This window comes from Lepisosteus oculatus, chromosome 9, assembly GCF_040954835.1.
Source record: "Lepisosteus oculatus isolate fLepOcu1 chromosome 9, fLepOcu1.hap2, whole genome shotgun sequence".
Classification (NCBI taxonomy): domain Eukaryota; kingdom Metazoa; phylum Chordata; class Actinopteri; order Semionotiformes; family Lepisosteidae; genus Lepisosteus; species Lepisosteus oculatus.
The window spans coordinates 9,847,131-10,135,488 of record NC_090704.1 but is presented as its reverse complement, the minus strand read 5'-3'; the positions used below and the strand labels follow the sequence as shown (position 1 = coordinate 10,135,488).

The following is a 288,358-nucleotide window of genomic DNA, read 5'->3' as shown; positions in this document are numbered from 1 at the left end:
AATTAAACAAGATCTTTGACAAATGTTTATGGTACAGACACGATAGATCACATCTGAAAGAAATTGGCACCAGTCAGACAAGGACAAGAATCTAGAAAGAAAATCAAAACCATTTACCCTACTATAGAATGGAAAGGGCGACAGCTGAAAGAAAATCTTAAAGGAAGATATACAGGGAGCAGAGGAATGTAAAAAGATATACATCTTTCTTTTGAGCAGTGAAGACCGAGGCAACTTCAATCTGGTATTCAATATATTCAATAGATAATTGCAAGGCAATTGAATACAATTTATTCATAAATTTGTAGAAATCATACTATTAAGGTTTCCTACATAATAGGTATTAATAATCATAGTTCAGGTGGGTAGCTGGGTCAGCGGGCGTAGGCTGCAAAGGATCAAGTAATAGGTTTATTCCATGCTGAAAAGAGAAGAGAGAAAACACATTTTAACACCTGAAGAAGGCTCCACGGCCGAAAAGTTGTGTTTTCTTTCTTCTCTTTTCAACATGGATAAACCTATTACTTGTTTATTAATAATAATATATTATTCTTATCACTGAAACACAGTATGACATAACGCATAACAAAGTACTGTATGTAACAAAGTTTATAGTACTTTATATATGTAGTTGTGGATACAAACATCAGATTGTAAATCTAACAGGTAAGAAAATGAATAATTTACTGCATCTTTATTGTTGAACTGGAAAGTTTATTTTTTTTTTGTAGCTAAAACGTTTTGGTCATCTCTATGTTACTGTACTTAACCACTTATCCCACTCTCATCACCTCCATCAAGAAAATCCATTGGGGAGATTTATCTAATTGATTAATATTTCAGATTGTTTAATTCTGTTGTAACATTTGATATTGGTACAGCAGCAGCTTTAAGTCGACAAATTAGCTTTTTAAAAAACATTTCCATCCTGGAAGTGCCCAAGTCAACAAGGAGAAATCACACTGAGGTTGAGAAAAGAGTGACTGCTGATTTATGTGGGTTGCATGAGTCTGACTGTAACATCACCCTCCTGTCTCCCTCCTCCACCATGATGCTTGTCCAGTGTGAATCATAGATGCAGCCCACATAGACACTAGTGGACAGATGAGTATCCCTGGCGGATCTCCATCACAGTATAGATGATATTACAGTAAAACTCTCGCAGTGAAGGCCTGAACACACAAGCAGGAATAATGCATTTTAAGGTACATACTGTATGTATGACTCATATTAGAAACTCTGAAGCAACAAGAACCTATTACTGTCTTGTAAATCAGTGGAGGAATTCAAATGGTAGTCTGTTTCTACATCCCTTATACGTTAATTATTAATTTCTGTGAAACTCACAAAGGTTTTTATTTTCCTGTTTATTTAAATAATGTTTTGCAGTTTTCCATTCCTTTAAAAGTGCCAGTAACTAAGCAACAGGCCTGACAGACACAAGCACTTTTCCTGGTAGACACTGACTTGCAAAAAAAGATTCTGATGTCTAAAAGAGCCCACTTTCCTCTTTTAAAAAAATATTTAATTACTTGTTGTTGTTTAAAATTGTTTAACTCTTGATAGCTTTCTTTGTGCAACCTCCCATTTAAAGATGGCTGTGCGCAAAGATATTTTTCAGATATGTTCACAGAACACGCACAAGCATTAAACGATTAATCCATCCGTTTTCTAACCTCTTCATCCATTTTAAGGTCAGGGGGAGCAGGAACCTATTGCAGTAAGCAAACAGGTGCACACAGACACACCAACACTCTCACCTGGGCCAATTTTCCCAGAAGCTAATTAACCTACCATTACGTCTTTGGACTGGGGGAGGAAACCAGAGCACCCAGAGAAAACCCAGGGGGAGCACACAAATTACATTTTAAATATACCTAGAACCCAAGTCCCTAGTCCTGAGAGCAGTAATGCCAACACGTGCACCACCAAGCTGCCCAAAGCAAATAATAATTTCTGAAATCAACTGTAGATCTTACATCCACCTCTTCTTGGATACAATCATGCCATCTTAAAAAGAAACTCTCAGGGCCCCATTTAGACTTCTGCCTGACTTTTTTTTTCTCATTCTCCAACTTTGTTCCTTGGTGGTGGAATGAACTACCTGCAGAAAGAAGACTTTTTCGGTCTCTGACCACCTGCTCAGGAGTCGTCCATTTAGATGTAACCTGTAGTTTCTCAGGCCTGACATGGAGTGGATGCAAGCAGACTGCTTTCTCTGCTTGATGTCCAGCCTCATGTAGAGTATATACTCTTGAATGATACTGTTTAATTTTGCTCGGTATTCATCTTGCAGCTTTTTGCTGTATTTTTCATTTTTTTGCCTCTTATGTATAGACATGGTTGTTACTGTAAATTTAATATTCTATCGTAATAAATCCTAGATAAGTTCTAGGAAAGAAGAATCAGAATTAGAAACACGTTCGGAATCATATTAATCGTCGCCTGTCTAATTGGTCATATTTATTTTTAAACAAATAGAAATTGGATGTGTGCAATTTTATCACATCAGTGAACTTAATCAACCCTATCACAAAAGAATATGGCATTGTTATAAAGGATTGGTTTATTGGTGTTTTTTCTTTGTATCACAGTAGACTTGAAATGTGTATTGAGAGCAGTGGAGTTCTCCACCCCTATGGAGTAATTTGTAAAGCTCTGCAGCACAACATTTCTAAAGCTTGAGTCTAAAATTGCATTTATGCTTTTAGAAAAGCAGCATATGAAGGACTGAGACAGAAGCTTACAAATGGTGAAATGGGAACAGATTGATTCAGAGCCAAAACAAGAAGGATTGTTATACTTCCAAATAATTGTAAAACCTCAGAACAAATAAATTCCTAAAATAAATAAATAAAGCAGAATTTAGAGTAGGAAAATAGGCCCTAAAAGGTTTAATGGAGAAATTTGTAAAAATCAGAAGTAATACATACATTTCATACAGTACATAACATAAAGATTCAAAGATTAAGAACAGTATGTGAAGCTACAAACATGACTAAAAAAGATAAGAATTGCAGAGAGAGAGACAAAAAGAGTACTGCAAGCAATTGTTCCGCACCACAGCAGTAAAAGAACAGCTGTAAATGCTGTAAAGGAACATTAAAAGTAAATTGTTCGTAAGCCCATTCTTCATCTATGAACACTACATAAGCACTTCTATTAATATGTTATAATTATTTATGTTTTCCTTGTGTTCACTTACCAAACATTAATTAGCTAAAATACATTTTCAGTACACTTGTAAATGTGGTATTTTAATTTACAAAGCTTGCTCTAATGTTACAGTATATACTGCTGGGATAACAATCTAACATAGATGCAAGAATAACTGGGTACTGTACACACAAACACAGCTTTCATAAAATAAAACTGTCTACTGTCAAATGTTAAGACACAGTGAGTTATTTATGAACTCTAATATATATTTGTTGGGTGTATAACTTTGAATGGTGTTTTTGGAGGTGTGCAGGTAGGAAACACCACAAAAATAGCTTTTCATAAAGCCCTACAACCTAAAGAGAACAGGTTTAAATAAGGGTAACGGAAATGGTCAATTGTGGACAGGACGAAAAAATATTTAAGCATCACCATGAACAGGTGGACTGGTTTCCGTTAGGGGAAAGCCCATCTTATCCATTCAACTGCACTGGACAGACATATTTGGGAGGTCTACCCGTCCACATTACTGAAGAGTTAGTTCTTGCTTCAACATTGGAGTTTAACTAGACATTTCCAATTTCACTGACTACAAATTATTTGGAAATAGTAATTGACAATCCCAAATCAGGCAATAAATTACAATGAATTTCATAAATTAAATTAAGCTCTTGCTAATCTGGATTTATATTGCAGCAACAAAAACATTTTCCTATTGCTGATGCTCACTCCTTTAAAACAAAAAGTTTACTGAAAGGACACCAAACTTGCATGATTGGTATGACACTTATTTCTACTCTTATTACAAGTCTTTCCCCTGTTATACAATTATTGATAGACTACCATCTCTTGTTTACATCAAGTTAGTTAGAATGTCCATAGCATTATTCACCTCCCATTTGTGTTATGTGTCCAAAAACAGTGTAGTAATGAGCAGAGAGCCCAAACCAAACTTCTGACTTGTGACAACTCCTTAAAGGTCACTGAAAATTATTCATACACAACATTTTAAATCTCTTTTTAGTTCTCACTGGTTGACTGCCATATCATATATCAAGGCAACTAATAATGGCAAAAACTAATGGTAAAATGACAGTCCTTTTATCTGGGTGATGGCTAGGGAATCTGACAGAGACTAATTGTTTCAACAGTATAATGGGACTCAGGAATACAGTTATAATGATGGAAAGTGTAAATTTCTGCAAATGAACATAAACTTTACACTGGAAGATTCCATCTCCTTTTCCCTGACTGAAAACAATTAAGTAAGGATGTAAATGCAGTAAAAATTTGTTTGTATGCTGATAGTAAAACAGAAAAGCATCTTTGTGCAAACTTTTTTTCAGACATTACAAAAGAGAAGAAGTCCTCACAAAAATATAGGCTATAAATGTACAGGAATTCTAACTTAGTGACTACAAAATACAGATATATTCTACAGAACTGTGATAACTGTATCAAATGCATACTGTATTTTCATCTGTATTTATTTTTAAATGCTAACCAATTAACCTATATATTAAAAATAAGGTTGGGGTGAGTCAGTAGGAAGTGAAAGTATGTAATTGCAAAAACCTGTTTGGTGTTTGCTGTCAATAAACTTGAGTGGCTCTACCAATTTAAAGGAAGCACTTTTGATTGACCCATATCTGGTTTACTGTGTGCAACAACCCAATAAAAGGATTGTAAAATTGAGAGAAGCACCATGAGTGGGTTATTTCCATACTGCAACAGCTATAGCTGCTAACACAATTGAGCAGCATTGAAGAATTTTACACTGAATACTGTCATGCATTGTATCAGAACTCCCGGTATATGTTGACGGTACTCCTAAAATTGTGATATTACCTGGTAAAGAACTCCCTTTTTAGATAATTAAATTTTCAGCAGCATTGTTAGTTGAAATTATGAACAATACTGCATGTTGTTTCACTATACGTAAACATTTAATTGCAATTAACTACTTTAAAATATTTTCTGTTATTTAAATAAAGAAGTAATGATAGACAGGTACAAATGAGGAAACACTAGACCACACCGCAGTACTAGAATTTAACTTAAAATAGTCATGCTACAGTATGATTGATATAAAAATGAGCCATGGTTCAGCTACAGTTTGAGTTATAAATGGATTGTAATTAAGAATTACACAAATACAACTGTAAACTGTAACTGTGAATAAGAACTATACAAATACAACTGTCCAAATCTACAATGATGTTTCTGAACTTATCTGGAGGTAACAACAGCCTAATGAATAACATTAAATAGCAGACTTCCTACAGAATCACATTGTGCTGTACTGTATGTACTTTATTGGCCAGAAAACTAATTCGTTATTTATTTGGGATAGACATACCACTGGAAAGTCAGAGGTTCATTTGACTTAATATTTGACCACAAACACAAAATATCAGGTTGTTTGTCTGTGCCAGTGATTCCAAGACATTGGGCATACTAATCTTCAGTCTGTGTTATAGTTTCAGTGCTTACAGTTTTCCAAAGCATTATACAGTACATGGTTTCTGGATATGGTGATTTCTTGATACCTTAGCCATTTGAAGAAACTGTGAACTTTCCATTTGTGTACCGTTGAACCGAATGATTAGTTGCTGTTCTGTCAGACAGCAATTATAACAGTTTTGATCTTAAGTACATTAAGAGTATCATTTTGAAACATTAAGATATTACAAATCAAAATGGAACTAATTCTGATCAAATATGAGAGCATCCTCTGGTTTGGCAAAACCACAAAAATGCGTAGGTCAGAACACTATGCAGACGGTATAATCCATAAGTAAGTGTAAATGGACACTGGGAGGAGCCGACGAGTAACTGGGCAGGTTGACAAACAGGGGAGCTTGACGACAGTGAACTGGCGCCCTGAGGTGTGTGGTCACGACGAACAAGTCCAAGGGAGTCGAAAGGGAAATCTAGGGCGAAGTCCAGATCCGGGTGATCCATCCAAGACAAAAACAAGACAAAGTTTAAAAACTGGAACAGGATCCAGTGCAGGGACAGGAAATAAAAAGGGGGTGATGAGGCCAGGCAGTCCGAGCCCCAGACTCAGATAGTCAGGACGTTGTGGAGAAGCCTATGCTGTCGGGTCTCTCCTGTACCCTCTGGTAGGCAGGCTTCCGGGCGTCAATCTCCCAATGCTGAGCCCAGAATAGTACAAGCGTCTGTCTTAAATAAGAAGGGGCAGGATAGAAGGCAGTTGTAGATAATCAACTAAAATGAGAAAGAGCCCGGGCACCCTTAAGAGGAGGGATTACGATCGTGACAATTAATTTATCTGGCTGATCCTTTAATACAAAGCAACATATCTTGTTTGAAGGAACAACAAGAGTACCCAGCTCAAGATTTGAACCTCACAAAATTCAATTTTTCAGTCTGGAGCTCTACTCTACACTTCGGCCCTTGTATCAGGTATTCAAGCTTCATTTTTGGTATGATGATTTATTCTAAATGTTACATTTAATATTACATATTGCTTAATATGAATTTCCAGGCTGGTGATATTTATTGTCCCTCATTAATAGAAGCACACTAGCTGCTGTGAGGTATAACTTTTCAAGTATTTGCATAGCTGAGATTTTTGATTAGTTAAGCAGCCTGCAAACTCAATGTTACCTAGCCAGATTACAGCCCCAATTAAGTGGAGACCAGATGGCTGGACAATTTATGAGGCTGGAATTTTCACCAGCTCTCTTCCCAGTTATTTTCTAGCTAGGCCATGTCAATGTCATCAACACTGTGTTTGAAAAGACAGACAGCAAAGAAAAAACGTAAGGGGAACCACGCATACAGTAGATCTAGAGGGGCAAAGAGGCAAGACAAAATGCACAAGAGTGAGCTACGTCTTTACAATCCATCTTTATCACTGAATGCCTGAAAGGCAGGCGAGTACAGAAGGGAATTTGACTAAATTTAGGGGAAGGAATTTGTCTGTCAAATTTGTGGTAATATTTAATTTTCTTTTTAACTGCACCAAGCAGAGTTTGACACTTGTTTATTTGGATGCATGTATATACAGTAGGGATCTTTATTTCACAATCAGTTTAGAGGGCACAATCACCCATGCAGGATTAGTTATTTAATGAAAACAGTCTTACTTACCATGATAAAGATTTATATTCACCCCTGAGCACATTACTGCAGTCAATGATAGGGATCTAGTGAGGAAGATTGATTATAATGTGATGGGCTCCAAAACCTCATTCCAGTTGTAAACACTAATAATTGTAAATATTATTTTTTGCATTTATATCTTATGAGTTAGTTCCCTGTCATAAATACTTGCCTTTTTAATCCCTTAAGTCTATTTGTTCTCCACCATCAAATAGTTTAAACTGGTGTAACACTTAAATATTTAACCATATTTACCCTTTAAATATCTACAGTACCTTTACATCCCCTTTTTTATCAATATCAATATGCAGTTACCCTGTTTCCCTCAAGTCCATTTATAACGAATATGTAAAGCAGGTTTATTAATGCTCACAAATCTGGACTGCAATAAATTGTTGGGTTTTTTGGAAAAAGAAAAAAAAACAAATCCTTAAGTGCTTCTTATTTGGTGCAAAACATCAAACCTTGTGTGTTATCATACATAGACTACTAGGATTTAATGTCTTTGAAAAAACTGACATAACAAATGTATTTTCCCACAAAGGGACTAGGAAAGGACCACAAGACTTCAAATTCAAAGGTCTTCAGTTGTGTTGAGTATTTGTACAGCTCTTGTTGATCTACCGGGTTTGGATTTGCTCTGCCCTTTTCTACTGAACTTTCTCTTTTTTCTGATTCTCTTCTGGCTTTGACATTGTCTTAAACATACAGTGTGTTGCGTTGTGGAAAATAGAACAAAGTCATGTAATGTCACATCATTTGCAAAAGCGTTTTATACCATATGGTGTCGCGGGAAGCCGGAGCCTACCTGGCAAGCAACAAGCGCAAGGCAGGATACAGCCTAGACGGGGAGCCAGTCCATCGCAGGGCAAGTGCAAGCCAATCATACATGGGGATAATTTGGAGGCCACAGTAAAGGCCGAGGGAAAACATTTGGCCCAGACACCAGGATAACTCCCTACTCTTATCGAGAAATGCCCGGGGATCTTTAATGACCACTGAGACCAGGACCTCGGTTTAACGTCTCATCTGAAAGACGAATAGAACAAAGTGACTAATAAAAAGAGGAGAAAATTGGGGGATACAAAGATTTAACAATTAAATGTAAATGTCTTCCTGCTTTTTATGTTTTTAAAGGCACTTCAGTCTAAAGTACCAGTTTATATATTTTGAAACCTTAAGTCAAGGCTGTTATTTTAGAGTATATTATAGACACAAAGGCAAATGTTTAAAAATAAAAAAATATTAAAAGAAAATAGGTTGATGCAAGACTTTGTAAGTACCAGTATGCTTCATATTTAGTTGTTTTTAGGGGTGAAACAGGAGAGGCTGTGGATTTCTGGAAAGGTTATTGAGTTTCTAAGGATAAGTTGTAACCCAATATTAGCTAACCTTAAGAGGTAAAATATACAATTAATATTTTGAATCTTTATTCATTAATGAAATCTGCCATTATTATTAGACTGACATAGAACTTTATATTCCCTGTTTGTAGAAGCTCAAAATATGCAGTATTTAATAGTCCGAGAACTTTCACATCTTCATGTCTACAATATAGAATAGAAGACTTACAGATCTTTTTCATGTACAAGTATACGAAGCCTACATACTTTTACTATATATTTGTTTTGAATAACTCTTTGTAGTTTTTGATTACATTCATTGTCTTTCATTCCCAGAAGGGTTCAGTTTGAAGATTCTGACTTTCATTAAAAATACTCACTTAAAAAATGAGTCATTTGTAATGTAACAAAATTGGATATCATTGGATGGAGGTGAATACTTTTGCAAGACACAGTGTGTCTACATATGTACACCCTAGATTACCTCGTACATGATTTAGATCTTCCACCACCTATCACAACTCCAATCTCGATGGTGTCATGGTCCACGGGAGACTTCCAGCTCCCTCTACCACATGTTAATAAAGTTTATTGTTTAACCCTGGAGAAGGAGGTTGCTCTCAGCCGTGGACCCCTGGAGGTTTCCTGACAGTTAAATTAGGTTTTTCCTCCCCCCTGTGCTGTGCAGCTTATTCTACGTGTGGTACTTGCTCAGTTGACATCCAACCCCTAGAGGGCGCTCTAGTTCTTTCCTGTTCCTAGTTCTGTTCTATAATTCATGTAATTCAGGTGTATCTTGTTTCCGTTTCCTATTTAGTCCCTGTGTCTCCAGTGTTCCTCATTCAGCATTAGGGAATGGATGTCGTGAGGCTCGCCTTGTACTGTACCAGGTCACCCCATGTCTGTGTCCTGAGGGCATTGGCCTCATCCCCGAAATCGCCTGACCCCTGAGCCGGAAGAAAACCTCTGTGTTTGACCCGTTTTTGCTGCTATGCATAGGGTCTCTCTGCTCTTCTGTTCATTCCATGACAGATGGGAGTTAAGTTTGAATAAGGTATCAGGGTATATTTAAGAGAACACAGAGGAGTCCTCTGTTATCAGGACATCATAAAATATTGAAGAATATGTTCTCTACAGAGTATAAGACTATGTCTTACATTCAAAAAACATCTGTCATTTTTCACAGCTGCAATACTGGAATACTGTCAGGTTTTCAGGCAGCATTAATTGTGCTGACAAATTATGTATGAAACAACATGTGGGGTCTGGCACATTCGTAACAACAAAACATTAGTGCTAAGCATGAACATAAATCAATAGTTTAATCACAACCTGTCATAGGATATTAATGCACTTATTCTTCATTCGGTGACATGCATTTTAAAATGCAATTTGAACTTCAGGTTAATTTCTCCATAGATTCATGTATGTTGTGGAACAGCTAATACACCAAAAGTAGAAAATGAAGAAAATGACAATAACAGTAAAAATATTTATAGACAGAGTCTTGATTTCCACCTAATGTTTTGTACAAATCAAAAGAAAACATAAAGAATTGTGTACATCTTACTTGGGGTGAAATAAAATCAATCCATTGGTCAAACAAACTGAAATGCATTACAATATAGTTTAAGTTTGCTGCCAAATTTATTACTAAAGTGCTGGAGAACAAAGAAAACTAGAGCCTGTAAATGCTCTGCTCAGTTTTCCCTCATAATAAGGGATTTGACATTATTCATTTTTACAATGAGCTCGCAAGACAAGCTGGTGTTAGGACCTGATTTTCTTATTTATAAATTTAACCTCCTGTTATATAATTATTTACACCCCCTGTTTTATATCAACATAAGATTAAGATTCCTTTATCAGCCATATACAGTTTCTTGCATTAGGAATTCATCTTTCACATACCCCAGCTTGCTCTCCATGAGACAGACAGATAGAGAAGCTTGGGGTTATAGCACAGGGTCAGCTATTGTACAGCATCCCTGGAGCAGTTGGGGTTAAGGACCTTGCTCAGGAGCCCAACAGAGTGGGATTTTTCTGCCAGCTGTGGGATTTGAACCAGCAACCTTCCAGCCACAGGCACAGCTCTTAATATTGTTTATGTTTCTGGTGTCATTCTTATTAATAGTTTGTTCATGACTAACTGTGATACATTTGAGTGACTTCCATGTCATGCCTTCCACAGCCGGAGGGCGCTCCTGTTCAGTCCTGTTCCTAGTTTCCCTGTGCTTTCCTTGTACTTCCAGTGTGTCTTGTGTCTGGGGCTTTCTATTTCCGGTTCTTGCCTTCCTCCTCGCTCGGCATTGGGATCGGTTGTCGAGAGGCTCGCCTCACTAGGTCGCCCCACGTCCGCTACCTAAGGGCTTATGTCTCGCTCTGACTCCGCCTGATACCGAACCCTCTCATTCCTACCGCTATGCATAGGGTCCTCCCGTCTCGCTGGTCTCTCTCCACGGCTAGAAGACAGCAGTTTCTAAACTGGCAAGACATTACAACCAACCACTAGAAGAGACAAGTAATGACATGTCTGACCAGTAGCAACAGGGAAGAACAAGTGTAATGGTCTGGCCAGATCAAGTCTTTTGACACCTGCTGCCCTTCATGTGGGTTCATCCAGACATAATCCATAAGGCCAATGAATGTCTTCATGCTGGTTTTGTAAGCTTGGCTTTTGTGAAAGAAGAGCATGTGATATTTATGCAGTGGATGTCCAAATCACCAGATGTGAGCCCCACTGAACATTTGTGGGATGAGCTGGGATGACGATAACAGGCAATTGATTCTTCAGGCTGTCCTAACAGAATGTAACGGAATCCCATAAAATAGAAGCTGCAATCTGGTGCAAAGCATGCATCGCAGATATACAGTATAGTTTGTATTGCTCACAACAGTGATACGCTATTAGCCTGTAGCTTTCATAGTAGACCCCTGCTGATGACAACGTTAATCAGCATAATTAATTTAATTATATAATATCTTTTCAATAAGATAACAATGTACCCCCTATAAATAAGATTGCTTTGTTTATAATAATAACCCTTTGAATTTGCTCATCATATAAGAATATAATTAAAATGATTATGAATGTATTCGTAAATAGTTAAAATTAATAATAATAGGCCCTTACACACCCAAATATTAAATTGATCCAATTAGTGACTAAGATCTCTGGGGAGCTATCTAAGACACTCAACACTTCACTTGCTTTTTTTAATTTTGTTATAAAATATAAGAACAAATTACTGTAATTGTTTAAAAGAATCTGTTAATAGAAGGAGCACTGATTTTGGGTGTAGAGAAATCAAATCCTTCTTCAAAGTCAAGTGTAAAATGTTTGCAATATGGGTTAAACCTGAGACTCCCTTGGTTTTTTAATTACCCTTTCTGCTTTGTAATCAGTTGATTGTGTTATTGTAGAGAACTGGTATTGATATTGCTTGCTGAGAGGCACAAAGAAAAAAAATCATTACATCCCCTCAAACTAAAAAATGCACAGTATATATTTCCATTCATTATCTCCTAATCCAACAAGCCAGCAATCACCCCAGGGACAGCACAAGCTGTCACTTGTTATTGCTCTTCTTTTACAACAAAAATGGTAATGAAAGGTTAATTTCAGTAATACACATGTACAGGTATAATCAGAATTTTCAGCATTTTTTTGTCACTACAACAATATAATTTGTTGCTGTGTAATACTTTTTTAAACATAGACCATGTACACCTAAACATAGATCAACTTTAGTCAAAGGTGGAAAGAGCCAAAGACCAGATGAACAAGCACCACAAATGTGTGTGGACTGTTGAAAAGTTTTAAAAAACTGCCTCACTCCATGTTTGAATGTATATACTGGATATTTCATCTGAACCACAGGCTCTTTCAGTATGTGCTAAAAATGTCATTTTGAATAACAGAATAAACGAGATACCTGTGTGGTATAGACCGGTGACAACTTTTATCAGTGTACTACGAAGAAATGGAAAACCAAGATTCTCAGCACACCATCTTTATCATTCAGTCGATGATCTACTCACCAGATTGTTGGTAAGTACAGGTCCTCGTGTATACTACTGTGTGCGTTTTACATATATATTTTATAATTTATTTAAAGAATTTAAACTTTGACATTTTCACTCAGTCAATAAATTGACATTAGTCCAGGGGTTATGCCATGGAATTGACTGTGAAGAACTCTTAGGCAGCACATTCATTTGTACATGAATTATTTTCCTTTGCATAATTATAGCACAGGGCTAGAGCTGTGATTCATCTTTAAACAAGCCTAACAGATGAAAAAAAGCTATTTGCACCATGTTGTAACAAAGAAAACACAGGCTGTTCTTATTAAAACCAAATAACAAGCAGCTGGAGTTTTCAAATGTAAAAATCTGTCTTAGGTCTTCATTCAAGATGTTTATTAAGTGGTATTCTGTGAATACTGATGATACTTATAGAAGGCTTTAAAGTTTACCTCATTTATCAGTTTTACTATTTTTTATTAAAAGAACATTTCACAATTAGGTTTTCTATCTACAATGCAAAGATTTATCCTTATCAAAAAAGAAGAACACTCCAATATTTAGATTTATATTTTAGATTAAGTAAGTTTAACCAGTTAAGCATTGTGTTTTCACAGCAACAATACGATCCATAAAATAAATCTAAGAATACCTCAAAAAGCTATATGTTCTTTCTTTATGATTTAAATGTCAAATTATATTAATTAAGGGATTAATCTTGGCCTTGCATGGAACTTAGGTAGGGTATTCATTTATTTATAAATTGTTTTTCTTTTGGGTAGTTACATTTTATTAATAAAACAGATTATACTGTAGGAAGTTACATATTTTTTATTGTTCTTAGGAGAGACTCTGAGCTACTTAAAGTTAGCTTGATTTTATTTATTTATATTTTTATGTCTTTACAAATATGATATAGTTTAAGAATAATAAAATATACAGGAAGATATGCATGTGTTTTTTAACCAAATACATATTGTTTGTTGATAAAATGTTGTAACAAGGTAAAGTATTCCCATCTTTTCTGGGACCAAAAATCCACCGTATGTGTATTTAAGAACTCTTATGGTCATCAGGGGTTGTTTTTAACTTTGAAGTTATGCATTATAATAAGAGACATAAAGTACAGTCTCCATCACCTGGATGATGCAACACCAGCCATAGTGCGCCACAACGCTCACCACATACCAGCTATCAGTGGGAAGGAGAACAAAGTGCTGAAGCCAGTTCATAGATGGGAATTATTAGGATTGGTAAAGGTAAATGGGAAATTTGGCCAGGACGCCGGGGTACCACTCCTAGTCTTTTTGAGAAATGCCCTGGGATTTTTAATGACCACAGAGAGTCAGGACCTCAGTTTTACCTCTCATCCGAAGAATGGCACCTTTTTACAGTATAGTGTCCCTGTCACAATACTGGGGCATTAGGACCCACACAGACCACAGGGTGAGCACCCCCTACTGGCCCCATAAACACCTCTTCCAGCAGTGACCATAGTTTTTCCCATGAGGTCTTCCATCCAGGTACTGACCAGGCTTACATCACTGAGCTTCAGTGGGTTGCAGAGTGATATACAGAAGCTGCTGTCTTTTAATCACGACTCAGTGAATGATTCTTGCATTATAATTCACACAAAAAAGGGTTTCATCAGGACTGTTTCTACACCTTTTGTCTCTGTGCTGCAATGCCATTTATGTAAAACTAAAGAACTGGAATCTAAATATTTAAGAGAATCAGAAGCTAAATTGCTTTCATGGCAGTCTACCAAGCCATTTTATACGGTATATCTTAAACTTTATAACAATGAAAATTTGTCAAATATTTCTTCTGTTAATACCTCAGAAGGTATCAAATTCCAATCCAGTTCAGCTCAATTCTGAATACACTTCCTTTTGTTTTATATTATATAGTTCTGACACCCCACATAATAATGACATATGCAAACAATTACTCAAAGGCCTTAAGCATCCAACTGAGCTAAAAAGGAAACTGCAGACTATGAACAAAGGCATGTCTTTTAGGTTTGATGGCATACCCACTACATTTTTTGTATATTGGTATCAGTTGGAACCCTTACTACTTGAGATGCAGACTGCTATAAAAAAATATTTTGCTACTTTTTACTGTATTAATTACTGCATTTAAATCCTTCAATGACAAAAACGATTCTGCCTGTAAATACAATATATACGAATTTCAAAATATCTCTTTTTTTAAATCTACCCATCATTACACATGATAGAATTTACTAATTCAAATATTATACTTTGAAAAACTGAGATAGGTTTAAATGGATGAATGCAACAGCCTAATCAATTTGTTCCTTACTCCCTTCCTCTCCTATCATAGATGTCAGGTCTGTGGGTGCTCTGTGTGCTCAAGCATATCCATATCCAAGCATGGATCACATAATTATGAAAGAAGGAGTGAATGCTTTTTTACTTTTATAAGTGTGTGAAAGATTGCCATGGGATTGCAAATATAAAACGCAACATAAGTATTATGTCTTGTTCTGTACTACTTAGTCACTTATCTGGCTGTTAGTTAATTACAATTAAATTGATTTGTATATTCAGTGATTTACTAATGAATTATTAGACAAATGGATGTTTAATCTGAAGAAGTGTCTGTGCTGGGTGGCTGCTGCCAACGATCATACCTAACTTAATTTGACTTCTTGATAGTAACAGAAAGCGAGCTTAATAAGGGTGAAGAAGCCAGCTCCAGAACCAACACCAATCAGAGGTCAGGCATTTCAGCAAAAGTGGATATTAATGTTTAGGCGATTTATATTTAATCACAAGAAGATAAGAGAAATTTGCCCTTATGGAGGACTGCTCAGCTCTGGCAGCTTCCACATTCTCTTTGTGCCAATGAGCCCTTTCCAATCTTGACATGATAATAATAATAATAATAATAATAATAATAATAATAATAATAATAATAATAATAATAATAATAATAATAATAATTCCATACACTTATATATTCCTTTTGGGGATTATTACGAGGCTGTGATTGGTAAAGGTCAGGGGGAAATGTGGCCAGAATGCCGGGATAATTCCCCTTCTCTTTTCAAGAAACACCCTGGGATTATTGATGACAACTGTGAGTCAGGTTTTACGTCTCATCAGAAGGATGGCGTCTTTTTACAGTATAGTGTTCCCATCATTAGGACCAACACAGGTCACTTGGTGAGTGCTCCCTACTGGACCTACTAACACATCTTCCAGAAGCAACCTTAGCTATCATAGGATGTCTCCGATACATGTATTGGGCAGGCTGATACAGTACCTGCGTAGCTTCAGCAGGCTGCCAGTTGTGAGTTGCAGAGTGAGATAGCCGCTGCCTTTATCATATTGTGCATACAGAGCTCTATGTTGAGGCTAGGAAGCAGTGAGGGACACCACAGAAGTGTTGAACCATCCCCTAATTTCCACAGTCATATGGAGATCAATGGAGTTTTCTGTGGTTGGCTAAGACAGGATCTACGTTCTGGGCAGCAATAATGGGTTAGAGGATGGCTTTAAATCCAGAGTATTTTGGAAAGAAATGGAAAGGAGAAAATGGGATTTTTTAATGGTTGAATGACGAAAGGGCTACTGCTGTGGAAAACAGAAATTATTTTTCACCAATTTCAAGTATAATTATATGGATCACGTATTAGAGTTGCCTTTAACATACACTTCATTTACAACCTGGACTCCAACTGTGCAGAGCCCTCAGGAACTGTCCTCTTATAATAAATACTTGGAAATCTAATTATGGAAACAATTATGTAAAAACATATTTATAGGTATTGTTCAGCTATAGGCATGTATGCACTTAATAAAACTGAGCCATAACTTTTTTATGTTAGGAATACATAACAGATGTAATGTTAAGCACTAAAATACAGATTTACTTCAGTTTATACAGTATGTATAACATACTGTATTTATTGAGTGCCATGAAAATCCCAAAAATGTTATATTAATCTGTTCTGTTTTTTCATTTTCAAACTTTTCATGATAGAATTGGACAAAACTAAAAAACAAAGAAAATATTGGCATAAAATACAAATAATGTACAAATACCACATATTGTACAAAAATGCAATGCACTGTGTAAAGGGACTTCATATTTTGGTGCTGTATGCTCTGTGATTACAATCAGAAAGCATCATACCTTAACATAAAGTACTGTATGCCTTTGTGGTCTGATGAAAGTGTGGTGAATGCAATGACTCCTGGGGAGGAAATATCATATGACAAGCATGGAGAAATCAAAGCCTAAGCTAGTGAAGGCCACCCTATGCAACAGACTGCAGCCCAACTCCATGGTTAGCTGGAGCATAATCAACATTCTGTCAAGTGTACTTGAAACTAGTACTGCTAATAATAGAATTGGTCAAGGACAAAAGTCCAAATCTTCCAGATGTAATGTTAAGCACCTCTGCGTATGTTGGGTACATGATAGATGATGATCCAGTAGACATCTTCCTACTGACCTTGCACCAAGAACAGGTGTCGATGTTACAATAACAATTATTTTATTTATAATTTACATAGATGTACATTAGATACCTAGGCTGTCTTACAAAATGCAAAGCTGTTCACATCAAGGGTTTTTTCTATACTATTCTACAAACTATAAATACTGTTGCCAACAGTAATCAACCTTTAATGACACTTGTGATATATAGACCCTTCTGGAAGTGACAAAAAAGATCATTCTTTCTTGGATGTTTACAACTATAGCAACAAAAGATCAAGAGAAGGCGGATATTTGAAATGTATTTAACTGACATGAAAATTCTCAGGCTAAGCAGGGGGAAAAAAGCAAACAACTTAAAGGATTTTGTTAATCAGCAACCAGTTAAAAATATAATGAAACCATGTACAATTGTTATTATGAAACTTTGTGCGATTAAATAACATTAAAAAATCTTGAAACCGCAGCGTTTACAATGTATCCCTTTACTTGCATAACAAAAAACCAAGAGTGAATTATGCTTAACCCAGGTCTCAGGTATAAAAAGCATAGTGGAGGTGAGGAAAAGCACAGGAATTCGGAATTTCATAAACCGGGATCGTTTATCAAGATATCATTACAGCGTTTTTGGTACAGTATATCAGAATATGTAGCAAGGACATTTAACGCGTGACCATTATAACCTTGGTGTGATACTGTAATACACGTTAACTTAAACATATACACTATACAAATTCTGATTTCATGCTTTATGTGGGATGCAGAGAGTATACAGTATGTACCTGAGAGATGACTCTTCAAGTCTGCCCTGATGCTCAGGTGTATTCGAGCAGAATCCAGAACTATCTGGGCTTACTGTATGCGTTTAACTGTTAATGTAAAGCAATATTTTAAGAATTGATGTGGAATAAAATTCAACTGGTTCGAACGGAAAATGAAAAATTCTAAGTGTCTTCTAGCATTATTGAACACTTCCTCTGGTAAGAATTACTTTCTCATAAACAATGACCCCCATGCACACAAAAAACTTTCCATAATCCCAAAGGGAAAAGAAAGTGATGTCATTTCCGTTGTGCAGGTTTCAACACCTCCTTTGCAGCCCCCGAAATCTCTCTTCAGGTCAAAACTTTCCTGTTGACAGTGTGGACCGGAGTATTCTGTATTGCTTGCACGGCGAAAGCCCTCAGAGCGGTGTAATGAATGAGGATCTATCCGTCTTGTTCCACTGGGGCGCTTTAATCGCCAGGCATATTCCAGTAGTAAACCTGACAAGGTCCTGCAGTGAAGGCTGTGAGTGAATGAGCGAGTAAAGTGCAACTGCTTCCAAACAGAATGCAGGCACTGTTCGGGATTCTGAATCCTCTGCTTTTGCTGATGCTGTTCGGATTATATCCGTCTGTGGTGAGTTGGTTGGTTGTTCTTCTTTATGAAATGAAGATTATTGTATGTGCGTATGTAAAACACTTCACAGGTAAGTTTAGTGAGGAGAAAGATTGGAGAAAAATCCTCTTGGTAAAATATATTGCTTACTGTAACCAGCACTGCAGTTCTAGGAGAATTGTACCGTTCCAGTTCGCTAAGCTGGTTGTCTTTGCTGGCCACTGGCAAAACATCCGTATTAATTATATCAGTAACATAACAACTGGAGGATGCTTCAAGAAAGCTTTCAATGCTCAAGGTAAAAGAGCGAATGCTACCGCGGCATGCAACATGCACGCATGCACTTTATATATAAACGTTTGAAGGCGCAAAGCTTTCACACTAGGAAAATAACGTTGAAATTCTGCCAGATAATTGAAATATAGCGTTTATACACATCGTTGAGCAATGACTAAGCTAGCGGTTTGAAATTCAAGCAGTGATAAAGTATTAAGCGCCTGTTACGCCTCTACCACATTGTGGATGATCTCGTCGAGATTAACTGAAACATATACGAAGTCTAAATTACTATTTAATCCGAATATCCCCTCTAATATGGTGTTAGTATTAGGTTCATGGATAAGAACAGCTAACTCTAGAACTTTATTAATGAGGGTTTTGTGCCATTTTAGCGGCAATATAGTTGCAATGTAAAAATAAAATTTGCGTCACATCACTAAATTCAAATTAATACACAAGTGCTGACTAAAAATTGTTTGCTTGTTATAATACACTGTCGTCGAAAACAGAAAAGACAAAAAAATAATCCCGGTTAACCTGACGAAATACAATACAAGGACAATACATTGCTTTAACACATGTTGTATAGAAATGGAGACTTGAGATACGTGATGCAGTGGTTCAGTTTAGTTTCCCATAGTATCGAAATGCAGAACAGTGTACACAATGCACAATCACAAAGGTATTTATCTCTTGTGTTGCATGAAATAAAAGAAGGGAAAGAAATACTAATTTAGAAAATGTGCTTACATGAACACATTTTAAGCCATTAGACACGTATTGCTGACTTATTAGTCTATTTATTATTAATGACTTTGTTACCTGAGGTTTTAAAATGTAATCAATATCTAACTAAATTACCACTTACAATCACTCCATCCCCTCCTGCACAAATAGTTTGTATACTTTGAATGTTCTTCTTAATGTACACTTATACTAAGTCCAATAATATCAACAACAGTGGTTTAAGAGAATGCTCTGGGCTTTTTTCAAAGGCCTTTTTTTCCCTGACATTGAGATGTGTTATTGTGACAACAATATTTATTTAGTCAAAGGAAGGCTTTTTATCAATTTTGCAGAAGTTGAATTTTTTCTGTATGGTATAGCAAAAGCTTTACATTGCTGTATATACTGTATGTCCAGTAATTAAATATTATAATAAAAATGTTTTCAAACTCTCCATTGCATGCACATGTTTTCATCGACTTCAAAATGTAAGAGCTCAATCCCAGTTTTGTTATTGTCTTCCAAGAGGGCTACTGACAATTGATCCAGCCAAAATATTGTTGTTTCAAATCTGGTGGTGTGAAATAAACTGTCAATTCTTTTGTCAGAGAGCCATGGAGTATATCATGTTGATGATTCTTGAAATTATTGTTGCTAATTTCCTCCCACACTTTGTTTCTGTGACTGAAGAATTAATGAACAAAATAGAAATGTATATATGCGAGTGTCCTAACTTTATAATAACCTACTTTATACATATTACTGATATGCAGCCAAAGTAGATTAAGATTTAGATTCAGTTGGTTATTTTGCATCTACAAGTAAAACAAAATGCGTCTTCTGAGAAAATCAACCTGTTAAAATGTTAAAGTAGAGCACAAGTTGAGCTTTATAATTTAGATAGCTTTGATACGAACCTAAACCTTCTCTTAAGCTTAGTCAGTGACTGGGATTCATCAGCTACCGGTGCACCCATATCCTTGACTGGCACCCATATCCTTGACTGCTTGTGCAAGAGCAGGCTGTTTTTCTCGCTGGATGCCTGTAAGCTTGCAGTATTGATATTGAATGTCACATTATTCCTCCAATGCTAACTCCCATAAGGCACCATAAGACATGTAGTATAGAAAATGGCAGTCAAATCTGACAAGAACTCATTGTGGAGGAAAGCATGTACTGTTCTCAATCCTCTGTTCTGATAAAGTTAAAGAATGATAATTGGTTAATTCCAGAGTTTAACAACAAAAACATAAAATGTTATTTACTTTACAGTCTTGTAAAATAATTAGGTGGTTACTGGTCTTGGTGCTGAAAACAACTCACGAACCCTTCATCAACTATCAGCATGGGGGTAATTTCATCAAACATTTCTCAGTCTTCACATTTTGAATATCATTGTTTATGTTAATATCCTTATATTTTATTTCTACACAACTGCAACTTTTATAAATTGTCATTATTGCAGTAATTTTAAAAATATGAGGTACTTAAACCACACACCTGTAAAGGGATGTAACATAGTTATCTACAGTATATGAAGGCAATTTCTTATCTATTTTAGAAGAGTTAACACTTTTTGCATCTGAATTTGTCTGTTGATTGATTCAGTGTGTTTAAATAGATTAATGTTCAACCCAGGCAGGTCTTTCAAGATTATAATATGAGCTGTCAGCTCTATGCAGTATGATCTAAGTTGATGCAATGCTTCTGAATGCAACAAAAAATAATCATTAAAATGGTCTCCTTAGTAATAAATTCACCTTTACATCAATGTGACCTCTCAGAAAATAAGCACCAGTATATTTTAGCTTATATCATTAGTGCCATTCCTGGCACTTATTGGGCATAAAATAAGAGTGAAAAAAGATTTCCCTCACCCTGAAACACATTTGCTTTGCCCAGTACAAATAACCCCATTAAAATGCATCTCGGCTGACGATTTTGAATTTCATAATGGGGTAAAACCTTCACAAGACAGAAGTACATTCATGACTCACCAAGACCAATTAGACATTGTGAATTAATTTAAATCCTTAATCCTGAACATGCTTTGTAATGATCTATGAATACTTACTGTAGCTTCTTGTGATTTTTCAAATTTTTTATCACAGTTTTTCTAAAACTTTTTAATATACAGCATTTTAGGTCTACAGGTAGAAAAATACTTTTGATCAAGTGTACAAAGCAAAGAAAATCTATGGAAAATGAAATGTTATTGATCCTTAAAGACCAACATAATTATGGTCTTTCAGTTTAATCCCCATAATCATTACCATGTTTCTTTTAAACCAATGATTAAATCAAATTTTGACTCATATGGAATTAGAAATCCTGAGCCTGTTTCATGCTGTTGGTTATATATTTCCCATGGACAATATTGTGTTTATAGAATAATATATTTGTACAATGAAAGACTTAGTGTTCCACCAGTGCTGGGGATGGATTTTGCAATTGGCAGTTGTGTTGATCTTCGGTAGAATCTAGGCCTTAGTCTTCTGAGAAAAAGGTAGAATCCAAAGTACAACAATGCTTTCCTGCACTTATTTTTGTGCTAAAATATAAAGTAATATGGAATAAATGTCCAGTTTACAACTTCTTTATAAACAATAAAATCAACAAGAACTATTTATCATAATACTTTACATTCAGCAGGAGCAACATTATTTTAGATACAATATATTTTTCAATGTCCTTATTGTATTCCACAGTCTTTTAAGCATGTGGTTATTAGAATGACTCCAACCAGATAGTTTTACTAACCCTTAGTGTCATTGCTGTCTTATTCATAGACAAATAATTATATTGGATGGTATTTATATTGCAGTAGCACTGCATTTTGTGGACCTAAAAACAGCTGCTGCTTACATATGTTCTTATCTCAAAATAAAGTATATGAAAAACAGAAATGTATTAGCACTGAGGTTGGGCATTGTTTTTGTGACGTGTACATATGTGTAGATACATTGATTAGATTTTTAAATTCATTTATTTTCAACCTTAAAGGTCTGTGTGCTCTTCTGTGCGTGCTGTAGACCTGAGTTACAGCTTTTCTTCAAATGCAGCCTAGAACACAGTATGGGGGCTTTTAGCATAATGATGAAACAGATTGTATTACTCTAATCTATTACATCCAATTTTCTTCACCATAAGCTGTTATTCTACAACAGACCTGACATAAAACTGACAGACACCTCCTTGTGTATTTGTCTTACAAAGCATGGCAAAAAGAGTAAGAGTCATCCACACTTTCAGTACATTTCTTTTTAATTCACTCTGTCCTTGCTATCATCAAATACATTTATCCTTCGTGAGCAGAATTATTGGATTTCAGTGACCAACCTAAAGTACTGATTGAGTCTCATTAAAGATTACTGTAATGTATTGGAAGGCATCCTGATAGATAGAGGGGAATGGAGAAAAATTAATTACAAATGTATCCAAACTTTGATTCCTGAAAATAGGATAACATAGAGAGAGAGTAACATTGTACTGGGCAATTATAAGTCACAATATGTAGTTGTCTTATGAAATGTATTTTTTGTGTTATACAGTATATATCTCTCATTACACAACCTGCAATTTGTTGCAAATTTGTTGTACATTGTGTTGTACAACTCAACAATTATGGCATTTATTCCGTGTCCCAAATGTTTTATTTAATGTTATTTATCACAAAAATTATGCACATTTTGTGTGTAAATAAGCTTTTTTAAACTAAAAGTGACCAAAGAAGCCCAGAAACGATTATCTTTTCAATATGTTTGCATCTCCTTCCCTTGTGCTACTTTGCGTCTAGGATGTGCTGATCAGTTTGCTGTCTTTATCCTAGCAAAGATTGATCTCTGTTGGGAAAAGAGAGGTACGTCAATCTAAATATTGTTAAAGTTTTCAAATTTTCAAATTCGGAAGTATAATTTTCAAACCTTTTTTAAAATGAAACTTGAAATGGACTGATTTTGCGAAAACACACAGAAGCAGAATGCATTAAAACAAATTTGTCAGATGTATTTCACTGATGCTTTGATCCAAAGTGATGACGGTTATCTTCTTTTTTGGTTTGGATACAGTATACATTTTGACATCGTGTTTTACACTAAGGTTTGCAGGAGTATGTCGGTTGGGATTCAACTCATGTCTCTCCAGACTGAGGAAGAGTTCTAAATGCTTTTGCAGTCTGCCCACCCATAATATAATACTATAGTACATCGAATAGGCATTTGATGTTCTTGCTTGTTCTTGGCTGAACATTGTTGTGGATGACATAATGGCAGATGCTTGCAGGTAAAAATATAAATGGCTGTTAAAGTGAAGATAGGAGAGTATTTTAATTGGTAATGGTTAATTAATAACTCTAATTAATGGGTGTTATAACTAATAGATGCAAGAGCTACCATGCAATGGAACCTGATTAATGACATATTGTAAATGTGAAAATACTCTATTATTGATTTGAGGTGATCAGTTTAATTATATGTATGTCCCTATGAATAGATACATAAAAAATGTTTTATTTGCCTGCCTTCGTAAGAAAAAGACATTTTTTTAAATATTCAGCGTTGTATAAAAAACTTCTATTTTGTCCTTTTTTTGTGTTCGCGGGACTTAGTAATAATGAAGTAATGAAAAAGATTTTTATTCTTTGACAATTTCCAGTGACATACATATTATAACATCTGTACCTGGAAAGATATGCAAATGTGGAACTTTGCTTAAAATCTCATCATACATTCAATTTGGGAATGATCTTACAGAAAACCTGAAGTGTCTCGCAGTAAACCTCCATCTTTCCTTTTTGTTGGAACATTTTAGACTTTTTTTTTAGTCTGGGAAATGTATGTAATTTCGATGTTGAGAAATTCAGTCTGTTTTAGGTCTTCCAAAGCACTTGCCTTCAAGACCAAACATCCTTCTGAGAATACTGTGTAAGTGCTATCACCTATCCTCGCATGAGGTTGTAGCAAGGCTTTAAATGCTCTGGTGTCCTTGCAGTAAGTGTTATGCCAGTAATACAAATTGGCTTCTGCTAAGAAAGAGAACTAAGTTATGAACTATAAAGGTCAGACCTATAAATGTGCCCTGATAAAAAGGTCAAATCTAAGAACCTCATATTGCCATCAGGAAAGTACACATCTAGAAAAGCACCACTTCACCTGAAAGGACATTGTTAAAGAATCACACTATACCTTTTCAATCATTTTACAAAGAATCACAATATCCTTCAGAAGGAGGTTTCAAGCCATTTGTGCTTATGAGCTGCATTGTATAAACTAGAGATGTAATTTCAGTGATCTATTGCCAACAAAAAAATCTTTTTTCTTTAAATATAATATTACTTTTATCCTTATTTTTCTATTTAATATACGGGTTGATTCACATTTTACATTTAATTAGTTTCCTTTGATTTTTTTTGCTATATTTCTCTTTCATTGTAGAATACAAGTACTTGAAAGAAGATGGTGTTTAAAAAGGTTACTTTGTATCATTTTATCATATATGAGAGAGAAATAGATTTCTGAATCTGTATTTCAGAATGTGCAGTTTTTGTGCCATGACAGTGTGTTTTACCTTCTCGCCCAATGGCTGATCCAGTCGTTTCAGCAGTCATTCTAAAATTACTCCTCTCCCTGATACCTTTATATGGGACAGAGCACTAGATATGTTGGATGGTATAGTTCTAACTGGGTTGCAGTTTGAATTAATACCTTATCTTTCTCTAAAAACATACAGTAGCTCACCAGCTGATACTCTACATGTTTTAGAAATACGCATTCACACTATGCAATGGTCCTTTGCCTAAGTGTCCAGATTTTACTTACTGTATGTGCATTTATACTGGTTAAAAAACTGACATGTACATTGCAGTTTATTTTCTCTTTTTTCAAAAATATTAATATAAATATGACTGCCTTAGGCTTATACTGTTCATAATTGCTTTTGATAAAGATGTTGGAAAATAGGATAATTCTTGATTGATTGCAGAGGTTAGCATTGCTGCCTCGCAGTGCTGGGGCCCTGTCTTCAATTGGTTACCTGGGGTGCTATCTGCGTGGAGTTTGTATGTTCTCCCCATGTTCATTGGGTTTTCACCTGATACACTGGTTTGCTCCCAGTCTAAAGACATACTGGTAGGTTAATTGATTTCTGGACAAATTGGCCCTAGTCTGAGTGTCCAAGATCCCATCCAAGATGTATCCTGCCGTGCACCTGTTGCTGGTGGTGATAGGTTCTGGCTCCCCCAAGACCCTGAATTGGATAAAGCTGTATTCAGCTACAGTGGAGTAAAAAGCTTCATTAGATATAATTGAAGCCACAGATGTTACCCATGGAAAGTTACAATAAGCAATCAAATAATTAATACCAAATTCCCCAAAATAAAGTCTTGATATTTGCACGTTACTATTACTCAACATAAGTGACAGGAACATATTAAGTGAAGGGTGTTCACTCTTTCCCCTTGATATATTGATTGTTTATTATGTTTTACCAATTATTCTACTGATTTGGCCTAGGTTGGAGAAGTCGATTAAAATTCTTAGATTTAAAGTAGTTTATATTATCAAGGTTTAATACATTCTTCAGGAAAAAATGGGAAAGACAGTCACATGAATTGTATTTTATGGATGTTACACATACTGTAGGAGAGTTTAATTAAGTTGACCCACATAGTCATACAAAGATCTGCAAAAGAGCTAAAAAAAACTCTGGAAAGGTTATACAGTATAATCTCTAGGTGTTGTACAACAATATATAGTCTCAGATCTTGGTCTAGAAGAGGTCTTATTCTTTAAACTCTGTGTATGTTCAGTATATGCTATATATCATACTTGGTTTGATTAATTAAGCCAATAAGTGGTTCAATAAGGAACTGGGAGGTTGATGGGAATTGAACCTGAAAGATTTTTAGCTCTACAGGACAAAGGGTTGGAGTCCTGTTTTATGTCTGGCTCTCTTTCTAACCTCTTGTCCAAACAGTGGAAGTCAGTATTTAATATATCAGTTAATTAGAATGGAATATGAGGCAGTTGTCTTTCCAGTAACTGGAATCCCTTGAAGTAAATCCAGAGTGTTGAAGCTAAATGTAACAAATGCATGCATGACCTTTTTCTAAATAATGTAAATTAGAGTAGAGTAGTAGAGTAGTTTATTGCCATATGTACTGTGCACATACTGTACTGTACATTGGAATTCTTAATGTCCTTAAGTGCTGATCTCTCAGGACATACACAATGCAACAGACAACACCACACAATGTAGACAACAGGAACAATAAGTATGTTGTGGAAAAATAAATATGTAGTAGTGAGACCCCAACAAATGGTAGACTATGTAAAAAGTGTGTAGTGCGATGTGTATTAAGGTACTGCAGTTAGCTGTTCAGGATGCATATTCCCGTGGGATAGAAGCTGCTCTTGAGTCTAGTGGTCCTTGCTTTAACAGTGTGGTACCGCTTGCCAGAGGGTAGGGGGGGCAACAATTTGTGGCTGGGATGGTTGGGATCCTGAATGATGGATTTTGCTTTATTGCAACAGTGGATGATGTGGATTTGACCGATTGGTGGTAAATCACATCCTATAATCCTCTGTGCCGTTGCCACATTAAGGCCATTTTCCAATTAAAGCCATTTCAATGCACAGTATATTTAGAGGAATTAAAATACAACAAATGCTTCAGTTTTCTGGTGAAAATCCCAATATGTAATAACTATAGTATATACTATAATTAAATAACACACTGATTTAAAGAGGATTTGAGCTTACCTCATATTATATAATAATAAACATCAATGCCGTGCAAGCACAGTCTTATTGTAGTGAACAGATAAGCTCTTTATCTCATCACACTGAGTGCTCACCTGAAAACTTGTCATTACAGGTTATTTTTTCAAACTTCACCTGTCAAGTACTCAACCGGCATTGATCATTAATAAGGTTCCAGTGGTGAAAGCCTTTTTTCTTCCTTCGTCTTTTGAAACTGCTCATGTTCAAAGACCAAGCAGCCTAGCAACTTCAAACTAGACTGGCATACTGGGAAAGATAAGCTATTAAGGTTGTAACAAAATTGGGGTCCTTCATCAACTAAGATGAAGCTTGACAAAGCTTTGTAAAACTTCTGCCTGAAGACTTACTAAATATTTTTTTATAACTACAATGGGTCATAGTCTCCATTTTGTTCTCTGCTTTTGTTCTACTGCTTTTCTCTTGCTGCACTAATGCAGTCATAATTTGACATATTTCATTAATATCCATAGTTGCTTATGATTTCCATCTCACAGTTTGTAATTTTCACCTCCACAGCAGGTCATCAACTTCTTGGTGATATGCAACCTTTTATAGAAACTGTTCCTGTTCAAGGGCTTGGCCTTTTAGCTTCAAACTGGGTGAATGTCCTTCTAGTGGTAATGTAGTTAGTATATGGATAAGTTGCATTTCTACATACTGTACAGTAAACCACAACCACTTTCTTCATACATCCAGCACCATTTTATTAGGATCAACACACCTTGACTTGCTTCTGAACTGACACAACAAGATATATATACCCACACCCTGCTGTCACCTATTTGAAATTAAGTAGGTTTTCATTTAAGATACATTTTTTCCAAACCTTATATGATAAATATATACCCAAAGCATAATTAAAGTTTTGAATTTGGGAATTTGTTCTTTTTGGTAGTGAAAATAAGATCTTTAATATGTGGTTCATTATAATCATACTCCTTTCTTGAACACTTCATTGGTTTCAGAGAAGATTTTGAGTTCATAATTTGGAGTTGAGAGAAACTTCTGATTCCTTTCATTGGGGAGGCACACCAAATGGGCTAATTGTGTGACCAATTGGTCTCGTTTCCACATTCACTGCAGATCTACAATAAGACTGGGAGTACACTGAATTTTCTTAGATTTAGCACACTTTACCACCAAGATATAATGCAATAAGTGCAATTACCAAAACTCATCTTGATTGGCAGCCATGTCTTTAACCACAAGACTAGGTTAATGGTACTTACTGTATATTGCACATATGAAAGTAACTTGCCATGCTTTGAAAGAGAAGAAAAGAACACTATAACACTTAATTATAAAATTATGTCCAAAATGTGGTAGCTATACATGTGATCCACCGAGTAACTTTCACTCTGACGCTTCTTTAATGATAAAAACAATACAAGCATTCCAGTAACTCCATTGTTTGCCCCGTATTTAACACGTGTAAAAGTACCTTGATGGAGTGATACTAAATTGGTTTAAAATATCAGAGAAACAGATGAACAGTGGTAGATTGACATATTTGTACAAAAATGCAATAATATTCTAAATGTGTACATTTTCCCACAAAATAATAGAGTGAACTATTTTTTTTGTTTAAATAGTTAAATCACTCAGTGGAGAATTCTGCAAAACCTTTGGGGTAGCTGCAGTAAATCCTTCTGTTTGTATAGAACCACAGAGCTAATATCTACACCCTCTATGAAGTAATTAATAGGTCCTAGTAGGAAGATTGAATTCTGATAATTACTGGTATTTGTTTTTACACATAATCATATATTGCATTTAGTGCTACGTGGAGCCCTTTACCTGACGATTAAGTGTTTTTGAAAAAAGATCAAGGACTACAACCCTGGCCTTAAGTTCCTGTGATATTTTTTTCTTCAAGGAAATTGAAAGGAAAACCCAAGAAATTATTCAATCAATTCCAAAACCAAATGTATCATTCCTTATGTGCTAAGATATTTGTCCTTTGTTTGTCACAGGTGTGCAATCAAACGTTTGCCAAATCTTAGATCGGTCTACAACTGCCTTACAAAAAGCTTGGACTGCGCCATAAATGTTTCTACAATTAAGTAGCCACTCTCTGCATCAGAGCTTTAAACATGGCCTCCATTGTGACATTTTTGAACCACTAGTTGTTCCATGCCCATAGTGTTGTGAAGTGTAGCCCTTGGATTAAATCGGTAGGCAGAAAATTGCAGAGCAAAAATGCTTTAGTGAGATGGTTGTTTACTTCGTTCAAAGGCTCTAAACTGCTGAAGTCTGAATTCAATGGATGACAGATGATTGGATTCCTCTGTGTTCTGCATCAAGTCAGTGTATAATGGATCTCATCTTGGGGTAAAGTAGGCCTGCTTTTCTAGTAAAATTCTTCAAAATTATGAATCATATGGTCTGAGATGCTCAAAGATGATCAGTTGAGTTTTTCCTCTTGGCAGCTGGCTTTATACATTGAAAAGGATTGAAAAGCACCTGACACACGAAATTCCACATGCAGTGATACAGCTTTTTGAATTGTCTGTGGATTTAGGAATTTCTGTGTTTTTGTAGACTGCTTCATTGCCCTCTTATGGGGAACGGCAGAATTACGTATCCATTCGGTCTGATACATGAGAGCAATCAATAAAGTGTTCCTAAACAGCAGTTCTCTGTATCTGGGTCTTTGAAAAGTCCCCTACCCATATATTAGTATTGATCTGCTAAGTTGCATTAGTATTTGCTGTTTCTTTTCCTGAAAATGATGAGCAAAACATCAAGTGAAATACATTCATGACCTGTTTATGATATCCCCAGCAGTGTAGTTCTATTCAGTACCAAAACAGTATGCTTTGTATCATAATCAGTTACTAAGCTGCTTTATGTATTGCTGTGATGGACAGCATGGTGGTTGGTACCACTGCCTTACTGCTCCATGGTCCTGGCTTCAATAACAGTCTGTGTGAGGTTTCACAATTTGGTTGAAATTTTGATTTGAAGACCCCACTCTGTTTCACTTTGCATTTCTAATTCATTTGTTCCACACTTAAGCAGAATGCAGTGAAATATGTGTTATTTGGATAGAACAGACAAAAATTGCCAACAGCATTTTTTGGGTTTTCTTCTCCTTAAATAGATGACTAATTGGTGGCCAGTTTGATACATTATAAAAACACTTGCTTTAACTCTTGTACTGGTGCTCAGCACTGATGAACCCTCCAGTCTAAACATTGTTGCCAGCTTTGTTCCAAACAACCAATCAGCCAATTGACAGTAATCAATATTAGCTTAGTAACAGCAAAGAGTAATACAATTCAATTAATAACCCTTCATTTAAACTTGATTTTCAATTGGCAACAATGCTTCCAAACGATACATACTTTTTATGCATAAGTTGCATAATTTCTCATTTAATTTCTCAGCGTCACATTAAAATGCTAGTTTGCCTTAATACCATAGAATAACTACAATTACTATGGAAGCATACTGTACCTCCTTCCACATGACAGAATGGGATATTGGTGATATTGATCTATTGGCAAGGAAGACTGGCTGAGTTATTCTACTGCAGCTTAGGTGTCATGAAGATTTGGACATCTTCCAGCAGCTCTAATGTTTAAGACTTGAGGACCCATGGCTGGGATATTAGCAACAGCACGTTGGCCAGATAGGCTGGTGAATTGCTTTTAGTTAAGACAGGGTCATTACTTCCCAAGATCTTTAAAATACATTGAAATTAGTTGTGATTTTCTACTCTATTTGTTTTACTTTCTTAGTTTTCAAGTGGATTTCAAACTAGGAAGATTTGTTTCCACTATAGTCAGTATTGACTATGTGACTAGATAAATGGATCCAAGTTATAACCATGGGTCTAATTGCCTCCTGTAATTTGTGACTGTTCTGGTTAAGCACTTGCATGGTGTTTCAGTTAAGTTATAAAATAGTTTGATTCAGCTCCAGCTACATCTAAATGTCAAAAGTTTTTAACAACACTGTTAATTATAATTGATTTTCTTCTAAATACAGAAATACAGGAATATAGCAGTATTTCTTGCATACTTAATTGTTGTCATTCTCCTTGTTTCTTGAATACATCAACATGACAGTTTAGTCACTGCAAATTCAACGTGATAGTAGTAATGAACCCTCCACCATAGAAAAAACACATAAGTGTTCTTCTTGTGAACAAAATATAAAACTGTCATTTGTAGTATTTCATTTACTACTCAATACTGTACTGTATATGAAATATAGTACAGTTCCTATTACTGAAAATTAATGCATAAAGTAATTTGTCTTACTTGTGCTGAATACCTTAGATACATTTAAGATTTAAGGTGTTTTTAAGGTATACCTTAAGGGCCTTAAAACTTTAAACCCATAAAATGTATAGAATATTAAACTAGTGATCAGCTGCACTGAAAAAGCTTATGATTTGTTTGATGGGTTTTCTTGTGTCATTCATAAATGTATGATTTGTGTTTAGAAAGCTTCAGTTTTTTTCCATCTACTTTCCAGTTAATGCACCCTGTCATGTTTGGTAGTATAGATTGGTTTTCAGACTTGTCAAAATATCTGAACATGTTGAATAGAGTAAGACAAGTGGGAAAAGTACTGTCCCCTGTACTATACATACAGTATATAGAGAATATTGTTGAAAAAAGTTCTGTTTTTCCTCTGTTCTCTTTAGACTATTGGTCCAAAGGAAGGCTGGCAGGTGTACAGCTCGGCCCAGGACCCAGATGGACGGTGTATTTGCACAGTGGTAGCCCCAGAGCAAAATCTTTGCTCCAGAGATGCAAAGAGCAGACAACTCCGCCAGTTGCTGGAGAAGGTAAATGGGTTTTAGATACATTTGTTAAGTGATAATTAAGATCAGCCTACATCTGTTTGGAGTTAAACGGATGTACATCCAGTAATGGCAAAATGTGGCTATCTAGTATCTCACCAATAACAGAAGAGAAAATAATTTTAATTTGCAATGTCTGCAGTGTTTTTCTCTCTATATATTTAGACTTTGTCTACAGGACTATATTTATTTTATTTTATGCTGTACTTAAGCTCAGCTCTGCAGAAATGAGACAGACTTTAAGAGAATTAGAATGAGAAAGGGTATATATGGAATCACTGCTTGAAGCACAGAACAGATTAATTCCAAGTGTAAACATACCAAATGCTAGAAAGCAGTGAGCCAAAGCTCAAAGCTACAGTGATGTCCAATCCTGGTCCTGGAGGACTGGTATGTCTGCACATGTTCATGGTCTCCTTAAAGCAGCAGCACCTGAAGAGCTGGGAGAAGCTGTTAAAATTGTTCAGTTAAGCTAATAATCAGCTCTTAAGAGTTAGATGATTTGGAATGAAAACCTGCAGAGAGGCAGCCTTCAGGGATGAAGATCAGATGCCCTTGGTTAAATTTCATTGTTAGTTATGAAAAATATGCAGAGAAAGCATTTCATTAAGTGATTACAAAAGGCAGGATCCAGTCAAAGAAAAATACTACAATAGAGTGCAATTGTGTAGAAAGTGATAACATCTTTTTGTCATAACAGAGCAAATATATGTTAAGTTGCACAATCTGTACAACATCATGGTTTATTTTTTATTAAAATGCAAGTGACGTTCTGCATCAGAGCTTTTCAGACAGAACGCTTGTTGTCCATGTTAATCACTGTCATTAAAATTTACAAAATGTTAGATTTTAAACACATTTAAAGTAGATCAATATAGCACTCTTTCAACTACAAAACTGCATTTTGCCAAATGCAGTAAAACGTTTTACAAGAAAAATTGCAATGCCCAATTGAGGTTTCTTATACTGCAGCATACTGGATGAATGCAAAGAAATCCATCAATGGCCATGTGCCATTGCTTTTTAAAGAATGTATGACTACAGTCTGAGCCCTGTTCTAAAGGCCTGTCCATCAACATATTTCATTATATTGCTTTAACATAAAAGCTGTCTATTTACAATGTAGAGAATTCTGCCATTTTATTAAGAACTACACTCCAAGAGGAACAATCAATACATGATGTACAAGATAAAGCAGATCCATTTTGCACTTTGATTGCAGTATGTATACTGTATGTATATATATATATGTGTGTGTTTATGTTAAACAGTTTATGTAGTATATGATTGTATTCCATATGGAAAGCTATGTTGAAAAGCATATGATGGTAAGGTCTGTTTCTAACTATTCCCACCATTAAACATAAATACACAATCACATAACATCTGTCAACCGTCTATTTCTTGGCAATAAGTAATGATTAATTCATGAGCTGTTAATCCACAAGGAGAGAAATCACCAGAAAGATTAATTCACAGATGTTAGAATGTACATTTTATGGTTAAAAGGTCATTAAAGTGACATTGGCATTCTGCCAGTGGTCTATATTAGTGTGTTTAATGTACGTAGAGTCCTATTTCTAAAAAAATGAGTTTCTGGAATTAGGGCACATTAATAATGACAGATAAAGAGATAAATCAAAATGCATCATATCAGGAAGGTATGTGTGGGTGGGATTCAGTCTTCAGATTTACTTTAATGCATTTCTATTTTACAGTGAGGTATTAGGAAGTCTTCTCTTCAAAACAGTACAAATATTGATGTAGTGCTACTTTGAAATAAAGATATCAGAGTTGAACAAATTCAACTCAGATGAGTGCTTCTAATAGATTAACTGATTTCATCAAATGTTTGACAGGTCCAGAATATGTCACAGTCTATAGAGGTGTTAAACTTGAGGACGCAAAGAGATTTTCAATATGTTTTAAAAATGGAAACCCAAATGAAAGGACTGAGGTCCAAATTTCGACAAGTTGAAGATGACAGAAAAACATTGATGACCAAGCATTTCCAGGTAAGATATCAATGTGTCTAATATATACGTTTGTATAGAAATTTAACCTGTTACTCTTTATCTGTATAGCAGATGGTGATTAGCCATTTGTGAATGAAGTGAAGACATTTAAGCAAATCAAAACAGATTCACTGAATTGCAATTAGTACACAATATAAATAACCTTTTTTATTCTAAAATTGTACATAATATTTCACAATATTATAATTTCTCCTTAAGTATAATAGCCATGCTTACATTTGGCAAGATGGGGATAATTCTGCTCCTCTGACTTCTATGGGTTTCCTGTCATAGTTCCTGTTATTTCAATGCCAAATGAACAGGTTGTATTTCAGATGAATGAACAACATAAAATATTCATTGTCTGGAAGCTGCATTTAGCCATGTCTTGTCATACTCCCCGATCTCTTCACAGGAGCTTAAGGAAAAGATGGATGAACTGCAGCCTCTAATCCCAGTTTTGGAGCAGTACAAAACAGATGCCAAGTTAATCACACAGTTCAAAGAGGAGATCAGGAACCTATCAGCAGTACTTACTGGAATCCAGGAGGAGATTGGAGCATATGACTATGAGGAACTACACCAAAGAGTAATCGGTCTAGAAACCAGACTAAGAAACTGCATGACAAAACTAAGTAAGACCTGTCTTTTATTATCTGACATAATTTAGCTCAATAGACAAATACTTTCATTCAGGAATTTAAAGAAACTCTTTCCACTATAGCACGTAAGCAATGGCATACACATTTTTACAAAGATAGTCCAGAGATAATTACTGTTGGGCAATTGACAGAGGTCAAACAGCATATACCAGAAATATCAGAACATGGACAATTTAGTCTTGGAACGTAATTGCTAGTGCGTATGGTGAAGTTGTTTTTTACATAGTTTTGAGATCAATCAGTTTTGATTTGTCCGAAGTACACAACTGATGCATAAATGAGGCTTTGCAAAATAATTTCTGAAACATTGGTATTTCGATATTGTTGTAAGACTTCATTGGGAAAACCTGAAAATGGCAATTGGCTTGAAGAATTTTCATAGAAAAAAATGTTTCTTTATTAACAGCATGTGGAAAATTAATGAAAATCACTGGACCCATTACAATAAAGACATCTGGAACAAGATTTGGCGCTTGGATGACTGATCCACAAGCATCTCAAAAAAATAATAGGGTAAGTTATGTGAGTTTTTTATGTGCACTTAAAGTTAAATATTTCCATGTTTTCTTTCTTTGTACTAAATGTTTATGAGAAATAAAGAATATGTACGAAATATTCAGTATTGTCTCTTTTTCCTTTTGTATATTAAAAAGGGGGTCCCGGGACTATAAGTAAGTCTTTAAATGAGAATCATTTTAATAATGTGCATAAGCACTATCACTGTGTATGTAGCCTTTTTTTTAGACTCTACTTGACAGCTTGGCAATGTGATTTTTTATTATGTAACTAATGTGTTAAATTCAGAGTACTTAATCTTAAAGTGTATATTATATTTAGTGGTGGTTATAATGAATGCATGTCTGTACTGTTAATCAGAGTCAAAATACTATTTATAGCTTTTGCTTTTTGCTTGACATAGGTTTGGTATATGGACAGTTACACCAACAACAAAATAGTCCGTGAGTACAAGTCAATTGCAGACTTTGTGACTGGGGTGGAATCTCGGACCTACAACCTTCCTTTCAAATGGGCTGGGACAAACCATGTGGTCTACAATGGCTCTCTTTACTATAACAAGTATCAGAGTAACATTATTGTCAAGTACAGCTTTGAAACTGGCAGGATTCTTGCCCAACGAGCTCTGGAGTATGCTGGTTTTCACAATGTTTACCCCTATACTTGGGGAGGCTTCTCTGACATTGACCTTATGGCAGACGAGATGGGTCTGTGGGCTGTGTATGCTACCAATCAAAATGCTGGCAATATTGTCCTCAGCCAGTTAGATCCACAGACACTGGAAGTCCTAAAGACCTGGAATACAGAGTATTCTAAAAGAAATGCGGGAGAATCTTTCATGATTTGTGGAACTCTGTATATCACAAATTCTCACTTAACTGGAGCCAAGGTGTATTACTCGTATTCCACTAAGACTTCAACATACGAATATATGGACATCCCTTTCCATAACCAGTACTTTCATATTTCCATGCTAGATTACAATGCCAGAGACAGGGCCCTTTATGCGTGGAACAATGGTCACCAAGTTTTGTTCAATGTAACACTTTTTCACATTATTAAGACTGATGATGATGCATAGATGGGTTTTCTGCACAATAATTCAAAGTCATTCTTGATAACCAACTTAATTTTTTTTCCAAAGTGGGCAGTCTTTACACTTTTGGTCTTTGAATTAAAAACACTTTTGTATACTTGTTTCAGCTTTGGATGACAAAACAATATGAACCCAGTTACAACAGGATCAGTTTTAAGGTGACATAGATTTCTCTATATCTACAAATGGCTGAGTAAAATTAAGCCTTATATGATTTAGTTTTGTAAGCCAGAGGCTATAAGTAGCTTTTGTGCATGAATGTCAAGATTTTGTTCAGCACTTGTTTACTATGTTGTTTGTTTTTGTTAAGCTAACTTTGTTTCACTGCAGCAAATAGTGTTTTTTAAAGTGAATGTTGTGTTTAAAATGTTTAAGATTAGTGTATTGTTTTTTATTCTTAATTAGACATTTGAATCATTGTAAAATGTTTTCAATCCAAAACTGATTGACAGATTTTTTTTAAGAAAAAAGAGCAATGTCACTCATTGTAGTACCTATTGTATCACTTCAATGCCTCTGTGAGAGTTAATCCAGTATTATTTTTATAAAATATACAGAATTTAACTGATTTCTTTGTTCATTGAATTTGATCAGTGCTTCAAAGGTTGTATAAAATCATCTTTACCTCATTAAACACCCAGTACTGTATGTTAGACATTATGCATCTTTAACATGCATAACATGCAGATAACAATCCTCTTTTTGCTTTTTACCCCTAGATATGCTGTATACACAGTGTTATTTTCAGGGAATGATTGTGCATAACATTTGGATGAGCAATTCATACAGATAGCCATTACACTGTCCTGCTCTATACATGTTAATTAATATCTACCACCAAGCATGTTCCATTAAACCATTATACGCTAACAAATTACCCATGCAATGAAATTAACATATTTTGATAAGTTACTCATCACACAGATAATAGAACTATATAATTTTTGAAAACCACAAACTCCTGTTAAAAAAATAACACTTTTTATGCTCTTTTAAAATCTGCTTGATTTGAAAAGACCATATAATTATAGCATAATTAAGGGGTCATACTAAAGCAACAGTATTTCATTTTTATTTTAAACCAATGCACAAGAGTCATTTCAGCACTGATTGTATATCTATTAATTAAAATCTCCCCATTCCAGGAGAAAACTGCCTCCTGAACAATGATGATAGTTCCAAATATTGATGATCATTAATATAATTCCTTAATCAACATATCCAAAAGTAAGTTAGCACAATTTCTCAATGATGAGCTACATCATTGTTACACATCTACAGTGGATATAAAAAGTCTACACACTCTTATTGAAAATGCAGATTCCTGTGATGTAAAGCTAGAACTCAAGATAAATCATGTCAGACATTTTTCCATCTTTAATGTGACCTTGCAACCAACACAATTCAAGAGAAAAACAAATAGATTATTAGGAAAAATAATTAAAATTAAAAAACCTACAACACCCTGGTTGCATAAGTGCGCACTGTGATAAGTGTGATTTTATTTTCTTCAATGAAATGAACAAATTCAAGTTAAGTTAAAAAAGATTGCTGGAATTTTACCAATTTGTGATAAATAAGTACTATGAGTATCTATACTGACTTCTGATTTTCATTTGACCACATTCCTTTCAACATGATGGTGTTCCTTTAGAACATAAGAAGTTAGCAAATATACTAGATTTTTATTAGATGAGTAATCCAAGGATCTCATCAGCTTCAAAAACATGATTGGGTAGCTTGTTCTAGACTCCTACAATCCTTTTTTTATAAGTGAGACACTACTTTATCCTTTTGATTTTGTAATACTGAATCAAACATAATTTTTGCCTCAATTTCAATATCCTTGTCTCTCTTTCCAAGTTATTCTAATATCCCTTGTATGCTTGTAGATTATCATCATAATAAGAAGATAGAATCACCTCCACAATTATTCATACTCTTGATAAAGATGGTTCATGTATATTTTATATAATGCCTTTTGTGAATAGGTTATCTCAAGGTATTTTAAAAACAAAAAAAGACATGTTTACACACATTAATACTTTAAATTAAACAGAACTAAAAGCAATAGTATAAAAGTGATTTTTAAGGAAAGATTTGAAAATGCTGTATGACATTCAAAATTCTCCGATATGGGATAGGAGACTATGTCATAGCTTTGGAGCAGCAGACAAAATTATTCCAGTGTTCACGACCTTGTTTTGGGAACTGAAAGAAGGCCAGAGCCCAAATAATGCAAGTGGCATGTTAATAGTTCACTAATGTAGTCAGAAATACGGGAGCCAAACCATTCAAACCTACAATGGTGAATAGCTTTAATTTGGCTATGATTTTGAAATCCAGAGGGAGCCAGTGCAAGGAAACTAAAACGGGTATACAGTATGCTCATGCATTTTAATTTTAGTTAAGATCCAAGCCTCTGAACTCTACACATGTTGCAGCTTACAAATATGCTTGGATACAATTCTGATACAAAAATTAAGCAAACATTAGTTTTCAGATGTGAAGGTATAGATGAGATACAGTATGCACATTGTTGTGGATGAAATATAGACACTTTCACAACACTGAACATGAGCATCTAATGCAAGGCTCAGATCAAAGATAATACCCAATCGACATGATCTCTGTTTTGTGAAATGTTAGAGTTCAGATCAAAAATATGTTGCTGCAATAATAGTACTTGGTTAACATCACATTTGTGTGAACATAAATTTGGGTATCGCCAGTACAAAAATGAAGATGGATGCCCTATCATATCATAAATTTATCCTAAAAAATAATGTGATATAGAACATTGCCCTTCAGGGTAAAGTAAATGCCTAATTTTGTTTAAACGAAAAAAATGCCTGATTTGGTCATCTTTTATCATTAGATAAAACTTAGATAAAACAATGACAAACCATTTCCATTGAAATTAACAATTCTCTCTAATTTATTCAGCAGGATGGTATGATCAACAATTTAAATGGAAGCACTGAGGTTTTTTAGACAGAACTAAAAACAGTCCAGTCATGAGCAGATCATTAGTAACACTAATGAGCTATTTCTGTACTATGCATCATTCAGAACCCAGATTTAAATGGCTCCTTTTGTTTAACTGGAACCTGTTCTTTTTTTAATCATTTTATAAAGTGTTTTCTTTCTCTGTGTAATTTACTTAATTGATATATTAAACCATTTGGGTCACCACTTTCTAGACTTTGATCTTTTTTTACTCTTGGGGATTCATCTCTTCTGTACTTCAAGCTAAATATGTTTATCTGACACCATCGTTATTTGATTCAATATCTATCTGAACCCATTCTACTTCCCTAAGCTTTGTCTTTCTTATTCTCCTTTCCTGAAAATATAAACCTTTGTTTTGGATACTACCTTTACAGTTTAAGTGCACTTCAAAGCAAATATTAGATTATGATCACTCTTAACCTGCTTTCCTCGCTGTATCTACTTATTGGTAATTTTGGGAAAGCAAAAAAAAGACCAACAGAATTATATATAGATAAAAGTACAGTATAGAATTTAAATCAGATGTATAAATCAATTCATATTGCAAAAAGGTACACAATGCTCTACTAAGAAGATGTCATTTAAAGTATAAGGTCCTGTCTTGGTCAGCACAGAAGAAAAGTTACTGTATCTCTGTGACCACATGCATTCCTGGGCTGAAGGAATGTCCTATATTGACAGGCTATTATGAGGAAATTTGATCTAAGTATTTAAAATCCTCAAAGGCACTGCAAAGTCCTTCAGAATCAACAGAAACACAAACCAAAGGAAACATGTGGAAACTTTAGGAAAATTATGAGAATAGGTCTCTGTTCTATACACAAAGGTTTATGTAAGACTGGAACAAGCTACCTAAGCATCTTGTTCAAGTTGATATTGTTTTAAGGAATAGCTGGACGAGATCCCTGAATAAATCTGCCTAGTAATCAAATAGGATAGATGGGCTCTATGGCATCCTCTCATTAGTTATCTTTCTCATGTTCTTCAGTTCTGAAAACACTAGATCAGTAAATGCATTCGCTTTAGTAGGTGTTTTCACAAGTTGAATAAAAAAAGAAATTATCAGCTATGTGTCTACCATTTCAGTTTCATATACCGGCGTCCCTGATGATTTTTCCCAGACTGCGAGAGGAAAATTAAACTCTCCCATGATAGCCACTTTCTTTTGTCACATTGACCCTTTCCAAGTTTAATGATTAGATTACTAATTAGGCTTTCACACTTGTGAAATGAAATTAATTTGAATATTATGTAATTGAATCTTATGTCTGAATTTAAATTCATTGTTTGGCTGTGGACTGTGTTGTTCTGTTTTTGATACACATTATGCGGTTTCAAATTCTTGTAAAACTGATGCTTTGTTGTCTGTCTGTTGCAATTAACTCAAGAAACGATCTGCTGGTTTAATTTTAATGTGGTGATCCGAAAATGCAATACCATTAATATAAAGCTAACTTAACAGATGGAAATGGAAATTCTGGACCATCATCTTCTGAATTCAAAGTAAGTAAAAAGATAGTTGCAGTTGTTTCATTTGTCATAGTTGTTTTCACCATCAGCAATTTATAGATGTTTTGCATCATTTGCGTAATAGAGAAAGACACTTATTGATGTGAAACACATATGATACCGACAAATACATGAGATGCATTCATTACTTGCTTCATTATTATAAAAGAAACAGGCTAGAGAAAAAAGACAAGACAGATTACAGTTAAGAAACAAGACATATGATTACAGTCTTAACTAACTTTTGTAACTAACAAAAGCGCCACTTCCACAAGCTGAGATTTTTAATTATATAATTTTTCATTTTAAAAATAGTACATAGTGCTACAGTGCCTTGTCTTACCGATTAGTGCAGAAATACTGACCAATATCAGTAAAAACATTGTGAGAAAAATATGGCAAAAATGGTATCAATTTAGATAATACATCAACCTAAAATCTTCCCATTTGCTTTAAATATAAAACAAAATGAAATTCTAACATAATATCATATACTTTTGTACTACAGTGTTTAAGACTCTTTCACTAAACTGCTTTTTTAAAAGGTGTCTTAAACACTACTTGCTTTGATTTTAGGAATTTCCTGGTAACTCTACAGATTGTCAAGACAACATCAGTGCTTATCGAGGTTATGAATGAACTATCAAAAATATTCAAGTAAACTGAATTTTACTATTAATAATAATTACTATAAATAATTTCTATTTTCTTAAAAACTGGGCAAGCTATTGGGAAATATACAGCTATTTACAGTAGTCCATACCTATTAAATACAGCATGTTGCATTTGGTGAGAAAATAATAGTTGTATGCCACAGGGCTTCATTCTTTAGTCTATTTTGTTTAAAATTTACAGAGTTAATACGAAAGAATATCTCACACATCCTGGTTTAAATCATTTTATACTCAGTCTTATTAGTTCTAAGTTTTGATTACTTATTCTACAATATATGTATATATATATCATTAATGATAAGAGATATTCCTTTCTGTGTCATATTTTGTATTCTTTTTCATCCGTTTGTCACAAGCAAGATTAATTTTAATGTACCTCATTTCAGATGGAAAAGAAAAGTCCTGAAAGTGTGGGATTTATAGCGGTGCTTGACCATACTAACAAAACCCCTCAATTTATTTCTCTAGCTCTGTAAAATTCCCTTACAGCCATGAATTGCTTCTGAGCCATTATTGATTTTCTCTCCAGGGGCTGGGCTACAAGTGTCACTTTGTGCAAGCGAAAAATTTCTTTGCATATCAGCAGAGTTGTATTAAATGAGAACCTGCTCCCCCAAAGAAGTTGATTAGCATTGATTTTTTTTTCTTCTGAAAATTTCTGTCAATGACATAGAAGAGGCGTCTTTCAATAAGAATAAGTCTCAGGCTTTTTCCCTGTCAAAGGCTGTTTATGGCTCTATCTATATTCACTCTTTGTCAGACCACATAAAAGTTGTATTACAAGCCATTTTATATCTTGATCAGTTTTGATGAACTGTGCAGATAATTATTTCAAGGAAGATTATTGATTAAGAGTTAACTTGTTACCATTTTATTTATGCATTTATCTTATATAATACTATACAAAAACATATGTTGCAGCTTAAAGTACTTAAAGTGAGCAGACAGCTATGTTGCACTTTATTATACAAGTTTTATTTATTGAGATGGTCATAGTCTTTTGGTCACCTTAAATGTCTGCTTTTATGGGAATTCAATACATGACTTGTGTGGTAAAAAATCAATACCGTCATTCTACAAGTTTTATGGTAAGATTTTTATTCTGCTGTATCATAAATGGTTATTATTTCTTTCTGAAAAACATTATCTTCTGATACTTGTGTTTGGTTAAATCTGAACTTTCTGCTTTTATACAATTGGTTTTGAAAAAAGCTTTGCATATTTTGAGGCAAAGTGCTAACAGTGGCATTTTGATTGATAAAATGGTGGTTATCTATTTTCTTTTTGTGAGTTTTTTTGTTTTGTACAAAACAAGAAAAGAAAGTGTAATACAACAACACCACCAATACACACAACATGGTTCCATGGAGCAGAAAGCAGAAATTATTGTATATCATACCATATAAATGATATCAAGATAGGACAGAATCCAATTGTATTTGGTGAGAAAATAAAGAGATTCCCAAAGTATCACCAACATCTTTTTAGCTACAGTGAGACCAGAAACCAAAAATCTGTTTCTTTTGCTACAATAGACATAGACTGGAATTTATTTGCAAGAGTACTAAGCAAGAACCAGAAATATTCTTTATTATAGTAGTGGGCAAAAATGAATGTTACTTCCACCACTTAGCACTTAGAAATAAAAGCTTAAAATTCTGTAATTATACCAACATGCGATTTAAGTAGTTATGACTCTGATATAGTAGAATTAATTTTAATAAAACCATTTACTGCATTGCCAAGCCACATTTCAATTTAAGAAACTCTGCCAATTTAACATAAAACTGTACTCAAAAACTCTTATTTTGTAATAGCTTGGTATTTGAACTGTAGCAGAGGGCACTTAAAGATTTGTTGCTTAATAGAAAACTTAAACTGGCAAGGCTTATAGTTTCATTTAGCTCTTTTCCTGATTTATTATGAGGCTTGAGGTAGCCAAATGTTGCAGGACCTATACAACCTAGGCAGTTAACCCCACTTCAGTCTGAATGAGAAACACCCACTTATTCAGTCAATTCACAATTTGAATACCTTAAAAGTATAACAGGGCCTGGAACTGTGTCCTTGCATTTTTGGAATGTTCAAGAAGCCAGGGACAGCCCAAATGATAGTATACATCATGATTGGTGCACAGTCAACATGCAGAACTTCAACATTTTGCGATGGTATTGTAGCAAACCAAGATGAGTCACTGAGTCAGAAGGCCTAAGAAGGGAGGAAGCCTGTTGAAGAAATACAGGCTGTAGTCTTCCATCAGGATGCACAGGACTCAGATGTCCATGATCATGACCTTTCAATGGTGAAGGTCACCTTGCTGGAAGGCAAGTTGTGCTAGACCTCAAAACTTGGGCCAGATGTATTTCCTGGAGTGACAGGGGCCCTAGTCTCTATCTTATAAAACTCCCCAGAGACTTGGAGGTGTTGCTTCCAGACTTTGACCCAGTGCCTGTCTACTGAAACTAGTTGCTTAGAGCCCTGCCTGACAGATCCTCCATCTACCACTGAAGCCATGAGGATGAGGATGTCGAGGCCCTCTATGGGTAATCAAAGGGTAAACAGTGATAGGACACACTGGTGCACATTGTGTGCAGGGGAATCTGGTTAGTCAACAGTAGTGTTATGCTCTCCCAAAGCTACCCGTGCAAGGCAATCCACTCTGCAAGAGTGCGCATCTGTTGTACAGTGTATTGATGTTAGAAATTGGTGCATCAGTACTCAGCACTGTGTTGACACTTAGCATTACACATCAATCCTCAAGACATTGTATTCCCACTCAACAACATATGGCAGTGTGCTCAGAGTGCTTGGGTGCTCAGTGACACACATCTGCATTTTATGTTTTTGTAGAGTCTGGGATCTACTTTTCACGGATGTCGGAAGGGGCATGCTATGGAATGGCAGGAGAGTGAAAAAAGACCCTAAGTGTAGCAGCGAAACAGGGTTTAGCCCGGGCTCAAGAGGTCAGGCAATGTCAGGTGGAAACCTATGCCCTCAGGACGCGGAAGAGACGACCTGGTAATAGGCATCCGAACCCTCAATACCGAGCGAAGAGGAAAGGGTGACACGGAAATATATAGCCCCAAACACAGACACACCGGAAGGACAAGCAAAGCAAGGGGAAATTAGGGACAGGACAGAGTAGGAGTGTCTTCTAGCTGTAGAGGACGTGACACTACTGATGTTGGGTACCTGTTTCAATGTGTCAGTACTGAGATTTGTGTCAAAATGTAACTGAATCTTCATTGGTGGATGTCTTTATATCAGCGCTTGGCACATTGCACTAACAAGCATCTATCAACCTAGTCTAATAGGAGGAAAACAGAGGGAATAAGACAGTGTTGATATGTATATTCAGTGGAGGGGGGGCACTCAATATAATACTTCCCAATGAGGCAATAGTGGCATTCTCCTAGAAAGGGATCTTATATTAGTTTTAGTATAAATGCTACACTAACAATTCTCCTCAGATTCATGTTATTCCAGTCACAGTTATGGTATCTGTCATATTTCATTAACACTCGATGGGTCCTTTCCAGTCATTTTTTTTATTCATAGACTTTGGCTTTTTAAAAAGTAAATATGCATTGTAATAGAGGGGAAAATAAATCAGAGTATTATCTTTTAATAGGTCTATGTAAGCAAGTCCTGTTTTAATTTACAAAAAATAAAAGATTGAAATCTTTTATTTTGTCAGTTTTTTTATCCTTGTGATAGGAGCGGTTAATAAAATTTTACTGGCCTGTGCCACCATAAAATGTACCAGAACATGTTCAATGTGATTTTATTGCAGATAACCTACTGAGAACTTTAGAGGCCATTATTATAATTCAAGTGAAAGCCTATTTTCATTTTTTCTGCTCTAAGCATTCTGAGTTATCACTTGAGTTTCAACACAGTGAGTTTTGGTTACATAAAAAGTTAACATTTAATTTTGCTTTCTTTTAAGGTGTAAGACCTTAACCTGTAAGACCCTGTGTTTTGCTTTTGGAGAGCAAAAATAGATCTGTCTGCTAAGCTCAAAATTCCATCATAGTGACTTTTCCAACTTTTTAGTTATGTGACTTTTTAGTTGGAACTAATTGAAGAATCCCGGTAAAAGTAGTTTTTGCTTAAAATTAATGTAATCACAACTTAAGAAAGAAACCAATTTTTATAATGTTTGTAAGTGCCATAAAGGATTGACCAATGATTTGTAGTTTGAATCTCAAAATGTCATTCGTCCCCACAAATCTCAATCAGATTATTATTTTCTTAATTGAAACAGCTTCTTCCAGCTTCTCAGATGCTGGTGCTTTAGAGTCTCGGAGATCTGATACACAAAACATCCAGGACTAGAACTGGGAACCCCTGCTCTAGATATCTATTGTTGAGATATTGTTAGTGTAAAATAAAGAGCATTTTGCTCCAAAGTTCTGCTCAGATGAATTTGTCAATAGTAATATCGTCACTATATGAAATACTACTCATCAACACTCAGCTTATTCCTGAGAAAGAAGCCAATATTTTCATTATTTGTGAGAGTCAGCACAATAATAATGAAGTTTAGATAGATTTTAGGTATATTATTTTAAATGTCTAAAATACACTCAAAATCTAATTTAATACAATTACCCTCAACACCCTTGACAGTGGCTTTATTTTGCTGCAAATATGACCACACTTGCCTTTCATTACAATGTTACTGTACTGTCTCTATTTTGGGATTTATTTTGCAGGATATGGTCAAATATATTGCACTGTGGTAGAAAACATTGCATTGCATCGATGTTCTTAATTATTTTTATGTGACAGTACAAAGTAGAGAAAATAATGTGTGCAGAGTGTGAAAAAACAGAATTGTATTGCAGAATACAATAAGGGTGGAGTTTTACTTGCTCTAAATCACAAGTAATTGCACAGTGCTGTTATTAAAATTGTGTTTATTATGTAATATACCATAATAGACATTTGAGTGATTTAAAAAGTAAATCAATACAAAAGTGTTCCTGGATGATTCTGCAGAGTTTAATAGCTATATTTCAAATCAAAGTCCCTAAATTTCTAATGCAATACAAGTCTTTTTGTTTGAGTCTATGTACAGTACAGGAAAACCCAGGAGCTTTGCTAAGTTCTGCACAGCTTTGCTCTACGTTTGGGACATGAATGCTTAATTATTTCTGCAGAGAAATGTTAGAAAAAATCCTCAGTTCATGGACCAATGGACTAAAAGAATTGTAATAAATTGGAAATTTTCTATTTGCGTTTATAAAGTGATGTAGCCAGATAATTCCAGAATAAGGCGAGATAGTGGGATGCGTAGAATATCACCTAAACCTTTCAATCACTGGAAAGTTGCAACTATTAGTTTTAGAATGCAATCCTAGATTTATATTGTCATGAAAGAATGAAACATTGATTGCCTGAAATAATTTGTTGGTTTATAAAGGATTTTATTTTTCACACAACTTTTCTTGAAAAATTTAAATCATCTGGTATTGCATGAGGTCAGCAAAAGTCTTAAAACAAAGTCAGGATGCTATTTAAGTGAGAAAAGGTAAAGAATAAAGGCTGGTTTAATATACTGTATCTCTATTTCTGCTTTGTCTGCTCTGCCTTTTCAATGGCTGTCATTTAGAAACTGGAAATTCTGATTAAGTCAACCTCCAAGAGATGAGGCCCCCAGACTGAATATACAGAAACTCTGTAAAAACAACCCCAGATAAACATTATTCTGGCTTTATTCTGTTTTGGCTATGACAACACCACATTTCCGAGAACAACATTTTAAAGCCGTAGGTCCCATGGTGTATTAAACTCAATTATATATATATAAGTAATCAATACCGGGTATGTCCACCATGAACATAAATATATCAACACCGATATTTTCCTCAATTCAATCTGTAAAGAAAAATGCCAACTCGGCAATGTTTTTAATGGGGGCTGGCTGTACACAACCCATCCCAAAGGTGTTTATTTGGATATTAAGTGGTGTTACAGTACAGTTCATGCCATTGATCCCAGACAGCCGGAGAAGGTCTTAAACTTCCCTTTAATCTAACATAATTTTGCATTACTATTAAGGGAATTAGTAGGATAATATTGTTGCTGTATTGGAGAATATATAAAGTGTTTTAAGGTTAGATTATTATTATTATTATTATTATTATTATTATTATTATTATTATTATTATTATTATTATTATTATTATTATAATGTTATGCAACGTAATTATGATTAACTACGATTCTTATTTTCCAAGAAGATGTAGAGCCATTATTCAGGATGTTGATGTGCAAATTCCAGTCGGGTAGCCCAGTGACATTTAATCATGATGCTGGAAATGCAGATGTTTGATGACAATAATTAAAAATATTTTCTGATACAGTTTTTTTTAGTAGCAACAGTCGTTATGTAATCCTTTAGGAATTCCTACATCTTAAGATCTTCTAATTAGGTACTTGCATGCAGCTGCTTTCCAAGGGTGTGTCGGTGGCAATAAGTTAGTGGAACAAGTGGAGGTCAGAAGTATTGAGAAGAGATATTAGAGATACAGTATTTGTTTTAAAACAGAGTAGATTAGTATTGTTTTTCAATGCATTAGAAAAGAAAGATAATTAGATATAAGGACAATTTAGCTGGCTTCAAAAAGTATGCAAATCAATAAAACCAAGAAATATAGTCACTCAGCTGTGTCTGTTCAGCTAAATTAGACATGATTTATTTTCTAAGACTATAGTGATATTTTCTATCATGTCCAAAGCAACAAAAAAACAAGAAAAAATACAAAATGCAAGTTTTTCATTTTAGATAACGTGGATAGAAAAATTCAAAATCGTCTTAAAATGAAATTGCTTATGCTGATTTCTAATTATTTCTGTCATACTTAGTGTTTGGATAATGAGAAAAGGCTGCAGGATCCCAGGATCCTACAAGAGCAATTTAAAGCTTTTAAATTGTATGCAGTATACTGCTTCACTAAACAAAAGAGAATTTCAAAGAGTATCAGAAAAAATGTTTTGTATAGGATTGTTTTATCAAGACTTTTCTGGGCCTCTAGAGCTCTAAAGCCTATTAAATCTTATTCTGTTGTCCTAAATTCTAGCAAAGCCGGTTATGAGATTTTAAAGGATTTATTCTCTTTCTTTTTTATTCTTTTTGCCTATTGTACACCATCAGACTAAATGTGGAAAGGAACAACAGCACAAATGAAGGTCTAATGCATTTTGTAAAATAACTGAATCATGTACAGTATCTCAGACAATCACAGGAACAGTGAACAAAGTACAGGTCAAAAAATCATTATACTCTTTCTGTAAGAAATGGACAATATCAAAATTGCAACATTCAATTTTCAGGGATGATGCATAGACCTGATCAGCCCCTGAACAAAATGCTATTCTTTTACTCTTTCTGCTCAGCTGTAGCTATTTAACAAAGGTAACATCTATTGTTCTTGTCTTTAGTTGATGGCATTGTTGAATTAGAGAAACAGATGGTCTGTAGATCTGAGGTCAGAGGAAAACGTTATGGAAAGATCTCAGCAATTATTTCCAGAAATCATATCTTAATAATTCGAATACTGTAAGGCTTTGCATTGTTCTTCTGGAAAAATAGATATTTTAAAATTATTACAGAAAGCTCCAGTGTTTTGTTTTTCTTGTTGCACAGATACTTACTGGAATTGATCATGTTGTAGCCACTGTGGTCTGAAAACAATTGCAAACATGGATCAGACTGATGTGATGGTTTTGGGCCAGTGAGGCTGTGGAATGTGGCTTGTCCTTCACAGATTCTCTATGCCTGATTCTTTGGTCTAGTCTTCTGATTAATCAAACAGAACATCTCATTCTCCACATCCAGACAACTTGTCTTACAAACAGGCCTCGTTCTACTCTACTGACAGTTATCTAGTTATCTCCTTTACTCAAGCAGGTCATCTTTCACTGTTCTTAAGTTAATTAAAATCTTATCTTTCTGAATGCATGTTTCTAGAAATCCTTTGTCAACTCATTTTAATAGTTTTAACTTAAGTATGAATGACTTTCTTTTAATATATATATATCTTAGATTCTACTTCAAAAACAGATTGCATCTGCAGTAGGAAACTTTTCCTTCAAAGGAATCTTTAAATGTTCCTCTGAAGGAATTGTTTAGGGCTTTGGCAAATGTCATAAAACATTACAGTTTTAAAATCAGGTATTGCTCTTGTAAATGCATCAAGCAAACCATCCCTTTTTCATATTGAATATTTAAGATTCTTTTGATATCCACAGCTTCAATTATTTGTATATGAACTGTAATGCAGTAACAAATTCTAATTTGCAGCTCCCTTATTTTTCTTAAATCTGTAGCAAAAATAGTCCTGGTGAAGTACAAGCATGGCTTTATACATTTCTAGACTAGTGCTCTGGATTTTAGTACAGTAGGTACTGGTCTTAGCTCGAATAAATGTTCTTAATTGATCTGTAATGTAAAGACTTGAGGAAACAGTGGAGGAAAATAATGGACTTTTCTTCAAATTATGAAATAAACCAATTGCATTGATGTCTACAGCAGTAGAAAATAGAACAGTAAACATCCAATAACAGAATTATTTACAGTTTGGATTTACAATGCTAATAAATTATGACATTTTGCACAAAGAAAAGCCATATTTATCATATATAATATATGTACACCAAACATAGTTCCTATTTCATCAGGGGTATAAAATATAGAGTGCACTGCATTGTTCTTTCTGACTTAAGGTATGTATAGCTTATTGATTGGCATCATCCTGAATTTGACCACCCCCACTCCAAACTGAGGCAAACTCAAAATATTACAAAAAGATTATTTGGAAGATTTGTGTCAGCTACTGTAGTTCATTTGGGTATTAGTACTTTTTTAAGGATGTCTTTGAGCAGCTTCTTGAAAGATACCCGTCATGTTCCAGACTCCCTCAGTCCCCTGTGTAAAAAAGTGATTCTTTTTCTCATTTAAATCCTTTAGTTTCTTAGTCCATAGTTTCTGTTTGTGCCCTTTGTTATATGTACAATTAAAGGACTTTTTCCATGCTTTATCAGAAAATTGAGATGAGTGGGTTGTTTTAGATCGTAAGACTACTCTCTCTGTGACTTAAAGGGTAATAAGTTGTATCATATGTATTTTGCAAAGGTTTCAAAATCAAGTAAATATATGAAAAAAGTTCTCTACTATTATATATTTGATTCCCTTTTGTCCTTATTATCCATAACTACGTTTGGTTTTCTTCTTGATATTTTAGAACATTTTTTTTCCAATTTCCTTAACATCATGGGATTTAAAATGTGATTGTTAGTCTTGCTTTGAGAAAGCAAATAGTTCTAGAAATTGCTATTTATCATTTTATTTTAAAATCAATGATAAATTTGGTATGCACTGTACTATGTATACATTTTACTTTTTAACTAAAAACAGAATGTCCAAAAAATTGGCCGAGATTACTCATTACTAATTGATTTTTGGAAGGTCAACACTGCCTGTGATGAGAGAGGTGTGTGTCCAACAAACACCATGTGGCGTTATTGACTAAGGCATAAAATATGCCACTAACAAAATGGAAGTGAGATTTTCAGTTACAACATGTGACTTACACTTTATTTCCTACTGCTTTTCAAAACACCAAAATACTTTGATATATAAATTATTAACAAGATAAAGTGGATATGAATTAAATGTCTGACCAAAGCAGAAAAATCCTCTTCAGCTGTAATAATAAACAATTTCAAGAGTTTTATTCAAAAGCTCTTTCACTCCTTTTATTAAAAAATACTGTTCATCTTTCAGCAGTCCAGTTTTCCTCGCTTGGGAGCAAACACACGAAAAGCCTTGTGTTTGAAAGGGAGCTTGACTTACTAGTTGGGACATTTAAGCCTTGAAGCTAAAGCGATGTTGCTTGACTGCATTCAGGGCTTTGCTAATCACAACAGAGCTGGCACAGAAAACATAGCTCACCCAGTATGAGATAAAACTGTCTGAAGTAGATATTTTCAGCATTTTAGCATTTCAGTAGCTACTCTTGAAGCAAGTGGGCCGCCAGTTGGTTACTAAAATCAACTAAATTTAAGGATTTACTCACACAATGTACTTTGAAAAGGAACAGCATGTGCTAATAGGAGGTGTTCACTTTAAATATTCATAAGATTAAAATGTTTTGTATTTCCTTAATAATGCACAAAGGTGTTTAAACAATGGTAGGAGATTGCTGCGGCTTTCATTAAATTCCAGTTATATTCCAGTGTGCAAAACTATTTCCTAAAGTAAATAGAAAGTCTAAAAGTTTAAACATTTTCATGAAAATGCAGAATATGAAAAAATATGTAATTTGTAATGAAATGGACCATAAACTATAATTTAATATGTTTAAAACAATCTGAAATATATTAAGAGTACCTGCAGACAACATTTACTGCATGTGTTGTTGGTCATTGTAAGAAATCAGTAAGCATTATTTGTCAGTCGAAAGGCAGTACAGTAATTATACCTCTTCTCATGAGGATAATAATGGTATGTAAATTTTCATAATACAATGTGGATTATCAGGATGTTCGTATGATGAACTAAATTCTTTCCTAGTGAAAGGGGCACGTAAAGAATTTTCATTTAGTACTCCGCAATATTCAGCTACTCTTAAGATTCCAGATAGAGACAGTTTCTGCCTCATGTCGCCCAGTCATTTTATGAGGTTATTGCCTTCTAAAATTAAAAGATTAAACAATTAAGTACAGTTAAATTGAATCACCAAGCTTTAGTATTGCCATATTTCTATACAAAGGTAATGCTAGTAAGATGACAACATTATTAGGTAAAATATTTTGCAAAATATAAGTTTCTGTGTTCTACAGACATTTGTTGGAAAGTTTTATTTGACAAAATAATGATGCTCATCTCAGCACAGTAGACATCAGCAAACTAGCTGATTCAAAAAAGCTAAAACGCCTAGCTGAGTAATGGGTGGCTCGAAAATGAGTCATATTCAAAGAGTCAGTACAGCATTTATGTAAAAGAATACAAAGCTTTTAAAAGAATGAATTCCCCAAGGATATATAATGTGGCAGCAGGGTTTCATGAATCCTTAAACTGATATGGTTATATAAAATGTATAAATCTGCATGGTGAACTCTCCTTTAATACCAACAAATTACATTTTCTAGGTTAACATATAAAATGTTAGTTCTCCTCCTCTGTACGTTGTTAAGTTATTAATGAATGTGTTGCTTATTAGCAAAGTTGTACTTCTTCTATTTTAAAGATTGCTTGAGGCAGTACTAAACCCACCCTGGAAAATATGTTATTCTCAATTTGACAAGTCTGCGAAATACAAAAATTAGTTTCTTGAATGATGTTGACTTTTTAAAAATGTCATAGTTAAGAACTTATTTATTTAACTATCATATAAAAAGTCCAATTAAACCTACATTTCTTTATAGTTGTATTTTTAAGTAGTATGCAGTTGGCTCCAGTTCAGTACACCTTCAGTCTTCAATGTCAATCGCCTTTATAAGTAGCAATGGGCTTCCTGAGAAGAGTGAAAAAAGTACTTTAACAAGTCAATAGCTGGTAATAAGAAGCTGCTAGTCCTGTGTTTGATTGCAGACAACCCGTTCTCTTTTAAGACACCAAGTACTAGATGTTCTGCCTGTTAAATACATTCTTATTTTCTTATGTTTTGTATATATTATTAGGTTATGTTTGGCTAATGCATTATTTTATTGGGTTGTTCAGTATACAGTTCTACCTTTAAGCAAATATATTTACACAGATGTCAGAATTGTTTAGAATTGATTTTACAAAGTGATAAGCCCAATGTAATTAACCTCTTTTACAGCTGTTATATTAACAAATGTACAGTAAACTATAATCTTTTGCTTTAATTTAGTAAATTATTTAAATAATATGTCACTCACAGTATTCCCATGTTACAGTTGCTCAAGCATAAAACATATAATTATCTACTGTGCTGTATATTACTGCATAACTTCAGATAGCCTACATGTTGTATGTTGCAATGTTACTTGCTGAGACGAATTTTCATACATTTTACAAAAACGATTTTGGATAATAACCAAATTAGTCGTTGAAGCTGATATCTGTAGTATGGTCTTTTGAATTCTACCCTCTCCAGAGAATTAATCCCTTTATGGAATAAATTAATCCTTCCAGAAGTTATTTACATTCCATATATCAGGATTGTTTATATTAAATTATTCTCATAAATCTTTGTGCTTATTATTGGAAACCCTCCAGTTCAAGAGAAGCCTAGAATTGATGATAAGTATCCTCCATTATTTCAGACAGGCTCACTAAGGATTCAACAAAAACAACCTCAATGCTTAAAGTTGCCAAGACTTCAGACTGCAGAGATAGTAATACAGTACTGATCTAACATGTAAATGGCTTTATTGATAATGCTCGAAACTAAGAATGTCTAAATTACATCCCTGAGAAGCACTATAAATGCAAATTGGAATAATGCAAATATTGTTAGATTTACATTACAGACACAAGTTCTGTCCTAATTGGAAATCTGGCCGTGATTTTCCATTGTCCTTTTAAATGAGTTCATCTCCTACACACTGCATCATTTAGGGGGAAATCCTGAGACAACTCTGTTAGGGATAACTGAAAGGCAATATTTTCAGTACTTGTGTTGCTTGTTTACAAGATCAATAAGAGTAAAGGTTGAGAGTATTTCTAACCTGAACTATAACTTGAGCCAGCTATGATCAGACTTCCTTAAACAGTGACGCACAACTGACTTGGGCACTATCAGTCACCAGAGTTGTATTGACTTACCACTCTACAGTGGTTGGACTACTTGGCCATAGATGAGCAACACTCCTCCAAGCCATCCTACTGGCTGTCTGATAAGGCACATCCAGCTTATGAAACTGTCAGCGGAACAAAAACAGGTACATTGGAGGAAGGTGATTAAAATTGTTTGTCTGAGATTGCAATGGTAATTGACTGTGCATAGTATTTGGCAATTCCCATTCAGAAAAATTTAAGAAAATACAATAACTACTGATCCCACATCTATAAATGAAGCACATGTTACCAAACTACATCAAATCATCCTCAAAATTCTGCAGCGTACCATATTTTTAAAGCAACTAGTACCTCTTTATATAATAAAAATAAACCATTTTGGATTCATTCAATACAGAACTAGCAATATATAGAACTTTGAATACTTTATTTTATAGTTTATTTTAAACAAGTTTTTTTTATATTCACTATGTCAGATTGCACATTACAGTACAGTACTTTTTAAAATATTGTAATCTAATTTTGGGTTAAAGGAGAAACTAATGCAAATGAAACTGATAATGAAAACTGATTTGTCATTATAAAATTAAAAGATTAATGAACCAAATTCTGGCCATCACAGATGACAGTCACCACCCCGGGCATGAGCTCTTCACCCCACTGCCCTCAGGCAAGAGATATAAGAGCATACGGACACTTACCACTAGATTCTTCAATAGCTTCTATCCACAAGCAGTGAGATTGGCGAACACATTTAGCCATTCCCCTCGGACCACACCTACACCATCACCATCTACCTCTTTATGATTTCTTATCTATTGCACATCTCCAGTCATTGTTGACACGTCTGTATTGTTTACATTCAAACTATCTACATGTTTACTTGCACATTGTCTACTGTTTGTTTGTATATTGTCTTGATGCACTGTTTGCACTTTGTTTTGTTTTTTACACTTGTTTTACAATCGAGAGACTTTCTGTAAGTAAGAATTCCATTGTACCAGTACCGGTTACATATGGCAATAAAGTTCAAGTTCAAGTTCAGTATGTCTTTAGATTGTTGGAGGAAACTGGAGCACCCTGAGAAAACCCATGCAAACATGGGGAGAACGTAAAAACTAAACACAGATAGCACCAGAGGTCCAGAATAGAACCCAAGGCTCCATTGCTGTAAGACATTAATGCTAACCACTGCACCACCATGCTGCCAATTAATCTATAAATATTTTTTAGCATCACAAGCTGTGTATATTAATAATAAATATATAAGGTTTTTCTTTGGTTTACTTCAAATTCTGAAATTTTGAAGCGTGAACTATTCAGTTTTTTCAAAAATAAATGTTAAACGTTTGGTAATGTCAATGCTCTTAGCATGCAGTTCTGTCAAATTGATCAATTGTATGCATAACCTTCAATGATTTCAGCAGGATAGTGTCTTGACGCACACGGCGATGTGATCATACTGTACATAAAGCCAAATTTCAAATCAGTAATGAACACCTAAATCACCAGGGCAGAATAAAATGTCCCTTTGTTTGTTTAATCCAATATTGGCAAGAGGAGAAGTGTTCATTAGTGCCTGCAGGGACACATTTTGCAAACAGCATATTTGTGGATCCCTGGGCCTGTACTCTAAATTATCAAGCTTTACACATCACTACAGCTCACTGTGCAACCTCACAACTCCCTTGAGCAGCTATTCTTCTGACATTTAAGCTCCCCAGGATCTACATTACTTGCCACTGACACAGGAGATCCAAGTCTTCTCTTGTACCAGGATAATTGTCAATTTTCAACATTTTATTCAGTTCATGTAGCACATATAGCACATATACATTATATTGTATATATATACGGTATATTATAAATATATGCTGTATACTTTATGTCGCACATATTGTATACATGAGACACTCAAAGATGTAATAGCAGGGATGTAATAACACTCAAAATAATTGTTCAGTGCAGCTTTACCATAGGGTGAAGTAAATGCAAAGGAAGATTCATCATTGTTGAAAAAAGAATGTTTTCCTTCACATACAGATGACAACTTAAGATAGCTCTGCTGTTTAATACAAAAAAGAAGTAGTGTTGGATATGCTGAAATAAGAGAAATTAACTGTACTATTGTTTTCACATAATTTAACACATACTGTAGTAACATATCATATTGCTTCTTTAGTAAAGAAAAAGAACTAATTTTCAACAGATATCAAAATTGACTGGAGTCCACACAGTATTTTTATAACTGTAACAGGTGACTATTCCACCTTAACACTTTGGGAGCCCAAATGTAGGAGAAGAAGATGAACAGTTTTATTAATACAGCATTTCTATGCTGTATCAACAAGTGACTGCTCAGAAGACAAATGAAAGAAGTGGCATTTGATTTCAACAAATCATTTCTGCGTCTTACTCAGTATCTAGTTGAAACCATTTGTGTTTTCTTTACATGGAAAATTTGTTATTTTAAATAGATAATGATGGTTATGATCAGTTTGGAGCCTATATGTTTAAGCACAGACATACCCAGGGGAAAAATAGGACACATACTGTACTCATCCGATTTTATAAAGATAAGATACAATGTTAATTTTACAAATGATGAATGGTCCAATAAGGAATGTCGCATTAGTGCTCGTTCTCAGAACCCGTTGTGTCACTGTAAGTTGTGAGCTGAACTTCCTGGAAAAAAAAGGCTTTTTGGGGGAGATGAAGTGTTGAAATTTGCGTCATTACTATCATATTTTTTTTAATGTGAAACATATCTTTTCAGGACTAATTAAGTCTTGGGACACATATGAATTATTCTTTAAATTGTGCAGAGTATCTACCTCATTAACAAATCAGAGCTCTCTCACAAGAAGTGTCATCAGTTATGTCTCCCTCTACCTGATATGGCCTTTACAACTTCCCCACGTCTGTACAAAAGTGACAGGTAATTAGAAAAAGCAGCCATCCATCTGAGTTTGGACATTTAGTAGTTTTTTTTTTGTCTTTGAGAATGCCCTTAGCCCACTGAGAACGATAGCTTGCCAACATCCCTTCTGTCTCCAAACACCATCTCATAATCCTGCAGTTGACAATTATTTACGAAAGTGCTGTTGCGATGAATGAGCTCTTGAAATGTCACTTTTAACAAAGCTGTCACATAGGATGAAATCCATCCCTTTATGGCTCAGACAGGGCAAACTTGGTTTGATCTTTACTGCATAGAAGTTTCATTAAACAGCAGTTTGAGAATTTTCTATTTTTTTCTAAGAGTCAAAGATAACTACTTAAACATTGTGTGGATCTTATTAGTGTATTATATACAGTATGTGCATGATTAAATTGCATTAATATTATCATTTTTCCATTACTATGTAATAGAAGAAGACTACTTTAGGGTATTTGAGTGCAAATTTTCCACCTGTTGTGGTGGTTGTTGTCCTCCAAATTAGTTTTTGATAAGTTAACGTTATACAGCCAGTCAGCACAGTAGCTATATTACCCTGTTACTCACAACTGGCAGCCCACTGAAGCTAAGCAGGTGTGAGCCTTGCCTGTACCTGAATGGGAGACCTCCTGAGAAAGCTAAGGTTGCTATTGGAAGTGGTGTTAGTGGGGTCAGTAGGGAACACCCACCCTGTGGTCTGTGTGGCTCTAAAAAGGTGCCATTCTTTGGATTACATGTTAAACTGAGGTCCTGACTCCCTAGTCATTAAAAATCCCAGGGTGTTTCTCTAAAAGAGTAGGGTTGTTACCCTCGCATCCTGGGCAAATTTCCCATTCCCTCTTAATGATCACTATCTATGAATTGGCTTCATCACTCTGTTCTCCTCGCTTCTGATAGCTGATATGTGGTGAATGTACTGCCACACTACGGCTGCTGTCGCATCATCCAGGTGGATGCTACACATTGGTGGTGGTGGAGGGGAGTCTGCATTACTTGTAAAAGACTTTGAATGGTGTATATAGAGAAGTGCTACAGTATATATTATTATTACATACACTTTCAGTTGTAGTTGTCCACAAGTACCATTCAAATTCAGCACATAATATACAAGTTAATAAATACTAGGCAACAAAATAAATGTATCAAGTATAGCTTCTATAAATTCCCAAAGTTATCAGGAAAAGGAAATATTTTTAAAACAGTTAAATTCATTATGTTGATAAACATTTGTTATCAAAGGGTTGATTAACATAAGTCCTATTATGAAAGTTGCAGGCTAGTAGTGGGTTTGACTACCAATAGAAGCAATAGAACCTGTACTTCTGTAATGCATGTTTTGAATCAGGTAGCATATTCTGTCCCATTTACATCGCACAGCATGAGCTGTGCATGTGTCTGTTTACTGGTCTCTGAGCCCTAGATGCCACATGTCATCCTGCAAATGTTCAGTTCGGTTTATATCTGGCAAGTAAACCATCCACTACATGGCTGACACTTCATCACCTTGCATGTCACATCAACAGCATGAGGAGAGTCATTGTCATGCTGCAATGTTGTCTATCGGGATAAGCCAGCAGGAAGTGCAGCAGCCAAGGCCAAAGGACGTGGTTTGGTTAATGTATGACCTTGCAGTTGTTGTTATCAATCACTAGAAGCTGAATTCAGTGGCGAGTAGACACTCCTCCTAAATCTATCACCCTTGGACCTCCCTATTGATATCGACAAGGTGCCATGACTTGGTCTCTCAGATCATGGCCTATAATCGATGTACTGTGTTTGGCTGTGAACACCTCCAATGGAAAGTGACAATGTGCTGACTTAGTTTACCTTCCAACATACCAATGGCACAAAAGTTATTATTCTCTTGAAATGTAGCACATTATTCTCTTGATCAGGCATACTGGTTCCATTTTTTAAAAATATTTTTTTATGACGCCAAGTTTCAACAAATTAAATCAATTCTGCCAAACCGAATCTGTTACGAATTGTGTGATTCCGAATGGGTCACCCACAAAATTGGGTTTGTGTCAAAATCAGCTCAAGTGTATCACAGACAATCATGGATAATCATCCATCCATCTTTTTTTTAACTTTTTCTTCCAATTCAGGGTCGCAGTCAAGCAATGGGCACAAGGCAGGGTACACTCTGGACAGGATGCCAGTCCATCATAGGGCAGACACGCAAACACTAACTCCAGGGCCAGTTGTCCTAGAAGCCAGTTAAGATACAGTATGTTTTTGGACTGTGGGAGGAAAACAGAGAATCTGGAGGACACCCATGCAAACACGGACAGAAGATACAAACTTCACGCAGATAGCATCCCAATTCTGAAGCCCCAGCACTCTGAGGCAGCAAACCTAACCACTATAACACCATGAATGATCAATTAATCAAAATGATTTCAAAAACACAATTTTTATAAAAACAACCATACATAAGAAAAATGAGAATTGTCTTGAAATTTTAGCAGGCAATGTGTGTTATTCACAGCTGAAAAGGAGAATTAGTTTACAACATATTCCAATAAATACTTGTATGTGAAATAATTCATATGTTGATTAATTGTGGTCACTTAACTGTAACAGCATGCTTCATATACTGTATAATGAAGACAGGATTCTGTTTAGCATTGAATATTGAACTCTGTGCTGGAGACAATAACTGAATGAGGAACAGGATCAAAATTGTGTAACTCATATGATGGTCATCATATAATATCTTTACTCAACCTTTCATTAATTTAATTAATTAACAAAAAGTAAACCAAAAAGGTTTCAAGTCATTTGATAGTATCTGACCATAGGTAAATCCTGGACAGAGGAACAATATTGCTGTCACTTTCCCATCAAAATAAAAACCAACCTGCAGGTATATACAGTACTTGGTGGGAGGGAGATGTGAACTGGAATGTACAGTACAGTGAGTGTACTGAATTTCTTCTCTCTAGCATTTTTCAGTTTGGGCATTCAATTTTTTTGGCATTTAATTGCACATATATGTACATGCATGTGCACATATATTTAAAGTATACCTTTACAAAATAATTAAATTAAAAGTTACACACATTAGATGAAACCTATGTAACTTCACAACTTTCAGCTCCAATGAGCCAAAAAGGTAACTTCATAAAAAACAGTTATCATTATTTTGGCCTGTTGCCTTTACAGTATGTTTATTTTGTTGACTCTTACAACCTTGCTTTATAGAATCAAATAGATCTCTTCTTATCTTTCATCCCAAGAACCTTCATTTTAAATTTGCATCAGGGCAGTAAATGTAAGTCACTGATACAGTATGTGCCTATAGGCAAAATTCATTCAGCAGTCTTGAGACATCCACTGGAATCCTAAATATACAGATACTGTATATTTATACTAGCCTTTAAATGACCTTTAGGTTTCCATAGAAATATCCAAACTCTCTATAAAAACCTAAAGGGACATTTTCTATAAGGATATATTGGAACATTTCTAAAGAAACCTTTAGTTCATTTTCTTAAAGACACCAATACTTCAATACAATTATTATGTTTAATAAACCAACTATAAAGTTGGAATGCTGTGTTCTGAACAGAAGTGTTTTGATGCCAAAGTTTACATTGAAAACCTCAGGGAAACACCCTTGGGACAGCTTATCTCACCAGAGAGGGCAGATGAAGCTCTGTTGACCACATTGTGTTAAATTAATAATATTAAATATGACAAGGGTGTCTAATGATGACACCCCTGGTGTCAACCAATGCCAGAGCCTCCAGGGTCACAGTTTAATATAGATGCAAATGTTGTTTCAGCATTTGAGGCTTAGAATGTTTTCTTTTTGTGTTCTTTACCTGAATTATACCAGAACTGCTGTTTGTAGGTACTCCAATGAGAAAATATATGTAAGAAAACTGTGTCACAGAATTCAAGTACTGCTGTCTGATAACAAGAGCTCCACTTTAACATGAATACCAACTTAAATTTGTGGTTGCTATGGTAAATCGCACCCCGGTGACATGTCTGGGCAATTTAACCGTGATTATCGTTGCCCCGGATTTGACAGATTCATTTAGATTTTTTTTTACCTTTCTCTCATTTCAGGAGTCAGCTTAAATTGCTCATTATTATGAAGATGATTGCTATTTGTTACGTTGAAAGTTTCAAATCTTAATAAATAAGATGTGAAGTACTGTATCTAGGTAAATCGTTTTCCTTCCTTACCTCATATTGTGTAACATGGCCACGGTCATGCCATGTTATTTATTAAGTAAGCGATTGCAGGCTACATTTTAATTGGTGGATTCAGATTCATCAGCATGTATACTTGATGGTAGCAGGTGTTTGACTCAACAAAGAAAATTAGTCATTTTTCTCTCATGAAGCCACAATGAATGTTTGGTAGCTTTATTTATCAAAAACTAAAATTCAGTAGCCTGAATTTCTTTCTTGTTGTACATTTGAAAGTGAGATCTGGATGTAGTATGAATCTTTTATAAAAATGAGAAGATAGCAACCACTATTTAATAACACTTTCACATCAAGGAATGGTATTCCATCTCAATCAGTTTTAATGTCACTGATCCTGCCTGAAGTCTTCTTTATTGCAATACAATTTACATGATAAATGAAACTATTTGCCTGAGGAAATGTATCAGGAAAATATGGCAGAACTATAAGCTTATAAAACAGAGTATATATATTAGATTATTTTTCCCTTCTAGTGAGTCACTCTGCATTGTGTTATATAATATCATCTTTCATTTGCTTTCATACTATCTCTGTATAAGAAAGAAATTACATTTTTGGAGTGAAAATGGAGAGAAGTTAGCATGTTTCTTGTAAATAATTAGAAAACCCATTCATAATATTTGCAAGCTTCTGCATTTGAAAACGTGCATAACCAAAATAAGAACATTAATTTGTAATAATTTAGATTTTGACACATTAAAAAGAAAGAAAGAATTAATAAACATAATAAATTCTAAAACACATTTTGAAGACAATCTTGATAATAAGAATTCATATTATTTATCATATAAAGTACAAAAGATATTCTAAAATAAAATCAGTACAAAAATCAAGATTTTAAAATAGGATACTCGACTAGGACAAGACATACTTCCTTAAAATGGTTAGTAAGAAGAATGACAGCAAGATTAATAACATTGAAAGTGATAGGAAAATGATACAGTCCTAATTGGTCTGTGAAGGAAAGACTGTGCTAATAAATAATTTCAAAAAATAACTTAGTATGCTAAACACACTTGCTGACATGAGGGGAAAAGAGTATTGATTAAATCTTGTGTTTTAGAAAAAAATGTCAATGTCATCATATATGTCATCTAAAAATTAAAGAACAGATACCAATCTTTATCAAACGTTTTTAGTTTTACAGATTTAAACACAATACTGAGCTGTACAAAGTTCATGATTTGTAAAACACCTCTTAGCACTATATTAACTTCAGTCAATTATCTTTTATCAAAAAGTTTTTAAGACATTTAATTAACTAAAACATTACACTTAGCCTGTTGAAATGTTTAACAAGCATGAAAAAGCACCAATCAAGGTAATATACTGTACTGTATCCTGTTTCTATGGTGGCTCTTTTTTAGAGTTAAATTTTATTTTACATGTAAACAGACATGAAACCAGATTTTATCCAACATTTTCATAATCTTTACAGAAGTACTGTATAACTAAACTATAACTATAACTATAACTGGCATAGTTGAGGAGAAAACAAAAGCAAAAGTATTTTTAACCCACGTACCTTATTACCATATATTTATTGTCTGTTAATAAAGAAACTTTTTGACTGTTATAAAACTCAACCAACTTGATATTATCTAGGATATGGCAACAAAGTTCACCATAACTGGAAATAAATAATTTCCTGCCATGGTATCAATTACATAACAATATGTATATCGATATATAATTATTTTTACTTTCCAAATAACATATAGTGCTGTTTAAAAAGTTCCACTGAGTGAGTTAGTGTTAATAATTAATATCCACAAAATGTCTTTTCATTTCACACTAAAACAAATGAAGCATACTATTAAGCTTGTAGTGCAACTCACATCAATCTCCAAAGTCATAAATCAAATACCTATTCTTTCACAAAATGGTAGCTTCTGACACCAAAATGATAACATACCTAATAGCCTACAACCTATTGCAATTTACACTCACTTGACACACAAAATGTAAATATATCAATGTCTAGTTCACAAAACATTACTTGTGTGAAGTATATTCATATTATGAGATCGTTGTGACAAATACAGAGTTCATGTATTTTAATTTGATGGGAAATATTTCATTTTAGGAAACATGCATGGTTTATTATAGTTTAAACACACTCCGAAGGTGGCATTTACTCTTAGTACATTGCTGAGATGTGCACAATGGGACATTCAAGCACAGGATTCTTCACATGACCTAAAGATGAAAAGAATGATGAATTAAACAACGAATGCTTGCAGGCAAAAAAGCAAACCAGCAGCCTCACTCATCTGGATGAGCCGGGTAGCAAAAGATGAAGGCAGAGGACACAGTGAGATGATCAAAGGCACAACAAACAGGAGAAACGTCCTTTCAGTGAAACAACATCCATTTTCTGGGTTCATGTGGTGAATTGGCATTGCACATAAAGAAGAAGCCAAAAGGAAAAAACAGAGCATTAGCCTATGGTCTGTATTGAGTTATTTGCTTCCTTTTTTTCTGACAAAACTTTGAAAAGTGTGATATATGCCCTTTTAATATACAGTACCTTAACTCACAAATTCAGCTATGCAACTGTAAAACAATTCCAGGGAACTTGTCATTAGCATTTTTACAGAGCTTGCAACGCTTGTTGTCTTAAAAAATATCTTAATTTAGGGACCCTGTGACAGGTAAGTCAGTGTTCAGAGTTACTAAGGTTACTGCTGTATGCTTAGAATTTCAATCGACTGTATGTTTTGCAGACATGATATCCTTTATTTTAAACCTCTGTGTGGATAAGAATGAGTTAACAGTATTTACAGTAGAGCAAGGAAAATGTTGGCTCATGTCTGTTCAATGTAGTAAATTGTGTATGTGTATTTTTCAGAAATAACTGAAAATACTGTAAGTTGAAAATAATAAAATAACTAAGTGTTAGTTTTTTTATATCCCTGCCAACATGGTAATGCTGAACGTTATTTCCTATAATGATTTCTTATTACTGTGGAGGTCATTGTTTCTTGGGCAGTTATGGCTCTCTCATGAATAACGAAGATTTCCTTCTTTGCCCGCCAGCTTTTCAATTATTTCTATGTGGTGAACGCAGCAGAGGTCAGCTCCTAAGTATTACTTTGTAACTGAAATTCTACAAACATAGGCTAAGAGGCAGAGAAGGGTCAGATCCCAGGGGACCTCTATCAGATCAAGTTAAAGTGGATTCCTACTCTTCGGAGTTAAGAGTATCTTCTCCACAATCTCTTGAGGACGTTCAATTTCGCCACATCATTTAGCAACACAAATCACTGCCCTCTGTGTCTTGCAGCACTGCCTCCTAATGTACTTGATAAACGCTGCCATGCCAACCACAGTGACATTTCTGAGAAGTATGGATTTTTGACAGTTGCCCCAGAGTCCCTGGTGCTGCTTTATTTTTATCCTGAATAGCTGCCCTTTGCCATTTTCTCCTTCCAGATATCTAGGACAGTTTATCCTGGTATCCCAGACTTCTCCTGAGCTTGAGCTGCATTAGTGCCAATGAATCTGCCTGCATTGTAATGCACTTAGCTGTGACCTGAAGGAATACTGTGAAAAAAACTTCAACATATTCAAACATGTCTTCCCCTTTTTTAAACCGTAATTATGATTTCACCTTTTCAATGAAAAACATGTGAAACATGATTATCAATCAGAGGGAACCTGAAGAAATTCCTAACAAGTATTCATAGAAATTCAGAAATGTTCCCTTAAAGTGTAGTATAACACTCTGGAGTTGTATTGATGAGGTAAAAAGAAACAGTGTGACAAAGACGTATAGTAAATTAAAAAACTGCATAAACAAATTTAATATTTGACCAGTTTTATGCTCATTTAATGTATCTTGAGTAAAGAAATGGAAGTGTCACCATTTTTGTATACTTTCCTTAAAAGTAAATACTGGGCTTAGAAGAATTACCAAAATAGTCAAACATATCCTTCAGTTTTCTAAACCGTCCTATTAGTACAGGGTCACAGGAAAGCCAGAAAAAAACAAAACAAGGTGGGATACACCCTGGATGAGACCAAGTCCATCGCAGGGCAAACAGACACAACCACACTCACAACAGGGCAGTTTTACAGAACCCAATTAACATGCCAGCATGTCTTTGGCAGTGGAAGAACATACTGTATAAACACTACACAGATAGCATCACAGGAATTGAACCCAGGGCTCCAGCGCTGCAAGGCAGTAAGCCTAAACACTGTGTCACAGTGCTGACCCAACTAAAATACAATGCTTGCAAATTCAAAAGTCTTTTTGTTGTGCCTGCTTTTTTTTAAAAAAAAGTAATGCCCCCCTTTTAACTGTATTGTATACAGCATCATGCATTTTTCTTTCTTTTGAATCTGTCTATCCTTGGAAAAAAAAATCTGAAAGCACTGGTATACTGGTGATTTTTAAAGCACTCATGGAAGACGGTATATGAAGACAAAGGACAGTGCAAGCCTGCAGCAGTTTTGAAGTAAAAGCCTTTTCTTCCCACGCTCTTTGAAATACAGTACTGAGTGGTGCACTATTCAGGCTTGAATCAAATCCTGAAAATTGCACATAACTAAGCCTTAATTGTGTTGCATATCCAGAAGACAACAACAGCTAATAATGCATAGAGACTCATAAAATGTAGGCACTGATGAAAGTTCAAAGAAACATTGATGGACGCTTACTGTATATTACCCAGTATATTAGAAGGGCTCGTGTCAATGCATAATCAATAGTGTTAACAAATGAATGTTTTTCTACTTGAAACAGTGGGATAGGCATTAGGTACTGTAACACATGATGTTAACAAGGGCATAAAATAATGGACCCTGTGAAAGCTCTTGTTAAAGGTCAGTATTAAGTCACTACAAGCTCTTTCCACGGTACAGTTAATGTATGAGATCACAGGAAACAATTTGTAGCACAGAAGCATGGATATTTGTAGACTATGATAAATATGTTGTGTAACATTGAAACATATTTTTGTGAATATTTTAAAAGACATGCCAACCTTCACCGCTTATTTTTAAGCAGTATCTTCTTCAATGCACCCGGATTTTTTCTAGAGCTCTTACTTATCCTTCCTGTAATGACCTACCAACTACAATTTTGTTTTCCAAAATGCAACATACAACTTTGAGGATTGCAAATTAAAGATAAAGTTTGAATAAGCAACAACAGTATAGGCGACACACAAAGTATACTATATGGTTTACTTTGTTTTTTAAAAGTTATGTGTTTCCTTTGAGAATGTCTTGAATGGTGAATGGTCAAATCTAGCTGATTTAATTAGTGAAGTACCACAGGGATCTGTACTAGAACCACAGCATTTCCTAATTAATATCCATTATCTTGATTCTAGATCATTGACCAGTAAACTATTCAATTTTGCAGAAGATACCAAAAAAGGGGAATTAGCAAACATGAAATTAAAACGTTTAGATAAAACATCTGTCAGATATCTCTTTATTTAGACATGTGGAGGGTATAACACATAGTGTAATAGTGGTAGTGTAAATATATACTGTACTATAAATACTAAATGGAAAATTCTGAGCTTTAATAGGATACTATTAAAAAGATGTTTATGCCGAAATATTATTTACATATTCTAGATAATGTGGTGAAGCAATTACAAAGCCAACCAAAATATTGCTGTATATACTGTATTTGAAAGTGCAGAATTTAAGTCAAGGAATGATATGCTAAATGTGTACAGTACAATGCACAAGTAAAGCCTCATTTAGAATATTGTGTACTATTTTGATCATCATGTTATAAAAAAGATATTGCTCTTTTAAAGAAGAGCAGACAGATATACTACATTCTGGGTCTTACAGGAATATTCCACAGTGATAGGTGAAAAAGAAGTGAAACTTTTTAATACTGAAAAGAGAAGACTACAACTAGACCAAGTATTCAAAATCCTATAAGATATTAAAACAACAACCCAATGACCTGCTTCAGAATTAACATGGAAATATGAATCAGAGGACAGGAGGCACACCATTACAAAAGGAAATAAAGCAGAAGTTACCCCACTATGTTGTTTAAGCTGATACCCTAATTTCTTTCATGAATGAGATCCTCAGATCAACTTACAAGTAACTTCCAAACAGGCTAGATGAATCAAATGCCCTCTCATTTGTAATATTTATTATCTTCTTACAGCAAACACATCTTATGAAAGTTATTAAAGTGGTAGGAATTAACTTAAGCGAACCGCAATTAAAATGTTATGGGCCATTGTGCGCCAGCAGGCTCACTACACAGTTGATCAGATGGAGAAGTAAGAAATTGCTGTAGCAATTGAATTTAGACAGGCCAGATTGTGCAAGCCAGAATATAGGGGTTAGCACCCCCTACTCTTAACAGTGTCCTGCAATCCAAGTACTCTGACTCAAGCACAGATAGCATCCCAGGAATGCAAGTTTGATCATCTTCTAAGATTTGATAGGACGTAGACGTACTGTAGAGAAAATAATATCACTGCTGTTTAGGATTTTTAGCATTTTGGACTTAAAGATATCCTGTGGATATAAGATCTGTCTTAAAACATAACATTAATTTTAAAGGGTTTTTGCAAATATGTTCAATCTATTTTCATAGCTCTCCCCTACTTCATACCAGTATTTAATTGCTTTACAAACTTGAAAGTTCATTTCTCAGAATGGTTTTGCAGAATTTGGAACAGATTTTACTTATGTACTATATATCATAGCTGATTGTAGAGTTAAAATTAAGTGACAGTATACTTTCCCACTATTTTAATAAGAACATAATTCATGCAGCTAACTGAATTCACTTGCATAATAGGATTGCATTTTCAGTGAAGGCTTCTGTGAGAAGAAAATAAATGGATGTGTTAAAAACTGTTTCTACAGTTTCAATCAAATTCTTTTTGCAAACTCAAATGAATGTGTAAACCAAGCACTAGTAATTGCTCAACTTCAGAGGATACATTACCAGAGCCAGGAACAGATCGTAAGATAATGGCAAAATTCAGCTACTTTAAGGAACATTACAGCACAAACAACTTTGATCAATTCTTATAGTAAAGAACCATGAATCAAACTCTCATTAATCAGAAAAACCTTCAAATAAAAAAGTAAAATTAGTGCAGTAGAAACAGAAACCTGCTGGGTTAGGCTGAATGATTGAACAAAAAGCAGTCGATTCTAATGGATAATACAGTATATACAAAATATTAAATTCCTTATAACAGTTATTTAATGTTAGGACCCAGAGATAAATAGTGTGTAAATTATGTTTATAGTGCAGTCATAAATCCTGAATGTTTAGGATTTTGTGCACAGTTTACTGGCATTTTATATAATTTCAATTTGTATATGCATAATTTTTTACGCTTTTCTAGTTCTTTTTTTCCTCTCTTTTCAATAAATTACAATCCCATCCTGTAGATTTGGTTTGTGTCGGGCCTAGAATGAATTGATTATACATAATGTATTTGCAATTAGATGTAATCCTCTGGGATATTATTTTGTTATATTATATTCCGTGCAAAAAAGCATTGTAGAGTTTCAGCAGCCTACCGTTTTTAAATACAAAAATAAATCAATTTTCCATCTCATGTTTTTTTTTCTCTCTCAGACAATAGCTGAAAGAATCTTACAATGGAAAACAGACACAGGAAAATGAAGCTATCGCCCTCTAGTGGTTATTATTCATGAGACTGACTCATTCACGTAGTCTCACTGTACTGCCATACAGCATTTCTAGGAAATGCTTGTGTTCTGTTGTGATTTAAGATTTAATACTAAGAGCTACGTTTACTTAGGTTGTCATTAAATAACATTAAAATTCAACAACAGGTCTGAAATTAAAGAAAGTAATATGAAGAATGCTTAATTTAAAAAAAATGCTATTTTGCATGGAACAATGTTATTGCATATGTATTTTTTGCACACAAAGTAATTAGTGAGTTTTAATGCAATGTTATCTTCTTTAAATGCAAAATGATCTTGTTTAGCACAATAAGTATGCCATTTAAACACAAACATATCTCGTTTCAAAGCATTTTTTTTCTCTGTGGCGCTAATAGACTTCTATAGAATGGCATCCTAAAATACATATTTTTTCCTGAATAATTCCTTGGGGTATTCACTCTCAAGTCATTTCTTAAAAATGAAATTAAAGATGCTTGTGTTCTGTGTCAAAACAGTTTCCATTTATACACTTAAGACTGCAGGCTTTGCAGTCCTTAAATCATTATCCTTCATGATGATACGCAACATGAAACATAAACCTCTGAGTTTGGTTTCTTCCTATACGCTTTACATCAGTGTTAATGACACCATCAGCATGTGTGCATCCATATGAAAGTGTGAAAACAGGTGTAGCGAACCCCAGACTTAGGACTATCTTAGTCTAGAAGTGGCAATGCAGACCAATTAATTCCAACTCCTGAGTTTTGCATTATAAAATCAGATTATGGCCAAAATCAGTTTAATCTTGTACAGTACTGTACTGTACAGTACTGGATATGAGGCCTGTAGTGAGATGATGCACAACCCAGAATCCTCTGCAATTCCAACAGACATACAGTAGATTCTGGTACAGAAAAGGAAGTCCTTCTTCACTGAAAAGATTTCTGCCCTTTCAGATAACAGTACTTTAGGCTGATAAAATTCTGCAACTCCTCTTTATCAGTGACCAAGCCAAATTATTTATTATTTGCCTCCCAATGAAAAGATTTTCTAGTGATAGGTGGATGGGCTTAATCCAAATTGTATAGTTTTCAGTTCAGAGAGAGTCAGAGAGAGTCCTTTATGGAGTTTGAGGGACAGGTGAATGACTTTAGAGAGAAATTGCATGACAGTTGAAAAGGCACCTGGATAATTTTATCTGATGGTAACGTCAATACAGACTTGTGTGACCTTGAGAAAAATCTCTCCTCTCTCAGATCTCTGCTCAAGTCTTAACCAAATGACCCGTCACCTTGGCCTTGGAGATTCCTTAAAAGGAAGAACCAACATGATGTTTTACTCCTTACCTTTGAAGAACAGTTGATTTCTGTTGAGTTTGACATTGTCATTAAAGTGTAAATCATGCAATTAATTGCAAAAGTAGATAGCTTTAACTCTTAAATTAAAGTGACAGATTTTACAATGTCAAGGACCAAGATGTTAAACACATGAAAAGGAGAGACAGGTTATATAAACATTAAAAATAAAAATGTGTATTCTAACTTCATACTGTATATCTTCTTTGGTATAGACACTTCAAGGAACAAGCAAAATACGAGGATTTTTTTCTAAAAGATGTTTCTAAAAGAAGTCTTAAATAGAGCAGTACATATTTCAAACTGTGTTATTTAATACATTAATACATTATTTAGCACATTATTGTAATACATATTTTAAATGGGTTACAGTTCATGTAGTTATGTGGTAAAATTCACCAAAGTTTTATGGCAGATTGTCATAAATACATTTGGATTTTTTTCTAAAAGAACAGAGGTGTCTTAAAAGAATGTAATTAAGTATAATGGAATCATTTTCTATTTCAAACGGTATTATCTGAATTTTGAAAGATATACTAATTTAGGGACACATGCATAAGAAAATATAACCGTTGCTGAGAAAAATGTACATATAATATGTACATATCATACTGCAGTAGCTGGCAATTATTCAATTTTCTATATTCTATATTACAAATCTTACCTAATTTGATTTATGTATTTTCATTTGAGGTCATAGCTCTATAGCTGTGCACCATTCATTTGAAGTATTTTTTATAGAAAGCGATAATGGGTGAATTTTTTAACTGTGGCTCACAAAATCCTACCACTTCACCCTTTTTATAACACATATTAATGATTTACAATTATCCAAAAGTGATAGTTAATTTAATAAGATCACATAATGAAGTTTTAACAAGAGAATACCCAAAGGCAAAAAAAGTTTAATTAGATTGTAACTTTGACAACTCTGTGTTGAGACCAAGTTTCAATTATACGAGGGAGGAATATGTGAGAGACCTATTCAAAAAGACGGTGTATTGTATTAAAACGTAATTTCAGCTGTTTATTTCTTCAATGTGGGTATGTTTTTCAGAACAACATTTTTACAGATAATGAACAATGTATGAAACAGAAGACTGATAGGGAAACAGAAGGGCATACCTTTTGAGTTTTTTTTTAAATGGAAACTTTACCTTTAAGACTAAAGAAGAGTAAAATGACCAATGCCACTTAAAATCACTAAGGTCAGCAATGATATGGTACCCATATTATACAAACAGGGTCAGTAAAACCCTGTTTCATTTACAAACTCTCAAACTTTCTTAGTTCTTTGTTTATCATCAGCAAAAGCAAAGTCTTCAGTAGCTCAGATATTCCCAACAAAAGACTATAGACTATGCTTGCCATGCTCTTTTATTATCTTAGAGGCAGGTTAGTTATGAACAGCGGAGCTGTAACAACAGCTAATCAGTGCTCCATTTGCCTGCCTGGAAATGTAGTTTCCTTCTTGAAAGAGGGTAGAGGAAACTACAAACTTTAGCAGATAGGGTTAAAGTGATTAGTGGCTTTTCAAAACTCTCTACCTGAAATAATATTCCCTCTACAACCCTACCTCAGATTCCAACACACCTATTTTACCAAAAAGTGTTGTTTATGTAGTACATCAAAAATCATTATGTACTGTAACATACTCAGACACTGTACTGTTACAGACTAAAATGTTTGATAAAGTTGTACAGTATGGGGTATAGCTTAATGTTACAAATTTAACTTATAAGTTAAGTTATAATAACTGACAACTTCAAGTATTGTTACATCCTAACCTTCTCTTTGCCTTATTTTAAATTAAGATGTACTGGATTTATTTTGTTTTGTACACATTTGCACTAATTTTTGAGAATGACAATTACAGGAAGAAAACAGAATTACGAAGTGTTCAATATAGTTCCATTTGAACATTTTTAAATATATGCAGTACTTTCCTTGGAGTCCTTCTATATCTAATAATGGATAGGAAGGACATTGGGATACCCCTGTAGTCATTTGCTCCAAAGTGCGACACATTTAGTTTCTTTGTATAGGTGCTCTGGTGGACATCCCTTCTGAAGCCAAAGAGATTTTTTTCAAATGCTTGTTTAAAACATTACATTTAAGTCCAGTAGATTATAAAACTCTATACTGTCCACGCTATAACCATTTATAAACCCAGGTACATGTGATAAGAGAAACTGAAACAGATTCCATCAAAGTAACAATTTAAAGAATGACCTCACTTCCAAATTGCTGTGTGGCATTAGAAATTCAATAAGTTCAAATCTATACTGTACAACATGGCTCCTGCAATTTCAATGAAAAGTATTCACTGTTTTGATTCCTATGTGGGGTCACCTTGAGCAGGCAGAGCTCCTGCAAGGTAAGGGGTTAATGCAAAAGCTCTCCTGGTGGAGGAAAGCAGACTTGAGTATGCAGTCTAACGAATCTCTGTGCACAATAGTCACAGGGGGATTTCACTCCACACTGACTGCCCTGAGTCAGTCAGTCTCTTTTTGCTGTTACTTTCTCTCCACAACCATTTCATCTTCTGGGAGCTGCTGCTGTTCAGAGCACATTCCTGACCATAACTTACGTTGCATTTCTATTTTAACAGCAACAGCCAGTGGAGGGCTTCCCCTGTTTCCCAGTGGAGATATGAATGAGAGTGTCAGATTTCTCAATCACTGGTTCTTGCAGTACTTCAGCGGAAAGAGGGCACTAATGCCGTGATTGTCAGAGAAGGAAAAGAGCTCCAGTTATTTGCTTAAGAGTGAGGGAATTAAAGCAAGGAAACAAGCACTTAAAGAATGAGCAGAGTAACCTTCTTTGAGGTAAGTGCTCAGAGACCACAGTAATGCTCATCGATACAAATGTACAGTGCAATCCACACAGGTAATGTCAGCTGCAAATTTTAATTTGCTTGCTTTGGGAATGTCTAATCTGACACCATACCCATCTTTGCTGAATGTACTGTACTTGGTTTTAAAATGATTATTGCCGAGGCTGCTACAGTGCTAGAGGGGTTAGTAGAGTCTTACTATAGTACTGTAACTTTAGTGCTGTCATTTTCCAGTCAGGATTCACTTTTAAAAGATGTGTCTCTATATTTTAGTTACAAGTTAGTATCACCAGGCAGAAATATTGCCATGTGTCAAATATTTCTTATAATTCTTTTACAAATGGGAAAATGAAGGAATATGAGCTGAAAAAAATGCGTTTTCACATTATTATGCTATTTGGCAAAACTTTTTTTGATGTTTGCTGGAGATCACTGTGCAGACCTGAAAACTCTGTCAGTTAAAAGAAGGCCATATGGTATTATATAGCTATTTTATTCTAGTAAAAGCTCATGAGTTTGAGAAGAATGGGTTATAACTGGGATGTTATTTAAAATAGCTTAGCTTAAAATAGCTTTTTTTGTTTTTTCTTTTTCATTTTTATGTAAAAATGCTGCTCATTTGGCATCAGAAAAAGCATAGCAAATATACTTCAGCGAAATACTTCAAATATTTAAATATTCATTAAAATAAACAAGATTCATCTTACACCTTGAACTTCACTCTTTCAGTATTTAATTATTTCTATTGAAAGCAGCAACATACTCCTTAATACTTCTGTATTTGCAATGCTTGCTAGATAGATACTTTATGCGAAAAGAACTAAAGATATTAGCCTATATAAGGCCTGCTGTCCAGACTGGGGCCTTAGATGTGAACTGAATGTTTTTATTGATTTTTTCTTTTATTGATTTACCAAGTTCTTCCCCTCTAAAAATCAGAGTACGACACTTCTTGCTATGAAAGAAATGTTCTTAAAATAGAAAAGGAATATAGGAGAAGAATCTGATTTAATTTGTTTGAATTTACTGGAGTTTGTTATTCACATTTCCCTCATTTCCTTTTTCATAATGAGATTTAAAACAAGACTATATACTATCGGAGATCTAAAGTTTTCATACAGTCAAAAGAAATATTACAGACAATTTCAGACAGTCATTCGTCCTGTATAACTTGTTTGGTTGATAGTAGCTAATTGATCAGAGGAATTATGTAGCTGCTCAACATTGAAATAATCTTAGAAAAAACTGTTTAAGTAGGTACTGCCTAATAGATATAAAAGTACTTTATTATTTTCATTTCCCATCTAGTTTGTTCAGATTAGTATCTTAGCTTTCATGGTGCTTTTTATAACACAATGACTTAATACAGTACTTTATTTTTTTCCTTGTTCACCTAAAATGTTAATTCTTATTCAAACCACTTCTAGAAAAGTCCAGGAATAAGGTAAACATTTGAAAAGGTAAACAAGGTTTTTTTTTGTCATATATCTGGAAGATTTTTAAAGCATCATTACAATCATATTCATATTTCCAGAAACCAGGAAGCATTACATACAAATGAATTGATTCTGCTCTTAATATATATTTGGCTAAGGCCTAGTAACTAATTGCTTTTTTCATGGAATACTACATGGAATATTTCCATTTTCATTTTTGCCTTGAAAGGACTTGCCTCATTTCTTGATAAACTGCATCTTCTACTGCATCAGTTGCTTGGTAACGTAACCCATTAACAGCAACTCATGCATCAGCACAACGTGTGACCTGTGTCTCTCAGCCCAGAGCAGCTCAGGCTTTTGCTTATGAGAACTCTAGGACATTTCAAATCATCATCTTCAAGATTAGTAAAAATTCTGTGCTTAAACATAATAGTTAAAGGAACTGAAATGTTTCATTATTTTTGTGTATTAGCTGCTGACCATGAAGGACTCTTAGATGACTGCTGAAATATCACAGACTTGATTTACCAGGTGTATACCAACCGAAAACAAATGTGATTTACTAAATCTTATATCACTGGATGAGAAGAGATATTCAAAGTCTTTCAAAGTCCACCTCATATTGTGTTCAGAAAGTAAACAACTGAGTGTTTTATCAAACCTTTTTTTAAAATTTTTTAGGAAACAATATAGAAAACAATCATATAAATACCCCCCCCCCCCCCCCTTTAGTCCTATGCCTCCCTCCATCATTGTAGTTTTAAGCTATTAATTTAAGTGATTGATCGCATAGTGGTAAATAAACATTGGACATAAATGAGACAAAGATATGTTAAAATACCACACACATAAGACATTGAACTTTAGATCAGATAAAAGTAAATAAATCAGAATGAAATCATAAAATGAGTTTTTTATTTTTTGATAAGTGATCCTGATTATATCATAAATTAGAGAGAATTCAACTTTCTGTTCACCTATGCAAATTGAATCACTCCAGTTCTTTGCTAGACTTTTGGCTGAATATTTAGTTGTCATCTGCCAAGAACTCATAGAAAAATGACTATTTATACCTGATTGACTTTTTTATTCATAAGAGAGGCTACAGTGCAGTAAATTAACACATTCAGCTCTCATTTCTATACGTTCTATTTGTATTTTGTTACATATTCTCTGGTTTAGTGGCAATTTAATTTTTTAATATTTATTTTTTATAATCAAAAAACAATAATCAAAAATCAGAACAAAACAACACGCCATTTTTGATGATCTATAAAATATTGTAACAAATGTGACAATCTTTTAAGAAAGCTTTCCAACAAATAAACAAGTAATAGGTTTATTCCATGCTGAAAAAAAGAAGAAAGAGAACACAAGGTTTCGGCCGTGGAGCCTTCTTCAGGTATGACACCTGAAGAAGGCTCCACGGCCGAAACGTTGTGTTCTCTTTCTTCTTTTTTTCAGCATGGAATAAACCTATTACTTGTTCCTTTGCAGCCTACGCATGCTGACGCAGCTACCCACCTGAACTACTTTCCAACAAATATACTTTACCATTTAAGTAAAGTTGTGTTTTATATACAGTGCAGCTTTGAAGTTTATTTTAAGTTCCCATCTTGTAAGCAATTGTTGCTATAAGGAGAAAAGAAAATCAATAACTTAGGAATGCAGGGCTCAAGAGAGTCAGATGCTATCCAAATACTCAAGCTAAATCTGATGCAGTGTTTTATAAAATTAGAATGGATGGGATAAACTTGTTGTCTATGTGTTTTTTGCTGTATATTCAGCAAAAGCTTAGGTATCCATTAGGACATTATTACACTATCCCGTAAAAGAGCAATTTAACAATTGACAGCACTGCTGAGCTGTACAGGTTGGAGTGCTTTCAGAGCAAATTACTGCTTGCAGATGCTATGCATATGCTGTACTTCAAAGCTGACAAAGTGTAATTAAGATTAAAAGACCAGCAATGCAACATTCAAATCTACATCTATGCAAGCAATAAGCATTATTTTAATCTACTATTTTGCTCTACAGTTTAAATATATTAAGATTCTAAGATGGCAGTTGACCTTTTGTGCAGATTTAGAATCTGATCTGTCCATCTGTCAGAAAGGTACATGAAGTCACTCAAACTACAATACGTAATGCTAAGAACTGATAGTCCTATAGAATGAACCCAACCTACGGATATGGACAAGTGTTTGTTAGTTTACTATAAAACCAGTTAGACTTAAATGACGGCATATGCTTTCTACCATTCAGAGTTTTGAATTTACTACGAGAGAAAAAATATATTATATTATAACCCCTACACTATTATTATATACCCTACTTATGTAATTATACTAATGTTCATTTCATCTCAATATTGAAGTTTAACATTTACAAAAATTATTAACAAAGGTTTTCTTAGTTATATATACAGTAGTACGTTTCATCATCTTATTACCCCAATTCCTTTTGACAATATTCCTTGAGCACAGGAAACTGCAATAATGTAATGTTGTTTCAGTTTCATGATGCAAGGTCATCACGTGAAACCATTCCCACGATCACATGTTTTGATTTAGTTGACAGTTGGTCCCTCCTGTAATCATGAGTATATTTGAATACTGTAAATAATTATTTTTTCAAGGACAAAGGCCTTGAAAGACAAATTCCTTGATAAAACCTGGCAATCCTGAATATCCTAAATGCATTCTGTCATGTGATTTAACAGTATACTTATTTGTATTGCTCAAATAAGTTTAAAATTCTTTTTAAATTAGAGGCAACACCTTTGGTGTTCACATCATTCTGTTAATGCTGCATGGTAGAAAGCAAAGAAAATGTCTCTCGCTTTACTATCAGTGCCCTTTACAACGTCTTGTGTCCTTGTAACCTAAAAAAACAACTATGACTTGGTGAACACTGATTTTCATAGATGTTGAAGCCTGCTAGAATTTCTTTCCATTTGTACCCCTTAGCAATGTCATTAGAAGGCTACTGTATATGCCAAAGCAGAAGGGAAATGAGAGAGGGGGAGCTGGAAGAGTAGTAATTCAGACAGCTCATCAAAGACAAGAACAAAAATCAGCTGGCTAAATAAAGAGTAACAAATCAAACTGGGAACTTGAACTTGAACTTTATTGCCATATGTAACCGGTACTGGTACAATGGAATTCTTACTTACAGAAAGTCTCTCGTTTGTAAAACAAATGTAAAAAACAAAACAAAGTGCAAACAGTGCATCAAGACAATGTACAAACAAACAATAGACAATGTGCAAGTAAACACGCAGACAGTTTGAATGTAAACAATACAGACGTGTAAACAATGACTGGAGACGTACAATAAATAAATTACAATGAGGTAGATGGTGATGGTGTAGGTGTGGTCCGAGGGGGATGGCTAAATGTGTTCGCCAGTCTCACTGCTTGTGGATAGAAGCTATTGAAGAATCTAGTGGTAAGTGTCCGTATGCTCTTATATCTCTTGCCTGAGGGCAGTGGGGTGAAGAGCTCATGCCCGGGGTGGTGACTGTCCTCTATGATGGCCAGAATTTTACCACGGCAGCGGTCCTCATAGAGCTGTTTAATCTCGGTGAGACCGCAGCCGATGATCTTCTGGGCCATATTGACCATTCTCTGCAGTGCCTTTTTTTCTCGCGAAGAGGTGTTGCCATACCACACGGTGATCCCGTTGGTGAGGACGCTCTCGATAGTGCAGCGGTAGAAGTTCACCAACACATGTATTGGCATCCCCCATCGCTTGAGGCACCTCAAGAAATAAAGGCGCTGCTGAGCCTTCTTCATGATAGAGTCAGTGTTCACAGTCCAGGTTAGATCTTTAGAGATGTGAATTCCCAAAAACCTAAAGCTGGTGACTGTTTCCACTTCCGTTCCATCAATACTGAGTGGGCTGTGAGTGTGTGGCCTGTGTCTCCGAAAGTCCACAATTAGCTCTTTCGTTTTCTTTATGTTCAAGTCCAGGTTATTGCTATGACACCACCTAAGCAGCTGTACAACTTCATCCCTGTAAGTGGACTCGTCATCATCACTGATCAGTCCTATTATAGTGGTGTCATCGGCAAACTTAATGATGCGGTTGTTGCTGTGTCTTGCTGTGCAGTCGTGAGTAAATAGGGAGTACAACCTTGGACTCAGACAGCAGCCTTGTGGGGTTCCAGTGCTCAGGGTGAGTGGTGTTGATGTTTTATTGCCTATCCGCACCACCTGTGGTCTCTCGATAAGAAAGTCCAGCAGCCAGTTGCAGACAGAGTTGCACAGACCTAATCCCCTGAGCTTTGTCACCAGTTGACTGGGTATGATGGAATTGAATGCTGAACTGTAGTCCACAAACAGCATTCTCACATACGAGTTCTTAGTGTCCAGGTGTTCCAAGGCTGTATGCAGAGCCAGGGAGACAGCATCATCCACTGATCTGTTGTTCTGGTAGGCGAACTGCACGGGGTCCAGGGACTCTGTGATGGAGGAGTTGATGTGTGACAACACCAGCTTCTCCAGGCATTTCATCACCACAGATGTTAATGCCACTGGGCGGTAATCATTCAGGCATGTCACTTTTGTCTTTTTGGGGGTTGGAACAATAGAGAGGTTGGAAGTATACATATGTGTTGTACATTTCACCCATAGATCACTATTATTAAAATGTATTAGAAATGTAAATATATATCAATTAACAATCTAAATTTCCATGTTAAGGTTTTAGTTGTAGTCTAGGCATAGTCTTGCATTCACATGGAAAAAATATACAGTACATAACGTCAGTATTCTCATGGGTTTCCACTAAGTTCTTGGGTTTCCTCCCAGAGTCCAAAGATTTACTAGTAGGTTAATTGGCCTCTGAGAAAACTGGCCCTGGTGAGAGTGTGTACGTGACTGTGTTTATCTTCCCTGTGAGGGGCTGGCGTCCCGTTCAGGGTGTACCTGGCCTTGCGCCCTTTGCTTGCCAAGATAGGCCCCAGACTTCCAGTGACCCTGTCCTGGCTAAAGGGGTTAGATTATTGTTATTGGATGGATAGATTAATATTTAGAACTGTTTTAACAGACGCACAGAATGCTACATTCAAAACATTTACTGAATTTACTCATAGTAAATCTATGTTGGTTCCAAACAGGGATTTATTTGCTATAATGCCCATAGACGTATAGTGCCTTCTTGCAAGTAACACTAAGTCAGTTGTCCATGAACAGATCATCAAAAGTCACAGTCCATGTTGCAAAAGGATACAGGCCTACAGTTTGTAATAAGGCTAATGCTAAATACTACAAGGATGCAAACAGATTTAGCATACAGCAGCAATGCTTATGGGACTTATCTGATTCGTTCTACATATACACTTTGTATGGATTTCATCATTTTGTACAAAGGAATGCACTGTCCTTCAAAGAAAGCTTAGACATTAGCACAGTGCAGATTGAGGGTTATTTATAAAAAATGGCTGGCAGATCCACATCATCCTGCTGAACTTACAATGACAGCTTTGTTGCATCATTCATTCAATAATTAACAAGCATCAACTAACCAATAAGTCACTATGCAAATGAAGTTGTCCAAGTTTGATGACAGAGGTGACGGTGAAGTACTGTATACAGCTAGTGAGGTTCAAATTAATCTGACAGAAAAGCATAGGAGGCCAGAATTCCACTCTGAATATCTTATTACTCCAGGAGAGGAGCATGTGGTAAGGATAGGTAAATTATGTCAAGTGTTTGTAAAAAAAGAAGAAAATACATTTGGTACAATCAATGCTGAGATTGTGCCATACTAGTCATCTAAACATTTTTAAAAAGGTAAGTGAAAAAGGTTTAGGTATCAACATTTAGGTTCCACAATTATTTTTGTTCTTCAAAGGAATATTTCAAAAATTAATTCTTCATATTATGTTTTGGTTATACAAAGGTAAAAAAGTGTGAAATCAGCATTAATTCATTATTAAACCCTGATCATAACCATTTCATAATACTGAAGCGGAGGCACCTTTCAGTTGCACTATTTTAATGTTGTCCCTAAAAAATGGAATTGACATATTGTATTTTTCAGTCAAAAACTCATATTTCTGCTGTTTTGATCAAATAAAAGCCATGGGAATTTACTCCAAATATTCAGTATTTCAATTTAGCCTGTAAAAATAAAAGAAGTGTTGCGAACAAGTGGTGACCATTCATCCAATCTTGGATCTTTGGTTGCTAGTAGCTTACTGATAGAAATATCTCACCCAGCATATTTCAGTTACCCTCAATCCTTTGAGAAAATAATATGTTTTACTGTCATTGAAAGCAATGGGAATGTAAAGTTTATCCCACGCAGGGTTTCCACCATGCTGGGAGGTTAATTGACTTCGGGGAGAATTGGCCCTGGAGTGAATGTGATGTCTGTCTGCCCTGCAATGGACTGGCATTCTGTCCAGGGTTTGATCTGTCTTACACCCGGAATTAGAAGAAGAGATTGGTTAGAGGTTAGAAAATGGATAGAGGGCTGTATTCCCACTTATTTCTGTAGTGCTGCAAAGAAATGTACAGTCAGTTTGTAAGCATGTCAGTTGTTGAAGACTGTGCTGTTCGTTTCACTCAAAAGATGTTGACAGAATTTAAAGTTGTTTTGGCTGTTGAGCTGAAGACTTTGTCTTGTTTACTGATTGGAAACAGAGAAATTATCATTTTGAAGTTTAACAGTACATACTGACGACATCAAATTGAAAGATTAAGTAAAATCTCTTTTCTCTTGTCAACAACTGTAATTATATCAGTCGGGTTGACAGCTACATTACAGTAGAAAAGTTAAAAAACACAACATTAAATTAATATTGATAAAAAATATCATGCCAGACCAAACACTTTGTGGTAGTATTCAAGAGGTAAATACAATTTACTGTCTACCTTTCAACTATTTAAAAATCACTTTCAATTGATCAATTTCACTTTCACTTTTTGATGATATTGACATAGAAATACAACTATTTACTGTATGAACCTTATATCATCATGATTGGATTTTCATTAATACCCACATTTTCAGATCAACTTTGAGCAGCATTCTGTCTAAAACCAGAGTGATGTGCAAAGAATATATTCACAAGAAAGCATAAAGCACCCTGACAGTATTGAAATACAGCAATGGGAAATTTAGCTCTCTCAGCTAAGAAGGCAATTTGGATCTATCAGAAAGGTCTAGTGTTAATATTGATCTTCAGAAATCTTAATTGCCCATCATTGATCTCTGATGACCATTAAAATGTCTTCTTGTTAGAAATGTGTATATGAAATGTGTATGTGTATTTACTTTTGTGTGCATATTTTAAAATGTTGTTCCAGTTCATATACAAATTAAGCAAAACACAAGACAAATACAAACTAAACCTAACACAAGTATGGTCTGGAACAGTGGAGTTCACTGTGGCTACAGAATGAAGGTACTCTTGCTATAGCTCTAGTAGTATATAAAGGGTTACGTTTAAGCCACTAGGGGGATCCCTCGATTAAAGCATCATATCCACAGGAGACTAACATAAAACATGAACTGATAATATTTTAGTTAGGAAGACAACTAGTTACATCACAACTTGATGTAACTTTAATTCTGCCTTCTAAAGTATTTTCTGATTTGGGGAAAGCTTTAATTATGTTTTCTGGAAAATATTGGTCATATTTTTTGTATTTTTTATTGCTTGTCCTACACTTAGTTTTCAAAGGTATTATAATAAGCTATTTATTCAAATAATTAGCATATACATTAATGTCATACAGCATATTTATTCTATGATAAATGTGATGTTTTAATGATGACTTAGCACGGGTTCCATATAATTTATTTTTATTAAATTCAATAAATATATTGCTGGACATTTGTGGTACACTTACTAAATGCACAGAAGCATTTGCGTTTTGCATTTGATTGACATTTCTGTGAAAGTGAGTTATTATAGGTGACTTGCTTTATGAAGCTGAGACTTGTTAGTGCTATATTTTATCCCACGTTTTACAGAGTAAATATGTCATTTAAACCTAAGAAATTTACGATTTAGTGACAACATACTTGCCTTCAATGAATCCTTACAAGGATCCTTAGGCATGCTGCTACTCAAGTATATTGTAGTGGAACTACAGTACAACTATGGCCTTCACAGATTTCTTTCTAGCTCTCAACACTAATTGTTTACAAATAATGTTTTTCCAATATATTTAAGAGGATGGGCTGTTGTCTGTCACATAGTATGTTTATTAATTTAAACCTCATAAGTATTAGGTAAATAAATGTACATGTTCAAATTATTGACAAGATGTATTCAATGTGACAATGACAAGTTATTGACAATGCCACCTAAATATCTATTAACAATTTAATGTTTTTGAGTCAATTTATTAAATTTACTAACAAAAGTTCTGGAAAGACAGGAAATGACATTTAAAAATGTAAAGTGCAGTTACAGAGTAATTCAAATACAGCTAAATTTCCAATATTTGAAAATGGAGAGATTTGGGTGTGGTATTAACATTGTAGTAGGAAAATTCATATAAAATCCTAGATATCTTTCTTATATTATGACACCAAAAGCATGGAAACTAACTCCTCACAAAACTCTATGACTACAACAGCATTTAAACTGCATGCAATTCTATACACTTACAGTTTTTCATCCATCCATCCATTTTTTAACCGCTTCTTCCAATTCAGGGTCAGGAGGGAGCCAGGGCCTACTCTGGCGCAAGCAACAAGTGCAAGTGGTACACCCTGGACGGGACACCAGGCAATGATTTGCATTACAATTAATTGTTCCCCATTAATTGTAAATTGCAATGTCTTCCAAATGATCGCATCAGGTTGTGGTATTCAAAGAAGTAAGCTCCTTTCTTGTTTTTCCATGTTTAGTTTCTTCCAGGTTCTTCCAGTTCGGGTTCTACAGTAGTTCAAGGTTGTGCCTTAATTAAATGCGTACACTTGCACACTGCAGTTAATTTTTGTATAGATGTGTTCACAGTGCAAAAGAATGGGTCAGGCAACTGTATTCATACATGCTGTTCACAAGGCATGGACAATTTGAGAATGACAAACTAGCTTCTATTTTGTGTATGATAAATTTAGAGCAATGCCCTAGTTACTTCTGATATAGAGTGGCAGTTGTAGACAGAGATTTTCCTTCTGCAATGCTGTTCAGAACGCCAGTGGCCCAGCACATAAGGCAGTGCTCTGCATACCATGGTCATACAGGCCGCAATGAAACCTGAGATGCCGTTCTTCATCTTGATTTAAACCATTGGTTTCTATGCAATCACTTCCCAAATGCAAAAGTTTTTTGCATATTATTGAAGAAAAAGCCTATACTAATGCAAAGCGTTTTATATACTTTAAAGATTTTTTAAATATTTCTTGTGGTCACAGCCATCGAATTCTTTCGTTGCTGGCAGGGTTTTACAGCTAACAGCGATTGCATTTCAGTCTCCTATTTCATAAGCTTATATATCAATGAGGTCACCATGAACATGCCAGCCCTCTACACTTGGCTGCATGCTTCCTTGGAAGAGCCAAGAAAATTCCTTTTCTTAGTAGAATTTACAAAGGTATATCTGCACAGATGACCATAGGACACAGAGGTTTTGACCACTAAAAGGGAGAATGGCCCCAGCACAGTCAGTGGAATTAAGAGATCTGTTCACCCTTGCTCACTTTATAAAGAAGACATGTGCAGAAGGCATGTCAGAGCTGGGAGAACCAGCTAAAATCAAAAATTATGTTTTCTTTGAGGTGGAGATACTTGATGCCAAGACAAAGGAGCAGCTATGCTTTCTAGACAAGGTAAGAAAACGTTGACGTTTTCAGGCTCACGAATCACAGGGCAAAGATATGTGGTCACATGCAAGGAAAGACGAATCATTTCATTTGGAAAAATGCATGTGTATTTTCGTAAAACATTTTATTGAAATCAAAGAAGGATGTAAGTGTAAAAATGCATGTAATCACTAAACAATATTAGCTGTTAAGTTAATGAATTATTAGACATATGGAATTTCTTATTCACTGGTGTCAAAATAATTTCTGGAGATAGCATTATCGGGATTTTGCAAGAAAATCTGTCATATTTTACAACCCATTTCATATGTTGCTGTCTATTGGACAGCATTATTTTCTACAAACTATATAAACACAATTGAAAACTATTATTTATTTCAGCCCTTTCAAGTCTTTGGTACAGATACACGTACCTATATTTGTGAACCATTACCTTTATTGAATAGACTAGCACTGTTTAAACATCAGCTGCTATCGTGCCACATGTAGTGAAAACTCTAAGAAAGACATGGGTATAAGTCTAAATGTTAACCTTACTGACCAATAGTGTACAGTCTTGACAGTCAAGCAGTGGTTGTGATTTATTTCTTAGTGTTGAGCTTGTAGCCTGCAGTGGAACCACAGAACCATAAAGGCGCATAATATGTCTTCACTCTTTCAAAGCACAATGTTGAAGAAAAATAGGATCCTCTGTGAAGAGCATTAAATGTTTTTCCCCTTTATCACTCAATTAGGTGGAACCTAATGCTACTATGGGAGAAATCAAGTGTCTGTTTCACAAATGCTGTAAGTACAATTATGTTTTTAACTGTATGTTTATTAGGGATTTTCTTGCACAAAACAAGGAAGAAAAATGAAGGAATATAAAAAGTCATCAAATTTAACTTTATAATGTACATATTGTGCCAGTAAATATAGCATACAATTTATAACCCTTTGCACATGGAGATTCCCATTAGGAATTACAAACAGTACGTAAATAAATGACTAAAAAGCGGGGTTATTATTTAGGAAAAGAAAGGTTTTCAGTCATATCCTTTGATGCAGATGAGTGGAAGTAATATAGATTATGTTAAGTCAAATTTATCAAGATGTCAATGATAGCAGTTATTAAATATATTGCCTTGACTTGGAAAAGCAGTTAGTAAAGGTGTTACAATAGAGCCTCATATACTGTACATGATGTGTAAAAATCTCTTACAACCTGAAGGGAAAGCCCTCTTTTTTCTCAATGGTTTGGGTTGACTTCCTTGATTTTTTTAAAACTTATTACATTGCATTGTCGAATTCTCCTGCAGTTGAATGTAGGAATTCAGACCTAAAAAAAAAAAATCTGATGCCAATTCATATGAGCAGATAATTAGATCAAATTATTATATGGTCTAAATCTTTTTTTTTCTTTGACATAATACATGAGACATGTCTGCAGCTATTTTCACTTTAATTGTTTATGTGAACTTTTACTATTTTATTATAAACTCTATAAAGTGTTGTGCAAAAGTGTATTTTTGGCTGCTAGAGTAATAGTCTTCTTTGACAGTTATTGTTACAGCTTACTCTGGATGAGAAGAAAACATTTAACAATCTAGAATCTACAGTACATTGATCAGAGTCTTTGTGCACATGATCATGACAACACAAAGTAAACCGTTTCATTAAGCCAATAGGAAACATTTCAGTAGTTAATCCTTTACACCAATTAAGTCGTTAAATTTCTTGCAAGTTTATCTTGCTCCTATTGAGGGTTCTATCATCAACATTATTTTTTCCTCTTCATACACTTCCATTAAGCCAAACTTTTGCTTTGAGAACTTGAAAATACAAATCTTTCCATTTTTGCTAAAACAAAATGGAAGAATTCATTTGATCAATTTAGAGTTGTGCTCCTGCAAAAAGAAGGAAAATCAGGAGTAAAAAACAATAGAAAAATACTAAACAGCGAAGAATCTTGCATGGAATTATGTACAGTATATATTGTATATATCAGTGGTAAAGAAAGATCATACAATTTATTTAAAATGAGTTTTTATATGTTATTAAACAGAGTTTGTACTGTCCTAGGTATTGAATCTTCTTCCAATTTAAAAGTCACAAAAAGATATGGAGCATGCTAATGCTAAAATATCTAATACTAAACTAAACCTAATACTAGTGCATCTTAAATTATACCAAAAAGTTGACAAATAGTTAACGTATTCTAAATTTGATGTAGATTTCTGAATATAAACAAAAAATTAAGTTACTATTCAAAACCAAGAATGAACGTCATGGAATTGGATGTCAAAACATTTTCTTTATAATGCTTGTTGTTGCTGTTGTTGTTGTTGTTGTTGAAAACGTCTTTCTTGAGTTGATCCAAAATTTGATGTTATACCATAGTCTGCTTATCATAGTCTGTCTTAGTAATGTGTCACTGTTGAACTAAGATTTATTGTTATTATAGTTTAAAGCTAATTAAATTATACTGACGAGTTTGCGTGCTGTGGAGTATGAATGTTCTTCACGTGTTCATGTGGATTTTACTGGTAGGTTAATTGGCTTCTGGGAAAACTGGTCTTGTTGTGAATATGTGCATATCTGTGTTCGTGGCTGTCTGTCGTGTGATAGACTGGCGTCCTGGCCAGGGTGTACCCTACCTTGCAGCAATTGCTTGCTGGGACAGGCTCCGGCTCCCCCAACTGATTTCGAAGATGAGGTTAGAAAATGGATGGATGGAGTTTGCATGTTCATGCACACTTTGCTACCAAAACCTTTTTTGAGGAGAATTAATTCTGGCAGAACCAGTGTTGGTTTACTACAAATGGCCTAGCTAAAATCTTGTAAAATGGGATACCAATGGACTTGACTTAATTACTTGCATCTTTGACTTGATACTTGATGCTTAGAATACTTTATTATAAAGTTACAGTCTATCTGAATGAGATCAAAGTATAATCATTTTTTTCTGTGGTAGTACTGGTCTAACTTTATCAATATTTTTCCAGACCCTCAGTGGTATCCATCAAGACAGGCCCTCAAGCTTGATCCAAGTAAGTTTCTAGCATTGTCTGAAAGTGCATTAATATGCAGCAACAGGTACAAATACAGTTTTATTTTTCTTAATCAAAAACAATTCAAGAAACACTTTCAAATATTTATTGACACAAACTGTCTTTAAGCAGAGCCCAACTTACTGTCCCTAGGTCATCAAACACAATACGTTAATTGAAGAAAGCATAAATCACATCTGATCATTTAGAAATAAAAAATATCAGTAAACAAGTATTTTGTATCATTTATAAACCTCAAACAATATCATGAAAGTATTATAGCATTGATAGCAGCTTCTTTAATGTCAACTGTATTTAATACTTAGGATAATATCCATTTACCACCTTATCACATACTGTATCATGTCATTATCTTTTATTGCACTATGCATTATATTCTCTAAAAGAGAGCCCATTTTATTTTTCTTATATAAAAACCAAAATCAAATTACCTGTAGTTCAAATGCAAGAGAAGACAAATATGATTTAGGTTTACTTTTAACCCACATGTTCCTAATTTATGACAGCTTTCTATACACGAAAGCTTCAGTTTCTGCACCATCTTGGAAACGTTGTGCATAAACACTGATCAAGCAAACATGAAATCTGATGTGCTTGAACCCCAACTGTAAACAGTAAAACCTTTGAGTTGAACAGCCAAAACAATTTCAAGGGAACCTTTGCCAGACATTTATTCTGAGCAACAGCAACCATTTGTCACTGAGGAAGTGATCAGACCATGACAGAAATAAAAGAAGTTGCCATCTGTGCCATCTGGTTAACACTTACCTTCCAGCACTGTAAGTGAGAAAAACAGGGTCATTTCTATTTGAAATGTGGCAGTGCTAGCTCAAAATCTTAATGGCTCGATCCTAATTTAACATGGTTTACACCCAAGGATTATACTGTCGCCATCTTTTTTGTCTTTTTGTTTGGGTGTTTTGAAATCCATAAGCCATATGTTGGAATACCTGCCCTGTGTATTAACAGAAGAATGTTCTGCTCTTAAATAATACCATTGCTATGCTATGTTTGTAATAAAATACATAACATACTGTAGCTGATACGTTTAAGAATATGTTTAAATTAGTTGACTCTACTGCCAAAAATCATTATCATAGCAGAAATCTTTAATAACAGTTTTGTTTTCTTCACCCTACAATAGGAAAAGAGCATTGTAATTCTTTGCCGCTACAAGATGTTATGCATTCTGATTTGATCACCCACATAAAACATTAAACTTTAACAAGTGTGACACACATCCTTAAATTAATCATTTTTGAAAAATAGATCACTAAAATGGTCAATTAAATACTTTTCAGTGTCATGTGATAGTGTTGTGTATATTAGGCATCTTTTTCCACTAATTCAGCCATTATTTTTATTTAATTTATTCCAGAAGGAAAAGCACTTAAAGATGATGAAATCTTACAGAATCTGCCAGTTGGAACCACTGCCACAATATACTTCAAAGACCTCGGGCCCCAGTTGGGCTGGACAATGGTATGACAAAAGACTAAAATTTTGAATTAATATTTTACTTCAATTGATATTGCCTTCTTGTATGTTTGCAAAGATCATATAACAGGTTAACACCAGAAGCTGTCTAAGCATGTCATTAAATTGACAGGTGTAAATTAAAAGTGATAAAAGGGAAAAAACATAAGGTAAAACAGAACAGAAAGGAAGGATATAAAATTCAGAGGGAGACACACTATATGAAAGGAAATTCAAAGAGGGCTCAGAAAGCATATTTTGATCAATTAATTTACAGTAAGTGTTCTAACAGCTTTTGTTTGTTTTTTATTTTGCATTGTGTGTATTGGTCAAACCATTTTTTACATGGTGCTTACAGTTTTAGATGAGAAACAATATAAGTACTAAAATCCATCAAGCCTTATACAGACTTAAAAAACAGTACAGTAACTGCTGTATTGTCTGTTGTCCATAATTGTCAGATCAAGATAAGAACATGAGAAATGTTATAAATGAGAGGGGACTTTGTACTATCTAGTTAACTGTTAGCTGGTCACTAAGTGATCCAAGGATCTATTTCAGGTGCTTTTTGAAAGAAGTCATGCTGCCAATTTCAACTTCTTGTCTGAGAAGATGATTCAGATTATTCAGACCTCCACCAACATTTGTGAAAAAGACATTTGTGCTTCCCTTCTCCTGTTCTAAATGAACTGCCCAAATTCAAATCTTCACACACACAAACCTTTGTGTGGTATACAGGTTATATGGGTTATTGTATAAAACCCAGCACTTTCTGTAGCATACATTTATCTTTTTTATCATTGTGACCTGGAAATGATGGTTCATTTTTGCAAAACATTTCTGAGAAATAGAAACAGTATTAGAAATCCCTTTAGATACAGTATGTTACTGAATTAGAAACTCAAGGGTAACATGTGATCAATAATTCAAAGGGGTTATACTGAACCTCATGCTGAACTTCAGCAGTCTTTTAGGTTGGTTGCATTATTTTAGATTTTAAAACTCAGAAAATACAATACTGCTAAACTTTAAAATTTCTCTCTCGTCTCTTTTCTCTCTCTCACAGGTGTTCCTGGCTGAATATGCTGGTCCACTCTTTATATATCTTCTGTTCTATTTCCGTCTCCCATATATCTATCACCATAAGTATGCCTTCACCTCCAGTCCTTACCCAGTAGTAACGTAAGTCCTGTTCCACTCTTGAAAATTCTGCCTAAAACACAATTGCCTTTTGTAGTCTAATGCTCTACTTCATTTCTTTCACTCTAGCCTGGCCTGCGTATGCCACTCATTCCATTACTTGAAGAGGCTGATTGAAACAATATTCGTGCATCGATTTTCCCATGGTACCATGCCGCTACGGAGTATCATGAGGGTAAGTCTGAAGGTCTGGTCCTCATTGTTAAATTAAATATTAAAAAACGAGCTACCTCTGGGTAATATTTTCTTTCATTAGTCCATTATTATGATAGATATTATAGGAATGAATATGAATTAGATCTTGCAGCCAGCTCTTCACAACACTGAGAACCAGAGCCATCTAAATAGACTAGGAAAGTAGTCTTTATAATAATATAGTTCAGGTGGGTAGCTGTGACAGCATGCGTAGGCTGCAAAGGAACAAGTAAAAGGTTTATTCCATGCTGAAAAAAAGAAGAAAGAAAACACGACGTTTCGGCCGTGGAGCCTTCTTCAGGTATGAGAGAAACAAGGCAAAGGTAATGTAGCTGGAGAACAAAGGCTGGGAGGGAGGAGTGAGAGGCGGGAGCAGGGGACAGAAAGAGAGGTCAATCAGGAGGTGTGAAGTCAGAATAGGTGTACAGAGGTGTGAAATGAAATTACATAATTACGTTTTTCATAATAATATAATTATGCTAATTATCTTGCTTTATTGCTGTTATTGTCTTATTTAAAAGTTTTCAAAAGATTTTTGTTCCTTAGTTCTCCAAAAAAGATTTGTTCTTCTGCTTTATTACATACAGCATTGTTTCCATTCTCCAGTGTCATTTTCTTCAGTTCTCTTGCTTGGTGTTTCTAAATCACTAAACGGAACATTTTTCAACAGTGATAACAAGCATCATAGCTTGGGCATGCTGAAACTTTAATTCTTGGTTGGAAAAAACACATTCAAGTTTGACCGTTATACTCTTTCTCTCAAAGACCACTGCTCATGGCAATCTTGTAACTTCATCTTAATACTATGACTCTAGATTGCTCAGGTTGCAGTCTGGTTAATGATGCCAAAATTGTTTTCTGCAGAATCATAAAAGCTTTCAATGTATTGAGCTTGCTCCTGTCTTTGGCAAACATGATCTTACCCTCTGCAGCTGGAACTTGCATATAGACCGATAAACATATTAATTTTATTATTATTTTTGGTAAAGGGATAGATGAATATTATTTTTAGTTTGCTTCTCTAGTAGTGACAAAGACAGTATAGTGAGGAACAGAAACAAAATGTGATAATGATATATGAGATGTGAGACTCTGGAATGTTACAGCTTTTGAAGTATGGTTCCAGTATTAAGCAGGTTAGACTGGGGTGGATCAGTACAAGAGATACAAAGGAACAAGTAGAGATATTCCCTGGCTGAAAGTTAAAAAAGGATGATTCTGAGAATTGCTATTAAATGTACTGTAAGTAATACATAATATGGAAAGAATCTGTGGAGTCAATATTAAAGCAAGTATTAAGACCCCGTCCCTTGCAAAAATAATGTAAAGGCTTCTATACAAACACCCCAATTATCTATAGAAACCTTTCTGTTTGTTAGATTTCTATAGAAACCAAAGTGTCACTTAATGGCTATTTTTGTAAGTCCTGGAAATGTCTATGCTAGATCTTGAAGTTAGGCCTTGTGCACTAAAGTGCTCTAAATATCATACTCATACAGTACTGTGTTTTACATCAAATTGTTCATTTAATTTGGAAACCACCTTGTGCATTATGACCGTTCCCAGGCTGAAGTTCATTGTGTAAAAGCTTTTTTTTGTCTTCTGTCACTCAGAACTGCATTTACTATTGGGGGTTTGCAGCATGGCTGGCCTATTATATAAATCATCCTCTTTATACACCACCTTGTAAGTAGCCCATTTTATTGTCACTGAGCTCTTTCAAGTCCAAAAACTCAATTTCTTACTGTTAGGAAATATAAACAAAATGTTTCCCCCCCATTTTTTCACAGCTTATGGAAATAAGCAAGTAAACTATGCACTGGCGCTTTTTTTGGTAAGTATTACAACATCAATAAGACTGAAACATCAGATAATCTTTTTGCTACATTTTTGAAAGCCACACTTATCCGCAGACTTTTTATTATAATGAAGGATTTTCTTTTATTACTACATAAGAAAAGGTATGTAATCATGGTACATTTCTTTATGATGCTGAATTGTAGATAAACAGAAAAGAGGAGTGGAATATTGTAGAGCTAGAGTAGTGTGTATCATATTGTACCAACAGGATTGAAATGTGTGTTCTCTTTCAGTTCTGTGAGGCAGGCAACTTCTCTATCCATGTTGCCCTTAATAATTTGAGATTTGGTGGTAAGTATGTTCAAAATATTCACTTATATCTATCATTTAATCTGGAAGAATGTATTTATGAAGTTTCATGCATTATAATAAAATATGTAAGGCCCTCCATCCCCCAGCAAAGTAAAAAGGGAAAGCAATATGGGATAAAAAGCTGCATAGACTCACTTTCGGATGAAGAATGTCACTCTTATAAATGCAAAGCAGCTCTGCATGGGACCAGCATGGTAAGATGGTAGCACTTGAGCTTTGAAGGAGCTTCATAGGAGCTTCTGTGTATGCACGATTTTCCCCATTCAGGCTGGTTTTCTTCAAGTGTTCCAGTTTCCTCTAAGCTCCCCAAAACATAGCGGCTAGGTTTTATTCGCTATTTTAAATTGTCTCTTTCTCTGTGGTCCTGTGATGTACTGGCACCATATTTAGTAATGATATGCTCATGCCAAAACTACACTGACTATATGATAAGCAGTTTTCTGATGAGTAATAGAAGAAATATGAAGTTAGATTTAGAATGTTCTCCGTAGTATGTGTAGACATCTTTTTCAGTATTTATTTGTGCTTTAATTCATTTTTTTATTTTTATAATTGCATCTAATCATTATATTATATTACATACTGTATATCATTATATTACACAGTCCAGCAGGTCTCATTAAACCATCAACAGATGAAAACCATTTAAAAAAGTGATCAACTGGTCAAATTAAACTAATGATCACATCAGATTAATAATGCCATAAAGAGCAAAGATGAAATAAAGACCCACATTGTGGCTACACAGAACTGGAGTTGTTCATCCCCCCAAATAGATTATTATATATTTTAGAAAATGTAATTCAAAATCAAATTCAATTCAAATGCTAATACTTGACATATTCAGATTTGACACCGTATTATTTCATATATGTCATATATGTTAACACAATGAGTGTAAGAAACAATATTATATCTAGTTGTAAAAAGCAAACTATAATGACATGTCAGTCTGCATAGAACAGGCATTCTTGTTTTCTAAAGTTTGTTCTTCAGAAGGTGATAATTGTTGCTTAAATCGATTTGTGCTATCCAAATGTCCACTATGTGCAACAGAATCTGCCTTGTACATTTGAATGCCATTAGACATTCTTGTTTTTGTCACATAAACAGGCCCCAAGTCGCAGAAGGTCCCTTACCCAACTAAGAACCCCTTTACCTGGTTGTTCTTCTTTGTGTCATGCCCTAATTATACCTATGAGGTGAGAGTGTATATTATTAAAATGTCACATATTGTGAGCAGTCTTTAAAAATACATTTTTTTGCATCTGTTACTACAAGAAAAGGTTTGAACTCTGACCATGGAACCTTTATGGAACCCAAGCACATTGCAATTTTTGTAAAGTGTGAACTCAAATTCTTAAATAGTTTACTTTTTTATAAAATTACACTGATACTAATGATAGCGATTATGACCCTGCTGTTTATATCTGTGCTACTCCAAATTAAAGGTACAGGGATGACAAATCCTACTCATGAAATACAATTACTTTTTTTTTTAGGTCAAATCAGGCAAAGTAAAAAGTGTTATTAATCTAATGTTCGTCAGGCATGTCATCCCTTGTTATAAAAAGAGTTTATGATTATTATAAACTTATTTACAGTATCTGTTATGAAGATAATGCAGTCATAGCACATTGTTCCACTAAAAAACAGTTTACTTTATGAAAATGTAAATGTAACTTTTAGCTTTAAATAAGGCCGTGCTTCACTTTACAGGTAGGAGCCTGGCTCGGTTTTACAATCATGACACAGTGTATTCCAGGTAAGCTTTTTTTTTTCCTCGATCGGTTTTAGTTTGACGTCTTATTTTCTGATACTACATTAGTGGCTGTTGTTTCTTCAGCAATGTGTATCCTCTTTTTTCTTCAGTGGCCCTGTTTACCCTTGTGGGTTTCATTCAGATGACAATTTGGGCAAAAGGAAAACATGAAACTTACACAAGAGAATTTAAGGATTATCCAGAACTGAGGATGCCTATAATTCCCTTCTTACTGTGAACAGACAAACAGACAGAAAGCAAGGTGATAAGAACAGTAACAATCAGTGGCTTATGGGCTGAGCTAAGACACTCCTGTTGTGCCCTTAAATAATGACTGACTCAATGGCAAGGCTTTTTTTATTTCTGTTTTGGGAAAGGGAGAATTTGAGTTGGCCTGTGAAGAGAGGGCTACAGATGCTTTCAGTATAGTGTGATGCAAGTCCATTTTACTTGCTTAACAAATTAAATTAAAATATGGTTTGTATTGTTTAGAGATTTTTAAATTGAGATGGTTACTGTACAGCTGTGCAAGAGAGGACACAGAGGCAATGTTTGTTTTTAAGTAATGTAGTGTCAGCACACTGACCATCTTCATATTGCACTGACGCAATATTGCCCGTCTGTGAACAACGGTGTTGCCAAAGAGCCAACAGGTCAATTTATTGATGTGCCTGCCTTCCCTTGTCCTCTTCTGTTTTATCATTCCTGAATCCTGGTTTGTAAAAAAAAAGGCACAGATATCCCTTCACAGAATTTGACCACTTTGTATGTTCTTTCTTAAATTCACATATGGATTTTTAAATCAGAAAAAATAAGCAACTCAACTTCTATGCTAATGCACAGCTATACTGCATACTGTATATGCATAAAAGAAATTCTGAATGGGTGTTTGGAAAAAAGAATGGTGCTGCAATATCATGTTACAAACATGTACATGAATGAAAAGTAAATTATGAGTTTGATGGACTGAGAGATTGTCTAAATGGGAGATTTCAGATCTTAAATGTTCAAATATCAATATGTTCTTTTGGCTATGTAAGGAACAATAGGTCTTGATACATCACAGTTAACCTGACAATTGCCTGAACATTTGTATGAGAATTTAACTATGTACCATAGTATTATAGGGGAGAAAATGCAAGTATGTAAAGTATGTAAATGCAAACACATCTGAAATAAAAAGAATGAAGTGGATCTTTAATTGAATTCAGCAGCAGAATGTACAGCTGGTATTATTTTCTTAGGAATCTTTCAGGAGCAGCTGAAAATGTAGTAGAAAATATATTTTGTGAAATTACGTTATAGAGAGGACCTTAATTTATATGAGCATAATACATGGACCTCATTCAGTAGCTGGTGGAAAATGTTGACTGAGACAAGTCATTTCCTTCCAAACTCAAAAGATACATGTTTAATAAAAGGTAGATTTAAAGCATAGGAAGTGAAACAGAAGACTACGAGTAGGCAGAGATTCAGAAAGGAGATGAATGAAGCAAATGGATCAAAATATTAAGGTCCTGAAAAGGGGGAAATGAATGTTTAAGATGGAAATTACTTATGAGGACTAAAAATATTAAGACAGGTAAAACAGCAATGTTTACAAATGGAAAAAGTGGCATGCACTGATAAAATGTTCTTTAATTATGAACAAAATGTTCATATACTATAATGAGAGCTATATTATTCACGTGCTGGATAAATGAAGAGCTACTATATTCTCAGGTGTTGTTTTCAGTAATTCTGTGTTTAACACTAATGCAGCCTTGCAATTCATGGTGCTGTTGCTCTGTATTTTCTATCCAGAGTGTACATTTTGAATAAAATATTTGAATTATTAAACTAAAAGTGGGTCAGATTCTTTGTTAAGTCTTTGTCACAAGTCCACACAATGCAGGAAACAATATAATATGTACAATTCATACAAAAAAAATATCTCGATTTTATGTGTATGGTGTTTATATTTAAACAAGTACATAACAGCAGTTTCAGGTCTGTCAAGATAATAGCTTTATCTCTCTTCAAGATATACAAAAGAAAAGCAATAACCAAACCCATGTGGCAATTGCCTTTCTGTATTTGTCTTTACAACTTCTGCATCTCTCTTAGGGTACATGGATAAACCACAAGTCTATTCTGTCATTTCACATCCCACGATTGCACCAATCCCTAAGTAACAATCTTTATAGTGCAAGCATTTTACCCATCATGCATTGCAAAGGTCTAACAAAAGCATAATAAATGACAGGTAATGTACATGAATTTGTTCTAAGCCTCAGTAAAGTATTTTTTAATATCATAAAAATAATTCTTTATATGAAAAATACTAATTTGCTTTCAAAACAGCAAAAATAAACTTGCCCCAATCAACAGATAAAGAGATTATTTACTTACATGTTCTTACATATACACTGATAAATCAATGGGACGTTCTAGTGTTGATGATATGATTTAGTGTATACATTTATATGTTAACTGTAGGGAGTTTCCCACTTGTGGAATTTAAAAGGTTCTTACCGGAATGTTGTTCTTGGTGCTGCCAAAAGCATAGAAATTCTGCTTTTTCTCTGCAGCTGAAGAATTTATATATGATTCACACTGATATCAAAAACCCTTCTGTGAAAATGCCTTTATTTTGCTTAACTCTAACAGTAGCAAAGGCACAGCTGAGCCAAAATGACTGAATCATGTTATTTGTGATGCAATGTTTCTTCTACACATTAAGCACAAAAACTAAGCAAAGAATGAATTTTTAATGAAATGGCATTGTTATCCATGTGCACCATAAAAATAAATTCTTCAGCTTCTGAAGAAACCTGATGTATGGTAATAGTTCTTAGCTATTGGCACGCGTTTTAGGATTTCTGGGGGGTAGCATTAGCTGGAGAGACTCTCACATCCCTTCTAGCTCCAGCTGCTCTTGGATGCAATGTAATATCTTCATCTTCTCCTGACTGCTGCTTGGCAAAATTCACAAACACCTAGGAAACAGCATCACAATGAAACAAAAGACGAATGACCAACTGCATAAGAGGTTAAGGAACAAATGAAACCAAAACAACTGGTAAGTGCATTCATGATTTACAAAATCTGTATTACCATTTGGAAAATACAAGAGGAAATAAATACTTTTAATGACTTGTTGTCTCTGCTCTTGATTTTTGGCATTTGGTTTTCCAATCCTTTAAAAGTGAATTAGTTATCTTAGGTTTGGTATAGTCTAAATATCTTCATGTAAGATCAAAAATGTATTGCTTTTTTTATTCCCAACACTTACAGTAGATGATTTTTCTCTCTGAAGACAATCAGCTCACTGCAGTTTAAGACAATCTACACTCTAAATTCAATGCTGCACATCATAGATATAGAATTTAGCTTGCTATGGATTTCATTGAAAGGGGAAGAGATGATCAAACAGAACAATTTTTGTGTTTATGGTATTTGACTGGAGAAATTAGTCAATGTTGTTCTGTTTACTCACTTTTGATCTTAGGAAACCGATAACATTGATAGCAGATATACAGTACTGCTTGAGGATTTAAATATTTATTCAAAGATATATGGTTATTCTGAATCATGTGATTTGATAAATGTACCCTCATTGAGATTAGCAATCATCCAAAATAATTTGCACTTCAGTAATTATATTGAAGATGTGATTAAAATACAAATCTTTAGGAAGTGTTTAGAAATGTCTCAATTACCTGATCAAGAGTGGTCTGTGAGACAGAGTAATCCTCAATGTTGAGGTTTTCCTTGTTGGAAACCACGAGCTGAAAGATCCTGGCCAAAGATGAGGATGGGATTTGGTACTGTAGTGTGTTGTAATGCTTCTCTCTCTGTATACAGCCAGGAAAGTGTGCCTCCATAAAAGCTTCAGCTGGGCTTAGGTCTGGAACAACTCCGGGTTTAGCTGCCTTGATTTTCATTGTGACTACATATCCATCACCAAATCTGAATGACAAATCATTTTGATTAAAGTATGCCCTGTGAAAATCATTGACAATGGAACTGAAATTTTAACTTGAAAAATAATCAGATACAGTATGAAATTGGATTTATGTTGGCTGCAGCAATTTAGAGCACTCAAATACTTAAAATAATCAAGTATTGGCACCCTTTGAGCCCTATTATTTATTGTAATAAATACTGAGTAAACAAGAAATAAACAGTACATTAAACGAAATGTCAAGGGGTCATCTTGGAAAAAAGAATACAATTTCTCTTTTCTTGATTTCAAGAAATGATCACTGTTATTAAATGTGTTCCTGAGGGGATTACAGTACTTTTTTATTTTCTCCTAATAATTCTTTCTAAGCTAAGTACTTCAGAACATACCTTGTTAACACCATGCCTATAAGCTGTTTTCATATGAAATGGAAATTGAAACTGGGCTTGACATACTTGTATTTTAGATGCTGGATTGTCCCAAGACACTTGAATGTTCCATTCACCATAATCGCCAATCGAGTGCAAAGAGCTTCACACTCTTCCATGCTGGAAACAAGACACATTTGCTGTCAGAATGATTATGTAATCATCTTGTCATGTAATACATTCTCAAGCAAATTGCAAACCTGTTTTATAGGATGTGCCCTGCCCTGTTATGACTTGCAATACAGTAGTTGCAAATTATATGAAACAAATATTAAAACGATATTAAAACAAATAAATCTTAAAATACAGCATGTGTTCGCATGGAAGTCATGAAGTTACATTAACATGTTACCTGTGAGATGTTAGCACTACAGCTCTCTTATCCTGAATAACACTCATAATGGAGTTCCACAGAAAGCGTCGAGAGTGTGGATCCATACCAGTTGTTGGTTCATCCTAAAGATCCACAGCAAACAAACAGTGTGAAATACTGGGCTGAATATCAAAGTGTAGTAGATTCTGCAGCAGCGTTTCCTTATGAAGACAAATAGGCAACCACAGGATACTTTATGTGGGTTCATGGCTGGGAGGTTTTATAGTGTTTATAGTGAGAATCTTTTGTTACATTTAATGCCAGGCACAGAAGGGAATGCTCTACCATCTAGCACCATCAATGATATCAAGCACAAAACTCAGAAAAGTAGGGCATTTGGTTGGAGAAGAAAACCACAACAGTAAAGCCAATAGTTATATTATAGCTCCACCTACCAGCAAAACTAAGGAAGGGCAGCCTATTAGGGCAATAGCTGTGGAAAGTTTACGTTTGTTTCCTCCACTGTAAGTCCCTGCACTACAGTCGGCATACTCAGACAGGCCAAGTTTCTGTATTCCCCATTCAGCCACCTAAAACACAAACATCTGTCAGAAGATTGGATATTCATGCTTGCATTGCTGCTCACTCTGCTTTTTTAATGTTATGGAGATCTTAATTACAGCAACAACTGAGCTGGCATTAACTGTCTGCATGCACTACAAAACACAATATCACTGACTGTGGCAAATTTAAATGAGCACTATACATGCCACTAAAAACATGAAATATATAACATAAAACATGCCTATAAAATGATGACAGTGTGCCATTGGAAAACAGAAACATAAAGTGAAGATAACTGTGCGCACAGAGGCTTCAAGAAAGGTACTGCAGCCTGTCTCACTGGGTGTTGTGTAAGCTTGACTCACCCTGCTGATCTCTCCCTCTGGGACTCCACGGAGCCGGGAATACAGATAAAGATGCTCACGGCCCGTCAGCAAATCATCAAGAGCGTCAAACTGTGGGCAGTAGCCCATGTTCTGATGCACATCAAGGATGTCGGTAAGAATACTGAGAGGTGAAACAGAGAAAAGAAACTGCAGATTTCATGGATCACCCTGCAACTCACAACTGGCCACTGAGGCTAAGCAGGTGTGAGCTTGCCCAGTACCTGGATGGTCGAGACCTCCTGGGAAACCTAAGGTTACTACCAGTAGGGATTGCTCACCCTGCAGACTGTGTGGGTCCTAATGCCCTAGTATAGTGATGGAGACACTATACTTTAAAAAAAGGCGCCATCCTTTGGATGTGACATAAAACTGAGGTCCTGACTCTCTGTGGTCATTAAAATTCACAGGGCATTTCTCGAAAAGAGTAGGGCTGTTAACCCTGGTGTCCTGAACACATTTTTCCCCCATCCCCCAGCCTCTACCAACAATGGCCTTCTAATAATCTTCTTCTATCAACTGGCTCATCACTCTGCTCTCCGCCCCACTGATAGGTGATGTGTGGGGAGCATATTGGACCACTTTGGCTCCCATTGCATTATCCAGGTGGGGGCTATACATGGTTGGTGGTAGATGGGAGTCCCCATTACCTGCAAAACGCTTTGAGTGGAGTGTCCAGAAACGCACTTTAAACAGTAAGTATAAGGATTTATTTATTATTCACTAGTAAAAACGTGTTTCTTATTGAATTTTAAATTCAAGTATCCTACAAAATAATATTTAGCAGACTAACAGAACATATATTTCACTTAATGTGATTTTGGTTGGGATTTTTCTCTATTTTGCTTATATCTAGTACCTGTAACCAACTACAGATGCTTCTCCAGAAGTAACGTCAGTGTCTCCGGTCAGCATTTTGAACGTAGTTGTCTTCCCAGCACCATTGACACCCAGGAGGCCAAAGCACTGAAAGACACAAAAGAAGGTCAAGTACAAAGCAAGTCCTTTGAGAGGAGATGTAATCTACTGTACATATCAGTATGGAAGAAACATACCTCCCCTGGTGGAACGCCAACACAAATTCTGTCTACAGCTGGCCTGCTTCTGCCAATATACGTCTAGTCAGGGAGAAGAAAAGGATACCTCAGTCTTCAAAATAAGCTCTTTGAATAAACATGTCTATCATCTGAAGGATTGACCTTTTACCTTTGAAAGATCTTTAATTTTGAGTATATCATTCTTGCTTCCGCCTTTGTACATCCTTTCCCTCTCCTCCGCAACATCTTTATCTTCATCAGTGACAGTACCCTTACTGGTCTCCAGCAGCCTGGCCAAAACGCAATAAGTAAATTGAAGTACATTTCCACTTTAGTTAGAAGAATACATGCAATGTTCAATTTCTTACAATTAAAACAGAATGCCCATCAATAAATATTAGTCTGCTGTCAGATGTCTGTATTTTCTGTGTCTTTTTCCTGTATAATAAAAGATCTACATCTTCCAAATTCAAAGAATAATTTCCGACATCCCTCAATGTAAACTCACCAGTGATTAAGAAAGAAACGGTACTGGATCAATAGATTCAAAGTGGAATACACAATGCCTTCAACTGCCATGAAAAAAAGGTTCTTTCCAACAAAATTCCAGCTAAAAGGGTCCAATCTGTAGTCTTCACCTTTAATGCAAAAGTAAAAAAATAAAACAAATCAGCATAAATCAGTCACATCTCCATATCTCAATATATTAATGATAAGTCCAGTAAAACACCGGCAATATGAGGAATTTGCTTTTAAGCATACAGAACTCCAATCTAGGCTTTAGTACACAGTATGCTTCATTCAGGAAAAAAAACCATAAAACAGGTAGAAATACACAAGAATAGGTTGGCTAAAAGTTGTACTTAATTATGCTAATTAAAAATCAAATACCTTGAAGAAAATTATCCTCAGAATGTCTGTTATCATAAAGGCTCTAAACTATGTTTTTTCTATGATTTATGGTTCACTGAAGGCAATACAGTTTAAACATCTCAAAATACATAAAGAAGCAACTGCTAATCACGTCACAAAAACTGAAGACACAACCATAAATTGTTCTAATTATTATTTAGCTGTGTTTGTGTCTGATTTAGTTGTTGGAGCTTTAAAGGAACAGTCATAGCTGTTGTGTTTGTTAGAGGGGCTGTAGTTAAAAACTGGTACTCCCAAAAGCATTACTTGGATGAGTTGATTAGATGTCAACGTTCCACTCCTGATGAGTCATGGTTATTTTATACTACTGATTCTAAATGTAGAAGCTGACACTTACCAAACCTCGAATACACATCTGTCACTGCCTGATTCATGGCTAGGTCAATAAGACCTCGTCCCAGGCAAAAATGTGGAAATATTAGAAGTACCTTTTTCAACAAGTCATTAAGCTTCAAAAGCATCTGCAACATCAAACAGAGCATTTGCAAACAAGAAAAAGTGTTACCTTTTCAACTAACTAAATCAAAGAATTTAAAGTCTGAAGCTGAAATCTATCAATGAGCTGTTAACTCCAAAATATAAATTAGATTTATTTGATACTGATGTGTAATACAGTATATGTCCAGCACAAATTAATTTCCGCTCCGTGCTGGAACTAATTCTTTTTGGGACACAACTTAATCCATTGCAGCACGTAGGATACTTTTAAGTGTTTCACTGGCTGGCAGCTTCAAGTTCTGACTATGAGATAAAAGCAGTACTTTTTTCTACATACCCGGTTATTTTCAAAGAGCTCTAAAATAAATGTGGCAGCACTACTGTTGATTCCAATGAAAAGATTGATGCAGGATAGAGATACATATGCCGTGCTGGGCACATTGAACAAGTAAGAAGCTGGATACATCAAGGGAGTAACTGACCACCTGCAAAATAAAGTACTTAATGAGGATGTACTTGAAATTAAAATAGCAGTTTATTAGTTCTCATCTAAAGAAGTGTTTATTGTGTTATTGATTTATCTTTAATTAAAAGGGGTGACTTGTTAAAACTCTTTTCTTTCTCAAAGCCTGTAATTTGTGGGTAAGGCAAAAGTATTAAGAACTTTTATGTGGGCAGGGGATTTGGGTAGACCAGATTTTATCATTTGGTTTTGACAACAAAGTAGACTGCACTTCCTCTATTGTCATGAAGTTTTTACTTGATAACGAGGAGCCAGTTTTAAAGTTTAATGTTTTTCTTATACCATCTCCTAGCATAAAACCCCTGTGCCCTCCTACCTCCACCAAACTCAAACTTAATGACATTGTAAGCTGTATTTAATGAGCAGCTTGCATACATCAATTAGTATTATTAAGGGTAAAACCATAAAGGTTCTGAAATAAAATGCAGGGGGACACTGGCTATGTAAAAGCTTTTACAGAAGCTAACTCAGGCTGGCTTACATTTTGTGATCTTACAAGTTTAGGAATTAAAGGTGAAGCTATTACTGATTTCTGGCACATATAACAATAAAAGCATGTTAAGTACGGTATAGTTTTCCATATCAATTCCATTCTTTTTCTTAAAGAATCATTTCAGTATTTTGGTGACTTACCCATAGAGTAAAAGCAATGCGACGAGAGCAGGGAGATTGGTTGGTGAGGTATATGCTTTTTTATCAAAGCCAATAAATATCCCAACAACCATAGCAGTACTAACTGAATAATTCAACTGGAAAATAAGCAGAAACAAGCATTAAGTAAATGACCTTAAAAGGCATGTGCTAGAAAATTCAGAGTTATATAACAGATGCTTACCATATCCCAAAAGAAATTAGCCATCCAATATATCATTGGACTGACTCCACTGACAAATTGCAGGTGCTTGGCTTTGGTGACCCTCTCTTGAATAAGATAGAGAACAAAGCTCGCTGGGACAAAGGACATAGCGAAGATCACACAAATCGCCACCACCGCATCCACAGAAGTAGTTAGCCTAAATGAGGCAATGCCAACACGGAATTTGTCATCAGGTACAAGCTCAGATTAAAAGATAGAATTTCAGAGTAAAATGTGATTTACTCCAGAGCATTGATAACTAGTGGGGTGTATACAGTATCTACCTGCTTCAGGTTTTCACTTTGCATGCTTGCAAAGTTATATTTCTCAATTCAACCATAAACTGATTGTATAAAGATGGTTTTTAATAAAAAAACAGTTATTAACCTTTCAGCCAGAGAGCTTTTATTTCTTAGGGTTTGCTTGATTGACATAGGGTGTGCACATCTCTTTTTCACTTATATTTTAACTTTAAAAACACACACCTAAACACACAACAAAAGCAAAATGAAAGAGAAGTAATTAAATCTGTTTAATCACTTGATCATAACTATCTTACTCTCCGGCTCATTGGCAAGATGCTGCAATATATATGAAGTCATTGTTTTGCATTGTCAGAAACCTCTGCTGGAATGAAGTACAGGCACGTGTTATTTTATATTTACTCCACTATAAATTATTTCTTTAGTTGTAATTTTACAGTATTATTCTGAGATACTCACACAGTGACTTCAGAGAGCTGCTCTTTGGTGAGATTCAAGGGATGATTGATAGTTGTAATGCCATACTCTGCCAGATTTGAATCGGGTGGCAAGTTGGCCCTGAGGATTGCATTGTTGGCTACATTCAAGAAGGACACCATGGAATGCCAACCTTTATTGTTGTACCACACCTGGAAGACAGAAGTGTAGTGCAACCATAATCTGTGTTTAATTAAGAGCAAAATCTGATTTGTCATTAATTAAATCTCGATGATGCACAGAGGTACCTACCTTTACATTATATTCACTTTCCATGTATTTAAGGAAAGGTCCTATTTCTTTCAAAACAGCTTTTGTGTAGTTACCCTAGTAAAACATTATAAGACAGTAAGTAATAATTAATATCCATTCACAATAAATATATTTATTAATGTTTTTAATTATAATTTAAAGTTATCAGACTTTTAATGTATATATGCATTCATGCTTAACCATTGCAAAAAAGGATCTATTTTTAGATTTAGTAACCATTTGGAATTCTTTTTGAAAGTGCAGAGAGAACTTGACATTTACCCCCGTTACATTGAGCATATGTCCCAGTTGAGAAAATACATCCTGTATTGTTTCGGGGTTTACGTCCAAGACGGGAAGCTGTCCCCCAAAAGTAATCCCTCCATACCTGTGGAAGAACATTAAGTACTTGAGCCAGATCCTTTTCCTGAACTCTTGGAGTATTAATGAAGCAGTCTCCGTTACTCTTGAATGCTGCTGTATTCCTGCATAAAGCTATAGCTGCATATTGTATCGTAAATCTAGTCTGGTACATTCAATGGTGAATTTACACTGCTCTGACCACAGCAGCCTAAATACATCTGCTTAAAATCTAAAATTATTCATTATCCTACACTTTATTTTACTTAGTTCAAAGTAAAACCATATTTTTACAGCAGAATATGATGTTACAATTTTCTATATTAGGAAGTGTTTGGAGCAGGTATAGACATTATTAGTACTTATTTCTGCGTGTTTTGCACAGTGAACATTTTGCATATACTTAAACTTTGCTTATACTATACCTTTGTTCGTTCACCCAGTATTTGCTCTTTAAACTGAAATAAACGAAAAGAAAATGTGATTGAAATAAAATGAGATTGGTGAAATATACTGAGAAGCAATAATAATCTGATAAATCCTATTGGTTCCTATACTCTCTTATTGTGATTTTAATTCCCCTCAGTATACCTGTATATACAGTGCCTTGCGAAAGTATTCGGCCCCCTTGAACTTTTCAACCTTTTGCCACATTTCAGGCTTCAAACATAAAGATATAATTTTTTTATTTTATGTGAAGAATCACCAACAAGTGGGACACAATTGTGAAGTGGAACGAAATCTATTGGATTTTTGAAACTTTTTTAACTAATAAAAAAATGAAAAGTGGGGCGTGCAAAATTATTCGGCCCCCTTGCGTTAATACTTTGTAGAACCACCTTTTGCTGCGATTACAGCTGCAAGTCGCTTGGGGTATGTCTCTATCAGTTTTGCACATCGAGAGACTGAAATTCTTGCCCATTCTTCCTTGCAAAACAGCTCGAGCTCAGTGAGGTTGGATGGAGAGCGTTTGTGAACAGCAGTTTTCAGCTCTTTCCACAGATTCTCGATTGGATTCAGGTCTGGACTTTGACTTGGCCATTCAAACACCTGGATACGTTTATTTGTGAACCATTCCTTTGTAGATTTTGCTGTATGTTTGGGATCATTGTCTTGTTGGAAGATAAATCTCTGTCCCAGTTTCAGGTCTTTTGCAGACTCCAACAGGTTTTCATCCAGAATGGTCCTGTATTTGGCTGCATCCATCTTCCCCTCAATTTTAACCATCTTCCCTGTCCCTGCTGAAGAAAAGCAGGCCCAAACCATGATGCTGCCACCACCATGTTTGACAGTGGGGATGGTGTGTTGAGGGTGATGAGCTGTGTTGCTTTTACGCCAAACATATCGTTTTGCATTGTGGCCAAAAAGTTCGATTTTGGTTTCATCTGACCAGAGCACCTTCTTCCACATGTTTGGGGTGTCACCCAGGTGGCTTGTGGCAAACTTTAGACGAGACTTTTTATGGATATCTTTGAGAAATGGCTTTCTTCTTGCCACTCTTCCATAAAGGCCAGATTTGTGCAGTGTAAGACTGATTGTTGTCCTATGGACAGACTCTCCCACCTCAGCTGTAGTTCTCTGCAGTTCATCCAGAGTGATCATGGGCCTCTTGGCTGCATCTCTGATCAGTCTTCTCCTTATCTGAGCTGAAAGTTTAGAGGGACGGCCAGGTCTTGGTAGATTTGCAGTGGTCTGATACTCCTTCCATTTCAAGATGATCGCTTGCACAGTGCTCCTTGGGATGTTTGAAGCTTGGGAAATCTTTTTGTATCCAAATCTGGCTTTAAACTTCTCCACAACAGTATTACGGACCTGCCTGGTGTGTTCCTTGGTCTTCATGATGCTCTCTGCGCTTTCAACAGAACCTTGAGACTATCACAGAGCAGGTGCATTTATACAGAGACTTGATTACACACAGGTGGATTCTATTTATCACCATCAGTCATTTAGGACAACATTGGATCATTCAGAGATCCTCGCTGAACTTCTGGAGTGAGTTTGCTGCACTGAAAGTAAAGGGGCCGAATAATTTTGCACGCCCCACTTTTCATTTTTTTATTAGTTAAAAAAGTTTCAAAAATCCAATAGATTTCGTTCCACTTCACAATTGTGTCCCACTTGTTGGTGATTCTTCACATAAAATAAAAAATTTATATCTTTATGTTTGAAGCCTGAAATGTGGCAAAAGGTTGAAAAGTTCAAGGGGGCCGAATACTTTCGCAAGGCACTGTATACACACAGTATATAATAAAATGCAGATCCTTTAATTTGGTGCTTTTCAAAACTTCTAAGTGATCCATGGAACCAACACATAATTGCAGGTTTTTATATTCTAAAATATGTCAAAGGGGCCATCCTACTGAAAGGTCTAGTACGTCTCTTCTGAAATGGATATGATTGAACTGTGATTCAGAGTAAAATTGAATATGTATTTAACTAAGACATGGTTTGCACAAAAGAAACTTGCGATGTATTCAGAAAGTACCTGGTCTTGATGAGTATGGGATAAGTTTTGACAAGGTAATCAGACAGGTTTCTACCAGTAAAGTCCAATAAAATATCGCCGGTAGGCTGAATTCTCTGTGAAGAAAAAGAAAGGATTATATTGAAAGGTTTTAATGATGCTCACCTTAGACACCCAGTAATAACCCATTTCAAAAAACAATATTGGATGCAAAAACTGCCTGAAGCTTGATTTTTCTGTTTTCATCCTCTGAAAAGCACTTAATATAATTCCAAGCTGGTTTCAGCTCAAGAAAGTTCAAGAAAAAGTATAAAGTGAAAAAAACAAAAACAAGACTGAGTTGTTTGACTGGTAGTTAAAGGTGGTGTTGTCTGAGAAAATGAAATATAAGTAGAATATTGGAGCTGGAAAAGAGGGAAAACAAAACAGTATTCAACTTACCTGCAGTGGTGGTATGCCCCCTGCTCCCTCAGGGCAGATCGGAAGCATGGTAAGTTTCTTGTTGGTGCTGCACTGACAGCTGGGTGAAGGATTTAGAGGGGTCCATTCGGGATTCAGGAGAATGTTTGTAACCACTGGGGACACAGGAGGCATCTCCCAGTCTGTAGTGATATTACTGCACGGGTAGTTCCTATAAAGAGTCATTTACAAAGACAAAGTAAAATTTCAGATGGCTGGAAAAAGCAGTCCTATTTTTTTAAAGAAGAGATCACTGTTAATTTTCACTTTGCTTGCTTTTGATAGATTTGTTAAGCGGTCACTAGAAGTTAAAAGCCTATTTAGAGGGGATATTTTTTTCTAATACCCTACTTACACAAGTGGTTCATCCTGCATGCAGGGTGTTCCAAATCCGGGTTTATTTAATAGCACATCTTCAAAATATTTAATCTGTTCATTTGAGGGCTGTTCATTACTGTGAAGTCAGCAATAATAGAGAGGTATTAATGACAATTCAAACGAACACTCCTAATATTAATACTTTACCATGATCTAAAATTTCAATGTAATTCCAAACATTTTAGCACACAATTCCTGACCTCAAAACTTTATTTCTGAATCTACAGAAGCCTTGAACTCTACATTCAATCCTAATAGGTAAAGCTGAATTTCAACTAATTTGTAACTATCCTTAAACACAAGTGATCCCAAAACTTTATACTCTTTAAATATGCAATACAATGGAGTCTGCTTCAGTATTGTTTTAGTTTATGAGCCTCTCTTTCAGGGTTTGCATCTCAAATTATATCACATTTTGTTCTATAATATGGCTTGGATTGTAAATTAATTATATCAAAGGCTTCTGAATTTTAGGGATTGCAGATATCTCCAACCTGAAAATCACCAATTCTTCAGCTGTTGAGGACTTTTATTGATCACATGTAACCCTCTTAATTTAGTTTATACCTAAAGAATGTAAACTGCTGCCCATACATCCAGGGATGCAGAGTTAGGCTGGGATATTCACCAAAGGGGGGAACAATCAGAGTGAAAAACAGAGCCAAAAGGACAAAGTTTCCTGGCAAAACAATCTGAAAAAGATTTTGAACAAGAGGTTTAGGCAGCAGAAATGAGATGTATGCAAAAAAAACTGCATAGTAGTTCAATCATTTCACTTTTATGTTCTCTTCTGACCAGCTTATGACTTTTTAAGCTTGCTCCTCTAAGACTTTTGTTGCACAAAAATGCAATGAAACCCAGTAGCTTATAAGTCAATACACATGCACGACAAAAAAGCAATAATATGTGTTATATACTAATTTGAAAAAAACAGCTCTACCTGAGCAAAGAAATCCTTGTGACTTCGGGTAGCATGGTGAAACCTCTTGATCAGCAGGGCAATGAACTGCTTCAAGACCAGGCTTAACCCTTTGATCTGTCTTGAGCCTTTCCCATCACTGGCATCAGAGTGGGTATCTCCAGTGCCCCTTTGACCATTTACTGCTGACTTGACCTCGTTGGTCTCTGCAAATCAACACACATAGGTTCTATAAAGGTTTTAGGAGGGAATAAGGATTAGCTGGAATATACCATTACAATCCTTATAGAGGAATGGTAAATACACAAGGTTCACACTTCATAGCCCTTTCAGTCTGCAGAAATAAGTAAAATCTATTGCTTTAGCACTACTCAAAATGTACTAAGTAGCACTGCTACACTTTACCATGGGAGAACTGTATTTATGAAAGTTCCAAGGTGATATCTTTGAAGGCAGAAATACATGGAAGCAAGCTGTGTAACCTGTTAAATAGTTAGCAAGTTCCGCTATATTAGTATAAGAAAAACCTGGACAACGATTTGAAAGTGACAGTGTTTAAAAAAGATATACTCTCTCTCCAGGACAGAAAAGTTACAAGAATTAATAAAGTTCCAACACCCCCAAAAAAGAGTTTGTTAATAGCCTTAAGTATTTATAACTCATAATGTTCAAATGTTTTCTGAAGATTTGTAGATGACAAAGCTATCCCATAGTTTATAAATCTCACTTCAAGTGATCCATACTGTATGTATTGCTTCTCTTTCATTTTTTAGATATCTAGCTAAAGCAGGATACTGTTTATTTCTTCACCTTCTGGTACTTCAACATTAACTGTGACTTTGTTCTCTCCTGAAAGACTTGCTCGAGATTTCCGCTGCTGTAGCATCCATTGCTCTGGATTAGGAATCGACAAAATACACACAACACAAAAATCAGACACAGACATCACAGGCTACATATAAGGAAAGAGGAGGAGGGAAGAAATGTTTCTACTACACAGAAGGATGAACAGGAAACATTAAAGAAAACATTTCTATCACATTTTACCTCTTTTAATTTCCTTAAATCTTACATTGGTTAAATAGATTCAATGCAGAGTTTATAGCCGAGTTCTGAAAGTGTTATTTGCCAGTGTAGGAATGCAGATCTATTGATTGTTTTCTATTTTTACCCACAGTAACTTGTATTTTGTGATATCCCTCAACAAAACCTTTTTTTTCAACACTGTACCATAAAAATATGAAAGTGGGGGTTATACCGTAAAAAATATATGTGCTCTAACCACTTTATTTACCTGGATTTGCCATGGTGCTGGAAGTTTCACTATCAGCAGTGACCTTCAGAAATATCTGGAACAATCAAACAAGAGTTATTTTATTCCATAAGGTTGCAATTGGCTTTAGCTATAAAATGTTTGAACACTACATACACCCTATTCAGATGAGGCTATACGGAATTAACATATCTAAGAATGGAACAGCAATCTGATGGCAGAGTTGAAGAAAAGGGCTGACTGAGCACTATCTCAGGCATTATTAAACCTATAGAAATTGCAGAGCAAGAATTTTCTACCATCTCAATTAATCAATATAGTTATTTTTCAATAATAAGACAAAATCACGTTTTGGGATGACAAAGAATTAAATAATGATGAAATAAATCAGTAAACTGACCATTTTTCCCCATTGAGGACTCTAATCAAAAATCTATGGTTATTATGAACATTCATAGAATATTATGTATTGACCGAGAATAGAAAACATATTTGGTCCATTACATTTGTGAGTACTGAGCGTAATGCTGTATTATGGTCCTAACACAAGTATGTGCTTTGACATTAAAGTCTTTGAAATTATAAAGCAGGCTTAAACGTTTTATTTGGTTTATTTGTTTGGAAGAAGGTCAACCAGCTCTGCCGCTCTGCACTTACCTCCTCCAGTGAAGTATCTGAGATTCCAAAACTGCTGAGCCCCATGTCAGACAGAGTCTCTTCCAGCTCCCTGAACAGACTAGCGTAAGCTCTGTGCTTGAAACCCTTGTTTGGCAGCAAATACGTCAGCTCGTGACCAATCATCTCGATCAGCTTTGCTTCTGGAACATGATGATGGACCAAGCTGGTAATACTTTCAACATCCCCTGCAATACACAAACATGACTGATGTGATGATTCCCATATAAATGAGTTGACAACCTAAATGTTAATGAATCCCAGATATTTAAAAAACAAGATCAAACTGTTTTGGATGACAGCTATTTTAAAATATCACTTGATAATACTTTCAACAAAAAAGTCCATGCCCAAAAGCAAATGATGTTCAGACTGACTATGACACAATAGAAAATGTATTCAGGCTCTTCCAGAGCTACACTCATACACTGTATAGCACACCAGTTTAATTTTCCCTTAAAATGTGCTTTTGGGCTAATAAGAAATTTTGTTGAAGTCTTTGCATTTTCTTACCATCTAGCTCCTGTTCCACAGCCTCGGTCTGCGCCTGAGATTTAATGTCTTCTTTGAACCTTGTACAAGTTGAGCACGAGCAGGAACAATCTGTTTTACAGTCACACTCGTTCTAAATTTGAAAAAATAAGAGGTTAAAGGCCATCCTTAACATTAACCTGATGATTGTAAAATTATTCAGGGCACGTGGTTTTTACGCCTCCTTTTATCCCTTGCTTAAATAGGAGATATTCAGTAAACAGATTAACGGAAACTGACATTTGGTCAGCACTGTAGACAAAGACTGAAAACTGAAGAAAAGAACGTGGGGGAGTCAGGAGGAATTGTGGAAAGGCTGAGACAATCACCTCCTCCCTTTTCTTTTCCGGTTGGAGACTTTTCATTCGGCGGACCACCGTGAGGTAGAAGCCGACGCCAAAACAATTCTTCAAGAAAAGGGGCGAGCCGCAACAGAGGAGCTGGCCCTTGGAGATGATGGCCACCCTGTCCCCTAGGAGGTCTGCCTCATCCATGTGGTGTGTGGACAGAATGATAGTCCTGCCTAGAGAAGAAAAGAGCAGGTGGTAGTCGATCTAAGTATACCATTCCTATAAGAGTCTATAACTATAACTATGACTCTGCAGGCCAATTCTTTTATGTTCAGCTTATAATCAAATAATGATTGTAGGATTTAAGAGTCTAATAGATTATTTGGCATGTTCAACAATGTAATTGTCCCTTCATCTTTAAAACAACATTATATTTTGTTTAATGTGAAGATTACACCCAATTTCAACAGGCACAGGATTGAAATACAATTGTAATGCACAGTTATAACTAAACAGCATTAAAAGCTGTACTATTTAGCAGTTCATTTGCCATCAAAGAGTCTGCGCATGTTTGTTTTCACAAAACAATCTCTTGCTCTTTACCTATTCCTATCAATAAGTGATTTACAATGTCAATGAAAATGAGCTAATCAAAAATAAATTAATTAAAAAAAGATTCAGCATCAGAATCAGGCAAAACTGTCTGCTAAATTTCAGACAAATTATTCAAAATGTCAGAGAAAGTTTGAATTATCCTAAACCCAATCATTAAAGTTTTATATAAACATCCTGAACATATTAAATAAAAACAGCAGACTACATTTATAAAGATTAAAAATAATGTTCTGTATGTACCGGAAGTTATTTTACCTTTTTATCTAATATGTATTTATTAAGATTACTGGTACTGGCATAAAGTCTCCATTATTTTCATGAGAGCAAACTTCAGATGTTTACCAGTAGAGGTAGCTATTGAGCTTACCTGAGCGATATTTCAGTAGAAGGTCCCAAATTGAACGTCTCGAATAGGGATCAACTCCAGACGTGGGCTCATCCAGAATTACTACCTTTGCTCCTCCCACAAAAGCCATGGCAACAGACAGTTTTCTCTGCATCCCCCCTTGAATATTAAATAATCACATCAGCTGAATAGAAAATACAAATATTATTTTCCAAGTCTCAGAGAAGCGCTATAAATTACCAACTGTGTTTTCTGCAACTGATTCAAAACTGTTGCCCTCACAGAAGCTTAACATAGTAAATTTGCATTAGGTTCTCACAGCAAATAGTGATCAATTACCATACCTTATTAATTACTGTTTTATTATGTGGTATTTGCGATATACTGCATTTTACTATGTTTTCGTGGAGTACATTTCCAAATGACATGTTATTGTTACTTTGTACTACTTGTATTACTAGCAATAGTCCTCTTTCAGAAAATAATCTTATATATTTACATTACTTTATCTTTGAAGAATCAGGCCCATTACTTTATAACTCAGCTATAACCACACAGTGACTTTAAGTGCTATACTTGTTGCGTGTCTGAGTGGATTTAAGCGTCAGCTCCAGTCTCCACAAAATGAGTTTGATGAGCACCTGACAGGTTCTGAGCCTCATCATTCCTCTTATGGGGAAGCCCAATATCTTCAAGCATGTCTTCAACCTCTTTCAAAGCCTCTTCATTTGACTTTCCTTTTAGTAGGGAGTAAAATAAAATGTGTTCGGCTACAGTCAAACTGAGAAAAGATAATGGAAAAATTATACACTTCTGGTATTAGAAATAAACTAGTTTGCTCTGAAAAATTATCTTTCACCATTAATATATGGTTTCATCTAATAGTGAAAATTACATATAATTTAATGTTGTATTAGAACAGTTTGTTAGATATTGCTACTTGATAATACATAAGAAATAGATGACTTCACATCAAGTGCCATTATGGTGCATTTATAAAAGGAATGCACGTTGTGGGTTTTAATGAGGCTACATTGAATGAATCCGTTTTATAAGTTTTTACACAGCACAGAACAAATGTTTCTCAGTAAAACCTGAACGTACTGGTGGAACAGGATGTTGTGCTGTGGGCACATGCCCAAGGACTGGCGAATCGTATCAATGTCAGTGCGGATATCCTTCCCATTGATGTAAGCAGTTCCTGAGGTTGGTGGGTACAAGCCAGTAAGGACAGACCTGGAAAAAAAAAATATGATTCTGGTCCCCAAAACTTAATATCTTTTCATCATCAGAAAAGTTGATACACACTTTTCAAAATAAGATAAAGACTGACATAGACAGAGATTTATCTGTTAATTAGATCTTTGTCCAATCACAATAATTATAATAATTATTCTGGACACTCCACTCAAAGAGTTTAACAGGAAATGGGGACTCCCCTCCTTCACCACCAGTGTGTGCTGGATGATAATAATGAAGCCAAGTTCATCAATGGGGATTATTAGGAGGCCATGATTGGTGAAGGACAGGGGGAAATTTAGCCAGAACACTGGGGGTTAACACCCCTATTCTGGGATTTTTAAGACCACAGAAAGTCAGGATTTTTTTATGTCTCATCCGAATAACAGCACCTTTTTTACAGTATAATGTCCCAATCACTATACTGGGGCATTAGGATCCACACAGACTTCAGGATAAGAGATTCCTACTTGTCCTCCTAACACCTCTTCCGACAGGAACCTTAGCTTTCCCAGGAGGTCTCCCATCCAGGTACTGGCCAGGCTCACTACTGTAGAGCACTACTGCTCTACAGTAGTGAGTTGCTTCTGGCTATATACAAAGTTACAGGAGATAAGGCTGTCTTATGACTTTCCATTGCACCTTTCAGAGCATGTGAAGTTAGGATAGTTAGTGTGTTTAGGTGTAGATATGTGCATTAGGACTAACATGGTCGTGGTCTTTCCAGCTCCGTTATGGCCCAGAAAGGAAGTGATTTGTCCTTCATAGAAGTTGATGTTCAGCCCATCTACAGCTGGCCGGAAACTTCCATCGAAAGTCTTCACCAGATTCTGAACTGACACCCCCACCACCAGGCCTGCTGGCTCAGCCTCGAAGAAAGGGTTAACTAGAGAAATGAAGAAATCTTATCTTCAGTCATGACAGCACAGTGCCTGTACATACTATACTGCTGTGTGTTTAGGTTTTCCTGTAAAATTCAATTACATTTTCATTTGGTAATTTGCAATGAACTGCTGAAGAGCACTTCTATAAATGTTATTCAGCACATGGAGAGAAGGGTTTAAAATATGGTTACTGATGCAAATTTAATTTGATAATTGTGTCTTCTTACTTTGATAAGAAGCTACTTGTAGCACTGATAGAGATTTGTGTTTCGTGAAACATTAACAGTCTATTTTAATGAATGTACACTTCTATAAGCTCTTCTTCTGTATGTCATTAAAACACATGAACTCCAATAAAGACATTTTCTACTAAGACGTAATGGCTATGATTTACACAGTTCTTAGAACAACATAGAAATGAAGAGGTTAAAAAGAAAATCAAAAGAGGTTAAATCAGAGGAAAGGAATGTTGTGCAATAATAAAGTAACAAATCTTTCCAGCAAACATTAACCAAAGCACAGGATACTATGTGCTAAGTCTGGAAGATACAAATCTAGCATAGTAAATTAAGTCAAGGACAGCTTTCACTTGCAAAACCTGCAGTGGGAACAGAAAATATAAATCAATAAGGACAGGCCTGTTTCCTCTTTTGCTTCAGTGCAATTGAATTTGCTGTCGTTGTAACTTGCGAAGGCCTTTAATAAATAAATATTAAAAACAGCCCATAATGTAAAATCTCTTACTTTCCTTTTCCAGTCCTCACAGGAAAGCATTTCTCCTTTATTCACCTAAGAGTTAAAATTCCACTGGTCATTACATTCATAGTCCTGGTGGGTTCCTGTCTTTTGAATCATATCTCAATGTGCATTTCAAACAGCAGGATTCTACGTCCACGTTAAATATTATATACCCTGATGACTGAGATTCATTACATACACACACTTCTACTATTCTGTAAATGTGAATAACTTTCAGAATAAGTCAAATTATTTGAAATCTTCAAAACTGAATTCTCAGCCTGCCAATCAAACATCTTATATATAAGATTAATACAAGATCGCCTTCATGAAATTCACCATCTGTGCTCCATTGTCTTTAATCTGTTTGCACATTTACCTGATGGGATCTCAGTGTCGGTTTTTGCTTTCTCCTGATTTTCCTTTAATTCCTGCTTTTGTTGTTCTTCTGCTTGCTCCTTCTTCAACTTTTCTTCTTTCTCTTTTGCAGTCTTCTCACGTTTCTCCTTGTGTTTGCAAGCCTTCTTCTCCGCTTCATTCGTCTGCTTGCTTTCAGCTTTGTTTTCAGCGGCTGGCTTGTCCACCGATTTATCAGCCTTCTCTTCACCTGTCTTTTGGTTCTCTGTGACTGGTTTCTCTGTAATTTGGTGGAGAAACAGTTTATTTGGCATTACGGCAAGGTCATAAATGTTTCTTGGTTGACAATATATGAACACAATAGTTTCTCATTTTCTATTACAGACATCAACTGACCTGGTGAAGGAGCAGGCTTTTCAAACTGAGGTGGTTCTGGCCCTGACCAGTATGACTGCTGCAGTGGGAAATACCAGGGTCGCCCTACTCCATACTGACCTGAATAGACACATTACATTTATCATGTCAGTTGTATTATCTCAGTTTACATCTTATTTATGATTGAGGTATTAGTAACACGAATGACCTCTGGTTTTGTATTTCACCATCATTTATTGCTTGTAACTGTATATACTGTTTTATGAGTAGCAGATATCCACTGGGTTGGGCTGTAAAGACAGATTAAGCAGTGCTTTTTTTAATTTATCCTCTACTTAAAAGCTACTGTACAGAATGTTTACAGAATATTTTTGAATTCTGTATATAGAAGTAAAATGACAATGCAATTCCCCACCTGGAAACACATTATCTAGGTACCATGCGAGAACTCCATAGAGAAAAGCATCGAAAACCATCATCCTGATGGAGCAAAAAAAGCTGTACTCGTCGCCCTCTAATGGACTAGTGTGGATATTGTCCCATTGAAGCCCCAGCCCCTGTTCCTCATAACGGGAAAGATATTCGGTACCAAAGCCAAACGCAACTGGAGACAGCAAGCTCTGGAACAACAAAGTAATAAAGTACTTCAAGTGGTAGTAAAGTCAAATATATTTTAAAAGAACAAGTAAAGGTTTACTCCATGCTGAAAATAGAAGAAAAGAAATGCAACTTTTCAGCTGTGGAGCCTTCTTCACGTGTGAATAGGCTGACACCTGAAACTCTGTTTCTTTTCTTCTCTTTTCAGCATGGAATAAACTTTTACTTGCTCCTTTGCAGCCTACGCATGCTGATGCAGCTATCTACTTGATATTATAAAAGATGCAAAATCTTTGTTTCTCTAACTGAACAAAAGACACTCATTATTAAGAATATTACTTTTGCATTTTACAGGGTATCATAGTATCATATGAAGAAATTGTCCATTGTGTATTCGCCCTAGAATTTGGGAAGAATATAAGCAGCTTAATGGTCAAATGGTTATTTACAGAATTAAGTTAAGCTCAGTTGAAGTGCTGTGTTCCCCCCCCCACCTAAGCTTAACTGAATTGGGCCTTTGTTGATGTTATGAGGAATGGCACAAATCAGTTGTGAAATAAAAACAGTGAAATTGAGCGGAGCCTTTAGAACTGAAGAAGCAGTGCACACCACAAGTATCTTCATATTCTTGGTGATGCGGTCCTGCCAGGCAAAGCAAAGGATGTGGGGCAGGTAGAGGGTGAAATAGATGATGCCACTGCAGGCAGCAGCTAGGTTGGCTTTGTTGAAGAACACACTCATCAGGAAGCACTGCATGATCGTTGCCATGGTGAAAGTCAACAGGAACAGGAAGAGGATGACCGGATTGCTGTAGTTCAAAACTTTGCCATTCTAAAAGTAAAAACACAAGAAAACAAAACAGGTGGCAGTTTCAAATCATCACAGCTAAAGGGCACAGGCGTTTTATTTTGAATATGGTGAAGAATACAAATGCACTAGTAATTAAGTAGAGAAGCACTGCAGTTCTTGAAAGCAGAATGATCAAACCGTGTTTTAGAAGCAAGGTTTTCTACATGAACTAAAAATGATGCCAGTGTTTTAAAAAAGAGTGGTGCTAAATAGAGAAGATTAAAAGTAATGCAAAGTGAGTTTTTAATAACAGTCATACTGTATAAATGATAACATTGATATCAATAACACAGCTAGCGTTGATAGAGCATCTGTCCATGTCCGTGTCTGTCCATTTGCTGCCTTTTTGTTCAGTGGAACAAAACCCTTCCCTTTCCCAATTCTTTCCCTTGGTTGTTATAGTCTTTGGATTCCACTAGAGGTCATTAATGCTACAGGAGTAGGTGTGATGTAGGTTTTATTATTGCTTTCCACAGCTTATCCAAAGGCTTGAGGTACATTGTTATGCATTAAACTTGAAAAGAAACAAGTATAGATCTATAAATATCTATGTGTGGTTTCAGAAATGGACATTAATTAAAAGTTCTTGGAAAGACTGATTGATTTATGACTGACAATGATAAGCACTGTTTCATAAGCACTATATCACCTTGTCAGTGAGGATGGATACAGGTGATGAGGTGACTGAACCAGCTGATTCTCAAACCTTGTGAAAATCAAGAAATATTAACACAGAAAAGGGCTGCTCTGCTTATACAGAAAATAACACGTTTTGTTTTGCCATGGGTTTGTTCAAGCAAAACCTCAGATAGGGTCATCAAGAGAGAAAACAAGTAGTCTGTAACGATGAATCTTAGCTGGTTCATCCCTGATGGACATTGATGAGTATGGTATGGCACAGCTGTACTGAAATAATCGATGGGCAGGTCCAAATGTTATGATCTGAACTATCTAGCTGCTACGCACTCCCACTTGCACAGTAACATGACTGCACAATGTTACAATGATCAAGTACTGGGACCTTATTTGCTTCCTATGGGCACCTCTTGACATGGCAATATTCCAACTGGACAACACATGTCCATGTGCCGCTCATGAACAGTAACAACGCCTTTTGTGTAAAGTGAGAAAGTAACAGTTATGTTGTGGATGCCCAGCTCACCAACATTTACATTTTTGTGAAAATCTGTAATGCAGTGTGGCATCTAGAACTCAGAGATTAGCGATTAGTCACAAGCTTGTCCAGCTTTACGAAAGGAATCAGACAGATTCACATAAGACAAAATTGCATCCTGGTGCCAAGCATGAATCACAGTTGTACAGCTTATATTGTTGGAGACGCTATTGTTTTCAATATGGTTGATGACAAATAATAATTAGCTAAATTAATTTACTTATGTCAAACCCATACAATAAAATATCACTCCACAGCTATATTGTTTTCAATAATCCTGTTTATTTGTTGTAGTTATGTTTCTTTGATGCTTAGTATAGAATGCAAAGTAAGTTATTTAGTGCATTAGCTTATGTAATAAAAATTATAATAACACTATAATGGTGTGTTCATTAGTAAGGAGATGAGTATAGTTTTCTTACATCTATATGTTCCATTGTAATATGCTCCATTTTAGAAATTCTCCAGAACAAGTTACATTGAGTGTCCGTTAGGTTTATTCATACTCATAATAAAATAGGAACAAAACACATCATATAAAAAAAAGGTAATGAATTGGATTACGTTTCTTGATTAAAAAAAAACCATACAGTAATAGTGCTACACAAAGCAAATTCATACTTGTCAGGAATAAATAAGACCAGAGGTTCAGATTAATTCACACATCTGTGGTCAGTGTTAAGTAAACTCTCCTCTGGTATGGGTTAAACTGACACTATGCCTCCTTTAGTGTGCAATGAGTGCTATTCTGGGGTGTAAATTCTGACCATTCAGATAGAATTTGTCTAGTTTCTGTAGATCCTTTAGTTTCTGTTTGTGGACTGGCTTCTGGAGTTTGAACCAAAGATTTGATTGAGGTCTAGAGATTGTCATTTGAGAATATTTTGTGTGCAGCTAACATTTTTTCTTTTTGTCAGTTTTTTTTTTCCAGCCAAACTTCTTGTCAGGGACAACCAGATGTCTAGTCAAAATGTCCTGGGAGTTCATGATTTCCCCTTTCTCAACAAGAGCTTCAGGACCTGTAAAATGCTAAACAAATCCAAAACACACCTGACTCCCCTACCATATTTCTCCTTTATTACACCAAGTATAAAATGTCCAAAAAGTTCAATTGTTGTTTCACCTGACTATAAGACATGGTTCCAATTGTCACTCAGATATAGTTCAAGTTCAAAGTAACTAATTTTTGTGCTTAATTCTCAGAAAAGCTTATTTTCAGTCTCTACAGTCATTGCCTCATTCACATAGGTGAGGTAAAGTGGTATTTTGCAACAGTTTGTGTTATAAAAAAGGCTAAGTAGTGCTGGAGATCTCACACTGCTGAATTTGGATTTATACTGTAGTTGCCTCCTAAACTATCTCAGTGCTCGTGATGGCAAGATACACTTGTGTCTGTTCTTAGCAGGATGACCACTATACTAGTAGCCTTAAATGTCTTAAATTCGGACACCATGGTGGAAAGTGGTAGACTGATCTATTTTTTGGATCAATTTATAGCGCCTCCCCCTAACTTTTGGAAGACAAGATCCATTTTCCTGCTTTCTTCAGAGGGCTTTCTGTCCATAAACATGATGACATATGCTGCTACAGAATACCTAGGGGGAAACAGGAAACCTTCAGAGGCCTCTACAGTTCCACTTCCAAAGAGCCAAATGTTACTGTAGATTTTTTTGTTGGAGTCTATATAAAAAGAGTACTTTTGATGTGGGAATAAATGTGATTATTCTGTTTTCTGGAAGTCAGTTATTTATGAAAAAATATAATTATGCTCTTTGCATTATTTTGATTTGTGTAATATTATTGTAATTATTTTAAGCAATGAAATCCATTACCCATGCTTTTACATTATTTTTCTGTTCCTATTTTAATAGAGGGTATGAATACATCTGGGGGCATCGTAGATATTTAGAAATAACACCCTTTCTGAAGTGGTTAAGGTTACGCTATCATTAAAAATATACAGTCCCAATTAGTTTAGGTTATAAATATTAATTATCTCTCATCCAATCACAAAACCAGAAGACATGGAACTGCCTTATGACTTCTCATTCTGCCCTTTTGAGCATAAAAAGTCAAGTATAGCAAGATGGATGGATTTACAGTAGTATCTGAAATAGTTAATTCTATTATAACCTCTCAAATATCACATCAAAGGAAGTAGCATACATATGTATAGGTCAGGGGTGCCAAAGAAGTATGCTAATTAGAGATACTACTTCATTATTCTTGGGCCAGTTTATGACTAGATTGCTTTCTTTATTGAGATTGGATGTTCCCTCATATCTGTGTAGGCTTTCTCCAGATGTTCTGTTTTTGTATCCTTCTAAACACATGGACTGGTATCCCATCCAAAGTTATGTCCCATTTTAGAGCCTGATTCTACGGTAGACTCTAGGTTTTTCTGACCCTTACAAGGAATAAGATGGTACAATAGGCTTACCACAAATACGGATAAATATGTCTTTAAAAATGATCAAACTCTTTTTAGTATTTGTATAAAGCATGATTCATCCTGGTGTAATTTGACCTTTATATACTGGTATACAGTATTACCTCAGTTCTGTCTCAAGAAGAGGGAGCAAAATCTCAGTCTGTCATTTATTCATCGGTTGACTAGTCTGACTAGGCTCTTACCATGATGATGATAGTGAGAAGAGTGGTGCTGGCAGCCATCATAATGAAGCTGTCTATAAACCAGGTGCACCAGATGACGCCATTTGACACGCCCATGGTCTTCAGAGTGTCCTTGAGTCTCAGCTCCTTCTCTAACACTATACCCTTCACTGTCATGGACACAGAGTAGATCCAGGCGAGCACCATGAAGATGGGGAAGCAGCGATTCAGAGTCAACATGAAGCTGTCATGGAGGAGGACACAAGGCCACAGATAAGGGTGAATATTTCACAAGGAAAAGATGTCTAAGATGGTAAAGTTTTTTTCCCAACTTAAGTTTTACAAGAATCAAATCTCACATTTATTTTAATATTGCCTCTTTAACAAGAAATTGCAGGAGCCGCATTCATTTTAATACTTTAATAAGTTATTATTTTGGGGGGTTTTGGATTGAACGTTAAGTCAATCTGTTATAAGTGGTAACTACAGATGCAATACAAGTTGTAGTGATGATTAATATTTTAAATAAGGGATTATTTTGATTCAAAAATGACCCTAATCCTTTTCTGACACAATAGATTAGTAGCAGAGTTATTATGGATCACCCCATGAGTTCAAAACTTAAAATAAAGATGCACAATTTTCCAACAAAGGAGATCTTTTCACTCACAGGTCATCGACATAACAGGGATAGGGGATCTGCTGTACGTAGACCCCCAGCAATGTATCTTTGTTGGTCTGGCTTTTGATAATGCCGTGCTCAATCATATCCTGCAGATACGCAAAGCCTCCCCAGATGTAACGCAGGTCCTCTACAGGGTCTGCTCTTGGACCAGGATCCCAGTATCTGCACAGGAAGCAGCAGTAGGATTAGAGACAATGGCAAAGACGTTATCACCTCCCTGCAGCTCAGGGGGGGATTCTACTCCCCCGGACTCAAAGCTAATGGCAGATGGAAAGAGAGGAAGCCTGGATCTGGGCCCACCTGCTCTATAGTCTTCCTGGAAAGAACTAAAACAAAAGTATGTGTGGATCTATGGAACGCTGGCCTGTCACAAAAATCTTCTTTAATCCAATATCTTTTCCATGGGCAATTTAAAAGTCTTCAGGATCCCTGAATTTAATATATTTGACTATAACACCAAAAAAGATGACTTACTGCAATTACTACTACCTTACTTCCTTACTGCAACTGACTATAATAATAGCTAGTGGTATTCAATTGCATGAAGTATAATCCAGAACAAATAATTACAAAGTTACCCAAAGGGATTGGTACTTTGGCTCGGAACTTTTATTAAAGAATATGATACCACCTACCTGAAATGCATTTTCTAACTGTTTTAAGCTAAAGTTTCATCTTCTCAGTTTGTGTTAGATATTTTTTCTATCATTTAAAGCATCTGTTATATGAAATTCTAAATAGCAGAACTGTTCACGCAGCAGTTTTGGATAGCCAAAGGGCAACGAATGGAGAAGGGGAAGAGCTTTGAGTGGACAATGGGGGTTGTTCCTCTTATTGCTCCTGAGAAGAGAAGGTTCGATGCACCTGTTAATTGGCATCGTGAGATCATTTCAATATCAGATAACGAGCTAAATTACTTAGTATGTTCCTCCCTTTCCCTTACTGGCAACAGTATTAGATTATACAGGAAGTCACAGGAAGTCTCTTTTATTGACATTCTAATCATGTTTCATGTGTATATTGTACCTGTTGTACTTCTCACTCTGTGAATGATTTCAGTGGGATGCTATTTTGTGTTTTGTATCTGTGGGTGACATGTTCTTAAAAATATTTTGAAGAAAGAAAAACTGCAAAAATCAAAAGGCATATTCTTCCAGGTTACTGTAAGGCTTGCGTTATGTTTTGTAGATATTCATGCATGTGTTTGTAAGAGTTCGATAACACTTGATGTTTTCTCAGTACCTAGAAGACTATGACAAAATCAAAAGTGTATATTAAGCGATAATCGTAAATGCAACTGACCTTCCTAGTGATGGAGCCTATTATTCAAATGGGTTGCATCTTTAATACCAGTTTAAATGAGCTACCTGTCTTTGATTTTATTTGTGCGTTCCACAGCATCGATATCCATGCGGATCTTAAACTTTAGATGTGCTGGGAGCTTGTCAGTCCAGGGGTACATGTCTAGGAAGGTGAGTCCAGCCCAGAATTTGTTTTCTTCAAGGAGATACAGAGCTTGGTGTGTCAACTGGTCCTCATCTGCATGGCCAACAAACTTATTGAGGTTCAGACACTGCATTGAAACAAAAAAATAATATTACAAATGTCAAGAAAAAAGAATGTGGATAAGAATGTATGTATAGTGCAAGTTCCAAAATGTAATACAATAAAGGAGTGTTGGTAAACAGCACAGTGCATGAGAAGAAAACTTTACAAACATGATTTTAAATAAGCTTTAGTCATTTAGAAAAACACTCCAAGCATAATGCATGCTCTATCAATCATAGAGGAAAGTATTAAAAGTGCTATTCATTTGTTTAAAATAACCTTTAAAACTCATGGTCTTCTAAGGTCTCCAGAACAATGCTGGGTGAAATACATTGATAAACTAGGAGAAGAAATGTTCTAAAAAAATTGCATATCTTTCCCATTTTACAACTTGCTTGAAGTTTTGCTTGAAGATTTCACATCCTGAGCAGTACTTTATTTCCATTTATATTTACTGAAACCCTCTGGTGAAACACAATAGTTGTTACTCAGTTAGCATTCAAAACTATCCTGCTTGGTGTTTCACTGACAGCTCCCTTTACATGGCAAGCATGTCTAATCAGTATTCTTGCATGGTTACTGTAATATGCTATATTAAGTCTAGAATACCACATTTTAGTATCAACAGACAATCCCATTTTACTGCACTTGGCAATAGAATCTGGACATACTGTACATTTGTACTGTACAAAACATATTTAGTTCTTTGTAGTGTTGGATGACTGAAGAGTTGCATTAATGATTATGAACGATATTATGCAGACCACATTTGGCACTCTCCAAACACATCCTAGACAGACAGAAGCTCATTGGCAATGCAAATTCAAGCTTAGACTGGCCATTGGGAAAGACTGACAGCTATACCTAATTGGGTTCAATCGTGTGTGTTTATTTGTCATGTGCAGCTCTGTCAGCCAGAAAGAGGATGAAAGACAAAAGAAGCAGAGATGCATGTAGTGTTACAGTTTGCTTGTTCTCCAATGTGGACAGGCCTTCAGGCTCACAACTTAAATGGTGAAGAATGGCCAAAACAATCCACATAATGCCTTGCTCCCCTACCTTGTAGAGCTCTCTAAAACATTTAAATGAGTCCATATAGCTAAATAAATGGTTTACAAAAGGGAATAGATTGCTCCTGACAAAAGGCTTCTTCTACCATTTCAGACTTACTGAACATTGGTATGTAAAGTTAAACCATTACTTCAATTTGACCTGTCAGCAGCTTCAATGGTTTGTTTTTTCTTGCTCTTTTTCTGACAGTGTGCCTTTCCTATGGTCAGTCTTCAACTGATCCCACAAACACTGATTTTTTTGGAGATCCCAGCAGCATCTCATAGTCAAGTCAGTTTCAGATAACCAGACGCTAACAAAGTGTCTTTTAAGATCATAGTTTTTCAGATCTTAAGCATGAAAGCTTGTTTCTCTTTTTGAAAAAAAAAAGGTATTTTAGAAAAAGTAATGCTATTTGGCATGTTTTTTCTTTGTTTTAAAGATCGTCTCTATATTTATATATCAGTCATAAATCTAAATAAATGCCTCAATCTTTGTTTTTTAAACAAAAAATATTACAAAATAATAACACCTAAAATATAAAATAATAGTACAAATTGGTCATTAATGATTTAGTGGCAATTATAGCTTTGGTTAATTAAGTTGGTTAATTTATTAAAATGATTAATATTAAGCATTCAGAATACACACAGCAGAGAATATAAAATTATATATTTTTATAGTTTCAGATTAAAACATAGCGCTTATTCACATGGCTATCATTTTTCAGTTGTAAATTTACTTATTTAGGTTAAATTCAATAATCTAGACTTGTGACAAGATATGTGTAATAAATGCTCAAGATGTGTAACAAAATAGAGTTTACTGAAATCATTTACTTCATGCTTGTGTTAAGAAAGAAAATCAAGTAAAAATATAATTTATGTACCTTAAAATCACATTAAACATGTCTCATGCTCAGTTTTCAGTACTTTAATCCTGGTAACACTTGTAATTCTGTCTCTATTGGTTCCTTTTCAATTTCTGTTTCAGTTGTGTTATCTAATGGTTTTAAAATCTTACCTCTCCATAATCATTGAACATGCGTATGACTTGGTCCGTCAGATTAAAAATATTCCGCCAGTCAAACTCCGGCATGTCCTCAGGACGATCTTCCGGTGGTCCATTGTAGAGGAAATTGAGAATATCTTTGGATGAGAGCTCTGTATCCTCAAGATTTCTGTCAATAAAATCTGCCACTGTGGGGTTCTTAATTGTATTCTGAAAGAAGTTACAAAACCCAGTATGTTAAGCAGTGAACTTATATATATATAACTTTTATAAATTTAGTGTGAAGTGCTTCTGTTAACATTTAAAAAAAGAGTTCATACATATTTAATAGTGACTCACAAATACATTAAAAAATACAAATTAATATGCATATAAAGTATATAGCCTAGTATACTATACAACGTTATATATAAAACTAAGAAAAATATTTAATATAACATATTTTGTTATGTTTAGCATATAAAGCATGATATAAAAATGAATAAGAATCTATTGAAATCACATTTTCATTTGCCTTAAAAACTTCTTAGAAGAGGAAAAAGACTGTTGTGCTATGATGATATAACTAAAGGAGTATTTTCTTCTAACAACTTAAGTAGCGTAAAACCTCAGTAGCGGGCGTCCTGTTTTGTTTTAAGAAAGCCTTACTCGGATCATGTTCATCTGTACGCTGTTCTGAAAAAAATCCCAAAGCTGAGGGCTCACTTCCTCCCAGGCCTTTCCCATACTTCTCAATCTCTCTAGCTCCTCAAAGGTAGTATTAGCCTGGGACAGAAACACAAACACAACAGCAACACTAAAATATAAATTATAAATATTCTATTAGAAGACATGATTGCTTATAAAAAAAACAACTTTAAAATTAATGGTTGTATATATTTAGATTACATATACAGTTTTTATAAAAAATACCTAAATTATCCTAAAGAATGTTCCCCTATGTTATAAAAAGGATTTACGTAATGTACAGTAGATCTGTCATTATATAGTAGACCTACATGCAAGCTCCTCTTCCAAAGGTTTGCATTCTACTGTAGGTTTCAATTGTAGTAAGGGGCAAAATAATTTATTTGTGATGCTAAGACACAAATAAATCATCTCTCAAATAGGCAAGGATATATCTACATCAAATTTAAGATCAGACACAAATTCAGCACTTCTGAATCTCTCATCCAAAGAAGCTCATCCAAAAAGTATTTTCTTAGTCTAACAGCCAGTCACCTCACTCTCAAAGAAGGCGGACTGCAACCATGAGCATTCTGAATGAGAAAAGCTAAGAGAGCAAACTGATAAGATAAAGAATTTCCTACTTTGTAGGATTTCCTATTTGAAAAGTGACTCTTCACTAAATTTCACATCGGACCTTCACATGAATTGAATTAGATCAACATTAAGCAAAACAGACAAAAAAGAATTCCTAACTCTGATTCAACTTTACTTGTGCATGATTTTTTATACAGCACTTTAATGTTTTGTTTGCTAAAGACATCATTATGTGATTCATACGGTATCCCATAATAATCATAGACATAGGCCTTCCTTTTGCACTATTTAGATTAAGATCTGAGGGAAATGAAAAACAAAAGGTGCTGAAAGCTAAAAAAAGGAAGCTGTTCTGTGTGAATTTCTGTGTGAACCTCTGCCTAAAACTTCAAGTGTTAATTATTTAGTAAATGTAAACAATCTGTCACCAAAGTTGATTACAGTTGTAGTGGTGCAGTAATGCAGACATTACTGCATTACAAACAAGTGTCTTCTGTTTAAAACCAAGTTATCTATTTCTTATAATTGTTTATAAATGGCAGCATCTATATTTTTCATCCACACTATGATTTTTAAAGCTTTAAAGGGTGCAGGTTACTACATATTAAATGACAGAAAGGGACGACTTATAATAAATTCTGCAGCTGCAATACTGCTAAAAAACTCATCATTTGTACATGTTATTAGTGACTAATAAGTAATGACTTAGGCTACATTCTGATGTAATGCTTTTCTTGTCACACCACCATCTCAAACAGGAAACTACAAGAATGTTACAAGAGTTAACAAACATTTTTGCAACATGCAAAAAAGAAAGATCAAAGGTTCTTGTTTTTCCTGCCATATAGCTTAAACTGAGCATTAAAAGCTTGCTGAAAGCTTCCAAAAGTCTAACCCATCACTACATGTCGGTTTTCCCAAGACATTAAGAGTATTGAGCAGCACTCCCTCTTACATTCTTCAATATCTGCCGCACTGCAGGAGAGTCAGGGGCATACAGAATCTTTCCCATCAGCAGGGGCTTCACAGAATTCCATACTATTTTGGTAACAGGGTTAGATTCCAGGTTCTGCATCAATGCATTGCAGAATGGGGCTGAGAAGGGAGGGGGAATGGAGAAAAAAAGAATATTCTGTTATCCACCACTTTCATGCAGTTCCCTTTTTATGACTACTCACTGGACTTTGCATTTTAACTTCTCTAATAAAATGGTAGGGTTTCATTTACTTTCCCTTTGAGTGGACCAGTTAAAATTCCAAAGCAGGCAGAGGTGTCATAATGCAATCTGATGCACAATTTAAACATAAACCTCACTTTGGTAGATTATCATCTTAGAAATGTGCAATATTCTAGAGCACTTACTAGTGGTCTTGTCATAGATGTAATGGGCTTTTCCATGTGTGTTATTAATTCCCAGGAAGGCCTTATAATTGTTGTCCTCATACCAGTTGAACGAAAAGACCCTGGTGCCCCCACCCTCAGGATACCCACAGAAGAGATCAGACACTGAGTTCATTAGTTGAGAGAAGGAGGACGGGCCGCCATCTTGGAAAAGAGGATAGAGAACCTGAAGCAAATCTTTGAAGCTGCTCCTCATGGCCAGCTAGGAAGAAGACATTGGAAATGATTATTTAAGAACGTGTTCAGACTGTTCACTAACCATTAAAAAGACTCTTAAATGAAGCAAAAGCTGGCATACAGCTGGTTTTTTTTCCATTACTGATGTGTGAGAAAGCCTCACTGATACCGTAAAAATAAGATCAGAACAATATAAAGAAACACTTTTTTTTTTGTAATAGGTTTCAAATGTTGCTCGCAGACCCTTTCAGCAAACTGTTCGAATTGAAATGATTAGTACTGTACATAATATGTAATTCAATGGTTAAAACAATTACTGGCCAGTGTGTTTTGGATGTTTTTGCAAAATGTATCCCTCCATTTCCTCGTCCAGACAAAACAATTGATCAGTTAAGTGAGAAACTTGTTATGTAAATGTTTTTGTAATGTAATCAATGAAATATTCTGCTCTGCTTGTATTGTTCCTAAAAAGAGTGCAAGAAGCCGTCTCTCAAATTATTGTATAATTTCTTAATTACATACATTGCAGCAGCTGTAGGAATAATAAAAATCTGCAGTAATACTCAATACAATGTACATATACATGCACATATTATTAGATAAACTACATAAGCAGAACTCTCCCTTGGAGATGTGCAATTAACATTTTTTTCATCCATAACATAAAAACAAAAACTTTAGTACATAAAGCTCAAAAACCTAGTTTAACCCATCTCAAAAGGGCTACAAGCAGTAAAAAGTAATAGCTCCCTCGCTTATTTTTCTTAAGAACATGAAATGTCTTTATCAAGGCTGCTTCCCCTATAAATGAGTAGCAAAACGTTAATCTCCTCCCTGGATGACCCGTCAAAGCAACAGGCAGCCAATTAAGGGTGGCAGATGTGTTGTGTGCATACACTGGCCTCCAGGCTTGTCCTTAATGCACGCCGTTGATAAGAAAAATCTAGGTTGAAGTGACTCACTTTGATTCCCAGACTAATGAAAGTATAATGAGAAATTAAGGGGAGAATACACAATTGGAATAAATGGTTTTATTGTTTTAGAGCTTAATTATGTTTAATGCTTTATGTGGATTAAATGCAATTCAAAACTGAGTTCTATTCTGTAAAATCATGTTGTGATGCTCGACTGATAGGGAACTGACAAAGCACAGACATTAAGACACCTTAAGAGCAAATTTGAGGCTCTAGACTTAGTCTTGATAATAAACCACAACATTGGCCTCTTTGATTCTCTGACTCTAACAAACAGACAAAACAAAAGCTATTTGGTGTTTACGCAAACCAGGAGAGGAAGTTACAGTTTCCTGAATGAAAACTGTATTTGAACTAAAGATCAAGCCAAGTTTACCTCTCGTAGTTTTTCTGACAGATTTGCCAGTACTCGTCCCCAGAAATGGAGATCAATCCCAGATGAATGATTGTCCAGTGTCCTAGGAAGCTGCAAGAACAGAATATTAACATGAAGGTTTGCATGCGTACTGATTTAATTAATAATGCAAAAAAGCAATAATCTGTCCTTTGTATATTTTTCTTAACATTTTTTTTATCGATGTAGTGTAGGTGTATTTCACCAAGTTTCAACATTGCTGGGTTGTGTCTCTTATTATGCATACTTTGAATACAAAAGTAAGTCTGTAAGTTGTTTTTAGTTTTGTCTTCCTTAAAAGGAAATACCTAAATCAAATTACATTATATGATATTTGCTGGGGGAAAAAGTGCCCACCCTGAAACACAAACTAGTGTTCTATCTTATATCCAGGATTTATATGTTCCAGTAAATTAGTTTCTTTCAAGGCCGGCCTTTCCACTACTTGTCTTTTAACCAACTCAAAATACAATGGGCAAAAGTTCAGGAAACACTATGTGGTAACATAAACTCCAAAATAAGACATCCTTCCTCTGACATTCCTTGCTATCTCATTAGATCAGGCTTGCTTGAAAAAAAAAACTAAAAAGGCCATTGTTATGCCTGCAAAGGTCTTTCAAGTCCAAAAAAATTGAAAGCCTGTGACATCCCCACTAGACTGTCGCCTAAAAAGTTCACTGAAGCTGAAACACATAAAATATTGCAACATCTTTCAATTTCTGGACACTAATACTTGAAGACACATTGACTGTTATTATAGGAAGCTTCCCTATGTCTAAGGGGTGTGTCCTCTCTAATCTCATTATAGAAATAGGGCAAATGGACCTCATCCCATAACGCTGCAAGCTTGCCTCCACCTTCCCTGGTCTGAACTTCTGTGTTGAAATAGAGAATAGGAAATAAGGAAACATTCCAAGTCTGCCAAAGGGAGCAGCAGGCTTGGCAGCATTCAATAAAGTAATAATGACTTTGTCTTATTGTGATTAGTGTGCAGATATCTGCTGTTGAACTGTTGTCATCTAAAATACCAGACATGTATTTTCCAGACAGCTGTAGAGTGTTTACAGTCTCTGTCCTAGTTTGGTACAGTAGGAAGAAATTCAGTTTTCGAATAGTTTGTTTAAATGTTTCGTTGTATTTGGGCTAGTGTAGGGAAATGTGCCTGGGATAGGTAGGTATGAACTGCTCTGCGTTTCATACAGGCACCCCACAGGTATTATCTTCATATTTTCTTCAGACGAGAGTGAAGAAATGAACAGAATGAACAGAATGTATGTTGTTTTTTAACTTATCCATCCATTTATTGCAGTTTTAAAGAATATTGTTAATACTTTGTTTCATGTTTCTTGTTGAAAAGTATCTTTTTTGTTTCTGCTTTTCCATTGGAAACCCTTGTTTTATTTTATAAATTTATGTTGCGCATATAGTCACACTGCCTCAAAAAGCACATTGAATTTCAAAGACACTAATGTAATCTGTTTCTTGTCAAGAACTTTTTTGCATTGATCCTCAGTTAACAGATAACAGTAACAATTCTTAGAGTATTAGCTCATCCAAGAGAAAAAATAATTTGGCTTGGTCTGCAGCTAAAGCCGGCATCACACTACATGACTTTTCCTAGGATTTTCAGTTGTAGCCTTCATTTACATAACCATAAGAAAATCACAGGAAGTTGGAGAAAATCGTAGTGTGCACCCGTTACTGTCAGTTGTACAGTGTGACATCCCCTAGCGCCCCAGTTATAACGCTCTTAAGCCTCTACGACCCTCTGTGACTCGCTAAGATAATATCATATCATAATATTGCTTTTTCTTGTGTCTGTGTCTGAGCGTTCAACTGGAAGTACAATGTGGCTGCAAGGAAAGAAGGAAAGCGAGTGTTTTGGACTGTGCAAATGGAGGAGAGGCTTGTCAAACTTTGGAGCCAGCACAGATTCTGTTAGATGTTTTGTGTTTGTCGTTGCGTGTTTGTTGTTTATTTACTTTCGTGTGATGCTCCTCCTCTTATTCCAGTTGATTGGCTGCCAAAATGAGGCGACCTATTTTCACGGCGCAGTAAGAGATTTGGAACCGTGATGAAAAGTCGTGAGGGAATCGTGTAATTAGTCACCCCCTGCAATTCCTAGTCATATAATTTGATACCTCTACAGAAAAGGCAGCGAGATTCAGCAACTGCAGTCGTTAAATTTGACATGCTCTTCAACTAGAAGTCATGTCGAGCCCTATAGTGTGACACCGGCTTAAAACCTACTGATGTAAAAACACTTGACATTTCTATTACAAGCAAAAAAGATACTTATAGGGATTTAGTTTTATTTTTACTGTTATTTGTAGTGTATGGTGGAAAGTTGATTAGAGACTTAAAAATGGTCTACTTCTGGAATCCATATACAGTGCCTTGCGAAAGTATTCGGCCCCCTTGAACTTTTCAACCTTTTGCCACATTTCAGGCTTCAAACATAAAGATATAAATTTTTTATTTTATGTGAAGAATCACCAACAAGTGGGACACAATTGTGAAGTGGAACGAAATCTATTGGATTTTTGAAACTTTTTTAACTAATAAAAAAATGAAAAGTGGGGCGTGCAAAATTATTCGGCCCCCTTGCGTTAATACTTTGTAGAGCCACCTTTTGCTGCGATTACAGCTGCAAGTCGCTTGGGGTATGTCTCTATCAGTTTTGCACATCGAGAGACTGAAATTCTTGCCCATTCTTCCTTGCAAAACAGCTCGAGCTCAGTGAGGTTGGATGGAGAGCATTTGTGAACAGCAGTTTTCAGCTCTTTCCACAGATTCTCGATTGGATTCAGGTCTGGACTTTGACTTGGCCATTCAAACACCTGGATACGTTTATTTGTGAACCATTCCTTTGTAGATTTTGCTGTATGTTTGGGATCATTGTCTTGTTGGAAGATAAATCTCCGTCCCAGTTTCAGGTCTTTTGCAGACTCCAACAGGTTTTCATCCAGAATGGTCCTGTATTTGGCTGCATCCATCTTCCCCTCAATTTTAACCATCTTCCCTGTCCCTGCTGAAGAAAAGCAGGCCCAAACCATGATGCTGCCACCACCATGTTTGACAGTGGGGATGGTGTGTTGAGGGTGATGAGCTGTGTTGCTTTTACGCCAAACATATCGTTTTGCATTGTGGCCAAAAAGTTCGATTTTGGTTTCATCTGACCAGAGCACCTTCTTCCACATGTTTGGGGTGTCTCCCAGGTGGCTTGTGGCAAACTTTAGACGAGACTTTTTATGGATATCTTTGAGAAATGGCTTTCTTCTTGCCACTCTTCCATAAAGGCCAGAATTGTGCAGTGTAAGACTGATTGTTGTCCTATGGACAGACTCTCCCACCTCAGCTGTAGTTCTCTGCAGTTCATCCAGAGTGATCATGGGCCTCTTGGCTGCATCTCTGATCAGTCTTCTCCTTGTCTGAGCTGAAAGTTTAGAGGGACGGCCAGGTCTTGGTAGATTTGCAGTGGTCTGATACTCCTTCCATTTCAAGATGATCGCTTGCACAGTGCTCCTTGGGATGTTTGAAGCTTGGGAAATCTTTTTGTATCCAAATCCCGCTTTAAACTTCTCCACAACAGTATTACGGACCTGCCTGGTGTGTTCCTTGGTCTTCATGATGCTCTCTGCGCTTTCAACAGAACCTTGAGACTATCACAGAGCAGGTGCATTTATACAGAGACTTGATTACACACAGGTGGATTCTATTTATCACCATCAGTCATTTAGGACAACATTGGATCATTCAGAGATCCTCGCTGAACTTCTGGAGTGAGTTTGCTGCACTGAAAGTAAAGGGGCCGAATAATTTTGCACGCCCCACTTTTCATTTTTTTATTAGTTAAAAAAGTTTCAAAAATCCAATAGATTTCGTTCCACTTCACAATTGTGTCCCACTTGTTGGTGATTCTTCACATAAAATAAAACATTTATATCTTTATGTTTGAAGCCTGAAATGTGGCAAAAGGTTGAAAAGTTCAAGGGGGCCGAATACTTTCGCAAGGCACTGTAATACCATTAAATTTCATATAACCATATCCAGCTTTGAAATGATTAAATATAAATAAAGACATTTAATTTAAGATAAAAATAAATGTACAAAAATCAATATTTTAGCTTTTGAAACTTGAGTCAAAGCTTGCAGCAACGTGTACATTATTTGAAAGCTTGAAAACAAAACACAGGAATTAAAAACTTACGAGACGGAAGAGCTTGAAGAAGTCGATGTTGGCATAGAGCTTGTCCTCAATTTTCTGGAGTTGTTGCTGTGTCAGTGCACACATTGCATTGCGCACTACATACAGGCCACGGCGACTTGAGAAGATAATAAATCGTTCAAGGAGTGTCTGACTGCAAGCAATGTCTTTCAGCTGCAGATCTGGGACTCCATGAGCGAACTATGGACAATTATGAAGAGTTTGTTAAGAAAACTAAAGTTCAGATCTTACTATTAGTATTTTTCACCTATCATCTTCTATTTCCAAGTTGAAATGCAATGCTCTATATGTCTTTATAAACCTGTAAAGTAAGAAAATCACATTAAAGTAAATGGCATTGTAGTGAGTAAAGCATTCCCATATACTGGCATTACAGTGTATCAGTAACAAATATCACGTAAACTTTCCTAAAAAATTCTATAAAATTATAAACTAAACAACGGAAACCCTAAAGTAAATCTTAACAAATAGCTGAATCCAGCAATTCAATACCATTGCCATCAAGAGAAAAACTTGGTTCTAATCAGAAATACATTATGTATCAGTTTTTATCTATTATTTTATTTGTCATATTATTCATGTAATTAAATAGAAGGCAAACAATCATACTTTTTTTTTCTTCTCTGTTACTAAGCAGCTGTTTATTTAGAGGATTTTGAGGAGAAAGTCTTATAAATTGAAAATGTAAGTTCATAAAGATAAGGAATGCTGTTCTGAATGTTTAAAAAGCATAACTCCTTAAAGCTGTCAGTAGTTATTGCAAAAGGCATTTCCTCCTGAATACTCTGGATTTAAACAGAAGGTGCTGAAAGCACAAGGTCAGAAACAGGAAACAGAAAAGAATGTAATTTGACTTTGAAATGTGTAGCAAGGAACTGAAGATTAAATAACATGAGATATGAAATGTAAATGTTGGCAATTGAGAGAGAACTTAATTTTTATGTGGGAAACTTTATTTATCTCCCCTAGATAAATGCTGAAAAACTCCTGCTTTTGATAATTGCAACTTTAATTTTAAGGCAGCAATTCAACGGGAACATAAGTCAATGGTGTTTAAAGCATACATTCATTATTCAAACAGAAAACCTTTTTAACATGACATTTTCTGAGGTTTACCTCTAGTTCTAAAACGTCCTAACTATAGTATATAAAATCCAAACCTATTTACAAGTCTTGTAAGTATGTTGGATTACTAGAGAATAAAATCACATAACAGGTCATTTCAATAGGTAATGGACTTATAATCTCAGTAAAATACAGAGCTAATCTACAGTGTTCTCATCTCATTATTCAGATAAATTATTCAACAAGTTGTCTTATTTGCTGGTGTTTTTAAAATATTATTTCTAAAATCTATTTCAACACCAGTACTCTTTCTCTTTCTTAGCGTTAATCCCACATCAGCAGGGTCCGCTTGTCGGCACACCAGTCTCCATTTGGTGGTTTGAACCAAATCTTTGAGCTGACGTTGCCATTAACTGCGACTGAGAAATACTCCAACTATTAAACTAATATATAGCATTACAGTAAGGAAAGGCACCACCCAGTCCATCTTGCTTGTTTGCTTACTAGCAGCTTAATGAAGCCAGAAAATCTCCAAGGATGTCATGCAACTGGCTTTTTGTTCTGTGTGCTTTTTACTTGGGTGGAAAAAATACAGAATGGAATTTACTACACTGGTCTCAGAGGCTGCACCAGTTCCATTGAGTTTCCTTGTCTCATATGTTTAGCAGAGACGATGAAAAGCACTTAATTCAAGAAACATTCTAAACAACAGCATAAGTACCTCTCCAGCTCTTCAGCGTTCTTTGATAAAATCTTTGGATTTTGTTCCAGGAATTTCTCTAAATCTTTAAACAGTGTTCCCAGGGAGTGGCTTTGTGAACTTTATCCAAGTTAAAAGGCAATTGTAGGTCTATATTAACTTGTGTTTTGTCATACTGAAGTTCTTATTAATTAAGATCATGAAAAGCAACCTCTATAATAAAAGTGAAGTGTAAGACCCCCGATCATAGAAAATGGTTTGTCTAAGTTATTGTCAATATCAATATTGTCGTTGTTTTTTCAGGATTTAACGTATCATTTTTACGTTGAAATAAAACTAGAAGAGTGCAATTGTATGGTAATTTATCTTTATAACAAACTCAAATAAAAAAGCAAAAAGTAAAATAAAGTATATGCAATTCTGAAAAATATTAAAAAAAAACTCTCCAATATTTTTATCATACTTAAAATACTAAATGCACTTCAGTGTTGTCCAGAAGAGTCTGTACAGTCACTTTTAGTGGCAGACATAACAGTCTTTCTAAATTCAAGTCATTTTTAATTAGTCAAAGTGCAAGAATAAGAAACTTGAGTCATAAATGTGGTTCAATTCCACACTGAAGCAAAAAAGCAAAATTAGAAAGGAAATGGAGTTACTAAGTTACTAAGGCAGCTGTCCCCTGATGATTCAACACTACACATATTCTACAACTTAGGTCCAAGCCATCATACAATCAGTAATCATCCAGAATATTTTACATCACGCTGTGCTGGCTCCGTTTGCACTGAAAGCTTATGGCTAAATCCTCTGTTTAATTGGCTACCTTTTGAGAGACGGTGTGTGCCAAACAGTGTGTCATCCTAATCACAAACAGACAAAGGTACACTGATAGCTGTGAATCACTGGAGGATCCTGTGATTAGTCGCTAAGGAATTATCCAGCTAGCATATTCTTCTGAAGGCCATTTCAGTGAATCAGTTAGGCCTGAGAAAGGCCAAGTCAATGAAAGGTTTGATGGTTTGCATTTTTTATGCATTTACATATGAAAGCTTGTTGAGAACCATTCACATACTGATGTCATTCTAGGGCTTTTTTCATAGGCAGCCAGTGCTACATGCTCTCTCCCTGCAGTGGATATCTTACAGTGTTTTTTTAGATTAATGGCAACCTGCATGATGTGAATGTTATGTTGCTGAGGTTTTTAATACACAGCTCATTTTAACACAAACAAGAAGCTCAAAGTAAAGATTAAAATTTACTAAATACAACTGGTAACTATGACATGCTCATAAGAAACTTCTGACTGTGAGTGTAAGATTAAGATTACATCAGAGGGTAATAAGGAATTGATCACATATTACAGTATATCAATATTAAACATCAGAGAGCTAAGAAAAAGTTCTGTCATCAGAGCATGAAGACTTTAAAAAGCAATTAAATGATAATGGACAGCAAAAACCAAAATCTAAACAATTATTAACAAAGCTAAGAAATACATATTATTCAGACATACATTACTACTGTGGAGTTTTATTTTTGATCACAGCAAAACAAAGGCAAACAGAATATATGATTTTATATGGCGCTCTCCACAATGCGTTGGGACAGCAAAGTAAAAGTTGTCATTTTGAATTCTCACAAAAGGTTGTGTTTTTTCAGCATGGAATAAACCTATTACTTGTTCCTTTGCAGACTACACAGGCTGGCGCAGCTACCCACCTGGGCTACAGTTATAAAAGGTCGTATTAGAAAAAAAAAACAATTTGTGTTCAATACAGTGTTTTCCCAGTATCATACAAATTATCTTACAGATTGTTTTTAGCTGCATAATTCATTCTCACTTTCAAAAGAACATTTTTAACATACTGTACCTGTTCAGGGCGCACTTGGCCATTTACCAGCTGATGAACAACTGAGTCAGATAGTCCAGCATCCTTTAACAAAAACGATGTCAGGGTTTCATCCTCCTTCAGAATGTCTCCTATTTTGACACCACGACCTTGACAAAGAGAGAGAAACTCAGGTCAAGAAGTCTGCAGGACAGTGATTTCTTAACAGGCAGCATGCAGTTTTTGACTGCATTTTGCTTTAATTACGTTAAAGTTGGCAAAATGCAATCAAATCAAATCAATAAAAAAATTGGCAAATGAAAATGTCTGTGACAAAGCAATACAGCACAGGTGACAACATAGGTGACTATGTAAATATCAGTATGTTACCATGTCAGAGGTGCAGAAGCTTAGAGTACTTTTAATAATAATAATAATTGCTTACACTTTTTGAGCGCTTTTCTGGACACTCCACTCAATATGCTTTACAGGTAATGGGGACTCCCCTCCACCACTACCAATGTGCAGCATCCACCTGGATGATGCGACAGCAGCCATAGTGCGCCAGTACGCTCACCACACATCAGCTATTAGTGGGGAGGAGAGCAGAGTAATGAAGCCAAATCATAGATGGGGATTATTAGGAGGCCATGATTGGTAAGGGCCAATGTGAAATTTGGCCAGGACGCCGGGGTTACACCCCTACTCTTTTCGAGAAACGCCTGGGATTTTTAATGACCACAGAGAGTCAGGGCCTTGGTTTTACATCTCATCTGAAGGACAGCGCCAGTACAGTGTCCCTTTTAACACACTTTGCCTTGCCCTGCTATCATTGAAGCAGCAAGCTGTGTGTGTTTTACGAAAGTGTGTGCTACAATCATATTCCAGTTTTTGTTTCGGCTTGATGTGAACACAGAGATAATAAAGTGAGGAATGATGTGCAAGAACCAGAGATCTAATGTACATCAGAAAGAAAAGATAGATTTGATTATATTCTTGAATAAAATGTTAGTATAATTAGAGCAAAAGCACAACTACATTCAATAAGATCTTAATGAAAATAACTTATATAACATAAAGACCAAGTAGTCAGGACCTTGCCTTCATGTCTCATCGGAAAGAAAGCACTTCTTACAGCAGTGCTGTAGTTTGCCATACTGGGGCACTAGATTAGAAATTCTGGTTTACAGGGAAGGGCATTAACTATCAGTCAATCAACACTGTTAGTTAGCACCCTGGATTTCTTCGACATCTCCGAACCCAACCAGTAATGACCAGGCCTCACCTAAGCCATGTTTAGATCCTGAGTTCTGACAAGGTCAGGCTAATGATATCCGTCTATAGAATATTATTCCTTGCTTACAAAAGACTTAATGAACTTTACAGACAAAAAGAATATGCACAAGACTGTGATATGAGTTTCTTAAACACATAGTTTAAATATATACTGCAGAATTACTATATTCCAACCTGACATCATCAGATATCAAAAGCTGAGCAAGGTCCACATCAATCTCTTCTTAATGATCCTCTGGTCCCGTATAAATTAACTTTGATCCTTAGAATGAAGTGTATTATTGAGTATCCTCATTTAATTAAAGGTCAAAAAGACAGTTCAATTTGACCATATATGACACATGTGGGCCTACAGGCTCATGCTTACTTTGTAAAATAATCATTCTCAATCAGATGTGGGGTGGATCATTACAGAATCCTTTACAGAATATGATTTCACGTCTTGCCTGATATTCGAGCAGGTTCTGTTCGAATCACGTTCATGAATTCAGTCATGATTCGCAGTTCCCTCCACATCCTTCCCAAGTGCTGGAATTCAGGGTCTGAAAAGAGCAGCTCCTGTGAATCTGTGTAGAATCTGGCCAAACTGAAAGAAGATGAGTTGAGAAAGATAAGAGGGAAATAAGAATGCCTCTTGTACCTCTATAAATTATTTTTTATATGAGGATTTCCAGGCAGCACCATGACACAGTGGTTGTGCATTGCTGTCATGCAGCACACAGTCCCAGAGTTTATTTCCTGACTTAGGGAGCTATCTGTGTGGAGTCTGTATGTTCTCCTCATGTTTACATGGGCTTCCACCCATAGTCTAAAGACATACTAGTAATTAGGTACTGGGAAAATTGGCCTTGGTGTGAGTGTGTGTCTGTGTGTGCCCTGCAATGGACTGGTGTTCCATCCAGGGTACACCCTGCCTTGTGCCCATTGTTTTCTGAGATCCCCATGACCCTGAATTGGATGAAGTGGTTGAATGGAATGGATGGGTGAAGATGATAAGTCTTTATTTATTCATCATTATTTATCCACCCAGATGAAGGCTTCACACTTCTCACATACTGTATGATTGTCAGTATCATCTGTTACATCATAAAAAAAAACGTGATGTACTGTAACAGCAGAAAAATAAGCAGTTTAAAACTCCCTGAAAATTAATCATGACCATGAAATACAACTAAAATGCCACATACAGTATAGGATTTAAAAAATTTTCAAGACTAGCTTTAATTTTTCAAATTAGATTAACTGATTGACTCACATAGAGCCGTTATAGTTGGAGACAACACCAGGAGACTCGCCACGTGTTGGGTATCTGAAGCAGGGGTTGTTAACATTGCAGAACATCCCCTGTATCCAAGGCAGGATTCCAGCAGAGGGCATAGCTTTGTTGGGAAAGTGACCTTTTCAAAGTGAAATAATACAAAAATAATTGTCATAAGGAATAAGATATTTGAATATTGATGTTTGGCATTTACCTATTTATCATTGTGACAATTTGCTCGATTATTTTTACTATAATTGTTCCAAATAAACTTTGTAAGATTCTTAGTTTTCCTGTAACAGGTTTAATTTTATCTTTGATTTTCTAAACATAGAATGTTAATAGTTCAGAATGATAATTTCTACAATGAAGCCAAGGAGTTAAACCTCAAAAAGCAGACATTGTATATGACTTTTAACCTTAACTTAAAAACATTAAAGTATGAAAGTATGGACTGATCTTCTTTACCTAAGATCATTTTTGTCATAAAAACTACATTCCACATAATCATATTTGATACTTGATACTTTTTGACTACTTGTCACTTGTGACTTTTTACTTTTTGTTACTTGAAGACAAGAATTTTCCCTTTAGAGAGTTTACAACATGTATTGAAAAGTCCAAAGATGCATGAAAAGAGCTATATCCATATTAAATGAAAGTACATGCTTACATTCATGTTGTCGGTACAATGGGTTAGCCTCTCTCAACCACACCAATCCAAAAAACAGAACCAATGGCCAAGTTATCTCAACAAAGAACCGAAGCTAGAGAGAAAAAAAAACAAAGACCTGAACACCTGAGTACCACAAAAGTAAAATATTAGTATCTAGATGTTTTTTTAAAGAAAGAAGCAGTGATGTCACTAGCTACCGATTAAACCAAACAAGTTACATATTGTTATTAATCCTTAAAAAAACAATTAAGCTGGACTGATGAGTGCTTTAGTCAACAATTCTTGCTGAATTCATTTTACAACTTTGTAATGACACAGATGTCAGACGTTTAAACACAGATCATGACACTAGCTGACTGCAACCTGAACTGTCTAAAGTGTCAAGGCACAACTGGCAGATTGGTGTGGTAGCAGATTGGTTTCAATCAGCAAAACTGTTCTTAGTTTTTACCAAACCAGCCATTCCTTGTATTTACTGGGCACCAGCAGTTTTGACCAACAGTGGAGTCAATGAAAAATGTGTCACTCCTCTGATAAGCAGTACCGTATGTCTCCTGTAACTTTGTGCCCTAATTTGACAAGATAAGATACACTGTTCCTTTTACAACTTAAGTGTAATAATGTACATATCACACATCTCACAGTGTACGTATGTCTGTCATGCATCTCTCTTCATTTTCTTTAGAACAGTGAAAGAGGGTAGTAAAATTCACCAATTCTCTATTTAAAAAGCCATTGGCATGTGTGTGGTAGATTTGATGCTGACGCGTCACTCTCTAATTGACACCCTGTAAGATAAACTACAGGTCTCTGAGGAAAAGTTCATCTAAATTTAAGCTTTCATTTAATGCAATCTATACTTATGTTTGTGATTTACAACAACAATCTCAGTATTTTATTTTTTTTCTAGTGAAATACCAAGCGAGTTGCAAGGTCAAGTAGACATGAATCTTTAAGTGTATCCTTTACTTTAAGGAACTCAAAACTTCAAAGGGGCTTTTGGAATGTTTTTTGAATCTAACACTGGATGCGTGGCTGAAGTTTAACAATGGAGTGAATTCAGGAACTGTTACACTTAGCTTGTTCCTGTCTTGATTCATTTAGATTTACAAGAGAGAGGAATTGGGTATACACATTACTTTGTGTTTAACTATGAGCTCATTAAAGCCACATTTAACTTACTGCTTTCATACAGTTTTCCTCTCTTATACTAAACTTATTTTATGTAGGATATCTTAAAATGTGGCAGCATTGGATTTTTATTGCAGGCCAGTATGACTCACAATTAAAATTGTTTTATAATACACTAACTCTACTTATAATGTACATATAAACTTTATTCTAGTTGCCAAAGTTGTTTTTTTTAACGTGCTTCCTCTCTTATGGAAGAGAGGTTTAGTCAAAACACATCTCCCTCATTATCCGTTAAGGAATAATCATTTTCATCATTATCATCGTAATCAGTTAAGGAATATAAAAAAAACCCGAAACCTTTAAACGTTTCATTTATCTTTTACTTTTGTACCCTGCCAAATTACAAAACAGTACCTTTTGTCTTTTGCGAAGAGTCCAGTTTTTCCAAAGTAATAAGTAGATGTGGCTCCCAGTGGTCATGGCTCTCCTGCCTAACCCCTAATGGGGTGTCGAAGAGCGCAGAAACCTCAAAAACAACCAACAGTATCGATAATTTAAATCCTTTTCCAATGTTAACAGAAACACAGAACTATCTCAGATATTTTAAAAAGCAAGAATCTGAGACAAAAATAGTAAAAGCTATAAATCTGAAAACAATACAGTATGTTTGATTTAGACATCTAAAATTAAAACCAAAGTAGGACTTACTTCAGTTATCCTGTTTGATTACAAAAAGTCATCCTGCCGGTTAGTTGGAGGGACCACCTAAAGGTCCATTATTAAATTGCTAGGAATGCTGCCGAGTCAGCTTAACAGTAATTGAAAGTAAATTGAAAGCTTTGAGGAGGAATCACACTTGAAAGGCATTACAAACATTCATATTGGAGAATCTAGTAACTTCAGACACCAGCTGTGGATAATTGTACCCTAGTCTACCTTGGTTTCTTGTTAAAAATAAGTAAAAGTCTAATAATTTAGTAAACAAATGTAGATTTGTCTGCGGGGGAAAATTCATTGCAATTTAAATTGTATGTTTGTTAAATGGTAACTGTAAATGTAAAATGGAATTCATTGCAGCAGTTTTGTTATTGTTACAGTATCAAAGATCCTCTTTTCTACTTACTATTTGTTTGGTAGAGTGATCATTACACAGAAAAATGCCAGTGGACATGCATAAATACTTTGGCTGCCAGGAAAACCACGTAACTAATCCAACCGTTCCTAAATTATTCTATATTTTCTTCTTTAATTATCACAGCCTACAAATACATTGCTCTGGGCCAAAACTAAATTCAAATTTAATTATCACAGTTTTCAAATGCATTGTTCTTGGACAAAATGAATATTACCCAGCAGAAACATTTAAATGACTTAGACACTAAAAGGTTCATATAAAGCATAGAAACAGGAAGGGTCCACACACACACATCTATTATCAATGTAAGGCTAAAACACAAACAGCTAGATCATCACCAGCTCCAACATGCTGCTTCAAATAAAGAATGGGCTAATCTGGCTGATCAACAAACATCCATCATTAATCTAAGTAATTGGATTATTATACTTGTATCTAGGTGGCAGCTCTTTTTCTAAATGTATTGTCAGTAGAAACTCATGCCTCTTGGAAATAAAACTCAATGGACAATAATATTTTTCATATGAGTTGTTACTACCAATACTCCACAATACGTTTTTGACTACAGGTTGTTCATCACTGTTCAGCCACATTTTCTTTTGTTGAAAAGCAAATATGCAACAGAGACCAAACGACTTAATAGAATGGCATAAGACTGTCCCCCAGAAATGAATCTTTTAAACATGGAGTGTCTATAAAATGCCCGATTATATGCATATATTTATTTAAGCTCAGTCTTACTACAGAATGAATTTGTAATGATGAATAACTAAGGTGGATGTCACATGCAAACCCAGGTTCAAGTATCCATCTCAATTAAGGAAAAACAAAATAAGCTACATTTTTTATCTTTGTTAAACTTATATAAAATCTATCAAGACTCGTCACAATCAATTAAATTATATAAATAAAATAATTTTATATTGTCTATGCATTATATTTACTTTTTTATTAAATGTTAATTACTTTATTTCTCCCAGTCTGCAAACTGCTGAATTGAAGGGAATTGGGTTAAACACTGTAAATAAAAAAGAATGGATTAACAGGGATTGCTTAAAAGCCTGATCCTCAGGTGACATTTCAGTAAACGGCTCCTACCGGGCTTACTTTGAATATGAGTAGAAATGTCTGTAGTCCTCACTGATTAATACACATAACAGTCAATTTGTCCATGTCAAATCAGATTGTAAATATGCTTGCCGTGCTATTGAAATAAAAAAAACGCCTAAACTGAAAGAATTCTTACAAGTGAAAGATAAAATAATTTCTGTGCAATCCAGTGAGAGAAGTGGCCTAAGGTTGAACACAAACATCTTATAGTAAATGGCATTAACCTATATTTTGCCAAATAAAATTCAGCTTAATCTTTTACTCTATAAAACTCTGTTAAACAGTTCATGAAACATACAGCTTCAGCAGGACCTTAATTTGCCTGTGTGTCAGAGAAGATCACAATGTGTTGCTTTTTCAACAAGGAACAGGTTCAATGTGGATTTGCTTCACAAATAGAGCCAATGATTTGACTTTGACAGTTATTTACAGGGAAAACATTCTATAAATTAATTAACAGCTTGATGAAATGCTACCAGTATCACATCAACCTGTAAATAAACAATTACAAGAACATTATTTTATTAAGGTATTTCGAGGCTTGAATGAAGAAAATGCAACATTCCAATACACAAATTACAGACCGTATCTAAGTGTATAGTTACATTAGTGCATTGAACAATTTGTAGAGCAAACATATATGGTATTTCTAGTTTTTATCACCTCAACTTATTTCTATATCCTGGCTGAGAATCCAAATATAAATTCCTATGAATTTCATACCTAACAGAGGTCTATAGAGGTCAGCACTCTAAATACTTCGTCCCCAAACCTATACTGCGTAAGAGATTGAAAACGTCATAGAAAAGATCCTAAAAGAATGGTTCGTAAGTTTACATTGCCTATTGAACGGATGGCAAAATTGCATGACAGAAAAACAATCAGAATTTAAGAAGTGGCTTACCTCAGAAGGAAAATGTATATGTTGTACAGCATCTAAAAAACAAATAGAAGATTCCCTGGCCTGAGGTTTGAGGTGCCTGGCCAAGGGCTACATGCTGTTGCAAACACAGCCGCTTCCCTCAACACTAGCTTGCACTTGTAATCAGATTGCTTTAATCTCCTTTTACAACATGGACAAGCTCTTTGAAAAACAAGAATCTATTTTGTTGAATGATCACATGGCATAATAAAATGCAAAACTGTAACTGAAAATGGAAACTTTTTGAGTAGTCCGGTGTGGGTAGCTTTGGGGTTTTTCAAGTTGTTTTATTTCTCCTCTATTCTCTAAAGACCTGAAGGTCTGAATCCTTATTAAACACCTCGCAGAGCTTGGACAAGTGACATAACTAATTAGGATAGGTAGCTGTAAACATCTTGGCTGTGCAGAATATAATCACTCAAATCTGGTGCAGTGCAGACAGATAAAGGCATCTATAATAAAGAGCATACAGCTTGTTTTTATGTTAAAGAAGTTCAGGTGGGATACACATGTTGGTCTTTCTACAGAAGTATTATTTTACGGTGTTAATACAAAACTAAAAGTGAAGGGAACATTTTACAAGTAAGACATTTTAGACATGTATTCTCAAACCCTGCTTAGATTCAAAACTAATGTAACAAATATTAAAAGATTGTGATACCAATGACCACATTCACTCAAAAGTTACAAACAACAACCAACACTCATAGTAATAATATAATAAATCCACTACCAAAATAAGTTTAATTTGTTACCTTTATCTTAGAAATGAGATTTCAAACACTGCATTGGGGCCAAAGCAGTCATTGTGCTTTTTCCCCCCCAAACAAAATTAACGGGTGACCATAAGTTTAAAAAAAGGACACAGTATTTTTATGATTTAAACTGTTCTGTATGACACTTATACAATGACGATAAACTACATTCTAAAAAAAAGAGCCTTACAAAGTTCAAAAGATTAAATAAGCAGCCCATTCCTTATCCCTTTCATAGAAAGATTTTAATTAAAAACTTCAATACAAAATTAACTTGTACAAGATATGTTCCTTTCTTTTTTTCACGTAATGATTTTTGTACTATTCTTTTGACAGTGATAAATGTTACCACTATAACCCACTTCTTGCTTTGTTCTGTAATATATCCATGTCTTAAATCAAAAGGCAGCTTTTCTTGGCATTTTCCCATGTTGTCTTATTGTTACAAACACAAGCATTACAAAGCAGTTTTTGAAGTGTCTTCCAAACACTCACAGGCAAATATTAACGAAGGAGAAATTCTTCCAAAGTGTGGTCATGCGGTCACCACTTGCCATTGAAGATCAAAGATAATAGTTCTTTTTGTTTCCTCCAAAGGCAAAGATTGTAGTAAATGCTGGTTTATATTTACTGTACATCTCCTGAGGATATATATTGATGGTTAGTTAGGTGTGATTTAAATTAGTGAATTGCATTACCATGAAAGTGTATAATAAGTGCTTCATATATAATATGGTAGATTTAACCCTATAGAACTGTCTGTACATAAATGCCTCATACATCTCTCTAATATCTAGTAATTAACTACTTCTAGTTCTACTTCTTACTACTTCTACTTCTATGGGTAGAACAAAATGTGTCAGTATGTTACAGAAGGCCAGTATAAATCTGAATTGAAAAAAAATTGAACTTAAAGTCCAAATAGTAAATAAATACATAAATTCATTACAATGTGCAATATCGTCATTAAAAATGCTTGTCAATTATACCGGTCACTAATAAACTATTGGGAAGTTGCAATGTTTTTTATCTAAGATTCAAAAATGAAAACTTAACTTTGTAAAATCTTCCTACCTGGTTATTTTACAGTACATTGCAATCATAACAAAAAATAATTGACATTACACCTTTTATTCTTTTGTGAGTTTCCATCTAAATTTTAATAACTTACAAAAGACGTGTATGTTCTTAGGGATAGTTTGTGAAAATAATGTTAATACATTTAATTTTGCAACAGAAACTCCTCACACGTAATACTCATAAAATGTTTACAGATAAAGTTAATATAAATCTGATATACTTACTGTGGCCCAGTTTTTAAAATGTTTGCATGCATGCTAACCAGAATTAAAATAATATTCAAACTGAAATAATATGGAGACTTGAGGCCTTGCTGCTTTCCAAGGTCAGTCACAGGAATACTACTCCCTTATAATCAAATTGTGTGAAATTGTATAGGTACTGGCAAATCTTAAAGGTCCATTTAAATGTGAATAAGTGCATCATATATGTGATGTTAAAGTGACATTTCATACATAGATATAAAAAATTAACCAACCTTGGCATATGAACATTTGAAACAAACTTTATACGACAATGTATTTCTGATGATGATTCTGATGAGTAATGAGCAATTGCACACACCTGAAGGAAAGAATATTATATGTTTCCTTAAAATGGGTGAAAAATGATTATATATCTTAGCCAAATTTAGTTTTTGACAAATTTTGTTTAATTTACAAATTACAGTTTCCAGTGAAAAGGTAATTGGTAATGGAAGTCAAGAGTATTTTTGTATGAAAATGTTTTTTTTAAAACATTTTTTAAGAAAGCAACTAAAGTGTTAAATAACTAATAAATACACACATTTTAAGCTAAGTGCATCTGGCAATAACTTGGGACTCACTATGGGTCCGTCCAATACTAACTTGCATAACAAAAAGATAACAAGGAATATATTATACATACAACACTTCCGCAGTTACTTGTACATTTTTCACAGCTTTTGTAAATGTTCAGAAAGGGGTAATAAAAGTACTCCATTTCATGTACAATATGGCACAAACAAATTGCATTTATAAAAAAAAATATTTGCAGCTTTGCAATATTGGATAAAGAATTATACAAAGTGTGCTTCCCTGTGTTCAAATTCTTGCAGGCGCCTGGCCCTCACTCTTTGATAAACTGGTTTTGCTTCACTTTGGCCAATGTTCTCAGGGCTGGAGCTGGGAGACTGAGGCTGGGCAGTGGAAACAGTGGATGTAGCCTCAGACTCTGGGGGGGCAATCGCAGAGTCTTTTAGGCTCTGCCTTGTCTCTGTGCTGTTTGTTGTGGCAGGGCATGTATTTGGCACCAAGTCCGCAGTCTGGAGAGCTTTGTTTCCGGAAGGAGGTTTGTAAAAAGTTCCAGGGGGAGGCTGCAATGTTCGAGGAGCTCTGAAGGCAGAGGTTGTGGAATTTGTATCAAAGATATTCCCATCTCTTTTTAAGGCCCTTCCTGGCCTTACAGCAATAGTGTATGGCTTATTGGGGAGTATAGTGCTACCAGAAGAACTGGGAGCTTCTTGGGGTATGTTTGCCATAATCATAGCTGTCCTGGGAGTGATATCATAATGTTTGTACTGCTTGTCCCATGTCCTCCTTAAAGACTGAGTGTCAATGTAAGTATTCCGGCAGTATGTGCTCACACTGGAAAAAGTCTTGACTGTTTCTGAAGTCTCCTCTATTGTGAGACTCTGATCCTGCTCCGTTAAATTTTTGGAATTCTTCTCATTGAGCTGAGAAGGGTTTAACAGTCTTTCCATTGGCATGCTAATGGGCCGTGCGGTTAACTTAGGTCTCGGAGATCGCATTTGCACTTTGGTTGCGCCGTGATTCGATCTGCTAAACACCAGGTTAGGTTTCTGTCCCTCTTGAAGGCAAGATTCTGATGGAAGCCCGTTGAGTTTCTCCGAAATCTGAACCATTGCTGCAAGCAGAAAGGGAAAAAAAACAATCAGTACACATGAATTCTTAAAAATAGCTGAGTTCTAGATGTATGTGGAGACATTTGGCTCCAACTAGGCACTACTGAAATACTGACCGGGCATAAATTCCCTTCCTTCAGGTTTGTGTTTCACATCTTTTACCTCATCCACCAAATGAGTAGATGGAATTATAGATGAATGCCTTTTATATACTTTAGAGCTCTGCAGAAATAAAACAGTTAGAGAAAAGATTAATCTCTACTGATATCACAGAAGCCCATTATTGTATGTATTTTCAAAGCCTTGATATGGGTAACAAGATCTCACTTACTTCTTTGATATCAACTAAAGACTTAGAGTGTCTCATAAGCTGCGCCTCTTTTTCTTCAGGATTTAGGTTAAATTCCACTGGTGAGCTCTCTACAGCAGGTGGGGAGCTGGACAGGGGACTCAGAGGAACATCGAAGACTTTCTCATAATGCAAAATGAGCAGCTCCACTATCCGGGCCTGGTAGGGATAGTCAACCAGGGAAGACAAGGACACATCAGCATCTGTCTGTCGAGGCTTCATCAAAGTGGGGCCAAAGATAATCCCCAGGTTACTGGCCGTCATTTTATTTTCTTCTGCTTTCTCTGTCACTCTACAAAATGAAAAAGAGAAAACAAAAAATGCAATTATATTTCATTTTCCCCCAATAAAATATTTACATTTACGCAGATATTTACTTTCTACATCAAAATGACCATGAACAAAACTGCAGCCATTTTGAAATTCTGGTAAGGAAGTTCATGCATTTCAGTGTCCACATATAAACTATATACATGTCCAATACATTTGAAAACTTTTAGAAAAGTAAGCACAGATGAATGTCTGACCTGTTGAGATGTCCTATAAGGTACTGCAATGTTTTATAGTGGGCTGCAGGCAGTTGTCTGAGCAGGTCTTTGATTTTGAAGATTACTCTGTTCAGCTCGATGCTTGGAGGGCGTTTGTCTGCTGTTGGGCTACTCGGCGTAGAATCAACTTCATCCATAAGGACATTCTGGCTCTCTTTTGCCAAGCCGATGAATTCATTATAAAGACGAAACTGAATCAATGGCTCGGGAAGCTAAAAATAAAAATACATAAAAAACATTAAGTAAAGTAAATATGCAGACCACTGCACAACAAAATATTTTAGCTACTCATCCATCCATTTTCTAACTGCTTCATCCAATTCAGGATCACGGGGGAGCTGGAGCCTATCCCAACAAGCAATGGGTGCAAGGCGAGATATACCTTGGACCGGACACCAGTCCACCACTGGGCAGACACTTACACACTCACACCAAGCACATTTTTGCTAGAAGCCTATTAACTTACCAGCAAGGTTTTTGTACTGTGGGACAAGACAGGAATTTCCAGCAAAAACCCACATGAACACAGGGAGAACATAAAAACTCCAAACAGATAGCACCCCAGCTCAAGCTGGAATTGAACCCCAGGGCCCCAGTGCAGCAAGGCAGCAGTACTATCCACTGTGCCACCCAATTTTAATTACTTCTGACAAATACCTGGGTAATAAGGGTTTGAAGAGATAAAATGAAATACAAACCTGCCGGAGATAAAGTTTTAGCACATTGCTGATGTCGTGCGGATACAGATCAGAGAGTTCCACCAAATCCTTCCCATTTTCAAATGCCTGGCAAAGCTTCTCAACTCTTGATTTTGCTCCATTTACTCGGTAAATACCCTACAAACACACAAAAAAAAGTCATTTCAAAAACTGTTAGAGCTACAAAAACACTTAAGTCTGAAAATCAGGTATTTAATTATAGACTGCTAGAATACTTTTATTTAGAATACACGGACATTTCAAAACTAGAAGTAAAGTCAATGTGATATCACAGACAAGGAAACAAAACACTGAAACTGAGACTTAAAATTTAACAGCAGAGAAACCTTCAGATTGGCTTTTCACAAGATGTTGTATTTGAAAGTGACATGAAAAGCCTTTCAGAACATTTTCTCACTAGTGTAATTTTCTAAGCTTAACACACTCAAAAAAACATATGTATAGTAGCAGGATGTGACTTAACAGTACCTTTATGGTTAAAGCACGGTTTTCAATCTCCGAAGTGCACTTCTTGATGATAAAAGGTATTCCGTCTGGATTATTTTTGGTAGCCTGGGCAAAGTCAATTCCAAAGAGATGAAGACGGCCCTGGAGTTTTTTGTGGCCACACTGGATAGCCAATGTTTCCAGACACTTTTTATGACAAGCCAGATAACACTGAAAAGAGAAAATAAAAATAATTAAAAGGCAGAAAGTGACTATCACAGCTGCTACTTGAAACTAAACTACACAGCAGAATTAACTCCTACTACATTTTAACTAGTTTAAGTCCAAAATCCTACCAACATCATTTCTTTAAAGGTCTATGACTATGGTTATTAAAATTAATGTTTCCCTCACCCTTGAAAGTTACATATTCCATTTTGCATTAGTTCATATTAAAATGGAGTACTTTAAATGCCGACATTCTTCACATAACTTGTTGCTTTGCCATAAACCATTATTAACTGCAAAATAATTGCCGTCCTCATTTTTTTAATTTTCAGCGATTTTCAGGGGTTGTATTGGGAAGAGATGCCTTACCTCCTCGCACTCTGCCCCATGAAATACCACCAAGCTGTCACATTCCCTGCACTTCGAGGGAGCCCTCAGTTTCCTCAGCTTGTGAGTCTGTGCTGCCTTGGACATTTGAGTGTTTCGGAAAGGTCCAGGGGAGCTAGCCGTTTCTGAGACCATTTCGCTTAAACCTAAGATACAGTAACAAAGAGAAAATAAACTCATTAACCAAACCGCTGCAATAGCTGGAAAGGAGCGAGGTACAAAATTTGATACTCAGCAAAGTAAAGCATTTTAAATTCTGAACTGGTAAGATTCAGTTATGATTTCTAATGGAAAGCATTTTGTTTTCTCTGAAACAGTGCACAGCAATTCTTTCAATTGTCTTTCAGGTGAATTCAAAAACTGAAAGAAAAATGCCCTATGATTTTGACTCGGAAAGCACCAATGCCGTTAATGGCTACTAATGGATTGGGCTGTGGAATATTAAGCCAGGAATAAAACATGAGAACTGTTTGTTGAAACCGCAACAAAGAAACATCTGTTAAGTCAAAAGTAAAAAATCAGTTGCGTGCAACCCAATGAGTCATTTTTGATAATAATTAAAGAAACAGTCTGACTCACCATTGTCAGAAGGGGAAGGTGGTTCTCTTTCATCAAGATCATCTGCAGAAGACATGGTGCCTGTAGAAGGGGTTCTGGGAAGCCTTCTTTTAAAATCACCTGAAAAAAGTGAAGCTCGCTTAAAAGTCAATCTAGCTGTTTTTGAAAAACAGCTCTCGGTTAAGGTCAGCTGTGAACTGTACTTCCAGAGTCCCATTTTAAGACCGTTTCTCAACTGAGGGAGGCTGAAACTGATGAGGTATATAAGGAGGAGTAGCAAAGCTCAATCTATTGTACCTATTACAATGCATTGTGGGAGACTAACACCTTCATTTAACAATTAACTCCCTCAGCCATTGGCAAGGTTATAACAGTGGTGACAAAAACTCCATCTGCCCCAGTGCAAATTCCTAACATATTTGTTAACGTAATACACAAAATGGCAATTAGCAGTCTATAGATTTGTTTCTAACTACTGGACAGAATTCAATTATAATGAAATCAAGTAAAAAAGAAAACATTGAACACTCTCTCACATGCAGGGAATCTTTAAAATACTAATCTTACTCAGGTACAAATGTTAAGCTATTTATTAAAAGAAAGCATTGGAAAACTCAAAAGTTTCTTTCTGTCCATTGAAGATGTTGACATTTGGCTACTTCAAATTGTTGTTTATATATTTAAACCTGTAATATGCTAGTTACGTTAGCAAGAAAAAGTCACGTTTCTGTACTACTAGAGTTGAACAAAGAAAAAATTGATCTCTTTAAAAGTAAATCAGAAGGATGTATGAATCACTGTTCACTGAAATCTGCTGTCTGCATAAATGCGTACTTTGGGGTAAACCACTACAAAATCTTTTTAATGACCCTGATGTATTACTTTATATATTATAAATTAATTTAAGTAAGAAGCTGAGTCAGCAGAGTCTCCACAGCTGAAAGGTTGTGCTTCTTTCCTTCTCCTTTCAACATGGAATAAACCTTTACTTGTTCCTTCAATTCATTTAAGCGTCTATTCATACAACTTAAAGAAATTGTACTTTGCTTAAATTTCGCATAATATTTACAAAAGAGACAAAGCAGGGGATCTCCAGTCTGTCTTGAGGAGTGATGATTACAATTTCTGCTTATCAAAAAGTGAAGATAACCCCAAGCCAGCCTCAAAGCAATGCAAATTAATGCATATGGAGAGAAACATATGCAGCAGAGGTCTGATCAATGTGCACAAAACAGCAGACTTCGCGCTGATTTCGACATGAAAAGGGCGGTTTGGGGGTAAAAACCTTTGGGGAAAACTAGGATCTAGGCCGACGACGACAAAGCTGTACCCGGGCTGGCGGTAGGAGAGTCCATGGAACGGGACTCACTGCTGCCTCCAGCGCTCTCCGAGTCGCTGCACATCCCCCCGCCCTGGCTGCCTGTGGCCCAGGCGCGGAACAGGCCTTGGCATCTCAGCGCTGTCAGACAGGGGCAGAGATCCGACTTATTCCTCTTCAAAAAGCCCCAAAATTGCAGTTGTCCGAAGAGACAAAGCAGTACGGCGGGGAAGCCGAGTTAAAAAAAAAACTCCAGACAGTTCTAAGACTATTCTTAAGAATTAATGGATGTTTTTTTTCAAAATTAGGGTCTGTTTAAGTGAAAATACGTGAACTCTTTTTTTTTGTCAAAAAGGAACATATCATATTGCATCTACCCCCTCAGCTGCTTGTGAGGCTTTTGGTACATAATGGTTTCTGAGCATCACCCACATGGGTAATGAAATTAACCAGTGAAGTGGGTCTCTACTATAGGTAAAGTGTTTTAGGTTACCTTAGAATGATATAAAGTGCTATGAATACAATTTAACAAAAAAAAAAGTTTGAATTTTAATAATTAATGGGGCTTTAGTGTCTGCTTAGGTCGAAATATACATTAACAAAGCTTGCAGAGTATGGAAATTTAATTTCAATCCAAAATAAAAACGTCTTACTTTGTGTTATGGATGGCTGATGTCCTAGTTAATATCTATGTAGTTCAACATCCACTTGTTTCCAATATTACTCAAGATTACAATCTGAAACCTAAATTAGTAATTTCCTTCTTAACAGAAATTTAACATGCTGTACAGTTTCCAGTTTTCTTATTAAAAAAGTAAAACCAGTTCAAAATAAGCAACTTGTTTATCAAAATTTAAGAAATGTGCTAATTTAAGATGCTAAAGCAGATAAGTGATTTGAACTAGAAAATAATTTGTAAAATGATAAATATAAATTTCATTATCTGGGACATGTTTAAGTTCAATTCTTCGAGACCTAACAATTAAAGGGGTTATCAAAAATACTAACAATGGATTAAAGCATAATTAAGATAAAAATCATCCAAGCTTCGAGAATCAACAAATAAAACAGAATCCAATTAATAAAAACTTCACTTTTTTGGTAATAGTTTTCAACTTCTAAAGTCTCACCAGTGTTATCTTTACCATCTCTATTATTCATTATGGGTCAGAAATAAAAGGATTAACAAGCTTAAAAACAAAAGCATTTATTTCAACAAATGCTCCATTAAAGGCTGATGTCTGGACAAGAAAAAATTCATTACAAACTTAAATTGAATTTTCTACCTTATTCACTGCCTAAATGGGTAATTATCGGGTTTTCAAAATGAGGCTATAGCAATGTGAAAGACAATTGCTTGATTTCAATGCTTACTGATTACTTTAGCTTGGTGTGAATAGAATGCCAAAGAGCTGTAAGTCAGAGCTGCCGTTAAAATACCTCCCACCCCCAAATGTGTCTGCTCTAGGATTTGAGTCTATTGACTGTCCCTGATAGACCTCATTAGGCTATTGTGTACAACAGAAAATGTAGCAGGTACTGAATACCAGGTCTGCCTATAAACACGTAAAAGCTGAGAAGGAATTTAAAAGTATTTCTTATGCCACAAAAATGTAACAGGTTAGATACATACTGTAAGTTATGTTCATGTAAAAATATGTTAACTAATGATTAATTGAATTACAGAAAAGTGAACGAGGCACACATAATCCATACTTTCAATATTTTAAAATACAAACGATTTTCTTTTCAAATAAATCATTCAGAAGATGTAAAATCTATACTTATATAAACAATAACAAAGCTTTATAAAAAGCAAATAACATGTCTAGCAAATTGCCCAATAACCACCTTTGCAAAAAGAGTACATTAAACTTGGCAATAATGTTGCTATTGAACATTAAAATGTATTCCCTTTATACAACTATTAAATGGCTGTTAAAAGAAAGAAAAATACCTTTGTAAGGTTTCAGACAAAATACACAATTAAGCGCTTCTTTTGCTTTCCATTGTAAATGCTTTGATCTATAAGTGATTTTCTCACAAAGAGAAGCACCCTTTAAAAGCTTATTTACTGGAGTAAATGCATGGCAATTTAAGGGTGTAAATCAGATCACCCTTAATGCACTCTAAATGCCAAGTGCTCTAAAGGAGACCAACAGCATTACAAAGCACATGACACACCTTCCACTGTGAATTTGCTCTACTTCCATCTGGATGACACCTCTGTGCCCCCAAAGTCTTTTTAGGAGTTTGTTTCTCCCCTCTGAAATTTCACTTCTGAAATGTATTTTTATTTAGGTCTTTTTTTTAATTACATAGCACATATTCTTGAAATATTGTTTTTCCTGCCCGCTTTCTTGGTGAGGGTGATGTTTTGTTGAACTCTGCTGCCACACAAATACACAAAGTTTCAACAGATTTATACCTTGGATATCTGTGCTGCTGTTTGATCTCTTTTCTCCTATCTTTCCTGCTCGCGTATGGATTGGACTTTCAACTTCGTCAGCACTCTGAAAATCTCCAGAGGTCACTGACATCTGTGACAGGTTTCCATGTGAAGAATGTGCACTGTTCACTGATCTTTTCCCAAAAGGTAGCCTGCAGGGATAAGACAGAAAAGTACGGATAACAAACCTCCAATTTCTGACTTGCTGAGGGTAAATTTCTACCAATTATTGGGCAAAACCAATGTTTTATTTTCATGGAGACTCTCCATTTTATTCTCATCCTGAGCCTTACTTAATTACCTTAATTACGCTATATAAAATAAAGTTTATTATTATTATTACTTCTGGAAATTCACTGAAAAATGCCAACGATGCTCAAAAAGCTGATGGCAACAATGGAGAACAACAAAATGTTTTGCATGAAATAATTTCATTGTTAAACAATTCATAACAACAGTAATTTAAAAATCTATTATAGCCCCCATAAGCATGTTCTGTGGGAATGCAGCTATATCCATGCAAACTGAACAAACAGAATTTCTTTTTAAGGGTAGTATGAAACACTGCCATCACACTGTAGAACACAACGATTTTATTAATGATCAATAAAAACATTAAAAAATGAATATTCTAAAGACTGCTCAAGAATATAGTTACTGCAACTGAAACTGTGCAGTGCTTAGTGAGATGAAACTTCCTTGCAGTTTTCAGAAAAAAATCTAAGCACTTCATCTTGAGTGCTCAGATTTTTTTTTCTGTCAAAATCGAAATGTCAGTGGGCGTAGCTGTAGCACAGATGGAGCAATAAAAACAAAGCCGCGGGCTTGAGCTCTCTGCTCTCACCACAGATATTTCCTGAGGAAGGCCTGCTGGTGCGCACGCGATTGTTACTTTTTCTTTTAGCAATTCCTACACTCAGCACCCTGTGACAGATAAGCAAATACGTGTAGTCCTTTATACTGCTCCTTAAGTAAGTGCTACGTTTTTATTACTCCTGCAAGAGAAGCCATTGGTTTTGTCTTTAAAGACAGCTCCTACTCTGAAAAACACAGATCTAAGAATACGACCAATCTGTTTTTCCAACATCTGTTACAAACCACAGCAAGATTAAAATAGAGTACTTAATAATATAGTACTTAATAATAAGAACTCAGAAAGAACAAGTTATGAATCAAAAATGGAAAATGCTTAAAGAGGCTACAAATGAAAAAGACAAGTGTTTATTTTGAGACACCGTTTTATATCTTCTACAAAATGTGATGAAGCAATAGAAAATGTATGGAAAAATGTTAGCATACGTAGGTGAATGTTAACATTGTACAAAACCTCAATTAAAATATTACTTTGGTCACCACATTACCAAAAAAATATATTGTTGCTCTGCAATCAGTCCAAAGACAAGCTATCAGATTCATTTCCCACACTGACTGAAGCCGAACCTCTCATACAGCTAATACTCAAATGAGGCTTCTTTAAAACTATGGTTGAATGAGATTCGTGGACTAATTAGCTACAAACTACACAGATTTATCTTAATCAGCTATAACCATCAGCATAACTTTAAGACATGTATTCAAAGAAATACATTAATGATATGTAGCATACCTGTAAATAATAAGCCTGAACTATTTCCTAAATACTGCTATGCTTTCCTAAACTACTTACAAGGAAGTTGAACAAAAATATCTAACATAGAATAAGTAGTTCAGGTGGGTATCTGCGTCAGCATGCGTAGGCTGCAAAGGAACAAGTAATAGGTTTATTCCATGCTGAAAAAAAGAAGAAAGAAAACACAACGTTTCGGCCGTGGAGCCTTCTTCAGGTGTGAGCCTGACCCTGTGACCCTCACACCCGAAGAAGGCTCCACGGCCGAAACGTTGTGTTTTCTTTCTTCTTTTTTTTTCAGCATGGAATAAACCTATTACTTGTTCCTTTGTAACATAGAATAAACCTACAACTTCTGACTTCAAGGTTATACTGGTGTTTGAAGAAATTAAAGTTCAGGTAAAACCTTGGTGTTAGTAAAGGTGTAAAGAAAGTTTGTAAAACTGAAATTTTTCTCACCCTCCACTCTGTGTCTCTTGTGTCTCAAAAGAGAAGGAATCTAGAGTGGCTTCATCTTTGGGAAGGCTCTTGACAAACTCTGAGTAGCGCTGGCCAGGCTCATAAAGTTTGGCACTCTCACACAGAGACTGGTAGTTCACTGGGAGAGAAACCACTTGACCATGTTGCATCTGAAACCAGTTGACTGTCACCTGGAAAAGTGGAAAAGTGAAAAGTCAAAAACAATCAGAATGCAATTATTATTTTCCTTTGGTCCCCTTTCAAGATCTACACTGTTTTCACCAAGAGCTTTTATTGGCACTAAACGCAACAATTGTCTGTATATCCCACGGAGCAGCAAGTTGATATCAACAAAAAAATTAATAGCATTTGTCAGTCTAAATATCTCAAAATAAAAGTTCTATGACAAAGACACACAGAAAAGGTTGTATCATACCGCTTTCAAAGTCAAATCACACTGAAACACCAATTCACGAATTTGTGTCAGTATTTCACTTTTGGCATTTTCCAGATCCATCTTCTTCTCACAGACATCTGCTTTGCAGGCCTTGTATAGATCGCTGGCTTCTTCTGCCTAAAATAAGACACAATTACAACCTTAGAACTCTTATCACACATTGGAAAAAACAGTGGGAAAAAAATTAAAAATGGGATTTGAGAGACAAAAGTCCTTTTGAGAACTGTAAAGATGAATTAGCATGAAATTCCAGGTGCATATTCTTTATTTTGAAGTACAAATACATCAAATTTTAAAGACTTGTAGGACACCAATACAGAATTTCCATATACGGTGTACAAGTAGAACATCTGTTAAAATTATTTCATACACCTCTATGGCAATCGGCATTTTATGAACCATCATTTGGCTCAGATAACCTCAAGGAGATGCTTCCTGCTATTTATAAGATTATTAAACAATTTCATGGAGACAGTCAACTGCTCCTCCATTTCTCAATCTCCTACTGGTTGCATTCTTCAGTTCATATCATAGACTTTCTACAAGAGACCAAGAAGACTAATCAAGAGAGACGTGTGCTCTCTTAGTCATTTGGCCACTTCGTTTGATGCAGACTTTGTACTGATATCCTGCACTCACTTCCATTCTGGACAAAGCTTGAGCTTCAGGGAGAAAAGTGTTTGGAACACTGCCACAGGCATCAATTTCACAAGGTCTACCTTGAATTGTAGTCTGAGAGACACTGTTTCCGGATGATGCTGTAGTTTTTGGAAGAGTTCCAGTTATAGCGCCTGGCTACGAGTTAGCCTCCCAAACCACTTTTCTGAGTGCACATTTCAACACAACTTGCTTGCTTTTAAATTTCTTACAACTTTCCTCGTGTTTGGTTTTATCGTCTGGCGGATACTGCAGTCAAAACTGGCATTATTATGGGGTTTTAGAGCTATCTCTAGAGTTCTTGAGGTGAATAATCACATAATTTAGTTATTTGAACAATATCAGACTTTGTCCATGATGATGTTATGCTGAATGTTAAGCCACCTTTTAATAGCAATCAATGTGACTTCAAGAAACACCTATAAGCTTTCTGGGGCTATATATTGATGATGTACTATATGATGACTAAATTATATTTACAGATATAATTGTGAAAATTTCACATATAGATACACACATATAGATATATGAAATTATTTTAAATCTACTGATATATTTAATAGTACTTTTTATACATTTCTACATTTAAATCAAATTATTAAAATCCTGATGTACACCTGTACTTCCAGTTCTTTAAAAGTATAAATTATCTCAGTCTACACTAGCTTTGATTCTCTATCACAGATATTCCATGCCTGTCATATCATCTGCAAAATGTAGCACAAGAAACAACTTCTGCCAAGTAATTAAAAAGTAAAAAATGGGTGACCAGGAAGAAGTTACATACTAAAACATTTCAAATTTAATTGAGCATTTTCCAAAAACAGAACGAGAGAAAACAATTTCCCCACCCTTCAGAATTCCCACCTCCCCCTCACCACATTGTCACCACACTCCAAGTTTCTTACTAGCTAGACGGCTACAAAAGAAGTGCCATGCAATAATGACCTGAACATGTCAGCAACAGCACTACAGGGCTCCTAGTTTACTCTCTAACCTCTTTCTGACCATCTACTTTCGGATAGATCGGGGGCACTGTGGCTCTGCACCTGTGGCTAGAAGGTTGCCAGTTTAAATCCCACGGACGGCCAAGGAATCCTACTCTGATTCCAGAGCAAACTAGGGTATGCGAAAAGACAAATTCCTAATGCAAGAAATTGTATTTGGCTAATAAAGTGTTCTTATCTTATTTAGGCTCCACTTCAGTCCTTTAACGAAATTCAAAAACTAATTTCTCCTTTATTAACTAAGGCCATTCTGAAGGACATATTCGCCATGTTTGTTAAGCAAGAAACTGCATTTCCAGAATTCTAAACAGATCACAAAACTGGAAACTGACACAAAAAAATAAACAGTCCCATCATGAAAAGAAATTAAGCCTTTATGGAAAAGCCAAATTAAAACAAAAGTAATGTCAAATCCCTGTCACTTGACCAAATTCTTTGTGTATTCATACAGGTAATTACAGGTGTCAATATCCTTGCCTCAACTCAAACTGAATTGTCCAACCGAGTTAACTGCACACCATGAGCAAGAGCAAGCAAGGCACTAATGCTTTAGGTTTTCAAAGTTGGAGTTGCCATGCCAATGAATTTATTATATTTAAGGTTTAAAATAACTAAAATAAATATTTTACAGAGCTAAAAGACAAATTAAACAGCCACCTTGGACAAAGTGAGCACTGTACTGTGCAGTTCTCCAGTTTCAGGGGTTTCAAACGAAAAGGCCATCCATACCTTCTGCATGGCCTCCTCCTCCAGTCTCCTCCTCTTCTCCAGCTGTTTCCCTCCCCCAGGCATGCTCAGCTGCTCCTCCTCCACCCTGCCAGTGGAAAACTTGGCTCTCTCATACTCCTCCTGGCGCTGAACGTACAGCAGCTTGGCCTTTTTCAAAGCAGTACGTGCTTCTTGCTGTTGCAAAAGAAAACGCACATAATTCATCTACATAAAAAAGCAAATGTATTTTTTTTCCCACTTAAGCGTTATCTTTACTTATTCCCTCTGGTGTATAAATCCACGTCTTTGCATACTTTTTTAAAGTGCTGACAAGATCAAGGTTGGAACAAGAAGAATAACTATAAAAGGTTACCTCTGCCTTACACATTCTTTAAGAATTCACAGCTCAAATACAACAGGATAAAGAAATCTAAAACATAAGTAGCGAAAAACCTAGAAATCTCAGTCTAATTTCATGCTCTCTGGTTGGGCTACTCTCTATTTTATGGTGAGTCAGGTTGCACAACTATTCAGTAAATAAATCACAGAGAAACGGAAATAATTAAGAAAACAAACCATTTTCTTTTGTTCCCTTTGCCACTGGTCCTTGATGTCTTTCCTTAGTTTATCAAGTTCGTTCTTCCTTGCCAGAAGGGGCTACAACAAGAAAAATACATTTGTTAAGATAAAAATGACGCTTGCTTGAACAAACAATAAAACCAGTGTGTTGTCGTTCTTACCTGAATAAATTTGTTTGTCTGCAGAGCTACTGCTGTTTGAAGCATAACTTGACTATATTCAATGTCATTTTGAAACGCAGAAATATAGATTTCCCGGAATGGCATGTATTCCTGTTATAGAACACAGTATATACAAAAAGTTATTAGAAAGGTTTTACACATGGAATTCCAATAACCTAACCAATATAGACAAATTGTACAAAAACTCTTTCTTCCTAAAAATGTTCTAATTCAATTAATTTGATTTAGTACACAACTTTATTAAGTAGCTGTTAAGATACAATAATCTCATCAAACTGAAATGGTTTGCAAAAAAGATTAGAGGAGCTGCTTGAAAATCCTCATTATAAAATAAATTATTGATGTAAAACCTTTACCTGTTGACTTGCCAGGTTTTTTGCAGATTCAGCCATTTTTGCAAAGCTTTTTGCACATTCAATATCTGTAAACAGGGTGATCCATCAGCAAATGTTTTGGCGACAGAAAAACAAAACAAATTATCATTAAACGAACCACAAGGCAAATAAAAGTCCATCTTGTTATTCCTTAGGCTTAGTGTCACAGTGTACTGTATATGAGAAGTTCTGGGTGCACGGCCAAAATGTTAAAAAACATTATGTAACTGTTCAGGGCAAAGACATCTTTGTAGCAACTGTGTTAATTGCCACAATAGCACAATTACTCATTTAGAAAAGACATTGTTGATGGCCTACGCATCAAAAGCCGTGAACCACATCTGAAATCTGCCATGACAAATTGGATCAGACAGCAAAACAAGTCACTCACCCAAGCTGAGCCGTTTTTCCACCCAAGCCAAAACATCTTTGGTATACTTGGACCAAGCCTTAGCATACAGAAGTGCTGACTCGATCCCGCTGTCATTTTTGAGCAGCATGTGATCGACCTCCTTGGCGCGCAGGGGCCCTGAGACGATATTGGAAAAGGAAAAGGAATGGGGTTTCAACATGTTGGCAATCTGACTGACAGGCGTACCTTAGCCCAGCTCTGGAGAGAAAAGCTCTTCTGACCTTGAGGTATATCTTAATTCCAGTTGATGGTAAGCAGAAACGACGGCGCTTTTTATATAGCAGTGAGAGACGCGAGATTGAGTTGATCACTAAATCAGAAAACCTATATCTTCAAATTCTATAACTTCAGTGTTTAAAAAATGGACACCTTTTTATCTTATCACACACACAGTATTGGTAACCTGTATGACTGATGTATATGATTTATTGTATGTGTACAGTCGTCAATAATAATTCAGAAAAGACAAGAAAATGTAAACAATTTAGGGAATGAACATTTCACTGAGGCTAAAGAACAAACATTTCAAAGCAACTCATCACTGAATGATAGCCGTAAACTGCCCAGTGGAGTAGAGGGAAAGAAAAATTAATGAGGAAAATTTGCTAGAAAGTTGATAAATTCAGTTTATAACGCTGAGGTCATAAGGTCTTACCCTGTAGATCATCTTTTTCAGGAACTAATCCTCCACACTCAACTGACAGGTTTTCATAAGACTTTTGAATTTGAAAGAAAAAAAACAGAAAGAAACCACCATGTAATAAAGAGAATCCCTCAGACAGAAGAAAAAACAAATACAATAATTACTACAAATAATAATTAAAAGATTAATTACACACACGCAAACAACATCATTTCTCTCTATTCATAAATAAACAAAACAAACAATCATATCAAATGTTAACCAAGAAAATTTAGATGTAAACTTGTTATGTAATGTGGTGATCAATTTAAATGCACCTGAACTGGTGCATCCCTAGCTTCTTGCCAAAACATTTCAGAATCCATACTCCATTAAAATAGAAAACAGAACAACACTGGATTTAATTATTATTATCACAATATTATCTCAGTAACAATTAAAGAACCACCTAGTTTCTAAGACTACAGCAGTGTATAATTGACCACAACTTACGTAAATCTGATTACACTATACTGGTACAAAGTATTTCTTCAAACTTAACATATGTCATGATAATCTTCTTTAACTGCAAGTCATTGAGCCTAATTCACAAAATAAAAATGTATACAAGTGAACACATCTTTCACAAATGAGAGATTACCTGACTTCTTTGAGTCTGGGGAGCCCCCAACGCTGAACCACTGTCTACATCTCCCATAAGGAAGTCAGACACTCTGAAGGAATAATAAACCAACTACATCAACATACATTCAACTGTAATCATTCATAGTGCTCACAACAGATTAATCACAATGATACTTAATATTTATAGTAAAAATTCTATATATATACATGTATGAAGTGGCATAAAAATGTTATCCAGCTACTGTTTTTACTTATCATAGCTAAAGAACGACACTATGTCTTTGGTGAATTTTCAAATTTTAAATTAAAAAAAAATGTTTAAGAATCTGAGCTTGTTGTACCACAGGAACATTGAAGACATTTTAGTGGTTAAAGATATATAAAAATAATGGCTTTTATAATCCCAACATTAGCTAATAGTGAAAGATTGATCTATTGGATTCTGGTCACATATCATAATGGATTCTGTGATTGACAAAAAAAAATTAAAACCTACTTACACATTGCCAAATGTAAATGCTAAAGTGTCAATAGAGGAGTATATCTCGCCAAACAGCTCTCGCTTCTTGTCTTCATTTACTTCCTTGAAGTTCACACCTGTTACAAAGTGATAAATTACTTAAGACTGATTTATATATACCAGCACTGTGGAGTACAATTATGCTTTTCAAGAAATACAAAATACTTTTGAAACATGACAGAGATAAGCATTTGGTAAACACATTTTTCATAAAATAGTAAACTATATTCCTTTAATCATACCAAAAGACAAAAAAAGCAAATCAATAAAACATTTTACATTGTTCAAGTTTACCAAAGTGATTTGCTTTCCTATATACCCATTATGCAAAAACAAAAAATAAATAAATCACATAACAGGCCACCATTTCTGTACAAGGATTCATTTTGTTGGGAATGTTAGAAAGCTTCTATCTACAAAGCTCTCGCAATAGCGTCACTTTCCATCTGTGGCTGTGATCTTGTAAGACATCAATTTCCTGCTGAAAGTCTAAACATCCTAATGAGCAGAAAAAAAACAATATAAATAAGCTACAATCAGAGTCCTCAACAAACTTCCTTTCTATCTGAAACAACTGAGGAGAAAAACGGAACATTCTGATTGTTACCAAGAATGCAAAGGTTATAACGAAGTCTGACGCCATTCGCCTTCTAAATATACAACATCCTTTTGGTTCAACAAACAGCACATTAAAAACCAGTATCGTTCAACTATCATGAAACAGTTCAGAGTTAATATAATATCTTTAAAAAATGCTTACTCTTCCCACATGACCAATAAAAAAGAAACACCCCCTTTGTTTCTGCTCTGTTCAAAAAGCACAAATTGCACAAATCAGAACCTGCCCAGCAGCTAAAAAAGTTCCAGATTCATTTTGGACCCGCCACTAAACAAGCACATTGCAAAGTTCATACCGTGACATTCCCCATAGGTATTAAACTTGTGAAAAAAAGCAATTCCCAGTTTCAAAATTTCAGAAAATAAATATTTAGAGGAAATATTTTTGTGAAATGGCACACATGCAGTACGAGTAGCAATTTCTAAGGAACTTGACAATGCCCGATCACAGCCAGAAAAATTGCTACTTAACCAATCATTTCCTGTCTGAGTATCGCAGTCACAGGAAATACTAGCTCACGGTTTGCAGTCAGAAACTGAAAAACATATTAGCAGCTACTTTTACTTACCTATTCTTAAATATACCACGCAACTTTTCCAACAAAAAACAAATAAGCACAGTGTGGTAAGCAAGCCATATTCGAGCCTGAGAAATTCAGTTCTGTGAGTCTCTTTGTATTCAGGCAGCTCAGGAGACCATTTTATTTAGACTTTTCCTGTTCCAGGAAGGCTAGAACTAAAAACATCTTGTGACAGGGTTTTCGATGCCTCTTAATCCATCTTTTGCAGAAGAAACAAAAAAAGGCTTCATGTAGATTTCAGTATTTCATATATTAGTTAAAACTAAAATTGTAACTCCAGTTCACCATGAAAAGTACAACAAACATTTCCACCACAGTGATCATAGCCAAGTGGCTCCACTCCTTTTGAATGAGTGCAGTTTGCACTGGGAAGAAATGCTGTGGCACTGAAGTTGTGACGTCTTCCCCAGGACATCCTGAAGTTCACATCATGTCTACCCACAACAATGGTGCGCTCAAAATGCTCATTTTCCAAATAAAGTAACTGCATCACCTTGAAAAACTGCATTGTCTTTTTAGAACAACAAACTGGAGCACGTCACAGAGAATGCACGTTTGTAGGATTTGAATGTTGTGCATATTTGTACAATAATAATGTAGCATAAACAAGCAATGATATTTTTTTAAAAAGTAAAATCAATTTTTTAAACACTGTGTAATCAGTACAAGTCAGTGTTAAGGTGACAAAACCCAGTCATCACCTTGGAACAATCACAGTATAAGTGACAAAGGTCATTTTGCATTTACTATAGGTGGCACACAATCCCCAGTTATTTTTTTGTATATATATTATATACAAAAACAAACCTTAGACATGTTAAAACAACAAAATAAAAACAAAATCAGTCACCAACAATGTAATTACAAGCGCACGTCTTAATTGAAACAAAATCAGCTACATCCTGCAGTTTCATGAATCTGAATGGCTGATTTACTCCTTTCTCAGTCCAAATGTCACAATACCAACAAACGCCCAATTACTGAAACACCGAAAACATAATTCTATAACCAAACCCTAGAAAACAGGTTATTGGGGCAATGATTTTTTTCAGAGCTTTTATTATAGAAGAATAAGGCACACCCAGGTCGAGAAACAGCAAATTCTTTTACCAGTATATACTTTTGCCACCTTCAAGGTTAAGTGTTACCATGCCTTTGGAAACAATATACTGTACTGGAGAAAGGGTTTATGATGGTTTACTGTCCTTGATCAATCTCTAATACCTTAGCTATGTTCTAGTCTACTGAAAGCATTCACCACGGAGCAAGTAAACCACCAGCAATTAAATTACCTTTTACCTCAGATGTGATTAATTTGACATCTAGTAGCTACTTCCAAAGACTGGAGCATAGATTAGCACACATCGACATACATGTTGTGATACAGGCTGATACTTTAGCAAACATTACTCACTTCACATTGCAGAAAGGCAGAATACTTTGAATTTATACAAAATAACATTCCTTCTAAATACATATACAGTATATGCCAAAAAATGTTTTAAATCTCAAGCAATCCTAAAGGATTTTGCATTTTAAACATCAGTCACCGTGGAGTGCAAGACTTTTCAGGGAGATGTTCAAATGCTGACAAGGTTTGTGGGTTATGACACAAGCATCATTTAAATGAAAATGGCATCACATTTTCTAGAAAAGAATAATTTACACTGTCAAATTCCTATTCCGGAAATTCCAGTAATGTCCGAAAAACATAATTTATAGATGTACATAGCAGTTTTCTCCAGCCTGCTGCAATAGAAACCATAATTTTGATGGACTGTTTTCAGAAACCAACAAGGAACACTTTGGAATTATTTTTAAGGAAGTAACCAAAGTGAGTGGAATAAATGCCTTCAGCCTATTTTTAAAAATGCAGCCCAAGGACTGCATTATGCATTGCTAGAATTCAGTTCAGACCTTTCAAGCAGTGTCAGGAATATAAAAAAAAACTAAAAAATTGAACAAAAAAATCTCAATTGCTAAATTTCATGACCTTTCTAAATGGCATTTTTTCCAGAACGGCTTTGACTGTGACAAGAATAATATGCAGGAACCTAGTGTTTCCAGTGACCCAAATTGTACAGTGAGCTTTGGCCCCCTTGTGGAAAGGAATGTCTTTTCCCTTAACTGCTTTCAGATGTTCAAAGGATACTGAATACACATGGGCCTACAGTATGTGGAAATCAGTTACTGATACAGATTGAATGGTAAAAAGAAAGCATTGACAAGACTTCGGAAGAGACTGCTCTACAGTGAACAAACCCAAAACATTTTGAACCACCAACTTTAGGTCTATTCATTCATGAGGTTGGGAAATATAATTTGCAGCAACGTGAATCTCTCTTGCAGGTTAAAGTTCAACAAAATTAATTTTATCTGAAGTCCATATTGCACAACAATTGGGTTTGCACATTCAGCGTTATTTCTTATTTGATATTTGATGAAAGATGTACTTTGACAATATAAACGTGGAAAGAGCTAAGTTTTTTTTTAATGAATTAGTCACATCGTGAAGGGGTCATTTATTGGGATTGGATAAACAAAGCAAATTATACCACCAGGAAGAATACTTTTTTTTTTTTTTTTTGATAGAGGTAGGTGCCTCCACAGTCCAGAGGCCAAACATGCTAAAAATCATTGGGATGTTAAAAATCAAGTGTGTGGATGAATTCTAAATGTGTGTGTTCTGAATTATGGCAGCAAGAAGAATTTTACTGAAAATTATGTTCTTCATTAAATGACAAAACAGTGCAAGTGGCTGCACGTTAATGTAGGCTAAATCTGCGGCAAAATTGTGGTGGTTTGGAATGCAAATCACACTGAAGTAAAGTTATATTTTGAAATTCTTGTACAGGGGCCAGGCAAATTACACTGCCCACAAGGTCATATTTCTGGCACAAAAACTTGCACGTTAGGATTCTTCTGCTGGATTCACTAAGAACATCATAATGCTATTTACCTTCAGTGGCCTTTATCAGACGTAAGTTAGAAAAATTCTCAATTACAAAACATGTACTGTACTGTATGGAGGGAAAAAAAGGAGAAACACAAGATGAAGTGTGGTGTTTTTATGAAACCAAAGAATTTTCACAACACATGTTTGGGGAATGCTAAGTGACCATTCCAGAATGAGAAGATCATTTTATCTGTGATGACATACATAGCCTAACTTTTCATAATATAAGTAGCATGTGACAATACCACACTGCTCTTTACAGTAACCCAAGAAACCTTAGCCACTGATGGATAAACATTGTAAGGCTATCTCCATCTCAGAACTGCTACTGGTGAGAGAACATCAGTGTCAGATAAACTGAATAGAGACATTATGAGAAGACCTCAATGCTACAGTAAAAAATAAATTGCTCAGAAAAGGGTCAATTTGATTGACACAACCAAATAATTCATTTTGTTTGATTTTCAGAGCTAACCAATAGTAAGACAGGATGAAGACTTATAACATTTATAGTTACACATAAGTATGCACTTTATTAAAACACTGACCCCAAAGTAACCCTGTACACAGTTCATTTCCTGCTTTTACCACACACAAACCCAGCATGAAGAACTGGGTTTTTATTTCAGTATTGGTTAGTGCTTTGAAATACTGACTCAATATCAGCTGTAAAATAATGCACAAAGTGATGACCAATGGAAAACAATGCACAGAAAACTAAAATCAGCAGAGGATGAAAACGAGCACAGGCACAGTTCTAATTGTAAACGAGTGCTGTAATAATCAGTGTAGTGCTCAAGGGGGAAGAAATGGAGTTCTCTTTAAACCCAGGTCATTAATTCCAATGTGATGGCTCAGTTTCTCACCTTTGATTTTGGCAATGACTGTCCCAGCTGCACTGAGAATATCCACAGAGTTGAGGGTCTGGTGTTTACCAATGACAGCTTTCAGGACGCGTAGCAGTTCTCCCAGCCTCTCGTGGACCACTTGATGTAAACAGTCTTGATTTTCTGTAAATGACAAAACCACAGCTGCTGAAGCTTGCTCAACCTGCTCTAGTTCAGAGCTTCCCTACGTCACGTGAGCAGATGCAGTTCTCCTTTACCAAAAGCAGCAAAACCAGCTACAAATACAGAGGCCTTGGAAGTGAACAATTTTGTAGCTCTTCTGCCGTTATCAAGAGGCAAGGAACATAAACAAGGAGTCACTTTTCCTCACAATCTTAAATACTGAACCAGATTACAAAAAAGTATATTCAGCCATTCTACATCTACAGTAGTCAGGTAAACAGGATGCTCTAACATACCTGTTTAAAGCCCGTTAGTGGCTTCAAATGTGTTTAAGGAATCTGTATTGCACTGGAACAAAGGTGTGCAAATATTTCCTCATTTCTGTTTGAGCTTCTTTAAACCACAGTAGTCACCTTTTTTCAGTATGATGTATGATGTTAACATTGCATAAGAAAACAACTGTATTTTCCACGCCCTCTATCATTTCAGTCTACAGATTTTATTCACTTTATGATCATACCAAAGTTCATTACTTTGGTTGAAAGAAAATGCACAGGCACCACCTATGAAAACAGCTTCGCCAATGTAAAGTGCAGGCTGTTCTGCACTATAATCACGTAAGAGGAAAAAAAGGTGGTTAAAAACCACAGATGTTTTGCAGCTCTCAGCAAAAATCGTACTTTTTTTTACATGCATAAAATTTCAAGTTTCATACTATGGGCTATTAGATGACTAAATCAGCAATTTGGCACACACAGACATTCTTACAAATCTTGAATTTCCCACAAAATAATCACATTACTTTGTTTCTCTGTCTGCTTTTCTACATTTGAAAACATAACTGCTGCAAAGTAAGGTACCACAAGCATGCATCCCCTGGTATCAAAGCTCTGTTTGTGCTGACAGTCTGCACAGGATTACAGAGCTCATGGAAAAGGGGATCAGGGAGATTTTAGCAGTCTCCCATTTTTTCGCCCTTTTTTCGGTACAGGACAAAAAGGGCCTGTAGTGGAACTAATGCTGTCGTGGAAGTGGCTACCATGACAATGACAGCTACACTTTGTTCAGGAAATCCAATCACTTCTGTGAACATCTGCAACGTGCTCTTATTTCATGTGCAATATAAAACACTAGATTATTTATTTTTAAAGAAAAGATGTAGAGTGGTAATTCAAATATCTGACGCACAGCTAACCCAGAAATTAGTATTTCAAGGAAATCTATTTTCTATTTTCAAAGCAACTACTACTGTAAAACAGCCCAGAGGAAAATGACCTTGCAGAACAGAAATAATTCTTTTACAGGAAATATATGTTTTTACAATTATCTTCGTTTTGTTTACTAAAAGCGTCTCCAGATACCCATATCTGTGACATACATGTGACAATGTGACAAAGTTTTAAAGAAATGTTCATCTTGGTTTTCACAATGTTTGTCTTAAAGCAATCAATCTTTTTTGCAAAGAATTGAATAGCTTCGCCAAAAAAAAAAAGCGGTTAGTTTAACTGAATCATTTGAATAGCATGCCCTGGGTTTACGCCAGTCAATGAAGTAATCTGCCTTTTGCCCCATCCAGTCACGGTGGAAACTGAACTTCTCAGACCTTACTGAATACACAAACGACCTCAGAACAGCACACATTCACTCTTTAGAATGTTTTTTGGGGAAAAAAATCCCTCTTCAAAATAACAATGAAACAAAGGTTTCATTACAAAGGCCTATATACAAGGTTTTGCTAATTATATTTAATTGTCTCCACCAGCACCCACTGCTGCTGGTAAAACAAAGAGTATTAAAATAGAGCATAGCAGCATAGCTCAAATAATTAAATGTTCATGGGGTTTTTTTTCCACTAAAGCCACAATGATACAAAATTTTGAATCCCCATAGCTACATATTTTAGCTGCCTTCCAAACAATCTTGAGTATTAGAGTTTAAAGGGACCAGCATACAGATAAGTGTAAGCGTTCTTCAGCATCTTCCCAGAAGTCCCTGCCAGACCCCAACAGGATATCTGGAGTCATATGCCACTCTATGGCAACTGTCTCCATCTGTCTTCATCAAGTGTCAAGCAAATCTACTTCCAGCACAGTTACCTGTTGTTTTCTTATTAAATGTTCTTTTGTTTCAGCACTATGCTCTATAAGGCATTTCTAGAGTGTCTGGAAGAAGCAAACTGGCTGTGCTGCCTAAATCATCTGAGATGCTAATCTAAATGAGAAATTTCTATCTCTTATTGTGGCTTTCATCTACAGGAGGATTTTCTATGAAGGCATTTGGCCTGTGGCTAGTTTTTTCCTTGGAGTTTGCACTGTTTGGAGAAAATAATTGGTGTAAGAATGCAGATGGAATTGGTATGCCAACAAGATTTCAACATTATGGAATTTCATTACAGAACAACTCAATGGAACTTTTAAGTTACTGAGCTCTCAAGAGTTAGTATTTGAAGTACAGCATGCTGCAATATGATTGCATAAATTATTTACACTCCATAATGGTAAATCAAGATTTAGGCAAACGCCAAAAAAATAAGAGCGCCTCCAATTTTAATGGTATTTGTTGCCCACATTTTGGGCACAGTTCATGTTTTATTCCAGATGGAAACCTATTACATATCTAATTAACTTTTTGCATGTATACATTAATATGTTTAAAGTATGAGATTTAATACTGCACCAATTGTATTAATCCTTTATCACAAACCCTCCTTTCACAATGAAAAGGACAGTAATAGTTTATTTTAAAGAAAGGTAATCTAGAAAGAAAATAATTAAAAGACACGGCATTTTCATAATTCCTTTTAATTTTATGCGTATGAGAAGGTACTATCCGCCCAAAAGGCACACATCAGCACTTGAGTACAGTATGTTAATGGGAGCCAGGCACAGTTCAATCTTTGGTCAGAGAATACAGTCCAATTGATTAGAAAAAAAAGCAGATTTCTCTTTTGACTGCTGTGGAAAGGAATGTGCCTGTATGGAACTGCTCTGTATCAGAGACAATATTCTACCTCAGAGGCCCCTACCATCCTGCCTACACGTTCCTCCTCATGGAGCACTTTCTCTTGAATGCAGCTGCACACCCCAGGTGAACTCCATTTTCTAAAGCCTGACCTCAAAAACAGGTCATAATCTGGGGTTGTGAAGAAGTCAACACTTGCACAGGGCAACCAAACAAAGCAAAGTATTTTTTTATTAAGAAAAGGGGGATTAAGGGAGAACTATTATTAAGAAAGGCTTTAATCAAAAGCAGAAAGGAAGCAATACCCTGAAGAGACAGGCCTCAGAACTAATACGACAACCTTATCGAAATGAAAATGGTTGAAAGCACAATTACAAAGATAGCGCACATGCTACCAAATAATACAGTAAATTAAAACCTATTACCATAGCCGTTTTATTCAGGTTGTGTGCCAAAAACCCAGCACACTGAAGAAAAAGATTATGCTGAATATTGTGACTTTGCCTTTGGAGTGAGCTCAACATGACATTCAGAACAGTTGCAGTGTTAGTTAGCTCTGAGGCTTTGAACTTTTCAAACCTACTGTACCTTGGGTGCATAAAAAAGACACTAGAAATAAACGACATTTAGAATGGAGGAGACAAGCTCAGGTGACAAAAACAAATCGTGATGGTATTTTTATGTTTCAACAATCAAAAGCAACAATACAAACAAAATATTACTTAGATATCTTTCAGTTATTGTACACTAACTCTGGAAGTCAGTCCAAAGCTGTGCAGTAAATTCTTTCTATGTCCCATTATAGGAGGCAAACAGATTTTCTCTCTCTTGGAATGGCCAGGTTTTAAGGGAAGAAGACCTTTTTATTGAGCAGCCACAAACATGTCTTATAAAAAAAAATGTGTTCATTTACACTGTCCAAAAAACAAATTAGCAAGCTATAAAGTGTAGTTTTCTACTCAGTGGGACACAGCATAATCTACATAAGATCATCACTTAACCTTGTGGCTCCTTTCAGGGTGCATATAATAGGCCAGGCCCTACTGCCATGTGAAAAAGCAACAGGAATTACTAAGTAAAACACACTTCTTTCGGGGACAAGAATAGCTATTTGGCTAAGAAACCTTGTCTTTGTCCAAGAGGCCATTTGCAAATAGTGGCCTGTCGTCTCATCGACCTGAGAAATAAGGCTTTAATAAGACAATAAATTGAGTTCTCACAAAGTGCAAGCCTTCACTCAGTGGAAGAAAAAAAATCAGCTTTTGAGTGGAGGATGGGATACAGAGTTCCATTGACAAGCCGCTCAGTGTAAAATCCCATTCTTTTTACTTCATGTCCTCCCCTGGTTTTTGTATTCTAGTTGCCATTCAGCTAGAAGCCTAAGAAAACTGAAAGCAGTCTGCTTCCATGTGTGAAAAATGAGTTGTCCTAAACAGTCATGAGCCCAGGATCTGTCTCACAGATAAAGAGGCGTGAGTACACCCTGCACTGATGCCACATTTTTAGTTAATTAGCGTCATGGAAACCCTGCATTCCAGCATAGTGTGCGCTTCTGCTAACCATATGAGCACAGCAGAAAGATAAAAAATAAGAGAGCTCTATTCCATTCACATTGCACACTACTGCAGTCAAATGTCTATCTATGCACAAAGACACTCTTAGAAACTCAGAACCTTAGCTAATTAGAATGCTTAATAAGGGTACAAGATGACACTTTGGTTAAATTAACTAATCTTTCAAACAAGGAGTTCTTGGATGCAAATTATATAATGGTTATTTTAATAGAATGTTTTTGCTTAGGGTAGCTGAAATGATTAGGCTATACACTTTACAGTCCACTGCAAGAGTTACTATCTCAAATGAAAAAAATGAAAAAACTTTGTTCCCAACTGCATGGAAAAATCTCAATATGTAAACATTACTTCCTTCCCATGGACGTGGCTGCTTTATAATTTTTTGACATAGTAAATACTGAAAAATCCTGTGATGTAACACAGAAATGATAAAATTAGACAATAATAAAATATTAAGAATTTCACTAAATCCATTGTGACACTGTGAACTTACAAAATCGTTTATTATCCGGTATTCACAAATTTCTAAACAAGCCTTAATTGCTACACCTTAACAGAAAATATTCAAACAAATTTCACCACACACAAGTTGAGGAGCTATGCTTACAATAAGATGGCTCCAGACTTTTGAAAGACATTCTCTACACTTTAAAAGTATTTGATTTGTATTAGCCTAACTGAAAAGCACTTTATCTAAATATTAACATGCTAAATTCCTTTTTACCTTTGTTAAATTCTTTCCCTTGTGATCCTAGCTATGTTCAATCATGCATTTTAATCATGAGAAGAATATATTATTTGTGCTTCAACAAATTTAAAAACAATGTAAAAACAGCACTGTAGTAAGCACTTTCTATAATCTGCTTGCGTGTGACAGTTGTAAAACAAAGTCCTGGAGCACTTTGATATGATATCAATTAAAAGCTTTGAAGATATTTAAACACTGCAGTGAAAATGCACTGAAAGCTAAGGAACATTTAAAAAAGTTCCAGCAACAACTTTTCCTGGATTGTCAACAACATACCATTACATTTGAACAAAAAAATAATTAACAAATGGAGATATGCTTTGGATTTTTTTTTGTTTTTTTCCTTTAAATCCACGGAAGAATTAAGAATACTTAAAAAAACATTTAAGTATTTTCTCAAAGACTGAAAATGCACGTCTAAATTAATCAAAATCTGACCTTTAAAATGTTTATTGTTACTGCTACTTAATAAATGATAAATTAAACCTAAATTGAATGTAACTGTAGTGGCAATGAGGATATTCTGTATTATTAAAACAAAAGCAATCACCTGAAAACGTTTTATAGTGGATGACAGATTACCATACATTAATCAAATATCAATTATTAAAATATTGTAGAATATTAGAAGAAGCAAAGGTGTACCTCTTTAACACACAAACTTCATTGCAGTCATTCATGAATTCTGTTAAGGCCTACATATTCTACATAGAGAAAGAAAAAAAGAAAAAGACAGCAGCATACAGATTATACCCAAATGCTTAAACTAAATACAGTCAAGATCTAAAAAAATGCAGAATAGCAAAACCAGCGGAAATCCAGTAACTGTTCTTCCTTCACAAGGGGATAGCCATTCCACCTAAATGGAATCACAGCATGACTAATTTTACCCTTCTGCTCTGAGATTTTCAACTTTAGTCCACAACCTCCCCCCACACTCCCTACAAAAAAAAAAGATGGCAAAGTAGAACACACGAGTATCCTGGTTTCCTTAGAAACTCGTCTTTCTAAGGAACACATTCCTCTCCCCACCCAGATATTTTTTCGCGTACAAAATTCAGTTCATTCACTGTGGAGAATCAGCATGCATGCAAAACAAATTAAGGCTACAGTAACACAGGATTTGCATGACGGCCATAATGTAAAATAACCAACCATACTATTATAATATTTATTTTTAAATCATAAAATAATTTATAGAAAACTCTTTTTAATTGCAATGCATCAACAAATCAATTTCTTTACTGTCAATCATGCCTAGTGAGGAAGGAAGCAGATAAACAAAAAGTATATCATTTCTTATCATTTCCTGTGCTACATGTACATTAAAAACAGCATAAGACAAAACGGTGCTATATTTATTGGTCACTGTACACTGAAGAAATTAAGCTAAATAATTTCTTAATACACTGTCACCAAAGGGGTCATGAATTACACCAACACCACATTTACTGTTGTGGCCCCACTACTTACTGAGTCAGGTTGCCTGAGAATCTGTGGGCTTAAAATGGCAAATAACATTAATATTTACATTGCTTTTGTTTGTACTTGAAAATGTTGCTGCAGTTTAATGAAAATCTAAGGAACAGCTATGAAAGCACTTCCATGCGCCGATTTACAGTGCACAAAAATGGTTGCGCCATCTTCACGGCCCACACAAGGGATGAAACACTTCAGCTGACAGTTAGAAATAGCTATACTGCTGCAGCCAGCCAACTCAGTTTACAACTCTCGCAATTATGAAGTGATTTAAAGTACTCGGCATTGTGTGCACCAGGAGAAGTGTGATCTAATGAATAGATGTGGCAGGCTCTCAGAATAAATAAAATTAACCTATAGCTCTCTCTATAAAAGCAGAAAAAAATTAAACCCTTAACCTTTTAACACATTGCATTCTTTCCAGGCATAATCATCCACTGTGCTGTTCTGCAGATGATTCTTCCTCCTTGGCCTGACCCACCTCTGTGAATTAAGCAGGCCACCTACGAGTCACAGTGACCAGGCCCGGGATTAGAAGATTACACGGTGCTTGTTAAGAAATGAACCTTGCCTTGTGGACTTCCCCTACAAAAGCAACCCTGCTGCTTCACCTTTGAAGTGCCCATTCCCATGGCCACAAACAAAAGACAACCATTAAAACCTATTCCGAAGGCAACACACCTTCAATGTAGGTCGAGGTCGGTCCACATTGACCGCCTCTTTAAAGGAAATGCACTGTAGCAGGTTACCGACGTGCATTAGCAAACTAATGCTCTTTATAGCAAATAAGTCTTCACGAGACAATAGAAAACAAATTCACACCACCATTCTGACCAATGAAATGTTTGACGTTGCACTGGCTAAAGTTTTCTTTCAAATTTTGAAACCTTTAATGAAACAAGCACACGATAAAAATATAAAATAGAAGCTTCAAATTAATTCTTATCACTGTGTTTTGAGCTTGGAACCTGTCATTCTATTTCCACTTAAATTTGAAATTGACAGGTGTTTGACACCTGAGCATACTGAGGTAATTCATGTAGCTCTGTACTTCTTTCACATTGCAAAATGACACAAGATACAGCTGATCAAGGCTTCAGTTTAAAGTACAGGTAGTTTTAAGCATTTGAGCAACAAGACAAAATAATCATAATTCCTTGCATTTATGTTGTGTGTATCATACCAAAGGATCCTACATTAATTTAGACAGGACTCCGAAGTTAATACCCTACCTGAAAAATCCCATGGGATCGTTAATGGAGTCAAAAGATCTTGCTTTCATCAGAAACAAGGTACCACCAACTGCATTGGTTTGGAAATTCTAGTCTAGGGAGAAGAGCACCACCTACTGGCCCACAAACACTACTTCATTAGCAACAAGTCTTTTTCTGGACCCTGGTCTCCCATCTCAATACAAACCTACCCCATCCTTCCTTACATTTATATAGTGTTTTCTGGACACTCAACTCAAAGCACTTTACAGGTAATGGGGACTCCCCTCCACCACCACCAATGTGCAGCATCCACCTGGATGATTCGACGGCAGCCATAGTGCGCCAGAACGCTCACCACACATCAGCTATCAGTGGAGAGGAGAGCAGAGAGTGATGAAGCCAATTCATAGATGGGAATTATTAGGAGGGACTAAAGTAAACCAAGAAATTACAGACAACGTCTACTACATATTACAGAAACAATTAGCAACTAGAACTAAAGGATTAGAAACTAAATTGGAAGGTCATCTGTATGGCAATACGATTCAATGGAATAGTATTTATTATAGTCTCCAAAAGGCAGACCTTGATTAACTAGTGTTTTGCTGTTCTTTAAAAAGAACAGTAGTATCTGACAGTGAGCATATGATACAATAGATTTCAATTTTCAGAAGGTTTTAGTAACTTTCTCAAAACAGTTCTCAAATTGCAGACAGTAGGCATTGAGGAAATGCATGTACTTGGATTCAGAACAGGTAATAGAAAAAGGCACAGATAAGGGAAGGATGCTTTAATTGCAGAGGTAAAACTAGCAGAGTACCACAGGGATCTGTATTAGGACCAATGCTGTTCCTAATTTATATAAATGATGTATTATCTGCTATCAAAATAACAGATGACCATCAAATACTGTTGAAACTGCAAAGGGTATTCAAGGAGATACATACAACACATTCAATTAATTGCCAGGCAGTTGGCAATTAATGTAGACAAGAGGAGGGTGCTACACTTAACAAAAATGATAATAGAGCAAAGTGTTAGAATTGCATAATGCACTAGTAAGCCTGAATTTGGAATATCATTTGGTGCTGTTGGTGCTTAAGGTACTACTTTACACAATGAGTTGGAACATAGAGCTTGAAACAAGTGGTTGAAGCCAAGCTGACACCACTACTTCCTTCAAGAAAAGACTGGGTGTGATCTTAAAAACAAAAATGAATAAGTGGTCCAAATGCCATCACTTAGACATTTTATTTTTAAAAATACACAAGGGACAAAAATATGTCAAGACAGAAAGCTAAGCACAGTAAGTCAATGAAGGAAGCAAGATCAAGTTGGGTCAAATGTCAGTTCCTCTCATTTAAAAACTTGTATATTCAGATTCCAAATTCCTGTATTTGGACATTAGAACACAAGCTGCACTCTAAGGAGAGGCCTCTACCAGTTAAACATTTATTAACCTCACTACGGCACACATGCAACAGAACGCATGTAGTATACAAAGAAGCAGACTCATGCAAATTGCTTAAGTGTAAATTCTACATCTGAGTAAGGACTCTGAACTCCACCACTTCAAGAGTTTAGTCAGAAAATTAAGACAGGATTTATGTTATTTACTGAAATCCTAACGTTTCCCATGAGCGTAAAACAGATTTTTGCATGCTTCTTTTATATAGTCTGCCAAGCAACAATGATTTAAAGTAGTTCCATATTTTGATTTAATAAGATTTACAATTGTTTTCACTATTACGATGTAAAATTTATTTTTGAAATACCATATCCCCAGATGTTGTTCTTTCCTTGGAAAGGCAAATTTAAAAACTTGCAGTTCTAATCCAGAATCTGTTTTTTTTTTCTACTAAGCCATCCATCACAGAGTCAAGGCAGCTAACCTTTCTCTCCTGATCCGGTCTGTATGGAATACTGAGAGCTGGTATTCCAACTATGCTCCATTTCGGAGAGCTCTGAAACTCCCACAGAGCAGAAGCCAGCAGCCAACATGCCTAGTTTAACCTCTATACCAGGGACCTGTGCTTTAAAATTTACGGCTCAATACGGCTACAAGGAGGATCTTGTCAAAAATTCAAAACAGCATCAGCTGTTTTTGCATTACTTTGAAACAAATACGTACCAAGATGTAAGCAAAGCACACAGCATGATAACTATTGTTTTCCATGTATTTGTCTTCTTTTAAAGATTGTTGTCCTCTTTTTGTCCTTTTTGTCACCTCATGTACTTCTCAAGGGGCAGAGGGATGGTTCTTAAAATCCTAAATCAAGATATTTCTAAATGCATCTGCAGTATAACTATAAGCATATATGTACATATACATTTAATCTTACTCTGTTGGCCTGTGTATAACTGTCAAATTTAAAAAAACTGCAATGAAATTAAGATGTAGATTATACACAAAGACAATTAGTGCTTTCTAGAGAACTTAACAATATATTAGGAATTCAGAGCTTTTATCACTAATTGGGGTAGTGCGTAGCACGGGTCAATAATTTAGTTGTATGCATTTTCTAAATGTGTCACATTGTTGAGCATATAAAAGTTTCTATTATATTGTTTTTAAGACCACAGAGATTTGATTACATGTGTCACCCTGTTTTTAAACTCTTCAACATCTTTATATAAAGCCTGCAAAACTACAAAAGATCAAACTAATTTAAAATTCTTTATGAATAATGCAAATTTCACCCAGTCATAAATTATCGCTGTCACTAACAATGGGATCAAGGAAAACACTTGATATGCTGTGTATGCATTGTTTCCATTAGGATAATTCTTAAGAGGCCCACACATATTCATCCCCTATAACCATTCCTTCTGCTCACAAACTAATCCCCCCCCAGTGATTATATGAGACACCCCACCTCTTCTTTCACCCCTTGGGTCAGCCATAATATAGCCCCCTGCTACACTACACGCTATGTCTGTTAATGTTTTTCTTACCCTACATCAAATATGGTCCCTTTTTATTTTTTAAATACGAAGTTTAGCATAATTACACACAACTGACAGGACCACTCCATGGGTATATTGCCCTTTTCACAGGAGTGGTGATGATAAGCAGTTCTGAGTGTTTCACAAAATACCCCGGTGTCTTGCTCTAAATAGAATTTAACACATTTGGCAAATCCTTTGAATGCCTAGCACACATTAACTGAAAATTTTATTACACAGGACTATCTTTCAACAATATTTATTGGAAAGCTACTTAGATTAAACCTCTAATTTACTTTAATAAAAAAAACCCTAAGAGAGCTTTTTAAATAAAGTATTGCATAAATCAATATTCTATAAAATTTGAGGCTCAGACTGTGAACTGCACAAAAAATTCAGTTATGAGACATTTACTCAGGTAGACAAAAATTGAAAGCCACAGTGTCTGTCCAGTTGAACTGTGTTCAATATTTCACTTGCATGTTGAACATCTGTACTCCATTATAGAGGTTTTACTGTGGTACAGCACTGTATAGATATAAGCAAGGGGTACTATGTAGGCGGAGCATACCGACATAGGGTAAGGAACCACCATAAGAAAGATGCACATTTATTATGATAAACTTGCAAATGTGTTGTGCTAAATCTACCCCGAAAACATAAGATGCATTGTTTTCCCTCAGTCATTAATACATTTCAGATATTACCCTAAAATTCTAGTGACTCTTCGGTACTGTAAAGACTTGTTCACGCAAGAAGACCAAAAAAAAGAGAACTGAGGAATCGGGACCATAATCTCCTTTTCATTGTGCCTTTTGATTTAGACTATCCTATTAGGGTAATTATCAATGTTATTAGCCTCTCCAACATATTCAGATAATTAAATAACAAGCCCGGTTAAATATGCAGTAATTGGGTCCTGTTGTACTTTTAAGGTTTAAAATAATTCCATGAACCTAAACCTTTGAATCAATCATCAAAAAGAAGAAACAGGTTCTCTGTGTGAAGTTTCCTTACACATCTAAGGCATTTGCCTTATAGACCTGTACCTTATAGGAGCTTTATTAAATCATTACAAACGTTTCAGCAGAAGGGTTGCTTCTGCTGCAGACTGTCCTAATCCAGAGGGGGAGTTCAGCCTGTAATCTGCTCCAGAGGATCAGTTTACTGTCTAGGTTTGTGATCAAGCAAAGCTATAAAGTAAACAATGACTTTTAATCACCAGTTTCCTGATGATAAACGTTTTTTCTCTGGCAATTTGTTTTTTAGTTCTTATCAGGCTTTCACCTTTTGAAATAGAATGCTTTTATAGCACCTAGTTGAAAGAAAACAAAAGGAGTGCAAATAGCTCAGACCATTTAAAGCTAAATTGCACTGTAAAACAAACCTGACACCAACACCTGTAGGAACATATCTTCTTCTGAAAATCTCTTTAATAAAAAGTCCTATCCTAAAAGCTATGATACATTCATCATATTTTTAAAATGATTCATTGCAGAGTAATGCCTTTGGGTTTTTGTGTTATTATCTTTCAAAAAGAACCCACTATTAGCCCACACTACTTAACAAATCCAAGGTATCCAAGCACCTCACTCAACCCCCATACACCAACTAACATGCCTGAACCATTACACATGATGCTCTTGATATGACTCACTCATTACAAGCTGCTTGTCTATTATCTGTGAAGTCTACTTGACTGTTCTTGGGGTCTTTTAAAATTCACTCTATTGCAAAAAAAACAGTATTACAGACTACTAATAAAGTACGTTATTGTAGTTTATTTTTAACTTTAAGGGACTCAAATTAAGTGTATATACAAAATGCCAATCACAAAACAGCAGGAAGTACAGTAGGAACCTTCAGTCAAACCCTTTGATTAAAATACATAATGTCAAATGAAGTTACATTTTCATTAGACAAGTTGCATAAGGTGACGTACAGAGACGTACCTACAGTATGGATTTGTGGAAACACCTGGATGCTGATGCTGATTTGCATCCAGATTAGTCAAGTCAAGATTATCTACAACAGGTGGGCAAATGTTTGTTTTAGTTCCAAGTTTCTTCTGACCAGTGATCCTTTCCTGCCTGGCTGAATCCCTGCTTGGAGTCAACAGCTCATGCAGCTTTAAGAGAGTAACACCAATTCATTTAATCAACTGAGCATTTTACACAGGCTTTACAAACAATGCGGTTTACAGGGATGAGTTTAACTGAAACTTTAGCTCTCCGTGAGGTCTTGCGAATTCTTCCTAACGAAGAAGGCACGGATTTGTGTGTCATAGCTTGACGGAGTCAAATCTAAAAGGGAAACATCCGACATGGAAATTCAGCCATAGCATTCCAAACTTTATTTCATTAATGAAAGTTGCACTTTGTGCTTCTTTTGAAGATGTCAAACATGCCATAAAATGAACAGAAATAACGCACTTGTGAACTTCTACTTGTGGCAGCCCGATAACATATGTATCCCACCTAACTGAGGCTCCACTTTTTTTTTAAATTGCCTCTTATTCACATTCCAGGACTGCAATTAAACACAAGAAAAAAAGATGGAGTGAGGGGCATTCAAATATATAAAAAGCATTGGAGTACTGCTTTTGAAAAAATGCATATAAATAAGATAGGAATTATAACAAATTATCTTAGGCTACATCAATATTAGTCACTTCAGTTAATGTAGAGTGTTAAACTTCCTTTTCTTTGCTTTATATGTATCCGCAGTGATAAATTTTCCAAACACAAACTGGCTTCACACAATGCTGGGTCTGATTTCTATGGCTCTTTAACTGTTCCACTTGCACCATAACAAATTCACTGAACTGCAGTAGCACTCATAACCATAAATCCAGCCTCTAGGAAATGCAGCCAGAAAACTGAGGCACAGTGAAGGCTGAGGTTTAAAAATGGCCCACAAATCTTTGTCCAAATGTGCCAGGTCATTAAACACTACAAATAACATGGAAGTCTATTCTGCCACTTCAAAAGATGCCCCCTGCCACACTTCTGTAGGTCAATTTAAAAGCAATATACATCTATTCAGTTAAAACACACACTGAGAACTATGACTTTGGCTTGTGAGATATGTTACAAACAACCCAATTTCCTGAAAGGACAGAAAGTGCTTTACAACTGCTGGATTTCAACATATATCAGTTTTCCCCAAATTTAAACAAAAACACCATATGCTGCCCTGCCCCCATCCAGCCCCCAGCTGGGCTATAATCTGCTAGTACTAAGTGATAAGTAACCGCAGGGAACTCCATAGCTACAAATTAATGTAATTAAATTCAACAAACTGCTTATCAAGACAATACTGCTGAACAGGGAAAAAGACAAAAATTACTCCTTAAATGCAGGAACTACTCGGAATGTTAGCCGAGTTTACAGCAAACGCTTACAAAGTAAGATTGAAACTCATATCAGAAAAACTCTTAAGACTGAATTTACAGTACCATGAGCTTAAGACCCGACAAAATTTGCTTTCAAGCCCAAAGTCTTTCATAGCACTCTTCAACGACAAGGAAATATTTAGGCTTCGGATAAGCACCGTTTTGTTTTGGAGGTCTAAAAGTCTTTAATTTTATAACATTCCGCCATTACTAAAAAAAATCACTAATGTCATTTTAGGTAGTCTCAAAGGACCATGGATAAAAGTCAAAATTTTCCACAAAGTAATCATGAAAAAAGAACAGGGTTTGTACCCATATAAAAACTTTCAAATGAAATAATTTCTTAAGTTTATAAAAACAAAAATTCTTCTTGCTACTCATTTTTATTGTTCAGCTTTTCATTAACCTTTAACTGGCTTGCATTAAAGCATTCTGGTAGTTATCCTGATAGCTTTAGTCTTTTAAAATTTGATTCATGAAGAAGAAACCTAAAAAAATGTAAAGGTCTATCAAATGTTCTCACAACATCTTGTAATAAACATTTCTTGAAGCACTTTATAAATTATGTAGATCTGGTTAGTACAGGTGCATTAATATACAAGACCTAATAGGATATTCAGTGCTGAGCTGCAGCACAGTATGGTAAAATTGATTTTTATAACAGTCAAATAAGCTTAAAATTAATTTGGTTTCAAAATGGGGAAAAAAAATCAGAATCGGTGTGCTCAAAAGTCAATGACAAAATGTAATTCAAGAGAATAGGGAGTTCTAACATTCTTGGATTATTGCCATACAGATTAGTCATGATATAGTAGAAGGAATAATGATACTGCACTGTACACTTTGTTAGAGCTCTTTGTTCAGCTCCTCTCAACACATAACACCTTTTCTGTCAGATCTGGTTGAAAATTAAATTGAACAGTGCATTTAGGCTTATGTAAAAGAATGATGCTGAATACTAGCTTTTCCTGATGAAAACTACATTTTACAACTAAACCAGTTGACTTTAAAAAACATTTTCAAAAGAGATTAAAAACAGAACCATTTTTTTTAAATAAGGTCATCACTGTATTTTATATTGCATTTTGAATAGCGGAATCCCAGAGGCAATTCATATATCAGATGTTTCTATGCAACAAAAACTAGAAGCTCCTTTGCATTAGTACTTATATTTTGAAGAGTAAAATCATTTTTAAAGGAATGTAAACTTAAAAAAAAACTTTAGAATTCTTAACACATCAGCATAGAGAACACACAAAATACAAATTTGCGAGCTGCAGACATGAACGTGTCTGTGTTTTTCTATGTTCAGTCCTCTGCTTTCAAAGCATGTCACTAGACAACGGAAAAGAGTAAACTCGCACTGAATAAGATGAGCATAAAACCTAGTGATGATGATGAAAAAACATTTTGACTATAGAGCCTTCTTCAGGTGAGACACCTGGAAGAGCTGAAATTTTTCTTTCTTTGCAGTGTGGAATTAAGCTCTACTTGTTTCTAAACAGAATGTTAACTTTACAGCTTACTTGCTGGTTTGCTTAACCTTGAACTGTTACAGTACACAGACTGTTGGGAAACAGTTTTGACTTCATGAAGAGGAACTTACCACAATATTTTCCTACTTAGAGATAGCTCCGCAATACTGACAGTGGTAAGGCCCTATATATTGCTTCGGGAAGGACCAGATTCTTGAAGTTTCACACTTCAATTGAAGCCACTACCATGCTACTTTAATCAGAGCCAACATAGTACTGTAATTAAAGATTTCCTCCCATTAACTTGTTAGATCTGGTTTCTAAGATCTAAAATATTTTCATGAACAAAGGAGTCCCTGAAAGGACTATAGTTGCAGTTACGATATACAGTGCTGTTGCGATAGACGGTGCTTTGCACTCATAACATGTTCACGACAGATAGATTAAGGCAACTTGAAATCGCCTCCATTCATTTCAACAAGACCCAAGGCCAGATGTACAGTAAGTAGTTTAAAGTGTATAATGTAAAAAAACCAATGTAAAAAAATGGAATTATTCAAGTTACAAGGTAAGTTTCTATTTTCCCATGGAAGGCATAAAACAAACCAGAAGCAGTTCTACACTATAGCAACTGCAATTCTCTTTTATCATTGAAAACATTTCACTACTTGTATAGCAGTTGTGATGCTTTGTCCAAAACCACAGAACACAATTTTAGATTACAATTCACACAACAAAAAGGAAGAGTGTTCAGAGAAACAATGAAATTTTAAGTGTCACTTCTGCATTTAAGATTATCAAATACCTAGCAACTGTTGATCTAAGGCACTATAGCAACAAGTGAACATTTGTTCTAAAGGAATGCAGTGTATGTGAGTGGGGGATGGTAGGAAACTACAGCTCTACTTTGGAAACTGAGGGGCTTTTATTTGCTTGTATCAAAATGATTAGCTGTTCCCTTAATAGCCCCAGCCATAAGGGTCAATATTGATTCGGTAGTTAAAAATACACTAGATAGCAAAACCTTGAGAAGCTGTAAGAGTGGGAAAAAAATTGCTACAGATTCTGAAAAAGGTCACTTTTCTTATCTCTGGAAGACAAGCACATGGAATTTGGAAGTTTCCCAGAGCTTTTCACATGTAACATGTAGCACATTCTATGATTAAAATGATATTCAAATAAGATTTGTGTGAATTTCTATTAATGCCATAAAACAGTTTTAAATATTAATTATTCTGACCATTTTCTAAAACCTTTATCCAATACAAGGTTGTTGGGGATCCTGGCAGGCCCATTCAATGATATTGCCTTACTTATATTTTATACCCAAAAGGACTCCAAACTGCTTTACATACAGTACAGGTGGGGGAACGGCTTCATCCACTGCTGAAATCAAGCCACCACCATGTTGATGTAAGGCAGCCATTAACTCCTCTACACCTGTGGTTCCCAGCCATGGTCCTGGAAGAAGACTGTGTGAGCTGGCTTTGCTTCCAGTGTTCCTTCGTATTTCTCCAGTGTTAATGGAGGACTTCCTTGATCAGCTTGTTTTTTTAGGCTTTTATTTAACTTTTTCCTTTGGTCAGTCCTGAAAGTCAAAAAACACCCTCTTTCAAGGGTATAGTTCCCAAGAACACACACAGAACTTGACACAGCCCAGTCTTCAAATTACTTGCCGTTATTTCTGACTTAACAGTTCTTATGAATTAACTGATGATAAGCAGGCAAAGGTGGGGTTGACAATGTATCAACACTCAAAATAAGAGTATTTTTCTTTACTTTCTGCAGAGGTCTAATTGGTTCAGAAAACACATCTTAGAACAGCGTTGAAACTCAAAACTAGGATGATACCAATTATAAATTCTGTTTGAGCTTTTAAGAGCCATAAGTAAATTAACAAATATGTCCCATGCAGAAAACTTAAATCAGTTGTGTAGTTAAGAACTTGCTGGAGCAAAAACCAGAGAAGACAATGTAGATACAGGACCAGGGCTAAAAACTCCTCTCTACACAACAGATCAGGTAGAGAAGTGAGGTGTTGCTTCAGAGTTTGCAAACCCAGAATGGAGCAAAGGATCCAGAATTAACACCACTCCTCCAGCAAAAGAGCCACAGATCTGTCATGACAAAGAAGTCAAGATTGCAGTTTAACATCTCATTGAAAGAAAGCAGCTCTAACAGCACCAGAACCACCTCCTGGGTCATTGGTTTGGCAATGCTGGTGCAGAAGGAAGAGCTCCGCCTATGGTACCACCACTTATAACAACAACTTGGTGTTCCTTAGAGGTCTCCATCTAATCCCAGTCCGGATTAGCTTCAAAAAGAATTGACGAGATCAGTCCAAGAGGTAGTGGTACTCTTTTTTAAGAAGGCAGGTTTGTCAAGACAAACACAAAATGCAAAGGAACGCAATTCAATGCTGACTGAAGATTTATATAACTTCTACTGTAAATACCCATATTCCCTGGCAGCAGATAGCTTTTGAAGGATGGTGAATCTGCAGATTTGGAAGATGTTGAAAGTCAGGATGCAGTTGCAGTGAGAGGCTCAAAAAAGAAAAATAAATAAATCTGTTTGATCTATTGTGCTGTACATAACACTTCAACATCAAAAACACTGAAAATAACTTATGTACAATCGGAGGTTCTTGGACTGAATCTATATCAAATTATTTTGGCTATGCTTGAGTCAGCCTAAAATGCAATATGACTTTGGACAATGTTGTTATTACACATATGACCCCCACTTACAGAACAATTGAAACCAGCTACCTTTTTCTTTTATATTAATCCAGAGCATTAGCGGTGTACCACGTTGTTCCAATTCAAAAGATGAGCATTTTCACAATAGCTCTTAAGCAACAAAATACCCCAGGTTAAGCTGAAGTGAAAAACGGAATGCCAACACTACAAGGTAATAACTTACAAAGATGCAGAAATTAATTGGAATAAACATTATGTGACTTGAAATCGGTCATTAATAATTCAGTCTCCTTCCTGTTCTTAGGAAGGGGAGGGAAAGGTCAGAGCAGAGGTCAATAGCTCCTAGTTTTCACAAGTGTTGTATGGAGAGGAGAACTTAACACAGAACTGAAAAGCAGGGTTTCCGTCATAAACCACAGCTATGAAAGCACACTTACAGGAATGTTGCAAATTCCTTGTATTGGCCCCCATTTCAACAGGAAATACATGCACCCCAGAGGAAAATATAGAGACTCACAGAATAACCAAACAAACCAAATCTCTGCTTTAAGTATGCTAGCATATTATAGCTGCCAAAGGAATGAAAGTAAGTCTGAGGTGTGATGCAGATACCTTAAGAACATGTTTATCCAATTCAGAATTACAGTCCTCATTTTTTCAGTGCATCACGGAGGCAGCTTGTGAAATACTTGCCATCATCATTTTAAAATGATAGACTGCACTCTCCTGCATACCTTTAGTCATTTGTTATGGTAGGCATTTTTAAAATATCCAGCAAATGTATGTATTGCTGCTGTCATCGGGTTAAAAACATCTTTTAAAAAATCTACAGCTGCCAGTCTGTGCTATGTTAATTCTACCTCTGGCAAAACAAATGCCTGCTTAAGGAAAAAAAAATACTAAAACCTCTGTAAGGAAAAATGCTGTTGGAAGTTTGAGTGGTATACTGAAAACCAAAACTGAAGACTTGCAGAAAATTTCACCAGGAAACACTTGTCTGCAGAATCTTCTTTTCTTCAGCATGATGGAACCTTTACCTTTGATCATGCTGACAGAAGCTACCTACCATTCTGCTTAACAGAGCAAAGAGTGAAATAAATTAAGCTGCAACAAAAAAGCAAAATCTATTATTGGTATATTTAAACATATTCAAAGCTTTTGTTCTGCAAACATGAAGTTTACATTATATTGCACACCTTTAATGCAGGAGTTACTAAGGCTGTAAACCTTTTGAAAGGTAACTAGTACTATACCAATAATGAAATGTATTATTCCAAATACAACTATCACAGCAAAGGCAGCATCTGTTGCTTAGGATCGCTGAAACTGTTCTCAGAAAACATCACATAAATATGCACAAAGATGTACCCTTAACATGAGGATTACCCTTCTGGGCCACATTAAACCCTTCATAATATAAACAACCGATAACAATCACCATTTAAGGTGACGAGAGTAAAATGTCTAAAAAAAAAGTAATTTTTTATTCAAACTGGTCAAGGCTTTTCACAGGGAATAGACATTCCTGCTATTCTTAGATGGGAAAGTGAATTTTCAGCCAAACAGTCTGGACAAACCGCTCAAGAGAGGATCTTTAGGACATGTGGTCAGTGTCACATAACCAGTCTTTTTTGAAACTCACAGAAATGAGTTCAACATTTATGCTAATCTTGGAAGCCTAGAATATTTTAAAATTGCATAAAAGAAACATTTAGGTATTGTATGGTACTGTACTGAAATATGGGGTGTACACAAAAACACCCCATATTGAGTGATTAACAACAAACATTCTCTAGGATGAAAGATCTCCTAGTAGACATACTGTAAAACAACCATAATAATACAAGGCGTAAGTACTGAAGAGACTGTACATTATTTTCAGCCATACTTTATCTGATAGTTGAACAATAGTGTCTATTCTCAGCTCAAACATCCAGTCCTCTGGATCCACCCAGCTAACTACCACAAATTACACTTTGAAGATGTTTGCTGACCCATAACTTAATTAAACTAGACAGGATCATTATCTTCAAGAAGTCTGTTTCCGAGTTACTCTATATGTACTGTAATATTAACTGAAGTTAGGATCAGATGATGTATGTTGCTCCAGAATTTCATTAAACTCAAATAGATAGGCCTATGTCCTTTGGTGCCTAAAATAACTTCCCTATTTGAAACTACAGCTTCTGCAGATCTGAAAACTGAAATGGTGTCCAGGAAGCAAACTATTACTCAAACCATGATAACAGATTTCACTTTGATAAGGCTCATCATCGAGGTGTACTGACCTAAAACTTGGCCCTAGAGGACCATTCTATTCAGTAACTAGGATAAGTGTTTCTAGTAGAAGAAAATTAATATGCTACATAATGTCAATATTAGAAAGAAAATTAATGTATAGGCCACTCTTAGAATAAATAGTTTCTGTTTGTTCGTACTGTATACTCTTCTGAACAGAAACAGCTTTGATTGTTCAGGTTTGACTTCTTGCACTAAGGAATCTCAGAGATCATAATGTTGATTTTTTTTAACACCATCCTTAAAAACGATTGAATTTTTCATTTTCCTTAGAATCAACCTACATCTTCATACCTCTCTTAGATGATTTAAGTAAACAAAACTTCTGACCAGAAGTAATAGGATACATAAAATTAATAAAGACTCCTCCCGTGCTACTACCATCTTCTAACTAGGAGAAATCAGGCAATCTCTGTTAAAAAGTGACTACAATGCAAGGTATCAACAGTGAAAGCAGCTTGCTTATCATACAGAGGAACACAACTGAAGGGAGTCTGAGGGCAAACTGACTTAATTCAATGATTACAAAGCTTTGGGAATGATTCAGCTTGGCTCAGCCTCAGGGACAGGAATGTGACAATCACCCACACAGAATATCAATTACCTTTTCCCATTTGTAGTTATATTTTAAATTTTACTAAGACTACATTTTTCTGAAAATTGTCAAGGAGCCACAGACGCAGCTGGTATACATTTGGTAAACTGTTCAAGAAGGTGATGTGCGGAAAAACTCCCTTATTAATTACGGAAGCAGGTTCTATTTAACATACTCTCTATAGAAACCCACAGGCAATGGCCTTCCACGTCAGCCCCACTGCATGAATAAAAAATATAATTAAATGCAAATTAATTGCACTTGGAAGGTATCACATATATTATCTATTTATCACCTGATGATATAAGCAGTTGTTCTAATATTGTTCACTATTGTGTATATTTAGTACTGTTCTCTACTGTGTATATTCAAATAATTTATCTAATTGATCTTGTCCTTATGGAACTACTGAAGGTGTCACAAAGCCTGAAAATACACATATCAGAAGCCATAGTGGAAAGCAACATGCCTTCTTGTATGCAATACATGGTATTCTTTGATCTATGTAGTTTTACAATGATGAATTTCTGTCAAAAAGGTAACGCTGGATTATACATTGCTATTTTCACATCTTTTGCTTCCACTGCATTAGTAACAATAAATTTGCAAGTATTAGTTTCTTAACACATGGTTCACAGTGAACCAAAGAAAACATTTAAAAGGATGAAATAGGCTTGGCTCAATGTTTCTAAGATTTTTTGTTTAAAAATTAAAAAAGGTAGACAAGTAAAGGTTCCCTGTAAAACATTAAGGTGAACAAAAACAATGACTAGCTACAACAAAAAGTAAATACGGTAATAAAAATAACTTGGGGCTAAACAGTATGTGAAGAGTTGTGTTTTGTTCTACAGATGACACATTAGCGCAATGAATTCTCAGGTAGACAGAGCGTTCTATAATTCTTAAGCAGCAGTTCATCAAAACACTGTCAAATTATGAGGTTTATCTATGCAGCTCACAGATACTCCTACAAGGCAAAGAATGGGAAAACATTCTGCAACTCTCACCCAGTACAGACACCAGATAAAGTTGGTTCACTGGAGTCAGTGACCGAGAGGATGGAAACAGGTCAGTGTAAGAATAAGACAGCACTTTGAATATCCCATCTGTCGGTCAGGTCAGGTTTAATGAGCACACTTTGCAACAGGTGGACCTATAGTGTCATTTTGAATGCAAGTACCTTTCCTCCCCCCCCCAAGATGTCCCAGTTGTGTTTCACTTCTGAAGCTCTGACAGGAACAACTACTAGAAGAACAACTTTAATAAAGAGAAAAGTTCATATTCAAAGTGCATAAATTAACACTATTAGTTTAAAACATTAGTTTTATAAACATGCATATTGTTCCTTTATTGCAAGCAAATATTCATCTGACATTTTTCTAGGTGCACTGAGAAAAACTGCTTTCTAATAAATAGGCCCTTAAAAATAATAGTGTAGCTGACGTTTTTATCCAAAGTGACTTACATTTGAACCCGTTTATACAGCCAGGAGGGTATTTTACTGGCACAATCTTAAGGGTATGACAGCAGCATCCCACCTGCTTCTGCATTACCGAAAGAATGGGGGGTTGTGTCGAGCAGCATTTAAAATAGGATGGATTCCCAACCCACCTTCAGCACGAAAAGCCTCTTTAAGGTGGAGAAGCACATCAGCAAACTTCCGGACATCATTGACGAGCTGCATTATATAGTCAGGGTCCACCCCGGGAATCTCCAGGCCATCCGAGCTGGAGCTGATGCTGCTCAGGGAGTTGCTCTTGGTACCACGGCCCATTCCCCAAGTCCCCGTGCCAGCTGACAGGGGGAAGAAGTTCGAGTTTGAGAGCCTAGCAATCCCCAGGGAGCGCTTGGTGCCGCCACTGGCGCTCTGTCGCAACATCCCAACTGGTGCTCCAGAAATCCTGGCCACGTTAACGGCGGATCCCACTAGACTTCCATCCGCGAAGAGCTGCTCCTAGGGTGAATGCGAGAAGAGTTTTATCAAACGCAACACCACAATGAGAAAGAAGAAATACACTTCCTCTGCTAACCAGCCGCACAACAGACCTATCACCAAGCGGATGTTGCCAAAAAGCTTCTGCTACGTACAGTAACAGCATTGGACATGGCGCAACCACAAAAAGAGCACTGGCTGGAAAAAACTAACTTACAGCTCCATAACAAAACCGCTATAGCAAGTAGTGTCGTTTTAGAAAGTTTAGGCTAAGGTATTTGAAAGCAGTCAGGATCAGAGAGATAATAAATACTGTAGAGAACTACAGCTGTGTTTCATTAACTTGGGAAGTGGAGTACGATTACAGAGCAGCTATCATCTAAACATAAAATTTGAACACGGTGACAGCTTTTAATTAACGTATCCCCACCCTTCAGACCTAAACATAAATTTGCAATTCTTTGGTGCAGAGCTGCTACAAAACAAGACAGTCAACTACCACAAAGGTACTTCCCGGCTCGCAAAAGTCATTTTGTCCTCCTGTAAAACATGTTTTGGGCATTGCACAGACGACATACTGAACCTAAAACATTTACACCCACAGCAGTGAAACTTGCACAGAGCCTTAACACAAACATGAATACAGGTCAAATGGGTTTGCTTCATTTGCAGCCTTTGTTTATATCCTCTGTTCTTGGGAGTAGTTGTTTTCTCGGAACCTAACCTGGCTCCCCTGAAAGAAGGACGCCCCACAGAAGCATCACTGTCCGATTCAAATGAGAAAACAATATTTTTCAAATAGTCACTCCTTGGGCTACTCAAAAGTCATGTATCAGAGAATAAACCAAGAAGGAGCAGCATCAGGTGGATTTGTTATTGACAGACGATAAACTGAGGTGGGTGTTCAATCCTGCTGCTGTTGGCACCCCCAGCTGACTTGTCAGCAGTCCTCTTGGCTTATGCGATGAAAGACCAGATAATATGGAGGCTTTAATGATTTTTGGGATGTTGAACACAGTACTGTTTGTGTGAGGGCTAATAAACATAGGTTACAGTATTTTCCTGTGGATGGCTACCCAGGGGAGAGACTATGTTACTGGAAATCACTCAAAAAACTAATTGGGAACACCTGGAGGTTATGCATGCACTTTCTTTAGGAGAACAGAGATCTACAATATTTTTAACTTTGTCGTATTGATTACCAAATGCCAGAATCAGATCATAAATTACACCGATACTGTGAATCTAAAGAATTAGAAAAAAAGCAGTAACATACACTTAAATACTTATAAAGAGCATTTTTGGTATGTTCCTAATAGTTTGATGACCCTGACTTGCATGAAGTGGTTACAAACTGGATGGATTCTGTACTCTAAATTCAAAGTGGGTTAAGTTTATCAATTTATCTACTCAGTTTATCCACAGTCGAAACGTTGAGTTTCTTTTCTTCTCTTTTCAGCATGAAACTTGTTCCTAGGTTCATTAATGTTTCCTTCACTTGCAAATAAAATTTTCACAAAACATTGCGACACTGTGTGGTATTTCATTATTCCTTCTTGTAATATGTAGTGAAATTCAAAACATATTGTGAAAGAGTTCATACCCATTTGAAAACACAGATGCTTTTACAGCACTGACATTTGTAAGAAGGAAAGAGCAAAGAATATAATGTAAACACAAATCACTTATCTACAAGCCGAAAGATTTTATGAAGAAGACAGCATACACAATCTCCCCCACATACCAAGAAACCACTCTGTATAATCCTATCAGTGCGATGGCACTACATAGCTCCACATCAGTGCAGTTCCAAAGTAACTGATATATTACACTGGATCAAACAATGAACAATATCGCACTCCTGTAAGGGCCAGAACTGTGTCATAATTACAGACACCTGAATCACAGCGCTGGCCTATTTTTAGACAAACCACGTGGTTGAAATAATTATCACTTTGTATGTTTGCTCATCTGGAACAATTTAAAACGGAGGTGTGGCAGCTCAGGTCTTTGTGATAAAAATAAGCACGTATTACTCAATACAATCCATAAAATCTAAACTCTGTCTTTTAATCTGTTTTTTTTTTAAACAAGGCACTGCAGTCTTTTTTCTTCTAAAGCATTTATGCAAGTGGAGATTTTGAAAATCGCATTAAAATGAATGTTTTGTGCTCTCTAAATCACTAAAAAAAGGTTTTGAGGTTACAGGTATTCTGCACTTTATTTTGTATTCTGAATATCTGGAATTCCAGAAGACTGTGAAGAACGGGGGGCTCTGTGTGACCACATGTGAGGTCACACAGTTCTTCAGATACATTTAAACAGGATTAACAACCGGATAATTTACTCTTTCCTGGGCAATAAAGTGACTGCTCGTGTCCCTTCGACCTGCCTTCAAAATATACTAATCAATGAACTTTAGGATTAAGATCAACATACAGTCTTCACAGACTTGTAGCCAAAGAATAGGCACAACGAACGATGGATACAAGACACTTTGAAGGGGGCAATTCTCACAGAGTTCGAGAGTGGGGAAGGTTGTTTGCAGTAGTTGTTTTGTTCTACCACTACGTAAACAAAAGGTTTTAATGAATGAAACACCCTTTGATTACAGTAAGAGGGTCAAGTACCCCACGAAGCGGAACAAACAGCAGATTCCTAGACAACATTGGCCGATGCAGTCTTTTACAAAAGATAACGCAAATAAAAAGGCAGAAACCTGTGAAGTCAGCCTGGTGTATCAAAAAATGTATTTATGCCTCATGCACTTAGTTATACGTCTGTAGATGGTTTCAGTGATCGTGGGCGACATACAAGAATCCAAAACCATTCTTGTTCCGAGAAAATAAAATACCACCTATCATCAAATTGGGTTAATCTAACTTAAAACCAAGGGTTACTAATGTGATGCCAGAAACAAAACTGTTGGATATAGCGAATGCACTGTAACTTTTCAAATTCGAAAAGTGAATATAACAGACTAGATCACTTTAAATTTGCTGCGATTTAGATGCTTTTTCAGCTGTATTTAAAAGCCCTGAAGATGTTTTACCAGCCACATGATGTTCTTTACGATTAACACCGATAAAGTTCCAACACCGAGTTTGTGTGAAGAGATGTAGGTCCTGTAAAGTCACCAAATTATGAACACACGCGTTACATACTGTAGTTAAACAAGCAGTCTTATCACGAAAACTCAAAACGCCACGAGTACTTAGTACCGAGCGAGATCAGCGGAAAGAAGTATACCTAAAAACAAAAAACTCCAACAGACTCTCACAAAACCACATAAATGCTTTGCCTTTCATCTCCGGCGTTAATCAAATGCGCTATCATCTCCAGCGCTATTAAATGGTCCAACTTGCGTTCAATCACAGCCGTTCTTAAATGCAAAATATTTCCGATTTACTCACTTGAATTGCAATCCTGTAACATTGCACTATGAGAAGCGCGAAAACTACTTCTCGTAATTCCCACAAACACGACAAAAATCCGACACGTTTGTTTTAAATATCCCCTCTGCCGCTACAGTATTTGTGTAGTTGCTTAGGGTTGAAACTCAGAACCGCCGTTCACTCTCAACTAACAAATCCCCTCCCCCTCTCACGTGACTCAGGAGCTCACTTTGGATTGGTCCGTTGGCAACAGGGGCAGGAAAACTTGTATCATCTCACGCCCCCTAACAACAGGTGTTAGAAAAAACTGGTCGCTGCCTACACTGTACAAAGATGCGCACACAGCAAAATAGGATGTGTATCATGTTTTAGACTTCTCGGTTTATTCCTTAATGTATTTTTTTAGCTAAATAGTTACAATTATAGTTACAAGAATAGTTACAATTCTTTATAATTCTGTACGAAAAATATAAAAAAACGAGTCGGACCTTTTTCATAAACACTGTCTCTCATTGTTGCAGAAAGGTATATGACATTTTGAAAGAATCTGCTTGTTTCCTGACCCAAACTGTAGAACCGAAAATAAACTAAATTAATGTCACTTAAACTCTGAAGATCTGTTATGGACTTGTATCTAATTTTATCATTCTTTGATTTTTATATTGTCTTAACTGTTCCTAATTGTATCTATTGGCTGGTAACCTCCGTTTGTTGGTTAGACTTCTGCGTGAAAAACATTAAACGTATTAAAGGCACTGATAAAGGAGCTCATTCTTAATCACCTCTTCATCTGAATACCGTTAGTTGAATTTATTTGGTATTCAATTTCATTTGTCAGTTGATTTTTAACTTTTGAAGATAAAATTGATTACGGTTTACTCAAACGCCGAGGACTGAGTGGTCACTGCTAGTGTCTGCTGATAAATGGACAATATGCACTTTATTGTTTAAGACAGTAGGCTCTTGATGAGATTTATCTTCAAAATAAAGGGAAGCCACTAATTCAACAGGATTAAGTTTGGATACTTCTCAAAGATAAACAGCGAAAAAAATTGGGTTTCTGTGTTTCTGGTAATATACAGCAGAGCGATAAAACATTTTGGTTAATGGAAATCAGCTATGTATTTTCTAACAAGGAAAAAACGAGAAACATTTAAATCACATTCCCACTAGATTTTTACCCAGTCAAATGTAACAAATACCTATCTGCATTATTGTTTTGCAATGAGATTTTAAACTGTTAACATATCCTTCAATAAAGATTGATTTTAAGGGGTTAAATACAGAGATAAGACATTCCTATGCAGTCAAATTATCTACAACACATCTACTGCTGGGAAACTTGTTTATATTCATTATAATCAGTTTAAACTAAATGTCAAAGGATTTATACCATACTGTATATGGTTAAGGAGCTGCACATGTTTAAACAACAGAGTTATGTATTGCAACCAAGCGGACATTTTCAAGCATTTTGTGAATACAATAATACACAGCTTTAGAAAATACTTTTAGTTTTAATACAACAGTTAAATAGTTCTGAATGAAATTTCAGTAATTCTAAATTCCATACAAAGCTGCGATTCTGGACTTTCTGATTCCTGTCGATGTGTTTTAGATATGGTATGAGATGGCTTGTAAAAATTGTTTTGAAGTGCAATAACATTCAAATCTCTATCTAAACACCTTTGACGATTTATTTTCAAACCAGCTGAACAGGTAACAGAGATAAGATAACTGAAGGATTATCACCTGAGGTACTGGAGTTCTTATAATATATGGCAGTTTGCTCTACGGAGAATCTCTCACCAAATGCTTTCCTGTCCTAAAGGTCATGTGAGAAGTGGAAATGAGTCAAGAATTTGTGCAGTTTTATATTTATTTGCAGTTCTGTAGAAATTCTAAAAGGAAATTATGATTCTTATGAGATGAGTGTTGGCAATGTTAAAGCAATCTTTATGTAAGGTATTTAATTGCAATTCATTGGACTCTCTAGTACAGTTTTAAATATAGAACATGTTGTAAGTATTGTTTTTGTTCCTTTTGTTTTACTAGGTACGTCAGGGATGTTTACAAGCAATGGCATAGACACAAATACAGATATACAACAATGTATCTATTTATAAAGCAGGGCATAGTGGGTGAAGTACTTTGTTCAGAGATGCAGCAGCAATATTATGCCATCTGGGATTTGAACCCCGTGATCCTTTTGTATTGAGCCCAAGGTGATTAGGAGCCCCCTAAAGTTTCTTACACACTCCATAACTTTCAGGCATTTTTAACTAAATTTTTACCAGTGAATGAATTTGAAATATTTACTAATATTATACGGTGCCTCGTTTAATATTTTAGAAGAGCATTTTTTATAAGTGAGATGAAAGCAAAAGTGCCCTTAGTTATACTCCACATCTCCATTTTAATCATTATTTGATTTCACTTAATGATTATTATATAGAGTACACTGACATAACTAAACATTAGGAAGGATACATTAACTAAAAGCTTTTTACTCAGTATTTGGAGGAGCTCAATCACTGGTCACACACAATTTCCATGGTATAGGAGAAATATGGAAAATAGCAATCTGAAGAGAAATAGCAAAAACGAATTGTACAAAATTGGAGGTACTGTGCAGAACTATTCTTTAAAAAGGATTTCGCTCCATCTAGTGTTAAATATGCGCACTGTATTACCGTTTCACACTATTTTCTTCCAAACCGATTCCCTTTTAGATAGATAGATAATACTTTATTAATCCCGTAGGGAAATTGATGTGTTACAGCAGTCCAGCCCAAGACAAGCAAAACAGACATCAGAATAGTTATAAAACAAAAGACAAACAAGATAAATAAAAATAAATACATAGGTGTGTGCAAAATGTGCTGATCATTGTCACTGTAAAAACAATAAAATATGTGCAAAATGTGCATAGGTTTATACAGACTGATTGTCCAAAAAGTACAATGGAGTAAACATGCTGTCCATAGAGGAGCAAATGAAGGGCTAAAAGTCCTAGCCAAGGGCATCGTTATACACCCTGACAGCCGCCGGGAGGAAAGACCTGCGGAAACGTTCCCTTGAACACCGTAGCTGGAGCAGTCTATTGCTAAATGTGCTCCGCTGCCCAGTAACAGTCCCATGAAGCGGATGAGAGGTGTTGTTCATGATGGCTGTGAGCTTGGTCATTATTCTCCTCTCAGCCACCACCTCCATGTGGCCAAGGCTCATCCCCAGTACAGTGCCAGCCTTCTTGATGAGTTTATTGAGCCTATTTGCATCTTTTGTCATGATGCTGCTGCCCCAGCACACCACAGCGTAGAAGATGGCCGCTGCCACCACTGATTCATAAAAAATGTGTAGCAGTGTTCCACACACACCAAAGGAGCTGAGTCTCCTAAGAAAATAAGAGTTGGCTCTGACCCTTCTTGTACAGGGCATCAGTTTTTTTTTTCGGGGAATGAAAATACATATGTGCCTAGAAGGCGTAGCTGCTAAAGTTGCCAATGAATTCCCAATACCTGTGTGCTGCTTCCACAAACTCTGCAGATATCACTTTAGGTACATTTAGCAATAATTTAAAGAAAATATATTCTCCACAAATGCAATTGTATTTCACTCACTAGATGGAGCTCTCAAGATCAGAATATTCGCTTCGACAGTAGGTGGTGACATTTCCCAAGTTTGTTTTTCAACCTTTCATACATACTGTAAGCTTATAAAGTGACTTAATTTTTAAGTGGCAGTTTAAGGTTCTTCCTTTGAGTAATCTTTTTTTCTGTTTTCATGTTCACAAGAAAAGAAAAACATTTTTTTTCTGCATACCTCGCAGTGTTTCAAGGTAGTTAAACAGTAACGTATGACTTCCCTGATCTACTGAGTACAGTAGAATTCGTGTACCTAGTACTCCGGTCGACAGAAGCGATAGCAAGGTCATGCTAACAACACGTAGAAAAAACAGGGCGATGCATTCAAGTCCATTCAAATCATTCGCCGTGCTATTCAAGGTCAATTTCAGTAAATCTGGTTTAACCCTGGTCACAGGCAAGAGCGTCTAGTTTTGCTCCCTCCCAGTATCCCAGCATGCTCCTTTGTGCTCTGTGACCGGCTCTCACTGTGTTGGAAACATGGCGGCGGTCAGTAAATTTTTGACAGCCAGGAACTCATCCATAGCGAGTGCAATTGTCATCGCGTTGTACTTTGTCAGGCGTAGACGCAATATTAACAAATCCATCGGGTAAGGTGCAGTACGCCTGTGGTGAAAAATCAGTTATTTGGTTCTGAAACATGATGTAGAGCATGGAGTATTGGGCTTGGGCTTGGTGCGATACAGTATTGCAGGAGAGGTGGGCACAGACAGGGTTTGTGTCAAGATGCAGTTCAGATCAGGGATCCGTGCTGGGCCGGTGTCCTCTACTGGTCAGATTTCAGGAATGTGTTAGTTCATTTTCAAAGAAAATACTGTTTTTTTTAAAACAATAGAGGTATTTATATTTTAAGGCATAGGTAGGCAACTCCAACCCTCGCGTGTGGGTTTCCTGCAGATTTTAGAGGTGCTTCAATAGCACCTGGTTAAGACGTGGGAAAACAGCGCCGATTGAACTTCTTATCTTTTTAGTTTTTATTTTAATGAAATTCTTAAAGTTTGAGATGATATGCAAACCGAAAACAATATAGCGCTCTTGGACTGGATTTGCCTACTCCTAGCTGTGAATTAGGACCGGCTAGCTGTGCTACAGGAGACTAGCGTGTAATATAACAATGACCCTATTGTACTTCACATGCTGTACTTAACACTGCATTTCTGAACTGTCTTGTTGTTGTCCAGCTAGAAATTGGCTGTTGCAAAGACTTATTGTAATGCTAGGAGCATCCATAATTAAGTAGTATTTGGATTTGTAACCACAAGGTAATGTGGTAAAGCAGGTGTATTAATTATATCATCTAAATGACAGTCCTGTTTTATTATTGTGTGAGGTCTAACATTTTGCTATACAGTAAATAAAACGTTGGACACAACTTTGAAATGAAGACTAGCTTTATCTTATAGAAACCAGGAAGGTTTGTTTGGGTAACCTATAGAAAGGCTAAAAGTAAGTTGTGATAAATACATTTTAGTCTTTATATCTGAACTGCTGCAGTGATAATAATAAATGGTTAACTGATCTGTACTTTTGTTTAAGTGGCACCATACTTAAATTTGAATTATAAAGTTTCCTCAATTTGTAAAATTCAATCATAGCATAGTCTATAAATGTCAACATTTTGAATTTGTACAATTATAAACTGTTATGTCTTTCTTCACAGCAAGAAAGGCACATCAGAGCTGCCATTAAATGATGTAAGTTATTTTGTAACTTAACATACTGTTGGATTTTTGTTTTCCTTTTTAAGCATGTTCTGTTGGACTGACAGTTTACTAGCATTGCAATGTACATAAATATACATTTTCCAGTTCCATGAGACAAATTTAAAATGCTGTCTTGTGCATCTTTGCTCTGAAGTATAAGTGATAACACCTAATAAAAGTGTTAAAGATGAACAATGAAACTCACAGCCTTTTGTGCCTATAAGAGTGTCTGCCCAAGTGTTGTAATAGTTAAATCTTTCTCTGCCTCAGTATCAGCTGTTGGTGTTCTGCAGTCTGTCTGTACTTATAATTTAGTTTATCTGCCACATGTACTCTTTCCATGTGTACAGAAAGATGGGAAGAAAGAAAAGGCTGCGGTGGATTGGGTATTCTTCACACGACTTTACCGGATTTTGAAGATTATGGTGCCCCGAACATTTTGCAAAGAGGTGGGCCTTTTTCCTTTCTTACCACATAAAAAAGGAATTTGGATTTGAGGTGTCTAAGGCCTTGAAAGTTTGACTAATTTCTCCCTTTCTGGATTATACCATCGAATTGCTTTCAGTAACTGCTTGTCCGATTCAAGGCTCAGAGTCTATTCTGGGAAACATTGGGCGCAAAGCGAAATACACTCTGGATGTGATACCAGTCCATCACTGGCCATACACAGACAAAAAAGTTGTACAGGGCCAAATTTACACAGGGCCAGTTTTTTATAGAAACTGAATATCCTGCCAGCATGTCTTTGGACTGTGGGAGGAAACCCACACAAATATGAGGAGGACATGCAAACTCCAAACAGAAAGCACCCCAGGAAATTTACACAGGGCCAGTGTTGCGAGACAGGAATGCTGTGTATTGCTCCACTGTGCCACTCCCATTCATTATATATTGTTTAGTAATCTTGGAATGGTTTAGTAATTTCTCAAGCTTATGTTTACACACATAGTCAGCTGACCACTAAATGTATTATAGACCTATATGAAGTTATCTTGACATAGTCGCCTGCATGAATCATTGTTGTCTTTGTTTTACTCAAAGTCCAAGAAACAAATGTAAGAGGTAAATGTTTTCTTGGAGGACTTGAATGACATAAGGAGGAAAAAATAGGATACACCTTTCAACATTAGAATGAGAGAAAGAAAATCCTAAAAAGCTTACTGTTGTAGTGCCTAAAATTGAAAAGCATCCTGTTTAGATATATACAGTATGTTGGATAGGCACTGCTTCTTGTGCTGGGGTCTATTGAATTCATGTGAAAATACACTAATTTTGATGATGGCATACTGTACTCAGTAAATGCATTGCTTTGATCCTGAAAGTAAAAAAAAAAGTTGAATAGTGCAAAAATATTACAGTAGGTTTTAGCTTATACAGTATACTTACTTTTGTATTCAGGGATGCAGTGGCTGTGAATATTTATAACAAATATGGACTTACAGTGTCTTAGAGAGAACACTTGTCATTTTGTAAAATTGCTTAAGTCAACATGGTTGTTATGAGATGTTAAAGAGCAGCAGCCCAGTGCTTTTATGTCTCCAACTGACCATCAAAATTCTGTAAGAGAAGTTATTTTCTGAGAACATTCTGCTCATTTTTTGACCTCCTCATAAGTTTTACAAAGCATACAGTACATAGTAAAATATGTACCTATGTATATAGTAAGATAAACTGTACTGTAGAGCACTCTAAAATGACAGTGTAACACTAATCTTGCACTTCTCTGCGTTGTTTAAACACTGATAAGTACAGGGTCAAAGCCTAATAAATTATGACTGATCTTAGATCTTGGGATTTCTTATAGCCTACATAGCGTTACATGTCAGTCATTTTTTCTGTTAATCATAAAAAATGTTGGTAATTTAGAATTTGAAGAATTAAAAACTGCTCTGGCATTTTGAGACAGTAAATGATCAATAAGCTGAGTATTGAAGCATTGTGATAAGCACTGGAGCACTAAATGTGAGCATCAGATATTGGACAGCAATCAAATGAATTAGAAGGGGTTTTTCAGCCTACCCTTCTTAGCTTTGCTCCTAACAATAAACGTTTTTACACTCATTTAAGGATGTGTGCAGAAAGAGCAGGAGTGTGGCAAAATTCAATAATCACTTTATACTCTTTTGCTTCAGTCAGGATACCTGCTGCTTATTGCCGTCATGCTTGTTGCTCGAACATATTGTGACGTGTGGATGATTCAGAATGGCACCATGATTGAAAGGTAAAGACCCTGAACTGTATTTACATGGCTTACTTTGCTCTGTTGGCAGACATGATAAAGGTGGAGTTTTATAGTACATTGAAATATCCTATCCTTGGCTCTTTAATTCTTTTTTTGTATATCATGGAAAAGTCTCAGAATCGGAAGAGCGCAGTGGTAGAGAGAAACGGTTTACTGTGTACAGTAATAACATGATATTTGAAAGGTCATATCACTGGTTGTATTGAACATAACCACATTTTAATTTTAGCTTCATTTATGACAACATTTAATTTTTCACACAATCTATAGTCAAGTAAGTAGAAAATACTGCACGCAGGAAAGCAGCTGATACAAAAGATTGTGCCCTTTTGTAAGGCATGATAGTCGTTTAAATCCATGCAAACCAGATATCCTAATCTTGCTAAATGAAGAATTACCTAAAGGAATATTTATTTCGCCCTCCCCTTGACCCTATGAGAAAAGATACTTTATCGATGAGTATTAAGGATGAAGAATGAATTAATCCATTTTTTTCTCTGAACCATTTATAAGCTATATTCCAGGAAATGTGGTTACCCAATCGAAGTTTTTCACATCAGAGTAGAAAACATGAGAAAATTAACTGGGGGCATATGCTCTTAGCCAAAATATTTTGAGTGTCGTCCTGTTAAATATTTTATAGTTTAATCATCTGTGTTCTTGGAATTTCAGTACAAAGTTATATGCTTTTAATGGAATATGATTTATAATTATTTTTTCAGTAAATAAAACTCATTACTATGATTCTTTGAAATACATGTTTCATGCAAATTGAAGTTTGAACTGATGTATATCATGGATTACTTTACATGGATACCAATAAAAGCTAATTTTATTACATTTTTGGTTTTGCTCTGACAGTATTATTTCTTTAATCCCCTACAGTGGTATCATTAGCAGAGATATCAAGTTATTCAAGAAGCACTTTTATTGGTTTATTGCTGCTGTACCGCCGGTAAATTCTTTATATTCCATGTGGCTTTATTAATTAAAGCATCAAAAGGCATTCACATTAATAATTGTGCTGCAGCTCATATCCCGAGCCATATACTGTATGTACATTTGATGTTGGAACTTTTTTTATGAGGATGTCATTTTAATGTATATTGAATATTCTTGTTTAAGAACAAAGTGAAAATTCCACAAATTTGTTATAAAACATAGCACCCACTGCTTGCCAGACACAAATTACAAGACCAGTATTTCATTACCGCTGTTTTTTTTGCAAAAAATCATCATTAAGTACTAGACTTGTAATTTGCATTGTTGAGTGGGCCAAAATGTTGATTTAATCCCACTGTTATCGTGTAAAACTAAATCAGATTAACAAAATGGCATAATTTGGCAGGCCCTCACTAGCATGAATTCAGTTTCATATCTATTTTAAAGGGATGGTAAATCTGTAATGTCCAGACAGACTTCATGTCTTCAGGGCAGACCTGTCTTTCTGGTCTCTGCTGAAACACAAATTTAGCACTGTTGTCATAACTCTCTATAGGGAGTTCAAGCACATTTCTGAGAAGGGGTAGGAGGTTTCAGACCAGTCCAGGAGAGATAACTGAGGGACTGTAAGCCCCAGCCACAGGAAAGAGGGTCTTCCTTCACAAGGGTGGGGTCCTAGGTCCAGCTGTATCAAACCACTTCAAGCCGTTATGGGAGACGGATCTGGAAACTGGGAGCCAGAGAGAAAAGACTGTTGGCCACAAGATACCCTGTAGGCCACTCATAAAAGGGAGGTAGTAACAGTATATTTGCTTAGTTAGGTATTAGAGTTATTAGTACACAAACAATAGGGAGTCTGGGATGACTCTCCTGAACAAGTGGGCAAGCTTATAGCTTGAGCTGGGATGGGTCCTGTTGTCATGGTCCATGTTGGTGCAGATGACATTGGGGAAAAAAGAAGGGTGACAATTCTGCAAGGCAAATACAAATGTAGCTTACAAATGCAGAAGCAAAACATCCACAGTTATCCTTTCAGGACATTTTTAGGTGCCACAAATGCAAGTCAATTACGACAGTTAGCAAAAATGGGGTGATTTAACAAGGAGCTGGAGAGTTGATGCAAAAAAGAGGGGTTTGGGTTTATGAGACAAAAAAGGGGCCCAAGATTTAATACTACTGTAAAACCAAAGTATGCTGAGGTACAGGTGCATTTGGAAAAATTCCCAAGAGGGAAATTAAAAAGAATACTGTATTGTAAAGGTCATTGATAGATGTTAAGAATAGTGCCAGAATAAGCTAATGGGAGTTGCCATGTTAGCCAATTGTGACATCACCAGTCAAAGACAAGGACCACACGTGAAGCATTTTAAAAGTCTTAGTCAAAGTCAAATGGCTCTTACAGTACTTTCATAACAGCAGAAAACATCTGAGGCTTAAATTATTCCAATGCATTATTGTTCACCACTAAATATCCTTTTAGTGAATACTTTTTTGCTCATTTCTGTATTGTACTATTGCGGGTAAATATACTGTATGTACTATGTCAGGTTTGAGCAAATAAAGATTGTTATGATTAAAATTTAACAATGACATGTCACATTCTTCGAGTATATTTCTTGAATTCAACAGAATTACATACGAAGTAGTACAGGCTGAATCCAAGTGTCATATTCTGTCTTCGTTAAAGCTTATATATCATGGGTTTACTGTCCCTTTACCATTCGCTAGTCAAGATTTAGTGATAATTATTGTCTACAAGAACTAACACTACAATTACCATACAGTCTTAATAAGACCTGCCACTTAATGTAAACTCCACTTGACTGGTTTTTCCAGTTTGTGTCACTGAATGAAAAAAGACCAACATAAGTAGAAGCCTTTTTTATCCTAAGTGAGAAAAAGGCCGAAATACATCCTTGACTGTGTTTGTTCCACTGCTTTTTACTTTTGTCGATTGTTTGTTTACAATGTTTTTATGCATGTTGTGGTTTGCAGTGCAATTATCGGTCGCACAACAAAAGATTTCAAGAAGTACTTGTTCAACTTTATCAAAGTGATGCCACTTGTAAGTTATTTTGCTACTCCTTTTTAGACTCTTCATTAAAATTTTGCTTATCTTTGGTATGAGCCAAACGCAATAACTTTCATCTTTAATCCTGTGTGAGGAGAATTGAGTTTATTAGTGTAGTTTTCTCTTTTTATAAAATACACAATGATCCCCCATACTGCAACTTTAAATAACAGAAGGATGTCAGTTTGAATTTTTCCCCAGTACTCTCTATAATTTATTATATATTTGTATATAAAACCAGATGACTTGAATAATGTGATCCAGGAAGTAATATTAGTACTTAGGGCATGGAAGTCTTGATGTAACCCTGCAGAATATGAAACATCCTTACACCATATAGTTCTTAATAAATATTACATGTACATGCATTATTAAGTAGTTAGTATTATTATAATTTTGCTGCATGTTGTGTGTCAGTATGTTCTGAAAGTAGCTCTTGTTGTTAAACAAGTCACGCAATGGTGCTTATTTGCTTACTGTGTTTAAGCTCATAATTCATAATATTCATCAGTATGCATAAAGGTCAAATTTTCACTATTATTATATGAATTGTTATTAGACAAACCTAACAGTATTTTGCACCTCTTTTTCTTGAGAGAAAAATTGAGTTAATTGCCATTCTTGCAGGATTTGGAGTTAAAATCCTAACAAGCTTTTTTTGTTCCTGATGCTTTCAGATATCGCTGATAAATAATTTTCTGAAGCTGGGTCTCAATGAGCTCAAACTCCGAATTCGTGTAAGGCTCACCAGACACCTCTACGATGAGTACCTAAAGTAAGTTTTGATGGTAATTTCTGGGCGAATTTTCTAAGTAAGCCGCTTAGGGTCTATTCATAACAAGACAGTCCATGTCACTCCATTAAAATAGTGATGTACTTTTCTCCTCATCTGTAAAACCACAATTAGGATAAATTACATAATGGTCATGTCATATGTGTGCATTAAATGTTGCAGAAAAGTACCATGAAGTTTTAAGTCAGCAATAGAATAAGCTGCGAAATTCACATTGATGTGACAGAAAAGCAAAGGAAGACCAAATTTTCCACTCAAAACATTATTTTCTGCAAAACACCTATCAGAAGCATCTCTTAAAGAGAGAAGGCACATTTGGCATGGACATGGTCATAATTGGCCAAGTTGGTTTGAAGAATGTGAGTTAAAGGATTAATAAATAAAGACTGTAGGGAGATTACAGCAACCCTCATATTTTAATTAAAGAAAAGGCATCTGTTTAAGCAGTACTTAGCAGTGCATTACAGCAACACAGTGGTACACGTGGATGATGTTCATTTTATACACAGAAACAGAGGTGCCATTTAGTACCACTGTTGCATCTGTAAAAATTAGAAATTACAATATTAAAGCAATATTATGAATCTGATAATAACATCAGATCAGAAATATCCAAAATATATACTCTTTCTCTGACAATAACCTTAAAAATATGAGTCAAGTTGACTTGTACCTACTGTGGGAAATTTAAATGACAAATATCACTACAATACTGTGCTGACACAACAAGATATTGAAAATATCATGTAAAACAACAACACATCACTACAATACTGTGCTGACACAACAAGATATTGAAAATATCATGTAAAACAACAACACATCAGTCCTATGCAACAGAATAAAAGAACATATAAGGGGAAAAGGATGTTTTGAGAGTATTGACTTCTGCCATAGACATAAAACTACCATGACACCTAATTATGAATTTCTAAAAAGGCACTATTAAGACAGAACAGCCTTTCCCACTATGGTTAACTTATGGTATATCTGTAAAACAGACTATACTGTCAGTTACCCAGTTTTGAAATGATAAAGACAGAAGAAAGGTTATAAATGTAAGGATGCCGTATGACCCCATCTAGAAACAATGGCATTATTCTTATTTTCCCTGTGTTTTGAACAGAGGGTATACCTACTACAAAATGGGTAACCTAGACAACAGGATAGCCAATGCAGATCAGCTGCTAACCCAAGATGTGGAGCGGTTCTGCAACAGTGTTGTGGACTTGTATTCCAACTTAAGCAAGGTAAAGTCTTCTTTCTCATCTCTTGAGTCTTTTTAGCACAGATCACCCTGGTGTGTTAATGTGCTTTTTATAAAGATAACTAAGGAAGTGTTTTTGTCACATTTTTATATTCTGTGCAGTACAAATGAAATACTTCTTAACTGTCATGCAATTTGTCTTTCAGCCTTTACTTGACATATGCTTGTACATCTTCAAGCTGACAAGTGCAATAGGTGCACAGGTTAGTCCTTTAATTCCATTTTTGTTGACATATTGCAGCATTGATATGCTTAGGGAAATTAATGAGTAAAAGGCATTTTGATATGTTATACATTTTTCCCCCCATATTAAATGAATACTTTCAAACCGTTCTAGTTCTGCCTTCACATTTCGATACTTCTGCTCATAATGTTTGTTTTTAGGGGCCTGCTAGCATGATGGCTTACCTTATAGTTTCCGGGCTCATTCTAACACGGTTAAGAAGACCAATTGGGAAAATGACAGTGACAGAGCAGAGATATGAAGGAGAATACAGATATGTCAACTCTCGACTCATCACAAACAGGTTGGTACAGAAACTCCGTTAAGTGCATACCAGCTTGGATCAGAGACTGTGTTGTGATCACGGTATTGCATAAACGGCATGTTTTATTTTTACTTTGCAGTGAAGAGATTGCCTTCTACAATGGGAACAGAAGAGAAAAACAAACGATACATACAACCTTCCAGAAACTGGTAAGAAAACTCCATCAGCACTAAGATGCGGGTGGACAACACCATTGCAGTTGTTTGTGTCTTTTAAAAAAGTCATCCGTTTTTATTGACCTAACATTTTTATCACCTCTGATTGACTGAAAAACAAAAAGCAGTATTTTCCATCCATTATCAGAAGCTCCCGGTATGGGTTTGATCATCCATAGCCATTTTGGAAGTATAGGACACAAGGAAAGGCTACAACCTGGATGGAAATCCATTCTTTCACATAATTCACACACAAGCAGTGTGGAGACATTTGCTAATCTAGCCAGTGTGTCTAAGGTAGGAGGAAACTGGAGCACACGTAAAACTACTTAAAGAAGGTCTACTTATGCATGTAACAGTTTCAATATAAAAGTCAGGACCCAGGATCTCTGAGGCCACCATACTGCCTCAAAAATGATTATTGTATTCGTAGAAAATTGCACAGAATAGATATTTGAATGTTATGCATTATGGTATTCGTAATTGATTAAAAACTAAATTAAAGTATAACCAAAATGAGCATGTTTTTATACAGTATGTGTGTTGTAGGTGTTTTTTAAAGTGTAAATACCAGCGGCATTTGTTTCATTTCTAGGTTGATCACTTGCACAACTTCATCTTCTTCCGTTTCTCTATGGGGTTTGTAGACAGCATAATTGCTAAGTGTAAGTAAAGCATTTTCTGAGAATTTTATTATTGCAGTGAGTCTAGAAATGTCTATTTTGTGTTATAATTTGGAAAAAAGTGTCTAATTAACATAATGTACTGCAGTGTATGAAACAGGCAGAGCAGAGGTGTCTACTTCTTTGTGGTCTTGGTAAGATTCAGTCTAGTCCAGTTTTCTAAGTAGCCATTAAATTGTCTACCTCAGATTAAATAGCATATTTAAATGTGAGAATTAAGCAGTTGATTGGTTAAATTAAGTGATTTAGAGGTCATGCAAAGCAAAGCTTAGAAGACACTTTATTCTGCATGAGCAAGAATTGCTTTAATAGTGTTACTTGTGCCATAGGCACCATCTCCTTAGATGCTACTGTATGTGTGTTCAAGCACCCCCAATATTTTAATTGTTGATGCAGGGGTGAATGCATTTTTATCTTGTATATTTTCAGAGATTACTGTAACATTATACATGAACAATTACTGCAGTAATGATTCCATCTTATCCCAGATTCCACAGTCTACTCCATTGACTGTTAATTCATTATTATTCAGTTGATTTGTGAGCATTTATTGAGAATGGATTCAACACATGGCATCATGCAATAGAAAGGTTTAGAAAGTGCGATCAGCCTGTCACTACAAAACCTCTAGCAAAATATGCAAAAGATAAAACTAAACTACAGCATTTCCGTGCTCAGTATTAACAGAGATTTTGTTTAACTGGACAGTAGCGAGCTCTGAAGGCCTCACTAGGAAGTTCCACATTGTAAAAAGTAACACATTCTCAAGAAATGTTTTGTTAATGAGAGCACATTTAACGATGAACATGATCAATCATTTTGAAAAGCTGGTGCCTGTGACTTTGTTTAATTGATCAGTAGCTGACAAGTGATTTTAGGTCACCTTTAAGATTTAGAGGATTGGAACTCTCCAGGACTGGGATTTGACAGATTAGTTATGTGAGAGATGTAATCTGGTTTATGTTATTTGCAGAAGCATAATGATCCTTCTTTTTCCTGACACCGACAGCATTTGTTCTGTTGTTGATGAGTTTGTTCCTGTTTAGATCTTGCTACAGTGGTTGGTTACCTAGTGGTGAGCCGGCCATTCCTCTCTCTGTCCCATCCTCGCCACCTGAACAGCACCCATGCAGAACTCCTGGAGGTGAGAGCTTCCAGCAAACTTGCCTGACCATTTCCTTCATTGTAAAAGGAGAGAAATGCACTTAATAATAATTCCTTACATTTACAGTATATAGTGCATTTCTAGACACTCCACTTAAAGCGCTTTACAAGTAATAGGAACTCCCCTCCACCTTCATCAATGCGTAGCCCACAACTGGATGATGCGATGGCAACTAAAGTGTACCAGTACGCTCACCACACACCAGCTATCAGTGGGGAGAAGAGCAGAGTAATGAAGCCAATTCATAGATGGGGATTATTAGGAGGCCATGATTGGTAAGGGCCAGGGGGAAGTTTGGCCAGGACGCAGGGGTAATACTGCTTCTCATTTTATGAAATGCCTGGGCCTTTTTAATGACCACAGTGAACCAGCATTTCAGTTTTACGTCTCGTATGAAGGACGGCACCTTTTTGCAGTATAGTGTCCCCATTACTATATTGGAGCATAGGACCCACACAGGCTGCAGGGTGAGCACTTCCTATTGGTCCCACTAACACCTCTTCCAGCACCAACCTTAGTTTTCCCAGGAGGTCTCATATCCAGGTACTGGCCAAGCTCACACCTGCTTAGCCTCAGTGGGTTGCCAGTTGTGAGTTGCTGGGTAGCTGTTAGCTGTTAAGTAACTGTTCAGTTGGTTTAGGAAAAAATGCTTATTTCATTCCACTTGATAAATTGTCAATAAAAATACCAGTAAGCAGTGTTATTGCAATGTATACATACAATACTAGTGTGTAAGTATATACTGTACCAATAAGGGTGAATGGGAAATATGAATCCCCTGCACGTTTCCTGTGGTGGAAAACGATATGCCAACATTCAGATTTCTGTATCTTCTCAATCCTGTTGAAGGAATAATCCATTTATTTGTCTACTGATTTTGTTTCTAAAGGACTACTATCAGAGTGGTCGAATGTTGCTGCGGTTGTCCCAGGCTCTTGGTAGGATTGTCCTCGCTGGAAGAGAGATGACAAGATTATCAGGGTAATTAAGTTTGTCTCTCCACACTGAAGTTTTTGTCAGAACCTTATGACGTTCCAAAAAATTGCAAAAAGCAATTGAAGTTAATGTTTAATTAAATTTTATAACTTTGTACTTCAGATCAAGTTAATGTATTTTACACATCAAATTCTAATAAATAAAAGTATTATTTAACTTCTTTAGCATTGGTAATATTCTTGTCACATGATTTGTTTCTAAGGTTTACAGCTCGCATCACGGAATTAATGAAGGTTCTCAAGGACCTGAATTCGGGCAAATATGAGCGAACAATGGTTTCTCAAGACAAAGGCAAGTGTGTGTGATACAATAGAAGTCCAAACAATTACACAACACACCCATGCAACTACAGTGCGTCTTGTAATTTTCTTTCTCTATGGCAACTGTTTGGTGGTTTGACTTTTCAAATAATTCATGTAAGCAACCACAAATAAGATGGCTAAAAGTAAATCTGGCTCATGGCATAAGAAATGTAATATGTTTTGTAATACTCTGTAGCTTGTTGTAACACATCACATTGTAACACATCACAATTAATTACTGAGACTTTTTTCAGTTACACTTATTTCAAGGATTTCAGTGCTGTGTTGTAGTGAAAGAAGATGTGAAAGCTACCAATTTCAAATGTTTACTTCAACAGAATCAGAAGGCTTGCAAAAAATCCCCCTGATTCCTGGTAGCGGAGAGATTATCAACGTTGACAAGATTATAAAGTAAGTCTCCAGATCAAATCAAACAGCGAGTTTAATTTGTTGATTTTTGTTTTGTCTGAAGTCCATTTTATTGCCAATGTTAAACCTGTACTCCAGGCATTTCAGTTAATTTTATTGAGCTAATTGTAGCCAAATACGAGAAGGGTTATAAATGAAAGAGAGTTATTCAGTTGATCTTGCTCATTGGTTAGTTCATTAATTGATACATGGTTTCATATATCCATTTCTTCAAACATCCCACAGAATTGGCCTCAGTAATAGAACCTACTACTAATTTGAGCCTACTACTTTCATTTCTAAAAGCATTTCCCTTTAATTTCCACTTGTGTTCTTGAAAAGGAAAACAGCATTAATGACACTGTGATTATTCATGTGGATTGCCAGTAGAGATATTGATTTATTTCAAACTTTCATTTTTCCCAGGCAGATTGTTCACCGACTTACTGAATATTTAAGAATAATGTATTACCATGCAAGAACTTTTTTGGTTATCTAGAAAAATAGATTCAAAGTAAAGTTGTGTGACTATGTGTGTTTTAGGTTTGATCATACACCATTAGCAACACCTAATGGAGATATTCTGATCCGAGACCTGTCCTTTGAGGTGTGAATGTTTGTTTCTGTTCTTTATACATGTTTTATTGTTTCTTTTTAAATAAAAAAAGTATACTAATTCAGTATGACTTGAGCAGTGTATATCAGATGTCAAAAGGCCTGTATTTTATTTCCTCAGTAAATGTGTAAAGCTAAAGAAAATAATTAAAAAAGCATAATCCATTGTCTTAAATTTAGTCTTCTAAGGAGTGATATTTCACATTTTTAAAAACATCACAAAAAAAAGAGACAGTTCTGTCTGTAAATACTTCACATAATAAAGTTTGCAGGATTGAAGCTATTTATGCTTACTGTAACATTCAGTATTAAGTTCAGAATTATTATTAATTATTGCATTTTTTATAAAGGTAAGATCCGGAACAAATGTTTTGGTCTGTGGTCCCAATGGTTGTGGCAAGAGCTCACTTTTCCGTGTTCTTGGAGAAGTAAGTATTGTAATACGTTAAAAGGTTCGGTTTTAATAATCCAGACTTAACTGGGTTAGGTGTACATCACTGTATAGCATTGTGTATCATGGATTAATAATATCAAAATCTTGCTGTTTTTCCTAGCTGTGGCCTTTGTTTGGTGGGCGCCTCACCAAACCTGAAAGGGGGAAGCTTTTTTATGTTCCACAGGTAAAAAACATTTCTGTAGTAGCCTATCGAAAGTTTTGTATCCCTCCAAGCCTCTGTCAAGCAAGATTAATCTTATTTAAAATGCAGTTTATTTTTTAGTTTGTTGATCATTATTAAGTATTGCCTTGAGCTACTTTGGGGAGCTATGTTTGAAATTAGGTTTTAGTTCGTATTGCAATATGCTGTTAACTACAAAAGATACTAAATGCAAATATGGTTATCAGTGTATTTATCCTGAATATGTACTGGACGTCAGAATTTACAACTAGTCTTTACTGTTATAGAGGCCATACATGACCCTTGGCACACTACGAGATCAGGTGATCTATCCAGACACCCAAGAAGACCAGAAACAGAAAGGGATTTCTGATCAGGTACTGGATCCCTAAAGGACTGGCTATCAGATAGCAGAAATATGGACAACGATGTTCTTCAGTGAAACTGCACTGTTTGCTGTTGAGTGGCATGATGCCATATGGCACTTGCCTAGATATTTCAAAATTAAACTTGCTACATCTCCCTGCTTGGCTGTGAATTTGTACTGAAATGTTCTGTACAGTTCTAAAAAATCTGAAACTGTAGGACAAGATCATTGTAGTTAAAACTTTCAATAATTGTATTTAATCTATAGTTAAATTGACAATCAGCTTGCTTTTTTGTGTTTTAAACCATTTCATACCTTCTGTAAGAATTTTCTTTATAAATATGATGTATGGATGAATGAGTGATTTGAAAACGTGATGTGTTGATTTATTGTACCGGTTTGTTTGTTTGTCTCCTCTGTGTGTGCTGTGCAGGTATTGAAGGAATATCTGGACAATGTCCAGCTGGGACACATCCTTGACAGGGAGGGAAGCTGGGACACTGTGCAGGATTGGATGGATGTTCTCAGTGGAGGAGAGAAGCAGAGGATGGCTGTAAGTTATGTAGCTCTATAGTATGTTCTCTTTCTAAAATGTACAACAATATAACATATACGATTCCTTGCAAAAGCATACAAGACAGTGTTCTCCAGAGATAAGGTATTCGACCAGAAAGGGTGAGTAGGAGAATGAACTTATTGAGCCAAATGGCCGGATATCACTGGTTCAGGGCTGTACCATTGGGGTAGAACTGGGAAACTGGCTGTATGACAAAGAAGCAAATGACTCTTGCAGATGGGTGTCAGAAAGTTATGTCGGCAGGTTCTCATTTTCCTGTACAGCAAAGTAGTTGTACTGTAGCTGTAAAACTCAGTCTTAAAAATAAGCGATTCCAAACTGGGTAGATAATAGTATAATCTAATTTAAAGAAAATTCGAAGGTAATCATCACATAAGACACATTGCACAAGTTTGAGAGAATAAGGTATTTTTGTGACTAGCTTTTTAAATGTGTTCCACTGCTCTTTAGTTCAAGATACATGCATGCTTATACATGCTTATATAGCATGTTAGTTTATAAGTCTTCTTTATCAATATGTTTTTTTCCCCAGATGGCCCGATTATTTTATCACAAGCCTCAGTTTGCCATCTTGGACGAGTGTACTAGTGCTGTAAGCGTTGATGTGGAAGATTACATCTACAGCCACTGCAGAAAGGTAATAACATGCCACTGATTGATACCTTTAGTGTACACTAGTTTTATGAAATAACAGCCTAGAATGGTTTCTGGGGATACCTGGATCATGTTATTTTAACAGTCAGATTTTTTATTTCCTATAAACTAGTTTAATGTATGTGAATACAATAAACTACTAGTTAAAAAATGTTTTTTCTCCTAACTTTCAGGTTGGCATCACCTTGTTCACAGTCTCTCACAGAAAGTCCCTCTGGAAACATCATGAGGTAAAACATTAAATCATTAAAGTTCAATTCTTAATGAAAACTATGTTCCTACAAAGAGAAAATATAATCTATTTACAGTTTGCTTAAATTTGTGTTTAGCATAAAAAGTATCCATATAAATGATCCCCGTGTACAGAAGAAAATTGATAATAAGTTCACACCTGCCAGTATTGAGCACTTAAAATATTAGATGTTAAATCTAAATTGATATCCTTTTCTATTCTTAACACAACATAAAACTAAAAAAGTCATCTGTTAATAGGAATGTTTTTTACAGATGTGAGGAAATGTATGGGTGTTTTGCTTGCCCGAAAATAATGTTTATTTGATTATTCTGAGAGCTATTGCAGAAGGTTCTGAAGATATTTTCTTTTCCTGTGACAGTTTTACCTGCGCATGGATGGAAGGGGAAACTATGATTTCAAGCCCATCACTGCAGATACTGTGGAGTTCGGATCATAAAATAAAACAGCAATAAGCAAATATGCTGTGTCTAAAGATCTCAAGTAACACTGCACTAAAAATAAGTCAAAAATAATAATTGTTTTTAATAATTTGTAACTTTTGTCAGTTTTCATGATGCTGTATGTACAAATCTGGAAGTCAAATTAATCTGTAGTATGTTGCTAATAATTGTATATTTTGTTAAACTGTAATTAGTACATAACTTCCAGGCAATATGTAGAGAAGCATTAATAACAATTAAGATACAGGAAAACTGAGGTTAAGTAAGATCTTAGTCATTAAAAAATATATTGCCCTTACAGTTCCTTCTATGAGTTAGATTTACGAAGCACAAGTTGGGACCTTCTAACTTGTCTTACCAGAACGTTTTACTTTAATCCTATTCCGTTAAATGTTTTCTAAATGTGAACCTCCATTTTTTTAAACAGAAAAACAAGAAAACTGCTCAGTTGGTGCCTGACATTGTAAGTGTTCAGCATATTGTAATCATCACAAGGCAATTTTGAAATGTAAAAATTAAGATATATTTACCTTTATAAAATTAATGGGTTTTTTTTTATAGGACAATGGTAACATCAGAATGCACTACTTAATGGCATGCACTTGGGTCTGAAATACTGTAATTTGAACTGTACATTTTCATTAAAAAATGTAAATGACTGATTCCTTTGTATTTCTGGGGAAGTTTAAAGGTTGCATTTTCAAATTTTCATTTGAAGGTGGAATTGTGGCCAGCATTGCTGCCTCACAGCTCTAGGGTCCTGGGTTAGATTACATCTTGGGATGCCTGTGTGCTTTGAGTTGGCATGTTCACACAGTTATCATGCCAGTTTTTTTTCCAGATGCTCTGGTTTCCTTCCTATAACCAAAGACAAGCAGTGTAGATCTGAATGGTTACTTTGAATTCAGGGGAAATTAATACAGTGCTTTTCCCAGTATGAAGAATACTGTCTGTGGGACTAAAAAGAAACAACCAAATGAGTCCAATAAGCATGAGCATAATGTTAAATGAGAGCAGGCATTTTAGCCTAATATAAAACAACTTCCACTTGCTTATAATTCAGGGGGATTAGATGTAAGGTTATTTAACTCTAAGGAAACTAAGTGAAGGTTCATCTACTTTTTCCTTACTCTCTCTTACCGACATTTAAAACATCAAGGTGATATACCTTTAGTCATTTATTAACCTGTGAATCAATACAATTTGATCGGTCACTTATTATTCTGGGGCATTTGTTTTTCAGTTTTTATGTACGAATGGCATACAGTTGTTACCCAGATTTCTTAATAATAATAATAATAATAATAATAATAATTGCTTACACTTATATAGCGCTTTTCTGGACACTCCACTCAAAGCGCTTTACAGGTAATGGGGACTCCCCTCCACCACCACCAATGTCCAGCATCCACCTGGATGATGCGACATAAGATAAAAAATATATAACTGAAATCTTAAGAACATAAATGTCCATTTATCATGTCAATAAAATTCCTCCTGCTGTTGAGTCATTCTGCAGTTTAGCTCTGAAATGCTGTCTAGCCAGGAAGGTATCCAGGTGCTATGATTTCTCTAATTTTGCACAGTGAGTCAGTGACTTGTAAATTATATGGTTCATCCTATTTGCTGTGATCAGTGAGTCTTAAGAAACTAAAACGTTTCAAAATGTTGTAATGGACAAAAGCAAAGTTTGGTATTCAGAAAAATTGGCTACCGTGAGTCTAATCTCATTTTTGAGTTTAAAGTTTTTCTTTTACTGATGGCAGTGTACGCATAGATTTGTGTGTTGAAATGTTGATGTATTAAATATATACATACAATATTTATATTTCACAGAATGAACAGGTAAAACAATCTAAAAATATAACTGAAATCTATGGTTTAAAGTTTTTAAGACTTCACCTTCTGGATAAAGTGTTCAGATAAACTTATTGCACCCTGCCCTTTTCAATAATATTGTCCTAATATTTTTAGATCCACTCTCCGGGTGATTGGGACAATACCTCAGCAATAAAGTCTAATGAGCTTTAAGGTCATTTTTTTGCGGAGTTGATTTGTTTGGTCTTATCTATTTGCTTTTTATTTCATTTTCTGAACAAACCAGGAAGTGCACTGAACCACAAAACTGTTTCCTGTATGTGTTCTTAAAGGAAGAGAAAGATAACTTTTTAACTTTTTGTTTAGAAACATTAAACAGGGATTTTTTTATATTAACAAAACTTCAAAACCTAATGGGAAAAGTGACCTGTCTTCTCCTGGTGTGTCTGCAGGCCATACTGTCCAATTGTCAGTCAAAGGAGAATGGTAAGTGTAAAGGAACGTTTTTATAAGAGGGTGTATGTTTTACTATAGCTAGAATCCATGTTTGATCTATGCTATCTCAAAAACATTTGATTTAATCTTTCTGTATGCGCACCTTAACACATTGACAAGGATATTTACTGGAAATGAAGTTGCTGATAAAAGCTTCTAACATGAGAATGTTAATGCTGGAAATCCAGAAGTTTGACTTTTTCTAAAGACCGTGTGCTGCGCTTGTAGTTTTCATTGTCTTTATCTACTTTATCTCGATAGACCACTTTATCTATTTTACTTTATCTGGCTCTTTTCTTTAACTTCTTCCCTAGATTATCTGCGTTTTGTTGCCATTGGAGACTGGGGAGGGTCACCAGACTCCCCATTCTTCACACCCCTTGAGAAAGCTGTAGCTGCTGAAATGGGGAGAGTAGCTCAAACTGTGGGCTTGGACTTTGTCCTCAGTCTCGGAGATCACTTTTACTACCAAGGTGTGAAGGACATTGATGATTTCCGTTTTAAGGCAAGGTTTAAGCAAATTAAACTACATTTTTCAGAACTCTTTTTGTAAGCTTCTCAATTCTGCTCTGTTTGCTAATAGCATTTTCTTTTTCATTCAGCATGGTTGAAAGATCAGCTTTGTCTGTGATGCTGGACAAAAACATTGTGCTTTTTTCTCCTTTTGAATGTCATTCACAGAGGCAGGTATCAGAGACAAAAGACGATGACAGAGTCAATCTTTTTGTACTTCTTTGGGCAAAAGCTAGCAAAATATTTCAGAATTTCCCAAGAAAAGCAGATATTGTGCAACTTCCTTGTAGAGTAGACAGAATGCATGTTTTGACAAAATGTTAAAGTTAATGTGACATTATATGGGTCATATTTTTTAGTTATACTGAATTGTGACCAGTTGTCTAAATGTAATTAAGAGTCAGATTTAAATGAGGAGCTCTCCATCTTGTGGTCAAAATTAGAAGTGCTTTTAAATTGTGTGAGTAAAAGGTAAAGCAAAATCTGATAACAAATAAACATTCTCAACCACACATATACAATACAAACATGTATTTCATCGTTCATATTTTTTTTCCAGCTGTCTGTCCACCTCTAGTCTAGTTTAGCTAGTCTAGCTGTGCACCTCTGTCTATCCATCTCTGTCCACCCGTCCCCCCGTCCACCCATCCACCTTTGTTCATAGTTCATAGTTGTTATGTTAATCATTGCCTTCTTTTTTTCTGTTCAGGCTACATTTGAGAATGTGTTTGCTGACCCTTCCCTTCTTAGCGTACCTTGGTATCTGGTGGCAGGAAATCATGATCACTTGAGAAATGTGTCAGCTCAGGTTGCTTATTCCAAGAGATCCAAAAGATGGTAAGGCACCCCCTGAAGGCTTTAACGAAAGCAAACACTTAAAGAGCCTCCTTATCAGAGAGTTTTTAGCTGTGGAGTCCAGCGACCCTCTTTATCACAGTGTTTTCGTGGGGGAGGCCATTGACAGGACATGCCACATCAAGTCTTTTCTGCTGAAGCAAGGAAGGAATTCACAAACAAAAAGAAAACATAGCTCAGAAGCATGTCAGAGTCATCCTTTCAACTTTTCTAATGCATTGGGATTATTTACAAAGCTCACTTGGTTCTTTTCTCGTATTAGAGTTGATAAGACCTTTTCTTTCAGAGAATAAAAACTAAAAATGTTAAAAGATAAGGCATTTATCTAAAATATTTATAAATGTATGCACATTCAATGCCTTGCAAAAGTATTCACCCACTTTTCAATAATGTCCTATTCCGTTGCATGAAAAAAAGATCTTTAAAGTGAATATTTTGAATCCAAACTTTAAGCCCAAATCAAAATATGTAGATTTCCTAAATATTTACCCCGTTTGCTCTGGCAAACTAAAATTAGTTCAATTGTACAAATTTATGTTGACAGACCCAACCATTAGTTGAATGTTTTCTGTCTGTGTGCAATAAAAGTGGTATAGATGATTTCAGAATAAATATAAACATCTGAGTATGGATTATTTGTATTCAGACAAATAAGGCATCATGGGAAGGGGGGTGAATACTTTTGCATGGTACTGTATGTCTTGGCCGCCAAAGTGCCATTCTAATTTTGACACTGTCTTTACAATCTAGGAATTTTCCTGAGCTCTACTATGACTTGTACTTCAAGGTTCCCCACAGCAACACATCTGTCACTATCCTACTGATCGACACAGTACTGCTCTGTGGTAACACCTATGATGGGATACAGCCCGAGAAACCTGAAAATCATGAGGCTGCTGCAAAGCAATTCATATGGATTAAGGAAAAACTGGAGAAATCCAAGTAAGTTGTTAGTGAATGAGTAGACTACAGTATATTTGTTGGTTATTAGTTTTATTTAACAGGCAGGTAAGTACTGGTACTGGTATGTAACCTTCTTCTCACTAAACATCCCAAACACAATTGAAGGGATAAGCACATTTTTGAGGTGTTACAGTATGTAAAGTTTTGTGTTCATAATTGTATCTTGATCGTCCAAAGTAAAATTAAATGTGAAAGCCGGCAACACATTTTTCCTGACTGTGTAGAAAAGTATGTGTGGATTCTGGATATTGTTTTTAAAAGCAATGACCTGCTATAGTGACCAAACTCCTACTGGGCAACACCCAGATCGTCTTTCACATTCTTGTGAGGGTCTTTGGTTCAATTAAAGTTCAATAAAAACATTCACTGGTGGTTCCAGGAACTATAGAGAATACAATACTATATATGAAATTGAGTTCTTGGTTCAGCCACTTCATCTCATAACTGGGTAAATGTCAAAATTTGGCATCCCCTAATTTTTAGTGTGTTTCAGGTCTGAGTTCCTTATTGTGGCTGGTCACTATCCTGTGTGGTCAATAGGACACCATGGTCCGACACAATGCCTGGTGGAGCAGTTGAGACCTCTGCTGAAGAAACACAATGTAACAGCCTACCTGAGTGGCCATGATCACAGCCTGCAGGTAGGAGTTCAGAGCATTCTTTATGTACTGTACAAGATACAGTTAATGCTTGAAGAATGTGCATTAGGAAAGTACCAAAACATGTATCAGGCACATACATACTTTCAGGGTCTAGTGGGTTGAGCTCACTCTCTTTTCATATATCTTTCTGTTTATTGTATTTTAAAGGACACAGTGAACTTCCATATATATATATATTTAAATTCAAATACTGATGTCTGACTATGGTACTTCATACTTCATTTCATTTATCAATGTAAAAATGTATTATGAAAAAGGCAATATTTAAAAGGATCAAGTGGGTTTTGTTTAGGATGAGCACTGTTAATTATAATTTAGACCAAGTCTCTTTTATACTGTAGGCAGAATTATAAAATAGAAAGTACAAACTCCTCATGTTATTAAAAAAAAACCTTTCAAATATCTGAATGGTTTGTGACGCTTACTCAGTTTTTTTATGTCAAAATAACATTTTTGTCATAAAAAAAGTTTTAGGAATAAAGCAATCAATCAGTAGTGCAGAATTCTATTTTTTGTTAATAGAAGTTCTAAAAATAGGTTTGGATAATTCTACTCATGTGGAGGAAAACTTAAAAAGTACAAAGATGTTTATTTTCATAATCTATTTTCTGTATATTTCCAGTTTATCCAGGAAGATAATGGTATGACATATGTTGTCAGTGGAAGTGGGAATTTCGTTGATATGTCAACCTACCATAAGAACAAGTTTCCTCACGCTTGGCAGCTATTCTCCAGTGCTGTAAACAACACATTTGGGGGATTTGCCTACTTCACAGTCACAAAAGAAAAAATGTTCATCAATTACATTTCAGCAGCTGGAGAAGGGGTGTACCAAACATCTCTGTCAAAGCGCAGCGCCGAATGGACTGTATAAACTGGGCAAGGACTGATCGGTTCTTCCTACCTTGATTTTTAATTTTATGATCAACCAAACAACGTATGGAACCTTTTATTTTCTCTGTATAGCAATATATAAACTTTTTCTTAGCTAAAAAAAATCTTCACGTGGGCTTTTTATTGAAATGCTGAAAATCAAAAGTGTTAAAGTTTTACCCGACCCCACGCTACCATGACGGTTTAATTCATTTTGAAAGTGTTTGCAAAAGAAACAAAATTATCTATCAAACACAATACACGGTTTTTAGCAAAAGTCAAAACAGCTGTTTTTTTTTCTTAACAGCTATACTGTTCTTCCTAAACAAGTGGGTATTACCATCGCTAAAATGTATTTACAATGTATTTTACAATGTTTTTTTTCAGTCTGAAATTCTAAGTTAAATTGTTAAAATAAAACTTTTTGTTATTTTCTGAAGCAAACAAAAGTTATCCCGTACCTTCTTCGACGAAGTGAATCAAGTGGTTTTAATCTTTATTGACCCCAAGGTGGCAGCAGTGAGTCATTTTTGAGCGGCATCAAGCTCTTGCTACGGAAAGGCCTATACCCATTCCAGGTAATGAGACTATAACTCCGTTTACAGTACCATTAACAGAATACGTTGTTTTTTTTTCACAGTCGAAATAGAAAACCGAATGTTCTTCCAAATCCAGTTTAACAGAGAATGATATGATGTCTGCTGATGTCTCTGCTTTCAAGGCTTGAAATCTTACATTTTGCTTTTGCGAAATAAAAATACGGGGAATATTTTTTTGGAAAGCATAATGTATTCAAATATTTTTTCTAATGCTATATTCTTAGAGATATGTCTTTATGAACACACAGAAAGCATACAATATTGGAAGTAATGATGGGAAAATAGAATGCCTTCACATTTAAAAATGAAACGCACTTTAGTACCGTCATGTGTGAATTTAATGCACAATGGCTGGTATACCACACCCATATTAAAAACTACGTATTTACTGTATATACAGTAGGCATTAATCCCACTGTATTGTGGTGCAAGATTTCTGAAAGGAAATATGCATGTCATCGATCATGTATAACAACCAAGAAAAAACAACGTTTTAGCGCAGGCTACTTAATTTCTCAGATTGTAATCCAATTACTTGTTCAGCATGAGCTGTGTGCCAGTTTTCTGATGAACGTTTGTGAGTCATACAGTTGAGGAGTGCTCAAAGCAGAGACCCAATTCTCCCAAAGTGATCACAAGCAAATGTGTGTAAACATTAGGTGCTCTATCTGATAGATGGCAATGTAACAGGGGGACCTAGTTACAAGTATGAGTGCAAAGATGACCTGTCTGGTTCAAAGGTTGCACTATGGATTTAGTAGACTGGTGATAGAGTTACTCGAGTGTTAACACACAACTGGCCAGCCTCTGCTAGGTTTTGGCACATGTGAGACAAGCATACTGGACGCAGTGACTCCTGTGACTTTGTAGCTACTCGGAGCTTGTGGTTTTCCTAATGAGAGCCCCATCATTTCTCCATGCAGTTCTACTGCACCTGTGATTCTCATCCCTCTTTTGTTAGCAGAAGGAACATAGCAGTAAAAGTAAAAATGAATGGTTTATTCATTGCCGATTCCAAATTGTAGAACTACTGTAGGTAGGACCAAAGTAAAATTCCAAATTAAAAACCAAAAAAATCCCAAATTATAAGGGTCTTTCAAAGCTTTCTGCTCCAGAGCATTTAAGTTATTTTGGATGTAAAAGTTGATAGATCCAAATTGAGCAAAAGACATTATACTGTAATTATAGAAAAGAGAAGTAAGAGACTGTATTAAGTACAATGATAGAACTGGAGTGTGAGTTGTTGAATCACATAAATATATAATTGCAGTATAAATATATAATTTTCATACAAAAACTATCAAACAAAGAAATCCTGTTTAAATGAGTATTTATTTATACTATTTGATTAACGTCAAAATGCGAAGATTTTTTCAATGAAGAAAATAACTTTACTTTTTAGAAATACACAATAGTATGTACAAGTCGTCTCTTACAGTTGCTGGATTCCTATCTAGATTAAGATGAAAAGGTAAACAACAGCAAATTCTGCAGTTTATTATAAATCTTTATAAAAAATAGAAATATATAATAACACCAAATATACAAAAAATACTATATTAATATTAACAAAGCATAAATTAACACCCCATAAAGCCATTTATAAATATTGTACTACAGTATATATATATAAACCGATTCTGAAGTAGTATTCCAAAGTTATTACAACAGATGTAGTGCATTTTCAATTAAAAGGGGAAGATAATGATTTCTATAAAAAAACAAAAGTAGTTTACAGTTAAAATCATAGTAGTGCTTTGCTCCCATATAAAGTACCAGCAATCAACATGTAGAAGAAATACATTATTTTCTACAAAAACACCCCCAATTAATAATAAAAACGAAACAGTATGTGTAACATATCTAAAATGTAGTGTTTCATAGAAACTAAATTAGTTATTCCAGTGTTTAACAGAGGAATGCTGAATTGGGATTCATACTCCTGTTTCCTCCTTTTGCAAGAGTTTTTAGTTCTGGGTCCAAGTGTTTTGATGTACCCTGTTTGATTCCATTTCAACACATTCAGCCTTTGTCCTTAAACATTTCTTAATGACATGCCTTCTTTGTCTGGTCCTCCACTGCCATTTTGACTTCGTTTGCAAAGGATCACAACCAGAGCGATAATAATTATAGAAATAATTATCACTGTAATTATGACCGCTGCAATCACACGAATTCCATACTCTGAAAAAAAAAGTTCAACAAGACTGTTAATTGGGTGACACAGGGTTTGTGTATCCTTCTTAACTCTTTCTTAGTCTCTTGTAATATTCAGGAACAGTCCTTTGGAACTAATTTTCACATTATACTGTCATGAATCATAAGAAATGGCATCTTATGCCACAACAAACTGTCCAGTGCTCCTAACTCTCTTATTCTTATCATACTAATAAACACAATAAACAGGTACTAATGGTTTATTGAGTAAAATAATCTACATAGCAAGTATATTAGCAGATACAGTAGCACAGAGCTCGTAATCATGACATTGCATGGTAAAACCTACTAAGGTTAGGAAGCTCTACATTCAAAAGGTTAGATCAGAAAATAAACACGGAGAGGATAATTAAGACTCTGCATGGCCCTTCATGCATTGTGAACTATTAAGTAAGCATCTTCGACTTGCTCAGTAAGGTAAATCCAGACTAAATACTTTCAGTTAACCCGACACAGAGAATTGCCTGGTTTTAAAATCAAAAATAGTTTTAGGAAAAGGATTCATAAATATAAATCATACTCTACCTTCGAAAAAGGATTTTTCCCCTGCTGGAGAGCACTTAAGTTGGCTGAGCTCACCCAACTGTTTTCCATATACTCGAGTAGGGATATAAGCTTGAACGTTGAAGCAGTAACTTTTACCACGATCCACTTTGAGTTCAAAGGTATTGCTTTTTGTGTGTTCTTCTTTCTGCAGATTTAACATGTTTAAGGCCGTTAGACACAACTTGTGATCCTTTATCTTTGCTAGTGTTAACAAGAAAGAAAATGAAGAAGCTATTTGAGGGGAACCATTTGAAAAGACCTGGTACTAGTTTTGGATGATGATAGTAGTTTTGTATACTTCCCATAGTTTGTCTTCAGAGAGTAAATGCTATTTATGTACTTTTTCCAAATAGTGCCAAAGGATGTTTATTAGATCATTACTCATATTCCTCATTAAAAAAAAAACATGATGTCAGTGTGAAAAGGCACCACCTGGGATACTGGAACATAAAATAGTTCACCTCTAGTCTGATTATCCTCATGCAAAAATGAAAATACAGAATTGTCTTCTAATTATAATACTGATTTCAAGCTAATTTCTTGCTACTTATATGGTTAAGTTTGAATACTCACTTTTCCAGTGCTTTCGGCTTTTTTGTAGATAATTTTGTATTGCAGGTCACCATTGAAAATATCCCTCATGTTGAGAAGCCTATTTCCACTGCTGACTGCAGAAATTGGGTCCTTTATGTGTAATGTAATCTTGTCTTTTGCTTCATTCACTTCAACATCAAAATCAGGTCTCCCAATTATTGCTTAAATGAGAATAGAACAATTTAATGCTAATAAAATACAACCCATCATTTCATGAAAACCTACTCCTGTTCGTACAAGATAAAGAGATCCATAACAATTATCCATCTTTATTTTTAAAGTCTCATCACATTAGATGAAAAGCCCTGTATTTTGTCAAAATGATAACATCACCTATATTTGCCTGCAATATATTTTTAAATGTACTGTAATGTACAGTGGAAACCTGCATTCAGTTCGAGTTCAGGTTTTGACTGAGCTCAGGTCTTAACTTTAAGAAGTACTCAAACCACGTATACAAACCAAATGAAACACACATTTAGTGTATATATCATACAACATTAAAACTGTCAGCATGCTGTGAAAGAAAAGTGATGAAGTACTTACTGTCTTTGTATGGGCAGAACCTTTCTGAGGAGGTGTGAGGGAACTCTACTTGATCAAAAGGCTGCCCTGGAAGTGGCTCAGATATGACATCAGCAATGTACGTTTCTTTCAGGTCCGTCAACTGTCTGGTCAGATCACATTCTACCACATCTTTCTTTATGCAGTTTCGGCTTTTCATTCTATCTTTTCCTAACCTGAAATGTTTAAATATTAAAGGATAATGTTATTAAAATCATTAAAAAATTGTCAAAAATAATCAAAATTAGTACTTGCAGGAGATTTAAAGGGATCATACTGTATGCCTATACCTATCAGTATAATATTAACACCTTTATATACTTGTACCTGACTTGCATAAATTGCTTGCTGGGAAAGGCTCAGCCCCCCTAACCCCAACCCCCCTCCCATGACCCTGAATTGTAAGAAATGATTATAAAATGTATGGATAAACCATTCCTTGATGTAAGGACAGATACTTCTATGCCCCGTCAGTAATGGAGAAATGTCCAGTTCACCAAAAAATAAGTGCAGTCTTTTTAAAGTCTGGGTTCTGTTTCCACCATTCACACAGATCTGATCAACTTTTCCAATACTTGTGTTATGTAAATCACTCAATTATCAGACAAAAAAGATTTACAGTGTAATCATGAGAATATAGCCATCAACTCTTGAAAGACCAAACTGTATTGTAGAATGAGACTTTGTGGTCTCTAGCATAGACACAATCAATATAATTATACAACCAGTTAGAAAAATATACAGACCAGTTAAGGAAAAGATTGAACACCATAGTACTGATCTAACTACATGGACTGTATTAAGCAAAATTTTCTTTAATGATTGCCCAACCACTGAACAAGTTTCATATCAAGATTACATTCTTCAATATGACAGACATTTAAAAAGTCTTTAAAATAGCTCTTATTTAAATTATATATATATTTTAGTAAATTATTTACATGTCTCAAATTCAAGACTCCTCCCCAAAGCAGTCTTCCTCAGATGGATGGAAATATATATCCTATTCTACTAATATTGGTTATATTATTTTTCCATGAATTAACTCTAGTCCAATCTAGTGCTTTCCAAATCAATACTAACAGTGATCAGTTCCAGGAATTCTACCAGAGGATCAATATTGCTATTGCATTACACTAGGATAAAGTTTTTAACATTAATAAATCACAAAGCATTAGCAGACAAAGGATTCTTAACCTCAGATTATTTACATGGCCAATCCAACTATAGATTTCAGTCTGAAGTATTGATTCAGACTAAAATGTACTGTATAATTTAAATATTTTTTGTATTACAGGCTTGAGAACCATGAGATGCCCCATTAAACATATGTACACTACACACGCATTAAAAATGCTTGCAGTTGCCTCTCATATGGTATTGGAACATTCGCTGGTTGTTTCTGAACAAAAACATATATATATAATCTACATAAATCCCAATTAAAATAGTATAAACATTGGTAAGATCTATTTCAAACCTATGTTAATTTACTTGTTAAGTACAGAAAAATACTCAATACAGATATCTTGTCTATATTTTGCTTAATGTGTCGCTGCATTTGAAACTAAGGGTACAGTATGTACCGTACATTTCATGATGGTAAAATACGTGAAAGATGTACTTTCTTGTACTACATAATAGCAAAACTAGTATTGATTGCATCCAGTAGGAGATCAGTCAGACCCATGTTTGCGAGGAACTTATCTGTTGTTGGGGTTTTTGCTTAAACAGTTAATAAATTACAAAAAAGACGATAGTAACACAATAACTCAATATAAACGTTTACCTAATTCGGATCTTTATGAAACACCATATTTTAAAATAATCTATTTAAAATAATCCACTCTGGGGTGGTGTAGCGGAATCCGCACCGGGTTCTGTGTTTGATTCACGGACCGGGATGTCTTCTGTGCGGACTTAAACGGGTCGTATAGTGAGAACAAAGACGCGTCCCAATCTTACTGGCCACAGTGAATCGCTACAGTATGCTACGCACGCTCCCTGCTGTTCCATTCAGAGTGTAGTCAAAGCGAACTACACAAAGTGTTCACCCTGGACCCTCTTAGCGAGCAGTTACAGAAAAAAAAATGGATGATTCACTGTGCAACTGAGCCAGCGGAAAACGAATGGTTACACTTACGCATAGTACTCAACGGTGTACACATAGTTGGTGGGCTTAGGCTGCCACATTAGTATAGTCTTGAAATTAATTGAAGACCATGTAAGGTTTCTTGCCTTGGGAAAATCTTCGTCACCTAAGGATCACACAAAAAGCATGCAACATGAAGTAAAACGTGGAAATCCAGTCTTTGAACAAGTTACTTCTGGGTACCAGTCTGAAATTGGAAGATGGAAATTGGAGTGGAATCGACAGATGGAAACAATGGAATTTTCCCCTCGAGCAAGGTTTAGCTTTCTCTCCTAAAATGCCGGCTATAGAAATGTAAATCAGTTTAGATAAAAAGAATTATCTAAATAATAACTCCCGTATTTTATCATCTTACTGTCTTCAAATTTCATTTAATGTCAAGCTACAAATAACCGTAGAGGTTAATTTCACGTTTCTGGTGTACAACAGCCGAAAAGCTGTATTTTTCTTATATTTCAACGTGGAATTAAGATTCTACTGGATTCTTTACATCTCTGAGGCAGCTTTCCGCTTTACAAAAGTGTATATACAGTATAGCTCTCATGTTTTCCGATTCCACTTAAGAAATCTTAATACAGGTCTGAGTGTGGAATAAAGAAGTCTGTTTTACTGTGTATTAAAATTTATACTTCATAATAATCACAACCTATAAATATTTTTAGCATGAACAATGCTTTGCCTACTTCCAAATAAACATGTGTACATTTTTTTTTCCCCATGCACAAAAATTAGCATGTTAAGATTAAGGTAAAACGCGGCATGTGTCCTGAAGCCACACATTTATTACACAATACATACAATACGTTCGATTAAGAAAACCGAGCGCTTACCCGAGACTTTTCCATGAAGACACAATGAGGAGACAAAAACAAGATATCCGATATAAAATAACATTTTCCTTTCAGTATCGACGTCGCCGGTGTGCAGGGTTGCAAACGCCTTTCTGATAATGGATGGCTGTCAGTTTCTTACTTGATGTCTGTCAAATGTATAGATGCAAGGCAACGATGCGTAGTATATTAGCGTCCAGCCGCGTGTAACGAAACCCTTATTGAAGTATGTTGTAAGTATACGCAACGTCCTTGCATAAACCCTTACACACCGCTCCAGCTCCGTCAACCAAGAATCATACTAGAGTGTAAGTAACTGAACGTCTTTATACAGAGTGTCCTCATGAGTCATCCAGACTTGATTGTAATCCAGCCCCCAAGTCTGACTGAGTTACTATTGACATGCCTTCACACAGTGGCTGAGAACCTTGCCAAACAAAGTCTTTGCCCAAATATAGCAATCCGGATGCGGCTTTGGCAAAAGCTTGTCCGGTACCTGCAAGACGATGCGCTCAGCCCACAGGTGGAATTCGAGCAGGCGATGGTTGCAAAACGACGTATTTTCAGTGTTAAGTAACAGGGGGAATGTAGAGTTTTAAAATGGAAAATACTCTACCAGTACTAGACAGGTTAAACCTCCATTAAAAACTCAAAGGAAAGTATTTTCTCCTATTGCTTCAATAATTTCTACAGTAGTTACTGCATATATAAATGTTTTTTTTGTTTCCCTCAAGACAAAACGTGAAGGAAGCCGCAGCGATATCTCTTAAATCAGATTCTCTCTTAAAATTGATAAAAAAAAGTCGATTTATTTTAAGAATTTAATGTATAAAACAAGATTTTTTTCCAACCCACGCACGTCTTATGTTATCGCCTTTGAAATGATAAAAATGTTGGCTTCCTCAAAGTCCATGAATGTACATATTTCAGATCAATTGCAACCTGCAACTAGATTGCTTTGTGAACTTGGAAAAACTGCACCTGTCCAGCTGCTCATTTATCACAAAACCACAGATTTGTGGACTCGCTATGAATGCGGTATGCACACTTCTTGAGGACAGCATACTGTAATTGTATTCAATTTGTGAGTGACAATGCTATAGTAGTGTTTTATTCATTAACCATGGACAAACAAAGAAGTCAGACTTTTTGTAAACTATCGAAGCTGAGAGCATGTGACCTCGCAGTACGAATACCAAACGTCAAGGTACATTTAACTTGATAGTTTTAAATTATTTTACCAATTTAAATAGGCAGCTGAAAGAACCTACAGTACAGTATAAATACACTCTAGGATTCAAGGGTGTGACGTTTCACTAAACAGGTTCTTGCAAACTGGGTCATGTACTGTATTACAAGACAACTGTTAGTTCTGAAGGAGAAGAAAAAAGTTACACACCGTTTTAAGGAGAAAACTGTATTGTTGAACCCATCCCAATGCTTTAAGTACACTGAAAAAAAGTAATACTAAAGTACCATCAACTACACACTAATAATAATTTTGACATTTAAAGTTTTGTATTAATATTTAGGAAATGTGTAGGATCCGGATGTGCAAAACGAATTCTCCTCAATAAATATTGTTTGCTGTCAAAGTTTTGGCAAACTGAGACCTGCATCAGAAAATTTATGTTTGACTAAACAGATTAGCTGATTAAGTTACATTATTAATTGAAACACGTAAAATAAGTTATACAGTAGATGTTATAGTGATTAGCAGATTAGCTGATTAAGTTACATTATTAATTGAAACACGTAAAATAAGTTATACAGTAGATGTTATAGTTTTAAATAATAATCATCAAATAGCACATTAAGGCATAAAGAAAATAAATCTGATATTAACACCAATAGTAAGTAAACCAACATGAATACAACAATTTAAAAATACAATAATAGTGTTTTAATAATTGCTTTGCTATAAATATAAAGTGTATTTGGTTGTAGGTCTCCATAAGCAGTCTACTGATCAATGTTTTCAAGTGAGTGTGTTTGTATTTTACTCACGGGAGTTTCCTGGGTTTCCAGTTATTAAGCGCTTTGAGAAGCCACCGTTAAAGGTGTTATAAAAAATAAAGCTTATTATTATTATTATGCTTCATAGATAAAGATGCAAGACATTTGTGATAATCATGTTCAATACTACAAGGCTCAATTCCACAAACTATGTTACATGTGACATAAAAAAATGAAATACACGTTTAACAATATTGTACCTACTTTATTTTTATCCAGACTAGTAGTATTGAAGAAGGCTCCATGGCCAAAACATTGTGTTTTCTTTCTTCTCTCTTCAGCATGGAATAAACCTATTACTTGTTAATTAAAACAAGCTTTATTCAAACATTATTTAAAACTAAAACAAATTAAAAGTAGTAAATAACATAAAATTACATAAAACATGCATTCTATATACTTTTAAACAAAAAAGGCATAGTAGAAATGTATGTATTTGTAGCCACTGATCAATCATTGTCTGGTTCTGGATTTTGTAAAAGTGATCTTTCTGTTACATTTGAAATTTAAAGATACAACAAGGTGTCAAGTTTTGCCAGCTTAGCTGTAACTTTTACAGGACACACTCCCTGAAATTCTTTTTTCCTTTTTCAAGTTGGTATCCGTCACAACTTGCTGATCGGTTGCATAGCAACACTCCTGGGAACTGAGTGCTATGGATTGTAGAAAATCTGCACTACAGTATGAACAGGAGGGGGCTGGGGTTGGGGATAGGGGAGAAACTGGTCTATTTGAAACTAAAAAAAATGAGTGTAAGAGCATATTCTGTAAGTGTTTAACACCACAGAGATGTTTCGAATGTCACTCAAAGAAGAACTATAGACGCACATTGCATTTCTATTATGTACGTTAACATATTTTATCTCCTAAAATATATATTGCAGTTCTTTCCCCCACTATGTTTCATGGTATTACAGTACTGAAAATTCTGCTGTTTGTCAAGATGGTCACAATAATTAAGCCAGTCTGGCCTCTTAATAAGGAATCTATAAATGCAATATAAATTGTAATGGTATATTGTTTTTTCAGGAAGTAATGCATAGCTAATTCATTTTGAAAAAATTCTAAGGTTATTCCATAAGCTACATAGGAAATTGTCACGGTCACTGCCAACTATCAAGCTACATTACTAAATCAAAAGGTTTAAAGTTTTGTATTCATTAAAAATATACTAGTACTAAATAATGTATAAATTAAAATACTAATTGAGGATTTCCCACAAGGTTATTAAGGGAGCAAATGGAGAAAAACTCATGAGTAAGGTTTGGTTATACTTATTTATATATTGACAAACAGTAATTGTACAATGGCTACATTTGTCCTTTAGATGCCTGTACATTATGTCCTCTGTGTCCTCTTAATGTCTGTATAAACAAAGGCACCAGGGATGATAATTTCAATCATACGGAAGTGTATGTTTTTCCTGTATACTTACAGAGAAATATGTTTTGGTCATTAACATTCTCTTCCAGTAACTGATTTGCTACTAAGTTTTATTAAGATGGTTTAGGTTTTATTTTTAACAGCACAGTACTGTTTTATCTCACGAATACATTCAAAGATGTAAACAGACTGTTAAAATTGAGAACAAGAACAACAGAAATCTCTAAAGTTTCTCATTTGAGAGGTGAGAGAATTTCATAATCTTTTTTACACTTCTGTAATCTTGCCCTTTTAACAGACACTTTTCTGATAAGGCTGTTTGCTACATGTGCCACAATGTCTGAGTTTAGCTTTACATCAGTCTGAGTTTAAGTTTGAAGTGTTAGCACATTGCCTTGATAGATGTTAGACATATTGCTGAACAATGTGCTCAACTTTAATACAGAAAGTATGACCAACCTTTTTTCCAAGCGTTATAAACCAAGAAATACCAATCTGCTTTACTCACTGGCAAACAACAGGGTAGAGTCTGAGTAAGGCATTTCAGCATTAAAAGCTTATGCTAATGAAGACTGTGTTCAGTGGTCCACACTCACATAATTGAAGAAAGTCATTTAGAAACACCCGCAAAAGGTGCAGAATTCTAATTAATGAAATAAAAGGGCTTTCATTAAAATACGAGCTGTGGAAACAATACGGACAAAAAATGGAATGTGAGAGTGTGTGTCTAGCATTTCAATGTGACTTTATCTGACAGTCTGAAACCAAAGTATTACTCAGAGTTTATTAAGCAAAGCTAACTGTTTGTAAAGTCCTTTCATCGTTTTTTATATGCACCACACGATTTGAACGCCTGATGCAGCATGTGTTAATCAGCAACTTAATTCATTTATGTATGACTTCTGAGCTAAACAAACATTCGTTTCAAAATTTTGGGTGTGACACTTGAGAAGGACTCTGTTTTTCTAAGAACATATTAAAAATGCAATTATATTGAGGAAAGCATACAAATATAGAGTTTGTCATATGTTTGAACATCTATAATGTGAAAATCATTAATATAAATATATTTATGTATACTGTATATACAGGTAAGCTTAAATAAATTTCCAAATCACAGCTGTGCTTCCACAAAATTAGAAGAAATTTAATTTAAACAGGAAATAGTGTCAAAATACAATATTTAAAGCCCTTAATTAGTCACACTACAGAGCAGGATTTACTTTTGCTGCTTGTAATTGTATTCAGGTGTTTATCTTAAATACTCTCTCTCAGGTCTGTTCCTGCTTCCCCTACTGCCTATATATAGCACAGGAATTCTGTGAGCCTAACCTCTTGGTCATTCCCAAATAAAATTGTAGTTTATTCCCAGACATTCCCACCTGATTTGTAGAATGTAATTGAATCAGTTAGAAACTAATGGTTTTAACAGAATCCCCATCAAATGAAAAGTCTCTCAGAATTAAAAACAAGATCTGTATGGAGCACTCCGTGGGCACAACATGTTTCCAGTACAAAAAAGCAGTGATTTTACACATTCAATGTGGTTTGAATTTGTAATAGAATAGCTAGAAACGAACATCAGAATGTGATTTAATAAATACAGTCCCATCATTTAACGCAAAAATGTACCATTTCACTGATCATTTCTACACAAGGAAATGGAAAAAGCTGACTTCTGATCTTGTAGTTTAATCGCAGCTGAGTGCATTGATCACAGAAAGCCCATTCTTAGCTGAGGTGATTTCTGCATTGAATCACCAGCATATTAGTTTTCTGCCTACAAAGTGCATCATAGGTCTGTATTCCAGTTCCAGGTGCACTGCTGGAAGATGAGTGTCCTGTATGGCCCAAAGAGAAAAGCCACCACAGTAGTGGACAGCTCCGGACCTAGATGGCTCTTCCCCTTTTTCATGTCTTTCCCTTGGAGCCCTGAACTGGACCCCACCATTCAGAGACTCATCCTTCGGCCCGGTCTTGTGTATACCTGTGGCAAATCCACTTGGCCCGGTTCCAGGCATTTCAGAGCTGGGCTCCCCTTTACCATGCTGGCTGGCTATGCCTTTCTAAGCGCCACGGGCACTTAATTCACTCACTCATCGCTGTCCCAGAGTTCTCAACCCCCTCACAGTCGGGACTTTTCAGGAACCCCTGGAACTCTCTGATCCCTTGCACTTGGATTCTGACCATGAGCTCCCCCAGCGATGGCAATGTACAGCCACAGCGTAACAGAAGGGTGATACACTACTCTGTCACTAATAAACTCTAAGTTTATTAGTTTATCGGAAAAGGCCTAATCTTGGCCATCTTTTCATGCCAAGCGACTGCATCTCTAATTTGGCAAAAGCCCATTCAAAATTAAGTGTGCACTTAGGGTACCTACTGCAAAATGTCATGAAACACTCAGCCTTCTGTGCAGTTTCCATTCAGTAGTATCATAAATTGTGTTTAAGAAGTTAAACAAATGAGTTCATGTAATGGGTATTTTGTATACAAATATCTCATAAAACAAATAGAAAACATTATACAAGGGGCCCTGGGCACACTAAGAGCATAGAAAATATACATTATTCACGTACATATTCATTCTGCATATTTTGCCATGATCGTCTTAAAGGAGAAGTGACTACTTCAATAGTATAACAGTTAGAATTCCACATTTAATGACACAATTTTCATATTCATTAGCTGTAAATGAGCTGAAAATAATAGATGTAAATCATTGGATACCCCAATTTCGACTGTATGCTCCATCATCAAGAATGTGACAGCTAATAGTTACCCCATCATGTAGAAGATGAAAATAAAGATTTACCCAAATTCAGATTTCTCTCCTGAAACAAAGTTCGGACATCCAGTCTCTCACAGTTTAAGCAAGTTTACTAACCATTAGTTTGCCACAAAAACTAAGTCCAAACTAAGACTTCTCAGAGTGAATTACCCGTAAATGTTTTCTGAGAAAAAATAGGACTTACTTAATACAGTTTATACATGTATAGTTCTAAAAATAGGCTTAGATACTATCTGATACAGTATTTTTCATTTATATGAGTGTAAGGATTATGAAAAATTAAGTATTTCCTTTCACTTAATTGTAATGCATGTTATTTTTATTTTGAGGCAAAACTCTTCTTTTTAAGACATGCCTTAGGTATTTCAGCTGCTGTATTTCTACAGTAATTCTCATTAGTTTTCTATGTGACCTGGTATCAATAGTGCTTAAGACCTTGTGTTGACATAAACTTATACAAATACTAACATCCTTGCTTTTTATCACATGGTATCTTCAGTTAAGCCACTGTATTTTAATATCACATAAAGAGAGCACAAGACAGTACACATTACTCACTGTTGAAATTAGGGGCTTGTTCGTTTTAACAATATTTGCCTGAATGTTTAATTCCAAAAACATAAAAATGCAATGAACAAGAGTAAAACCTTTCTATTTGTTTTCTTATACATTAAAATAACAAAATATTGAATATTTTCAATATTGAATAAACAAAAAGGAATGGGTTTCATTTTCTATTTTTGAACAATTTGCCAAATTGTGTTTTAATCTACTGACATTAAAAGAGTAGAAGGTAGCAAAACAGTATTTGTGAGTAAGCAGTCTGCTAAGGCCCAGAAAGGAGAAATTGATCCTAGCAATTCAAATTATATAAATTTAATTGATCCATACTATTATATATAGTCAAAGATAAGTAAAAAACATTATTCTTATATTTGCTGTTTCACTTATTTGTTACAACCATATCATATGTTTGTATTTCTGGAATGCAAACAAAATGGTGAAAAAAAGATTTTTAGATTATTTCTAAGTCAGCAAGCTATATTTTGCAAACAAAATCATCTACTACTCAATCTAAAAGACACTCAGTACAGAATACTTTGAATAACTTTCAAACTGTATCTATCTTATCTTAAGATTAATTGCTCAACATTCTGATGTGTTTTACTGTATACTGTGAATACTGTGGCCTGACACACTCATTGAGTCAACTGGGAAACAAGAATTGCTTGTGGCTTTTAGAATAATGGTAAAGGTTGGACTTGGGTGTTTCAAATTGAAAAAAAATACGAATGAACGTGCTTTCATGCAACATAAAAGTAGCAAAATCAGTCCAAGCACATAATATATAGCAGTGATTGCCAAATTTCTGCTGAAATTAGCATGTTGCAGGACAAGTGGAAGCCTGCGAAAGCCTTGTAAAAAGACAAAAAAGGAGACGCACCTGGCAATGAATTGTTAAAACCCTAAAGGCCTTAGTTAGCCTGGCTATGAAACACTTTTTAGAGCTAACTTGCATGAACAATTATTGAAATCTTGGTCATTTTATTTATATGAATCATTTCCCCAGAATTGCTTTGTGCTATATTACATCATATGTAGTAGGCCAACCTAAATGATCATGTAAAACAGTAGATGGCTTTAAGAAATAATATATTACTTTACATAGTAAGTCTACACACTACATCAGTTGATGACTTTTTAACATTTATTGCCCCCAATATTTTGTTAGTTTTATAGACTTTTGAGATCTGAGTCATTAACAAGCTAAGGCAGCTAATCACAATGAGCAAAGTCAACTTTCTTCTACGTGGGACACCGCAATGTAATTGCTTACAGTATGTGACCTCCAACGTATCTGACAAGTGACAAGAAGCAGAGACAGACAGTCTATTTGATTTTATACATGATTCAGATTGGGCTGAAGGTGTTTTTAGGGCATGTCTTTCCTGTCTCTTTGGAGATGGTGCAAAACATTATCAGACATAATACATTTCCTTCTTTATCCCCAATAATCATCCAATATATAAAATTCATCTCCTGGATTCAAGCTGTTTTTGTATCACTCTGTAAGGATGAACTATTTGTTATTAACTTGTGACTGGATAAATAAAAGGTATTAATGTACCTTAGATTCATAGATAAATCCTCTGCTGTATAAATGATGGATCCACACTGTCTCATCTTCATCTTCTGTCTTCAGCTGTTGTAAAGTTTAGTAAATCATAAGCATAATGCCATAATTACTATACAGGATACTTTTTTGCAGTGTTCACTACAGACGTGCTTTGACACTGATACTGATGATTTTTAAATCCCTTTTATGCGTTTTGAGCAGTTTGAATCTCAGCCTGAGGGACTACATTATCTCAACTACAAAAAAACAGATTTGTAACAGAACTCAAAATACAGCTCTCTAAGGTTTCAACAGGATGTTTGTAGAAGACATACTTTCTAGGGCAAAAGAGTGCACAGAAGCTTGTTTCACATGACAGAAGTTCACTATTATCATTAAAAGTTTTCCCTTATCTCAAATTATTCTATAATAAATGAAAAGCAACCAGTCTCATATAAAAAGGAGTTCTGCAAAGATTGTAAAAGTAAACTCTACATTAAATGGCATTTGTATGCTTGCAATAGCAAAGAAAACTTAAATGTGTTGTGGTTCACAGTACATTTTCTATTCTAAAGGATATATAAAAAAATATCTAATATGTACATTTATGTCTATATCTTGTTACGTGTGTACTGTGAATATACACACATATGTATGCATTTATAAATAATGTAGATTAATTGAGACAATTTCATTTGTCCTATTTTCTAAATTGCAAATATATTTTCAAAAGAAACCCCAGGTACAGTACTAAACCCCAGGTCTCTTAAACTATTAACCTTCAAATTCATGTTTAAAGGAGTACTTGCAAATATCAAAGTGACAGTTAAAAATGGTTTTTAAGAAAACAATTATCTGGTATAACTGAAAGAGTGTACATTAAATAACATTTTATATACTCCTCTTAAATACTTCACTAACCTTTGCTGTATTTTTGTAGGGCAGATTATGCAGTTTTATAAGGCTCAGATGGACCAGTCTGATGTGTCGGTCCTGCTCTGGTGCGCTCACTTGAGGGCAGCCGGATCTTGGACGGTCATCTGTCCTGCCAGTCTGCTGAAACCTTCTCTGCAGTTGGGACACAGTGGAGCAGAGCCGGCACGTGACATGCCTGCCTGCAGCATGCCAATGGCTCTCTCCCTTGCTTCTGGTGACATTCGAGGCATTATTGATAGCACAGAAAACTGACTAAGTGTGGCCTTTTTCTTGCAGTGACCTAAGTTTTGAATTGAGGCCTTTTTAAAACTGACCTGATCAGGCATTGTTCCACCTGGACCTCATTGGGTTAAAGTGCACCTAACGAGCTTTCGTGTGGTTGGCACGTTGCCTCACTGCACAAGCTCTATTGCTGGTCAGAGGGCTTAAAACAAATTGACAACTTTTTGTGAAAGTACATAAGCTATAACTATAGTATTCTCATTCCAGAAAATATTGCGTTGTTTTTTTCCATCCGTATAGTTACTGTATTGATCAGATTATTAATAGCATAATTGACTTTAAACTTTTCCTCAACTCAGATGTTGTAGTCTACTATTCTTTTATCTGATATTTTCCAAATCTTTCCACTGTTCATTATTTCCATAATTCATTTCTTTTTTTGACAAGAAGGATTTAATTTGATCATAATAAAGACTGTGGTGATATTAATATAGTATTAATATTATTTGTATTATTTATTTTCCTCTTAGACAGTCAGTGTGACCTACTGTACACATACAGTATGTGACTGCTTGATCTTCTACTATATTTATATGACGTTTACAGTAACAAAAATATACTGATGCTTATGGTAACTTATAACTTCCATTTATTTTCCATATACTGTATTATAAGTGAGCTCCAAAACGCAGATGTATAAGAGTTGCCATGACTCACCCCTGTGGGTGCTGTGTTTGGATCCTAATGGGAAACCCTTATGGGATCTTGTAGGATGAAATCTGGTGTATAAATGCAAGCCATGCTTATTTTTACAGTCCTATGAGTCAGAAAGAAGAATATGGAAATTAAGAATGAAGAAACAAAGAATATGGAATTTTTTGCAAACGCATTGGCAGTTTAACTAATTCAATCACTCTTTGTAATGTGACAGAATATGGGGTAAGGTTGTAGGGGGAGTCTCTTATGGACATAGGATCTAACAGTCTTTACCTCTGTACAGTAGCTTTTCCCCATTTTATGTTGGTAAAAGAAAGCACATCACCAAGCATTAATTAGGTCCAATTGTACAATTGTCTTGAGCTAATTGAGCACAAGTGATGTTAAAAGAAGTGTATATAAGGGCATGGCAGAGTGCAGTAAGGGGTTGTTTGAGAACAGGTTTTAGTGTTGAAAAGTGAGTGCTTTTGACAAACTCAATGAGCTAAGGTTTCAAGACGTTTTGTTACGTATGAGAACATTATTTTTCTGCAGAATAAAGACAGGAGGTGTTTTGTTCCATTTCTGTGCGTAAGATTGGTGGAAAAGAAAATTTTAGCCTCTTGAAGGAGTAGTTTTTTTTTTTACTAGGAAAAATAAGGACAGCTTTTCTGGTCCTCACAACTGAGTTCAAACTCACAAATACAGAGGATAAGTCAGGAAGAATCCAGCTGTGGTTCAGCAACCCCCCACTCCCTAATGGTGTTACACTGTATACTATTTCAGCATTAGACATCTGTGATTTTTGTTTAAATAACTGCAGATTTAAATGATTTATAAACAATAATTTAAAATGTAGGTTTTGATTGCTTACTTTTCTCTTAAGTAGGACACAAATTACTAGTGTCAAAAAATAGTAGTAATCACAGTTTGAAGGGAAGTGTCTTACTTGAAAATAAACCAGAACCCTCATGCTCTATTTACAGTACATGAGCATGAGCTAAGACTGATTCCAGAACTTGGGTCTACAGCATAATGTACTTATAATGTATTGAAAAAGGTTTAAATAAATCTTATCCTTCTGAGAATAAAATGTCACTTGCAGGGTTTCAAACCTTTTAATCTGTTTTTCCGTGTTTAGATTGTCTTTTCCATGCATAAGACTAAGGATATTTATATCTCATGCAGGCAATAGTAAAGTCCCATAAAGCAGGCATTATCTTTCATACCCAGGAAAGATAATTGGGTACTAAGTGCTCAGTTGAGGGTTTCTTTTACATGAATTCTGCTTATTTTGTAGCTTGTTATGAGGGTTTTATGATTAATTAATAATTAATGCTTAATCATTAATTTACATGTAATTTAATTAGAACGCACCTTTGGGGATGGTTCTATGGTAATAATGCACTGAAGCAAAAAAATATTCATTTTACTCTACAAATAATCTTGAATCTAATCTTTACCACAAAAAAACAGCATACGTTAATGGACATGAAAAACATGATTCCTCACTCTTTACACTGGGATAATTACAACAGAAAACTAAAAGACAATTTTTTTTATTTTTTTCTGCAAAGAGAAAATAATTTTTCATTTTAATAATCTATTTTAAAAAGTGATATGTATGATATAAAATTGATTCATATAATTCATGCATTCTGTTCCACGTCCAAATAAATAGAATATTTTTTCTCCTAGGCTGCTCATTTCTTTGAGAGATTCAGCAGGTTAATTCTTTTAGTTTTGGGGCACTCTGAGAAAACAAAATGTTAAATCTTTGTGGATCTCAGAAGACACCCTACAGTTTACTAAGTAATGTGCATTCTCCCATACTCCAGGAGCAGGGGGATAGGTGAAGAGGTCACTCACATGGTTATGCTGTTCACTGAAATTACAAATAAGAAGAGCATATCACTGAATACCATGCCCTCTGTAAGTATTGGATTAAGTCAAAACTGCTATATTTTCCGTATACTGTCAAGATATTAGTCCCCCCTCCTTAAGGGTGCTCCAGCACTTTCACTCAAGACTTTATTCTGTGCACCTGTTTCCCATTCCCAGCCCACCTTAAAAGCCAGGCGCTGACGCGTATCCGGGCTCTGCATCTGATTTCCATATCGTGCGAGTCCGGGACCTAGAAGCGCCGGGTCCCGTTTAGGTTTTAACCTCTGTTCCCGTTCCTGTTCCCCGTCCGCCGGTTCCGACCCGGCCTTCGTGGTTTTTAATTCCTTCTTCTGATGGATCTTCTGGTTTTGGACTTACACTTGTGTTTTGGATATTCCCTAAGGACTACTCTCTCGGATTGTTCGCCTCGGCAACACCTCCCCCGTGCACCAGCGCACCTTGGACACGCCCCCCGGTCTTCAGCCCCGTTTTCCTGCATGACGTTTCCCCACTCCATCGGATTGTGCCGTCCGTATAGGGTCCGGAAAGAACTGTTCGTTACATATACTTAAGAAATTCAGATGAAAACATGAATATGAGGCAAAATTACAGAATGTCACCTTTTATTTTTGGGTATTTCTGTGCTTATATGCTGCAACATTTTAGAATATTAACACTTTTTGTGTTTACTTTTTTAATTGAGCATGAGTACTGGGACAATTGGCTGGCAGGTCTTTTTTCTTAGTGCATTGTATACACATTAAAAAGTTGTGAATGTGTAGCGTTGGATATATGTAGCCTTTTCTCTTCTCTTTGGTATCTACCTTTGGAGTTTGTAGTCCTAAACTGATATAAAGACTACAGAACTGTCGATGAAAGTAAAGCAAGCAATTTGGATGCTTAAAGAAAAGAAGGTTTCAATCAGAACCACAGCACAGAAACTGGGCATAGCAAGATCAACAATTTGGAATATCTTGAAAAAGAAATAAACCACTAGTGTACTTAGCAATTGGCAATGTCCAAGTCAGCAGCAGCAGTAATAATAATAATAATAATAATTGCTTACACTTACATAGCGCATTTCTGGACACTCCACTCAAAGCGCTTTACAGGTAACGGGGACTCCCCTCCACCACCACCAATGTGCAGCATCCACCTGGATGATGCGACAGCAGCCATAGTGCACCAGAACGCTCACCAAACATCAGCTCTCAGTGGGGAGGAGAGTAGAGTAATGAAGCCAATTCAAGATGGGGATTATTAGGAGACCATGATTGGTAAGGGCCAACGGGAAATTTGTCCAGGACACCAGGGTTACACCCCTACTCTTTTCAAGAGACTCCCTGGGATTTATAATGACCACAGAGAGTTAGGACCTCGGTTTTACGTCTCATCCGAAGGACGGCACCTTCGGTTTACAGTATAGTGTCCCCGTCACTATACTGGGGCATTAGGGCCCCTGCTGGCCCCACTAACAACTCTTCCAGGAGCAACCTTAATTTTCCCTAGGAGGTCTCCATCCAGGTACTGACCAGACTCACACCTGCTTAGTTTCGCCAGTGGTGAGTAACAGAGTGATATGGCTGCTGGCCATGTAGTTGATGACAGAAAAATGATCAGAGCTGTGAAGAAAAACTTTAAAACAACTGTCACTGGAATCAGCAACAACCTCCACGGTGCAGAGGTGAAGGTATTGCAATCTACTGTTTGCAGAAGACTTTGACAGCAGAATTATAAAGGCTGCATAGATGGTTTGCATAGGCTTGTGTAGGCTTGCATAGATGCAAGCATCTCATTTGCACCAGATAGAAATGCCAGATTGCAATTTGCTCAAAATTACAGAGATGAGACAAAGATAATCCTGTATCAAAGTGATGGCAAGGTGAAAGTGTGGAGAAAGGAACGTTACTGCAGACAATCCAAAGCACACCACTTCACTGTGAAACCTGGTAGAGGCAGAGCCATGGCTTGGGCATACATGGCATTTTCTGGAACTGGCTCACTCATCTTTATTAATGAGGTAACTAATGACTGTAGCAGAAGAATGACTTCAGAAGTATACAGAAAAATCTCCTCTGCCTATGTACAAGAAAATGCCTCCAGATTCATTGGCTGAGACAATGACTCAAAACACTCACTGTCAACACAACCAAGGAGTTCATCAGAGGAAAAAAATGTCTTAGACAGGCCAAGTCAATCTCCTGATGTGTTTTTTTCTACTTTAGTTTATTCTAAATTAATTTGTCTCTATATTTATGTTCACCTAAAATGGGGGGATGGAACATAAGCCGTATTATTCTAAAACATGAATGCATATGTGTACAGAAATACCCGGAAATAAAAGGTGACATACTGTACCTTTGCCTCATATTTACATCCCAAATTTGAAACGCTTAAGTATACAGCAAATATAGTAATTTTGACTTCATTTTCTTATACTTATGGAGGGTATAATATGTTCTTGAGCAAGTTTAAATGTCAATTTATTAGGAAGAGATTATACTGTATAACATAAGTAGCACTTTGAGATGTAGAAACCTTACATGTTTTACCTATCAACAAATAAAACATCTGTGCATTGATTATTCCACCTTGCAATTATTTGACCACCTAAAACAAAATACAAAACAAAAAAACTGTCATTTTTACTGACATGGACAATTACAACATTGATTATCCATGTCAGTAAAAGGATGATAAAGGATAAATCAAATCTTGCACAGTGTTCCAAAGTTTACGATAAGATCAAGATCATAGACATAACATAGACAATTAGACAGAAACAGGTACCTTCTAGATATCTCTTTACTAAAAAGAATGTGGGTCTTTCACAACAGTTTTCTAAAACAATACATGAAACCTTGGAAATTTTGTTGACTTGCTCATTTATTTTGCACTCAGTTTTGGGGAGACAAAAAAAATTGGAAGTTGCTTCAACTTGTCCTGGAATTTCTGGTTTTGATTCACCTTTTTATAAAGGAAGACAGGAAGAACATTATTCCATGTCTATGTACAATATGGCACTGGCATGTTTCTGCACGTCTCATTGCAATAGATGAAGGCAGTAACGTATTGTCACACAACACCTCCTGCGTAGGTAGTGTTGGCTGGAGGACATTTTGTTCACAGGGAGGAAAAAATACAGGATGTCAAGTCAGTACTTAAAGCAAACAAAAGGGCCAGTTTTATTTAAGTTTTGCACACAGCTGGCCACACAGACACTCACTGGGTTTCTCCACCAGGTGTATATATATTAAAAAAAATGTATATCTCACACACCTTACTCTTATTTCTAGACTCCTGACTCCCAACCACTCCTAGTGCTCACAACACCCTTTAAATAGGGTTTGGGCTGTACCATTATGGATACTATAGGTGTAACATAAAAATCACAAGACAAACAACACATACAGTAGCATGGTAGTCTGGACTACTTGGACACACAAATACATGAAACCCTTACCAATACACAGAACAGACATTCATTAGATCTTCTATACCTGGTTACCATTTTTAGTAATAACATTAGGCTTTGATATCCTCCCCTCTTAGCATTCCAGCAATGGTATGATCCTCTAGCTAAGCTTTCAGACATATACCCAGTGGCCTAAGTGTTTGCAACCTTTTGACCTTTCTGAGGATCCCTCCAAACAAATTGGTAATGGCTTCTCCACTCATGCAGTGCTTTTAAGAGGTAAGCTGGTGGTAAACTATGCCTTGTTTCTTTAGTGCAGTTTCTATAAAAATAGTGTTCTCTACCTTCTGTTCCCCTCCTTTCCACAACCTGTGTATGCACTTGCAGGCTGAGAAATAAACAGGGTAAATTGGTGAGAACTGACCCACCCTGTGGTTTTAGCAAAATATGCTCCATTAACTTCTACCACCCCTGTCCTAGCATGTTCCATTTGCCATGGTGACAGACTGCTCTGTCACACGTACTGTAAGTACAGTAATAGTTTTGGGATAATACCTAAAGGCCAGGTGCTCTTGATTTCAAACCTTTTAAAATATGACATGTGATTCCAACCATTCTTGTTTTATATCCATATTAAAATTACTTATTTTTATTTTTACTGTAAGAAAGTGAAACATGGTTCCTTACATTTTCCAGATATAGGACAGAATTAGTCAGTCTTTATTTGACAGAGTTCTTTAATGCAGGCACTAACTATCTTTCACAAATTAATTCTTCCCAGACACTGCAGTACCAAAAGTTTATTTTTTTTACCCAGACAACTTAAACTAAAATAATTCACTGCTGGAAAGAACATTAAGTAATAAAAATCCCCCATTTTAAGTTACGTATCAAATCCCTTGTGTATACAGTAGATACAAAAACCTATTACTGACAGTAATAATAGTTGCATACATGTCACAGAAGGAGAGGGAAAAGTTATATATTGGAGATGATCAAGGAAGGAGAATGTACCTGTACAATGAAAATACCTAAAGATTTTGAATATTTGACAAGACTAGTAACATAAATGTTCTTATCTGTTGAGGCTACAAATGCCTTGAACTCTCCTGAACTTCTACTTAGGCTAAAGGCATTTAGCCTTGAGGAAAGTAATATTTATGTTGCCTTGTGGTATCTGTTGGAAGAGAGGCAGGATGCACCTATGAAGTTACCTACTAGCCTCTTCTGTTCTAGGATTAAGCAACACTGCATAGAAAAAAGTAATGCAAAAATAAATGGTGATACTTTGAGGGACAGAAGCACGGTTATCTAGTCTTTTTGTCCTGATTCAGCTACATAGTTTGCTGATCAGTAGTGCAACTAACAAAAAACAAAGACATTATGCTGTCACAGTTATTTGTTAGTAGGCATTGTAATTTCACAGATAATCCAGAAATGTATGAGGCTTACATTTGACATTTCTTACAGTTACCAAGTATCTACAACAATGTGTCAGATGATTATCATTGTTTCCTGAACTTGTTGCATATCTGAAAATATAAAGTATATTATTAAGAAATTACACATTTTCATACATTTTTAAAAATAAAAAAGGTTATTTTTATTCTTTCTCATTGACACGCTGAATTTTAGCTGGAATTATGGAATTGTATTTATGTAATACCATTTAAATATCTTCAGTTCCAGTGGTGAGGAAGGTTTCACCAATAAAAAAGAGCAATACATTACTAAAGCTAATGAAACATTAAATTACTGAAGCTAATAAAAAATCATTTACATACTAAATGACTGCACTTTTTGTTGTTTTTGCAACAGCTGGACAAGTCCATTTAAATATATTTAAACAAATTTCAAAATTCAAATTATTGCAGTGAAACTAATATTGTTAATCCATCCACTAGAATTCAGTCTCTTTAAATCATCAGCAGCTGAAGATTTCTAATTAGTCTAATTAAGCTAACGATGACTTGAAGCATTATCTGAATTTATCTGGTTCTCACACTATGTTTTAATGTAGACATTCCACAATGTAAAGCCTCTTACAGCTCATTCCATTACATGGCTGAGGGCTTCACCAGGAAGGAAGTCAGAAAAGTGACAGGATATGCACTAGTACAGTACTTGCTCATGTGCTCAAGGAGAAGAAGCAATCTTCAGCATGAGACATGGAAAAATTCACATTCGTCACAGCACTGACAACAAGAAAATTCCTACTGCCTGCAGATTTTGAGTGTCAAGGTATTCATCTATAGTATTTTCTTAATGTCCTTTAAATAATAATATACATACAATTAATTAAAATTACCAAAATTCACAAATGTTGAGGGGCAGAAAAGAAAAAGGAAGATCTTGCTTTCTATTACATGTTTTTAGAAAGGCAACGTAGTACAGCATAATTGCTTCCCTTTTCAACTGATTCTAGGTTCCCTTTTTTGTCACTCAGTCTGAGGAAGTGGCCTGTAATTTCACAGAGCTAGTATCCTGTTTTTCAGTAAATAGTGGATTTACTTAACTAAATGTTTCATCATCATCTGAACACAGGTTAACTTTAGATTTACCATTAACAAAAAAGAGAAACCTATAGATACAGTACATGGCAGTGTGGAAATCATCTGAAATCCAATAATCTGCAAAAATGCAGAAAAATGATTGTCTACACATTTAGGCAACTCAGGATTATAGGCTGCAGTAGTGTATGGTGACTTTTTTTCAGTAGAGCATTTCTAACTACAGTACAATGTTAATAGGTAAAACGTAATTCTGAAATATTTGGTGATCTAGTAGTGAAACACCTGCACACACATTTTGGTAAAAACAAACGTTGTTCTCAATTAAATGAATTTCAGTTAATGGGAAACAGCATTACCGTGTTTCAAGTGTCTTTAGTGGTGACATAACCATCTTTAATGGTTGGGTTCAATGAAATAGTTTGCTTTAAGGAAATATTGAGGTTTACACTGTACTCCTTGAGTTCCTTGATAATTTATTTCATATGTAACTCCTTCATTAGAACATTCTTAGGACACATTTTATAAGAAACTTTAAAAAACTTGGCTTTTATTATTTTTCAGTTTCTTTTATGAAGTCAAAGAAAATCCCATATTTCAAAAGCGTAATTTCTTAAATTGTTTTAGGGTGAATGAATTCTCCTATTATTTAACAGTTACAAATAATATCTGTTGAAGATTTGATAGGCATGTGCAATCTTCTTTTTGCTACCATTATAAACATTAATACAACAATAATTTTATTTTTAGAAAAATGATTAAGGTGTGAAAAACTTTAACATCCTTTTTCTCCCACACCAGACTGTCTGTAATGACAAACTTGACATTACTAAGACTCTTGTGCAGCAACTCAGTGTCCACACACTCCTACGGATTATAATTATTTGCAGCTGTGTACAGTTTTTTTGTACACATCTGGCTCCCAGGCTCAGGAACTCATCTGATTTGTAAGCATAATCAAATGCAACATCACAAAAGTGTATACTTCATGTTCACAACTGTTGACCTGGAGTGAAATGTTACCTTCTGTCACAGACATGAAGACTTCAATGCATTCAGTTATCTTGAGCTTTTTATTTCCTTGGAAGTTTTACACTGTAGGCAAAATGTGAATGATGAGGTTGGTTGCTTCATATTTAAATGGGAGGAAATTTGGAAATGTAAATATTTATAAAACCAACAACCCTAGTTCTAATAACGATCCTTTGTTTAAAAAGCTTGTATCTTTTCTTTCTCTCCATATACACAATATATTGATTTATTATCCTAAAGGGCAACAACTCTTTCTTTTTGGATTAGCACAAGTATACAATTGAAGAGGCTGTCTATAACAAAATTTAAATTATAACAGCATGATCTTGCTTTGTGTAACCTGGCTGCTTTCCAAAGACTCATAATCACAGCACAAAAACATAAAGTGGTAAAGCTATTACAAATATATTAATCTTTAGAACATTTTTTTGTTTTTAACATTACATGAAACCACACTGTAATTGCTGCTCTTAGACCTTTTAACATAAAAAAGCAGTACAGCATTTTAACTGCATTTTAATTATAATAGATATGATTCAAGCCCGTTCTATACAGCCTTATCTCTCATTATGGCCTAAAAGGCATTTCTTATCTGATTTTCAGGAGAGATGACATCATCCAAGACTTCTACCACAAAAGTTCTAAAACACAATCATTCCTGCCATCATTTCTCAAAACTATATATATTATGCAAAAATCCCTCTTTCTTGTGCTTCTTGCCTCAGGTATCTCTTCACCAATCCATCTCCACCTTTAAAGCTACCTCTAGGTTAACTCCTCACTCTATATGGGGGTCCCAGCCTCATCGTCATACTGTATAGCCAGGGTTAAACCAAATCTCACTCTACAAAAGCACTCAATAAACATCCTTAAATGCGTCTAATTCTTGGGTATTGTTATTCCTTGTGAGCATGACTTTAGAGAATGTGAACACACTGCTCAAAAGGTTAGGCCAGTGAGCTCAACGCAAAACAATCAACTCAGGTTAAAGACCTCTGCCAGGCAGATGATAAACAATATTAGGTGAAAGAGGAGGAATAACAGCAATGCTTAGATTGAAGGACACCTTTCATTTTTATTAACTTAAATGTATGTGATTACTTATTGATCTTATCATTTAATGTAATTCTGTGCCTATAGCCATCCTCCTACTCAAGAGACAAAAAATATTTTTAGAAAAAACATCAGTGTTTTAAGATTTACAGTGAGTGGGAAGATATTGTAAGTATTAGAGGAAACAGGAAAGTACCATTACAGATATTGTTTAACATAAGACTAGTCTTTTACATATGACTAAATTTCCATATACTGTATAACTATGCCAATAGACTGATGCAGCTGCTGGTTTTGAAGCATCTGGATCTTACACATTTTGTATCTGTGATCCAGATTCTGGTATAATTACCAAATACCTGACAGATGACATTTAATGAGACAGGGTTTTAAATGCAAACAGGAATAAAATGTGTTTTCTTTGTAAAAATTGGAAACACCAAGTTCTAAAACTATATAAGAGACAGTCTTAGGTGCTTATATACATACTTTCTCATCTTCTAGACATTGTGGAGAAGCAATAAAAAGGTGAACAGAATGTTAAGATATATAGCTAAAGGTACAGAATTCAAATAAAGGGCCATTATGTTAAAATATTACAATGTACAACTAGGACTTCATTATATATCTGGTCAGGAAGACACAAAAAAAACATTACAGCACTGGAATTAGTTCAGAGAAGGCAGATATATTCTCAGGCTCAACAAAATGTCCTACACTAACAAGGTAAAATATCTAAACACTTTTGGTCTTGAACAGAGATTACAAGGGATCTGATTTACAGTACAAAATCAATGAAGTACTTCTGAAGCAACAATGAAACACAAACCAAAGGACTCCAGTGGAATCTATGGAGAAGTGTATTTAAAATTGAGAACAGATGCTTTTCATTATACAAAGGACTGTGGGAATGTGGAAAAAGCTTTCTGGTCACTTTGTTGAAACTGATACTCTGGATAATTTTAAGAAATGGCTTATGTTCATACTGTATGGGTCCTTATGTTCTTATAGTCTTATGGTCGGCACTAGAGATACATATTAAGATTGCATACCTTTTTTCCTTGCTCTAAAAAATTAAACTCCCCCCATCCCAACCTCTTTCCTTCAGATTAACATACAGTACTGAAGGTCAATAAAATATAACAATCAAGTATTGCAAACAAAAGTATTTGTTGTGTTTTAAATTCCTTTCAGGATATAATATTATCCAACAAAGCATAAACTAATCCTGGTTCAGCCCCAGTACTCAAACAATAAGCCAATGGAATAGAAATGTGAAGTATGAAACTGAATTTCTCACTTGTGTCTTTCATCTGCTTGACAAATAAAACTGATTCTTACTCAATAGTTTAGTTAGACTACAAGCTACAGTATATTAAATACAGTATACATATTTTTGTGTGATACAAATTACTACCAAAGACAAATTATTCTGGGCCACTGAATGAAATATTTGTATCCCTTCCTCATGAATAAGGTGCAGGGAATCTGAAACCAGCAAGATTATCTTTAACGAGATGTGGACATACTGCCTATTTCAAAATTTTTAAGCTTAATCTTTTCATAATGTCCTAGCATGCGCACCTTCAGTTGAGGATAATTGTCTGTGGGTTTAAAAGGCATATTACTCTAATACCGCCTGCCTTCCAAAAGAATAAGATCTGGGGATTATCTTGACCAGGGATTGTGGTTGAAGTCTAATTTATTCTCCTTATGCCAAATATTCATGCCAGTGAAAATGTATTAATTTAAGGGGGGTTTCCAATATTTTGTCTCGTATTTACAGTATAGCACATCAGTCAGAAAGCTGATGCTATTTTCATTTATTGTGTTTTTTACTTATTTGATTTCAAAAATGTATTTAAAAGTAAATGTAAACATAAACAACATTTTTCTCAAAGAGAGATTTAGATTTAAATGTAAATCTAAATAAACGGAAACATGAATTAACAACAATATGCTAGTTAGCAAGAAATGTTGTGTTTCCTTTCTTTTCTTTTCAGCACGGAATTTACCTTTGACTTGTTCCTACGCATTCTGATGCAACTACTTACTTGAACGGCAGTCGGCAAGATACTGCATAATATAGAGTATGTTCCACAGATCTAGACAGTGATACCACAAAATCATGGTCAGAAGAAATGTTTCTCAGAATGATTAGCAAAAACAAAACCACTTACAACTTTACTTCTGCTCCCGTTTTATGTGAAAAGCTGACCATATCAGACGCCATGATGTTTTACAATCTAGTAGTTCAACATATTTCAGTTGTAAATGATAAACCTTTAATGTGTGATAGGCCTTTAATTTCCATCCATCCATTTTCTAACTGCTTTATCCAATACAGGGTCACGGGGGAGCCAGAACCTATCCTGGCAAGCAATGGGGGCAAGGCAAGTGAGTCCCTGTACAGGATGCCAATCCATCACAGGGCACACACACAAATATGCCCTCATTCACACCAGGGCCAATTTTCCCAGAAGCCAATTAACCTACCAGAATTGTCTTTGGACTGTATGAGAAAACCCAAGCACATGGACCAAAAAAGATGTACACAGGGAGAACAAACAGATTTGCACCCCAGGAATTGAACCCAGGGCCTCAGTGCTGCAAGACAGCCCTGCTCACCACTGTGCCAACACAAATCCCAGCCTTTCTTCATGTCAAACATGTATATATTCTTAATTACTAACCATTCAAAGATATATAAACTATGAATGAAATAAATTTGAACTATGTACTACAAATGAATTTGTAGGAAAAAGACAAAGAGGGATCTGCTGTTTGAGAATCAGGAAGATGTTACCAACTGGAAAGGTTTAAATACATTTTACTTGATGTGGGTTTTGATGTTTGTCATGAAGTATATTCTAGTGGAGCTACTGTAAAGATTGATACTATCCTAGCTTTCCACCAGGAGACCAGTAGTTTCCTTATAGATCTGTGTAAGGAAAGCATCGTAGTTAGTGCAATGTAACCCCATCTCTATTACAATAATAACCAGATCAGTCAGTCTGGAACACATTCTCATGAATAATGATTGCAGTACAGGCTTTTACTTAATGAGAGGAAGTGATGTTCACATGGTGAAGAAGTGTTCTATTATTTAAATATTACCTTTATTAGGTAATATTTATTATTAGAAATTCACACGTGCACAGAAACATTAAAGCGAATTAGTGGCCAGGCTTGGAATGGACACTTGTATATTCTAGAGTCATGCATAGCACAAGTTAATCCCAGCTCTGACATGCCATCAGCTGATCAAACTAATATGACAAAAAAGAAACTCTTTCCTGTTTCTGGAGTATCGAAAAGCCTACTGCTTTTTATATTTCAATTATAATTTAAATGGATAAATTGAATCAATAACTGACTTGCTGTATTTTGCCTGAAGCATTTGTTTCAACGCTCTAAGCCACAGGTGGTGTTAAGTTACTTGGTCTGCTCTGTTGTCAAGAGGTAGTACCACTAACTTTGAGGTTAATCATCATTGGGGAAATCAGATTGTCTTTTCCAGTGCTTGTCATCTATTTGCAAAGCAGCCATTGTGTTACTGAGTGCACTGTGTTCTTTACAGAGAATTCATGCAGCTCAACATATTGGTCAAAGTGCTTCCTGATTCAGCATAAGAGAAATTCTTCCATTTGTTGTGAAATATATTCCGAATTACAGGCAAAGATTTACACTGCTTTCTAAATGTGGGCATTCCCTTCCCACTTTAGAGCAGGAACTGCAAGTTACATCACACACTTGGGTTTTCTATGACTTGTAGAACAGCTCCACATAAATGACATGCTTAACAACTAAGATGATTCACTATAGGAGAATTGCTAAAAATCTGTAATTAGTATCCATTTTATGAATGAGACTGAGCTAAAAAAGTCCAATGACTGTTTTTGTGGTTTTTGCATTAGTTTCCATGACCCTTAGTTTATTGCTAATTTTAGGTTATATTTAATATATATATATATTGTACCTGCACAATTGTTACATGTACAGTACTTCTATAACAATAATAATAATAATAATATGCTAGATTGAGACTCATCCTGAGTTTATTAAAGATCCCTTAGAAACTGTTTGAAAAAATAGTTTAGCAAACTCTTTTCCCCAGTAAATACTACTTCAACTACAGTATTACTAGTACTAAGAAGAATCTACATGGTGACAATGCTGAATAATTAAACAGTTTTATCCATCTGATAAGTGTATTTGGTGCACAAATTCACAGATTCACTTTACGTAATACTTATAAATCAAAGACTTGTGAATGATAATTGATTTAAACCTACTTTATGGTCCTGTGGTCTGAATAACCCCATTTGTTTGCCAAGCAATTTAGCAATAGCTATTACATTTGCTCATCTGAATTCAAATATAATCTTACCAAATAATGACCATACCCAAATGAGTTCTGTTTTGACAAAAACATCCACAGGTATATTATTGAAATTACACTGAATTTTTGTTATAACTTTTTTTTGCTAAAGGTGAGATCCTCAAAGTTGTAAAGAGCTGGTGAATGCCTCATACTGTACAGTATATACTTACGTCTAATTTGTTTGACTCTTGAAGAAAAGCCTCCCTATAACAAAGTGGAAGACAACTAGGAAAGTAGGAAATTACTAGGTGTTAGTTTGAGGTAATAGACAGATATTTTTGTTTTATCTAGAGTAAATTATTCTGACCTTTCACCCCAAGAAATGTATCATGGTGCTTTCAAAAGAAGTTTCCCTTTAACAAGTGTCTATAGCTGGCTCTTGCTTCAGTTAGTGTCTTCTACACCTTGTCATGCTTATCTATGTAGTAAATGTGTGGATTTTGAGCTGAAACTGAATAATGGAGAAACACTCTCTCTAACAATGTACAGTTTTTCATTCTGTCAACAGAATGCTATCATTAACCACAATCTAGATATTTATTTTGCAACGGTCAGAAAAACAGAGCAATTGGTCTGTAAATCACTGGAGGGAAATTGCTAACAGATTGACAAACTATGTCATTTAACCAGGTTCACATTCCAATTCTTTTTTATCTCCATTTACTGGAAATGAACAAGAAAGGACCAATTTGCTGACCTTTTATGTCAGTTTAAAAAAGCGTCTAGTTTGTAGTCTAGTGTCTAGTGTCTAGTGAACCTCCATTCACTAGCTTTCCAGATTTCTAAATCTGGAAATTAATTATTCATCTGCAGGCTTGAAATGTTCTCAGAAATGCCCTTTTCCATTATCAGGGCTTCTATTTCCTTGGAATCTGTACAGTTCTTGAGATATTATTATTTTTAAATTAATATTCTCAAAACAGTATAGATACAGAGACCTTTGTAGACTTTTTGGTAGCATATTACAGCACGTACTGTACATGCAGATGATGTCAGTACTACTTACAGAATAGGAAAACTGTTCTTGCATGTTCCTGCCAAAACAGATTTGTCCACTATGTATTAAAAGAATTCTTTTTTATACAAACGGATACATCTGTGTCATCATTAGTCAGTGGGGAACGAACATTATTTATTATTGAATAGATAGTGTATTGTTATACACACCCTGGATATGGAGAAAAAGTGAGAAGCCAAATGCTCAGTCACATTAACTGAAAGCAGTTTAAATAATCAATCTGATTTTCCCAGAAACCCTTTGGTGTAACTGAATTATTTGATCAAATTAACAAATAAAATATTTTTTCCCACAATATATAAAAAAGCTATTTTTGTAATAGAACTGGGGTTCTCATGTCAATGCCTATATTCATGTGAGTATTTATAAAATATTTCAGCAAGGTTGGTGTCATTTTGAAAATGTATTTTTGTTTGACTGTCTCAGGATGAGAATGTGGGCATGTACTTGGAAGTTTATTTAACATTACATTTAACTTTTAGATTTGTTTTTTACCTCTCTATTTTTTTACCACAAAGTATAATGTAATTTTCTTTAAATGGACACTTAAAATGTTAGAAGTAGTTTCTTAGAACATATTAATGATCAAGACTATATCATTGGTCACTTGAGATGGTTACCAATGTGATGAACTTCTGCAGTGTTTAGTTTTAAGACATTTTATTATTTTTCACATAAGATAATGGATATCTTTTGTACCGGACTCAAAATGAACCACATGTATGGTATGAAGATGAATGAGTTGAACAGAGAAAGATAAAGGCTATCGTGTTCATGTTCTGTGCTAAAAAACAACAACTCCAACATTGCGCTCCAGTAATTTTCTTGTCACATTAGAGCAAATCCAGCAAAGAAAAGTTATAGTGAGAGACCTCAGGGGCAAATAGCATTCTTCCCATCACAATCCCCTGCTGAGTTTTCTCTGTTGCTCCCCTGATATTTTGTCTCTTCACACCACATAAAAGATCCTATAAAGATCCAAGACTATTTTAGTTTTTTTAAACATACTGTATGTAGTCTTCGGTTTATGGGAAATGCAAGAGAAGACAAATAAAGGCGACCCTAATACAAAATGTTTCTTGAAATAGCTAGTGTTGTAAATTTATCCAGATCCACCATATTTTTATTTTAACTTAACTTTATTTTTCTACTCAATAACTGATAGGATTCCAAAATGATTGAAGGTCCACTGAAAAATAATAGATTTTTCCTAAGATGTGGAATGTATGACTTCTTGAAGGAGGCACCTGCAGAATATCATTGGTGAAGCCTGCACATTCTGAAGTGTGTGAAATACTTGGAAGACACAAGCACATTCTTCAGTACTCCCCTTGTACTGGGCTATGGGGGAGCTGGAGCAGACTGGCACCAAGCTTTTCAATCTTTTTCAGTTAATGACTGATGCACACATTTAAGGGAATATTCAGTATATTGCCCTGACAAGCAGGTAAACCGGAGATGACACCCTTTTAAAAATCTTAGCAATTGACTTATGTCCATAAAAAATGATTTAAGAAATCATGGATTCTTTCACAATGACAACATATTATGTACTGTATAGTACGTTTCAGTATACTCCTTGTTTAAATTCACTTATCACTTTCAAGAAATGATTTGCTAGATATTGGAATGTATTTTTTAAAATTTACATAAGGTGCACGCATTGGTATGCATCAATTTAAATCTAAATAGATGATAGAATGTACCGGTAATAAAATGCAAAGGAACAAGTAATAGGTTTATTCCATGCTGAAAAGAAAAGAAAGAAAACAACGTTTCGGCCGTGGAGCCTTCTTCGGATGTTGTTTTCTTTCTTCTCTTTTCAGCATGGAATAAACCTATTACTTCTCCCTTTGCAGCCTACACATGCTGACGCAGCTACCCACCTGGTAATAAAATGACAAGTGTATATCTGTTCAAGTGTCATTTTCACTATTATAGCCTTTATATTTTTGGAATGCACTTTGAGGTTACCTTTAGCACTATAGCAAGTCCGCCATGTCGCCAAAAATGCTTTTCTTTAGAGGAATTTGTTCTCTCCTGTTTTAAGACCTCTAAAAAAGAGTCATAAGATTGTGATATTGAAAACATATTAAAATGTGGTTCTGATTACGCGTACTGTACATATTTATATTTTTGTCCGGATGCACATTTTTGAAAGATGACATGCTTAAACTTCAAATTAATTTAAGTATTGCATATTTAATTTTGAATTAAAACAGAGACATCCATTTTATATACAGTGTGAACACATACAGTTTAATAATAATAATAATAATTGCTTACACTTATATAGCGCTTTTCTGGACACTCCACTCAAAGCGCTTTACAGGTAATGGGTACTCCCCTCCACCACCACCAATGTGCAGCCCCACCTGGATGATGCGACGGCAGCCATAGTGCGCCAGAACGCTCACACATCAGCAATCAGTGGGTAGGAGAGCAGAGTAATGAAACCAATTCATAGATAGGGATTATTAGGAGGCCATGATTGGTAAAGGCCAATGGGAAATTTGGCCAGGATGCCGGGGTTACACCCCTACTCTTTTCGAGGAACTCCATTTTTAATGACCACAGATAGTCAGGACCTCGGTTTTACGTCTCATCCGAAGGACGGCACCTGCTCACAATATAGTGTCCCCGTCACTATACTAGGGCATTAGGACCCACATGGACCACAGGGTGAGCGCCCTCTGTTGGCCCCACTAACGCCTCTTCCAGCAGCAACCTTAGTTTTTCCCAGGAGGTCTCCCATCCAGGTACTGACCAGGCTCACACCTACCTACCGTCAGTGGGCTGCCAGTTGTGAGTTGCAGGGTGATATGGCTGCTGGCTTTTGCTTTCCTAAACCTCCAGTAACTTGTGTTATGAACTAAGCCTTTATTGTACAGAACTAATATTTTGTCAGAATTCTTGTATCATGTTGGTACAAATATACATATACTTGAGAGTAAAGTAGATCATAGTTCAGGTTTTGATATTCCCCTTGCTTTGTCTTATTTTGTACCAGCTTACAATTTATTGCTTTTTATTTTGCCAGAGTCTTCAGACCTGCATTCCTTCTGGTATTAAAGTCCATGTCACATATGAGTGCTTTCTTTTTCCATTGAACACATTAACCTAGAAAACACTCCAATCTTTTTTGTCTCCCTATCGCACAGATTTTAATGTACTGTACTTCTTACTGAAACAAAATGAACTAGTCTTCCTTCACCGTAGCTTTTAGATATCACTTACTGTCAGTGCATGTTACTGATTGTCCTTTCTGCTCTTCTGACACAAGATTACGAACTGACTCAGGCTGAAAAGTTGAGAAAAGAGAGAGAAGTACCTTATTTACCAAGCTGACCATAGACGTCTTTTCCTTTTATTTATTTTTTTCTCTTGAATTATGCAATATCTTCATCCCTCTTTTTTAAAGTGCTTAAAGTGCCATGTTGTATTGCATTTGTACTGTATTTTTATTTGTCCTACATTATTGAAAGCATACCTACCACATTACATCTATATATTTTATAGCAACCTTGTTAGAAGAATTGTATGCGTTTAATATTGCTATTTGTTTCACAGAAAATCTCTGAACCCTGCAAAAAAACATTTTTCCTGTTTTTTTTCCACAACAGGGTTTAGGAGATATTTTTTAACTTTGAGACTGTAGCACATACTTCAGATTGTTCTTTACTAATGCTACCAATTATACAATAGGTGCATTTACACTAGCACAGTACCAAACATAACATACAAAGTATTTATTGAAAAAAGTTGTTTTAATTGAATCCCTTTGAAAAGCCGTTTAAGGAACTCTGTTTTTTGTCACAGGGGCTATGGCAAGCTATATATGTCATTGCATTAAACATTGTGGAATGAGAGACCAAGAGGACACATTCCGAAATATTTTACTAGTGTGCACTCAATAAGACGTGTTCAGGAATGCGTTCTTTATTCTGAGGTCATACTCCAAACTCAGACAACACATTCCAGTACGTACGATAGTAGAGCTATCATTCTCACGGTAGCAGGAGGCTCTATACTCAAAGTGTTCCACACCAATTCGGGTTTCACCAACCGATTTTCTAAAATGAGCAAAACACAAATAAAATTTAGAAAGAAATAAACAAGGTTGTGTGTACAAATATGTACAGCATTTCTGTATTAAGAAGTATTATATAGTTAAAATCAATAATAAAGAGAAAAAATTGGTTTAATATATCAATTAAGGAGTATGTTTTTGCCAAGTTCTCGAGTTTCCTCCCACAGTTGGAAGACATACTGTGCTGGGAGGTTAACCGGTTTCTGGGAAAACTGGTCCTGGTGTGAGTGTGTGCATGTTTGTTTGTGTCTGTGTGTTCCCTGCGATGAAATGGCTTCCCATAAAGGGTACACTTGTTACTTGCCGGGATCAAGATGATATTAGAAAACACAATTTTGAAATGCCCAGTGGGAGAAAAATGAAAATGTTGCAGTGGAGAATTAAATAAATAATAAAAGCTTTGTACTGTAGCACGAAAGTAAAAGAACAGCAAATGATGAAACTATGAAATGATCTCAGTGATAATGATGGGAAAGTTTTAGATGATGAAACGAATCTTGCTGATTTATTAAATTAATATTTTCTTGGGTGTTTATTGAGCAAGACATGGGCAACACTCCTCAGGCTGAAAAAACACAAAGTTCATATTTAACAGCAAAGAGGAGGCAGATGTACTATAGGTATTATTGGCATCCAAGATAAACAAATATAAGTGTGTTATTCTGCTAAGTGCACTAATGGAAATGACAGCTGTTATTTATAGACCTTTAACAAAAGTTTTTCACCTGTTGCTTAGGACAAATAAGATTTGCTTACTTGAAATTTGTTCATGTAGCACCAACCCCTACAGAGAATCTCAAAATAAAACCAAATAATTACAGGCGAAAACTTCTTACTTCTTTTATGTGTAAGTGTTTGGAAACCAAATACCTAAACTAGAGGATCAATTTTATGGTAATATGATTGATTCTAGGGTTTAACATGGACTTAGGGAGTGGTACTGTAGGTTGTTTAATGTGCATGGTGAAGTAAGTACAAAGTGTTAGTCTAAGTAGAAGAAACATAATTAATGCTAAAATTGGAGAATGTTATTAATGGGATACTTTAGGGATTTGTATCAAGACTTCTTCATTCTAAATGATGGTATAGTTAGCAGACTAGCAGTCAAGTTCACAGATGGCATCCAACGTGCAAGTTTTATAAAAATGGATGTCTCTGGGAACAACAGTGAAACTTGCAGTACACAGCTAGAAACTACGGGGAAGAGCTTTTAAAATTGAGAACAGGTGGCTCTCATAGTGTCGAGGAAATCTAAAACTAAGTACCTAGCCTATTGTCAAAGCTCAAACGCCAGCTTTTTCCAAGAAATGGTTATATGAAATTGTTTAGCTAAACAATCTAGATGAGTGTAATGAGCTTCTAGACCTTCATTTTTTCTTAGGTTCTAATGTTAATCTTATGAAGTCGTGTGATTATGGTCAGTCATTACAGATATACTAGTTAGTATTTTAGTTAATAGTAAAAGTTAGTGCATTTCTGTGGATTACTTGTTATATATAACAGTTTCAGACATGAAAAAATCTGAAATAGCCCCAGTTAACAATTATTTTAACTGAGCTTTCATGTAAGAAAGCCCTCTTGTGGGCAACTTGTGAAGTTACAAGCATCCTAAATTTGAAAAGCAGGTTAAAACATTCCTGGGAAACCTGATAAGGAACAAATGAGAAAGAACAGAACTATTTCCCAAGAATTTAAAGCTTTAGAGTAGCCACACTATCTTTCCACACTCATCAAATCCAGGGAAGAATTTAGTTTTACAGCATGCATTTCATGACATGGTGTCATATACAATAATTTGCAGAACTCTATGATAAATAATAAGCATATGATGCAATCATAACTTAATGAAATGACATGTATTGTGTATTTTTAGGAAGCAATTTAAACATATTTCAAAACCCACAAATTAAAAAAACATTCATATTTTCTGATTTTTAGAAACTCTTTAAAAGTTGTGAACAGATCCTTAATGCTTCTGATGAAACTAATAGTAGCTGAAGTAACAAACTTACATGAATCACAAAAAGGTCCCCTCTCTTAAGTTTTCATTCCTATAGCCAGACAACTCCAATGTTGGGTCATGTCTAAACACAGGATTTTTTTTTGGTTTAAACTCTTTCACAAGACTAAATTGTGTAATTTATCTAAATAACCCCAGACTAAACAGCAAGCACTTGCATGCGTAAGCAATATTGCTTTTTCATTATTTTTTTGCAGAGCAGTCCTTATAAAGACAAATGAACCCTGTTTCTCTGAATTATGGTAGTGCAACGTGAAACCCACCCATTAATGCTTTTTAAAGACAAATTCCAAACTTATGCCACCCACAAATATAAATTTATAGCACAACATCTTTGATAATACAAAATAGCTCTTTTTAGATCATTGAAACAACCTGTCAATTTGATATGAAATGTGTTTTCTTCTTTTTGTGGACTGGGATCAGCATACACACAACAAAATAACTTGGTGTATATTTTGCTAATGTTTTTAAAGTACTGTAGTACTGTTGATTGATCATTTGCCACGTCGATATGGATAGTATCTTTTTAAGATTTGTTCACTAAATTATCTTATTCCTAAACATCAGTCTGTGGGTAAATTTGTATTGTTAAGAAATTATTTTATTCATTGTGTTTGGCCATTTCTGTGGACTGCTCATGACTGCCAGCTGCTTCTGCAATTCTTACATTTTCATCAGTTACTGTACACACCATGGAAGTTAAAAATTATTCTTTTCATTTATGAAGTAACTGAAATTCAATATTCCTTTTGTCTTAGGAAAAAAAAAACATTTCCCTTAAGAATATAAGTAATTGTACTGTAGAAATTTAGCGAGTAGACGTACACTCATGAATATACTTTTGATCAATCACCTTATCATAATTCCCTGTAGTATGAGTAATGCTGTGAATAAAACATTTGCAGGAAACACAAAACTTAGAATTAGGACTATGGTACAGTATATTTATGTAATGGGAAAGTGCAGTAACTCCAGGACACTAGGATTATACAGATAATTTGAAAAACCAGAACTTAATTAAAAAATCATTTTGAAACTGAAAATTTGTGGACAATCCCTGAGCATGAATAACAGCTATAAACTACAACCCTCAAACATACTGGGCTAATGAATACAAATAAAAACAAGCAACGATTGAATACTTCCCATGAAGACATTTTTGTGGCTAAACAAATAATGTTGGTGGTTTAATAGTATAGCAGAAACAGGAAATTCCAGTATAATGCTGTAGTTAAAACAATGAAGAGAACCTAAAAGTACCCTTTTTCTAGAGTATTCATGGAGGCATTCCACAGTTTTGAGCTTTATTCTCCGTTTATTCTGGCCTGTTTTTAGAGCAGAACTTCAGTTATGTCTTTTTCTTTTTGTACAGGAACTAATTAGAACTCCGTTTGTAGCACACAATCATTTGACTTATGCTATTATGTGTATAGCCAAAAGTATAAGAGGTATTTATTTATATCACAGATGAAACACTGTAGTATTTTAATTTAAATTATGAAATGCTTGTGAATGTTATTAGACAGTTCTAGTGAATGAAAGAATACAAGCTTGGGTTCTCACAGGGAGCACCTACTGCACATGCCCTATCATAAGAGACTTGTGCTTTTTGTCAATTGTTCTTTCTTCTTTTTATTAATAATGAAATAATATAATATGTCCAAACTCTCTTATTCCAAGAACTCTTCACCTCATTCTTTTCATTTAGGGGTTGTTTTTCTCTCTACAAACATTTCTTTGTAATTGATCACGTTCTTCTTAAGAAGCAGTTTTACCTTGTATACAGACAAAAGGAAGTATATAAATAAAAGGTGTGAAATGAGCTAGACATTCTGTGGTTGTAGCATTAATATCAAAAAGTCAAATAATACGCTTGAAATTCTTTCATACTGTTGCTAGTAAAAGGCATGTTTCAAAACCAACAATCACTATCTTATACACTTTAAAAAAGGTACAGTAAATGCTACAATTCTTCCTCATTAGTCATATGTGAAGTACATTTTATTGGAGATTGATAATACATTCTCCTTTGCAACAATCACAGTCTACAATTGTAACCTGCTAAAATATGACAATAGCACATCCAGCAGCCACTAGAGGGCTGTATTAGCATTTATGAGATTTTTGTCATCGTTTATGAAATCCAAGCAGACAACTGGAAAAAAACAACAACTGTTCTTTACAATGAAAACCACGAGAATAGCTAATTATAGAAATGGACATTTTACTGGAGAAGTGAAAAATCTCATTCTATAGTGGAATCCCACCCATGGTTTGAATAAACAATCTGGAGAAAAGTCTCCACAAAGACATCTGGAGTCCAGAACCCACCTCATATTCTATTGTGAGAGCAAACACACTCACCCACTTCATATTCTATTCTTGTATAATGTCCTTTGTGGTTATAGGCTCATACTTATGTGTGTGATGATTACTGCACTGTCACGTCCACAGGCACCATTCGTTCACTGACACCTCTGACTTAAGAGCCCCACAGCACAACTACAGAACCTCTGGAGTAACTCCCCAGACAGAGGAGAATTCTGTCACATCACAAGGCAGCCTCTGCAGCTTTGGGAAAATCCAGCTCTATCTTGCCAAGGGGATTTCTGTAACAGACTCATGACAAATAGGATCTATTAGCAGGGTACAGTTCCAAGCCCTCAGTACATTAACTAATGGATATCACTTTTGCATTGGCCTTAACCTGTGATCTCCTATTGTTCCACTTTTTATTTTCTAATGCACTAAAATTATTTTATAAAACTTTTAAATTGAGGTGAATAAACACAGAATCCCATGAAATGCTGACATATTAAGTAATAACCTGGACATTTCTATATTCACCTACCACTAATAAAGTTTGTTGCTCCTTTGACTTTAAGGCCCCATAACTGATAAGTGCTGTCCTTAATACAGTTATGACCCCCTGCCTATTCAGTATTTTCATCTCAGATATTCTAGTGTCAAATCATGTGCACTCTATTTTCCTTATCGTGTCATTTCTGCTTTTTCTGCCAGAATAGCCACCATAGATTGTTGCCAATTAAATTACTATGCTGTGTGGCATAGATTCACATAGCGGATTGAGAGACAGAGAGACGTAGACAGAGAATACAACATAAACTCTTTTAAGAACTTATTTGTGAAAAACACAGCTTCAGCTTCATCGAAAACTACAGATTTGGAACGAGGGCTTGTGGGAAAATAATGATTTTGCATTTCTTCTTCAGTTACAAAATTCTAACCATGAGTCATTTCCAGTTATTTGAAACCTCAGATTTATTAGATGTTATCTTTGTAGCCTGTCAGGAGCTATTGCATAATCGGGAATCACCCGTTTTCCATTGTCTAATGAGCTTTGCATGTCCACCCCTCTCTAATTGAGGCACACAGGATCTGATGGGGGTATAAAAAAGACACTTTCCCATCTGTTCATTCTTTTTGGTTTACTTAGCTTGAGATACAGAGTCCACCGAAACTCCTTAACCATGGTTTTTCTTAGCTCAAGGTAGTAATGCTACTGCAGAGAAATTTAAATATGACACTATGAGTAATTTAAACATGCAAAGCTGATTACTTTTCATTTTGTGTCTGGTCAAGAGTACTATGACAAGCTTCTTGTTATATTAAGTGTTAAGACTCAGTATCTCTGGATGGGAAGCCTCCAGCCAGTTACTGCCATTGGGCATTCTTGGCTATGTGTCTTATCCTGAGCCTCATCAGAATGTCACCTGCCATGCTTGGTTTGAAAAACTGCTCTGTTTCATTCCCGAAGTGCTTTCGCTAAAGTTTCCTATTACACCTTGCAGTTAGGGATAGACAGTCATTATCTCAAGTTTAAGTCCAATAAAATGTTAAGAAAATGCACAACTTGTCCTCCATTGTAAACACCAAGGCCAGCTATAATAATAAAAAATAATAATAATTCCTTATACTTATATAGCGATTTTCTGGACACTCCACTCAAAGTGCTTTACAAGTAGTGGGGATTCCCCTCCACCACCACCAATGTGCAGCATCCACCTAGATGATGCGATGGCAGCCATAGTGCCCCAGAACACTCACCACACATCAGCTATCAGTGGGGAGAAGAACAGAGTGATGAAGCCAATTGGGGGTTATTAGGAGGCCATGACTGGTAAAGGCCAATGGGAAATTTGGCCAGGATGCTGGGGTAACACCCCTATTCTTTTCGAGAAATGCCCTGGGATTTTTAATGGCCACAGTCAGGACCTCAGTTTTACGTCCCATCCGAAGCACGGCGCCTTATCAGTAAGATAATAATTTGTGAACATGCAGTGTCTATAAAAATATTATTATTATTGTTGTGTTTGCAAAGCAAGCTCCACAGTTACACCAGCCCCCTTATTATAGTATTAGCTTGTTAGTCGAAGTATTTGCTCATTTATGAGCCATGCTGTATATGCTGTGAGCAACGGAGGAAGCATGGTTAGGAGGGCCTCTGCTGGAGTTAAACGGTAGTGCACCTAAACTACAGAATGGGATGGGGAAAAGCAATAAAACGTGCCTCACAGGCAGCTCTGATCTTTTTGCTATGTTGTAACACGATCCCTTCGTTCTGAAACAAAAAACTGCACCAGCTGTTAGAGTACAAGGCTTGTAAAACAGAGCATCTTGTTATTATATCCTCCAAAACTATGTAACTTTTTTATAAAAGGGCTTTGAATTAACAGCAGTATATAGTGAATGTGTGCCTGCGCAGCAGTAGGGGAGACGCCATGACCTGGAATGTATAACAACCGTATTAGAGTAATTGTACTGGATCACGTAACAGAATTGATCAAATATTGATCATATTTAAGGGAGCAAGTACCCTTTTAGAATTTATGACCATTTAGTAACGCTGCATATCTGAACTGCAATAATCCACTGAGGACCATGTAATCCGAACCTTCTTCTGTAGTAAATTTAAAAAAAATCAATTTGCACTAAGAAAAAACAGAGTTGTGTAGAAATCCTTCGTACTTTGATACTTTGGTGTTTATACCCTGGTCATCGTAAGCAATATCTTAATTATGAAAGCTATAGATTATTTGGAGAGAAACAATTAAAAAAGTCTTGAGACATTTTCATTTTCCCCTCATTTGCTTTCTCTTTTTTGTTTTCATGTACCGTATTTTCTGTTAACATGGTGGATGTTTTTTAGGGTTCAGGGCAGCAACAACATTTCAACTTATCATAGTTGTGGTTATGTAAGCAGGCTTTAAGTGATGCAACAATGGCTTAATTGTGATCATTCTGGATATGATTATAGCCCTGTATTCTTTTCATTAAGTGGAAACTTCCAAATCAAAGGCTCTGAGAAGGATCCTCCTCAGAACTAATCACCGTGAAAGTGCAATGATTATTATGTAACGGTCCTTTATTTTATTCTGCCTCAACCAGCAAACCTCATTGTGGTTGGCATTTGGACAGTTATCCTTTTCATAACAATATACTGTAAGGCAATAAAATGAATTTATGTCTGCAAGACCATTAAGTGAAATGTTTTTCTTTTGTATTTAACATAATAAGCCTAAAGCCTCTTTCAGTACAACAGCGAAAACTCGAACATAAGGTTTTAAATGTTTTTTTTATGGCAGGAAGTGTTGTTCTTGTTTGTTTTTTCTGCCCTTGTTTAGTTTTGTATATTGTTTTTTTTAAGTCTTTATTATTGTTACATAAACTGGCCCCAGCCCTGAACGTGAAGTGGAACAATAGCTGGGTTAAATTTCTGAGCTTTGCAATAGGTTTTGCAATGAGAAAAGAGAACTGCAGTTCGTATCGGTACAAAGATACGTGCTGTAATTCACATGCATAGACAGAGAAAATAAGTTACAGAGGGTTTTTAATTTTGTGGATTTAAAATCACAGAAGCTGTTGGATGCTGTGAAATTAATTGGCAAATAATTGTTCACATGGGTGGAGTACTTCTTTCTTCCTATGTAATAGTTTTTTCTAAAGGATGATTACAACATCTTAGTTTAAATAAAAAAAAGTCCTTTTAAGGTTATGATTAAAGAATTGTGAGAAAATATAATATGCATCCCTTCTCCCACCCCAAAAGGGTGTAGTAAATTAATTTACTACATCTTGTTGACCTACTACACTCTCTGTGGCTTGTGGCATTAGGGTGTACCGAGAGCTGCAAAATGACCCAGGAGTTTGTTTTAAGAAAATGCATGTTTTCCTGCTTGTCAAGAAGTGTAATCAATAGGTTAGTCACTGTTTCAGGGCAAAGCTTCAGAATTACTGTTGGAATGTAATGCTAACCAGAATACCTCCAGAGACATCATATCGCTTCGCTCAAAATGGATTGATGAAAACTTATTTGACTCATCTGACCATCGGGGATTAGACAGGCTTTTCTAGTCTATTTCATGAATTGTTAAATCTGCATTTCTGGCTCTTATCAGATTAAAATAACCAAAGGATTTCACAACAATTAAGGCCGGGCACAGTCATACCTCTTTGAAAATTCTTACTAAAAAATAATAGGCCCTGAATTCAAAACACTTTTGTAAATTCCCACAGAAAGCAATGGTCCCTCCCATATGTATAATTTACTAATCATTTAACAGCTGCACTGTTTTCAGGGATGAAAAGAGAACACTAGACATTGAGATTGAAGGGCAATTTTCTACAGTATATCTCCTTTTTCCTGTGTGGCTGCAGGATGGTGTGTAAATGGACAGGACTGTTCCAAATATTCCAAAGGGTTAATAATGACTGAAAGGATGGTTTGATCTGAATGCTGAGATTTAATTTTAACGTGTCCAAGTTGTAGGTCTGGGGCCACCTGATAAAACGGGAAAGTTGAAACAAAGATGGCTTTGTTAACACTTAATATTCTTTTTTTAAATACGTTTTTTGGCAGCAGAAATCCAGTGTTACTGCCAATTTCAAATCATAACTGACACTAATGCCAACCATTAATAAGTGAGATACCTGGCCAGAATTCATCTAGATCTGCAAATTGAATCATTTACATTTGACATCCAAAAGAGGGTTCTTGCAATGTAACAGCACTCATGGGGCCTGGCCTGGCACCTGTTTTGTGGCATTCTTGATGTGATCTTTATCTTTTCCCACCATCAGTCTGTCTGATGCTGGTGCTGGGCAGTGCTAGTGCCATGGGCTCACATTTTACAAAAAGTGTGTGCCGGGAAATAACAACACTCAAGAATTAAGTGTACAGAAAGCATTATGGAGTGTTTTAGTCCAAATCTGGCTTACCCCCGCTTGGCTGAGGGCTGACCTCCTGGCCAGAGGTCAGAGGTCAGAAGGCATGCAGAGTGAGGAGTGACCAAGGGGCAGCTGCAGAGGTGGAGATGGGATGGAGGAGGGATTCAAAAAGACATGTGTGAGGGAGAAATGGGGATTGCATCTAGTATTTATAATGTTTTACTGATAGCTGGGTCTGGTTGAACTTGGTTGTTGGCATATCTCCTGAACTTTTGTACTAAACTCCATGAAGAAGAGATTGATAGACCAATGCACGCCTCCAGGAGTGACTGTGCAATCTTCTCAAAACGTACAAATGTTGCTGGCTGATCACATACAGTACAGTACCAGCGTTTACATTCTAGCCTATAATACCCTTGGTAAAAGCATTTTCAAGTCTGAAAGCTTTTGCTGTATTGCCCTATTGGAGAAGCTCAATGTACCTTCAAGTTGTACTGTTGGTAGAGGCATCACTAAAAAGTAAAAACAAAATGCCCAGGTCTTTTAAAGAGACTTTGCAATGATTTTAGGCATCATCTGCAGGGAATCATCTAGTATGTGTGTTTGCCTCAATCTAATATACTCCATTTTTAGGTGAACAGAGGTGCTCACATATGCTGCCTGTATGTACTTAATAAATACTAGAAGGATTTACTTAATAAAGTCCAGATTGTGTAGCTGAAATGTTTTTATTAATATCCCAGTCTCTTTTTCTGTTGTCATTGGAAGCTACTGTAATTCACAACATGCTGTTCAAACATTACTTACTTGATATGATTGAAATAAAATCCTCAATTTATGAAGAAGTTCATCTCGTTTATTTCAACCCTTTCTAAAATCGCAACCTGTTGATGTATGCAGAAACTGTATATACAAAAAGCACAACTGATGAACAGCAAGATAGCATGACTGAATGAAAAGAAAAAACAGTTAAGGTAGTAAAATAATGACTCATCTGTAACAGTATGTCAAGCACTGAGTTTCATATGTCAAACTATATCATATGGAACCAATTAATGGACGGATACACTGTAAATCAGAGAAATCATTGAATAGCAATGATTTGTTTAAACTTGACATATGCAATTTTTAAAAATATTATGTTCAGTAGTGTTTCTGCAATGCTAATATGAAGTAATTTGTTTTTGTCCTCAGCATCTAGTGATTTATTACTTTTGTCTATTAGCCATAAATCATTTGTTGCATGGTATTAATAAAATGAACAATCATTGGATTTCTTACCAGAAACAAAATTAAAATAGTCTGTAACATAGTAGTCCTGTCTTTACTAAAGTTATTATCTAGGCATGCTTGAGCAGGACACTGTAGAATGTACAGTAAATTATTTTCTCTGTTACATTAATTGTGTATAAAAAGGCAAGGAAAATAATTTTCTTCTGTAATTTAAATATTATCAAATAAAATCATCAAACAAATATTTACCAATATAAACACCAAATGCCCTGTACTGTATATCCTGAGGCACTGACATCGCGCTTTGAAGAATCATCCTTCAAGTTGTCTGTTTTGTGCTGTATTTTTAGAAGAAAAATGTTTCTATATATAAGAAAGAAACCTTTTGTATTAGATATTTTGAAAGATTCAATGCTAGCTCTCTGGCCAATCCTACTGCTTAAAGTTGAGCTTTTTTTTACTATGAATTAGTTAAACAAGAAATAAAAGAATACATTATCAAACACAACAAGAGTTATTTTAAAGACTTTCGCTTGACAAAACAAAACTGCCTCCATTCCCATGGTACTAATTATCAGATAATCCTATTTTACTGTACATGACGAAGCTTTTTTGCCTTGAAGACAAAAGTTGGTAGGTAATATCTGTGTACCAGTTATTGTGCTGAAGGTAACAGAAATTAGATTTTTATGGCATAATAATTTCTTAGAATTTCCATTACAAAACCATCAATAATCACTTTTTGTCACCTTGGCTGTACCAGTTTTATTGACTAATAACTATATCTATAGGAAATAAACAAAATGACTCCTTACTATTTCTGCAGCTGACTGACAGTTCCGTTAGTTGTTAAATATAAAATAATACTCAGTGTTGTTAACAGTGTCAATGATGTCGCTATCACATTAGACATCATGAGATGAGAAGGCGCACTTCAGAAAACATTGTATTTTAATGAAAGAATTGTCTCCCAAATGCAAAATAAGCTGTGTACAAGATGAAAAAAAAATCAGATGAAACTGATTCTTATTACTTATTAATGTTGACTCAACAGTGAAAGATTACAGTAGTTCTGAACCCAGGACTGCTGTACTAACTTCTATATACAGTATACTGTACAGTGTGGCTGTTGTACTAGCTTCCATATATACAGTGACACACCATCTAAAATATTATCTATAATTTTTTCAGATTTGGAAAAAGACAATGAAGAGGTCCAGCTGTCTAGTCATTTGTAGTGGTTGAAGGCAACCTCACCAGACAGAGCTACACTAATTAAGGCCCTTGACCACAACCAGTACCTCTCCTACTGTATATCCTCGTCATAACATTCCAGCATTCCAAGAGGAGAACACCCATTCTCATGCTCTTTGCGTCACAATGTCATGTGAGATGAGAATCTGTCAGTTACCTGCTTCCTTACCACTATATCCACTAACTTTAAAACCACAATACTGAAAGCTCCTTGGTCCTCATGGTTGTTTTTTTGCATCACTTTGTGAGCTGTGGCTTGAAAATGAATACATGAGAAAACGTAGTAAGACAAATTTACTCTGAAGTCACACGAAACCATTTTGGTTTCACGGAAGCAGACTCTATTATACTAATTTAATCAAATCTTTTGATTTGTGGTTTCTGTAGTAAAGGGGTGGGATACTGATGCAATTTAGAATCTTCTCATTTTCTTTTTGCTGCTAGTATTTGTAACTTCATCTGTTTGGAGTATATTGTGTTGAATCTAACTGTCAAGTCCTATTTAAAAGTGACCGTCTCCTCTTTGCAGGGAAGACAGTGGTCCAGTGGTTAGCTTTGCAGCCTTAAAGCTTGGGGGCCCTGGGGTGCAATCTGCGTGGAGTTTGTATGTTCTCCCCATTTTTGTGTAGGTTTCCTCCAAGTCCTCTGTTTTCCTCCCACAGTCCAAAGACAAGCTGGTAGGTTAATTGGCTTTTGTAAACAATTGCCCTTGATTTGAGTGTGTGCATGTCTGTGTCTGGATGTGCCCTGCAATGGACTGGCATCCTGTCCAGAGTGTACCCCACTTTGTGCCTGTTGTTTGCAGAGGTAGGCTCTGGCTACTCCACCCACATTGAAATGGAAGTGTTTAGAAAATGGATGGATGGAGTAATACGTCTGCTTGGCTGAGCACGTCTGTTCACTTTGATGCTCTGTAATAATACATTAAAATAAGGGGTCCGGTCTTTGTTAACACTTTGATTATACAGAACAAAAATCCTCAAAATACTCAGTCTGCAGTGATGGAAAACTAACCAATTAAGATACACTTTTTTAAAATTAGTATACTTAAAAAAAGAGAATGACTGCCCTGCATGTATGGACAGATGCTTCATGTATTGGTCTGGGTGTCTAGAAACATGCCAGAAATATTTAAATCATGTAAGAAAAATTCAACTCAGATTTCATTACAATGTTTTTGTTTTTAGTTTGGCTTGTATTTAAAATGCTTCTTAAATGCAAATGTTTTGCATTTCTACACCAATTTTCATCCCAATAGCATCCCAAAGTGATTAGCTTACTATGTATTCATCATCCCCTCCCCTCTTTAATAGATTTAGAAAGACAAGTATATGCTGCTATCCAGAATTCAAATTACACTCCTAAAACTTTTTAAAATGTTTGGTTTCATAATCATACCACCTTTTCTGATTTCTGAACATTCTGGTGAATACAGGGGACATTACTGGACTGTAGGAGGAAGACAGAACATCTGCTAAATCACTCCAGAGAGTTTTCGCAGAGAGAACATGCAAACTCCACCCCAAACCTGAAGCGAACTCAGGACCAAAAACCTGTCATGCAGCATTACTCATCGCCAGTGCCACTGTGTTTCCTGGTTTCTGTTTAAATTTTTTAAATTGTAGCGTGCCCCAGAAGCTAAATTCCAGCAAATTCCAGTAGGTTTCATAGTTTCTATTACAATAGAATTTTCTATTAGAACACTGATATGAAAACACTAGCTCAAGCAATTACATCAAAAAAGTTAAGGCTTTTGGAAATTTAACATTTAAAGCTTCAGCAAGTTCTCTTATCAATTCTAACAAATTAAGTCTTGAAGATGTTTTTAATTCTGTGTGAATTTCAAATGTAAAAGAAAAGATCCCATTGTCTTATACACAAAATGTTTTTTAAATAACCTTAGGAATTTTGAAACATTCTACACTACACGTAGAATGATAAGCTTTTGCTTTTTTACCAGGGAAATCTAAACATGTCTCTTTATTCAATGATTGTTCTCGTACTGTTTATTTAAAATACTGTTTTACAAAACCCATATCTTCACTCTCCAATACTGTGGTTGCTGGAGAATCTGATGGCTGAAGGTCGGGTTTGCAGGGAAACCAGATGCCTGAATTTTGCGAGTTATGCAGCAAAACTGGTTACATTTTTGGCTCCCTCTAAAAGACTTCAGTGGTTGCCAGAGTAACCGACTTTCTTTGGACTGTCTATAATTGAATCTTACTTTTAGACTTGAATTCCTCTGCTACACAAAGCCGTGATTATTCCCAGCCAGCAGACTGTGGAAAAAAAAAAGAAAAAAGGGATTTGAATCAGCGCCATGGTGCCTTTCTCATGAGCCTGATTGGTGGTGTAGTCAGTGTCCTTGAATTGCCAGAGCCAGAACTCTACTGTACTGTATGTTGTTGTGCTTGTATTCAGTTCATTCTTGTTTTCACATTAAAGAACTAGGCAATGTGGGCTGAACACAATTCATTTTAAGCTTTGTCAGTGGTTTTTAGGCGTTTGTAAAAGAAACCTGCTTATTCACAGTGAAATGTATGTGATGCAGGCATATCTTGCTGCTTTAAATTAAACACCTTTATCCATATTACCTCTTGCAGTAATAGATGCTTGCTGAATTACAGCAATGCCTTTCAACACTGAGTAAATTGGACTTTAAACTTCCTAATCAAATAACCAAAATGAAGTACAGTAATGAAAGGAATGCTGGCTAACAAGATTCCCAGCTTGATGCTTTTGTGTATACTATGCACTGTCACACTTGTTGGAAAACGCACAACCCTAGACCCTCAGAAACATTCATTTTTCAGACAATACTAAAGATTTACAGAAACCTTTACCACTGTGTCGGTCGCTTCAGCAGCCAGTCGTCTAAAAACAATCAGCAAGTCTTTTTTGTGCCCTTACCCACAATCTCCACTGCCATCATCCCCAAGTTATTCCCAGTTCCCATTTTATCCAGCATGGTTCAATTAATGGCACTGGTTCATTTAGATTTCAAACTGTGAGGCGTAAGATGAACATTTATCCCCATGCTAAATACCTACAGTATACTGTATATAGCTCAGTCAGGCCAATATACTTTAAGAGGGAGCCAAGACATTACTGTAATGAAATCCAAAATACATTTTTCTAAAATTTTGTATTCAAGCAGGTCGTCAAGTACAAAAACTGTCAAAGCAGAGCAAATAAGTTTCAAGAAATTAAAAGATATAAACCCCCCCCCCCATTTTCACAGTGTCAATGTGAAGCCCAGCTGTTAAGATTTCCAGTCCAAACATGCTCCCTCCAATAGCAATTCATGAAAGTTTCATACAAAACTTTCATATAAACAAGGATCTGATTATTTTACTTTATTTGCTAAAACTTTGCGGTTTGAAAACTACTAGTTTTCTTAAAACTAGGCTGGCCACATAAATGTTACCAGAAATTGCAGAAAATCAATGTTAAGGATTCCTGCCAAAGGCCACTGTATTCACTAGAGGCATGTTTAGGGCTAGCAGCATAGAAATGTTTGTCTGTATAATAAATATCCATTACATTTTTGCTTTTTAGAAAGGTTAACATTCTCTAGAAATATCATTGCCTTGTTATAGTTAAATTTTTTGCATTTAACAATGTTGATCCCAGCTTGTACTGTTCGATGTTAGAAAGATGGGTATTTTATATGCCGACCCCCTGTCTTAAGTCAACTGCATTTAAGTACTCAAAAGGAATTGAAAAAAAAATGAATAATGTTCTATACTTTTGGTTTCTGAATTTGCAGTTTAAAAAGTTAAAACCAATCATATCCCCCCCTCTAACACCAAAAGAAAACACATGACCAAGGAATTAAAGACTATTTATAACAATTTATTTATAAAAAAAAAAGAACCATACACAGAACAGTTTATACTGAGACACGGCAATAAATACAAGGGTTTGGGGTTTTCTAAATTGGTTATTTATGGCACACAACATAACAATGCAATACAATAAAGCACTATTTTAAAAGTTTGGTCATGTCTAATAACTTTAAAATAAACTTCACAATTTAAAAACTATTTCCAGTGACTTCAAATCAAACCAAGGAAAGAGCAAAGGACCTAATTTCAATACATAATTTTCTTCATTGGCCCTCAAGCCACAGATTTAACTCCCTTAAATCCAGATTTAAAACCTAAAATGTTTTGTTTTTAGGGAAGTGAACAAAGTGACAAGTACACTGCATTTTACATTTGAATTATATGAATCCAAGAACAATTTCAACAATATTGATGATTGGTTGTATATAAAACTGATGCTGCATAGCTGTCATTAGTGAAGAGGAAGAAAAGGAAGTTATTTCACAGTACTCCATATTTCAAAAGATAAAAAACAGAATGGTTGTGTTATTTTAGAATCAACACTCAGCATTGTTACGGGTCTATAGATAAGCACAAATGACTTAAAAAATAAAAATACTGATGTCAAATTGGGAGAAAAAGAAACGCAGATAAGGCAATATTTTTGTCGTCTTAGGCATCACAAATAAAGGAAGACTAGCAAAAATAGCAAAAAGCTTGCTTTGTTCATAAAATATACTGGTTTAATACTGATTTTACTATTGAGTACACTTCCTAATAATCTATGCCTTGATCGTTGTAGTGCCCATGGTATTCATCATTGTAGTTGCCTTGATACTCCTCTGGGTATTCTGCTTGGTAGTCACTGTCACTGATCTCAGAGCCATTTGTTCCTGTTCCTTGACTGCCATTGGTGTGTATCACTGGCTCTGTGGGAGAAGCACAGTACTTGGGATCGTACACCTGCCGTCCCAGCCCATAGACGCTCATGCCCTTCTGAGAGGCCACTTTGTTGGTGCCCATCTGTAGGGAAATGGTGGAGCAGTCCACTGGCTGTTGTGCCACCTTTTGATCAAAGATGTCTCTTCTGGTTCCTGGAGCTGCCATACCAGCCTGAGGACGCAACACACAGTTTAAACTCTCAAACCAGCTTTAATTTAAAAAAAGCCCCCCCCACCCCATAATTACAATTTGTTGTACAAAAACTGTTACAGTACTAATAATCAGACTTTAGGATTTTATTTTGTACAAAACAGAAGGCTTTAGAGTACAAATACAATTAATACAGGGCTTCTGCACATTAGTTATCATGGTACCTGGCTGGCTCCTTTGTTGGTTCCCATTTGCAAGCTGATGGTTGTCTGGTCATATGGCCTGTCTGCCTGCGTCTTTGGGTCGTAAAGATGTCTCCTGGTTCCGTACGCAGTCATGCCAGCCTGGCTAGCACATTTGTTAGTTCCCATCTGCCAGTCAAGAAGAACAAAAAAAAAAATCAAAAACAAGGTCCTACACTAGCTGTCTTCATAAGAATGTATCTACAGTAGTGATGCAGCTTCCAATTAATGCATAGCAGTGTTCTTCAAATGCGATTCTGCACTCCATTAGACGGCCAAAATCCACAGTACTACCAAATAATAGCATTGTTTACTGAATAGTGAAGAAGACTTATTTCCAAAACTGGTATTTCCTTTGGTCCTTTGTGTAAGGAACGCTTACCTGAAGCCCAATAACACATTGGCCAGCTTTTAACTTCTCTTCATCAAACTGTCTTGTTTGCTTGTCTGCATATTTCACACCAATGTCAACCTTTGAGCCAATACCTTTGGTTTTAGCCTGTAAAGAGATTAAATCAACAGAACAATGTAATTTAAATCGATCTGTAAACAGTTTAAGTACTTCTCCACCTTAGTAGGAGTACATAAGATATCACTCCCAAACCCTTCAGCATGCACAAAGACCAGAGAAGATGTGATTTTCCAGCCTTTTCCTCAAGCCTGCAGTACGTACCATACTGGCCAAGGCTAGCAGCGTGGTCTGAACTTGCGTCATGTTGCCATTTTCAAAGAGATCATTTGCTTCAAAGATGTCATTGGGCTTCAACCCATAAGTTAAAATCGCTTTGATGAAATTGCCAAGATTCTCCAGCTAAGGATAAAACAGAACATTTAATTTAAAGGAAACAATCATAAATAGCAACTAATTGTTTTTGAATGTATACCAAAAAATAGCAAATGGCCAAAGTCACTTGAAACCATAGACATTTTGTATGAAGTGTTTCTGGAAAAAAATAACAGTATACTTGGTAAGCAGAATAAAAAAGCAACTTAAAATCCAAATCAATTTTACACTGCTTATATAATTTTTAATTTCCATTTGCCCATTAGCCAACTTGCAACTACAGTAAATGCAAGAGGTTTTGCTTTACAGTTAAGTACTGCAATATGTAACACAGCAAATGAGCCCAATTTCATATACTTGAATGTAAAAATACTCAGTTAACTACTAACCCTAGAAGTGCACATTGTGGAAGATGGGGTAGAAGGAAATGTTTCTTACCTTGTGCCAGTTGAGTTTGGAATGGTTGATTTTTTTCACGGAGCCAGGCTGAATTTTGTTAATTAATCTAAAAATGCAAAACATTACTAGTTGACAAACAATATAAAATTTCCATGAACATTATATTACACTAATGGATAGTTCATACATGTAATGAAATAAGTCTACAATTCACTGTCAAACACTTTTTTCCAAAGGACAGACTGCAAAACCTTCTCCACATACAATACCACAGAATGAAGAATTAGTCACTGCAAGATGAAGGATTACATGCAGTATTAAAAATTTGATCAAAAGGCAAGACATGGAAGAAACAGGAAAGGAAACTTAAGGAAGACCATTCTGCATTAGCCTTCTGGAAAGGGCCCTCACCAGAAAAAAGTGCAGAGGAAGTATAGAAAGGATTTGAAGAGGATTTAAACCTGCAGGCCAAAAACACAGCAGAAATTAAAAGCTGTTGAAACCATAGGACATTATCCCAGACAAAAATGCCTGTCAGAAAGAATATCAAATGAGGCAATAAAAATAAAGTTACTGAAATGGATATCAGATAGTTACTCTTATACAAGAGTATATACATTTTCAATATACGCTTTAGACTTCCAATAGTCCATTAACTTCCTACCCAACCAATATGCAAGAATAACTACAGTTTCTCAGATGTACAGATACAACCCCTGTACAGCACAAGATACAAGACATACTGACATCCTCCATCAGCTATCACTTGCAAGAGCCACAGTGCCTAACAGGAGAGTCACCACTCACTGAAGGAGTAGCATTCTTCATAGAGTTTTCTACACACCTGCGAGGTCATCAAGAAACCCCTTTCTTAGTTGACAAGTGACTCGGCCCAACAAAGTCTGAACGGTAAAAAGTTACTTCCCAGAGAAAACTACAATATTATGCTTAGGTCTTACAACTACAACTAAAGTAGTAAAAAAAAAAGTCAACTTAAAAGCAAAAAAAAACATTTCCCCCCACACTTACTCGCATAGGATCACACCATCTTTGAGACCCTTTTGGAAATTGTCTCCAATAGGCATGCCAGTGACATCCTCGATCCAGTACCGCAGTTCCTCCTCCTTCTGGGAATCATATTTTTGTGCGATCTGGGAAGACAGCATTACAGCAGATCTTTGAGAAGCAAGTTCAGAGTTAAGATGTTAATTACAACTTAGTGCTTGAAAACATCAACTAATCCTTTCAGAATTTGACTGCTAATTCTGACAATTCTTTTGGTGACTTGTTTATGAATAGGGTTTTGAATTTTAAAGTTACTGAATATTATGCAGTCATATGTATACTGCATAAAAATATCCACGAGTCGATTTCTTGAAGCAAGTTAGTAGTTGTGGATTCCTACAAAGAACGAGACCAATTATTTACATACACAGTCATAGAAGACCTACTGTACAAAAGCCTTAACATGACTTCACTTTCTTCCTGTAGTTAAAATTAAAATATCAAAATGTTCTGAACCATGCTACAGTACATCAATTCCTAACAAACTTTATTCAGACATAGCTCTTCTCCATCTTGAAGTTTTTTAGAATATTTATGCTGAAGATTGTTTTTTTACCAGCTTCAACTGAAAAGGTGATTCAATGACATTTGTAAGGGACCAAAAACCACATCTGAACAACATGAAATAAGTTACATTTCCCAAGAATCGGGCAGTTTTAACATCCAATTAGACTCTACTGCTTGCCTTTTTTAGAGAAGCTCATTCTGAGTAAGAAATGTAGCCATCAGTACACCATCATACTTGTCGATTTCAATGCGGTTCTCCAAAAGAGCATTATCTAAAAAGAATTAGCCGTTATACCAAAGGATTTGTATACTTCACAAATCACAGGGATTCCCTTGCATATGCCTTTTATTCATTTAAATGAAATGCCAAATCCTTACTGCATCCTACAGAGGTCTTTGCATAGCTCAATGAGCCAAAGGGTTAAAATTGGAAATAAACCTTCAGGACTCAGGAAGTTGTCTTTTACCCACCTCCTGCTTAAAGATCATTGGCACATAGATAGGCGAAACTCCCAGCATTTATCTTGTTTCCCTCTCAAAGGAACTAGGGCTTTAACAGGGTAATAAAAATGTGGGTCACTATTTTGTCTTATTGGGGAAAAAAATAAATAAAAGTCAAATCCAAGATCAGACTAGAAATTTAATCTCATCTCAGATACTGCCCTTCTGAGAACTAAAGTCTGGCCTGGTTAGCACCAGGATGGGAGACTGCCAAGAAAAATAAGGTTGCTGCTTTAAGTGGTGTTGGTAGACAATAAGTGGCTCTCTACCCTCTGGGCCAGAACTGACAAAACCAATATCACAAATATTGCTATGTTGTACTTTAGATGAGGTGTTTAACCAAGGTCCTAACTTGTCTGGCATTAAATATTCCATAACACTCTTTGTAAGAGCAGGGGTGTCAACCCCAGTGTGCTAGACAAATTCCACACTAGACCTCCTTAAAGTTCTAACTTAATTCAATTAGCGGAGCAATTTCTGATTTGCTACATAGCAGCTCTCCTGAAACATAATAGCTGCCAGGGTTTACCCAGGCAAGTGCTAAACAAAGAGGGTACCTTCCTATAAATAAATTGCTATACAAGATCCTCCTAAAGGAGAAGTATATCAGCTTATCAAGAGGAGAAACTGGGCAAGATAAATGACTACTGGAAAACAGTGGTGGTCATCCTAACATGTCAGCACGGGTGACGAATTTATTCCACATGATGTTCCAGAAAACCCACCACTATATTAAGAGTCACACATTCAAGAGCACCTGTGGAACTAGACACAAATACTTTCATTCAGGACAATAAACTAGCATCTCAACACGGGGAAAAGAGGTCAACTCATTTTTTAAAATACTTTGCAAGCCCCGTCAAATACAATGCCTAAACATAGGATAAAGATGTAAAGGCCAATTTAGGGCATATTATAATCGGAAAAAAAGTAGATCCAGGACTAATTACATTCTTTGATGTAAGAGTGTTTACTGCAAAAAACTTCATAAATGGGCCCTTGTATTAAGTGTAACCCTTTTCTGAACACATTTTATAGAAAGAAGACAATGTGACAATGGACACTATTGTATGAATCCTCCATAGTTGCATGGTTATAGCACAAATAAATACTTGCAGTCGTGCAAGGATTTTGAAATAAGAGACCACTCACAGCAAAATATGAAGACAGTCAAGTAACCATCAAGATACTACTCACTTCTTTTCAAAGCCACCTGGTTGCAATTGTCAATTCTCAAATGTGGATAGCAAGAAATGTACTCAAACTTGGGTCAGGTTTATGGTAAATTGTTGGAATTAATTTAGTTGAGACCACAAGAGTCCAGACACTGTAGAGGATCTCACTAAGAAAAAAAAGCCTCCTTATATCCCACATATTTATCCTGGAACAAATCCAAATGCTGCCGAGATACAGGAAATTGCATGAAAATGTTTCTTCGGGAAAGGATTTACTGGACAGTGAACTCCATGCATCATAAAAAGAAACACATGGTCACTCAGGAACCACTAAAAATGACCCTTGGAAGACAGCTACATAGTAATTTTGGAAAAAGTTAAAATTTTCCAGCAAAACAGAGCTAGCTAGTCCTTCAAGTCAGCTTATCACCATACTACAACACCAGTATAACAATGACCAATTTCACTAAAGCCCTTTAGCCACAAGGCAATAACTCATTTTTCATGCAAGAGGAAGACAACAGCATGAGAAGAAATCTTGATTTAGGCTCTAAATTAACCCTAAATGTAGGGTTTTAGGTCTCTTCAATTTCCCTCCAGTATCCAGCTGCCAACTTTAGTTGCTGTTATTTTAAATCAATGGAATAATAGCTTAGGAATTAGTTCATTAAGGAAGTATATACTGAATATATCAGCTGTTACAAGCATTTGCACTAAAAAGATTAATTTCACTGTCTGGTGTTAATACACTATCACCCTTCCAGGATACATTATGGCAGGGTTCAGCTCGAGCAACTACCAAAGAATCTAAAATATATTCTAAAAAAAAACAAACGAGACAAACAGCCTTTGGTAACCAACACCAATGTTATCATAAACAAATCAAGGTATGTGCTGGGTGGTGTACTTTAGACACCACCTCTCAATCCCCAGTGAAATGTCTTAACTTGTGCAGAACAGCCTACCTTTTGTCATTTACATGAATTCCCCATTATGTCTTGAACCAATATGACAATTCAGGCAGCTTTAACAAGCATTCTCTCAGTATTAACTTTAAAGGGGAAATGCAGTCCCAATTTCTCAGACTGTTTGTTAAATCTTGCTAAAAAGTTGACAGGATCACAAAATTTCACAAATTCCAAATTAAGCACAATCATGAACTTTGCAGAAGTACTGTATAGTCTCCTTGTTGTTGTAAAACCCCCAGGCAAGAATGAGTTTGCGTGAACTGCCACATGAAGCTTAGCAGTCACTGCAAGTACGATGTTGTGCAGCAGACATTTCACCACAAATGTTCCAATGTGATCTGTATATAGAGAGTTAACAAGTTGTATTTGTTGGCAAAAGCTCAAAGTCAAGAGTAATATTTCTACTGGACTAAAGGAGTAAACAAGCAGGCTTGTGAATATCATGTCATAGGGCCATTCACCTCACGGGAAGTTTGGGTCGCTTTGTTCCAAATTACTGAACATGGCACATACCTGGAAATGTAAAGTATTCTGTGATGTACACCAATGTTACATTCATTGTGGTTTCGAAAGCACTCAAAGCCGATTCTAACCCCGAAATACAAAATTAGCATGGCAGTTCCCTTTTAAGGATTACTGCCATGGAATGGGAACTTCACACCTTCCAATTTACAAGGATTGGTGGAGTTAGGGGTGGGGCAGAAACCAATAAGACTTAACATGTGTCAAACATTTGTCTTGTCATATGGATACAATAGCTGTACACAAGGGAAAGTGTTTTTTATTGCAATTCATACTGGAACTAGCATACTTTAAAGAAAGACATAACCAAAGCCATTTAAAATCAACAAAACCTGCAATGTAAACTACTTTTAAAGTAAGCTATATATTCTGTTTCTGTTCTGAGCCATTGAACTAGGTTTTAAAAAGGTTAACCTTTAAACCATACAATAAGCATGCAGTTATGTACTCCTGCACATTTTAGACGTGCTATGTGAATGACAGCTGACAATGAACAATTTCCTCTTTATACTTGCTAAAGTGAATTTCAGCACACTGCTTAAATGACAGCCAATCCTTAAAAAGGGCAAAACTGTGTTGAGGCTTTATTGTACTGGCCTTTACTCATTCTTGGAAAATAACATCAGACTATTTCAAATGTGATTGTTTTTTCCAGTCCTACTAGGTCTTTCTCCATGACTACAATGTTTCAAAACATGTATAAAAATCACTAGTGGTCCTTCATGAAAGTGTAATCACTTCAATAACTCCTTTTGCACAAGAGAAATTGAACTAATTACTGTGCAGATAAATGGTTTTATTCATGAACACAGACTTTAGGAAAGCAGCCCAGACCAAAAACTGAGTTTCTGTCCCTGTTCGATAGAATTGGCAAACTCAGCTTCTGAGGAAAAATCTAGAAAGCTATGGCTTCATCCCACAGGAATTAAACCCCAGACACACACCCCCCCAAGTATTTCCTGCTGACTGCGCACAACTGAACAAACATCTGGAGAAAGAGCTTGGAGAGAATGCTACAGAAGCTTTTGTATAACGAAACTGATCAATTGAAACTAACTTGCAAGTAAATGCTGTAGGATTCCCTTTCTACATTAAAATAAAAACATTTTGAAATATGCTCTCCGTTACACTTTTACTAAATTTAGATCACAATTACTTCCTTCAAGATTGTTACCTTTTATCACCACTTAACACTTAATAACTTGTTTCAAATACTTTCCAGGTTTTAAGCCAAATTCTGAAAAGGGCTACATTTTATAAGATACATCAATTATGTAGAATCCACAACTTTTCTTTTATTTTTTAAGTGCAAAATTGGACTTTCCCTGAGATGTACAATAGGTCATTAATTGACATTCCTTTGTTCAGAGATGTCTCAAAGAACTTTAATTTTATTTAACTTGTAGGTTTTGATTAAAATGATAAACCCCCGTCAAAAGCTTTAGCATCTCGCGTCAAATATCTCCTTGTTAAATAAAGGACAACCCAAACTACCAAACAAATAGCAGCTGGGTATACTGTATAATGCTAATTAATAATTTACCTTCAACTCCATTACAGATGCTTAACTGAGCAGATAATGGGTTTAGAATAAACAAGCAGATGAGAAGAACATGGGACAATTTATGCACTGTACTATATGTCAATGTATAGTTGGTCTATACCAGGCTCACAAGCATTCACTATTAAGGAATTAAAAAAAAAAACAGGAGTTTTTTTTATCCAAGTATAGTAGCATTAAGAGATTCCTGGAACTACGTACAGTATATAAAATCTTTAAAGACACCATGTTCTTAAATACTACTTTTTAAACTGGAACACAAAGAGCAGTAGTGCCGTTTTCAGCCTCTTAAATGTATTGTTACTAAAAGTTTGTCATCAAAACATTCTAGGACGGCTAACTAATAAACCATGATAATTTTCAGGGAACTATTTCCCCATCAGTTTTATTTTTTTTAAAAGATGGCATAGGGTGAAATGTTGAAGATTTGCCTAACTGAATTTATACAGAGAAGCATTTGGCTGACCTGCTTCAAGTGTGTCAGCAGACTATACTAAAGCCATCCCATCAGTAGTAATGAATGCTAGAGAGCCCAAGAGGAATGTAGGAATACACTGCAGCCTTTTTGAACAACTTTGCTGCCTTGTAATATTACCTAGTACCAGGGCAGTATTTCTTCTCACCACCATCTTCAAAAGAAAATGCCTGAATGGGACTCTATTCACAGCTCCTTGGCCCCCTTCCGAGTAAAGGCTTTGCAACCACATGGGAAACACGAAAATACCAGAGTTCACTGTGCAGCAATCAGACATTACAACTGCATATCAGGAAAACTAGAACTTGCCCAAGAAGTAAACACATATTCATATTAAGACTGTTAGTGAAGGCAGTTAAACTGAACATGAGAAAAGGGCAATAAATTAAGAGACCATACGCTAAATCACAATTTTATTGACAAATCCCAAAGAATCCCATTCAACAATATGGTTATGATTGCAAAGATACTTCAATGCATCAACAATGAGTATTGAAAAAGATTGAAAATTAACTTCAAAATTAAGAATAAATTTACTCACATTGTAATTATTTGCATTTATATAGTGCTTTTCAAGTCAAAGAATTCTGAAGTGCTCATATGTAGAAGAAGATCATCCAAGTGGGTGCTGCATAAGTTGCAGCAGAACAGGTAAAAAAAGTGAAATATGCAGAGTATCATGGAATCTTTAATGATAAAACAGTCAGATGCTCAGTCTAATTTAACTGGCATTTTAGGAATTTCATGTGTAAGTGGAGACCAGCATTATGATCTCATGCTTAGTATTTAAACCTCATAGCAGATGGAAAAAAAATGCAAAACTACTATAAAACCAAAGCTTTGAGTTCAGGATCTTGAGCTAACATTTCAATCGATTTTCTCCTTTGAGGGCGATAATTTGACTTGGAAGAAAAATCACTGCATACCCCAGCTGCATTCAAGTCTTTTGCCACAAATTGTAACTGTCTTTGTAAGATAACCCACAGACAACCACACACACTCATCTGTCATTAAAAAAATCTGCAAGTGTATAACTTGTGCTGTATTTTGTTCCCTTTCTGCATTAAAAAGGGGCAGTTAAGAATGCTACTCTAGTAGAAACTAGTCAGAGATGAACTCAGGGACTTTTTTTTTTTACAGCTAATCACCACTAGCAGGAATGAACTTTCCAAAATATTTGATTTGTGGGTTGGATTATCACCAATTTCATGTGCCTCTATGTTAAGAGACCATAAAAATATTGATTGCACTAACAAATATTGAATTTCTTTAACCTAGTTATAACCGTTCTCCCTCTCAAAGGCATTGCAGTTCAGCACCAGGATACATTGCACATGGAATGGAGATAATTAGTCTTTTAATCCACAAGACGTATCACCACTTGTTTGTAAATACCCTGGAAAAACCCGAATTGATCCTACGCCACATAAAACACCATTTAAACAGACACCTAGGAATTCTTTTTTATATTGAACTTTACTGCCCATGAGAGAAATGTGCCCCTAAGTGTACTGTACATTGCAGGCATCTGGTCAGTTAAGAGAAGATGCTCTTGTACAGCAAGTCTAGAATACCTGAAGTACTCCATTTTAGAGTGGCACTACAGACTTGTCTGCAGATTCCCAGAACCTGAAACCAGTCATTCCAGATTGAGACTTGGTTCATAAGTCACACGTACCTTAAAGTACTTTGTCATTAAAGGTGCCATATGTAGAACCAATAACATAAATAGCTGGGGGTAATACCGTACTTCAAAAATCACAAAGTCTTTGTTGCTTTTACTAAAGGATTAAAGAATGCAGCCATTAATATAACCCTATATGAATATTAATTAATTTCATTAAATACTCAAGATATGGGGATAAGTACAAAACATCTGAACAGAGTATATTCTTTATCCTATGAGTCAAATTAAAATCCTCATAAGCAAAATTAAAGCTATTTCACCAAGTGTGTGCTTTGGCCACTTATGACTGCAGTCAAGTCATGAATGAAGTCAATTAATAAAGTCTGTATGGCCTGTTAAATGAATTGGACATTTTGATGTCATTTTGTCATTTCATCAAAATGTAAATCAAATGTAGCAGAAATCCTGTTACTTCTCCTGATGGTGTGCCAGGAGGTTATGCAAAAGGGAAATGCATACCAAGCCACTGTGCACAACACCTAGACTTACAGTAAACCAAAATTTCATCCAATTTCACACAAAGTGAGCCCTCAAGATAACAGGATCTTGAGTGTTTTTAAATATTGCTTAACCATTCAACTTTACTATTGCACATTTTATTTAGGGGGGACAGTGTCAAATACTGATGTCTTGATTCAAAAAATATTTGCACGCCAAAAAACTCCAAACAAATCCAGTTAAAGTCAGAAGTAATACCATTCACACCATATGTGAAGTAGATTAATACAAGATAAGCCCTGGGACACAATTAAACCTGCCAAGCCATGTTGTTGAAGCCAATGCCAAGATTTCTTTTAGAAAATGGCTGGGTGAGAGCCTAGGATCAACTCGCTACTATCCACCAAATGACCTAGAGGGGTCAAATACCCTGATCGGGTTTTAAACCTTTCTTATGTTATCTTTGTCAGTTCATTCAGATTCTTTAGAACACAGGCTTCATTATATTTTCCATTAGTTGTAACAAATCACTGGAGCCTGGCCTGTCAGTCAGCAAATTCTCTCCAAGCATTCCTCTTAATAAAGGGCATCTGTATTGTCTCCCTGCTGGCAGCTGCAATGGAAAATACTTCAGATCATACTATTATTTTTATGAAATGGCCCATTTCTTCTCTTCTCACTTGGGGGAAAAGAAACTCCTTCTGCCACAAGCCAAGAATCGGCACAAGAACCTGGCTAATTTAGTTATATTGTATTCTATCAGGGAAAACAATAAATTTAGATTATGGTTAAGATATGAAACCATAAATATTATCCAACAAAAGGAGAGCTACAAGTTCATTTGGCAATGAGAGACAGAAGCCACTGGTCAAAGTCCAATACATTCTTCAGATTAAGTAACACCAAACCTGTGTGGCACTGTTTTAGCCCATTCAACATTGCACGTTTTCTAATGTTTGTGAAGACTTTACACTGACTCTCATTCTAGTATTTTAACCACCACTTAAATGAAGCTCCAAATGGTGTAAAAATACTAGAAATTAAAGCACTTTTTTTTAAAAGAAAAGGCAAG

At 35.6% G+C, this 288,358-nt stretch overlaps 8 protein-coding genes across 18 annotated transcripts in view; 4 read left to right on the top strand and 4 right to left on the bottom strand.

The window, feature by feature from the left end:
• The first annotated feature begins 18,208 nt into the window (after window positions 1-18,208).
• Window positions 18,209-36,968, top strand: olfm3a (olfactomedin 3a). The gene is made up of 6 exons (XM_015355472.2): window positions 18,209-18,533; window positions 31,953-32,096; window positions 33,971-34,126; window positions 34,542-34,761; window positions 35,195-35,301; window positions 35,708-36,968. Exons 1-6 carry the CDS (start codon window positions 18,465-18,467, stop codon window positions 36,383-36,385), a joined length of 1,374 nt encoding a protein of 457 aa, XP_015210958.2. The 5' UTR covers window positions 18,209-18,464; the 3' UTR covers window positions 36,386-36,968.
• Window positions 36,969-73,108: 36,140 nt separating this feature from the next.
• LOC102686016 (very-long-chain enoyl-CoA reductase-like) lies at window positions 73,109-96,255 on the top strand. 4 transcript variants are annotated; one of them, XM_069194115.1, is made up of 14 exons: window positions 73,111-73,365; window positions 83,492-83,655; window positions 84,560-84,610; window positions 85,339-85,390; window positions 87,589-87,633; window positions 89,033-89,136; window positions 90,197-90,312; window positions 90,400-90,505; window positions 92,139-92,211; window positions 92,316-92,359; window positions 92,619-92,676; window positions 93,811-93,899; window positions 94,417-94,462; window positions 94,570-96,252. In XM_069194115.1, the coding sequence occupies exons 4-14, from the start codon at window positions 85,357-85,359 to the stop codon at window positions 94,695-94,697; spliced, it is 843 nt and encodes a 280-aa protein (XP_069050216.1). In that variant the 5' UTR covers window positions 73,111-73,365; window positions 83,492-83,655; window positions 84,560-84,610; window positions 85,339-85,356; the 3' UTR covers window positions 94,698-96,252. The 4 variants fall into 4 exon arrangements, with proteins under 4 accessions (XP_069050214.1, XP_069050216.1, XP_069050215.1 ...); XM_069194113.1 differs by lacking the exon at window positions 83,492-83,655 and having other exon boundaries at window positions 73,109-73,365; window positions 94,570-96,254; XM_069194112.1 differs by lacking the exons at window positions 73,111-73,365; window positions 83,492-83,655 and having other exon boundaries at window positions 84,204-84,610; window positions 94,570-96,254.
• A 12-nt stretch (window positions 96,256-96,267) lies between these two features.
• On the bottom strand, window positions 96,268-146,226 carry abca4b (ATP-binding cassette, sub-family A (ABC1), member 4b). Of its 6 annotated transcripts, none has more exons than XM_069194105.1 (52): window positions 145,847-146,225; window positions 144,777-144,850; window positions 143,112-143,223; window positions 141,561-141,654; window positions 140,885-141,026; window positions 140,076-140,215; window positions 138,376-138,503; window positions 134,722-134,919; window positions 130,494-130,583; window positions 128,928-129,168; window positions 128,521-128,660; window positions 126,951-127,067; window positions 126,315-126,512; window positions 124,061-124,266; window positions 122,679-122,855; window positions 122,030-122,252; window positions 117,982-118,203; window positions 117,191-117,395; window positions 116,797-116,895; window positions 116,423-116,680; window positions 115,130-115,307; window positions 114,287-114,418; window positions 113,824-113,963; window positions 113,204-113,341; window positions 112,261-112,454; window positions 111,914-112,025; window positions 111,383-111,588; window positions 110,747-110,801; window positions 110,263-110,346; window positions 109,474-109,658; window positions 109,101-109,225; window positions 108,511-108,609; window positions 108,138-108,327; window positions 107,718-107,812; window positions 105,658-105,690; window positions 105,155-105,260; window positions 104,873-104,947; window positions 104,603-104,772; window positions 103,860-104,037; window positions 103,658-103,773; window positions 102,839-102,986; window positions 102,401-102,524; window positions 101,639-101,768; window positions 101,300-101,420; window positions 101,149-101,211; window positions 100,953-101,059; window positions 100,076-100,217; window positions 99,602-99,736; window positions 99,186-99,289; window positions 98,861-98,953; window positions 98,161-98,410; window positions 96,268-97,437 (listed from the first exon to the last, which is right to left on the bottom strand). In XM_069194105.1, the coding sequence occupies exons 3-52, from the start codon at window positions 143,175-143,177 to the stop codon at window positions 97,312-97,314; spliced, it is 7,098 nt and encodes a 2,365-aa protein (XP_069050206.1). In that variant the 5' UTR covers window positions 143,178-143,223; window positions 144,777-144,850; window positions 145,847-146,225; the 3' UTR covers window positions 96,268-97,311. The 6 variants fall into 6 exon arrangements, with proteins under 6 accessions (XP_069050206.1, XP_069050207.1, XP_069050208.1 ...); XM_069194106.1 differs by having other exon boundaries at window positions 144,799-144,850; XM_069194107.1 differs by having other exon boundaries at window positions 144,777-144,820.
• A 1,508-nt stretch (window positions 146,227-147,734) lies between these two features.
• On the bottom strand, window positions 147,735-196,842 carry arhgap29a (Rho GTPase activating protein 29a). 2 transcript variants are annotated; one of them, XM_069194110.1, is made up of 23 exons: window positions 196,692-196,842; window positions 192,957-193,299; window positions 169,816-169,959; window positions 164,775-164,871; window positions 164,291-164,363; window positions 163,663-163,723; window positions 162,987-163,124; window positions 162,578-162,642; window positions 162,201-162,311; window positions 162,037-162,117; window positions 161,482-161,655; window positions 159,068-159,205; window positions 158,632-158,822; window positions 156,546-156,718; window positions 154,130-154,258; window positions 152,821-152,919; window positions 152,224-152,387; window positions 151,669-151,857; window positions 151,180-151,317; window positions 150,461-150,693; window positions 149,916-150,225; window positions 149,701-149,806; window positions 147,735-149,586 (listed from the first exon to the last, which is right to left on the bottom strand). In XM_069194110.1, the coding sequence occupies exons 2-23, from the start codon at window positions 193,222-193,224 to the stop codon at window positions 148,739-148,741; spliced, it is 3,930 nt and encodes a 1,309-aa protein (XP_069050211.1). In that variant the 5' UTR covers window positions 193,225-193,299; window positions 196,692-196,842; the 3' UTR covers window positions 147,735-148,738. The 2 variants fall into 2 exon arrangements, with proteins under 2 accessions (XP_069050211.1, XP_069050212.1); XM_069194111.1 differs by lacking the exons at window positions 169,816-169,959; window positions 192,957-193,299; window positions 196,692-196,842 and adding an exon at window positions 165,982-166,358.
• Window positions 196,843-200,763: 3,921 nt separating this feature from the next.
• abcd3a (ATP-binding cassette, sub-family D (ALD), member 3a) lies at window positions 200,764-217,780 on the top strand. 2 transcript variants are annotated; one of them, XM_069194102.1, is made up of 23 exons: window positions 200,764-200,907; window positions 201,978-202,011; window positions 202,371-202,469; window positions 204,153-204,241; window positions 207,200-207,269; window positions 207,953-208,050; window positions 209,195-209,318; window positions 209,482-209,538; window positions 209,720-209,862; window positions 209,963-210,032; window positions 210,634-210,703; window positions 211,768-211,865; window positions 212,776-212,867; window positions 213,085-213,173; window positions 213,523-213,595; window positions 214,136-214,199; window positions 214,558-214,635; window positions 214,762-214,827; window positions 215,112-215,201; window positions 215,625-215,744; window positions 216,301-216,405; window positions 216,596-216,652; window positions 217,037-217,780. In XM_069194102.1, the coding sequence occupies exons 1-23, from the start codon at window positions 200,798-200,800 to the stop codon at window positions 217,112-217,114; spliced, it is 1,974 nt and encodes a 657-aa protein (XP_069050203.1). In that variant the 5' UTR covers window positions 200,764-200,797; the 3' UTR covers window positions 217,115-217,780. The 2 variants fall into 2 exon arrangements, with proteins under 2 accessions (XP_069050203.1, XP_069050204.1); XM_069194103.1 differs by lacking the exon at window positions 207,200-207,269 and adding an exon at window positions 205,148-205,217.
• A 1,449-nt stretch (window positions 217,781-219,229) lies between these two features.
• Window positions 219,230-224,059, top strand: acp5b (acid phosphatase 5b, tartrate resistant). The gene is made up of 6 exons (XM_006634971.3): window positions 219,230-219,422; window positions 219,746-219,936; window positions 220,654-220,781; window positions 221,550-221,741; window positions 222,256-222,403; window positions 223,047-224,059. Exons 1-6 carry the CDS (start codon window positions 219,350-219,352, stop codon window positions 223,296-223,298), a joined length of 984 nt encoding a protein of 327 aa, XP_006635034.2. The 5' UTR covers window positions 219,230-219,349; the 3' UTR covers window positions 223,299-224,059.
• Window positions 224,060-225,209: 1,150 nt separating this feature from the next.
• f3a (coagulation factor IIIa) lies at window positions 225,210-231,131 on the bottom strand. Its single transcript, XM_015355434.2, has 6 exons — window positions 230,800-231,131; window positions 229,961-230,075; window positions 227,800-227,993; window positions 227,233-227,414; window positions 226,639-226,804; window positions 225,210-226,080 (listed from the first exon to the last, which is right to left on the bottom strand). Exons 1-6 carry the CDS (start codon window positions 230,861-230,863, stop codon window positions 225,932-225,934), a joined length of 870 nt encoding a protein of 289 aa, XP_015210920.2. The 5' UTR covers window positions 230,864-231,131; the 3' UTR covers window positions 225,210-225,931.
• A 44,746-nt stretch (window positions 231,132-275,877) lies between these two features.
• cnn3a (calponin 3, acidic a) overlaps window positions 275,878-288,358 on the bottom strand; it is a 15,215-nt gene continuing 2,734 nt past the window's right edge. Inside the window, exons 2-7 of the mRNA XM_006634880.3 lie at window positions 279,417-279,538; window positions 278,427-278,493; window positions 277,878-278,015; window positions 277,587-277,703; window positions 277,187-277,333; window positions 275,878-276,983 (exon numbers count right to left, since the gene is read on the bottom strand). Coding sequence (XP_006634943.1) covers window positions 276,645-276,983; window positions 277,187-277,333; window positions 277,587-277,703; window positions 277,878-278,015; window positions 278,427-278,493; window positions 279,417-279,538 — 930 coding nt within the window. The 3' untranslated portion in view covers window positions 275,878-276,644. The remainder of the gene's footprint in view (window positions 276,984-277,186; window positions 277,334-277,586; window positions 277,704-277,877; window positions 278,016-278,426; window positions 278,494-279,416; window positions 279,539-288,358) is intronic.

Bases quoted from the DNA above. Each gene is read 5' to 3' on its own strand.
- olfm3a (XM_015355472.2), top strand. From the start codon at position 18,465: ATGCAGGCACTGTTCGGGATTCTGAATCCTCTGCTTTTGCTGATGCTG. The intron at 32,097-33,970 runs GTAAATGGGTTT...AATGTTTGACAG, and splicing joins TCCGCCAGTTGCTGGAGAAG to GTCCAGAATATGTCACAGTC. The intron at 34,762-35,194 runs GTAAGACCTGTC...CTTTATTAACAG, and splicing joins AAACTGCATGACAAAACTAA to CATGTGGAAAATTAATGAAA.
- LOC102686016 (XM_069194112.1), top strand. From the start codon at position 84,431: ATGGCCCCAGCACAGTCAGTGGAATTAAGAGATCTGTTCACCCTTGCT. The intron at 84,611-85,338 runs GTAAGAAAACGT...TCACTCAATTAG, and splicing joins AGCTATGCTTTCTAGACAAG to GTGGAACCTAATGCTACTAT. The intron at 94,463-94,569 runs GTAAGCTTTTTT...TTTTTTCTTCAG, and splicing joins CATGACACAGTGTATTCCAG to TGGCCCTGTTTACCCTTGTG.
- abca4b (XM_069194105.1), bottom strand. From the start codon at position 143,177: ATGACCACTGGGAGCCACATCTACTTATTACTTTGGAAAAACTGGACT. The intron at 113,342-113,823 runs GTGCTCATCAAA...TTAATATTCAAG, and splicing joins TGAGGCTCAGAACCTGTCAG to GGGGGATGCAGAGAAAACTG. The intron at 101,060-101,148 runs GTATGTTTCTTC...TGTGTCTTTCAG, and splicing joins TTGGCGTTCCACCAGGGGAG to TGCTTTGGCCTCCTGGGTGT.
- arhgap29a (XM_069194110.1), bottom strand. From the start codon at position 193,224: ATGTTGCGACAGAGCGCCAGTGGCGGCACCAAGCGCTCCCTGGGGATT. The intron at 164,872-169,815 runs GTGAGAAACTGA...ACTTTGTAACAG, and splicing joins AGTCATTGCCAAAATCAAAG to GTGTGAACTTCAAGGAAGTA. The intron at 149,587-149,700 runs GTCAGTATTTCA...TTCTGCTTGCAG, and splicing joins AGGAAGGGAATTTATGCCCG to CAATGGTTCAGATTTCGGAG.
- abcd3a (XM_069194102.1), top strand. From the start codon at position 200,798: ATGGCGGCGGTCAGTAAATTTTTGACAGCCAGGAACTCATCCATAGCG. The intron at 210,704-211,767 runs GTAAGTAAAGCA...GTTCCTGTTTAG, and splicing joins AGACAGCATAATTGCTAAGT to ATCTTGCTACAGTGGTTGGT. The intron at 212,868-213,084 runs GTAATTAAGTTT...TTTGTTTCTAAG, and splicing joins GAGATGACAAGATTATCAGG to GTTTACAGCTCGCATCACGG.
- acp5b (XM_006634971.3), top strand. From the start codon at position 219,350: ATGGGAAAAGTGACCTGTCTTCTCCTGGTGTGTCTGCAGGCCATACTG. The intron at 219,423-219,745 runs GTAAGTGTAAAG...CTTCTTCCCTAG, and splicing joins TTGTCAGTCAAAGGAGAATG to ATTATCTGCGTTTTGTTGCC. The intron at 222,404-223,046 runs GTAGGAGTTCAG...GTATATTTCCAG, and splicing joins GCCATGATCACAGCCTGCAG to TTTATCCAGGAAGATAATGG.
- f3a (XM_015355434.2), bottom strand. From the start codon at position 230,863: ATGTTATTTTATATCGGATATCTTGTTTTTGTCTCCTCATTGTGTCTT. The intron at 227,994-229,960 runs GTAAGTGTAACC...TAAACATTTCAG, and splicing joins TACACCGTTGAGTACTATGC to GTTAGGAAAAGATAGAATGA. The intron at 226,805-227,232 runs GTGAGTATTCAA...TTAAATCTGCAG, and splicing joins AAGCCGAAAGCACTGGAAAA to AAAGAAGAACACACAAAAAG.